This window comes from Notothenia rossii (genome assembly GCF_949606895.1).
Source record: "Notothenia rossii genome assembly, chromosome: 6".
Taxonomy (NCBI): Eukaryota; Metazoa; Chordata; class Actinopteri; order Perciformes; family Nototheniidae; genus Notothenia; species Notothenia rossii.
This window is the reverse complement of record NC_136909.1, coordinates 76,582,302-76,803,559: the sequence shown is the minus strand read 5'-3', so window position 1 is coordinate 76,803,559 and position 221,258 is coordinate 76,582,302. Positions and strand designations below refer to the sequence as shown.

At 41.2% G+C, this 221,258-nt stretch overlaps 9 protein-coding genes across 18 annotated transcripts; 3 read left to right on the top strand and 6 right to left on the bottom strand.

Moving 5' to 3' along the window:
- The first annotated feature begins 34,680 nt into the window (after positions 1-34,680).
- LOC307043193 (methylated-DNA--protein-cysteine methyltransferase-like) lies at positions 34,681-54,648 on the top strand. Of its 2 annotated transcripts, none has more exons than XM_079687497.1 (5): positions 34,681-34,817; positions 37,178-37,326; positions 46,078-46,238; positions 50,744-50,883; positions 53,754-54,648. In XM_079687497.1, the coding sequence occupies exons 1-5, from the start codon at positions 34,752-34,754 to the stop codon at positions 53,880-53,882; spliced, it is 645 nt and encodes a 214-aa protein (XP_079543623.1). In that variant the 5' UTR covers positions 34,681-34,751; the 3' UTR covers positions 53,883-54,648. The 2 variants fall into 2 exon arrangements, with proteins under 2 accessions (XP_079543623.1, XP_079543624.1); XM_079687498.1 differs by having other exon boundaries at positions 34,712-34,817; positions 37,181-37,326.
- Positions 54,649-62,255: 7,607 nt separating this feature from the next.
- On the bottom strand, positions 62,256-129,472 carry LOC307044483 (transcription factor COE3). Of its 4 annotated transcripts, none has more exons than XM_079689760.1 (16): positions 128,769-129,472; positions 128,324-128,480; positions 127,982-128,045; positions 127,634-127,689; positions 125,715-125,788; positions 123,968-124,036; positions 90,059-90,140; positions 87,917-88,034; positions 83,104-83,237; positions 82,826-82,952; positions 72,034-72,122; positions 66,984-67,049; positions 66,605-66,776; positions 66,057-66,242; positions 65,467-65,634; positions 62,256-64,256 (listed from the first exon to the last, which is right to left on the bottom strand). In XM_079689760.1, the coding sequence occupies exons 1-16, from the start codon at positions 128,894-128,896 to the stop codon at positions 64,225-64,227; spliced, it is 1,722 nt and encodes a 573-aa protein (XP_079545886.1). In that variant the 5' UTR covers positions 128,897-129,472; the 3' UTR covers positions 62,256-64,224. The 4 variants fall into 4 exon arrangements, with proteins under 4 accessions (XP_079545886.1, XP_079545888.1, XP_079545887.1 ...); XM_079689762.1 differs by having other exon boundaries at positions 65,545-65,634; XM_079689761.1 differs by having other exon boundaries at positions 83,104-83,234.
- Positions 129,473-136,305: 6,833 nt separating this feature from the next.
- Positions 136,306-156,377, bottom strand: LOC307042608 (uncharacterized protein). Of its 2 annotated transcripts, none has more exons than XM_079686586.1 (8): positions 156,022-156,377; positions 152,047-152,150; positions 140,311-140,400; positions 139,748-139,901; positions 138,598-138,690; positions 138,041-138,116; positions 136,457-136,514; positions 136,306-136,330 (listed from the first exon to the last, which is right to left on the bottom strand). In XM_079686586.1, exons 3-6 carry the CDS (start codon positions 140,311-140,313, stop codon positions 138,064-138,066), a joined length of 303 nt encoding a protein of 100 aa, XP_079542712.1. In that variant the 5' UTR covers positions 140,314-140,400; positions 152,047-152,150; positions 156,022-156,377; the 3' UTR covers positions 136,306-136,330; positions 136,457-136,514; positions 138,041-138,063. The 2 variants fall into 2 exon arrangements, with proteins under 2 accessions (XP_079542712.1, XP_079542711.1); XM_079686585.1 differs by lacking the exon at positions 156,022-156,377 and adding an exon at positions 154,957-155,182.
- Positions 141,353-146,608, top strand: LOC307042460 (serine/threonine-protein phosphatase 2A 55 kDa regulatory subunit B delta isoform). Of its 2 annotated transcripts, none has more exons than XM_079686335.1 (10): positions 141,353-141,595; positions 141,749-141,823; positions 142,332-142,429; positions 142,540-142,705; positions 142,823-142,935; positions 143,022-143,199; positions 143,310-143,474; positions 144,167-144,336; positions 144,691-144,782; positions 144,928-146,608. In XM_079686335.1, the coding sequence occupies exons 1-10, from the start codon at positions 141,547-141,549 to the stop codon at positions 145,205-145,207; spliced, it is 1,386 nt and encodes a 461-aa protein (XP_079542461.1). In that variant the 5' UTR covers positions 141,353-141,546; the 3' UTR covers positions 145,208-146,608. The 2 variants fall into 2 exon arrangements, with proteins under 2 accessions (XP_079542461.1, XP_079542462.1); XM_079686336.1 differs by having other exon boundaries at positions 141,355-141,553.
- On the bottom strand, positions 146,684-149,884 carry LOC307042461 (BCL2/adenovirus E1B 19 kDa protein-interacting protein 3-like). Its single transcript, XM_079686337.1, has 6 exons — positions 149,713-149,884; positions 148,961-149,132; positions 148,787-148,847; positions 148,571-148,677; positions 148,076-148,225; positions 146,684-147,294 (listed from the first exon to the last, which is right to left on the bottom strand). The coding sequence occupies exons 1-6, from the start codon at positions 149,753-149,755 to the stop codon at positions 147,252-147,254; spliced, it is 576 nt and encodes a 191-aa protein (XP_079542463.1). The 5' UTR covers positions 149,756-149,884; the 3' UTR covers positions 146,684-147,251.
- Positions 155,292-167,331, top strand: smndc1 (survival motor neuron domain containing 1). 2 transcript variants are annotated; one of them, XM_079686584.1, is made up of 6 exons: positions 155,292-155,432; positions 163,813-163,932; positions 164,417-164,559; positions 164,843-164,998; positions 166,152-166,305; positions 166,715-167,331. In XM_079686584.1, the coding sequence occupies exons 2-6, from the start codon at positions 163,813-163,815 to the stop codon at positions 166,850-166,852; spliced, it is 711 nt and encodes a 236-aa protein (XP_079542710.1). In that variant the 5' UTR covers positions 155,292-155,432; the 3' UTR covers positions 166,853-167,331. The 2 variants fall into 2 exon arrangements, with proteins under 2 accessions (XP_079542710.1, XP_079542709.1); XM_079686583.1 differs by lacking the exon at positions 155,292-155,432 and adding an exon at positions 163,317-163,475.
- On the bottom strand, positions 160,546-162,780 carry LOC307045278 (alpha-2A adrenergic receptor-like). Its single transcript, XM_079690823.1, has 2 exons — positions 162,305-162,780; positions 160,546-162,078 (listed from the first exon to the last, which is right to left on the bottom strand). Exon 2 carries the CDS (start codon positions 161,932-161,934, stop codon positions 160,744-160,746), a length of 1,191 nt encoding a protein of 396 aa, XP_079546949.1. The 5' UTR covers positions 161,935-162,078; positions 162,305-162,780; the 3' UTR covers positions 160,546-160,743.
- A 983-nt stretch (positions 167,332-168,314) lies between the features above and the next one.
- On the bottom strand, positions 168,315-175,233 carry LOC307042605 (max-interacting protein 1-like). 2 transcript variants are annotated; one of them, XM_079686580.1, is made up of 6 exons: positions 174,789-175,233; positions 173,629-173,731; positions 173,340-173,369; positions 171,940-172,054; positions 169,943-170,114; positions 168,315-169,569 (listed from the first exon to the last, which is right to left on the bottom strand). In XM_079686580.1, the coding sequence occupies exons 1-6, from the start codon at positions 175,144-175,146 to the stop codon at positions 169,406-169,408; spliced, it is 942 nt and encodes a 313-aa protein (XP_079542706.1). In that variant the 5' UTR covers positions 175,147-175,233; the 3' UTR covers positions 168,315-169,405. The 2 variants fall into 2 exon arrangements, with proteins under 2 accessions (XP_079542706.1, XP_079542705.1); XM_079686579.1 differs by having other exon boundaries at positions 168,315-169,572; positions 174,789-175,197.
- A 4,235-nt stretch (positions 175,234-179,468) lies between these two features.
- Positions 179,469-203,577, bottom strand: LOC307042293 (gamma-adducin-like). Of its 2 annotated transcripts, none has more exons than XM_079686102.1 (15): positions 203,234-203,577; positions 194,966-195,197; positions 193,670-193,814; positions 192,412-192,563; positions 190,473-190,553; positions 189,403-189,552; positions 188,954-189,097; positions 187,953-188,051; positions 187,059-187,232; positions 185,221-185,481; positions 184,907-185,023; positions 184,305-184,394; positions 183,135-183,258; positions 181,480-181,575; positions 179,469-181,164 (listed from the first exon to the last, which is right to left on the bottom strand). In XM_079686102.1, exons 2-15 carry the CDS (start codon positions 195,164-195,166, stop codon positions 180,914-180,916), a joined length of 2,085 nt encoding a protein of 694 aa, XP_079542228.1. In that variant the 5' UTR covers positions 195,167-195,197; positions 203,234-203,577; the 3' UTR covers positions 179,469-180,913. The 2 variants fall into 2 exon arrangements, with proteins under 2 accessions (XP_079542228.1, XP_079542227.1); XM_079686101.1 differs by lacking the exon at positions 203,234-203,577 and adding an exon at positions 195,997-196,222.
- Between the last annotated feature and the right edge of the window lie 17,681 nt (positions 203,578-221,258).

Genomic DNA, 221,258 nt, shown 5'->3' with positions numbered 1-221,258 from the left:
GGTGTTGAGATGAATAAAAAAGGCCCTTCTTGAGCATGCATGTGTGGTTGTCTTTGGGAGAGCGGCCATGCCTTGTGGACAGATAAAGGAGTGATAGGACACCGGGGGATAGGGCAAGGACACGTGGCAGCCCGCCCCTGGTCATTGGTGACAAGAGCAGGGGGACGTTAAACACACACACTGGGCTGACTCCACACTTTGATTTAGCGCTTTTGCCTAATGTTACAAAGGGGGGTTACAGAGGCCCACTGGAGATGGGATCAGCAGATCTCACCGACTGTCGTCATAAAGAAGCCTGCGGAGGGCTCAAACCTCGGCTCACATCTGATGCGCGAGCCAAGCCAGTGTGTGTAGGTGTGTGTGTGTGTGTGTGTGTGTGTGTGTGTGTGTGTGTGTGTGTGTGTGTGTGTGTGTGTGTGTGTGTGTGTGTGTGTGTGTGTGTGTGTGTGTGTGTGTGTGTGTGTGTGTGTGTGTGTGTGTGTGTGTGTGTGTGTGTGTGAGAGAGAAAAAGAGCAAGTGAAAGAGGGGTGGTCCGTAGACCATAGAGAACAATACACAAAGGGCATTTAATGATTCCATATTGATGCTCTGTAAATGGCTTAATTTGTCTGAAGACACACAGCAAAGGCAGTGCTGTGGTGAAAACTGTATTGACTCAAAACACATGATTTAATACATATTAATATTAGATGAAAAACTCATTAATGGATGCATCAGACAAATCATAATATTGTGTCACAAATAGATTCAGGGCTTTTAAGAATTTATGGAATATTGGATTATTTTTCCTAAACAGAACATTGCTACAGATCCAACTTCCCTCTATAAAAGTCTCATTCTGTAGATGCAGGTAAATAATCTCCCCTTTTTTCCAGCTAGTTACTCTCACTGTGGGCTGGGAGCTGATCTCTGCTCCAGACACTTTCAAGTCTACTTAATGTAGCCTACACGGGCTTCACAGGCTGTTTCATGCTCTTATGGAAAACAGGCCTTTGAAATCCCTCAGCAGCCCAATCTTAATCTCATTTGTGAATATGAGCCGAGCCACGACAGGACCAGGAACATCCTCGTCTTCCTAAAGCAGCGTTTCATTTGTCAGGAGATTTGGGGCGGTTGACACTAGAGGAGTGATTTAATTGATTTTAATCACACACCTGAGATAGGGAGAGCGAGGGGGCTGCCCTTAACGATTATTCAGAGAGCCCATCCCGTGCTCTATCTCTGCTCTCAGCCCTCTGTTTGTTTTGATACATCAGCATTTTGATGGATAGGACTTAGATTATGAACTTACAAAGCAGTCGGGGAATTTTAATGTGACCTTGGACCTGACATGCAAATAGGACTAATAAAACCATTGTTAGTCAGAGAAAAGGGCATTGCAATCCTGCACACTTTAGTGAAAAAGCTTTTCTCAAGAAGCAGCATGCAATATGGATTTCCTATTTCCAAATGTTGCTGTCATCCTCCTGACAACGTTGACTTATTATACGCAGTTGACTGTCTACTCAATGTTTAACGGACACACGCTGTGAAAAACGTTCCACAGGCACTGTTCAACTTTGTACCGCTTAAAGATGAATTTTTCCCCGTTGCCTCTTCAGGAAGTTGGAGGCTTCTCCCTTCCCTCCCTTTCCACAGTAATTTGTTATGAAAATCTAGACCAAAAGCAGAGGGGATAAGCAGGACCACGTTGTTGCAAGCCATTAGTTGGGGAAACTGTTTGGTGAACATTATAATGCAAACCAACCCAGGAAAAAAAGAGGGAAGACAGCCTGGGGAGAGAGATTTAAATATGTAATAAACTAATATTTCATTTATTTCCCTCACATGGGAACCTGACCATTTAGCTGCAGCATTCTCAGATTAGAACCCCTCTCCTTTAATGAGTGGAGCCGGCAATTATACACATCTCGGAAAATATTTCAAAATAGATTCTGAAGTAGCCGTGCAAAACATTTCAGTATGCAAGTCACTGTTGGTATTTTATTTGGTTTATTCTTTTAATTTTGTCCATGTCAATTATCAAGATGTATGTCAGATTCATAATCATGCTTTAACTTCAAAAATGCAGTTGGAATAAAAAGTGAACTAAAAGTTATAAAGCGGCATTTTGCTCTGTATTTTATGATTTATTTTGCCCCCATTCCTTCATTCACAGCATTTCTCCTTTGCTTTTCCCTGTTACAGATGCACTGTGGATGCCTGTGTGTTATTATCAGATTTTCTCCTGTCTTTCCAGCCCCGTGTAGAATACAATGGCATTCATTCTTGATGAGGTTGCTGTCACTTTTAATTTCTGTTAGTTTGGGTAAAATGAATGACAGTCGGCCTTGTAATAAATATAACATGCGCCGCATTAATTTTTCAGAGAACGAGAATGGGGGCCTCCCGTTACTATATCCTTTTCAAATGTTTAGATTCATGGCTTTCTCAATGATTGCATCTTTTTCAAACTTTGTGGCAGAAATATATTTCCATCTCATTAATGAGCAATTAAGGAAAAAAGGGGAGTACACAGTCAGAATCTCCATACTAAAGGACACGTCTTTGATGGGTGCTGTGTGTGTGTGTGTGTGTGTGTGTGTGTGTGTGTGTGTGTGTGTGTGTGTGTGTGTGTGTATCCACTCGTTTTTTTGCAGATGTGAAATATTTAGTTATTTGAATGTAAATATATTTAGCTTCTTGAGCTTCTGTGATATGAGCAATGTTTGTACACATGAGTCCATCATAATATGCAGTGTGTGTGTGTGTGTGTGTGTGTGTGTGTGTGTGTGTGTTTGTGTGTGTGTGTTTGTGTGTGTGTGTGTGTGTGTGTGTGTGTGTGTGTGTGTGTGTGTGTGTGTGTTTATGTGTGTGTGTGTGTGTGTTCCCGCCTCCCCAGATAGATTCTAATTACTGTTGACTCTTATCCCTGAGTTTGCACTGTTCCTGCTGTCTGGATATCATCATTGACAGGTCCGCTCAAATAACCCTCAGACAGTCGGGGAAAGCCTCAGCATCACCTCAGCTTGAAGCCACATCAGCGAAAAATTCAGGAAATAATTGTGCTTCTCAGTCAACGTTTTCAGCCCAAAGTGAGAGTAATGATGGTTCTCTAATAAGCCCTTTATCAGCCATCTTTGTACTTTGTTAGGCAGGAAATTCACTCTAGCAGTTTTATCACCCTGAATTAGTTTGTGTTGAGTCCCTACTTTGTGGCAAAAATAGATTTAAAAAAATGAGAGAGATGAAAACGTTTGGATATGCTCAAAAGAAGTCCTCTCTCAAAGGCAGTACATCCTCAAAGAAGTTGGGGGAATCTGATATTCTTTTTAATGTCTGGAAAGCTGTTGAAGACATGATATACTGTATGTCCTTGTAGTGGCTCCACCGTGATGATACATAACACGGGGCCAGGTTATCCACCGGGCATCCCCAAATATCACATAAAAGTGACATATTGGACTAAATCAGGCTCATTGTCATTGTTTAAGAGGGCAATACATGCATTATGGAATTAACAGATGTTTCTCTATCTTTCTGTACCATACAGAAATGCAAGAAAAAACGAGCAAAAAATATAATATAATAAAATAGAAGATGGCCTTGAATGTACAGTACGCTAAGTTATAATAAACATGCTACCCTACAGTGTGTAGCATATAACAGATATACTGCTGTATTAATGCCATGTTCACACCGTAGCAATGACTTGGCCATGCAATATGTATAATTTCTACACATTTTAGTTATAAGTTGGCCATAACTACAATCATTTCAAGAGTTTGACATACATTTTGGTCATAATGGTTATAAAAAAACTCATTAGGAAAAATCTAGAGACAGGATGAACTAATAAGAGGGACTAAATCACTGGCAAAGGCAATTTTCATCCAGCTTCATGGAGCAAATGTCATTCATATTTTAACCCTTATTAGGAATGTCTGCTTCCGAGTCCCTGAATTACATTTTCAGGACTTCCTCATCTTGAAAGACACAATCATTTGAATTTTAAATATGGCAGACATTGACAGAGAGACAGGGGGAAAATATATATAAATCCAGAGTTACTTTTTCTTCTGGGATTTTTTAATGAGCTAAAATCCCCACTTCTTGCCATTTCCCTGCCTTAATTGATGATTATGTTGTTACACAGTAGAAGCACTTCCATCTCTCCTCCCAGTCATTATGATATGGACAGGCGGCTCTTGAAGCTTCAAAGGCAGGATGGAGTGATTTAAGCTCAATTCAGCCATCCCCTGGCCCACAGGTAAAAACCTTTGTAAACAGTGAATGCTAATTGCTAATTAGCCCTGTGGCTGAATCACACAATTTCTGTTTGAGCTGACCGCTGTTACGGTGCTGCTTAAGGGCATGTTGTATCTCTTTTGACGGCCCAATTAGAAATTCAGCTGCAGAACCATAAGGCAACCTCGTCATGAATATTTAAAAAGACTGCCACAGATGAGCACGAAGGGGGCACTGAACCGCATGTCATGGAGGGAATATTCGGCAAGTAACCACAATCAATAGTCTCTTGATGTTCCCCGCATTAACGCAATGATTGCTGTTTTTCTTGGGCCTGTAATAGAGCAAGACTATAGGTCATGTGATGAGGGGGATAGAGTAATAAGGGTCAGGTTCACACCACTGAATGTCCAAATTAAATCTCTGGTGGACAAGATCCTATCTGACTCCAAGCATAGCAGGCACTCAGGAATCAAACTCCAGCCTCTGTGGTTCAACTCAATCTGAAGGGACTGGCAGGTCTGTGCCATTGCCAAGGAATAATTAGGCTACTGTCCTTCACAATATGTCAGGCTAACTGAGTGAGGAAATGCTGCATGCTCTCACTGCACTTTCACTATGTCGCTGTACGCCGAGGTCTGGATATAGTGTGCTGACTCAGTATAGTATCAGGATATTGTAGAACATATACCGTGTCAAATGCAGACACGTCGCAAAGGGCAATAAGGCTATACCATTATCATTGCTGCACAGATTGAGAGCGCCATGCTCCATATTGCCTGGCGCCATGCCAGTCTGCTGCTTTTGTGTTTTTTTTTGTATCAACTTCCATTTTTCTTCGCTGAATTTTTAGTTGTAATTTGTTTTGCATACATCAGGCATTTTCTTTTCAAGACAGAAGAGGTAAATTAGGGAATAACATGCTCCCACTTCCTGTTTCCACAATCATTATGCTGCAAGTGTCGGATGTAGGTTGGGTGTTATGTTCTTAATTGGTGCTTTAATGCACTACCTGCGACACCTAAAATTGATTCTTCGTTTTCAATAACACTGTAAAGCAGCGTGCCACCTTCCATAATTATTTCTGTGAATATGAAAAACGCCTGTTTAAACTTAATTCACCGTCACCTATTCTTCTGCACACAGAGCTGTGAAATAGCTTGAAGAATAAAACAGAGGAATTCTCGTAATGCATCAACAGCACTGTGTTGCCTGTCACTGAATTACAGAGGGTTCAAACACCTTTCTCAAGTAACCAAGGTAAACATGTTTTTTAAGCCTGGGGGCAATTGAATGAATTACCATTCCTCATCATTTCATTATACGGGTATACTGTATGTTAAACAGCTGTGCATAGAGAACATTTATGTAAAATATAGATTCCTTTCTCTCGCAGATATTTTACTCTAGAGGGTGATATTTTCAGATTACCTCAATAATTGCATCCTCTCCATATAAGAGTATTTTCTCTTCTTTTGAACACAAGAGCATAATTTGGATGAGTGGAAAAAAAGTGTAAACCTCTCACCCTGCACTTACTTATCCCGTATCACTCCAGGCAAATTGTTTTTACTCTGGACCCCACGACAGCAACTAAAGACCCACCTGCTCATCCAATAACAGCAAATCAAATCACATAGACTTCCCTTTCTTGGTTTCAAAGGGACATTCTCTAAGTTGATTCTTTTCATTTAATTCCTGCAAAGGGATAGAGCACCCCACCACCCCGCCACCCCCACGCTCGCCCTTTATCTGCTCGTGAGAGTGGGGGAAGAAACAGAGGATTATCGATTTGCACTCAAACAGTGGGCCAACCTAAAAAGCCCCAATGAATTGTCACTCATTATTGAAATTATCAGGCACTAATTAAACTGGCAACCCTAAGCCCCCTGGGCTGTGCTCATCTCCAACTGAATTTCAGCTCCTCAGACAGTAATAGGGAGGCAGCATTAGCCGCTACTGGATGCTAATGAGACCTGGAAGCTGTCTCTGCCTCTTAGGGTTTCACAGAAGCAACTGCTGAATGTGAACCACAACTACAGTGCAGCACTGTTTGTGAGCATTTGACTGGCAGAAGGAGAGAGAGAGAAAGAGAGATTTAAGCTGGCGACTGTATGATACTGGAAGGTCCTCAGAGTACACCATCAACAGTTACATTCAGCAATAATTTTAGTACATGGATTTAAAAGATTTGAGGCTTTTTGCACATAATACCTCCCCCTCAGTCGTTGCTCTGCATATCTCCAGCTCGCTCTGTTTCTCTCGTAGCTGTATTGAAGTTGTTGATTTACTCTTCATGCGCTCTCCACTTCTCCTCTATGCGAGTCAACAGACATGGTACCAGTGAGAGTCTGACTGACTTTATCACATGGTACACAGCTTGTTAATAACTTCCTCTGACAATTCCTCCTCATCTTTGCTGATGACCAGAGGGACAGCCGTGATTGTCATGTTTGTAGGGGAAGAAAGACTCTAAACAATGATGTCACGTCAGCCTCTCTATTAAAAGACTTCATATTTTGAGCGGCATAATTAATACTCTTGGGCACGTCGCTTCCAAGTTGGCACTCCAGGCAAAGGGCTGCCACTCACCTGATAATTATTTTTGGAAATGGAGCCCAAATTACAGTGATTGACAAATGCAACAAAGCAGAGACAGCCTCAAGCATTCAAGAAGAAAGAAATGAGAAAATAGTTAAGTGTTTAATGCACTTTCACAGTGGATTTAAAGTTTAAATCGCTTGTCCTTTCACGTCTCAAATGTAACTCCGGCTAGGGTCAGACTATTTAGCCCCTGAATCCTCTTGAATGAGCACACTAAATTGCCTCTGCAGTAATAATTAACACTTTTATAATTTCTGTGGTTAAAATACAAAAGGATATTTTTTTTTACTATTTTGATAGCAGCCTTAATGGTGAGATAAATTCTGGGAAACATACTGCAGTTAGCCAACTGTAATAGTGTCAAAAAGCGCTTCACAAATCACAGTCAGCAATTCAAATGAATCCAAGTGTGTCCTCACTTCACAGTTGTCTGAAAAAAAGGCAAACAGTTGTTAGCCCGTCGGGTTGCATCCATTAGATGGCGGATAGAGGAAAGCGGCATGCCTCCATGCTTTTTACACCTCTCGCCATGCGTAAATCAGCCACTCTGTCATTCTACTCGGAAGAGAGGGGGAGGAATTATGTCAAGTTATTTGTTTTGTACCAAAATGAAATATTTATCGGGAGTGAACACCTACCAGGAACAGACGATAGGCCAGGGTGCTTCATCTTCTCAGACTCATATTTGGCTTCCACCTCCGCAAAGGCCAAACCATGTCCTGAGGGTTTTCAGTGATTCAGGGAAGTCCGCTAGCTTTGAATCCACATTTCAAAGCCTGTGTTGAACTGCAGGACTGTGCTGGAACTGGAGGGAGACATGTGTACACACACTCTAACCAATTATATGGTGATCTCCTCCATTTCTCTCCGTGTTTGATGGGCACAAGATACATAACTTCATGCCTCCTTATTTTTCTCTCCATGTTTTCGTACAGGCTCTGAAATATGATTTAACATTTCTGTAATGAAACATACAGGAGAGTGAAGGCTGATTTATGCTTTTGCGTTCGGGAAGTTTTCCACTTAAACATTAGACCGTGAGGGAGATGTTAAGTTACAGTACAGTCATGAGGGGTTATTTTTGTTTTACTTCACCACACCCCAAACACACATCATTTGCCATCATTTAAACTTGAAATACTGTTTTAAGGGAGGAAAAAAGAAATATGGATGGAAAGCAGTGAAGAAAAAACATGAAGGTGGAAACCCTAAATCCTCTAAGTAAAATCACATTTTACTTGTTTTAACAGAAACTACCTCTGACAGTAAAACTGGGACACAGTAGTGTGGTTTGCTGAATGAATTCCTTCACATCGGACCTCATTGGAGAAAATACTTCTCACAGTGAGAGGCAGCAGGGTGGTAGAAAGGGAAGTATTATTTTCCTATATTCCAAGTGGACTACTTAAACAGTTGTATTATTGATAGTGGCAATAATGTGGGCCCCTGCTCTACGTCCTTCAGTACGTCATTAAACGTGTTTCAACAACAGCTTCCACTCTCCCTCTTCACTGGGAAATCCATTACGGACGTAGAATGCTAAATGGATTAACAGAAAAAGGTCGGAAAGCAAAAAGAGAGAATCAGTGTACCTTTGTCTAAACCCATTACAACACTGACCCCTCTGACTTCAAAGTAACAATGATTGAGTTGGTGTCATCACAGCCCCAGACTTCCCTGCCAGTAGGCCTACCTGGAAAAGTCCTTTTCGGAGAGGGCTCTCGTTTGATCATGCATACGGGCGACGCATGTCAAGCCGGGTTATTCCCACAGTTAATATTCTTTCATAACCCGCCATGCGAGCTGAACTTGATTATTTTGGCACCTGGGCAAACAGCTATGGCTTTCAGGTGGTGCATACAGTATCAGAGACCTTGGTCACAAGGGTGATCTATTCGCTGAAAAGGCAGCGTTCTGGCAAAAGACTCAGCACCTTGGAGTAATGAAGCCAGGCCTACTCTGTGAGCATGGGCAAAACAGGTTACATTAGAAATGCATGAAGGCCAATAGGTGGTTACCTTAGGTCTGCTTCAACCCATTTATATTCCATCAACTGATATCAAACCAGGAAAATGTTTTTGGAGAGGGAGAAAAGAGGTGCGCGGAAAGGTATATTGAAATGTCTGTGCATCAACAAAACATGTAAAAATGGCCGTCAAATCACACCGGGCATGCGAACAACCTGCAGCCGTGTCCAACTTGATGGTTAACACAGAAGGCAAGAGGCGTTTCTTTGGAAGCCGCAACTATGGCTTGGATAAAGCCTGGCTTGGATAATGAATCTTTCCTTTAACAACACTTAAAAAAGCACCGTGATTTGTACTTTGCTGTCTCATTACCAGTGTCCACTTGGCAGAAGCAGAAGACTGTTCTGCCCAGAATTAAGGCTTGAACCTGGGCAACTTTCCTGCTGTCCACCCACCCTCTCTGCCTGTGCTTTCTCTCTCAGAGACTTGGTGCTTACTTAATCATGATTAATCGCTGCCTGGATAATCAGATACAACATCAAAAGGTTGGAGATGACAGTCCAAGGACGCTTGGGAGGAAACAAGGTATACCAGGCATTCATTAGCTTTGGCATGGCAGTCATACATTAGCCCATAACCCTTTATTGTCCTAATTAGGCTGGAGAGGAGCTGCTAGCATTAACATTACCAATATTATACATATATACTGTATAGTGTATACTATAAAGCAATAGAGTTTACATCAACTTTTGGCCACACAGTGTAACACTCACATGAAAGACCCTTTATGTCCTAGCTTTATTACTATTTTTATTTCCTTCCCCTTTTCTGCCCAGGTAGCAGTTTGTCCATAGACAGTGTATTATGTTAGCTCACATCCAGCCCCTAAGCTGGGCAGTGTTTTTGATTTACAATCACTTTTCTCGGGACAAACATAAGACAGGCTTCCCCTTCCTCCATTATTTTACTCATCTCACTTCACACTGTGAGGTGCAACCCATACTGTATATTTCATTTATTTTTTTCCCCCTCCCTCCCCTGTTTTAAGTCTCCCTGGATGGAGCCTGGCTTGCGGTGCACCATTTTCCCAGCTACAGTAGCAGTGGTGCTGGGCCCTGTTCAACCCCATTATTTCTGGGAGCCAAATTCCCATGGTCCCAGGAACAGGCGTGCCAGCTCTGCCTTCTTGGCTCTCTTCCCTGGTATTGTTTCCTTTGTTACATCCAGAGCTGCATTTCAGCCCGTTAATGTTTGCGCTGGGAGGTCCAAATTCCCAGTGTTCAGCTTTAGAAAAGGTAACTTGAAGTTCAGAATGCAACCGCTTTTTTTTTCTTCAGCAAATTATGTTGTTTTTTTTCACTTTTATTTCTTCCATTTTTGTTCTTTGTTGAGATATAGTGTTAACAACACTATAAAATTGTAAAATAAATGCATGCAGCGCAATCATAAAATCCTTCCTCCATAAGCCAGATGTCTTGATGGTTTTTTGTTATTACTTCAGATCAATTAAAATCCGTTCAGATTTAAACCACATAATGAATTTCTAAAGCGACGGTTATTTTACAATTTATACATTTTTCTACAGTTAAAACTTTTCACCTAATAAAATGTGAAATGTCTCCACCCCTAATTCTAACAACATGACACTATCTCCAGATATACAAGGGAGATCACCAAAAAAGCGAATCACTATCATTAACATTTTTGAGTCTGACAAACTATTCAACCGTGATGGCATTTCCCCATCTGTAATCCACTTTATCACCCATCATTCCAGCCTTAGCACCCCAACTCCTTTTCTCTGATGTCAACTCATGTAGCCATCACGGCAGCTCACACATGGGATTAAATGCAGGGTTTGTTGGCTCAGCGCAGCATGGAGGGAGCATTTCCGACTGATGTTGGCTGTTCCACTCCGAGCCACAGCACTTGTCTCCCAGAGCGCAGACACGACGGTGTCAGGTAATTCTCTGAGGAAGAGCCACACGCCCCTGCAGAGAGCAGTGGGGGAGCCTGTATCACATCTCAGGAGTTGTAATAGCAGCTTTGAAGACTCCAGTCCACTAATCCCACATCATGTGATCATGTGTCTAATAGACCGGTTCCTAATTCACAGCATTGTGGGGGATTTTTTTTTAGCTGTCACTTGTGCCGGCAGAGGTTTACAGTGGCAGAGTGTTAGGTTTGTGAAAATAAATGTAAGATTCTCCTTCGCATGGCTACACGTGGACACACATACACTCAAACACTTACACACACACACAGACATAAAGAATCATAAAAGTGAAGGCAGACATTTTGTAACATTTTATAAAAGCAAAGAGGAAAAGTAAGTAGAGACATTATTTCATATTTCTAAAGTCATCATAAGTATGGTCCACAGTGAAATAAAAAGATCAACAATGAATACTCTTTGTGCAGGACCAAAGCTATTCCTTAATAAACAGTTAACATAATTTATATTAGGTCGGCCTATGATCAATAATAGTATCTCTGGTGACGCTGCAGACAGTCTGATCATACATCACAAACGATATTACTTGTAAGGAATTTGAATCAAATACCTTGAAGACTAGTTTCATACTGTAGGAATTGTCTACTCCATAGTCATAAGCTGTCAAATCTTAGAAAAGAGAAAAATGCAACAAGACCCTCTGAGTATAGTGTGTGATCATTGTAGAAGCCCAGGTCTGTTGAGGTTTGTGTGACATTTTTAAGTCCTTTTTGAGTGATTATCTCTAAGGTACTATGCACATTAAATGGCTGAGTTAACCTTAACACATGTAAAACCATTACGCCTATTGACGACAGCAGTGTGTAATCCTGCTTTGCAGTTTGATATTGACACTCATGATCAAATGCTAAGCTCTGCTAGCAGATAGGTTGTCCCTCTCTGGGGGACTGAGAGACAGGCAAATGAAGCAGCACCAGATTGATGAGAAATGAGTGCCCTGTAAATTGTGTGCGTGTATGTGTGTGTGGGTGTTGGTGGAGTGGGTGTAGGTGTGTGTGTGTGTGTGTGTGTGTGTGTGTGTGTGTGTGTGTGTGTGTGTGTGTGTGTGTGTGTGTGTGTGTGTGTGTGTGTGTGTGTGTGTGTGTGTGTGTGGTGTGTGCATGTGTGTGTACTCTTCTCCAGTAAGGGATACTGCAAAGCCAATCAATTAATACTTAAAGTGGAACCAATTCTTGTTTCACTTGGGAACTTACAGAGGGCTTTGCCCCTTCATTTTAATACCGAGGTCTGCATTCCTAATTATGAACAGTGCAAATGGATGTTAAGCCATGCCAAATTAAATCTTAGTTCATTAGATATAAGCTCTTTAAAGATTGAAAGAAAATATTTGAATTTTTAAAAAGTTTCAATGTGCAGTGTCCCATTTTTAATGAGGACGTTGCAATGTGAGGGAGGAAAAAAGGGAAATGTCTTTGTGTGGATGAATAATCAAACCAATATGAAATATTAAGTCACTGTTTTACCCAGTGTTTCTCCTCAGGCTGCAGTGTTAGGCTGGATAATAGAAGATTTTCCTTTGGTGAGGTTCTGCTTTGAATAAAATAGAGAGGTGCATGAAGGGGAAGCTCAACTGTCTAGAGGCAACTGTAGTTCTGAATTACACTGTAAATATATTCATTATTCCCCAACAAAAAAAAAACATTGTTGACAGACGTCAGATTCATCATTAGATGTGTTTCGAGTCAGGCAGTAAATAAGTAAACTCCTTTTATTTTCTGCAGGAAATTGCATGAAACTCCAGAATTTTAATTTTTAACATTGTTTGCTGCCTGGATGAACCTAGTTATCATAATGTTGGCTCTGATACATATTGAATGTGCAGGCTTAAAACAACACTGGCTTTGACGAGGAGCAGTGCATTAACGCTTACCTGTAGCTTTTAATGTGCTCTGGCTCGGCTGGTAAATGGAGAAAGCAGATGTTCAGCGTGGCAGAACCTGCTTGCTGCCGTCCTAACTCAGCTTTCTCACACCACATGAGGCGAGTCTAATGACAATCTATAGAAAGTTTCACACTTCTGCTATAAGGGAACATGTCTTCACAGTCACAGCATCAAAAAGAGCAACATGTAACAGGATGTGTGCATTATAGATAACCACCCGTTACATTGTCTTGTTCTTTTCTTTGCTCTGTTATTTTTCTGTCATCGACTGTCTTACAGAGACAGAACTCGTTCTAAAACGGGAAGCGCCCAAGCCCCGTTGTCGTAAGAGCTTTACACAGTGTCCATTGTGTAACAGCTGTAAAACACGGACCAAATTATTATTAACTCCGCATGCTGCTCTGCCTCTGCCTCTGATAAAGTGGAATCCCAGAACAACCTTTGGATTTTGGCCAATAACCTTGGAGGGAGATGGTGATTGAAAACAGAAGTATGAATCCAGGTCAGTCATTATGACTACACTGCTGAGACAAAGACGAGGGTGTGCTGATGCCGGTTAATGCATTAAAGCAAACAAGAAAAAAGCAAAGAATACATCCCCCTTTGTTAAACTAAGGCCGTGTAAAAAACAAGCCAAAATCTAGTCATCCCTAAAATTTCAAAGAAAAAGATTTTCCACTGTTTAGCCTGATGGATTTTCTAAAAGGAAGCCTCCCGCTTAGATTTTCCAACCTCCTCTAATTTCACAAATCCTTCGCTTTTTGATTCTCACTTTACCAGTTGGGACAGACGGAAATGTCGAATTTGCTCTAGCATCTTTCAGCTTGATATGACACCCAAAACCCAAGAGTGACGGTTTCTCTTTCCCCGCAGGAGGAACAAGGAGGATGATTTGTTGAGGGGCCCTGGGGAACGAATGCGCCTTGAAAACAGGTGGCGCAACATCGCATGCCTTCGGGGAATATTTGTAGATATTCAGGAAATGCAGAACAACAAAAATATTTCCCTCCGACAGAAGCAGACGCCACCTACAGTACGACACACACTGAGGAAGTGATTAACTCTGCTCCTGACATGTTCCCCCTAATGTCATTTCCTCAGCCTTGAAAGATTTTCTACTTCTTAAACAAGTTAGAGTTTTTCATGATGATGAATGCTTTGTTATGACTTTGGCTCTCATATATTCACTGTAAGCATGAGAAATATGTCGCTCGTCTCGTCAAGTCTCTCCAACTGAGTCACTCACAGCTGAGCGAGATAGGTCAGCAAGAACAATTTCTTCATTTTGACAAATCACTCCAAAATGTATTAGCAGAGAGGCCAACTGTCAATCCAGCTGCCCAAAGGTCCTTACAGGGCCTTTTGGTGGGTCTGAAAAATGATGTAATCAGCCCGTCCTTCCTTCTTACGAGGGCTCCATCCATCCTCTCTAAAGGCCCGGTCCCCGTGGCCTCGCTCTGGATCAAGTCCCCATAAGGCCCCCTGACCCCGTTAGAGGCGCATGATGGGCGGCCCTGTCACTTCAAATGGCTGCCCAGGTCCGGTCTGAGAGTAACCCCTCACTGTGAGTAAACCTCCACGTTATTTCTGTTTTATAGGCTACGGGCGGATAACTGCGTGGAATGGATGTGGACAACTTAGTTATTGTCACTCAGGGCGAGGGAGTGAATGTCGTTACTGGGTTGCGAATGGGAGTCGATTGAAAGGTATGAAAAGTTATGTGGTGTAGTTTCACAGTGTGAGGAAAAGTAAGCCACATTTCTTACACTGTGTTAACCATGACGGGGGCAACCTGGCCGCCACCGAATTGTCTTTCGACGAATGTTAGACATTGCAGCGAATGCGGAATTACATATTTGGCCACAACTTACCAAAGACAATGTTCAAAGGAGTTATTTAAATTTCAAGGAAGATGAATGACTCATATATGATGTGTATTTTCACTTCTGGAGAGCTGTGCCTTTGATGGCGAGAAGGGAAGACGTGGGTTTGTTATTGAAGTAAAGAATAATAAGGCCACTGCATGTTGGCCGACTCTCCCTGTAGAAAGACCTTGATATGAATCCAATGCACTATGTATGCCCCTTAGAACAAGCAGGGATACAGGAAAGCATGTGGCTTTTGATCCTGCTTTCCTTCTGTTGTCTTTCATCTGACCCATCCTCCAAAATTGTCACTAGGACTGATGCAGAAGACGGAGCAGAGATCTGCTAATCTAACCCTCAGGGGCTACAATGTTTTTCTCGCTCACTTCCACTTTCTGGATGCTCCTGGACATTTTTAGTCATTAACTTGCAGAGGACACTGCCTTAAGTCCTAAAAACCTTCCAGTCTGTACATTGTGCACCAAGCGGGTATGAAGAAAACACAATTCAGTTTTTGATTCTGGCATTTTTTTGTTACCTTTAAAAGAAAATCCTCTTCCATGAGTAAACTGTGTTGAATCTTTGAAGAGCTGCCAGGTTAGCTACACTAGCAGCGCATTATCCTTCCCCTTAGAGGTAAAGAAAGAGAGAGCATGTTCTCCTAAGTCTCTGCATGGTGAACATGTCAGCGAATTACACACTGTGAACAACTGATTGAGGCTATGAAGAGGAGGGCATACCAAAAGATAATATGTTTGGTTTGGAGCCGATCCGCTGAACATACATTTTTTCTCCCACATAAATTTCCCTGGTCCGCCCTCGACAGCACAGAATCGCCCCTTAACACAGAAGCAGCCGACTTTAATTCTCTGGATTCAGCATTTCGACTTAATACATTTCATCCGTTTTACCTAAGGGCAGAATTTATAATCAGAAATGTGAGTTTATATGTACAGTAAATGATGCGTTTCAAGTTTTAGTGTTTCCATACCACAGGTCCGTGGTGGCTCTGTTAGTTAGGGAGTATCCACCTCCGGATAATCGTGGTCAAATCATTGGCTTAAAATCCTGCTGGTTGCATGTGAAACGAACCGTGACATTTGGAACATTAGACAACAATAAAATGTAATTCTTTCCATAAAATTGAATACCGAAAGTTTGACTATAAAGATACAACTTTTCCTTCTTTTTCATCAATCTGGATGTTTGTTTTGTCCACCATGGCAACAGCTGAGGACTAACACCCCAGTGATTTATCTTATACAAATAAAAAAGGGGCTTTTATTCTCAAATGCAACAACCTAGAAAGGCTATTATGCCAGTCTTCCACATCGATTTTAAGGTAACCTCGCCACTACCGACAAGGTATTCATATGGTAATAATCATAATATGTCAAGTATCTGCAGCCATCAGAGATGCTAGTCTCAGTTTAATGATTCTGGGAAATTGAGGATTACCCAGGATATGAGAGCAAGCCTACAGTTTTCATATGGTGTGGGAGGTTGCAGGGCTCTGTATTAGTAATCACAGGGGAGAGCCGAGAGGTGGGAGAGAAAATCTGCTTCTTCTCTTCTCTCATTCATCATAGCAGTCCTCTGGTGAGGAAACATGGCAAATGGCCAAATGAATGCACTTCATAAAGCGCAAATGTCTCCTCTGATGTGCCTCTCACTGAGGATCTGGAGAGAGGGGGAAAGATTTCCACCGATATATTATTGTCAAACTCTGCTGCCCCCGCTTCCAAGTGTTATTATGATATTGTAGGAGATCTTACAATAAGATTTGGTGACTTCACTCAAGCAGTTACCATAACAATGTTACAATGATGGCAGCAGTTTTCAATAGCCGACTAAACTGAATGAAGCACATTGTCAGAGTGGATGATACGTTTTATAAAAGAAGTCTTTTTTAATGTTTTATGCTGTTGTAATTTAACAGGGTAATCTTAAAATGGAAAGAATATTCTCACTAGGTAGATAAAAGGGACTATAAGTGGAGGAGATATGAGATAAGATATTAAGAGTGGAAGCAATTCAGAGCACACAATAAGATGGTCAGCACCACAGGGAGGTGCTATGGATCTGTATCCCCTATTACATGCAGCACTTAAATGCATGAATGACCAAATGTGTAACATTTCAACATCTGGGGGATCAGGTATACCTGACACATTTTGTTACACTCATTTAACATTAACATTTATAAAAAATTAAAGCAGGATTTCTTTTTAAAGCAAGATTAAAAGGAACATGTTTCAACCTTTATTGTAAAATCTCAGTTAAGGTAAAAATAAAAGGAATGTTTCTTATCTTTAAAATAAAAAAAACTGTGAAATTATTAGAACAATGGTAATATATATATATGTATATATTATATATATTTATAATACCAATTCAAGCATAATCGTAAAACCCTTTTTCATAAGCTGACCATTTTCAGTAATTTAAATAGAAAGATAAATAAATGGACGGATGGATAAAAAGGTTGAAATTTTCCCCATAATAATGTAAGTATATTTTACATTACATTAAATGTGTTACTTATTCATCATTTATGTTACCTCAGCAGTTCAGATTATAAAAGACTTGCATTTTTATAAATAATTTATAACAAAATATGAATGTACTTCTAAAAATGTATGTGAATAAATGTTTACAAAAAAAACTGTAACCTTGTAAAAGCTTCTAAATGACTGTATGTGGAGGATCCTTGTCTCTCATGCATGTTTGCTATCTCTGTGTAATTAGAGCAATTATAACTTTTATGTATAGTCCCTTACTGTATCATTGTCTTAATTACAGTATTGATTCAATTTAACACCTTATGCCAAAAAAGCATAAATCATATTTTTCCCACTTAATTGTGTGTTTGAACTAATTAGGAACAAAGCTGGAGCTGCTGTCTTTGAAAAAATAAATGTGTGGGATTGTTCTTTATTATTTATTCCCTGGGCTGTCACATTGAAATCCTAATGTGATTAAACTGTTTGTACATGCTTAGGTATCCATTTATATTTTTCATCACTTATAGTATATTTTTTATGTTGTTTTCAGCTAATCCTTTGTTTTCATTGTTAATGAAGTGGACAAAGCATTTCAGCGAGACAATGAATCTGAATATATCTTTTAAAATGGATGCCTCTTTAAATAAGTTCTTCATTTTACAATTGCCCATTTCCTAACAATACTGTACGTATGCCAATCATGGCATACGTACAGTATTGTACTGCAGCTTTGCTTCATTTATCATGCCAGCTTACAGTTACATTTGGACATCTAAAGTGAGACTGTAAGAAAACGAGTGGCAAGAGAGGGCAAAGGAGGCGGGAGAAAGAGATCCAAGAAGGCTTGGCTTGTATAATTACACTCTCAAGATGGCATATTTACCGTCTCTGCCAGCGAGGTCATGCCTTCTGTCGTAGTAAACGTAGTGAAGTATGAAAGAGCCAATTACAGCACACTGGGTGACCTTTTAACAACTATTACCACATCCCATCAACACATTATCATGATGGAGATTGTGATTCCATGAGAATTACAACATTATCCTGTCACATCCAGCCCAAGACGGCCTTGTTGTGTGATGGCGGTGACAGCACAGCTTTGAAGAATCAGCGCAATAAAGGAAGACAAGTGAAATGAAAAAAAAGAGAGTGAGACCAAGAGAGATATGGAGGCAGGATGAGAGGGGGGTTAGAACAATAGCCCCGTACAGTACATTAGCTCTGGATGTCAAGCACCCCAGTCGTTCCCAATGAAAAGCACAACAAATAAGACGTTGGCCTGTTTGTATTCATTATCAGTCAGCACATGCCCCGGCTCCTGCATTAAACATTAGACTGCCTCTGATGTCTGCTTAACAGTTTAATTCCCTCCCCGCCGCTCAGCCTGTCATAATAAACCCAGCGAAGCACACACAAAGTCAAATAAGAGTGTGAGGGGGCCGCCTTTGTGTGTATGTGTGTATGTGTTTGTATGGCTGTCCTCGTGTTTGTTGCTGTGTGTGTATGCATGTGTGTGTGGTTGAGCAACATACAGATCATTCATAATAGCCCATGCCCTCTATTGCCAGGCTTGCCTTTATTGTAGTTTATCTGATCACAGATTAAGTAGATTTTAGAGTGACAGGCCCGTCTGCCCATGAGTCCGTATGTGTGTGTGTCGGAATAAGTATTTATATCCATGTATGCTACAATGTCACAATTTATTTTTTTAGTATATGTATATTTTGTTATTTCGATATACGTGTTTAATGTGCTCTGCCTCTGTGTTTGTGTTTTTTTTCTCTCTGTGCGCTCCCTATCTCCCTGCTGCAGCCAGAGGTTGGCACGAACACCACATGGTCATAACAGTCTCCTTGAGAAGGGGACCAGCCTCTTAGTCTGGCAGCCTGGCAGCCTGGCACAAAGACGCCAATCTCAGTCAAAAAGGAGGAGACCAATGGGCACAAAAATCCCCATTCAAAAAAGATGATTGGATTAATTAGATAAATCCACTGTATCCAATGCAATTGTGTGTTGTCCAGAAATATGTTCATGTTATTGGTAAAGGTATGACCTCTGACACGAGCGTTCACACAGTAACACTGGCATAAGGGTGACCATCTGCTCCCTAATCTGACAGCGCTGGAAATATGAAGTCCTTCACTTCCAATGAACATTTATATTATTAGATTTATTCCACTTTGATAATTTAATCCACTTGTGAATTTATTCAGTGTAGCTTGCTGTGCTAATCACTGGCTATGAAAACATTGCAACAAAAGCTGTCTTCTAATATTAATAAATCACAAGCAGTGGTGCACTGTAAATATGTTTCAGCAACATTATCAAAGAAGGGGAGGGTTTCTCTTATTTCTCTCTCTTAGGGAGAATATTGTAATTACCCCTTGGCGTTGTAAAAGAGCTAAATTGTTTTGGGTGTTGTTTTTTTTTCATGACATTTGAACAAAGATATAACATTTGAAAAAAAAAAGTCATCGGTTGTCTATTATTCATATGCTAATGTGTACTCCCTGAAAAGGGTGTGACATTAGTGATTCAACACACTATTATTGTATTTGGGGTTCTTTTTTTCCTGGTGGAAAGCCTTTATTTGTCTTGTAAACGAGGAAAGAGCAATACAATGTGTGTATGTATTTTAAAAGGAATGTTTAGCCAGCAGAATGTTAACTAAGGTAAGCAGTGTTGTTTTAGCCCCTCAGTAACCACGCCAATTATCTGTAAACTTATTTTTTTCGACTTCCATGCATACTTAATGCATCCCCTGCTTCCCTCACGCCATCTGCCCCCCCTTCCACCTCCCCCCCACGCCCTCCCTCCCTCACCCTACCCCCCCCCATCCTCCCTCCCTCCCCCCTCTCCAACACTCTGGAATTTTTATGAGATAGGACAAAAATGGGCACTTCCCTTATTAACATCTCACAGTGGAAATCAAATATGCAAGGAAAGTAGTGTATCTACTAATTAGTGCTGAATTCATAATTACTGTGCTCATTGATGGAGATACATTTGAATACGTTCATTTCCTTAGGGAGGGAGGCAGGCTGTCCGGGATAGACTGGGAGAAAAAAAAAATCCCCTTCAGCCCCCCTCCTTTTTCTTTTGGAAATTAGGGATCCGTGGCACATGGCGATACTACCAGACTAAGATCCGAAGTGCCCGCAATTTTCTTCAGATATAATTAATCAAGTGAAGCATGTAACCTAATGAATGTGTTTGATATCCGCTCCTATTCAAATATGGGCTTTATCGCGATGTGTGCCGGAATTGCTTCGAGCTATGCATAGACAGTGACATTGCTTGGAAATGTTCTTCAACAGTTTCTCTTTGCGTGTAAACAATATCCATGCTTGTCAAGGCATGAAAAAAAACAGACAGAGAGACATATTTTAATTGCAGTAAATTAATAACAATTAAGCCGCAGGATGCTGGGGATCTTGACAGTGCTTTGTTGTTGCCCTGGAGATAATTTCACTGAGGGCCTCGCAAGTCTGACAAGCAGGTGAAAGGTAGAAGAAAGAAAAATTGTGACATTTTCATGGATAGGAATAAAATAAGGAAAAACTTGGCTGGTTCTTTTTCGCAGTGGATTAAAGAAATAGAGACTTAATTAACCAAAACATTGACTTTGGAAGTTGCTGAATTATTTCAAACCCTCAACTGTGAAAGTTGACTGATGAGTTCTACATTCAATCGAAGAACTGTCCAACATACACACCAAAAAATGAAAAATGTGGAAGCGAAACACACTCACAGAGCAGTGCAAGTCGACAGATAGACAAACGGACGTAGCAGGAGGAAGATCCATAAGTCCTTACTGTGACCTCCGAGTGTCAGACCAGCGGAGTCACGTGACGGACAAAGGCTCTCTAATTAACAGAGAGGACTCTGGAAAGCCGCTCTGTAATGAGGCACCATGCTGGACGGGCCTCCAGTGAGGCACTCGGCCCATATGCAAGGCCAGCATTGCAAGAATTTACATACTGCAGGTCAATTGAACATATGCACACTCAAAACTGACTAATGACTTCCACTAGCGCTCTGATTCTATTTCACAGCCTGCTTTCAGAATGAACACTGTATAGAACACTAATGAGGACAACATTGGGAGGCGTACGACTGCAAACATTAATATATGTATTGAGACATGGGTTCAATATTAAACCTGGTTGCTGGGGAAATAGGAACAACCACAACATTTCCATGGGTACAACTTAAAACCGCACGACTCAACCCCCCGTACAAAGGGAGAGCAGCGTTTCATAGTCTGGCTGATCATCAGGGAGCAAAAAAGCCAATGTCCAGTAAAGTGCCCATCCTTGTCTTTTTGCCGCACATTTACTCTCAGACAGATGATGCCCAGTACCTGTAAGGCCACCCATTCACTATTAAACTCTTCCCCCAGCACCCCACAGTTCGGACAGTTTGGGGGCTCTGCAGGGGTGTGTGTCCATCTGTGTGGCTGCATGCTTGTGTGCTTGACTGCTTGCATGTGCGTGCAAGCGTGCAGCCTGCATACATGTGTATGTATGTGCATGAGAGAGGGGGTTTATGTTGAGGGGGTGGCGGCGAGGAGTTGGAAGGTGTTAAAAGAAGGAGTGCTGGTGGTGGTGGGGGGTGGCTCTTATTTGGCTGGGTGTAAAAAAATGCCCCCAGGTCTCCTGATGGAAGAGACAGGTATTAGCTCTGAGACCTCCATAGTCCCAGCTTGCCATTAGTTTCCTCTCCAGCTGCACCAGGATCCGGACTATGAATCTGCCATGGCTGGTCATTCATCAGTTTCACAGTCCGCACCAGCACACACACACATTCCAATAACAACACTGTGAAATAGTGAGTGAGTGAGAAAGAGACAGAGAGAGAGATGGAGGGAGAGAGAGTAAAAGTGTGAGAAAAATATCTTGTCATACAGAGACTTTTACTTCCGCAAGTGTATATGGCCACTACATACTGTACCTTTGACTCAAATGGGGGGTAAATTACCAGCCCAGAGAGAGTGTGCATGTGTGTGTTTGCACAGAAGCATGCATGACCAAAAAAGCCCAGCGCTCAAATGTTTGTCTCTGCCTTATTGTGTAAATGTGTGGGGGTAGTCTTCCACAGAAAGGTGATGAGACATGATATAAATTAACTCTGCGTTCTGCGCGCTGCCGTTTCGCACAGTTGAGCATTAGCCCTGGTCCCACAGAGTGATGTGGAACTTCCTGTCAAACAGGAAGCATTTAAATGTTGGCTGGAGAGTTATGGAATTGCCTGTGGAAACATATTTGGGGAGGTCAAACGCAGAGGTCAACACTCCAAGACTTTCCATGTCAAGGTCCTCTCTCTGAAGACCATTCCAAGTTTTTCTAGTTCTGCTGGTTTGTTTTAATCGCTATGTTCTGTGATTGTAAATCAAGCCGTGCAGTAATATTATAGTGACATCATGCTGACTGCACCTCTCTCACGTGAAGTTTTGAAATGCAAATTACTTCATAATGACAAGCTGCCTTTTTTTCTTCTTTCAAAACAGTGAAAGTGTGCTGAAACAAAACAAATCAATGAAAGTATTCTGTTTCATCCGGACGACCTGTCCTACCAAAAGAACGTTTTTTTATTTTTGTGTGAGTGAAGGCCACAAGCTCTGTCATGTAGTGTATATGCTAACTCAAAAGGAAGGACAGGTCCTAGCGATGCGGTCGCTTGGGTTGATGTGACCAGGACATGGCCATGGCAGCAGTGAAAGCCCGGTTGAGCCATAGTGACACGTCGTCTCCATCCATCTTCAGTCTGAAACATTTTACGCTAACTGACAGAGCGTGGCGCTTGCTTACCCACCTCCCAGAGGAAATAGTCCAGACTGGTGTCTTCTTGACATGCACTAAAGAGTGAGCAGTCCGGAGGTCCAGAGGGGCATTGTGTATTCAGTCCAAGACGAAAGGTTAGATCCTCTGAAAGGAAAGAGTAGTTCAGTATATATTGTTGAAAGTGACAATGACTTTTTTTGGTGTGTTATTCAAGCAAATAAACAATTCAGTCAGTCCTTTCAGATTTTTTTTTCTTGTTGTTATTGAGCAGAAGTGCTCTGAGCAGGTATTATAAAGGTGTGCATGTGTGTGTGAGTGTGTATCATGTTTTAAATCATAGCACTTTCAAAAGGAATAACCTGATTAAATTACTAAAATAAAAATGGGATATTAAGTATGTAAAAAAATAATGAACATACATTTGAAACATTTAAAATAGCTCTTTTTTGTTTAACTCTCCATAATATTTAGTGATATCATACAAATTATTTAAATCTTTCCAATAAAGATGTAACCAATCTTACTGACATTTAGAATTTTGTCTACACTTCTGTTCATATCCTGTATCTCGGTCAGGTACCAAAAGAAGGGGGGAGGTAGAAAAAGAGAATTGAGCAGTGGCTGTAGTAATAAATCACAGGATCGCTGGTGACATTCATACAATACGGATACAGTGTTAACTCAATGAGTCGGACAGCCCTAGCCTGTTCCTCCATCCTGACCTTGCCTCCCTGTCGTAATCAATCATGTTGGCACGGCACACACGCTCCTTATTTATTATTACTCTGGACCCGCATGTACAGTAAACAATGAGTAGAATACATTGGAAAGACGGAGAGAGTGGGGTGCTATTATAAGAGAGGAGGTAAAGGTCCAGTGAAATAACCGGGGGGTATATGTGTCCGGCTGGCTGGTTGAAAGACTTCTGAGCAACCACCGTGGCCAATAGACGGCTATATTGTGCAGAAATCACCTATACTAAGTGCTCATTGCACCACCAAAGGTCACGATATTGTCACTAGTTACAATTTACAAGTGCTGCTGTTGATGTTATGAAACACCATAGTGTCATGTTCATGTACCGCCTTTTGTATTGAGAGTGCCTCCTTGGATATGTGGACTCTATTTAAAGGAAGGTGGTGTTAAAGCTGTTTTCTTCCTACTTCAAGATCACATTAACAGACTGTCAGACAGATGTCATTCAATTCTACGCCTTTTGGCTGTTTTCCTTTTAGATATATTGTAATTTTACTTCTGTTATTCTCAGGTAGCAGGTGTATGTCTTGAGTGACAAACCACTTTCTTTGTAGAACTAATAGCTTACAAAGTCAGTGTAAATTAACTATGACCCACTGTGAAGCCTTCATAACACCACCATAACAAGCCATGAAAGCCGGCCAAGCCAGACCTCATACAGTCCCATATGCAGCCTATGCAGGGGGCCTGTCTTGGCAACAAAACAGGGCCCCAATGTACAGCAGAGGGCCCCTGAACTACTCATGAAGGATGGCTGGCTACAAGGAGGGCCGAGGGGGAGTCAGTTTAAAACACATACCATATGCAGTTAGGAAGAGCCTCATTTATCAGCCCCGGAAATTCCTCGGTTTTTACACCTCAGACCCCCCAGCACTTTCTCTCCTCCCCCCAGGGGTTAGCCACCTCCTAACTGTGCACCGCAGATGACAGGTCGCTGAGACCCGGCTTTAACTGCAAACTACATCTCAGATTTGTCTCTCCATTGAAATAACAAGGAATTGATTATGTAAGTAAGCTAGAGACAGGATGCACCGCAGTAAGTGTGTGATAAATGAAATTAATTGTACTCGTGTTACAGTGATTTGTCAAAGATGTCATGCTTCTTTTTCTCAGAATTTTAGTTTTTTAGTTTTCTTGTAAAGTCCATCAACCTCTCCTGTCTCTTTTGCCCTTCTCATACCCTTCCTGTCCAATCTCTTCTTCGCAGTTGGACATCATCTGGCCCGTGAATGGCACATTGTTATTCCCGCTCCTCAGTGGCCGTGTGAGCAGATGCCATGAGCAGCCGCAACACCGGTCCCTGCACAAGGTTGGTAGCTCGCATTCAACACAAAGCCGTAAATTACATCCCGCGAACACACAAACACTCTGCGCTCAACTGAGTTTCGGCAGTTTAGAGCACCATTGGAGGAGCATGGCATATCCTGATTTTTGTTTGAGTGAAGACCGGTTTCAGGCAGCGGGGGAAGTGGCCCCGCGGCGCGCAACCGTGGCCTAGACGAGGAGATCACGCACGGACAGCTGGGCTTTGAACTTCTTACCCCTGCGTTCCCAGGGTCAACAGCTTGGTGGCCACAAGGGTCAGCCAGCAGCAAGAGGCCATCTTATAGTGAACTGGCGGACTTGTTTTGACTGGGTCCCTGTGGCACCATTACCCCATGGCGACTGGAGGTGATATTCTTCGCAGGGATCAGGTGAAGCAAAGTTTATGAATAACATTTGGATTGTAGGCCTGTGCATGCACATTACTGAGTGTATGGGAACGGGAAATGCTACAAATACCGTCTTGAGTTGTAAAAAGACAGATCTGTTCAATTTAAGACTTTAAGACTTAAAAAAGGCTTGCCAACAGGAGCCTTTATCTGAACAAAACTTCAAACAAAACCATGTAGTTAAGCTTGCTGGAAGTACTGTAAATAACTCTATAGATCTATGATGAGACACAATAAAGTATGATTTGTTATGATCTTGGGAAATACATGGCTCAAAATCCAATCAAACATATCACCAAAGTGTGTTTGAGGAAGCATCATCCTTGTTGCGACTCGCTACAGACAATATTTACACACTCAAATCCCACGTCTAGTCAACGGATGCATAGTGGCTCGCTAAGATATATGGGTTACTTTATTCATAGCACTTCAATTACAAAATCATGTATTGGGGGAAGAATAAATTAATAATAAAAACCCCTATCTGAACTTCTAATATTTTGCTTGGCGAAGGGAAACGAATTACCCTTTTCAGAACTGATGATGTATTACTAGCGTTTGATCCTTGGAGGTTTAACCATGCTCACATTCATTACTTTCAAGTGCTGAGGTGTATCTGCAATTAGAAGCACCTTGCAGTGGATTTCTGACATTCCTGCAGACTTGAAACACCAGATCATAGAATCATCACAGCATTATACTGCAGGAGAGGGGATGGTTTCTCCTTCGAATGGAGGCAAGGATGGGGGGTGGGGTGGTGGTGGTGGTGGTGGGGGTGCTTAATTTAACCATGTGCCCGTAAGTGAGGGGAGCCGGTAAGCAAATGAGGACCTTTCATTAAATCAAAGGTGATTTTTGTTCTGCTAATGGGTGCCCCAAAAATCTAGTACAGCAGCGAAACATGTGATCATTCTCTGTGGAGCCGGCTATACTGCCACAGACCGGTCAGGGCTATTCTTATTACAGTATGCATAATGTAATAAGCATGCTTGTGTAATTTAATCACACTGAGTGGACTGTGTTAGTATTTCTTTGAAACGACAAAGCCATACAAGCATGTGGTTAGATAAAAAAGGGAATAAATAATACAATCACTCACCCAGCTTGTACAGTTAATGCACTTGCTATTTCACAAATGGTAGCCATTTACATGGTATAGTGAGTTCATAGTATGGAGAATTCATGTGGCTCCCTGCAATGTTTTTCTCCCACCGCAGTGCTCTATTTTACATCTGAATGCCCAAGTCTCAAATGTCTTTAGAATTATTGTCCTCAAGAATCGCGATCATCCTCAAGTCCTCCGCTGATTGGTCATGACAGGGCCAAAATGGCCACTGTGGTGAAACACCTCAGAGAAGCAAAGGAAGTTTAGCCAAAAAACACGCTGAGCCATTATGTTAAAGTAAACGACAGCACATCCTAATGTCATTTGGCAGTGCTAGCGCTCAGCAATTAGGGCCTCTCTTAATGCGACGCTGAGAGCATTTCTCCTCAAGGTTAGCGCCTCATTTCCCCACGATGGGTCTGCCGGGCCGCACCAGATGCATTGTGGGAGCTGGGGGGCGCGAGTTAGGACAGGTGTCCGCCACCTTGGATATCTCCCTTCGCAGCTGGCACCAGCTGGCACCCCCAGTGCCCCATCCGGACGGTCTGCTCTGTCTTCTCCATGGAGGAGACGGAGGAGGAGGAGGAGTAGAGGGGGGCATGTCAAGGGCAGACCTGGTACAAGCTCACTCACAGGGCACCCATGCCATGACATGACCTGGCCCCTAGGGGACATGCCAGCAGTGAGGGGTAGGAGTAATGTGGTGCAGCAGTGCCCGTTTGGAGACCTGCTCCAGCATTCCTAATGGACCGGCAATGATGAGGCCCAGTAGTGCCAGAGGGTCAGAGGCAGCTTCTGTGGAGGACGCTGCTCCTCCCAGCAGAGAGCCGAGGATGTCATGTCTGAAGGTGGTCTCTCTGGATGCACAGCGGCCATTTTGCCAAGAGGTAAATCGAAGAAGCAGCTCTGAATTACTGAATCACTCAGGTATGTACTGTATATTTGCACATGCACAGATACATCCATATATAAAACAACATCTGCAAGAATCATATATTATAAAATGTGAAATTAATAGACGTCCTTTCTGAACATTACAAGTTATTTGTTTTGATTTACTGTGGCAAGTTTGATAAACATACAACATGATTAACAATAATGCACTTCACATAATTTAGCTTCATGTTAATTCGCACCATATTTATGTATGTTTTGTACTGTATGTACATTAATGCTTTGTGCAAAAGATAATAGAGATGACTGAATACAAAAAAGATATACAGTATCATATTTGATACTGTATATAATATGAACATTTACTTTATATGATCATGTATGACATTGCATATTTCACAAATAATTCAGCACACATATTTAAGGTTTTATAATATATGTAATTCTGATCAATTCATATGGGAAAATAAAAGATTAAATATTGTTGTCTGTAGTGAAGTGGCTGATGTTCCAGGGTTAAAACTAATTATTATGAATGTAAACTGGCTGAGTTGTCTCCAGTCAGGAGAAATCACTTCACATTATAAGCACATTATGTTCCAGGCAATACCACACAGTGATTCCCTACTCATGATGTGAGTTAATTCACTTAATATGTCTTTAATGGGGAGAGGCTTTTCTTTGTATAAAATGGTTTCCACACTGACCATTATCTGAAATCAAGCCTAATGATGGCTCCGGTTTATGATAATGACCATTATCACACAGACCACCATCATGTCTGCCAAATGATCAAATGATCTTGCATTTCTTACTTGCAGTCTGAATTCGTTAGTCATGTAAATTTAAGCCCTTGATGAAGCATACCCCCCGTTTTTCCACACACCCTCCTGTATAATATTAGACATCTGATGATTTTGCTGCTGTTGTTCAGACCTTATATTGAACTAAGGCTGCTTTTGAAGTTGTTAACAGCATATAAGATATCATCTTTGCCCTCATCAACCCCTAATGGGCCAAACAAATGATAATAATAATAACATGCGGGAATCTTACAGTCTCCTTCGTTACCACAGTCATCTGCTTTAGTATAGAGGAGTAACTGTGAGGCAATAATAACAATTTGTAATTACACACACTGGCTCTTGGTGTCTGATGCCACATGAATCCTTTGAAGTGCAGACTGTTGATTACTGTAAATGAGAGCTGTTTCAGGGTGGATTGTGGGTAATTATATGCAGTGCACCCCAGGGAGCAGTGCTAGGACCCATGGGACAGCGGTTCCACAGGAGAGTGAAGCACAGACAGAGCAACACATGCTGGGCCACCGATTCCCAGCATGAAACAAGTCAACAGGCCTGTCTTTTATTTCTAATGTCTGTGATTTACATGAAAGAACCACTGTCACCCAACCGCAACAGTGTGTTGTATACCGCAGTTTGATTGACAGTATTTCATATTTCACATGTCCCTGCACCCCCTCCCCCCTCCCGCAACAACTTGATGATGATTGCAGCATTATAACGGAGAACATATTGCCTGTTCAGCTACTGTGAAATGTAACTCCTCTGTATGTATTTACCACGTCATATGGATGTCTTTTAAAGGACGTCAAATATAATATATAATATGAATAATTAAAGGTTAGTGTACCTTTGAATCAAAAATGTAGGAAAGGATGTCATCCCGCGGTTCTGCAATCAAACATTTATTGTTTCCAAAGAGAAATTCCTTTTTCTTTTGCCCAGAAACATTTCACTATTTACTATTTATAAGCAGTATATAAAATGAAGTGGGTTGTTTAAAAACACATGACAATGAATTTGAAACCCCATATGAGGACATTTCAGATGTTTAGTAATTTATAACATTTTTAAACACTTACGGCTTCCTCTATAAGGACATTTTTTATATATTTTACAAAAGTGTATCACAATTTAACAACAGCATCCAATTACAGATGCCCACATATAGATATTGTAATTTATAAGTGTCATAAGACTGCATTTGTAGTTTGTATATAAACATTTATTAACGGGTTTATAACATATTGTAAAGTTATAAAAATATAAACAGATATAAATGTTTATTTATATATTTGTGGGCACCCATAAGTGTATGCTGTTGTGTGAACTGATAGTGAATAACGACATAGTAAAACACATTTCTAATAATATAAATGATGTCTTCAAAGAGAAAGCTATAATTGCTGACAAATACTGTAAATTAATAAACATTTCAAAAATGTTCATACATCTGCTTTGAACTGCACTATATGTATTACATGTTTATATAGTACTTATAAATGCTAAATAGCGGGGGTTTATGTCACCAATTTTTTTAAGTACATATTTTCTAATTGTCTTTATCTATCACATACATTGAAAATTGAATTCAAATTAGGATGCAATGTGAGGCAAAGTTTCCAATCATGCTGGGAGCCCCGCAATCTCTTTCTCTTCACTTGAGCTCATTTCTCCACTAATGACTTTGCCCTCTGATGCAAGCCAAGGGATCATCAAAGGTCCTTGAAACAAAAAGGGAAATATAGCAATTACTGGGACTTTCATCGGCAAGAAAGAGATTAAAAACCCTGTGGTTGTATGAGCAGCAAACCGAGATCTGTTTCACTATTAAATGTATATTCAAGCACTTCTCTGCAGACGTTATTCATCATCAACGTGTTCTTCCTTTCACCATCTTCATTCATTTTTTTTTTCTCCATGCATGATAATAGAATCAAATGTATTATGTATTACTAATCACATGATAAAGGCCTGTGGTGCTAGTAACGCATGTAGATTCCAAAATGCTGTGCATGTACAAGAAAAGTCATTGCCTTTTTAACAGTGGCCTGAGGGAATGAAATTGTCCCTTAGCCTCCATAACCATTGACACAAAAGGTCCCCAAACAATTTCAAATTACTGCTTTATTTCTCTCTCTTATATAATCCACCCACATTATTAAATCTACCACCTTCTGGGACTTTACTGATACAATAATATTACAGTGCTAAGATGTTTACATTCGAGACCGCTAGCTTTCCTTGTTATAAACATGTATGCCCTAAGGACTTGTACAATATGTATGCATACTACTTGGCCTAAATGAGGCCCAGGTCATTTGGTTTTTAAGAGGGGTCAATATTACCTCAAGCAAGGGGCCAAGGCTACCACCAGAACCTGACTGAGCAGAAAATGAGTCCTGATACTCGCAGATGAGATCTATTATACATTAAACATGCTTGTAAATATTCACTAGTCAGACCATTCAAATGGAAAATATGGTTTAGGTCAAAGGTCTATGAAAATGTTGTCTCCAGAGGAAGTCCCTCAAGAATAGAGGCAATGATGATAACAGGGAGAAACACCCATAGGGGACTGGGGAGAACATTAAGAGTTGTTTTACATGTTTGACTGTGGGACAGCGATGATACCAGGGAGATAAATGATGGGCACTTATCAGACTGGACTGACCTAGAGTTATGTACCATGCCTAATGGAATGTAACGCTCCCATCAATTACACGCAGCAAGGCCGAATTACAATGAATTAACGTCCAATAAAGTTTTCTAAATAACTCTGTTCAAGCGTTTTATTAGCATAAAAGATAAAAAACAATTAGACCACACAAACATCCGGGATAATGCCGGAACAGGTAGGCTTTGTGGATACAACAATGCTTATTGAAACCTATGAATAGCAAAGCACCAGAGGTACAGAATAATATGTGGACGTCAGTTTTATTAGCGGTTTGTCTCGATGACAGGATCACATGGCTAGAAAATTATTTCATCATGTTCAAGTCCAACTGTGGGACTTCGGTGTTATCTTCTATTTTTGTCTCTCTCGGCCGTATATTTCAGAGGCCAGGAACAATGTACTCTGACAGACATATTCTTTATGAGGGGCTCGTGGCCTCTCTAATTTGACACAGTTGTCAGAGATAAAGCTCCTTAGAGAGTGTGGCCATGCTCTGGGTAAGAATGGGGATTAAATTAACACCCCCACCTTCACATCCTCTGACCCCAATACTGCAGAATAAAACATACATGGTGACTCACTTCAACACCCCACACCTCCATTCCAACTTCATCTCTGAACGTGTCTGATTTTATTGCCAAATCAAAACAAAAATGCAATTCTCCGTTTTTTAATACTGAAATCTGTATTTTATCGTGAATCTGTTAATTATCTAAGAATGTGAATTATGTGTAAATAAATAAAATATAAAGATGTTTTTGACAATTGCAATTAAATCTGATTATGAATGAAGAAAACATCTCTGTTTATCAACAAGCATCTTGACTGTAAATGTGGCCAGCGAGAGTAAAATGACACCCTAAACAGCTTGCAGAGTGTAACAATACACTCCCTCTCCTTGGTAGTTTCCTATCAAATGACCCGAGCACGTAAAATCAAATCAACACTGGAATGGATCATATCAAATTCTAATGAAAACATAATGTGCTCTTAAAATGTGTGTTGGCCCGGCAGCCAGTCATCCAGAGAGTCTCCCCCAGATGACGTGATGAATAGGGAACACTGATGGAATATGCATCAAAGTCGAGCTCATGATTTATGTAATAGCAGTCACTTGGACACTGATTAGCTGCTCTGTCAAGCGTGTAATACGAGAGGCACAACCCCTGGTTTATCAGTCATTTATCTGAAGTGCGTCCTGATATTATCACTGGATCCTAATGTCATCATTATGCCGCACAGCATGTGCGGGCCAGTGTGTCATGGTGCCGGCGACACTGCCTGTCAGGAGTTCAAGCCTCTTCATTTGCAAAGTGCTCAGACATTCATAGCACTATGTCAACAGTAAAATAGAGAAGCCACATCATATCAGAGATGGAGGGACGGAGGCACACAGGCACACTAAATAAGTGGGCACTAGAGGGTACAGAGACATTTGGTCACGTCTCTGTGATTGCGGCATTGCTTATACGATGATCAGGCTAATTCTTTTGAGAGGGGTGGAATAACAAAGTGTCAAAGTAAAAAGAACAGAATAACAGTTTGCCTTTTTCCTCCCTTCTCCGTGGTTTGATTTAGAGGAACAGACATAACATCTACTGTACACTGGGTATACACAATGAGAACACTCAGACCTCCTCGATGTGCAATGTGAGGCCCACAGAGCCATTTCTCCTGATTAAAATGCACACTCACACACAGCACTCTGAGAGGATGGTGGTTGTTCAGTCTGTCAGGACTTTCCTGCTCTCCTAGAGAATATCTGATATCATAAATGACTTCAACTCCTCCCACGCAAACACAAGAGTGAGATTGCGAACACAGGAAAAGAGAGCAAGACACACACAGGCAGTATTTGAGTGAGCTATGACAATCATACATTGCCGGATGGACAAAACTGCTAATAAACAATTTCTGTCATTATGACAAAAAAGGTTAGGGTTGTTATTCTCACAAACATCTGGTGCTGTACACTAAAAGGAAACTGTGCAACATATAAGTCCATCAACACCTCACACAAACAAAAATAGTGAGGGAAGCTGAACAGGAAAAAGAGCTCTTTGAGTCTCAAACAAAAGATATCAGCCCGGCTGCCAACACAGACAGGGCACCACACCTTGGCAATGATGCTGCTCACAATCAAAGGAACAGTCGTCATCAGTGCAGCCGTGTTTTTAAAGGATATCTTAAAAAGATTGAAAATATGTGTCATTATGGAAAACAATTGAGGCTGGAACCGTTCGTATACCATACTTTAATGTCACTCACACGCACTTCAGGCTGTTTATTTCAACAAACCATGGCTAAAGTATTTCCTGTTTTCAAAATAAATTATTTGCACTTATCAGAATAAATATACATGACTGCACAAACAAAATATAAAATGTGCCAAACAGCTTTGATGTGCCAGCAGTAATTAAAATGAATATACAATAAATATAGAATGACAAAAAGCAAAACATGTCTTTAAATAATTTTTAATTTGCACATTTGAATTTTTTTTTTTTTCTAAATGAAATAAAGCAAACGCAAAAAACATCCACCCCGCCTGCCACATATGATAATTGTCTGGCCACTGAATGCAGCATTAAAATGATTTCAAACAGTATGGCTCAGAAGATCCAGCAGAGGGGGCTGCTTACTGCAATCATATGCTGATTAATTGAGCTTGATTCTCCCCATGCTGGGAACATAAGTTGTCCAACACTGTAGGCTACATGTTGGTATGTGGGTAAAGGTTACAAGGCTTTATCGAAGTCACCTTTTACCACAGGTAGCCCTTCACATCATTTTTGATCAATATTAAGAAAACAGTGATTTTCTGATTATCCTTCATCAAGCCTATATCAAACTAGGTTATGTTCATTTTTATTAATTGTGCATGTTGCTCTCTAATTAGCTAATGAGAGACAAAAAGCAGGTTTAGAGCAGAAAAATGCAAATGACTCTTAGAAAATAGCACAAAAAAGTAAATGGCAAGGCTGAGAATCATCCTTCATTGAAATGTCAGAGATAAATGGCTCAAATGTCACATCAATTAAAACGGGGGACAGTTAGTAGTTCATTAAAGAGAGAGCCATATTGCACCGTCGGGTACCGTTGCCAACCCTTACTATCTGGGGCAGACTGGCAGCGGGTCCAGATGGCACGGAAATCCTCACAGATTTCAAAATGGTCTCTGCAGGGGTGGCGTTTTCTCCCCCGCTCCCACCCTCACCGCTGAGATGGGGTGTGGGCTGTGGCCCACACCGGCCTACACTTCCAAACGGAGGCATGCAGAGAGCTGAAGGCATCACAGAAATAACAAATAAAGCTGCAGAGGACAACAGACACTTTTAAACAATACATGACTGATGCCACACACTTGGTCATAATGACTGAAATATATGCTTCAGTTAAATCTATGACTGCTCCAGGCAACAAAAGGCAACTATAACTCTCCTTTAAACTGCCTAAACTCTAATAAAAAGGATTGTGCACTGCACCCATGTGTTGTTCATACTATCATGCTGACTTTATTAGTTGGTAATACATAAGATGTTATTGGTTGTTGGCAGCACATAGGTGTTTTTTATCCACAAACATCATGTCTGGGACCCTGAAGACCTGACTGTCACTGGAGACACAGAAATGTCTCAGCTATAAGTGGAAAGATAACAGCGTTTGGAATTAATGCTCAAAATATGCATTATCATATTTTTTGCTGCTGTAAAAATATCAAGCAAATCGAATATCTAAATCACTACCATTACTAGTCTTCAGTTTACTAGGGATCCCCTGAAGGACCCCAAATCCCAACTTGAGACCCATTAGACAAGCCTTCCGTGTCTGTCCCTGGCAGGGGGAGGAACGAGGACTTTATATCGGCCTATCACAGAGCGAGATGTGACTTTTGCCTCCTGTGATTGGCCGGTTCGACCTAGCACTCTGGAGAAACAGGAAGAGACTTTCTGTCATGTTGGTTCTGCAGAGAGGAGAAGCGGACATCGTTCAAACCCCGTACGGACGAAAAGGCTTCATTGTAAGATACAGGGCTAATTTACAAAGTTAAAGTTACTTAACAAAGCCTGACATACAATGCCGTTTAAATGTATACGCGTGTAGTCTCAAACTACTGAACGTTAGTTCGTGTAGGCATTAAGTCAAGAACCTCTGCTTTTATTTATAACATTTTAAATGCACACTTACTTCAAACGGTGTGTTTCTTGTAGTTTGATAATACTTGCACGCTTAAAGATTTGCGGCGATCTCCGTGTAGATTTCGGCATAAATGTACTCAATATAAAATAACACTACATGGAGATATGCGGGATTTACACAGTCACCACGCGCTTTCTACTCAATTAATCACGCAGGTTTGACCAGGAACTAGTGTAATGAGAAACGAGTCAAATGATTGACGAGCACCGGGATGCTGCCAGTGATTTTTAACAACACAAGCTGCTTATTGTTTGTTGTTCCTCACCGTGAAGAGCTGTGTAAACATCAGAACATTCAAGTAGTCACTTAGACTAGTGTTGTGCACCAAAAACGGCGCAAAACAAACATGATAGCATTATTTTTAATCAGTGTAGACTATTAGCCAAGGCCATTATTGCCAAAGTCCATTATTCTATCTATGAGTCTATTACCAGCTTGCTAAATGGCAGGCAGTGTGTTCAGCGCTTATCCAAAGTGCACTGTACCATTGTTTGGCTCAGAAAATTCTCGCCTTTATTGTCAGTTCAGGCAAACCCCCGATGAATACAGTGAGAGCTGCAAGAGTAGAAACAAGAAAGTTGAAGCAGACGCATTTGTGATCGCATACCATGACAGATGTGGTGTGTGTGTGTGTGTGTGAAGAGGGGGTGCAACTGAAAGTCTAAATGAAATACTGTAAATGCATGACTACTTCTTATCACATAACCTTTGTTAAATGAAAAAAAAATCTATTCTTGAAATTAAAAGTACAAGCTGTATGCAGCACTGGAGTATTTTTCAGATGTATTAGTTGGTTGTCTAAGTCCTGCAACACATTTTTCAAAATGTATTATTAATTGGTATATCAACAATGTATGAAAATAGTTTATCATTATTTAAAATGTCCTAAGGTTCAAGGAGCCACATTTTCAATTGTTAAATGTATTTGTCTGACACAGCTCAAACCCCACACACTTTACTACAAGACAAAGGAAAGCAGACCTTCCTCACATTGGAGAAGTTTGAATTAGGAAATGTTTAGATGTTTTCCTAGAATTAAAAGGAGAATTAAAATAATGAATTACTGGTTGCAATGAATCGGTTATTTGTTTGAGCTCCAGTTGTTTTATTTGATTGCCTGATAATGTAGCTTGCATCTAGTAAGTAACAGAAGTGTAACGCACATTTACAAAATGCAATTATTTTCAGGTTACAGCCTCACATTTGAGGATTTCTACTTGTCTCCTTTTTAAATGCCCTGCAAACTATACAGTATGAGTTTAAGTTTTGGAGTATTGGTCAGAGCAAAGAATACAAAATAGCACTTTGGAAAAAATGTATAAGACATTTTTCACAATTTTTGGAAAATATAAACCATTTTAACTATATCTCAGTAGTACAATCTATTACTCAAATAATCATTTTTTGCAGCACAACACACAACAAACGTGTGACTTGAAATATATGAATGTGAATTACCTGTACTAATAAAAAAAAAGCGAGGGAGTAAGACATATTGTATTTGTACCCTTTAGACACTTTTCACATCAAGGTTCCAGGAAGGAAAGGTTTCCTTGGTTGAAACTCTTGCAATCAATGTGACCTTTATTTATTATAACCCCCATCTCTCAAAAACTCACATATAACATAGTCAATCATCTCTCCTTCCCTCAAAGTAAAAATAAAAAAGGAACTGCTGTCTGGTTATTGCCAGTATCCATCTCAGTCGTCAGAAAAGCTGCACGTTTTTGCTGTTGTTAAGGGCTGGAAACCAGAATCCCATCGGAGTTGCACCCTAAGGAACAAATTTAATGCTAGAAAAACATCCCGACCATCAACCAAAAATGACGGATTGAAAATAATGTCGAGCTATCTTGGGAATCCCCCACCAGACAAGGGAACAGACTGCATTGTTTTTCTCATTTATGTGATATATAGAACAGAAAGAGGGGAAAAAATGGGCGATTTATTGGTTGGATAGGCGTATTCTTTTCCATGCACAAAAGAAATATTGGATAGTAATGTAGGGATCAAGTCACATCATGACATTGTTTGGAGGCTAGGTGTTCAAATATGTAAGTCATCATCCGTTGGTGGCCCGCTAGGTTTTCAATAGATCATTCAATGCAAATGTATGTGGGAAATTGTGATAGTTGCCACATGAATATGTCAATGAACGCAGTGTAATTTGTGCTTCCTTAGCAGGGCAGCGAGATGAAGAAGCAGAGGGAGAGCCAGTGCACTCAGAAGACCATCTCATTGCTGAGCCCCCTGGGGACGATCCAAGTCAGAGGATGTGAGAATGGTGTGCACACCATCCAGATCCTAATGGATGTCGCACCTGCTGAAAGGTACTGTACAACAGCCGGGCTGGTGACGTGATAAACAAAGGTGTGAAATTTACAGGCGGACAGAATCCACTCGTGTGATGGAGTGCTACCATTCCTCATTGGAAGCAGGGCATTTTTGTAGATCCCACAAGAAATATCCCGGAGAAAGTTGGGCAAATATGAGCAGGCACTAGAAATATGAGGGGCACTAGAATACAGTTGGGCTTGAAATTAGATTTCTGATGGCATGTGGTTGTGATTCTTCCTGCAGTATATTTGAAATTTCAGAAAAATAACTTGTTTATTACCCTCAAGGGAGTTGATTAGAGCGGATGTCTGTAGGGTCAGCACAGGCCATGGGGAGCAGGGACTGTTCCTTCCTGTTTATTTATGTTCCCCTCAAGTTGTATGCAGTAGTTCTGGCTGTAGACCGACACTCAGAAATGTAATATGTGATTGCATTTCATGCCATACCCATTCCTCAAAATTGTTAGGGTCTTGACAGCCTTACTGAAGCGACTGAATCTGATTAAACCCGCCGTTAATAAGTACTCATTCCTTATTTTTACAGGTCCGCATCCTACATCTCAGATTAGTTTTGATTAGATTGAAATTAAATATCCATGTACCACAGATTCGCATTTGACAAACTTGAATGGTTTGGGAAATTAAACCATTTTCCAATTCGCCCAGATAGGAAGTTATCCTTTTGAAAATGTATGTTGAAATTGTAATTTATGGAAACCCATTAATGACCTTGTATATTATACCTCAACATGTGTTTCCTTCCCGACTGTCTGCTATTTCCCAAAATTCATCAAGCAGTAAAAACATTCCACTTGTTGTTAATGAGTTGAAGGAAGAAAATTAATAATATGGAATTTTGATTATGGAAGATGTCCTGTAACCATGCGCAAGCACCTTTCTCCATCTCCTTGTGAACAGGGTTTAATTTGTGTGTTCAGGTTCAGTAGGAATATGCAAATGAATGTAATGATTCGCATCACTAGATCATTTCTCAGTTTAATATCATTTGCTATGTCGGTCATAAGTGATGCTCCGATCACATCGCTGTCTGTATGTTCTCAAAGGTGTGAGAGAGAAATCATTAAAGAAAATGTTTAGATTTTATCACGACCAGTTGAATGCGATGTTATTGTCATAGGACAGGGGAACTAGAGCCACCTCAGATATATGGAGTAACACAATGTAAACAGGCATTAAGGGAGGCGAGATAAAGTGACAAAATATAGGCTTATCTTTGCAAGCGGCTTTACATGTAGATCTCACAAAAGCCTGCCTGTAGCAGTAATAGTTCAAATCAGCCATTTCCATTGATTTATTTATGACATACTAAACAAGGCTCTTTCCAGCTTTGGATGTGGTGTGGTGCCGGCTTAGGAAGTCAGTGTGATAAATGATCTCTAAGCGCATATTTTGGATAAGGAAAATAGATAACATCTATGCATAACGTAAAGTAAGACCTACAGTAGTATATTTGTGTGCAATTCAAAGCTTTGCTGGCTTATACGACTGTGTTTGCTTTCTATGTTTTTTTTTTAAGCATTCACTATTGCTTGGTGTTGAACAGCCGGTGCAGCAACAATAGCATTCCTGGCATTGATAGATAGTTATTGATAAATGCCATTATAGCTACATAAACGCCCTTGAAGTATTGCTTACACACCATGACCGTCAGCTCTTTCTAATAGAAACGTCTCAAGCCCCTTTTGCTTCCTAACTGATCTTAGGAACATTTCCTAAAATCAACCTCCTCTGCCAGTCTAACGACAGCCCTGAAGGCACCATCAGATGAACAAATTCATTACATCTCAACAACCCCTGTTGGGGCCCTATGCACCAGCCTCCCTGTTAACCAGCTTTTTCCCCCCTTTAGTTTTTAGCATGGCCTCGGCGTTCACAGAAAAATGATACGCATTTTGTTTACAGGAGATTACTATTATCTGAAATATGATGCTTCTCGCCTCTTTCACACAGAGCACAGACACATAATACAGAGGAAATCATAGAGTACTTTTTTATTAGGGTGAAAAATGAAAAAAGGGCTGGACTCCTGCCCCGAGACATTTTGTGAGCATATTATTTTACAATGCTTTGATCAATTTGTCTGTCAAGCTAGCTGAGATGTGGGGGAGCAGGAAAAAAGCAATTTAGCTTGTGAGGTCCTCAATAGAAATGTACTACAGGAGCCTGTGTATGACATGTTGCATTAGAACCTGAGTAGCCTTTATTGCCTGATAATGTCGCGAGGCAATGCTGATATCAATCACCCTTTAACAGCCACTATGATGTGTTTTTATGAAAAGAAAGGGAAAAAAAATGCATGAAGCATTTCTTTGAAAATAATTGATTTAATTCAGCGCTGAGGGATCTCTACTTTTAACAACATAAAAATATTGTGTTGTTAAAAACAGGCACAAAATGTGCTAGAAGCTAAAAAATGTTAAGAACAAGCTCTTTGCATATGCTCCTATTGAAAATTGTAATTAATTTTACACGGATAAACATTCTCTTTCTCAGTCTCATTTGCATATAGATATAAACAATATATTTGTGCATCTGAATTCCCAGCACACTTGAGTCACATGGTCTGCCTAAAATCCTAAGTGGCTAAATCCAAAAATTATCATTATATTTCCCAGGCCATAAATCCGCCTTTTTTTCTCTGACACAAAGCCTTATAAATCCGTGTCTAATTTCTCAAATTGCACATTGTTTTTAGTTAATGATTTTCATCTGTTTGTTGTTGCTGTGATAGTGGGGAAATGTACCATATGCTCCGGCAAAAGACAAATGATTAGCAAATGAAATTCTGGACAGCTGTCTGACTGAAAGCGTTTGGTTGATAGCATTCTGCTACCATAATTAGCTTAAGCTTTGGGTTAATTAACTTTCTACCTGGATATGCATAATAATAGCATTCTGGAGAAAGCCAAGGCGCTTCCACTATATCAGCAGCAAAGGCTGGCTTTTATTTTGTATTTCAGCTGCATATTTCAATTTCAAGAGGCGATTTAGCTCGGGAGCATCGTCGAATATTGTAGATTTTACTCCCCGAGCCAGATAATTCTGAAACAATAGGGGTGTATTATGTGGCAGAAATGCCATTTCTGAATGTAATTAAAGCGGATGAAAGCAATCACCAATTTTTAAACGCTTTTGTCTAGCATGAGGCCTACTTGTAAAAAAATACCCATCAAGAGGAGAAAAGAGGCAAGAGAACCCCCAAGTCCTTATATAAGAGGCCTTTGAGACTGAAGTGAAGTACAACAGTAATTAGTCTTTTGTATGAATTTTGCTGGCCATGCTCATGATTAGTTAAGCATATGAGAGGACTGCAGGACTGCATTGGTCTTAAGGAGGAGGGTGTTAAAGTCTATTTATCACCAGTTATCCTCACAGCTTTCCATTATCACTGACAACACTGGATGGGGCCTGAGAACAGCCTAATTGTTCTGAGGTGGAGTGTTTTTGTGTCAAACCCGTCACCCCATTCACATTGGCATTCATAAGCAGCCAGACATTTTCCATCTATCCAGCCCTAATACCCAAGCTGTCACAACAGCTTTTACACACTACCAACGCTGGTGTGAAATATCTGAGGTGATGCATTTATCGTTTTTCTCACACTCGTGTAGTGTTGTGAATCAATGTCCTGGTTCACACTGAATAGCGGCATGGTAAATGTGTTCCCTGTTTGGGGCCTGTTTACATGATGTGCTCACACACCGGGAACCATATCAACAACTTATTTTTTTTCCACTAGCATTCCCCTCGCTTCCTCTCCGTCTCTCTTTTTCTCTCTGTTTTATATTTAGTCTGACACATAATTGTTATCAATTTAAATTGTTATTTTGCTAGATATGTTGACACAACTGTGTGCTTAATAAACTGCTTACATTGGTAAATAAAATGCTTTGTCATATAAACAAGCATCTGCTGAGATATTGAATGAAATCATCAATAAAGCAGGGGGGGAGTTTTTGACGTGGTCCCTTTAGAAATGGTATGAATAATTCATTGTGTAATGATATTCAGAAGATTTTTGTTCTATTTTTTACTGCGGCCTTAGAATATTGTTTTGCATGTTATGAAGTGTAGTACTCAGCTGCGTATTCATTAAGGTGATGCTCCCAGTGGCCCTTGGACCCATCTGTGCTCTACGTTTATGCCTCCGTCTCTCGGGACCATCCCAATCAGGCTGCATGTGCCATTTCCTGTGTAAACCAACACCTGTGTAACACACTACCTGTAAACCGCCCCACGCAGACGAGACAATAACATTCAGTCAGATAAAAATGTGCACATTTTGTGTTTTTAAAACAGAACCTCCAGGAGGACGTAAGCCGAGCAAGAGTTACCCTTCACTGCAGGGACGCAGCTAAAAGCAGCTTCTTGCTGTTTTGTTTTTTTTCCTTTTTTTCCCTGCTGTCGACCGGGAAGTTTTTCCCGGCGCGAGGGTTGTGCTGGTTTGTTTTAGAACTTGATTGGATTCTATATCTGCAACATGCAGAAGTGTACAGTGTGTGACATACTGAGGCAATATGCAGAGAGATGATTCCGCTCTGACATCTTGGAGAGGAGTACGAGTCAATTATGCCCAAGTGTTGTTCTTGCTTATCTTCCTGCGGCACCAAACAAGGATTTAGTCAAGGATTTAGGGGTGAGGGGGCGGTGGTGGGGATCATGGTAAGCGGTTCACAACAAAACACTCAAAACTCTTGGGAGCGGGCACTGATTTAAAAATAAATTACAGAAGACGAAGCGCTAACACTCAAGGGCCCTCAGCAGTGCTGGCGTACACAGGTGAAGATTAGCCTCCTCGCTAATCAGAGGAACAAGGCAGTAATTTGCTCTGAACACAGACAGTAATTAGGACTTGGTGACACTGGATTCCCATAATGCCTTTGTGCTTGAGGTGGTCAAATTTTGACAGAGGCTATCCATGCAGGGTCACTGTCCCTCCAGTCTCTCGGCCCTCTTCAGTGGAGGCTCTAAAAGGTCCCTGCAGTTACAGGGGATCCCTAATGTACTTTATGCCTCCCTCACTGGCTCCTTACCATTCGGGTAATTGGAATCTCTTGCTATGGCACTTGAGAATAGAGGCTAAAAACACTATTTGAAACTGCTCAGTAGTCTGTTGTAGATAAACATTGCTGCGTCGGGGTGTGGATACACTACGTAATGGAGTAAGAGTTAGGGCTCTGGTAATACATGCCTTCACTGACTCCTGTGGCTAGCCAGTTGGGAGAAGACCTAATTGTTGTGTGCTTTGTTGCCTACTCTGCAGTATTTTACCACCACCTTTACGTATTGGATTGAGTGTAGCGGCCTCTTTGGCGAACATTCGCTAATAAGAGTTGTTGGATATCTGGAGAGCAGTTTATCCGGCCGAGTTGTTTGTATTTTGAAACAGCGGAGCACAAAACATGCGCCCCAAAACAGAAATAAGAAGCATTCCTTACAGCTTACCACTCGGAAAAGCTCTCCACTTTAGTGCTGCAGTGGCTAGATAGGCATCTGAATGATCTTCAAATGGTTGAACGCGTTGCATTGAGCTAGTGGCTTACAATTGTATCACAGCCTTTGGCTCAGAGACCATCAGGATCTTGACATTCATAGAGACATGCTGTATTTTCCTCCCTTTTTAGACAGTCATTTTAGGCTTTTTTCATGCTCTCTTGAGTCTTTGACGTCTCTGAGTTAAGTATCTGCGGCTATAAGGCTGAGGAAAATATTGGACTGCTCTTGGCCTTTTCTATTTCATCCTCTGACCCGCCATGTTACCCATGATCGGTGAAGGAGAACTCTGGCAGGCTGTGTCAAAAGTGACAGCCGATCGAGTCAGGATGAGCGCCATCACGCTTCACAGGATGGAGGCATGAGTTCTGAGTTTTTCCCCTTTTTGTGCAATATACCATTACACCCTTCGCCAGATTCCTTTCAATTAGATCCTGTGGTTAACCTGTTCCATTCTCGCGTCTGCAGCTGATAGAAAAAGTCTTACTGAAGTCTTAGTGCAACTAAAGATACAGAATATGCCAAAGGAAATTGACAAATCTAATTCCGGCTATTCTTTTTCTTTTTTTGTTCCTTTGTCTCTTTTGATTGTTTCCTCCAGGATGAATGAAATAACCTCTAACATTATATAAATGCTCATTTCATTCTTTATATTAGAGTTGGAAAATAGGTAGAACTCCAAATGAGTCCCACTTTACGCTGCAATGATTTATGGTAATTGGAAATTGATTGTGACAGGAGCACAATATTAGAAATTTTCTCAAATCACAATCTTCTATCAAGGGAAATATTCTTTTTAGTGCAGCAGATCATGGCTAGTTTGGAATTAGTTTCCTATTTCCTTACCTGTGATGAAATAGTAAACGCCTCAAGGACACTGACAAAATATATGAATTTCACTAGTCGAAAGGTAATAAATAACAATTTAGCTTAAACCAAATTTATACAGAATTTATTTATGAAACACAGTTATATAAATAGTATTTTTGACCACTACTAATTATAATTCTGTTATTTTTTCCAAACAAGTGATGGCAGTTGCTTATAAATGGGCCAATAAATATAAATATTGCTCCTACTTTGAGAGTTTCTTTGTAATAAACCCAACATTTATCACACATCTCTAATCTAACATTTGAAGGGCAGAGTTTCTAATCTGCCAGACTGGACACTCTAAACATGATATGATGCTGCTTGATTTGTAATTCACTGAAGCGAATGGAAATGTTGCCAGTGCAGGAGCTACATCTCCACTGCCCACATGCTCTTTAAAAACAATCCCCCATTGCACCTCGAGGTGACAGACTTCAGCTCGACTGATGTTCTTCTACTTTTATTTATTTATTTTGGTGTTGTTTACCGGCCATAACATGTACTGCATTGCATTAACTTTTACTACTGTCAATGTTGTTTCACTCGAAACACCTTTGAAGCCGGCACATCCATAACGGAGGGGCTGAGGGGAGAGGGAAAAATTAGCCACGGTGACAAGTCTGAAGTGTGAGCTGGAGGTCAAAGGTGCCAAGCCTTAAGCAAAGGTGCTCTAGCCTTTGTCCGGTAGATTGTAAGGGCCTGCGGGTCCAACAGGAACATTTCCACACACAATATCCCCGAGCTGTCAGTGTGCAGCGGCTGGAACATCCTCTCAGAGAGAAAGAGGGGCTGCGGAGGGGTAGAGGAGGCGGTGGAGGTGGGAGGAGGCGAAGGGGGGGGGGGGGGGGAACAGTGGCCTGAAGATCCTTGCACAGAGAAAAGAGTGGAGGGGGGATGGTGGGTGTGTTGGGGGGGGGTGTAGGTGGTGCGGAGCCAAAAGAGCTGGAGTGGGAGGATAGAGAAATAGAGAGGGGGAAATGAGGAGGGTGAGCGGGGGGAGCGGGGGGGGGGGAATAGCAAGGAGAGACAATGACAAGTAGGGGCTGGCTGGGCACTCACCCATGCCGACAGAGATTGCCATGAGCCATGGCCATTGTTTGAGAGGGTCTCAGCCCAGGACCCGCTGGTGGGTTTCCGAGTTTTCACCACTCAACTATAAACTGCTGTGTGGTTTATTTAGGAATTAGAGTATTTACACCTTTTACTGTATTTACACCCACTGTTAAACGGCACCCGGGAGACTTTCATCACACAGCCACAAAGTAGCAGAGAGAGCGGCTCCCTGAAAACTGACCTGCTCAGTCATAACACTCCAGTAAACCTCAGCTTCACATGTCCAATATAAAACGATGCTCAAACTGTGACCTGCAGAAGTGTAAAAACACTTTAGGGCCGTGTTGCTACGGCGGGCGAGAGAGAGACGGTCTGTGTGTTTAACAAAGTAAATGTCTATTATTAATACCATACAGGATAAGCCAATTTTGAAAAAGGGGCACTTAAATGGTGATATTATTTATTTATAAGTCCTGTACACCAGTTAATGGAATTGGCGGACTGCTTTAGATCCACAACACAGCTTGAGGTCCACTTTGCAGTAATGCACATGCTAAGAGAAGACCTTCCCAGTAGGGTCTTTAAGTGTCAAATATGGGTCAGTCTGCTTGCATTGACCTGGGGGGTGGTCAGCAGCGGAGAGAAATTCAGCTGTTAAGTGATGCCAACTCAACCATCGGCAAATTCCTCCAAGCAGCTACTCATGCTAAGATGCGCGTCCAAGTGTAGTGCTTTGCTGGCCAGCACCACTCTGGCCAAAAAATCTATTTATTCTTGTCATGAACTATAAACTAGACCCAAGCAGAGTCAAAACTGTTGTTAACACTGCTCTTAACTTTGTTCCGTAGCAGCTGCAAGACTTTTGAAAACTCCCTTTCTTTCCACAAACTGGTTCTGCTTCCTTAAAGTTGTTTGAAATAAACTGTTAGCGCCGTTCCTCATGACCCGACAATGTTTCCTTTCATACTCTATCATGCTGCACTTCATATAAATACACTGTTGATCTTCTGGAACAAATGCCTGGATTACTGTCTTTAGAGTTTCTCAGGCTTCTTTCCCTCTTTCACAGCTCTGATATTTGTCAAAGCCCAAAAGCTGAAATGTGGAAGTTAAGATTTTAAACACGTCTTGATTAACAACTTTAGTTTCCCTCGGCAAATGATGCCATCTTGCATCTGTTTCAACCGTGGCGTGTTATTGCACACTTGTGACATATTTTAGCACTATTCAAGCAAGAATTTGGTTATTATGATTGCTCCTCTGATCCCCACCTCAACTCCCCATCCTGCCTTATACCCCTCACAGGAGCGGCGCGGCCCCCCTGAGCTGTGTGGTCAACGACAGCCCGGCAGAAACGAGCCCCGAGTTGCAGCGCGGCGTTGAATGGCTTCAGGCGTACTTCAGTGAGCCGCAGACCACTGGGAGTCTCCCCCTCCCCGCCTTTCACCACCCCGCCCTGCAAGGAGGTCTGTCATGGATAAATATTTGCAGAGCCATGACTGGGATCAGGCTTTCACTCTTAATTGTCAGTTACATCACTTACACTCACTGGCTCACTGTGTTATAATGAAGTATTTTATGGCTGAGAGAGGGAGAGTGCGAGAGCAGAGGAAAAGCTCGCGAGTGGGTGAGTGAAAGGAGAGAGAACAGAACACAGAGCTGTAACTTGGTTCAGTAATCTGTGGCAGCTCTTACCACGCGTGTTAGTCTTGGCAAGCTTTTCCATGATTCTTGGCACATTCTTTGAAACTGATCGAATTCCACTCTTGACATTTTCAGACAGGAAGCTTTTTTTTCTTCTTCAATGACAACATGTGAATAGTGGTAAAAGTTTGAATGAGCTTATTGTTGGCTTGACCAGTCACCTAGGGCGAGTAAAATGAGCCCACCCCAAAAAATGAACAATTAGTGTCCATTTCAACCGGGGGTGCTGACCGCGGAGTGAATGATCGAGGGCGCTCAGGAAAAAAAACGAGGAATTAATTATCCCTGGCGCTTTTGTTTCCAGGAAACAAACAGTACTCGCAGGCTGACAACTCACTTTTCAAATCATAAACTTATCGTTGGTTGGTCGTGCCATTTTCAAAACAATTACCGGCGATTTCTTTGTCACACTGAGATGCTCGTTGCATTTAAACCTAAACATTTGCAGAAGTGCTCATTTAGACCCAGAAGCACACCTACACAGGGAAAAAAAAACCTTTAATATATGCATTTAACAATTGTGCCTCTCTTCCCCTGCAATCAGGTCTTAGTTGCTCTCTAATTTCATGCAGATCTGCAGTGCTTGAGTGATGGCATTTTCAATGAGCAGGTACTCCATCGAGACCCTGTATACAGCTATGAGTCCCACGCTCCCGCAAAGGCAATGCAGAAATACATCAGGACCAATTACGATATCAACTTTCAGTGTGATTCCCTTCGCCACCAAGTGCTTGTGTACCAGCCCCAGGCTCTTTCAAATCGCATCTCATCTGAAGTCTTTGGGGTTTTAATTAAATTTCAGGATAGATGGAATTCTTCATTAGTACCTGATCTGAATAGGTGATTGTGCTGTGTTCCACCTCTCTCCCTCGCCTGTTGTTTTGGGGCTCAGTAAATACAGGGTTTAGGCTTGGATTGCTCTCAGTAGTCAGAACCATAGGCCATGCCAGTATAACAATGTTAAATGTGAGCATCAGGAGTATTTGTCTTTTGAGGGAGGAAAATAGAAGGTTTCTTTTTTCTTCTTGTTAATTCACAAATATTAAGTATTATTATTTTGCCTCTGTGCTGTACAAATTCATACTCCATCAAGTCGAGCAGCTGCCGCCTGCCTGGGAAAAAAATACAAGTTTAATCAGGTCATTACAATCTGTGACAACCAACTTTTGTTTGCTCAGTTATCTTGTGGGAGAACCTGAACGCGACAGCGCTCTCGCAGCACTTGTCATGTAATATTGAGTTGTGACCTTCGCTTGAAGTGTTGCCATGTTTATTTACACATTTCTGACAAAACAAGCCACTTTTCATATTAGCTGTCACCATATACCTGAGCAACAGAGGTGACATGAAAGGAGAAGCGAGGAGCACTTCTCTGTGCCGCCTGACTGATTGTCATGTGCAACATCACACACAAGTCAAGTCTGGTCGTCGGAGGTAGAGCAATGGCGAGTGTGTGTGTGTGTGTGTGTGTGTGTGTGTGTGTGTGTGTGTGTGTGTGTGTGTGTGTGTGTGTGTGTGTGTGTGTGTGTGTGTGTGTGTGTGTGTGTGTGTGTGTGTGTGTGTGTGTGTGTGTGTGTGTGTGTGTGTGTGTGTGTGTGTGTGTGTGTGTGTGTGTGTGTGTGTGTGTGTGTGTGTGTGTGTGACGTGTGTGTGTGTGCACTCCCATGGCCCCCTCCAAAAAACACAGACACCATCATGAGTTCTCAAAACGATGCATATTCTTATCTCATTAATTATACATCCATATGTAACAGACGAGAGGATCTTAGTCTCGGTAAGCGGCACAGGGAATATGCAGGGAGGGGGCCAGGCAAAGGGGGGGAAGGGCGCTCTTCAAAGCCCAAATGACTGTTCCTGCAGGAGGCTGAACCTCCCCCTGTGCTGTGCACAGGGCGAGATGAGACACTCACCAGGACTCGCCCCTGTGATGTGGAGAGGAATTAGGGAAATGAACGTTTTCAGAATATCGAATAATCAGAGAACCATGGGCACCCCGTCAGCCTTCAAAAGTACGGATCCCTCCAGACTCAAGAGACACTTTGACTGGGAGTCAAAGTCTTCCCTCCCATTAGACACAAAGGATAATGAGGTAGCTGCATTTCTACCATTGTCTTTTTATTGTCACAATCATGTTTGAGGGGACTGTCAGCTGGAAGGCATCTCCCAAAACCTTCATTATCATTATCCGGGCTGATGGATTCAAGTTTATTATAGTATTTCTCCTCCTTCCAAATTGCTCTCATATACAACATTATGAGCAAATCAATCATATTATGTCAATACCTTCATAATCACTAGATCTGTTCGATTTGACTCTAGCTCAATCTGTCCGTGCCTCTGCGGTGGTTCTATCACCTGGCCTCCTGGTAGGTAATGACCTGTGACATAATTATGGGATGCCTGTAAACATGTAAGTGGTTCCTCTCAACTTTTATTTAAACAATTGACATCACTGCACCCCGATCTAAAGAGGGTCCTGACCCCCAGACACAGCGTATTAGGCCCTTATGAAGTATGGGGCTCGGGGACTGCTCTCCAAATCATTGCTGGTCACCTCGAGTGACCCGCATGGAGTCTCTGTCACTGACACTGATGAGGGCAAAGTTCTTTAACCTCTATGCCGGCAGATGAGAGCGCCGACACTTGTTTTTTGTCCAGATTTGTCGGAGAAGTAAAACCTTCCAGGTAAAAACATCTGCTCAGGATTTACAGAAGGTGTGAACAGCCCTGTAGCTTGTTGCTCAGTCTCCTTGTAGGTAAAAGTGAGCGTGACTTTGGTTGTTTGTCAATAACGTTCGCATCAACAGAGATTTGTCAAAGCTGTAGTCTGGACAAGTTGTCATCTACCCACCGGTGACAAAGAGATACCAATATTAACAACGCACATCATGAGGGCCAAATCCCCGCTTTATGAAGGAGAATAATGCATAAAGGAAATGTCAGGGTTGTATCTTATCTCCTCATAACATTAAGTCTGTCTGCGTAACAGCCCGTCATCTCGTTGACAGCGTGATTATTACCTGAAAAATTATTAAACAGTACCTACGGGCCTTGTTCAAGACAAAGAACTCACATGGGTGCGCATCAATCAAATATATCCCCTTTAGGTTTTACACTTATTCCCCCCAGTTTAGGCAAATTGCCTTGTTCGCGTGGCTTTGTGTAGCGGAGAGTGACTATAAGGTAGCGAGGGAGCCTGGGGAGCAAAGGATGTTCACTCTGTAGAAGAGAGACAGGGGTGTGACATGTTTTCACACAATGCCAATTTAGAGGGATTTCTCATAGATCACTTGTCATGTGCTCTCTTAGACCATATAAATGAGAGAGAATGGGAGATCACTAATTGAATTTTCATGACTGAGTACATGTATGTACTAGAAGCATTTCACCCCCTCTTGATAACGAGACTATTGTTCCCCATCTTGTTCCCTGTGCAAAAAAAAAAAGAAGTGTTGTTCGCTGCATCAATGTCTCAAGGTTTTGGAGATGCTTCAAATACGTTTTTCAGTTTTTCTTTTAGAAATCTGAACTAGACAAACACGCCTCTCAGTCACCGCCTGCTAATCCAGAGGAAAAAAGATAATGCTACCGCTAAAGTGCTAATGAAATCAAAGCCGTTAATGTGGTCGGTTAAGCTGTGGATGATTTGAAGAATTCCGCCATTTAAGTGAAGATGATATAATGAATCTACTCTGAATAGAAAGCAATTAAAAGGACAAATTGGTCTGATTAACCTCAAAGTCATCCCACTGCCACAAATGGTGTGCAACATTCAAATTATTATTATTAAAAATCTGGAGCAGATTTGCAGTCTTTTTGGCCTCTCTTAATCCTTTTAAATGAAGGAGCGAACTTTTTTAATTTTAGCTGTGACCTTTCAAAGCATAACCTAGATTTTTCTGCCATAGAAATAATTTTCTCACATCAGCTTGTGTAGCATGTTAATGTTAGTTCTAAGGTCAAATTGAGGGACTTCCATGTATTTAGATGTTTAATGAGTATTGTGAGGAGTCCTACAAAGCCCCTTGGAAGAGGGGATGGACCTCTAACATGGGAGGTTGGACATGATGGAAAACTATAATGCGGATTAAAATGTCAAACTTTTGATTATAATTACAAAACACCAGTTTGTTTCAAAGGAGGGAAAATCAACGTTGTAGTGAAGTGTTGTCTTGTTGTCATCAGCCTCTCATGTGGATGTATAATTAAATGAGGAACCCTCTTCCTCTGTTCTCTCTCCCTGCCTGTCCTCTGCTTTGTGGTGAAGACGCGTTCACCAGCCGCGTGCTGCAGGTACTTCTGAGGGATGTGAAGTTTGGAGAGACCGTCTCGTACAAACGCCTCGCTGAGATGGCGGGAACCCCCAGAGCCGCCCAGGCGGTGGGAGGGGCCATGAGGAGGAACCCGGTGAGTGTGGCTGACTTTGATTGACAGGCTTCATTCTTACTTACTTTATTCAGTCAGGTAGGGAAAGTTCCTTTTTTGTTTTTTATGATTTTGAGATTTTAATGACTCTGAATTTTGCATCTAGACTAAAGAAGAAAGTGAGTTATTTCTAACAGTAGTAAATAAGGAATTTGAAGATAGCACTGCAAACACCATAACATCTCATCTCATGTATCTTATAATCATTCAGTTCACTCTTACTTTAAAAAAAAAAAACATCAATTTGTGGTAAAGTTTAATTTAACTATAAACACAATCTTTAGACCTTGAACCTTGAAAACTGTGATCAACATTTTTATTATTTCTTTTCTTGACTTAATGATTAATCAAGAAAATAATCACCAGATTCATCTATAATTAAGATAAGTATCGGTTATTGCTCCAATTAAATTGTCTTAAAAATGTCATTTGGATCATGTGAAAAATCCACAAATGATTTCCAATAGATTTAAAGGTTTTACATCAACAGTTTATGGTTTAATGACTTATTAAAGTTTAGAAAAAGGTTAAACAAATGGATGTTATGTTGGATGAATAAATCAGTAAATAAAAATAGAGCATCTAAATATGAAATAGATATATGTAATCTATTTTTTGGGGTATATTTGTGCTCAAAAATATTAGTTCACAATGAAAATAAAATAAAAAAAAGTCCATCTGATCTGTTTTAATATCTTAAGGAGGCTCTATTTTCAACTAATTACTTTAAAAAAAAAATACCGACACAGGGTATTTTTTAAATACATTTAAAAATGCAGGATGTGTGGTTTAATCTGCAGGTGTGCGAAAATGTGCAATGGCGAAACAAACGGCTCCCTTTGAGCGCGACGGAGAACTAAAAGTCTACCTACAGCACCATTTTAAGCCCACACCTTTTGTTCCTGTTCTCTCAAGTCTTTACTGTAGATGTTCGCAGCAAATCTCCGTTTCTTGTCGGAAACCTGGCCTGCATCATTTCGCCCATGAATCCACTGTGTACAAAATGGAGGGCTAGAGGGCAAGTGGTGTGTCTTCTTTTGATCAAACCCTTTGATCAAAGCCCGTTTAGCTCTGCCCATGTAGTGCTGTGGGCACCACCGGTGTGCTCTGTGAGGCAGAGAACACTTCTTGTGCAGAAATACAGCCGGTGAGATGCTATCCCTCATATGTGCAGCGAAAAGGCTCGCGTGCAGCCTCATCTCAGTGCTGTGTTTTTACCCTGGCACTGTTATTGTTAGGAAAGCAGGAAGAAAGGCATTTATAATATAAAAAAAGTCGTTCGAAGCACCAATTAAATGCAAGCAAGCCACTGTGTTTTGCACTAGTTTCTTCATATTCTTTTATATATTACATCAGCCAATGGCGTTGCTTTTGCAGGCTGTATAATAGCTCTCGGTCTCGTGTTTTACACACATTTCCTTCCTTTCGTCAGGGAGGCTGGGAGCCTGAGCCCTCAGCTCCTGATACAGATCCAGAGTCAGATTGTCAGTGTCAATTACTTGTCAGTAGCGCTGCTCCACTCAGGCTTCAACTGTGAAAAGCTCAGTGTGCTCGATCGATCCTCGCCTCTCTGTGGCACTTCTTCTTCACCAGGATTTGAGTATTGATAAGCCTGGTGTAGTGCTCTTTTCCCCCCAAGTGAGGAGGCAGATCCGCAGGCCTTGAGGGTACCCTGCGCTCCCTCCAAACCCGGGGAACAGTATTGATCGGAATACTCGAGCAGTATTTCTCTGTCTGCAAGGTTAATCTGGGGCTCGGAAAGTTTTATTGCTGTTGATATGGGAGCGGGTTTAATGATGGATTTGAACTGAAACACACTGCACGTCCAACTTTTATAGAAAAGGCTGGAGGTGCAGCCATCGAGCCGGGATAACTGGAGAAATATAGTCACATAGCAGCCGCTGTTGGGAGGATTTTGTATTTACTATAACGATAATAAAATGGGGGCAACATTACGAATATTTTAAAGGGAATAATTGCTGTGATTCATGCTAACCGTTGCCACTCTTCTTGTTCTGAATTCACAATGATCGAAGTGTTTTAGGCTTGCTTGTTTAATCTTTCTCCAGCCATTTAGTTTACAAAGAACTCGGGACCCCCCTGGCAGTCGTCTGCAACAAGAGTAAACGCTCCACCGACTTCCTCTTTTTAATGATCACAGGGTTATCAGATCTTAATGTTGACACCCTCTCGATTGAATATTCATCCTGCTGGTGTTTTTGCCCATTAATTTTTGATTGCTTCTTTGCTTTACACTATTAAAGAGTAAAAAACATTTACACCCAAAGACTGAGCCATCACCCTGAATGTGGATTTGTGCAGGATCAAACCCAGACACTTTGGATGTGGCACTTTGTTTTCATGCAGTGCACTGACAAAAAAAAGCAAAATGCAGATTCATATGTTCTGCATGTTGGTTACTTTTAAGTCGCGCCGTTTATGCGTTAAATCAGACGTTCTTTCATACATAATACATATCTACTACCAACACCTCCAACTGTTGTGATGCTGTGACAATACATGTCAGCTTCAGGATAAAGAACAGAAAAGCGCAGATCTGTATTTCTTTTTCCTTTCTTTTTCACAAGACATCATAGTTTTGTTGTAAAGGCTCTGATCCTTCATGGAATATATATATATATATATATATATATGTGTAAGTATAAACCCCCTATAATAAAACACGCTTTTTCCTTCATCTGTCTTGAATTTATACATTTGGAAAATAACTTTTTATTTTAAGAGAAGAAGTTAAAAGTCTCTCCGCTGGTGTAAAAATGTGTAATTTTGCAGAACATGAACATGTTTATTTCCTCCGAGTTGATTTTTCTGTCTCCGTCTGTCTGTGCCAGGTTCCTCTCCTCATCCCCTGCCACCGAGTCATTTCTAGCAGTGGACAGAGCGGGCCGTACATGAGCGGCAAGGGCGACCATCTCAAACAATGGCTGCTCACCCATGAGAGGCAGGGAAGGGAAGGCTAAAGCATGACAGAGGCCAACTGTCCTTCATTCAGTAAACAAACACACACACACACACACACACACACACACACACACGCACACGCACACGCACACGCACACGCACACACACACACACACACACACACACACACACACACACACACACACACACACACACACAGAAGGCCGGGATTTTTCTTTTTTTAAGAACACAAACAGGGCCATAAAGTTTAGCGTGCTTGGCACAATCCGTGGAACAACTGCTGCTTGTAGATATTCAGTTTATTCTTCTTTCTTTCTTATCTAAGAATAGAGATGCTGCATAGTTAATGTGATACAGAGTGGTGTGCAGAATTAGAACGTACAAAAATAACTTAAACAGAGAACAGTAGGAATTACAAACATATGCTCCCGTGGGTCTCCGTTGCGTTTGCCAGATAGTGCTGGAATGGTTTTTCTAAAGAATTATTATTCCCTTAAAAATATGTCTCTTGCATTGTTGTTGTTGTTGTTGTGTTTTTTTTTTTCCTAAGCAGAATTAGTCTTTGTACCTCTCGTTGGTTTTTTAATTTCCTGCCAAGTGAATGCTTTGTTCAACATCCAGTGATAAAGGCTCTGAATTCTACTGCTACAAAGCTTTGTAGTGAAGCATTTGTTTTGTCTTCATTTAGATCTCATTGTTTGCTCTCGCCTTATACTCCACCTAGAGCCGAGACGTCTTAGGTATTATATACTACACTTATGTTACATTAGACATGTGTAAATAAATACATCTCAAAATGACAAATCCTGCCTTTTCATCATTTTAATTGCATTTAATTTAAAAATCGATTTCATGTAGTGTTCACTCAGTTCAGCTCATACTTAATTATGCTGTATGTCGTTCTCCTCGCTGCAGCTCTGGATGTCAGAGCTCCTCTTTTTATTTCTGAGTAGTGTTTTCCATTAGAGGGCAGTACAGAACGGGAAACAGAAATCAACATTTCAACCTTGAATCCATCCTGCACATTTTATCTGTAACTTAAATGTTTATACGTTATTTTATTTTCATCACAACCCCGTTTAATCCCTTTGGGATAAACGATTCTCTCTTAAAAAGACCATATGGAGAGGCCAGCAGTGGTGGTGTGTGTTTAGCAATAGAAGTGGCTTTAATTGAATGTGTCCTGCGCTTTTATTTATTTCATTTCCTCGCGATGATGTGTTGTAACGTTGACAGTTTAGTCTTTTCCCCCCCTAAGTTCTTGAATCTCCTAACAGTCTAGTGCCGCCTCAGAACGACCCTTACTCGCCCACAGTTATTCGTCCTCTGCTACGAACAGGTAGCCTAATAATCCGCCCTCCAAAAATAACCTCGGCTCTAACCTTTACGCAACCAATTCAAGTGGCCCGCTCGCTGAATACATTTGAACTTTGCTGCATTTTTGAATTTCATATCCGATCATCTCCGTGCTCCGGGACTCACTTTCTCTGCCGCTGGAGCAGCATCGCAGCGTAGATGTTGAGGCAGAAGACAGGCAGATGAAGAATGAGGCTCAGTCTGTGGTTTCACAGAGGGCTAATGATGCCTGTGGTGACTACAGGCTACAGTCAGCCCCCTAACGAAGGGAGCTGTGACACAGCCACAAGGGGTCCCATTTAAGCCAGGCGCACTCTGAAGTGCACTGTAAGCACCCTCCTTTTTTTCTCGTGGCTAAGTAAATTCTATGGAAGGCTGTGAATTTAGCAGCCAGAGATACTGATGTCTGTAGAGGTCTGTGGCTGAGGGTGGAAAACAAGTCCAGCGTCAAAGCTTCAAACACGCCGCCAGTAATTGGCGGTGTAATTGCAGAGCTACCCAAGGAATCTCTTAAAAATAATTCACACCTTTTTCTTAATTTTAACATTATTATGATATTTCAATATTTATCAGCCTCAGTAGCAGTGTTATGATTATTATTATTAGTATTATTATGTCTGTATTATTTTGCGGTGATATTTTGTACCTTGTGTTCCACTTCCGAATCATGCTGGCTCGGAGATAAAAAAGGAATTAGATTAAAAGAGGCTGAGACGATCTCATCATCCGCACTGTTAATCTCTGTGAAACCTTTCATTTTGGCCTAATATCTGCCTCCATTTCAGAAAGAGAGAGAGAGAGAGTACTGGAGTGCACGCGCGCTGCATGCGTGAGAGTGTGTGTGTTTGAGCATGTGGCCATGCATGTTGGTGTGTGCACATGTGTATGTCCATATGTGTGTGGGTGAAGTGGATGATATTGAGTCTGACTTCATAAATCACCCAGACACTGATAAACTCCCCATGCACCCACACACCGCTAATGGGCAACCCTTAAGGAGTGTGAGTGTCTCGTGCGGCGTTTGATTCAACATTTATTAACCCCCTCACACACACACTCTCCCGCACATACGACACACACTCATTTGAGCCCCAGAAAAAGCGAGGATATGGTTGGTGGCATCCGTAGCTTTAATGCAGTGTTTTGACCTGGCCGGGCTTTATTAATCACGGCCGATCGTAGCGATACATTTGAGCTCATACAGCCGCAGCAACAACAACCTCTGCATTTCCTAACATTAGATCAGTTCTCATAACTTATATCCTGTCTCCAACTCCCCACTTCCCATCTCATATCCTGGCACCCCTCCTCATTATAGAGCAATTTTCTGCCCCCACATCAAAAACAAACACACCCTGTGCTTCCATCTCGTGCTCCTCATACATGTCGGCTTATGAGTCTAATGTTATCACAACCTGCAACCCTTGGCACAAGACGCGAGCTTAGTGGGGACCGTGCAGAAGTGATTTATAAATAGCTGCTTTTAATCTTGCTCAAGAAGTTTGGATGCTTATAACAAATAAAAGTTTGGGAACGTATTAACTCGGTTGCAAGCATTGCACTGCTGCTCAGGAGCCAGAGGAGTATCCGGCGTGCAGATAGGCAGTGTCCGACAGTCAGTCAGACAGATAGACAGGGCACAGATAGCTGGATAGACAGACATTAGAGCGGGGCTTGGCTGCGCTATCAGGTTTCCCCCCCCTCTGTCTGTCTGCCGGGACAGCCCGGCCTCGGAGGCCCTGACACGGCGGCACCACGCAGCCAGCCACGACAGCTGCCACAGCAGCATCTAATACCAACACACTCCACGCTACGCACAACTACAAAGAGAAATATCATTTCAAACATGGCATACTTTGATGCTCTTGTAATGATCTTTGTGTTTTGAGAGATAAAGCTGGAGGATGGAGGTTTCGTATTGGTGCCTTTTCTTGTTTTGTTTCTTTAGAACAAAGGACCCCCCCCCCCCCCCCCTCGACATGAGCAAGTTAAGGACACTGTTGATGAAATAGAGCAGGATTAAATGAGAAAGTGAAAGAAACCCTGAGAGGTCTCAGCGTTCGAGTGTGTGTGTGTTAGTAACCTTGTACCAGTGTGTCATTGTAACCTTATGAACTCCAGTGTTGGTCTGGGGGTCTCTAATTAGGAACGGCTGATGAACGACCCTACATAACGTGAGAGCGGGTATCCCTGCGTGTATCAATCTGTGACTACGCAGCGTGGTTGTCAGCGTGGTAAGGAGAGTGTCTCAGCCTGGAGAAAGTGCAGGTCTAGCCTTGGTCATGTTGACGGAGGGGCGGCACTTCAGAGGCTCCAGGACCCCATGGCACCAGTCTCCCCAGTCCCCCAGACAGACTGGGAGCATCTGGGCTCTGTCAGCGCCTCTGGCCCCCGCAGACTCCGATCTATATGACGGGGGAGAGGAGTGGATTGGATCAGGGAGACGGAAAATATGAGCCAGATTCCTCAGCCTCGTGCAAAATGCATGCCATGCCAGTTAGCGTGTTACACGTGCATATCTGTGTGTGTGTCGGTGTGTGTGTGTGTGTGTGTGTGTGTTGGTGTGTGTATGTGTGTGTGTGTGTGTGTGTGTGTGTGTGTGTGTGTGTGGTTGCATTAAGGCCTGATAACAGGTCATAGTGATTAATTTTGCATGATGTGAGATAGGCGTTATTGATTAGCAACTAATGTTGGAGAAAGTCCCTCTGTAAATCGTCCAATTAGGCATTAATTAAAAGTGTGCTGCTAAAAATATGCAAAGCCCGTTCTGAGCAAAAACATCAAGATTAGACTGACAGATATCATTCCAGAGTTTCCTTATGAAAGCGAGCAGTGATTTGATGAAGTGGATATAGCGTCTAAGCTTCGCCACATGGAAACTGATACACACACACAAGACTAATTAATCCATACACTAAATTAGGAATATAAATTGTGGACCCAATTTAACAAGGTCAGTTTTAACTTCTCCCTTTACACTTTATTTAACTGTGTTGAAAAAAAAAAAAAAAGGAGCCCTATCAATGTGCTTCGCTTATTATGATTGACGATTGATGATTAAGTCCTCCAGCTGACACACACCACCAAAGCCGGTGAGTTGGAATTGGATGTGACACATACACAGTTCTGCGTGTTAGGTAATTCGTTGACGAGGGGCCAAATTCATTTATGGAACAGCGGTATTGGCAGGCATGGACACTCTCTGCAAAAACAACGATAATCACAGAGGTTTGGCGCGGCGTGACAAGGACTCTTCAGGGAAAGGCCCTTACACGCTGCTTTGTTGGCCGTTCCTCCCTAAGATGGAGGGAAACATCCGCCACTGTTCTTAAGATGAGAGTCGCTCTGAGAGGTTTCTGTAAGGTGTGGACGGTGTTTAAAGGGACCATTAGCACTTGTTGGGTCTGTTCTGATGGAACTGCTTGTGTGTCATTACAATATCTAAAATGCATAGATTTTTATGCAGCTTCTATATTTTATGGGGGAAGCATTAAGTGATTTCTTTCTTCGTGGAATTGATGAAATAAAAGCTCTGATAAATTCTCAGTAATGAAACATGAGGGGGACCCTGTCTCAAGCCATTTAATCTCTTTTCGCATTCTCCATTTTTTCTGCTAATGAGCCTTATTGACAATCAAACAGAAGCTGTCATCCCCCAGGATGCAACACTCCCAGCCCCTGCGTGTTTGTCATAGTGTCCTGGCAATCAGAGCTGCCTGCAAGACCAGGCTGGCAGTTAGTGGTTCTCACAGCAGCACTGCCTGAAAATGGCACACTTCCTGTAGAGTTGCAGCTGCCACCTCTGCTACTTCCATTACTTTCTATAGCATGCAGATGTTGTATCAACATTCCCTGCCAAGGGGACTGCAATAACTGTGAGATTCATGCCATGTTTCAGAGGCACGTCAATTTCTCAAGTGGCACAATTAAAGAGGGAAATACAGTACCAGGTTTTTCACAGGCGCTGAAATCGGAAAAGGGCTTTTTTCACTTTCTTTCCAAAGGGGGGCTGTTTCATAAGGGTTCAGAAATCCACCCTATTTTTACTGCCCTTTTCCTGAGTTGAGCTGCTCTGTGAGCCTTTGTGCGGCAGACCTGTCGTGACCCACAGCGGATATGGAAATGGGGCTAAGGTTTTATGGGCCAAACGGATTGGACACAGTCAAGCTCAGGGGGCATGAATATTGGATGTTATTTCTGCTCCCTTTTTATGTAATCCATTGCCAATACATTATTAATAGATGATATCATATCCAGAACTACTGGACAAAGCACTACAGAGGGGTACTATGAAAGGAGCTCTATGTGGTGGAGACTGTGGCAGAAATACAGTTCAAGTGATATTATTTTATCACCGTAGCCTAACACTTCCTGACCAGGCAATCTTTACAGCGTAATTTTTGGACTAAGTGAAGTTCGTAAATGGAAAATATAGTGAATACTGTATTTCTGTCAGGGGTAAATCCTGCTTTTGTGGGTTTGAAATGCACTGAAACATTGATGACGTATCAAATGACACCCAAATACAAGTTTAATGGATTTTGAAGCAGTGGGATACTTTGCTCATCCTCCTTGACTGCAGCGAGTGAAGTGGAAATCTTCGTGAGGATCTAGAGTTTTCCTTGCAAAGCTGACTCCCAGTGTACAGTTGCAGGGGAGCAGTGTCTTTTCTGATGTACCGATTCACAGACACGAGGCTGCGCTAATGTGGGACCGTTTAAAAAAAAAAAAAAGGAAAAGAAGGGCTCCTATTCCCTGTTTCAATTCAAATGTGGGATTGTGCAAAAAAAGGTCATAGTCCCTTTTTTTGATTCATTGTCATCTCAAAGTTTTTACGAGTCGCAGCAGCACCGTCCTACTCATGTCTAAACTTCACGAGAGTTCTTTTTTTTTTCTCCTCAAAAAGCACATCACTCAGCGGTTACACAAATCCTGTCTGTCCGCGAACAAATCCTTGAAAAGTACTTCTCAGCACTGCCCACGCAGCATGGAAGACAAACTGTCGTCCACCTTTTAATTTTACGCCCCGACTTGATACTGTACACAAATTGGCACAAAGGTATTATCACGTCGACATCTATTAAGCGTGAATGTATAAGCCCCCTCAATAAGAGTTACATAGGGAGTGGATGCGTAAGGTAATATTCTCTTTTTAAGGTCAGTTTGAATTGTTTTTCCTCATGGGAAACGGCAGATTGATAAAGAGCAAACAAAACCCTCTTTTCTGAATGCTTGTCCTCCATGGCCTCAATGAAGGTTTCATTCCTTTATATCATCCAGCCCAATTCCCAGCATGCACGGCCATTGTGGCTCTTTCAACTGGAGCTCTCCATTGACTGGCTCATTGTCCGGCCGCTCTTTTGTGCGCGCTATCACCAGAGCGCAATCTTTCACCTGAACAGCACAGGAGAGCAGCCGGGCTGTGGTCACGTAAAGCCACTGAGTCACCCGTGGAGACGCCAGGCCGCACAATTAACCCGCCGCTAATTAAGAAATGTTCAGCCTGCATATCAACTTTTAAGAATCTCCGGCGACGCTTGTTAATAACGCGGTTATTAGTCATGCTCAGGCACTCGGCGTCAGACAGAGATGTTCAATATTACCGCTCAGGCTTATATTATTGAGAGGAGGTGTTTTTGAAATATAACAATGCACGAGCAGATGTTTGAAGCGTGGCCCTCGGCAACACAAGGCTAGTTAAGATCGATATTGCTTTCAATATTTCTTTCCTTTGACAGATAACCAGTACTGAGGAAAGTCTTGATAAGAGTGGCAACATATGGATGTGGCGAGCCTCGCTCTCTTTTGATTGCGCGACCCCTTGACCTCAGCCTGTGTTTGAGAGGGAGGCAGCCACATGGTACGGTGGGGGTCTGTCAGGCTCTGGTTATGGGGCATTATTGACCCAGGATTTATAAATATTTAATGCACACATTAAGATCATGGTGGAGGGTGGCCATTAGAGTTCTCCAATAAAGAGGCTCTCACAATGATTGAGTGGTGTGGCAGAGCTAGTGGCCGGTCGTTGGGTACAGGGAAACCTGCTGAGACAATATACTGCACCTCCAGCCTGCCTGCCAGGCTTCAGAGCTCTTAAAACTGCCAACAACTGCGCAAACGTGTCTTTTTTTGATTGTCTTTTACCCCCAGATTTCTTTTTTCCTCTCTCATTTTTTTCTGTTCTTGCTCAGGGTTATTGTTTTCCGGATGAAAGACTGTTTCCTTTGTTTCATGTAGTGGACATTCAGGACTAAATGAAAGTACAGTTCGTGCAGCGTTTTGTCATTGAACAAGGCGATAGATCCAACCCTGTGTATCTGAAACAGATAATGCAATGTCAGGAAGCAGATGTGTGGCAATTGTTATCAGACACATTGGATTATCGAGGGAATGATTTGAAGCACAAGGCGATCGCAGCTGAAAATTAAATGGCTCTTTTGAGTGCATCTGTCCTTTGCGCTATCAGCAGCTCCTGGACTATCTGCCGGCGCCGTGAGATCCGTGCATGCTGGCTGACATAATAAGCTGTGATATGCTGATTGCCACTCAGGTTTGCCGTCGGTTAATTGTGCATTAAAGGCAGAGGTGGTCTCGGACAATGTTGCCTTGATGAGAAATTGACATTTTGTGACCTGCTCTCCGCGACCACTCAGGATGCCAGATAAGATGCGCAGTTGTTTTTAAGGAGAACACCATTCTTCCCTCAAACACTTCTATCCTTCTGTTTGACCCACTTGATGAGTATAGATTTCACTTTGGCCCCCCTTTTCAGCGCTCAAACTATAAGAGGTTCAAAACGATACCAGCCCTTATAGACAAAGGATAACCTTGCTCTTTCAATGTATTGATTCTTTATTAACTAGGTGGCTTAATGCAATGAAATGAGGGATTTGAATGAGCCCCATTTGGGGTGCTTTGAATAAAAAGCTTGCACTGTTTATGAATGACTACAATGAACCTTTGAAGCACCACAGATGCAGGAAATGCTGATACAGAGACCAGTAGGTATATGTCACAATGTCAGAGTGCTTTGTGGAAAAAATGTGAGTAAAGAGCAGTTTTCATCTTTTATGGATGTTACACTTTTCCACAGGTTACAGTTATCTCTATGGCAAAGTCTAAACACTACAACTTACAGACGAATCACAGGTTTGTCTTCAGAAGTTTCTACTGTCTTTTTTTCTTTGTTCTGATTGTCAGTTTGTCTGCCAGCCAAACTGTACTTTAAACTGAAGAAGTCCACAGTTGAGGAGCTATTGTGTTTTACTGAAAATTTTAATAAAACATCACTTATTCATTTCTGTTTCCATTCCAAATGTTGACATTTTTTAATTTTCTTCCCTGTAAACACATGTAAGCTATGTGGCAGAGTCATAAGTGGTGAGTAAAAATGACTTCTATACATTCTACAAAACAGAAAAAAATACAACCACAAATGGAGTGTTTTTTTTATCTCCAAGGTTGTCCCTCATGCACATTAGTCTCTATTGGATCTTAACAACTATCATATGGGTCACAAACAATTTATTTGACAATACAACCAACAAAGTTTTCTCCAAAATGGTCTGTATAGATAATTTAAAATCAATATAAAAATAAACAATGAAGTTTGACTTCCCCTTTAAAAAAAATGGACAGAGAGTCTTGACGGAGTAACACAAATTTTTTGAGGATACACGTGAAATATATGCACATTGCATTTCATCAAATACAAAAAGAAAACAAATGAAGGCAACAGTTCTTGGCTGAATTATCTGTGCTGCATCACTATATTAAGGGCATGACGATTAATACATACATAATGAAAAGCAATATACAAAATTTCAGAGATAAATACATTATTTATAGTTGATATGTTACAAAATTCCCTCAGTGAGCGCAAGTGTGTGTTGGAACAGAAATATGACGATGAACTACTTTACTCCTACATTCTCAATGGATTTTTTGTTTTTTTAAATGTTTTTTTGTTGATCTAAAAGAACATGAAAAAGACAGATGTATAAATATTTAGCACAAGTTTGGCAATATCACAATAGTCTACAATTGTTAACCACATATAAAACACATAAGGGAATTGGAGCTAGAAGGGGGAGACTGCTCCTCATCAACAAGAAACAGACTTCACAGTAGCCTAGGAATGCATTAATATACAGTGCTAGCAAAAAAGTTGAAAAACATGGCAAAACACACTTGCTTAAAAGGAAGCTCTAGACATGGAAGTACATCATATTCATCAACAGAGCAGTGTTTTGTACACATCAGTGTGCTTGTTGAATCAAAGAGGATTTTTTTTTTTTACTTTTGAGGATGATTTCTAGCTACAATAAATTACAAAATTTAAGTTAAAATGCAGGAATGACACGTGATAGAACCTTACCCACCCAGCCCCTCCCCGGTTACTCGTTGTACTTTTATGATCAATTTTTCTACATTATATATCTCATATATTTTCCAGTTGAAATTCAAACTGACTTGGCCCCTGTGTATTTTTCTCACACATAAAAATACAAAAAGTCACATTATAAAGACACACAACTGTTGTGAATCTATTAAAAGAGAGTTGAAACAGAAAAACAATGTCTTGAAGTTCATTGGCAAATGTACTGTACATCAGTGTTTTTACTTTACAACCAGATGGTGAGTCCACAGAGTCCCTTCCAGTATTGAATGTGTGGTTGATTGGACATGTCCATGGCCGAAGCACAACCCGACAGGTATACAAAATAAACCCTTCGTCATCCTGCGTCCTCTTCAAGGGTGATACAATGGGGGGAAGGATATACACAAAAAAAGAGTCCCACAGAAAAAAAAAAAAAAAAGTGTTCCTCTTGAAATCCTTTTTTTTCTGCAGGTTGCAAAAGTCATTTAAAAGAAAAGAAAACCGTTTTCTTTCTTTTCATTTTTTTTCCCTTCATCTTTAAAAACAAAAACAAGCGTTTGACTATACATTACACCAGCGATTTTGCTGTGTGCTCCTGTGAAGTGGTAATGTGTAGACTGGTGCTTGAGATGATGAAAGTGCATTTACATTGGAGGGACAACCAGACCGGACATGGCTGGAAAAAGAGAAGAAGAAAAAGGGTTAGTTGATTTGCCTTAAAAACAGTTATGGCTAAAAAAAAATATTTTTGAACAATTTGTAATTCTGTGTATGTATCAATGTGTGTGCGTGTGTGTGTGTGCATGAGCCATCTGACTGCATAAGTGTGTGAATGTATGCCTAAATGTGCCTGTTTGCGTATGTGCCTGTGAGTGTTTGCCGTGTCCGCCAGCCTGCTGCTGCACGTCCTCCTAACGCGGAGACTTTGAAAAGCTCCCTCCTGCTCTGACATTTCAGCCCCCAGCATGCCAGTCCTGCTATGTGTGATATTTCTCCTGGCGTTGGGGTAATGGCAAACAGTGGCCCAGACTCCCAGGAGACGCGGCCGTGGTGACGGCAGAGCAACAACACGGTCACTTCCCACAATGCCACAGCGCTACAGTACTAGACACTCCTCAGATTGCTTCTATCGCTTCCTATCCTCCCCTCCTCTCTTTATCCTTCACTCCTCGGCACTGAACAGCACATTAGTCCTACATTTCCACATTCCCCAAGTCGTGCCTCCGCGTCATTATCTAAGAGAGATTACGCTAGATCAAAGGTAGCTTCCGTTATTCTACCAAGACCATCTGCTTAGGATATCATTAGCAACTGTACCTCACCCGGAGAGTTTATATATTCAGTACTTTCACACGTTTTAACAATTAGGCGACTAGTGAAGTGCTGGGATGATGTATTATTATATTGCTCTGAGTATATTTGTAGAGTCATGGTTGAAATGCTTTTAAGTTTGCCAGCGCAGATGATGGCAAGGCATTGCTCATTAATTTCTGCACAACATGTATTAATAAGTATGAACGTGTAGCAAGATGAACTTTAATTTCCCACTTCATTAAGCCCAATGTTATTAATCTTGGGGCACACACTACGGCTAAGCTTGTTTTCAAAGTAATCATGTTGGTCATGACACATGCACAAAACCTAATAAACATAATTACTAAAACAATTCGGGGAAGGTCTTTTCCTGCGACATCGGAGGGGATCATTTGTAAGAAAGGGCAACAAGGAGGTTTGTTTGCGTTGCACAGACGGCGGCTTCCAGTCGTGTGGGTGTGTGTGTGTGTGTGTGTGTGTGTGTATAGGCATGCTTTGTGTGTGTGAGTGTGAACTGAAAGGTGTAAATTGGCCTGTCAAAATGCATATATTTGTAATGATTAATCCCTCACCGAACCGGACAGAGGCCTGAGCAGCGGTATCTGACCAGTAGTCCGTAGGGAAGGGATGAGGGGGTGAGGGGGGCTCACCTTGCAGTCCGTTGCCGTTGGCGCTGGTGCAGGAGGGGGGTGGGGAGGCCTGGGGTCGGACCACAGGGGCGAAGGCGCTCTTTTGTTTAACTGCAAAGACGATAGGGAGGGAAAAGGAAGGAAGGAGGGGTGAGAGTGAGAACGTGCTGTGAGTAGTGCCGAGGAGGGAGAGGGCAGTTAAGGTAAGGCTAGGATAGTATTACTGCCGGGGGGGATACACGATCAGTACTCACAGACCCCTACCATCAACATCTCGTCCGGTTGAACAAATACAGGTGGCACACGGAGAAATAAAAAGGGGAATATTCCTGCTACCCTCGGCTACATGTGTGTTCTGCGAAGTACTAAAACTAAACAAGCCCCCGTGAATGAACAGTAATATATTATCACCATCAATAATGTTATAACCCTGTCACGAGTGATTCATAGAAGTGAAAAGGAATGTGGGAGCTGGAATTAAATCAGCAGCAGCTTAGTGCTACTACAGCGTGCGATAGTGGCAAGCTACTCACTTCCATATGGGGAGTTGGCAGAGGATCCGTTGAGGAACCCGGGGGAGCTTGGCACTCCCAGGTTCATACCGGCATTGCCGTAGCCATTCATGCTGTTGCTGACGGAGTTGTAGCCCGACTGCTGGGGGGTGCTGCTGGAGATGTAGCCCCGGGGGGACACGCTGCTGGTGTTCCTGCTGTAGCCCACTGAAAAAGCATGGGTGGGAGATAGAAAAGAAAAATTCATTCATTTCATTCCTACAGAGAAAAGTTCACTTATTACGGTAAATGATCATGGGAATTGACTGCTGCAATCAAGCGTTTTTATATCGGCACATGCTGCAGATGCCAGTTTAATAAGAAATGTGGCACTTAATTGGACCCTTTAACTGCCTATATTAAGGTGAGTGAACCCAGTGTTTAAAAACATAATTTCCATCAATTCTTCTCATTTAAACGAGTGAAAAAAATGTTAATTTTCTAATTTCGCTGCAAAACCCCTGTAATCCCCCTAAGGACCCCACTTTTGAAAACCTCAGATTTGTGATGCCATATCCTTACACACATACCTTGGTCGTTGCCTTGTGACTCAGACACATTGACTGCTAGCTGGCTGCTGAAGGAGTTGACTCCCATCATGCCGTGGGAGGCTGTGTTAGCGAGAGAGGGGATCTGGTTGTGGTTGCGGGGAACGCTGTACAGGGCCTCGGCGATGTCAGCTGCCCTCTTCAGAATGATCTCCTGGAAAGCGTAGAGAAAGCAGCGGTTTCGTTATTTATGTCGTTTTCATAGCTTTGATGCAAGGTTCATGGCTATATGGTTAACACACAACGCATGTAGCCTACAACGTTCCAGATATAGTGATGAAAATACCCTTTGGATATACTATCAGTACATTTTCAATGGTTCCTTATATAGCAGAGGTGTAAGCGGTGTGTGGATACTGACCTGATTGTTGTGGGGCATTCCATACAGAGCCTCCACGAGATCAGCCGCTCTCTTCAGCAGCACCTCCTGATGAGCAAAACAAGAAGCGTCAATGTTAAGACCCAAACTGATTATGTTAAAAAGCTCCTGTGGTCCGCACACTAACAAACAATATCAAAAAACAACATTACACAGCTGGGTCGTGGAGAGCTTTAAAAATGTTTACATATTCAAGCGGCTAAATAAAAGCCACCCTGATTGAACAGGCACCGTTTCGTTTTTTACACAGCACTACCACTTTGCTCCTTCCATCCATGCAGAGCAGTGAATAATGTTCCCTATCTTAATTAAACTGGCATGGTCCTTTAAAAACAACACCTCACCCCTGATTCTGGGCCTCACGTTTGCTCTGGAGTTCAGCGCCGAGTCCCCTCTCTTCAGAACAATAAAGTGAATTAGCTCTGGGTTAATCTAGTTCTGTTGTAATGACATTAAGGAATTTTTCAATTAACCTCTTTGACTGGCTGTTGCAAAGGACTTCACAAATGACTTCCCATCCAGCAAGAGCTGGGTGCTTGTGCCTTGGGGACACGGATGCTCAGGATGTGGTCTTATCCATGTCTGCATGCTTGCCCCCGCTTGACAATGCGGATTAGCTGTGTTGCTTTGGCTCTTAACACTGAAAATGAGTTGGCCCCGGATCCGTTCCCCCCTCTCTGTTTGGGGCTTCCAGCTAGGTGGGGTTTGGCCCGTTTGTGTGTCTTTATCTGCTCTTTGAATTCAGCACTTACAATTAAATCCCTCTCAAGCAACCAGGCTGCTCTCTTTGTTTTCTAGAATACAGAAGGCAATATGCTCTATGAAAACGCTCATCTCCTTTAAGAGTGCATCTAATCTGACAAAGGCAAATTGCAGACATGACTGTTGCGTGTGTTTTTAAAATGCTTGCTTGTTGTCACCTGCTGTAGAGCAGAGATTTGTAGACTGTGCTGTTAGAACTCTGGTTAAAAGCAATGCAAATCTGTCACCAGAAACATCTCAGATGGCGCTTGTTTTCTTCCCACATTCGCCGTGTTTTCTTTTGCGGGCCTCGGTAATTTGTCTGAAGTGTTCCATCACTTGGCAATAGCAGTGTGGGATTAAGACGGCAGCTGCCGTAAATGAATGTAAACACAGCCTTCGCGCCTTCAAACAGCGGCCTCCAAGACTTGGCCTGCATTTCCAAGGCACAGCGTATGTAGTGTTTACGGAGTGTGTGTATGGGCCCTTTCATCCTGAGGAGCATATCTACCACAGCCCTTGATTTATCAAGATGAATCACTGTAGAAGCCACTTCCAGCGTATGCCATGCTCTCTTATAGAAACATATCGCTTAATCCACCCCAAGTTACCGGATGGGTGGCTCTTAGAATGGGCATTTACCTCTGAAATTGGTGTGTATGCTCAACGTTGCATGCATCTAGTTTGCATACAAATAAAGAATTATGGTTGTCGTGAGGCAGGTAGACTAAATGAGAGGACCAGCTGTCTTGATGTGTTCTCATCAGGCAGAACAGATTTCTCTCTCTCTTGCTGAGTGAGATAAAGTGGTTTTCTTTCTTTTTGTCTGCAGTTAATAATTACCAATAATCTATTCTATCATATTTCAAGATCTCCTACATGGCTCTCAATTTTAAACAACAATTAAAGCAATTAAGACTGTCGCATTCGCAAGCCATGTTTCATTCTCTGTAAAACGTCCTCTCCCTCCTTGTCCATATGGTACTTTGCAGCAGTGACATAAGGACAGCTTGGAAAAGGGAGGAGAGAAAAGGATATTGCCTCTCATCCTTAATCTGTCGTTTACCGCGTGGTGTCTTAACTAACCAAGCTGACTCGCAAGGCTATGCTTAAGTGCAACCTAGTCATATCCGAGGATGATGAGAAGTGCTGCACCCAATCAAGGAAGAAGTTTGTTTTCTTCTGACGAGACGCTTTCATGCATATCAGCTCACGCTGTGAATGCGATTAACACGGAATAGTGTTCTGAGGGCATTTCCATGTAAATCTCAATACTACTCCAGCATAAGTGTAATTGGCTTTCTTGTCATGGAGACATATCAGAACACGCCATGTTAAATTGAAACAATTAAAGGCCGCAAATGATTTCTGTTGTTCTGTGACAAATGCGTGACAGATTTCTGCTATTGTTTGCCTTGCTTAGCATAAAGGTCCCGTGTTCAACAACTGTTTAAATGGAGCTGCTCAGATGACAGATCACCTCAGATTTAAAGGCTGCTTTTTTTTTTTTTATTATTGCCAAGAAAGAAATGTGAGGAAACCATAACAAATGATGTGTTATAAAGAATATCTAACAATAAGGAGAAGGGGTCTAAAAGGACTCGGTTGTGATTCTTCAAGCACTAGATTAACATGGATGTTGTATTTATATTATCACAGTTAATAAAAGAGGGCCTAGGTTATGTAGCTTGGAGTGCTAATGCCATTATAAAACTGTAAGGCAATTACTCTGTTAGCTCTAGCCTGAGGTAATGAATGCATTTAGAAGCATAGGGCCATTAGATGAAGGTACTTCAAAGAGCACAGGAAGAGAGATTCATTTAAATACATGGGTAATTGCTTGACATGAACACATTTGTAATATTTTCTCCTTGTGGATTACACAAAGAATTGGAAAAGAATGGGCTTATGCTCATTTTGGGAGGAAAGAAAGGAATCCAAAGCAATCAGCTTAATAATAAAACAATATTGAGTTTCCACTTTTAATTTCATAATGAATCTAATTTGTTACAGAAGAGAGAAATTGAGTGTGATATAATGTGATATCCAGTCTATTTGTCCATTACTGCCAGAGGGCACAAAATGGTATTATAAATTGTCTTTTTTATATTATGAATAGAAAATTGTTTTATAACAAGATCTTAAAAAGGAGGGTGAATTCCAAAGTCTCTGTTCACTTAACGCGATGCCCGCAAACCAATCTCCTTTCTCATCACTTGACTGCTCACACTTATTACTTTCATATTCACTCTGGACTTTGCATTGAATTTTTATATCTCCACTCCTCCCACCGGGTCAGACTGTCATCTACGATGTTGTCTTAGAATTACGAGGTAAACTTCAATCAGAGGCAGCTTCCCCCCTTTTTCTCTGTGTAGCAACAATATTAGCGTGCATCCCTTGCTATCCATGAGCACTCCCATATTGGCTTTCTGTCTCCTTACAATTACCACGTGTCTTACTGGTCCCAGGGAGAAGGCTGGTGGAAATCAATATAGCGCAGTAATATTATCAACTGGAGGGTGAAGTCATGGGAGGGGGGGGGGGGGGGAGGCGGTGAGTGGACTTGGTGTCGATTTGCCTTTCTGCTAATGCACACCGCGCGTCCTCCAGCTTTATCTTCTTTTTATAGAGTCTCCCTACCTCACCTGCACCCTGTAATGGCTGTTTCTATATGCCGTTTCTGTTCTCATTCCAAATGTACATGCCTGCGTCAGCCTGCCACGGGCTGTTTTATTGGGAATGTGCTTTTGACCCCGTGAGCTGACCCTCAGATGGCAAGCTTAACAATGACGAATCACTTGGTGGGATCATTTACATGCCCCCTGAACCCCATATTTGGGTCCATTAGAGAGCAAATCAAATATTTATGTTGTTTATTGGAAGTGCAGGGTTTCATCTCACTCTGTGATTGTTTCATGCAAAGGCTGGGAGAGCGTGCTATATTAAGTGTATGCACGCCCAGGAAACTAATCTTGGGTTCAGTGTCAAAATCTGTCTCAATACCAACAGCGCTTTGTATTCAGGGAAAGAAGTAAGGTTTCTCCGTAATAACGCTGTGTTTAACATTGGTGCCTCTCTTTGTTCTGGAGATTGCACAAAGACTTTATAAAATTGTGTAGACCAGCGATGCCTGCGGAGATAGAGAAAGCCATGTGGATATTAAAGGTAAGTGTACTTTACCTTTTGGTCTACGTTTACAGTTGAAATTAGAGTAACATTTCATGTCTAGGTGTTGTTTCCTGTCTCCACAGGGACTGAGTCTAATTGAAACACTTCATATACTGAAGCAGGAACTAGCTGTGATGTTCCATTTCTCCACATTGCCTTGGTCAAACGTCTATAGCTACCACACAGTCTGTTCTTTATTAAATTGTCCGTTGGACGTTAATGATATTGCTGTGTTGCATGCTGGGATTTAATAGATAAGGTCTTTAAAGGTTTAACAGTATTATTAAAACTCTAAGGTGGCCCCCACTTCACCACATGCCAAGGGGTTTTGAACGTAGTAATCAGTTATATTATTACACTTGACACATCTGGAACGTCAGTCACAGAAATGATTACTGGCAGGGTGGCAATTAGTGAAAACACACAGATAGATTTTATCAATAGGAAATGGAGAGAGTAAAAGAATCCAAGGGAATGAAAAGACTAAAAGAATCAAAGAGTTTCTGAAGGGGAGGGTAATCACAACAAAAATAAAACGTGCACCTTAGTGTTCATGCTCAGGTCTTTCAACATGGCAGCCTATTTATGTGCCACGCCGGTGCGTCTAAAACTGATGTGGCTTTCAACTCCATCACCCAGGTTCAAAGAAAAACAATAAGAAAGCCAAAGCATAATAACATGCAGTCTTTGTCTATTAGCTGCAGTAAGACTAGGGGGTTTACGGCACAGGGTTCTGTAAACAAAAGATTAAACCAAATCGAGCTGCAGAAAATGAAAGGAAAACATGAGTGGGGTAATGAGGGTGCAGACGTTGTTTCTGACCAGATTACCATCTCCACAGACTACTGGAGAGGAAAACGCCTGATTGAGCTATTTTGCCACACAGAGAGTTTACGCCTCTCTCCACACACAAAACCAATACCATTACCATGCTGGTTAGTGGGTAAGCCACATATTTGGAGCAAAGCTGTTACGGTTTTGGGGTCACAGTGCTTCGCCTTGATGGTAATGATGTTTTGTTTATTTGTCACATTCAGAATGTTAAGGCGTTTATAACCAAGCTCTGTTTCTGTGTGCTTGCTGTTCTGTTTTTTCTCTGCTGCAGGGACACTGGACTCACCTTTGGTAACCTCTCAGGATCGCCGGGGTGTCTGGGAATAACCTTCTGCAGCCTCTGGAAACCATAGTCGATGGTTGGCTCATTCAGGGCTGAAAGTAAAAAAAAAAAAAAAAGGGAGAGGAAAGATTAGAACCATTTCAGATTCAATTTTGACCCAGGAAGAAACTAATTGAGAAATCTGTTAGAGTTTACAGAACAAAAGTCATTTCAGAATGCCTAATTTCAAAGAGACCTCAGGGGTGAAGAGATGTTTTATGAAACATCAGGGGGGCAAGTGATGGAAACTGACACGGGTTCCTCTGACACTCATGTCACTGAGTGTTATTCCATTAACAGCAGTGATGACCTACATCAGTCTGAGAATCCTTCAGAGGGACCCTCCCATCTTTTTTATCTGCTTGAGAATATTGACTACAGCAAACTACATAGCGGGGGTCTTTTAATCTAACCGAGCTTTAATAATCTGTGAAAGGCTGTCCACACATTGATCTAGTGTAAGTTGCTGTCATTTCACCCTTCTGCACCAACTGTACTGCAACACTGGGCCCGTGAAATACGGCGGGAGATCCCATGGAGCCATTAATCTCTCCCACCCCTCAAATAGTAATCTGGGGCATGAGGCATATTGGGCGATGAATCAGAGGCACAAAGTAAATGAATCATAACCCAGACTTTGGTGAGAGCAGGGCGTTTTATGTCTGACAGTCCTAATGGGTAATTGAAGGCTTCCTTACAGCTCCGCCTGATTCTAAACAATCATGTGCACACTCATAGGCAGGACCTGCTGGGAGGGAGGGCAGAGGAGAGAAGGAGGGGAGGAAAGGAGGAGAGCAGTGTAAAAGGGGGAAGGAACGACTTAATAGAGAACATCAGTTCTCAATGTAGATATCATTTTCAGGAGAGTAACTCCACCGAGCAAGGCGCTTCATAAATCAATGGCTTTCTATGGAGACTAATAAGAGCTGCCTGCCTCTATTCATTGTTCAGCCTGTAATTTGGCCCATCACTCATTACTCAGCATGTAATTTCAGCATTAACACCGCACAGCTCGCTGAACCTGCTGAACACCAGAGAATGTGAAAGCAAACGAACGCCCCCCCGCACACACACACAAACACACACACAGGCAGGGCCACTGAAGCACGAGCCGGGGAGTCATGGCTGGAAAATGAACATTCATATGTCTCACTTTTTCTTTTGTTCCCTCTCATCTAAATACACATGCAAGCATGCTCACACACAAACTGCACCCACTCACGCATAAATACAGTCATGTACAAACACATGCACCACTTCTGCCAAAACCTGAATACAGTAATTGCCAGCTCGACCGTGATCAAATGGAGCAATTATGTGTTCAAGCATGGACAATGTGAGGTGCTAATCGATAGAAAGGATCTAGCTTGCAGATACAGTGGTATACGGCCCTATTTGACGCGCACACCTGAATAAACCCCACGCCACATCAACATACACTGCTGGAAATCTGATTTGACATGTCATCATGTGTTCCGGAACGACAAAGGTCCGCTTCGCAATGTGGGGGGACCGCCATCTTCTCCTTAATAAAGGATTGATCTGCCTTATTGATCGTACATGACAAGGCTGTAGCAAGGAATTTGCCCCTTTCTTTTGTTATTTCCACCCCCTTTCTTATCTATGCACTCCGGCAGACCCATACATGTGTACACACACCGGCGGAGCATGCATAGTGAGTGTGTGTGTGTATGTGTCTGTGTGTCTGTGTCTGTGTCTGTGTCTGTGTGTGTGTGTGTGTGTGTGTGTGTGTGTGTGTGTGTGTGTGTGTGTGTGTGTGTGTGTGTGTGTGTGTGTGTGTGTGTGTGTGTGTGTGTGTGTGTGTGTGTGTGTGTGTGTGTGTGTGTGTGTGTGTGTGTGTGTGTGTGTGTGTGTGTGTGTGTGTGTGTGTGTGTGTGTGTGTGTGTGTGTGTGAGTGTGAGAGAGCGAGAATGCACATGCCCGGTTGAGAGTGAATGTGCACGGCAGCCCTGCCAGACCCCGCTGCTCAGTGTGATGTAAATTGTGTATGTGTAAAAAGCACTCCATAATCAGGCCATCCATCATCAGAGGCTGTCAGTGGGCTCTCTCAGGGTGATACATCACGCTCTCCTGTCCTCTGCCTCAGCTGGGGCCTACACAACCCGCCAGGCATGCTGGGAACACAGCCGGAGAGACGTACAGTACAGGACGAGCCCTAGGTTAGGAGAGGTGTTCTGTTTGATGTGCCTTTCCAATGATAATGATGCCCCCACTGTACAAACGGACCTGAGAATGATGATGTGTGGAGGGTATAGTATCCTTTCCTATCCTGTAGTTTAGACTGAATCCGAGTCTGTTACAGTTTATACACAGTACTAAATGCCTACATATGGAGGAATTTACATCCACATTTACATTTAAAACATGGCTCAATGTTCTGCAGTCGCAGTCCGAGCGTCAGGCATGATCTCCACATGTCGACATGTCGCCATCTCATCTATCATGGAGATGATCTTTGTAACAACCCCGGCGTAATGAAATTGGTGACACAGGCCGCCATCTGCTATTGATTTCATGCAAATGCTTTTGACAGCTGATGGAGACTTGCATTAGCGCTAAACGGTGCTGTCAGTTGATGAGTTGACAGTTCTGTAGTCATACCATGTACACTGGTGCAGACAGACACAGACAATGTCAATAATCCTGTAAGAGCTGCTGATGATATATACTGAGCACTTATATTCAATCTGGACAATAAATGTGTTATGTGTGTATTCATCGCATCGCTCCGCACATTTTTTCTTCCAGTCAAAGATTTTCTTTCATCTGCTGAGCTTTCACAAGAGTCATTGGGGCTGCTCTTCCTACTTTTTCTTACACCACACACATTGACAGTAGCCACCCCCCCCCCCCCTTCCCCTTTAGCTGTCCCCTCTCCACCCTATGTCTTTTTTTTTTTTTAATCCTTGGCACATCATTATGTTCCGGCTTCACACTCTGTCGTAAACTTTACTCTCTTCTAAAGATATAAGCGGCAAATCTAGCTGCTCCGAGATGCCCTTGCATGCCAGAATTAGTTTGGCCCTCGCCGTCCTTCCAGCACAATATGGTGAACGAAGGGTGGGGTGAGGGTGTGGAAGAAGTGTGTGTGTGTGTGTGTCCCTCTTACCCCTTCTGCTAAGGGTCTCAGTCGCTGCAAGGAAACATGAAACCCTCCACACACATCCCATAAATCCTGCCCTGGGTGGGGAGTCTAGCCGAAGGGGAGGAGGGACCGATGAAGGTAGGGGGGAGCTAAGGGGGGGTATGATAGGGGTTGGTGTAGAGTGGAGGGGGTCGCTGGCACGTTCCAGTCACGCCCGCTTCCCGGCTCGCGGCCAATCAATACCACTTTCCTGTTTTAGAGGCGGGTAATTATGAGGTGGAGAGATTGTGTGAACTCTCACCCCTGCTGCATTACTCGCCTGATATTAAGATAAATTGCCTGATTTTGGGTAAACATATGCTGCAATTCAAACTGTCAGCACTGGTTTGCTCAGGGATAATTTGTATTGATCTCCTGGCTTCTTCCCCATTTTGCTTACTGACCTCATGGATAATTAGAGAAAAAGAGACACGGGGAGCTAAGGCAGGGCTTGCATTTGAATACTTTGCAGGAGAGATGAAGAGCACATGGGAAGGGGGGCCGAGGGAGCATTATGGACTAATAGAATTTTCATTTTCTCTCATTTTCTTTGCAGATTTAGACAGGTTGCATGCTTTGTTCAATTACAACGCGTATATCTTGTTCCCTGCCTGCGCTGCATATGCAGACCTATATTTGTTCATAGATCTGTTTCCATGGTTTTAGTTCAGAAATGATTACAATTTAACAAAAGCAATAAGACAGCAAAGTGACAGCAAATACGTTTTAAATTGAACAACTGGTAACTAAAAGAGATATTGTAAAGGAATATGGCAACTCATTTCCATTAAAAAAAGGAAACTTGCTCCTTCCTCGCGTAGGTTTAGAATATGTTTTTATGAATATTTCAGTAAATGTCTCACTCTAGAGAGTAAATGATCATGTTTCAGAATATGAAGAAAAGGAATGCATGACTCGGTGTGCAGCTGTGACCATATCCATTCCAATTTTCAATATCACGCATGCGTACGCGGGTTCATGGCAGGGTTTCAGTGAAATTCTTCCGCCTGGAATGTGCACTTCCCAATCTTATTTTGATCTGACGCTTTAGTCTTTCCGTTCCATCATGCTACTAAAACACATTTTCCCTGAGAGCTCCTTAGCTGCCCCTGCTAGCCACTTCACTTAAAATGTAGAGTGGCTGGCGTGTACATGGCATCAGAGTGTGGTCTGCTGCTCCTTCTCCATGTTCTCTAGAAATAGGACATGAGTAACCGCTCCACAGGAACAGTGTAACATGGCCGACGTTGGCAGCCAGAAGTGCTTACATGGCAATACTACTGTGCCCTGGGTCTATATGGAAGTGGATTGAACACATGTATTGACTTACAGTATCTGGGTATAAACATGGGGAAATGTTTGAGCAAAGCAGTAAATTTAAGGGAAATTGTTCCTTGTTAAGTCTATGAGGCTGAATGGAAGCTTGCACAGAGTACTAGCATTCCTGCCAGCCATTACAGCTTATTACGATAACTCTATCTTTCCAGGAGATAAAAACCTAGCCTTGTTGCCATTTGCCAGCTATTACTTTCGCTAATTATACTTAACTGCTTCGAGCTTATCTCCACTCCTCCTACACCATTGAGCAGTTATTTTTTTCTTTCCCCTTAACACAAATTAGAGGTGGAGTGGGAGTTGGAAAGGGGGAGACAGATAAACAGCGCAGGCAGAAGTTCATTCAAGTGTTATTGCATTTGTGACTTGTCAAACTGAAGCCTGCTAGGCACCTGCGGTCTGTTCAATGGTTGCAGTTCAGAACGGCATCAACACACGTAATGACCTTGTCTCGCTTCTAGTCTTCTGGAGATATTTAGAGAGTAAAAACTCTTCTCGGTGATACTGTCAGGAGTTCAATTTGAATAGTGTGCGCACAAAGAAGGCAGAAGTCATGCTGCTGCTTCACAGTAGATATGTTCCAGTGTTGAGAAAATTGAAAACATGCATGCAGATGTAGAGTCCATCTTTAAAAGTGAAAAAACAAACCACGCCAAATTGGAATTTTCACAGCAAACCCACGCAAAGCAAACCTCATCTGCTTTACCACTGACCATATCACCTCCATCCACTGCAGCCTGTTACCACTGAGTGATTCCATCTCCAGTAGTCTCAAGATGAACAGGAAATTAAAATTTCAAAGATCTGCAGTTAGGATAAATCAATGGAGACAGATCAATGTTCATTGAAATTTCATGAACTTTGAGCCAATACAGATGAAAAAAAAGCTAGACAGTTACAGTCTCCAGCAGATATTGCTCCTGCAACAGATAAAATGTAATTAACACGGTTAAAAGGGAGCAATGTTACAGATTGCACATCCATAATTTCAGACTCCCTTCATATCGGCTGTATTATTAGAAAGGGCCAAAGACACCTGTTCAATCCTCTTAGATGACATCTAAAGTATGTGTGCCACTTCTCTAAGGACGCCGGCGGACTTTCACACATTACCGGCCAACAGAAATCAAATGGGTTCCCTTCACAGCTGATTGCAAGCGCAAATTAATATTGTAAAATGAAGATCAATACATGGACGGGGCACAGATCGATGACGGCTAAATTACGGCCGCGTTTTCCCCCTCATTCAAGATGAGTTGTGTTTTCCTCTCAAAGTCAATACCGTGCTGCCTCCCTCATTCATTTCTCAATAAACTTGCCGATGAATTTCAATCAAAATGCGGCAGAGGAGGAGGGGCTGTGTGGAGTTCTTTTAAAGCCCGTTGGGTGTGGATCATACTGAAAATGGGGCCAGAAGAGGGGGTGGAGGAAGGAGGAGGGGAGAGATCCTCGTCTATCAAGAGCCCTCCCTCCCTGTTTCCTCTGTCTATCTTTCCTATGGCAGAGGACTGATGCTGTGACTTACTGAGGACAATCCATTTTAAGAGCCATTAGAAAACAGACCTCTAACGATACTGTGGGACAAAAAGTGGGTCCAATTAAAATTAAATCAATGAATACCATCCTTACTTGGAGCGGGAAAAAAAACACAGCCATACTTTCATTTTTCTCTTGAAAGATACCCACAATATGTTTCACAGAGAGGTGTAATGGGGGAAAATACATGCTCAACTGCAAGTACTTATTTCAATCAATTTCCCGGAGCTGGATTTCACAGGTCACTTGCTGATAACACGCTGTGGAATAATGCCACAGTGTGCTTCTCAAAGCCTACCTGACAAGCTGCCTGACAGTGGGGGAGTGCGAGCACGTGTCACGTCAGCCCTCTAATTGGACACAAGGACCTTCCTCCGTGGAACCTTGTCGCGCTCCACACAAACTCACAAGGCCTTCAAACCGGGCCCATCTAACTTGGCAACGAGTGTCTGCTCCACTCCTGTGGAGCTGGTGCTAAATACCACAGTTGTAATGAGACAGGCAGGTATTGGGACATGGCTAGTGGATAACATGCTTTGACACATGCTAAATCTGTTGTGCCAACTGGTTACAAGCAACTTGACTGTGGCGATGACATTTATACATTTTATCCTCACTCACAGCACTTCATTCTGCAGGGTGAATTAAAAAAACGGAATAAATAAGATTAAAAAACGTCTCAGGAATTTCAAATGTACAACGCTCATATGGAGCATTTCGTGTGTGTTTGTGAGTCCTCCTCTAAACTTGTTTACATACCTCTTTGAATGCCTTTGATTATAGCATATCTTTACTGTAGGCCACACCCCATCACTGACCAGTAACCAACAGGGTACCAAACCCAACCCTGCAGGACAGGAAATGAAAAGGAAGCTCTCCATCTGATCAGCTTCTGAGTCTGGGACTTCAAAGTGACTGCAGGGTGGAGAGGAGACGTAAGGATAGGCCCGAGTCACAGGCCCAACAGCACAGGGCCTATCTGATGTGCTGCGATAAAGGCGTGTTTGTTTATTTAGTTTTTTTTTAGGGAAGAGGAGGGTCCAAGACTACATAACAATTTTCTAAGAGTGGAAAAGGAAGTGAGTTTGATTTTGGTTTGAAGAACTGGAAATCACTATTTATATGTCGGATCTGCTGAGTTAAGTCTTCCTATTCAGTTTGGGAAGACATGGAAATGCACTTTTTTTTTTTTTTAAATAAATTGTTGAGGCTTAACTAAAAATAAACCTTAAGACTAATGAACATCTTCCTTTTCCATCCCTTACAAGGTTGACATTTCTTGATCTTCACCAGTATTGAGTGAAGCACACATGACCTCTTTGTCCTTATGTTGATGAATGACTGCCTCATACCCATTTTGTCAGATTTTGGTGCAGTGGAGTCGATAGCGTCACCTTGACGAGGAAAGTTTGTGATCCATCAGCCCTCAAGGCTGTCTGGCCTCAACTAAAGCCTGGCAAGAGCAGCTCACTGTATGGGGCATCTACTCCATCCAAAATCCTTCACCCAGTGTGCTCCGCTCTTGTGAGGTCGAACGAGTGGCTCTTATTACTGCCGCTTTACAGTGAGGGAAAAAAAAAAAAAGAAGAAAAAAAACACTTGACTTGTACTAATAGCTGCGAAGCCATGCTGGTCACCAAAGGTCTGAAGACGAAGCACCCTGTCAGTGCCCAGCTTGGGAAATTAGCAAATAATGTTCCCTTCCCCCTGACAAATGTGTGACAGCTCGCCTTCGCCAATCATTCTCTCCTAACGTTATGATGCATGTCCTGGATCCCCACTGGAGGATACAGGCGAAGTTTACTGACCCTCAATTTACCCATGACAAATGGGGTCTCTGTAAATGTGCGTTTTCTGGGGCGCGGAAGGGGTTCATTTTAAGCAATCCTGGTTATGTGGATGTCACTGATTAGGATAAATAGAGGCTGAGTGTGTTAGGACTGCTTGCAGAACCATATTACCAAGGGCCTGCACGGTCGCCCCTGGAGGGACGCTCTTGTGGAAACTTGGCCAAGATAGAAAACCAAAAGCTCTGATGCAATTAGGAGCTTAAATTGGATGAATTGTACGCTCAAAGTTTTTATTTATGATTTACTCCTTCATACAGCACTTTAAGTACTCAGTCAAAAAGGTTAGGATGGCGCAAATGAGACGGAAAATTGAGACGTTTTGTTTAAGAAATAATCTGATCTGATCAAACCAGCAAATACTGTTTGCAGTGCTTAATAAAGTGTAAAGTATAATAAAGTATTGACCTCGGGAACAGCCAGGATTTCTCCTTTTGATTTTCTACAACCTTGCTGGCAGCTGGACCAATGGATAACCAATACATGGATTAGACAGAGGACCCGCTGGCAAGCTCCAAGGGACAACATTTTGTTAGAAGGGAAAAAAGGTATTAGACAATAAAATAAAAAGCCAACATGTCTTTTCTCTAAAAGGTTGTCAATTAAAGTACAAATATAGGCTCCTTGAAGCAGTCAGTAAACTACAGCCTGCTAAAGTTTTATATAGTATGTCTATTTGTCTCATTAGTGTTTTAAACGTTCAATAGTCAATGCCAACAGGATTATTTGACATACATTACAGGGTGCTCTCTTTCTGAGAATGGATTGTGAGTGTTGGAGCCGTTCCAGGGCACTAGCCCGAGTGAGGACGTGTCCCTTTGCTGTTGGAATTGGCTGCAGTCTCCTCCGTGTTGACTCTTGGTAATGTGTGATAATTTCTTAAATTGAGTGAGTTAAATCTTCACAATTAGGGTGGTGGTGCAAGAAGAGTCAACATGAAAAAAAAGGTCTAAAAGGGCACTCCTCTCAAGCGGTGCTCTTAAGTCACGCTTGCAGCCATTCGCTTTGATAACTAGACCTTTGATATGCACATGTTGCTCTCCAATATGACACTGTGCCTTTCAGACGGCACTGTGGCACTACAGTACATGCCCTTTAAGGCCCAGGTAATTTGCTATTGTAACTCCGGATCATTTCAAACCTACTCGCTCATGTAGTGGCAATTTCTTTTCAAGTGCCATCTCAAAAAAAGAAAAGCTATGATTTGAAAGGTTTCCCTCTTTAATACATGATTCACTCTCTTGTGCTCAATGCATCAGCCCATTCACATTTTAATGTCAGAGAGAAGTAGCTAACATCCTTTCATCTAGCAATTACAGCACATATGGAATCAGTGGTACCTAATTGTAGCGTTATGCATTCTGCTCTCTTTAACGGTTTCTTTCTCTCAAGCGTCAACCCTTGTACAATCAGGGTGAGCCTCACAGGGAATAGCAGAGCAGAGGAGCCGGACCTGTCTATTCGTGACTTTCTCTTTTAATTCAGCGCACTAATCAATTGTACCACCATTGCCTCCAGGGGTAATTGTATCTTTATACTAACTGGAAGTGAGTAGGAACCCAGGGAAGACAGAGAGGAAGAATGGGATGGGGTGGGGGGGGGGGGGGGGGGTTGAAAAATCAACAAAGATAGAGAGAAGGGGACACGTTTCCCCAGTAAAACCTGATGGTAATCATCCCAATCCGCTTAGCCTCTGTGACTAATGGGGTCTGTTCTTAAGGGACCTGGTACTTTCACCAGGGTGCTATAGAAGCCATTAATGTCTTAACTTATACACCTTCTCAGGGCTGTGCAGTAACACATGTACACACGCACTCACTCACACACTTTTTTTTCCTCTCGTTCGCTCTCACGCGCTCCCGCAAACAGACACACACACACTTACGCAGCCACACTACACTCCTGTTTCATTATCCTGGTGCCTTGTTGGCCTCTGCTCCGCTCCTGCTAGGGAGGTTAAATGCAGGAGAGCTAGGCCAGACTGCACGGTTGGAGGAGAAGGGGACGGATGGCTGGGGGTGGTAGAGGTGGTTTTTGGGGAGCGAGAGAGGGGGGACTTGATGAGAAACAGCTGCCCCAGGATGGAGGGGTCTGGATGGGGGTTTCCGATGGGGAGGGTGTGGGGGGGCTGGGGGTCCAGCCACACACTTTGCAATTCTACTGCGCTCAAGGCCAGGGCTGTGCTGGAGGCCTGGGGGAAGTGAGAGTGCTTTGACGCTTTTCCCCCTGTTTCATACTGCCCATCAGAGTTAGAACAGACAGAGGCTTCCAGGTCAGACAGGCTCCGACCCCCGCAACCTCTGTCTCCTCGCCAATGATGACAGATAAGACCACCACTTCCTTCTGTTAGCCAAGATAATTAGATCCCTTACTTATAGTGTGACACACACACCCTTTCCGCCTCACACACTCTCTCGCCTCCTTCTCTCCCATGAATTCATATTCAACACACATGAGAATAACTTTCAGGCACACTCGTGCACTTAACGTGGATATTGCTTTTCTAATCTGATTCATAAAAAAATGAAACCATATTTTGCTTTACAAAATCAACCAATTAGCAGAAAGCATTATCTGTCTCAGTACAGGCAGATACAGAGAATTGGCAGAATGAGATATCCTGACAGCTTGAGTCTAACAGAGCTTGGCAGCGCCCTCGTATGATGGCAGGTCAGAGGGGGATCGAGTTGCACTTGTAGGAGCCCCTCCACGAAACACCTTTTCCCTAGCAGTGCAGATCTCACACTTTTAACATTCAGCAAGCGGGGCCCTGGTTAGTTCATTATTAGGACTCGGGGCTGAGGGCTCCATCCAGATCCAGACAGACGGAGAGGGGGGGGGGGGTACAAGAGAATTCTGTAGAAAAGAGCTAGAGTAAGGTTTTTTGACTTACCAGTATAGACAAATCTCCCAGGGGCACCTTTGCAGAACTGCTTGGACTTGTAGGACAGCGTGACTTCCACGACACCAGGGATGTGCCGAGGTGGAGTCTGGACACGGATGGCGTGGGGAGTTATCAGCTGTATTACACAGGAAACAGAAAAATAAATAATGATCCCAAACCAAAGAGTGCTGTTGCAATACAGGGTAAAAAAGTGAAATAAAAAAGTAATTAATTTTTAACTCTATGATTGAATTTAAATCAAATCTATAACAAAATCTCCATCATACCTCGCTCCATACGAGCATGGTGCCAAACACGACTTGTAGGCCATCAAAGAAGTTGTCCCCTATGATGATGACAGTGGCTCCTCCAGTGGTCCATCCTTCACTCGGGCTGATAGCTTTGATGCACGGGGTGGCTGCTTATCCAAGACAAAAGAGAAAGGGCCAATTCAGCACCTGAGATTCCACACTCTGTCCCATGTCTCTTTCTGTACAGACACATTACGGCATCACCTCCATGTCTCTCTCACAAAGACGTATCATGGAAATTGCCGCTGGAAAAAAAATGATGGATTTGTCCTTTAAGGCATGAGAATCAAAACCATTTATCAGCGCGCTGGAGTGGTGTAGTTAAGCAGACCCTTCAAATGGTCCACTTCACAAAGGCTAAACGCCGGGCTCGCCAGGAAAATGATTTGATGGAGCAAATTATGTGTCAGGGCAAATGTAGCCATCAGAATTGATTAAGTATGCACCCGCATGTACAGTAAAATTTCAAAGTTGAACACATCTTAAATGAGTCAAGAATACGGGCTGTTAAAGTGGAAATGACAAGCTAAAGCTTTGCTGGTTCATGTTATTTCATTACCTTTGTCTGCATATGCAGTACAGTGAAGGCACACTGAGTGTAGTTTCAGGTTTCATAACGTGAAATGCACTCGTGAATTATTCAGATTGTGTTTTTTTCATTCTTTTTGTGATCGATTCAATCCATTTCATATTGTTTATTACAATGCTTTTCATCTGGCATGACTTCTGCTACGTAGCTCTGCCATTCATCAACCGTCCGGGTTGTTATTATAATCTAATTTGAGTGATCTGGTGCCTCGCATTCACTGTCATTTGATGCATTACCTTAATATGGTGTTCAGCACAACACCGTGTTTACAACAGAAATAGCATGACAGCTAGCCATAAAATAGCAATATCAAATTTAATCTATTTCCATCAATATCTTTTAATACACTATGAATTGTGAATGTTTTTTTCTACTCGTCAAAATGTGAGTAACTATTTCAGCAAGTTCTCTCTTTCTTTACAAGCTCACTTCTAAACCTCTATTATCCTTTCTATCCAGTAAGTAAATCACAGTCGGCCATTGTTGTATGGATCACCTCCGACAAGACATCTCCCTTTGTTTGCCTTGCTGTTGGGTCTGTTCAGGTCATGTTTGCTCTCTCTCGCTGCCCATAAAGTGCACACACACACATCGGTACTACAGGGAATCTGACTTTAACAGGCGCTGTTGACTTCATGCTAATCACCTCGTACAGATTTTCATTTGTGAGGCCTGGAGGAGTGACATTTGCTTTCCTTAATTGCGAAGCGGAGCGTCTGAAAGAGGACCAACCCTCTATGGGCATGCTGGGCCCCCTCTAAGGGCCTGACCTTCATCAGTGCGGACGATTACAGCAAATAATTCACCCTTCAAAATTACTGTAAACAAATTGACTTTGGGGATGAGAGAGAGTGGGGGCAGGAAGAAGGAGGAGGAAAGAAAAAGTGCCTGATGGTGACGGCGACTGTTGGGGGGCAGCTGGAGCCTGAAACCTACGACAGGCATACACAATCATGCACACACGCACACACACACAAACACAGACGCACCATCTCGGAAATCCCAGTGCCCCCACCCACACACAGAAGGACCCATGGAGAGGCAGCGACTGAGGCCCTAAGCCGTCCACCCTTCTGCCTCAAAATTTGCATATGTCTCAATGCACAGACATAGAGGGGAGCATGTGCTGAATGGGGACCGTGGCGAAGTGGATTACACAGTCAGTGCAGGCGATCTGATGACAGACACGCACAATGCCCCCTCAGCAGATGATAGGCATCATGAGGAGTGGACGGATGAGGATGCAAAGAGCCGGCTTGCCGTTGCGTCACTAAGTCTTTGCAAACTTTGCGCTACAGTAATGGAAATTCAATCTCATATGTCATAGCTTGTTTTTGTTTATTCTGGTCTGCTGAGTTGTTACCCTATCAATTTGGTCTGTGTGCTTGAATTTACTTCAAGATCCACTTTGCTGTGCAATGACCTCGGGCAGCCGATCTGTGATCCTCCCTAATCTTTCTCCTCAGTGGTTAGGGCTAGCCGTAGAGGACGTCAAAACTGATCTGAGATCTGAGCGGAGGAGGTCTCAGCTCTAGTATTGTGACACTCAAACAGGTCTGATGTGGCCCTGCGAAGCCGTCCTTTGTTCTGCCTGCTGAAATGTGTTGTAATTGTGCTGTGGGATGTCCAGATGGTCGGTTGATAGTGCAGCTGATGGGATTATACCTTTTACCTCTCCCTGGGCCATCTGTTCCCTTTGACTCTCTCTCTCTCTCTGTGTCTCTCTCTCCCTCTGCCTCTCACTCACTCTTAACCTCTCTCTCTCATTCTCTCTCCTTCTCTTTCTCCTTTCCTTCTATCCCTTTTCCCCCTTCCTTCTTTTTTCCCTCTCTTTCTTCCTCTTAGGCCCAGCAGTCTGGATTCACTTGTCTTTATTGCATAAACCCTAACAGCATTACAGCCACTTGGCATGCAAATGAGGCAGGCGCTGCAGGCTCTGTGCTGAGTCTCCTATATTGTCTGGGGCTCTATAATGGTGGAACTGAGCTGAGGAACGTGTGTGTGTGTGTGTGTGTGTGTGTGTGTGTGTGTGTGTGTGTGTGTGTGTGTGTGTGTGTGTGTGTGTGTGTGTGTGTGTGTGAGTGAGAGTGAGAGAAAGCGTCTGTGTGCGTCGGTGCTGCGCTGTTCGTGTGTGTCTGCATGTGTGGGGGGTGATGCTCTGTGTGTGAAAGACCCGGCTATTTGTGAGCATGTTTATGCACCTTTGAGCCTGAATCTATACATGTTTGAGTGACAGGCAGTCACAAAGCACATTCGTGTCTGAATGCATAATATGCTTGTTGTGTGACAGTACACACAAGTGAACCAAAATGTCACATGGTGAGATTCAGTCTGTCACACACAGGCTATCCCGTATGTGGGCCAATAGGGGGCAGCACCTCTTGATCAATGTGAGCAAGTCAGTGCAAGTGCAGTGTGAGCTGAGAGTGAGGATGCCTCTCTGTTTCAGCCACACACAGTCAGTCAGCCACATTTCTGAGGCTTCTCGCCCATTGAACTCTTGAGGAAGAATGTGTTGCTAATTTAAAGCACGCTGTCTGTCTGCCTGATAGTTGTCAGAGCACTATGGAAGACATGGCTCGAATTACATTTTATGGCCAAGTCTCCTTTTCTCACGTCTCTGTTTGTTAAAGGTGACTCAAACAAAGCCGGCAATCATTGTTGATGCATGTTAAATTAGTTTGTTATGGTGCTGAGTCTGAGAGAAAAAAGAAAAAAAAGAAGAAGATCTAAACTTGTGAGGTCACACGTGGTTAAGCAGAGGGAAGGTGTATTAAAGTTATTAGACAAAGACATGTTCAACTGGGCGGTTGACAATAGCGTCTTTTCTTGCTTTACGGGGCGTCACTCTGCTGCTTTGAAGAGTGTGGTGAAGAGAGGAAGAAAGGGATGGGTTGGGGTAACCTGTAAAGAACACAAGCGCACACACTCACACACACATATATAGAGACACACAAAACACACGGGATCCCATGGGAGAGGGGGAACATGGAGGCGAGGGCTCAACCTCTTTAATTGCTCCCCTCATTAAGAAACTGGTTGCTAGGCGATCCACACCTATCGTGTCATAAACGTGAAACACACAAACAGAACGTCAGCGAACATAATGACTTTGGTGCTCCGGGCAGGACTTTAATTATTTGATTTTGTTCTCCAGTAGAGGAGTCATTAATAAAGACAAAAACAAATAGATTAGCTATATCCCCCACTAGGACCGGAGAGCACCGAGATATATTAATTGTCTAGTTTTTTTTTTTATTAGTCATTGTTGTATTAAACATTACATTTGCTTTTGGTGATAGAACCATTAATGCCCATTAATGTGTAGAGAAGCTTGTTTTAGTCAGTGGTGTATATAAACTGTTTGCCCAGCCATAATTGGCTCTTGAAATCTGAAGATAAGCAATTTGCACAATTGGCCCAAGTCAGTTTCTTTTTTATTTCGATCTTTCAGCTGCGTGTGCTCCCATCTGCGAGTGGAGGCCATGAGGGTCATAAGGTTACGTTTAGTGCATTTTACTTTTTGGATTTCCCATGGTTTGGTGGTCCTTCTTTTTTCCCTTTTGGCTGAGCAGGCAATCAGTCTATCATATGGAATCAGTTGGAAGAAAAACAGTAAGTTCTGTTTTTCTCATAGCCGCCCCCCCCTCCACACACACGCAGACATGCACACGCACACACACACACACACGCACACACACACACCATCAACCCACTCCCCCCTCCCCCCTCCTTTCACTCTTTCTCCTTCCTCCCCCTGTTTCAGCTCACTCACAGCTAAATCTGCAGAACCCAATGACAGGAAATTGACCTCACAGCAAAATTCTTAAGCAATTTGATCATGTTTCACATGGGCTTTTAGGACAAATGTAGGTGCATTAGGAGACTGGAAGTAGTAAAACATTTTAAAATCGTGAATGAGCCTGAGTATTACCCTCATCAATAGTGATATCGACAAAACAAATACACAGAGTAGTGCATGCTGTTTCTAGTAAAGAAAGCAAGAATGGAGGCACAAAGAAACTTTAAAAGTGAAATGAAAGTGATGGAGGAACTAATGATTCAAAGGAACTAATAGCAACTATGTGTGTGTGTTTTGTAAAAAAAAGGTTTGATGTCTAAAAGACACTACAAAAAGAAAATGGAGCAAATTATAAGATGTAAAAATGTGCCTACCATTCTCCAGATAAGGAGGCGTACCTTCTGAAGGGTCGAGTCTGCGAGCCCTTCGCCCGTGCTTGGAGTTGTTGTGTACGAACATGTTGTCGGAGACAGCCAGGACATGGCCGTCCACATTGACGGTCGTCGATACGACAACCTGCAACAGAAGTGAAGGTGAAACATGCAATTTAATACATTGTTGGGAAAAAAAGAAAAGCTGAGACATATGGTTATAATGACAGCCTCACTAGTTCTCTGGGGTACAGGGGATACATGAATGCTTTAGAAACTCTGCTGTGTCCAGGTACATGCCCGTGTGCTATTGATTACTATTGTCAAACCTCATGAGTGGTTGCTCTCTTTAGAGATATCGCATTACAGTAACCCGGCTTCTCAGCCATTTTGTTTTTGCTTTTTAGTGTCTTGCATTTGTGTGCAGCTAATTGACTTTTCAATCACTAAACTACCATTTCCGTTTGCTGACATCATAGCAGAAGCTCAGAATTATTGATCAGCTTGTCCATCTATTTGAGGATGGAAGGCCTCCCTTTTAAAATATTACTGGAGTCATTAGCAACTGAACCGTGCTCCATCCCATTACTCTGCAAACATTTTACTAGGATCATATTCCAAGCCACACTTCATATTTCATAATGCTTATTTTTGTTGTTGTTTTTTGGATACCACATCTCCAAACAGTGAGTCGCATGTGAATGGCCAAAGTGTTTCTGAGCCGGAAACAGAGAGCCCCTCTCAGGTTTGCTTCGCCGGTAAGTGACCTCGGTGTAGCAGTGGAATTTAGGGGGGCGCTTTTTTTTTTGGTTGGTTTGGGAAAGGTGGGGGTGTAAGGGGGAGGGGGGGAGAGAAGGGGAAGTGAAAGAGCTCCATTCTTGTGAGCAGGTTCAGAGCTGGGCCAAGCTGAGGATGATGGATTGGGCCCTCTCTGGCCTCCAGCTGGTTTTTGGGGGTAATAAGTGGAGTGGAAGGCATGCAGAATACACAACTTTGGCTACAGAAACACCTATGCTGGAGCATCTGGGAAATGTATTTAGGGAGGAAATGGTATACTAACTGTTGGATGGAAGAAAAAGGGCTGAACATCAGCAAAAAAAAAAATCTAAATCCTGATGTTTTAGACTTAATGTAAATGTTTAAGTTAAAAAAGCTAAAAACGTTTTGTTCTTAAATTCCTTTTGACACACAGGACCGAGAGGTGAAGCCCACTGGCTGTCATGCATCAGTCCACATTCACCCTTAGGGGAGAATTGAGGAGGCAGGGGAGGTCTGATGGTGACATCAGGAGGGGACATCCTGTCTTTTCTGTTTCATGTCCAGGCTTCCTCCTGGAGGATGCTGGCTGGTGTGTCTATCACAGAACAGAGCTGTGTCTGACGGACGCCCTCTTGTAGTTTGTCGCTATCCTGATAGGACAAATCACACTAAACTCTCTCACCTTGACCTAGAGGGCTGCTCGTGGTGAAAGTGTCTGGGTAAAATGGATGGATACATGGATCAGCAGGCGGGGGGGTGGGGCTCGATAATTTCAAGGATCAACTCCTTGACGCATTAGAAGCGAGAGGGTTAAAGAAGCTGTAAAAGTGCTCAACGGTCATGTCCTTTTAGTGTAAATCGCACAATTTTATCAGCCCACAATAATGATGGTTTTCAGATGGCTTAAGATGGTTTTCATTGGCTTTACAGTGCACTGCATATGTGTGAGTTTAAGTGTATGCATATGTGGGTAAGAATGAGAGAGGGATGTAGTGAAAGTAAATATATGCACTCCAGCTTGTATGGGCATCCATCCATATGTGTGTGCGTCTGCGTGCTTGCGCATATGTGTGTATAAGAAGGTATGCGTTTCCGCTGCCAGACAGATCCTGAGTTAACACTGTTGTTACATGTGGTTGGATCGTCCTCCCCTCTGCGCTGAGGCTCAGAAAGCTGTCAGGAACACAATTGATGGCACTCTTAAATCCTATATCCTTATTTGTGTCAGATGGTATTCCCTAATAAATATTCTGTCCAGAGCGCACAGGATACAAAATCCCTCACTCTCTCTTTCCCTGGGTTTTGCCTCCTTCAGTGCCAATAATAGAATTGAATTCATATGTGTGTCGATGTGACTTAGTGTAGCTGTGCATTTGTCACAGAGGGGAATTTGTGTGAGACTTCAGTCACCTGGAATCTGCGCATGTCTCTCGGATTCCCTGCATTCTTCAGACAGTTCTGATTGCACTTGAGGAAGAACTTGAGGAAGAATCTGAAAGAAAGCACAAAACAAAAGGAAACCCGATTAATTACACATTTTTTAAAAACCAAGTTATGGAACATTATCGTGAGAAGGATCAAACACTCCCACATCAAATACAACGTGATATTGGATTATTTCAGTTTAGGAAGTGGCCGATTTATTTACTTCCGCCAAACAATCAAGCGCATCAGTCTCTTTGTCATCTCATCCCCTCACCTGAGTTCATGGGTCTTTCCCAACACCCATCTGCCACTAACATACAGAAAGTCACTTGATATTCCACCCACCTCTTTAATCCCAGGACACCCCCTGTGCAATTAAAGTACTCCTGTTCAATAGGGAAGCAAATGAGGCCCACCTGTGACCAGGTCTTGTTTGAAGAGCATCAGGGATAAAGGACCTAACAAGGTGGGAGCGCGCCACAAAACTTATAGTCCTGTCAGGCAATTAGGCGGACACTCTTGGGACCACAGTATGCCGCACACACACAGACATACAACGCATACACACACCCATGCACTTGTGGGTGGGTGAGGCAATTATGCCACAAATTACAACCTGGCTAATCGTCTCTGAACAAATGTCACGTCTGAGTGAGATCTGGGCTTGGTTAGTTTGTAAGCTGCCTTCCTGTCCTTCTCTCAGGTCTCGCAAAATGTATTGATGAAGCCGCGCGCTAAGAGCTGTTTATCAAATGTGGCGCCAAGACATAAAACAGTTAAAAAGAGGAAAATTAACAACATGGCAAATAAGACATATTGTCTCGGATTTAGCCTATTGTGTCAACTCTTACACAACCACACAGAATAAACAATGTAATTGACTTGTTTTTCTAAATTCTCCCTAAAGAATCATGACTGATTGTGCCTTCGCTTTCTGCTATTCATTAAAAAAATACCGTGCTGAGATATTTATTTTTCATCACATTGCACGAGCGTTACTATATGCAATTCTGTGGTTTCTATTGTAACACAACTTTGGCTCACAGAATCACAGTGGCTCATTGGATTACCATAGATTGCACCATAGATTGCATGGCCATTTCATTCCGCTAAATATAGTGGCTTGTGTGGCCTGAGAGGACGCTTTCACAACACTTAAGACTACTCCTTCACCCAGTGGGATCCTGGCCAGGCCATAAATCAGAGTCTGAAATGACCCTTCTAACCCTGGCCACATTAACACATGCACTGGTCATTTAGAAGCGTTCTTCGATAGACTCCTATACCTTGTGCTTAACTGAGGACCCAGGAGGGGAAGGAAAGGTGAGAAAATATTTTCACTCCACATCCAAGGAGCTTTGGCTTGAACATCAATAAAAGACGTTTTAACCCATGCCAGAATGCTGATTGCCTGTCGGTGTGTGGCGAGCCCATAAAAAACCTGACTTGTCATTAGTGCATTTCGCTTGATTGTGTTCACTGTGTTTTCGGGTTGCATCTGTTGGCTGATCATCAAAATGACCATTATGTACTCTAATTCCCTGACCCTGTTTTTATTTCCCCAAAGAGTCATAATGTAGAGCAGCAGACATCTGCGGAAAGCAGACCTGAAATACGACTTTTATTTGTCTGTCGCCTCTCATACAGATTGGGTAAGGCCAGTGTGAGTGTTTGTGTGTGTATCTGCGTGCACATCTACATGCATATGTGTGTGTGAGCTTGTGCATGGGCTTGCATAACCCGTTGGTGAATTTATTGTGGAGCAAGAGACAGAATACATTTCAGAGGCAATGCATTGACTTCATAAAAGAAAAACATTACTTCCAGAGTTGTTTCCTTTCTTGGATACTTTAATGCTTTTACATACTCTTCCTACTACAGCAAAACCAAAAGTTAAGAACCAATAAACACAAGGAATGGAGTGCCCACGCTATCATAAAGAGGCTCCTTTATGTTTACTGTTATGAAGGCAATTAAGCACAATTTCTCTTCTAAAAAGATAAGCTTAATTTTCATAGTCCACAGCCGTGGCAGCGCTATAGCATCCATTACATTTGAGTTGGTTAAGATTCTCCATGAGCACAGTGCAAATTGGTCCTTGGTGAGAAGGAGAGCAATTAAGACAAGGCCCCTCTCTCTCTCTTTTACTTCTTAAATATCTACAGAAGTTTGTGCTGGTGTTTTGGCACGCACAGAGACAAAAGGAGGTTGTTTAATTGTTTTTTAATGGGATATCAAGTCGTCGCTGCCATTAGATGTTGGCAATGGAGGGCAAAGGGGGATAGAGAGAAAGAATGAACTGCAATTAGGTTTGATTAAAGCTATCCTTCTCAATAATCAGCTGTTCTGACAGGACAGGGGGACCCTGGTGGCCGCTGAGATGGAGGAAGGTGTTGAGTGATATTAAGGCCAATGAAGGGGATATTAACATGGCTAATTAAAGCTCTTCCAAAGCCGGGAGAGGAGGCTCTCAGTGGACCTCACTGGATGAAATAATCGGCCAAGGCAGCTATCAGTTGGAGGAGAGAGAGGAAGGGAGTGTGGGTAGGGGTGGGGTGTAGTCCATCTGAGGGAAGGGGGGAGTAGAGGGAGGGATAGTGGGAGGCGTAAAGGAAAACTATGAAGTGTGAAGAAAGACAAAGAGGAAGACATCGACAGGCATATAGAGAAAGACTTCCAGGGCAGCCACGGAAGCTCATTTTGACATCAAGCCTCTCCGTCTGCATGCCTCCGGTCTGCCAGTATAAGTAAGACCTGACATCAGCTTTTATCTCCGACAGCTCGTCATACAGGTCCACAAATCAACGTTAAAACAATCCTGCTCATGCCTTGGTATAAGGCAATTAATACGATTCTCCCGTAGTACCTCCATGCTCGCCCGCTGCCGAAGCTACTAATCATGCCATAATGATTTCTCTCCCTCTGGTCAAAGGGGAAATAGATTGTCTCTTTAGTAATGCAGCAGGCTCGGTGCCTTCCACTCCCTGGCTTCACAGACCCGGTAATTGAGGAGAAAAAGGCCGACTTTGGCACTTTGACTGATTTGAGGGCTGCTAGACCCTCTTATCTTTACTCTGATCATTTTAGGCTGACACTCAAAGGAAGACCCATCGCCCTAATTCTAGCTCACCCTCTCGCATCATCAAACAGAGGGGGAACAGGAAGAAAAAAAGAAGAGAGAGAGAGAGGAAAAAAACAAACAGGCAGGGTGAAGAAGGCCTTCTCTCATTTAAATGGCCAACTTAATTGCAGGGTTGATGTCACTCATGCATTAATGTCCATCCCTTTGATTTGAGTGAAGAGGGCAAATAAGGATAATGCTGTATTATTAAGGAGGCTCCACCGGCAGTGGAGGCCAGCTCTCCTGTCAATGTCACTCTTTTATCCATTCATTTTCGGATTTGTGTTATTATTAATGACTCGTATAAAAAAATGTAAATCCGAATTTCTTTTCACTCCTTGTTTCTTAGATAACAGAAACAACGCTATATATTTCAGTTTGAACCTTATTGTACAAAAGAGCTTCCCCTTATTTGTTTAGGTCGTTATACAATACACTGACAGATGGCCACAGTATTTGTAAGAGTCAGAGTACAATCTGCTGACACCAGATCTCTACGCTGAGATAGTAGTACACGGGTCAATAGCGTATCGGATTTCCAAAACGCCGGGGTCTTAATGTCAAGCCTCCTGCCTCTCCTACCTACTGCTCCAGTTATTAGGCACTCCACTGAACTGCATTCAGATCCCTGTTGTGACAAGGCGGAGCAGGTAAAACGAGAAATAGAGACACTTATAGATCTTAATCTTACCGAGCACTTATTTATGCAACTGAGGGGTCTTGGATATATATGCCAGTTAAGTCCCTGGGAGGCCCTAGCGGAGCTGCGTGGACATTTATGTCGTATTCTGGTTCACCGCTGTCTTCTCTCGTCAAGCAGAGCTGTTTTTCTCGCCTTAGCTGAAGTAAACCACAGCACATTAACAATATTTGCTCTACCCCTGTACAAGCGCCGAGGGACCAGACCCACAGATCCTATCACTTCTTTATCAGGGAACAAGTGCCTCACTATCCAGCCTTATTGGGTTTGGGAGATTAACCCCTTCCACTCACGGGCTCGGCCCATGTCCTCCGAGAGCAGCAAGCAGATGTCACTGTGATTATTATTGTTCAACATCAAATATCCCAAGTACATGTCTCGGAGAATTTATTGGGTATTTCCAAGGCCTTTTTTAGTTTTCATTCCTTTATTTTCTTCCGCTGCTATTGTCAGTTCATTTTGTTGTTTCATATTTCATATCTTTGTTGGTGGTGTGTTTGTGTGTTGGTGGGGGTGACAAATAATGTATGTGCTTCCTCTGCACCCTAACATGTAGCTGTGTCCCTCCATTCATCCCTCTTTACCCTCTCCTCCACCATCCCCCCATTTCTCTAATGGGCAGAGTGGCATTGACATTATTTCACTTGAGGATCCCTCACTCTGTCAATCCCTCTTCATTTAGTCCATGGCTACAGGACTCATTATGGTATCTCTTCCTCCTTCTCTCTGTCTCGTACTCTCACTCATTTTCCTCACCTCCTGTCTCGCTTGCTCTCTGGCTCTCTCTCTCTCTCTCTCCGGACACTGTTAGTTTCTTACTTAAGAGAATAGCTCGTCTTCACAAATGGTTTTGCGTCAAACCCACTCCTAGCAAGCCCCCACTGATTCCCTTCAGGCTTTGGCACAGGTTTACTGTAACAGATTAGACGAACACTCGGATCTCCTGCTAACTATCCATCACTTGCTAACAGTGGACTAAGGCTGTGTACTTTATGCAGCTTTTAGCTCCAGCCCGCCACATACTGCATGTTTAGCCCCGAGCTTTCTCTCTGCCTCTCCCATCCCCTCACATCAAGATACTGCTGAGGCTGTGTACTGTTGCACGCTGCTCTTTGTTTTACTCTGAATACGCCTTTTCTCTACCACGACTTTGAACACAATATAATAAGACACAAAACATAAATAATTCTGCGTTGTTTTGTCTTGCGTGGCCCTGTTGTAAAAACGAATGAAACACTGGTTGCCGCTGTAGAGCCAACATCATCTACATCCAAACTGGGCTTCATAAATATTAGTGAATCATCACCGGCAACCACAAACCGGCGTGATGATGATTACTGATAATGGCTATGACAGTCTCAGCGAAGTCGGCCGTGAGGTTGCTGGAATAATGAAAAAAAATCACCCACATAAACAATGCAGCTCTCTGGAATATTTACTCTGCTCAACAGCTGGACTGCAGAGAGGTGTCTCCAGGTTATTTTTGCGAAGGAGGGAGAAATACCGTGCTTTGATTACTGGTCAGCATCGGAGCTTGGGGCCTAAGGAAATACCAGTCAGCACCTCCCTGCACTAGTGAGATGAAAGATAAGCATATGTTGGAGTAACTGGCGGGGGTGAATAGTAGTATTTAGGGTGTTGGACGTGGGGTTCTGGAAGGCCCCAGAGCCAGTCTACAATGAGAGCCATACAGCGTCTCTCTCCTGTGGCACCTTGGAGCGATCAGAGCCGGGCAGAGGAACGCAGCTCTACAGGCAGAGCCAGCAGGGGGGCTTTGACCGTTTACCCGCAGCCATGCTGGATCCAGCATGGCTGTGGGGGCTTATTTGCATGTGTATTTGTGCGTGTGTGAAATATAGGTCGTGAGCCAGTGGTTTTGCTGTGTGTCCATGCATGCTCAAATGTATGCGAGTGTATTTCTACATCATATTATTACTAATGTATAATACATACATCTAAAGTGGCTGTCAGGACTGGTCAGTCATCATAAAACATGAGGCAGCCACTCTGACATCGCAGCCACATTAACGCATTCTCAGAAGGAGAAAAAAAACAAAAAAACACCCACTGTGGACTGTCATGTAGGCAGGGGGGGATAGAGACAGAAAGACAGAGAGCGGGTCGGTGCTTAAAGCTAACAGGTAACCTTTCTGTGCACCTAGGACAAAGGCAGGGGGAAAAAGAAAATGTCAAATTAAGAGAGGCCAGGCAGAGAGACGTGGCTGCCATATTTGTGTGAAAGCCCAGTGCTGTTGGCAGCAGAGATGGCTGCTTTCTGATTCATCTGGGGCCGTATGGCAAAGCTTTGTCAGTCTGTGCGAGGTATAAATAATTCAGGGTGAGAGATGGCAATTACAGGGCCCTGCACAACCAAAATGAATATTTTATAAGGACTAAAACTGCCCTGGAATGAATCACACACATGGAGTCACACACACATACACACACATACACGCACACACACAAGCATAAGTGAATGTGTGCACACAGACACACATTCACCCAAACACACACACACACACACACACACACACACACACACACACACACACACACACACACACACACACACACACACACACACACACACACACACACACACACACACACACACACACACACACACACACACACACACACACACACACACACACACACACACACACACAAAGGTAGCACATATGAACCCTTAGCGGTGTTGTATTGTTGACAATATAACTATTTTATTATATAAACCCCTGCATTGTGGGTTAATAATGTTTAATATGCTTGCATGTGTGACTTCTCATAATATTTGGTTAAGGGTGAAAAAGCGTGTCAAATTGTTCTTCTATTGTATACAAATGTATTTACCGCCACAAACCAATATACCTGTTAAAGCTTTCAGTACCCTATTCAGTAGCCCGTTTGAAATACATTAGCAGAAAATGAAAAAATAAATGCGAGTGTTGTCAATATATAGAAAAGATCTACACAAAAAGAAGTCTCCAGAGACACCGAGCCTTTACTTTTGACCCTGTAAATATGGTCTTTGTGTGTGAGCAAAAGGGAGGGGAGGGGGGGCAAAATGCTAATGGAAAAAGATTAAACCCAAAAGCCGCCTGGAGCATTTACCTCTAAAGGGTTTTGTCTGTCAGGTTTCCTGCAAAAACTCTGTCTTTATAATTCTGAGACAAAAAATAACATTGTTCCCAAGTCCTGAGGAGCGCAGTGGCTTGGTTGAATGGCCATTGTGTGGGCCTAGCTAATGATACCTTAGCTTTTGTGAGAGGGAGGCCAGGTAGGTCTGTGACATCAGCGCCACACAAGTGCTTCTCTGTCCGGATGTTTAGGAAAGGATTTCGTCCATGGTGGGAAAAGGGTATGGAGAATAAACAGGTCCTGTTTTTGTACCTGCATTATAAACCCCTTTGCCTAAGACAGGGGTATCCTGAAAGAAAAAAAAAGCTTTTCTATTTTAAATCATAACCATTACTTTTATCTTGTTATGTGAATAAAATATATGTACATCAATTTCTGGAAGGAATTGCTTCAGCAGAGAATGATGTAATACCACGGGTGGGTTTTTCTTTTTTCTTCCTCTTTTTATTTCAGCGGGAGTGTGGGCGTTTTATTTGTCAGTCCAAAGGGAAGATGGCAACCCTCTGAGGGAGGAGAGACCCCAAGCATGAAGACACAGATCGCATGTGTTGGAAAAAGTGACAGCGAGGCAAATGCTAAGAGAAAGCTGCTTCCTTACCGAACCGCACACTGTTAGCGATACAGCTAGCTGTTGTGAAGGCAGCTGACAAACCCGTAGCGTGGCATGTCTCGCCCCGTTTGTGAGTTTTCAAAGAATATGATTTGCAAATAACATGAGTCTCTGGGCATAGACTGGGCATGTAAGTATGGTGAATAAAGCCCCCCTGCTCTGCTGAGGGAAACCCTTACTTGTCAGCTCAGTTCTTTGTCAGGAACTTGACAGATAAATAGACAGTGTTTTGCCGCACACTCCTCCTGCTTTATGTACACAGAGGCATGTGTCTGCTTCCACGTACAGGTTGACTTGCTTTAGGGAAGGAATTTGTTAAAAGATACCCCACCGCTTCTTGGGGCAATGACTGCAAATATTGTGGACCACTTCAGACAGCCTCAAACAACAAACAATGGGGGTTGATGTGTAACCAGATAAAACACAGATCGAATAGCTGGGTCTAAGCACCACTACAGGGCTTATTTTTCATGCAAATTACTACTAATGAGCTTCCTGAAATCTGACTAATTATATCAAAGTGATTTCTTTAATTAGTCTGTAATAATTCCTCGCATAAACATCATAGTAAACAGATTAAGCTATATAAAAATATCAATTTGTCACACTTTATACGAGATGCTGTGCAGTTGACGCTAATCTTGCTTCTCCAAAATGCCAAAGCAAACATTTATAAAAGAATTAAATATGTATTTAGAGAATGTTTGGTAACATTAAGGAAGCATATCTTTTGCATATTTGTCACGGTTTCCCCACAATGGTCTCTTTAACATAGGCTATGGGGAGGGCCTTTAAAGAATGAGAGGATATAATGAAGCAAGTGTAATCATTTAAACACATGTAGCTGGTGAGAGAGTTAATAATTCAATATAAGTATTTAAAACACAATATAAAGTTCTGTAATTAAAAGTAATAAAATATTGAACTAAAACTGAGATAATGTTATTTTAATCTGACATCAGAGATTACAGCACTGAATGACTGGAAACACTGCTTGTCAAATCGAAATACCTATTTGAAAAATAACAGAGGACTTCAGAAAAAGATAAGAAATTGCATTTATCTACCACTTTGCACCTCTTGTTAATCCAACAACATTCCCCAAACCCCTGAAGAGTAAAAATATCTAATACACTAGCAGTCACAAGAGAACTCGTACGACTACCGATCTTTCTGATACCCTCAATCTGCACTGAGATGGATTAAACATTCAATTTGTTACTCGCCAGACCACCACCTAGGTTCACCACTTACCATACAAATGGAAAACACGCTAGTAATCTATTAGCCTGCCTGGTCTGACACTGTATTATGTTGTATTTGTATTATATTTACTTCAGGGAAATTACGATTCAAGTCATATTTATCTTCATGTGGAAATGTGTGTCTAAATGGAAATCACCTATAGTGCGAGGGTAGATGCAGAGCAATACTAATGTGATCCATGAACCGTGCGATTTAGTCACCCTCTATGGATGCACTATGGGCTGATTCTACATATCAAACATGCTCTCCCCCTGTTAAAGCCCGTACCCAGAGCCCCCGATGCTGTTTGATAATTATTACGCTTACATTACAACACAAGACCTTGCCTGTGGAGCTGGAAGAGCCGCCCCCTTCCACGTAAACACACACGCACAGACACACATACATACACGCACACGCATGCACGCACGCCCTTTGTCATATACAGTAGTAAACAGCTTCCCAGTAAGCTGTTTGCACTTCACTGCCCGCTCTAGGAAATAAAAACAAAGAGCAAATTGAGGGTTTTGCGTCTCAGTGAATAAATAAGGTTGTTTTACTCACAGAATCCATTACCTTTTAAAACATGTGCCTAATGCGTTCAGCCTTTTCATTTTACAAACAAAGCCTAAATTAGGAATTAAATATATTCGTATTTAGATAACGGCATTAGCTTTATGACATCAATGTGAAAAAGTTGGACGCCATCCATATCATTCCCATGCTTCCATTGTTACGGTAAATTGCAATATTAATCCTGGCTCAAACCAACGTACTGTAGCTTTTATGCGGTACACTTGAATTATGCTATTGAAGTAATTGATAGTGATTCAGTCATTGAAGGTACTAATCCCATGATTCAGTTCATCTCTCTCAGTGCCATTTACCTCCAGATGTTTAGAGTTTGGGGTAATCAATAAAGAGGGAATAAAGATTGGCATTCACAATACTCCCCTTGACAAGCTCCAGCCGAATGTTTGTCAAGCAAATTAAACACACTTAGACTTTTCACCTGCTCCTACAACGACACCACATATGGCCGTGAAGTTAAAAATAAGAAACCCTGCATACATTACCATGCATAATGCACAACTCCCTCCATTTAATATGCAAATTTTGTAAAATATTACTGAATACCTTCTGTTCGGAATGAATAAATTTGAATTGCAATTAGAATAATCTTGTATAATTAATGAAAACTGTCAATTTTGGTTCCGAAGTAATTTGATTAGCATGTTGATAGGACACTTATCAAGTTCAGTAAACTGTTAGATTAAGAAGATGAAAAAAAAGATTCTAAGGATATTTTTCTCAACGGCTCTGACATTTTCCCTTGGCATTGTAAACAAAGACAGTAGCTGGCAAACTTCCTGAATCGAGGGGCGCGAGAGGGAGGGTGGAGAAACAGAAAAAGAGAAATAGAGACGAGGACAGAGATAGAGAGCCTCTTGAGATAATCTGTGAATCTCAGTCCGCAGATGAAAAGGAGTCTATCGTCAAGGCTCCTGAGTGAGCTACTCATCTCTGCCCTCTGCTCTCCAGCTAAGCCCAAGTTTATGGGATTTATCTTGTGAACCATTTGTAGTTTTCACATCACATGATGAGTTAAAAACAGCACACAGCTTTTGTAAATGTTTCCAGGCTATAAATGTAGAGTTCTCAGCTAAAACCCACAGACAACTGATCCCAGTCTGCAATTCATCAGAGAGTAGCTATCTATTAGCGATCAACAAATTGATGTACGCCATTGTTGTATCGTATAAAAAAGAACCATCTGTACTGTCTACAGATGAACAGAGCTAGTGACCTCCTTTTCCCCTCTCTTTCTCTGCTCATTAGCTACCCTGAACCTCTTTCTCTCCAGCTTTCAGTTTTCAAACCCCCAAATGAGACCTAAATCGCTTGCAATACAGGTTAGCTTGAGGAAGGGGGGGGGCAAACATCTGTCGCGCTAGGTACCCACACGCAGCTCGGGGTATCTCCTGCGAGGAACTTTGGGGATGTTTAATTCATAAACGCTGTCATCCATGTAAACCTCCTGATTTCATAATGACTAACTCTTGGTGGTTTAATTAATTTAATAATGCCTTTCAGAAGCCATAAATGAAAGGGTCTCTGAAGTGGTGCATTAATTAGCCGGCGCCGATGCTAGCCCTGTCAGACTGGTGGCTGTCAAAAGCGGGGCAAAGCGGAGGATGGGCACAGCTGACGTTCTGAGGTCACAGGTCATGCCAATCACGCTTCTCACCACACTTAATGAGCCATAATTTGTGTCTAGTATACACATGTATTAGGGTCAACCTGTGGTCATGTCCATAATTCTCTCCCCTTGCTACACTACATAAAAAAATAGCTGTTGGAGCGACAAGGTAGTTACCGTCTCAGTAATAAGCGATGGCATGGCCACATTATGTTGCTAGTTGTATTTACATGACAGCCACCTCCGAAAGCACACCCTGTCAGATCTTTGCCTTAACATTTTATAAGGTTGATGTCGTTTCTGTCTACATCTTTCGCTTTAATTACAACGTAATGACTAACTCGCTCAAAGGTTATAACATAGAATAAATGAAACTTCATTAAAAGTATCGGCAACTCAACGCATGAGCACACAAAATCATCACAGAGCCAGTCAGATTATATTCCAACACTAACCCCGTGCATCTCATAAGGAGCTTGTTTTCCTTTTTCATATTTCATAAATATGAACCAGGGAGGTTTGTGTCTGTGCCTGTCCATTTATTACCATAAAAAATCAGCTGACTGAAGTATCTCACTATCTGTGGAGGCAATTAACTGTTTTGAGAGAATGCGTAATACGGGACTTTGTAATGGTATCATTTGGAGTCAAGGCACAGATGCGCCGTGCGGAGCCATACTGTAATTAGAGAGAAACGCTGTACAGGTTTTCCACTAATTAGCAAATTATGCTGAAAATAGCATCAAGCTAATTAACAGTTATTATGGCATTTTTGAAAGTATGACTTTAATTAGCAAAGTCCTGACGCAGGCAATTTCAAACTCGTCTCCAAGAAGATGAGGGAGAACGGAGAAGAAAAAAACATGGGGCATGATCAAGAAGATACCCAGATTATTATGATCCCGTCAAAAAGTAAAGGAAGGAGAGAAAAAAACAGGAGGGGAAAAAGAGTGAGGGAGGAGGAGGAGGAGGAGGAGGAGGAGGAGGAGGAGGAGGGGGAGGAGGACTGGGGGGTAAAGCTTTTGTGTGTTGTGTCTGAATCTCCATCCAAATGAGGGGACATGTGTGCTGTGCCACGTTGCCAAGAGGAGCCCTGAGCCGTGTGCCCAGTGTCAGGTGGCAGCGGCTCACCCCTCAGCTACCAGGCGAAGACGAGAGTGAGCTCAGCTGGTGCCCACAGCCACTCACTTATTCTACTCCGCTGCACATTAAAGGAGCCCTCGAGTGGAGCCAAGCAACGCCAGCCAGCCAACCTGACAACAACACTCCACCTCCTCCTCATTTCCAACAGTTCCTCTTAGCACTTCCAGGGAACCCACCTTGGACCTAATGACGGTTGATTGACAGCAAATACAGCTGAAGAATTCTCCATCCAAATATCTCTCTTTTTGGAAGTGTGGAAATAGTTTCTGTTTGGATCATTCATCACAATTGTTGATGTGAGTGAGTAACAAGGAAGTATTTTGGAGGTGTTTGTAGAAAAGGTTTCTTTAAGGCACCTGTGCAGAGTCTTTTGAAGGGAGGAAGTGTCACCAGTGGAAGTGGGGAAAAGAGTAAAAGAGGAGTGGAAGAGATGGAGGAAGAGAGGAGAGGGGTGGACTGAAGGGTCTTTGAAGGCCCAGTGTGTGAGAGAGAACAGAAGTGTGCCTAGCCCCAGGCAGCCTACGGCTCAGGCCCATTAGCTAGACTGACCTTGCCCGCGCCTTTGTCTTTGTGCTCTCCTCCCGCTGCTTCCCCTTCTCAAGCATTCCCTTTTTGTTGTCTCCGAGCGAGATTGGGAAGGGGGCCATATCTTTCAGCTTTCTAAACCTCCCAACCCCCCCATCTACCACTCCCCCCCCCCCCCCCCCCCCCCTTCCACCACCACACACTCCCCCACGCTTTGCCTGGAGCTTGTGCCCCAGAGGGCTTGGTACAGTGACACCCCTAGCCGGTGGCCACCTCTGCCCCGACCAGAACTTGGCTGGAGTGGTCAGTGGCCCGAAAGACCCCCAGAGAAAATTCTACATATCAGGGGGCCCGAATCATGGTGCTGCAGGCCTCACATACGTGCACCCACTCTGGGCAGCCTGCCTCTTTATTGCCTGCCTCTCATTTGAGAGGATGGAGCCTGGCTGCCAAGTTTTGACACCGCCACATATGGCCTCCTCCATCAATCGGACTAATCAAGCATCAAGGGGAGGCAGGACCAGCTTAATTGCCAGCCAGATATAGCTGCTCTCACTTGACGTGCAACCTGAAATAGAAACAGGTCTGAGGAGACATGACAGACGACAAATGAATGCGGCCATTGTTCTAATAATTATATCAAAATACACTTATTCTTAAATCCACACTCTACAGAAAATAATAGCTAACGCAACAGATCCTGTTATTTCAACATGGCAAATCAACACTATTGCAAATATTGCCTTAATATAGCATCATCTGCTCATTAAAAGGTGAATTATGTTCACATTTGTAATGTTTGATACCTCAGGTTAGAGAAGTGTACAGTACGTTTTTTTTTCCCATGCAGGCTGCGGTGCTCTGCTCCTCCAGAGTCCTTGAGGCGTTCTGCCTGCCTCTCTCAACTTCCTGTTTCCCTCCACCCCCCACTGGGGTAGCAGCCACGGAATAACTTAGCACATGGAATGAGAAGGAGAGATCAACAGCAGTGATCCATTCATCTTGAGTTTCTCCTGTCACTCTCCCTTTCCGTTTGTAAACACTGAGGGTCTGTGGTCAGAATGGCCTTTTGTCCACTGTGTTTTTCTGCGTCCCTCTCTTATTCACTTCAAAGGTAACAAGTGACAGATGTCTGTCTTCTCTGCGGTTTTAAACACTGAGGCTCCACGATAGCATCTGGGCTGAATGTCAAACTGTGAATCTTCCCTAAGAATGTACTGTGGTTATGCCAAGCTCATTGTTATTAATGTCAGGGACACTGCCTACAGAAGTATTTAAGATACTCCCTGTAGTTCACAGCAGGGTGCACGTTGGGGGGGGGCACGTATGTAAAAATGATGGACAACAATTATTATAACAAATATTTCAATAGAGAAATTCTAACAAAGGACAAAGTGAATGGATGAATAGCTCAATTAGATCTATATCAAAATTTCCTGGTGGGCATGCAACTTCCGAAAGAATCTGACTCTGCATGAATCAATTTAGCCACAGGAGATGATGAAAACAAGAACAAGAACAAGGTAATATATAATGTGTTGAAGCAGAAGTTTAGCTGGATTAAAGACTTCCGTGGAGTTGCAGGAACTAAAAGAAAAAAAGTGGCAAAGGTGGTGGTGTTTTGAGCTTGTAATCACAGCACGGTGCTGTGTTTATTTAACTTTCTCATCTCCGTCGCTGCCTGCTTTTGGTATTTACATGTTTAATTGAGAAGTGTGCTGCCGGTTTTTTCTGCCCATCTGCCGAGTCCCTTCCTCTTATCAAGCTCATTCCTCAAACTGACAGCTCTCCCGTTCTGCATATCTCTCTTTCACTCCCGTGCCACTACACTACCAACTCCTCTCTCTCCCTTTCCCAGCTTCTCTCCAATCTGTCACGGCCGGATATGAGTAATGACAATGCATTTTCCCGCAAATCAGACCAATAAGTCGAAACATGCACAGGCTGCTTTACAAGAAAATTCTGTAGCGAGAATATAGCGTCATGAAACTCTCTGTTGTGTGGTCCAGGTTTTTTTTTCTTTCTACCCCACGTCTAAATCACCGCCTGTCAGACGCAACATGTGTGTCATTGTATCCCCATCAGCGTGTTTCATTGTACACACTACCACCTCTGAAGAGCTGCCTCTTATCAGTCGAGTGTCAGAAAGCCCCCAGCACCAACACCCCCTCCCTGCTGCCTTTCTAAATGCTTTTCTATTAAGAGCAGTGTTGTGTCCCTCTGATAGCGGCCGCTTCTCCACTTCATCATTCATAATCCCAATGGGCATCAATGGACTCTATAGCCTTGCTATCCACACCAAAGGCTTTGTCAGTCCGTGCAAATGAAAACAACCTAAATGAGAGTGGGAATCTGAGGAATGCACTATGAGAGAAAAAGGAAATGGCCCAATAGGCCAAAGCCCTCCAGTCATGAATAGTCCACTCCACAGCAAGACACTGGCGATACCTCAATGTTTGGAGTGGGCTCTCAGTCTGCTTTCATTCTTTATAGATGGCTTAAAGCATATGGAGGGTGTTTTACAAGCGTAACATGGTACGACTTGTGTGCTTTGTCTTTTAAACGCTGTTCTATTTTAGCTAATGATATGACAGGGAGAAAACAAAGAATTCCCAAAGGTTGACAAGTGTTCTGCAAATAAAGGAGATCCATATGAGAAAATAAGGAGGACACATATTCACTGCTCTACATCATATTGACGGCGTAGGCTAACTTTCACTATCTTAAAAAGTCTAAAATGATGTTCCCCGCCCTTCCCAGCATGCAGAAGTCCCGCTGGGGGCCTCAATGTGATCAGCAGCATCCCCACCACGTCTCCTCATTATTGAGTAAATAGGTTTGGGCATGTCCTCAGTAAACAAAGCCAAGACTGACAGTTAAGGGAGTGAGGGGAGTGGGAGGCAGCCTCGTTCCCAATTAGAGTCGCCTCAGGCAAAACTTTAAAGAGGAGATCAATCCTACAGATCGCTAAACTGATCCTGTCACAGGCTGGGGATATTTAAACCGTGGTGCAGAGCGGAGCGGTGCAGGGCAGTTCTCAGTACAGTTTGACTGTGTGTGCTAATGACTTGGGGGTAGGCTCTCTCACCAGGACACACACCCCACAGCGAAGCGGCCGTGATTGACGGGTGAAATCGGACCTCAGCTGCAGTTCTCGGCACAGTAGGGGCCAGATGGGGAAATAGTGATTTGCGTTTTTTAGTATGCAGCTCCTGCACTTACGGATATTCCCTAATTGTCTCCCTTACTTACCTGTGAGGCTGTTTCCCATCACAGATGCAGAGTACATTTCAAATTAACCTGGGATGTTTTGATTTTCTATCCTCACCCAACACCTTTGAAGCAGACTTATTAAAATGTGCCAGCAGGTCTCATCCCTGTCTGTCTAGTTGAGGTGAAAAGTTAGTTCTCACTAATGGTGGAGCAAAATAAAGGGACTAACTAACATGAGGTGGATGAAGGTGGAGTGGTGGAGATGACACCTGAGTTTAATTCCATTGTCAATTTGTGATATCCTGCTAAAGCAGCTGATACTGTATATTTGACTACAAGTGAATATCTGGCTCCAAAGCCCAGGCACACATGGGTAATGGGTAATGAGCTACCAAGCTCTCTGCAACTGCAGAGGAACTGAACATTTAAATGAGCAAATGATGCATTATGTATATCAGCGAGGTTCCTGTGCAGGAATTAATCATGATCATAAAACCCAAAGACAAAACAACATACTCAGGCCATTGCTAAATTGTTGTGATCTAATGCAAAACAAATTCATTTTTCATGCCATTAAAGATAAAGAAAATCTTAAAAGGTTTGGTCTTGCTTGTCTGCGTCTCTTATTGAGAGTCATTCACTTTCAACTTTATTTGCGGATTATTGCAAATCCCCGGTACAAATCATATCATGAAATCATGTAGCTGGGACATTGGATGTGTTCTGCTAATGCTCAAAGAAGATCCCCTGAGGGAGCCATTGAGTGGGGGAGAAGGGAACGAAAGGGAGAGGAAAGCAAGAGAGGAGGAGAGCGAGTTACAGGATGAGGAAAGGAGGGAAGGGCGGGAAAGAAAGACGGAGAGGAGGGGAGGGCAGCAGCAGTCAAGCTGCACTTTATCCTGACAGATCTCCTTTACACACTAATTTCCTTGTTAAAGAAGAGAAAATGGCACTCAATCCGGAGAAATCCTTTTCTCCTGGAGCAAGCCTGTCAGCTGAGGGATGAGTGGATACAAGGAGAGCTTTCCTCCTCAGGCTAGCTCCCCCTGGCACACAGCAGCTAGGCTACCGCTCACAGCAGAGCTCTCTATCTATAGCCATAATTAATACACCATCGGAATATAATGAACCATACCATGATACATGAATTTCAGTCGGTGCTGTCGACAGCACTCATTTAACCGCTCGCTGGAAATCAAACGTGAAGTGAATTGATTTTTCGATCATGTCATCTCCATCACAAATGGCATACAAATCGTGTACAAACATTTCATGCTCAGCTGCTGTTTATAAACATTCCCCATGACAAAATACTAAGCTGCCCCCCCCCACCCCCACCCCCCCTCAACTCCACCTCCCATTCATACACAGTTACCAGCAAAAACAATAAAATCCAACAAGGGCACATCTTTCACAGCAACATATTTATCACTGAATTTGTAATTCACCATGGTGTATTAGCTTGGATTTGAAAAAGGGAGGAAAGAAAAGCCTCTTTTATTTTAAGTCAGGGGTGTTAGCTGTTCAGTCTGGATGTTCTCATCTCGTAAGATTACTATTCGCCGGGTGTGTGTCAAGACTACTTTTCAGAAATCTCGGTAACAATTCAGATGCGATCGATAAGGAGTGACAGTTTATTCTAAGGCTTAGCACAGGCCAAGAAAAGAACGACTGAAGCATCAAGTTTAGAGGAATGAATTTGTTTTGTATTTGATTTTTCCATTAAATTTATCACCACTTTAACTCTGCCTTTTTCACTCTCCTCACTCATTCCCTCTCACTTTCTCCCTCGCTCCGTCACTCACATCAACAACAAGGCTGTAAACGGCTGTCAATTTCTCATCTGTGATTTCCATGTCTTCACTTTCATCCATTTTTGATTGCTTCACACCCTATACCTCTGATGCTTTTAGTGCTCATCGGTGACCTTGTGAGATGATAGGGGAAATTATTTAAAAAAATGTTCAGTGGCAGAGTGCTGCTGCCCTTTATAACACTTCATCATATCTGCTGTAGACGGAAAATTGTTGAGAAACATTTTCTTACAAAACTGCCTAATGCTGGTTTGGCACAACATCATATTGTAAATCTATTACCACTTTGTCAAGAGAAACCACTTGAGGTTTCCCACAGTGCAGCAGCAGGAAAAGTGGGAAATGTGACCCTGAAACTACTGTCCGATTTCTCTTATTATAGTGTTTTCAAAATCTCCTCTCTTTTCGGATTTAAGGGTCATTGAGGATGCCAATCAGAGGGACAGGCCAGTCAGGAAGCCAGCGGCGTGAACAGGACAGGAACCAGCTGATGAAATTCATCCATACTTCTCACTTATGATGACATGATTGATTTTCCCTCAGAGTGCTCAAATGTAGGATTGTCTTCCCACCCCCATCTCCTCCTCCATCCAGCCTCAATCTGCCCACCCACCCGCCAAGCCAACAGCTAATGGATAAAGCCTCTGTCTGTCTCAGGCATGGCGGAGAGTTGACGAGTGGAAGAACAACTGCAACGAATGAAGGGTGAAATCTGAGAGTGCAATTTTCCGTCTGTCAATCTCCCTTCAAGAGAACAAGTTGACCACCAATCAGCGGAGTCGATTCGGGGCTGGCGGTGGATGGGAGCAATCTGAGTGACAGCGTCATGTCACTACATTAACACAGCAATGAAAGACATGAAAAGGAATTTTCTGAAGGGCCCGGCCATTTATTCGATTTCAGGCTGTGATTTGGGGGATGGGACCATACTTTCCTGCCTTAACAAATGAACAAACTGACAGGTTAATGCATAACATATCGCTCTATAATTGATGGTTTTGAATGTGGGAGACTCCTATCATCCACTAGGTGCTTCAAAACACAACCAATTAAACTTTACTTAATTATTTAAGGTAGAAAGTGAGGGAGAAACATGCCTTAAAAACTCTTGCTTGCAGTCAATTACGATAAAACTTTAATGAGCCTGGATAGAGAGCCATAAAAACTGATAGCCCCTCCGTCATGAATTATATATCCATATCGATTTTGTTTCTTTGCTATAAGAATTGCAGGTAATCGTATGTTACCACATGTAAAGTGCACTTCCCTAGCGAGGATAAATATTAACCATCAAATATATATGAGGTGTGTGTGCATTTATGACCAAGCTCATGTAGAAAATGAAGAGAAGAGATGTCGAGGCAAGGGCCATTGGGAATGGATGAAGGGTGCCATATCTGACAGTAAGAGAGACCCTTAGTGGGGCTGGCTTGATATGTTACCTAGTTAGCGTCACAGAGAGAGGAATAAATAGTTCTTTATTATTTGTGGTTGCCATCATGTCTCTCCTAATAGACAGGCTATACTGAGTTTAAACCACATTATCCTCTGCGAGACCATCGCAATTACTCTTGAGAGCTAGGTCTGATGTGTGGATAAGGCAGGTCGCCCATGTCTTAATGAACACAAACAATGTGAAATGGAGGAAGGAGCAGTGGGGGGAAAGATAATGGCAGGGGAGGGCTTGTTTTAATAGAGACAGCACTAAGTTGTTTGCTATGATCTATGCCAAGTCTGAGAATGCTGAAAACCCCCAATGTTAGTTTGTAGAGATTCTTTTTTCATGATCCTATTACCCAATCAATCGAAACCCTTTTCTCAGCATTTCGCCGACGAGCAGCAGGCGCAAATCCTGTTTAGCGGATTTCCACTGGTGGACTTGTGTGTCTTGCTGTCATTGTCACACAGTCTTGCCTTGTTGGACACTTACAGAGGTTAAAGGCCACCAAACTGGATCACCGTGACACCCAGTGCGAGTGTTATCCCCAGCACAAATGGCTCAGTGCTGGGTTAATTGATAAACTGCCGCTCCACTTCATTAGTCAGACAGACCGGGCTTAACGAAGGAACACAGAGAGAGTGTCACTCTGAATATGTTAATCATGACTGGCCATTATGGGGCTCTTCCCTCTACCTTCTTGTCTCAATCTCAGGCGAACTACAAAGGCGAGGGATGTGAACTCACTTCAAACTCTGTGTACCCGTGTATCGAGCAAGGCTATTTATCAGTGACAATAGGAAAGAAACGGGAGACAGACAGACGCAAGAGTGGTCCTTGGTGTTATTGAATATAAATATATAATAACCATGTAAAAAATGCATCATTTGGCCTTTTCACAAAGGCAGTTGTAATATAGCGCTAGGTGAGCACTGTACTTGACGTACACACTGGAGGTGAGGGTGTCAGGGGAGAGCTCGCTGGAGCGAGAGGAGGTTTTATTGTTGCCCAGCCCTTCCGCTTAAGTGCACATGGCTGGGAGGAAGCCGGGACCTCCAGCTCTGACCTCTGCGCATGTATATTTAATAGGCCATCAGTTGGCCGGGGCAGCGCTCTGATCAGGATTCAGAGAGGGGCTTTGAACACCCCTGTGTATTCCTGAGCGTGCAGCCTCAAGCTGCTCTCCCCAGCTGTGTCAATCCGACAGCACTGTTACAGGCACCCAGACAAGGCGCTGGGCACTCCACTGCTACCGCCTAATGACTACAGAAAAAAAAAGCAAAACAAACACAAAAACAATAACATTTGGCGTATGGAGCTCTGCTACCATCTAATGAGTGTTTTTAAAAACTGAAATATTACGCCAGCTGATACACTGTATGGCGTGTGGGATGTGTTTGGATTACATCAGATATACCATAGAATGCTATGTTGCCCCTCATAATATAACAAAATGGGAATCTCACGGTGACTGCACTACACACGCCGGTAACGATTGCAGAAACAAGGCGGTGAACAGAGAAGTGCCACTCGTGTGTCTTTTCTTCTAACAAGGTATCACTACTCTTTGAATCAAATCGGCTTCGTGTGTGGGTGTGTGTGCCTGTGTGTGTGTGTGAGCGTATGAATGTCACAGTGCACGCACGACTGTGTGTGTGTGAGGGCAGCTTAACGAGGGTGGTTCATTTGACAGGCAATTAGTTTGCGGAGCTGCTATTGACAGCCCCTGTGCTTGTGTTTGTTCAACAGCTCTGGGTGAGTTCCACGCTCCCTGGGCTACGTGACAAAGCACCTCCGACAGGGAGCTCCTGATCTCCACCGAGGCTCGGAGGCTCGCACTGTGAGGGGGGTGGATATGTGACAGCCTTGCAGAGAGAAGAGAGGAGAGAGAGGGGGAGTGATACAAAACCCACAAGGGTCTATTAGGGGGTTGTTGCAAGTTAATGTAGCTACAACACACTTTTTGTGTCGTATTTTGAAAGGCCTGAGCAATGATGTTGTCATTTGTTGTTTGATTGCGGGGATAGCGGAGGGTAATCTTAGGAGACACGCAGGCTCTCACACTACATACGCACACATACAAATGCAGAAAGAGAGGAGACAAGGAGATGGGGGAAAGCTAGAGGGAGATGGAGGAGAGGAAAAATATAACAAGATCCAAACACTCTTTTATCCTTGAAAATCCCATATTCTAATGCAGGGGCCCATCCCTCTTTTAGTTGCAACCATTTCGTTTGTAGAGCCAAGCTCCAATCAATATCATTATTTTCACAGAGGATCGAAGCGCCTTTACTGAGTTAATGGGGGATTGAGGTGGTAAACGTTTACCCTCTCACTGTCAGCAGAGCAGTGGTCCATAGTGGGCCCAGATGACAGCACTGGCCCCACTGTGGACACACTGTGTGGAGATGTCCTGTGGGTAGACAGGCTGCATGGACTGTCAACCGCCTGCCATGCCCTAGATGGCCTAACATATCAGCCACTTGAGTTAGAGCAGCAGCATGGGCTTTGACTTCTGCTAGAGCTAACAGAAACAAACCGGCCAGTGCTGGCAGCAGCATTACTGCACTGCTTGACATTGTTGATACAAAACAACTGGAAACAGAGTTTGTTTTTCTTGTGTTATTTTAACAGAATATTTCAAAGTAATGCAGAAGTAATTCAGTAAAATATGAAATAACATACTGCATTAACATAAAAAATTAATTTGCACGATGCTAGCCAACTACGACTATGCATCAGCTGTTCTGTCGGATTTTGGAGAAATGAAGACTAATCTGCAGCTGGCAACAGCAAAGCAAATTCTCTCGTATAGCAGCATATGCTAAATAGCTCTTCAAGCGCGCAGATGCATTGCTGTAAAATACTTCTCCTGTCTGCGTATCTGCATCTCCCAGATGGGTCTCAAGCTGTGCCAAACTGCATCTCATCAACTGCTATGAACTATGGCATCACATGACCGCAGGAGATACGTGGAGTCCTATTCTGTCTTGCCTTGGCACAACATGGTCAAGCGATGCATCATCGGGAAGCTCACACTTTGTCAAAATGGAGGTAACTGAGACTGGGAGGAAGCAGGGGAGAGAGGGCCTATTTCCTCAGAGTGTTGAAAGTTATGTTCAATAAAAAGGGAGGAAAGAACAAGACTTTTGTCCGATTTTTTCTTCGTTTTTTCTCTTTGGAAAAAAGACTAATCAGCAGAGTTTGAGTTGATTTGGGTTTGAATGAGGGTGTGACAGAGCAGTGAGAGATTTCATGGGACGTTGCCCCATTATTCATTGAGTTATTGGTTTCCGCCCTGTTTTAATCGCTGGCGGGCCTGGGCCAAAAAATCTCTGAGGATTCCGGAGAGCTCTTTTCTCCACCATTCAGCAGAATGGAATTTGGTTTGCAAGTGCCTCACGTCATTCGAGGCGTCCTTCACAGTTTCAGGGGCCCTAATTCAAACCACATGGAGGCCAGCGTCCGGTTACGGACCTTTGCAAAAAAAGACACATTCCCATTGGCTGCCTCGAGATGGGAAATGGGGTGTCTTGATGGAGAAAGATAACAAACACATCTAAGTAGGAGTCACAACATAGCCAAAGCACACACACATTCACATGCATAAATATACATACACATGTACATACACGAGGACATATACAAATATACACGCACATACACAAATATACACACGGACTGATACATACACTTATGTGCCTGCAAAAGCTGTTTGCTTGACATGATGGAAGAATGAGCAGCAGGCTCTGTAATATTGCTCCTATTCTTCATTGACAAGCATATATATTTTTTGCTGTTCCCAACTGACTTTGCAGCGCTGAACTCCATTTATGAATTATCTGACATATTTCCTGCTATTTTTTTGACAGGAGTACTCAGAGGAAATTTCAAGGCACCTTTCTCCTGACAAGTAGAAATATCAATATTTGAATAAATTGCAGATTTGGATCTCCTCACATGGATGCTCTCCAGCAAATGTGTGTGTGCGTGTGTGTGTGCTGCTGGATGAATGTGTGTTTGTCTGTGTATGTTTTTGTGCGTGTTTGAGTGTGTGAGAGTGAAGGGAATGGGAAGGGGTTTGTTTCATTCTGTTACCACGGTCTTATCCCCCGGAGCCCGCAGGCAGAAATCTGTATGCAGCATTTCATTAGGAGGGAGCTCGACTGAGTGACATGTGAAGCACACCTCACCGTCGACCTGATGAAGTTTACTTCTCTCAAACGGCAAAAAGCCACTTTGTAGACTAACCCTTTTTTCCACAGAGGAAGAGAGGGGGTGATGGCTGAGCACCAATAAAAGAATCATGAATGTTGTTTCACAGAATGACAGGCCTATCTGTACACAAATATTTCTCTTCGAGACAAATGTAAGCTTCAGAGCTTTTTTCCTCTCCGCTTTTTAAAGTAGATTTGAATTGATAGAGCTGACAGTTTTCAAAATATGATCACCTTAATTCCAAGTCTTGTCGAAAATATCTAACAAGTCGAGCAAAAGGCAGAATAATAACACATTGTTCTTATTTCACGAAAATGGCAAGCGAGGAAAGTAACATCTCACCTATAGTGAACTAAATAATTTACAAACAAATACACTATTCTACTACAACCTTGATAAATACTCTATGTCTGTATAAGGGGTCAATGTCAAGCATCCATAACACTCAGCGCTGTCGTCTTAAAGCTCCTGGTGTTACGTATGAGAGACTTCTGCCTATCTGTCTCACTCTGTTTAGCTGCAGTAGCTGCCATTCTGTCTGCATGTCTGCCGCTGCCGCTGATAGATCACTCTCCTGCCCACCCCCGTCAACCAACCCCCTCCTCTCCACACCCCACCATCATTTCAGGAAGCCTGAGAAATGGCTTAGCCGTGTGAGGTTACTCAGGTACCAAAAAGGCTGTGACCCCGTGACCCCCAGAGTCGACCTTCCTGACCTGAACGCCATACTTTCTCCCTCTCCAACAGAAAACAAAAACAAATCTTATCATGTGCCTCCGTGGCTCAAATAAAAAAAGAAAGCCCTTATATCAACGTGGCGCTTTGACAATCATCTATCCACATGACCTGTGATTTCTCCGACAGGGTCTGCTTGACACTTACAACAGAGAGGTGACGCCGTACAGGTTGTCCATCTCTCGCCTCGCCTGCCCTTATCTCCTCTGCTCTCCATCTCTCTCCTCACTCCTCCTTGTGTGCACAACTTAAAAAGCAAGCACGGGGTAGATTCCCATTATGGAAACCCTGGAAAATGGCCCGGACATTTTCCCCCATATCTGGGATCTCCATCTGGAGAAGGCACTCTCGCTCTCACTGCCCCCCTCGTCCAATCTCTGTGTGTGTTCTGGTGAGGCTATGCTGCTGAGATGGCTTTCACTCTCCACTGGCTACAATGAGATTGGCCCACCAGGTTGACTCTATTCGAATCGACAACCCATTTCAATAACGTAACAAAACAGAACAGAGTGGTGATGTTGAATAAAACATTTTTGAGGAGTGCCCAGGGGGGCAAGATGGTTAGCCTTAAATTATCCAAATCTGTACGATTTTGCAACACTTTAACAAAAACATAGATTCATCAACTCATAACATAATCGGGTACACACTGATTGAATAATAGCATGTCATTTGGTTAGTTTCCCCCTTGTCCCGCACTGCATGTCTCACTCTGTGTCACCGCTCTCACTTCAGGTAGAGCGGCTTCATAACTAGAGTATATAGTTTACAGACTAATAAAGATTACACTGAGGTCAGCGAGTCACTAATCCCCGGCGTTATTAGTAAAAACAAAGCCTACAGCTGTACGCTGTGCACCTCATCACATCGGAGTGCCTATGCACGTGCATAAGGTCCGAACATAATATGGTGTGACTTAAACCTTACAATGAGAAGAGAAAATAAATATGCTAAGAGCAGCAGGGGTGGACCGGGCCAGGCCTCAGCGGACCTATGTCATCACTCCCTCTGGTCTCGGCTGCGTTCCCCACCCGAGCGAAAGGCTCAATGATTACGGAGGCTCAGCTTCCCTCTAAGAAAGCAAACTGGAGCTGCAGTCCAAACAAGGCCGAGCCAGCAGCGAGGGAGCACTGCTGCACCAGGCGGCTCGGGTTTACCGTCGCCTCCGACCTGGCTGGCCCCCGGGCTTGCATTAGTCCCCCAGCCCAGCCTCTCTAGGACAAACAAACAACCACCACTTACACAGTCAGGGACGAGCAGTGAGGCAGGGAGGGCTGGTGCCACCAGCGCTGTGTGGTGGGGAACCTGACCCAATTGGATTTGCTTTATCACCCCATATAATGATTCCCAGACTGGCCTGTTCCAGTGGTAGAAAATAAAAATTACCGAAAAAAAACCTGCCTGACATTCTGAGTTTGGCCCCGAAATGGGCAGCTCCCCCAAAACAGATGGGGAGGCATCTCAAAAATGTTCTCTGCCTCTGGGGACATGTGGTTTTCCCCATCATTATATAACTGTAAACTCCTGGATGTCAGAGATTGGGGATAATAACTTTCAGATGTTAGCAGCCTGGGCCAATGCTGGGACCTGCTGGATGGGAACGGTTATTTGGCAGAGGGGAGGAAGTCCGAGAGATTAGGACTAAGATGTGACAGGGAGGAAAGTGGATCTGGACTAGAGCTGACTGGGTCGCCTACGTCTGTTCCAGTTTGTACCGGGCCCTAATGAGGGCCGTGTGGGAGGCAGAGGCCCGGCATGTGTGTGTGTGTGCGGGACAAATACCAAGACAAATTAATATCAAAACCACAGGAAATCATGTCATCCTGTTAACACACCAAAATCAAGCTAAAGTGCTTGGGCTTGATCCACCACTTTTCGCATTCTGTTTCAATTTTCTGATAGATTTGATATGACAGGTTTAGCACTCCCCATTGCAGTGCAGATGTGCCACTAATTCAGAAACAGACACACCTCCTTCAATAAATGAGTCCTTATAGAAGTGTCATCCCGTTAAACCATTTTTATTGGTTTGTCTCACATGGCGGGACAGGATCATTGCTCTATGCAGACGTGGTTACTGGTTGCCGATGTGTTCAAGGTTTGGTCACTTAAATTCAAACTCCTCTAATGAAAATAAAACATCTCCTAACATTTTTATATATTCCAGCTGGTCACCGCATGGTAAAAAGCACAATCCCATTTATTTTCTTTTAAAATATGTTTTCCCCCTTTGCTTTAAAGTATCGATCGCAGTGCTGAACAAGCAGAGGAGTGTTTTTTATTGTAAATCAATACTGATCGATCGGCTGCCTGGGTGTTGAATATGGATCAATATCACACCAGGCTGTGGAGGAGATCTGATTTCAATTGGCAAGAGAAGCCCGCAGCAGGTTTCCATCAAGCGGTAATTCAAGACATGGGAACATAAGTCAGATGGATTGATATAGACTAGCCAGGACCTTTCTTGCCACTGAACCAGCTCAAGGAAATTTCTGTCATATATCATTAACGCAGTTGGGGCAGGCAGTAAAACAAAAAGGGGGAGCAGAGTACCTCTGTGACCCTAAATAAGGAGAACTGGTCAAACATGGAATAAATACTTCATCATTAGCGAGAATGTTGTGTTTTTTTAAATAAGGAAACTCCAGAATAAAAAAAGAAGTGCACCAGAATCAACCTCTAAAATAGAAGCTGAAGCTCTACTCTGTGCACACACAAAACACACACTAACACACACACAACACAGTGTGGTCATGTTCTGTGGAACTTCTGGTACTGATTATGTCGAGGTCAGCTTGAGATTCATACTGTAAGCTGTTATTAATTTACTGAACAAATGTCCTGGAGAAAACTAGTGCATGTTGAAATATTTTCATTACACTTATCAAGCAGTCGATCTTTATTAAAGCCGCACATTTGTTTTATTCGAGCACCGCAAAAAAACACATAACATAATTTGAACAGCGCACATGTGTGGCCAAAGTGCATGGAGCATGTGTGTATATGTTTAAAAAGCAGGTCACCCCGTTCATTCATCACTTGTTTGTGATTCCTGAAGAGAGGGGCACTGTTCCAAATGGCAGCATTGTAAAACAATAAAAACAGAGCTATAGTTAGAAATAACTTGTCACTTTTAATAAATGACACTGGTTCAGGGCTCTTTCTCAGGGGCTTCTCCTCCGATACATCCCAGGCACCCCTGGGGCCAACAGAGCAGCCAGCAGACCAGCTCGTTTCCCCGAGGTAACTGATGACCCTATCCCTGAATTCCCCCATCTTTGTCCTGTGACCTCACACCAGCGGGAGCAGGACCATGTCCGATGAAATCTTCAGACTGCTTCCCATCCTAATCTTGTCTGTGTCACACTACAAATTGCTACATTCAGAAAATGGAAATAGATTGAGGTGGCGATGGAGGGAGGGGACTGACAGAGGTAGGGAAAAAGGGAAGAATGGGAGGGGAGGGGGAGCGGAGGAGTGTGCATCGACAACCAGTCCCCTAAGAAAAATACTTGAGGAAAGAACGACTCGGGAGATCCCGACAAGGAATCACATCTCAGCGCACATATTGATCTGATTTACAAAACCTCCACTCTAATGCGAAACAAATGGCGTGGGCGTGAACTGGTACTTAACCATAAAACCCCAGCATTACTCCGTCTCCGATGAAATACCACATATATCCCTCACCAGGGCCTAATGTGCTGTTTTACGGCCCGATACGACTGAGGTTGACCCAACAGTTTGTTTGACAATTAGGGGAAACCTAATAAGGATTGAATGGGAGTGAGAACATGCCAAGAGAAAGAAAAGAGACCTTTTTTCAAAAGCAAAAAAAATGGCTGAAATAACACTGGTCTGAGTGACCTAAATGTGATTCACGGAATCAGGAGCTGTTCGACAAAGCCTTTGCGTCATTAATGCTTTAAGAAACCAAACAACGTGTTCTAAACAGCCACAAAGTTTAATTATAAAAGAGAGCTGCTAAATATTTTAAAAAGAGTGGAATGTTTTATTTACTTCAGATTTAATTTCAATAATGTAACATTTTCACCATGGTGGCTTATTGCAGCAGTGTGTCGGGGAGAAGTGAATAAATCTTAATAGATTGTTTTCTTTCATAATATAAAAATAAATCACTTCCATTGCTCCACAGCCGGATTTAAATCACATTAACGCAGCGCTAAAAGAAGTCAGTGAATGCAACTGAAGATAGTAAACTTTAACAACATATGGACTGAAAAAAATGTTGATAACATTTTCCTATATCTTTTCAACATGTGCATGTGCATGTGTGTGTGTGCATGTGTGTGTATGTAACTGTGTGTATACAACGACCAGTGAGTGTTGCTCTTGGCCCAGCATTCATCCCATCACCCCGGCTCTGGCCTTGTTTCTGTCAGCAGTGAACCAGGGGAGTAAAGAGTGGGGGAAGAGGAGAGCAAGAGAAGGAGAAGAGGAGAAGGAGAGAGGAAAGAGAAGGGGGTGGTGAAGGGGGGAGGGGCTGTCTCCATGGACAGATGGACTGCTCTTTCTCAACACATGTGGAACCATGTTTCGTCTTTCACTGCCGTCAAGCTGGAGCCGAATCCGTCGCTCTGTTGGCCCGCGCCACTCTTTCTTAGTGCACACCTCTCTCTTTAGCAGAACGCGCACACACACACACAAGTGCGCGATTACGCACACATGCGTGCAAACGTATGCATGCGCAGGGACACACATGAAACGCACGTGCACACACACACACACACACACACACACACACACACACACACACACAGACACACACACACACACACACACGCCACACAAACATCTCAGTCTTTCTGAGCACACATGTTAAAGTCATCACCCCTGCTCAGCGCTAGTAAAACACAACACCCCCGGCTTCTCTGCTGTTGTCAAGTCTTGCCATTAGCTGATGCCACTGGGGAATCCTACCCTAGTGAGGTGGGTGTCCCTCGGGAGCGTCAGGCACCACGTTACGTTCAGCCGCCACTCATGTGAACCCAAACATGTGAGCATAATTTGGAAAATATCATTTATACTGTGCGTCTTTGTACGTGTCTTGACATTTACAAACTGCGATAAAACCGACATGAGGGAGGAGGGAATAGAAAACAGGGCGAGAATAATTTGAGGTAATGTTTTGCTTAGTGAACAGTATTACCCAATCCTGGATGTTGGAGCAATGGGAAGGACGTTCTGGCTCTGGTGCAGCAGAGAGGGTCTGGGTTTCATTTCTCAGCAAGTGCAAGCCAAAGGAGAGCTGCCAAGTACAGCTTTTGCTCTCAACACTTCCTGCTCTTCCTACTCTGGCTCGGGAGGAGACAGGCTTCACTCAAACATCACGTCGATTTAGGCAGGGCTGGCCAGTTTATTCTCCAATTTCTCAATGGGTGTCAAAAACTCACATCTGTCACATGAATTACACCAAACACAGCCATAAATAAAATGCTGGGATGGATATATTGTTAAGCCGTGTAAAAAAGCTGTGTGCAGGTGTTTGCATGCGTGTGTAAACATAGAAAGAGAGCATTTCCTACACACGTTAACAGCTTTAAATGACTCACTGTGAAGCCTAAAAAAACATAGCATTGCAGGTCCCACGGCTCAATGGTATAATGTATAAAACCCAGAAGGAACACCTGCAGCAATCAACGCTCTATCACAACAACAGTGACCCTACCCGCTGCATCATTTTCATTATGGATGGTGGGAGCACAATGCTAGATTAACACTACCTACTGAATACCATCTTAATTGCCCCTCCACAGATGCAGAGAAAAGAAGGCATTTAGTTCACAAACAGACTTCTCTTTGCAGGTTATCAAGACAGCCGCTCGGTGAAAACACGCCCTCCTTTCCAATGCTGATGTGCAATTAAAATGGTTTTAGAAATCCTCTTTGACAGTCCAGGGCTTAGCCAAAAATGTAAATGACATTAAAGGAGACAATGAATTTAATTTTGTTTAATGTCCCCTTTCGCTGATTCTCATTTACATCACATTTCCACATAAAGGGCTGACCTTATAAATACTGGCATTTGTTCAGCTTTTGGAGGTAATCACGGTTTTGCAAAAACCAGATGGGAGCACACACATTTCCCGATTTGTTTCTTAGAAGGCCGAGGGAACCACATGCGAGACGTTCTAAGGCTGCGGTCTTTTGTTTCTGGTAAACAACTTGACAACAAGTCAAGTGCACTCTGGGAAATGACCTCGTAGGTGTTCCACAAATGAACGATAACGCAAAGTCATTTAGAAAATACAGGCTCACTAATGAGGGACATAACGGAAAGCTAAGCAAAATTTACATTAGGCCAAAATGTAATCACATTAACACACGAACAGGTGCGGTGAGGCCTTTATAAATGAGCTAAATGAATAAAAGCCTCCCACAGCACAACCATGTGTGCTGACCAAAAAAAGAGACAAGGGGAAAAATAAGGGAAAAAACAAGTCAATGTCATGAATTATTCAGTGGCTGGGCTGCTCTCCAAAGGTCAGTGCTCTTTGACCTTTGTGACAGGAAGTGAAAGGGAGTGCCGTAGCCGCTGGAATAAATGGAGCTGACATGTTTAGTTCTGGTCCAGAATCCGTTTGTGAATGGCAGCGTAAATTGACACAAGATGTTAAACTGTATGAACATGAATTAAATCCAAAATTCATATATGGGTAGAGTACACATTGATATCACATTCTCTCTCTGTTCGTCTCGATTCCACTTGCATAAATTGCCCCGGCTTCCCAGAGTAAAAAGTGACCTTTGAACCCTGACATGCAGAATGAGTCATTTTCTCTCCTCTTTCAACAACATGTGCTGTCTTATTACAAAATCCATGTGTAAGCCTGAACAATGTATCTAATCTTTCACACAAGAGAAGACAAAGTCAATATGCAAGAGAGTGAAGACAGATTCCAGACCAGGAGAGTCATCGCAAATTGAGTTATGTTTGGCTATACACTACATACACTGTAAATGGGAAAACCATCTAATCAGATATTGGGTACCTCATCACTATAATTCTAAAGACTCAAATTACTGACTGAATAAACCTACACCCCCACTTACTTTAAGGCATCATTAACTTATAAATGTGACATGTGTAGCACTGCTGGATTTATAAAAAGGAGAGATGATTATACTGAACTGCAAAGCCATGTGGTCATGGCATAAGTGCTACAATTAGTCACTAGATAAATGTACTGTATTTTTTGTATTTAATGTAAGCTCCAACTGTATGGAAAAAAGTATGCGACCACTGTTGAAACACAATAGGCTTTTTTTTATAGACTAAAATATGTACTGACTTTCCCAAACGATGTTGAAATTTGAATCACAACACATAAAAACTCACCCAAATGCAACAAAAACAGGCCTTTCTTCATCCAAAAAAGAATTATGAATAATGCAAGGGCATCAAATGTAAGTGCTGAAATATTTAAAGACCAAGCAGTGCTGAAACTTTGTGACAGCTGTTGGGCCTATATCTAACCAACTCTTTTTTAAGAGGAACCCTTCCTCTTCAAAAATCTGTCTGAAAATCTGTATCAAAACTCTGAGAGAAAATAGGGTAAACAGATGTCTGGCTTGACCGCAGGAAAATAGGACACATTTGGAATGATAAGTTTCCCAAACTCCGTTGGATATGCCAGATCCATGGGAACGCCAGTTAATGTCTTGCTAGATGCCAGCTAGCTGTGTGCGCTTTCCCCTCTTACCATCTGGGAAAATGTTACAGGGAATGAACGCCATCAATGATTCACTCCAAATCTGTTTCTTAAGGTTCGGCCATGCTACTGTTTCTCTCGGAAATGTGGCAGGGCTAGCTGGTTTTCATACTGTAATTGTAGACAGATGAGACATGCCTGATTCAACAATCAAAACTTGGTTTATGTCACTCAACTATGTTCTACTCAATTGGAAATAATCAGTTTCTGCCAGCAGCGGCCGCAACACAGGTGCCTGTAATGATGTGCATGAGAAAATAACAGATGTAAAAGAAATGCCTGTAAAACATGGAAGCTTTAACTAAAAGCTTATCCATATGCACATCGTGAAAAGTCAAGCAATTGCGGAAAATAATCGTGCGTAGTGAGAGTGTTCTGGCTATATCCGTAACTCACGCTAAACCCTGCAACCTTTCACAGGCACCCCACTCTGCGAGTCACTGGGAACCTGTGTGGGTCTGTTGGGGTGAGCTGACGGGCTCATAGTTACGACATGGAGACAATGGGAGGGTCTAATGAGGAACATATGCTTTTGTGTTTCAACAGAGCCGCTCATTGTGCAAGGAAAGGGATACTCTACTCCTATTCAGACTCGTCACAATGAAAATCCGAGCCCTCCCAGAGCCAGTTGAGCTTACAATATCCATCCGCTTCTTTTTTCCCTGTTCTTTTTTTTCCCACCCCTCTTTCTTGACTTTAATTCTCCATGCATTCATTTTGCTTATTGTACTTATGTTACATGTTTTGTCCTGCAGATTGAAGAACAATGGTGTGCGAAACTCTAAGCACTAAAAGGCAGCAGAGCGACACAAAGCAAACATGAAAGCGGCGGAAATTAAGCAAAGTAGACGTCTCAAGTTATATGTTAATGTTAGCACTATCCATTCACTAACAGATGCACTTGACTAATAAATTAAGCAGTCTGTCTGGTATCTGATACAGCTAAAAAAGTACTCTTCTGACATAGTCCTAAACACCTCTACTTTTTTTGTAAGCACTGTGACTCTCGAGCATAAACATACAAGCACCATGCATGCCTACGAGGATGTGCATGCTTGTGTGTTTGTGTGTGTGTGTATCTACGTGTGTCTGTGTGAGTTTGAGTTCAGACAGCAGTAGCTCTGGTAATCCATCCAGGCTCCCAGGGCAGCCAGCTCCTACTTCCTGATGCATGAGAAGCCGCTGGAGTGGAGTGGCAGCAACAACTGCTCAGCCCTATTTGATTACTAATAAGAGAGTTGTCCCCTCTGTCAGATACCAGGCATTCTCCACTAAGCAAACAGTGATTCCGGCTAGTCAAACATTAGCATTGCTGTCTCTCCCTGCTACGTGGCGAGAGTTACATTGAGATCGACGCTCAAACTACACCCCCTACCTCACCCTATCCACCACGCACACACATCCACTAAACTGCCTAAACATATGCACTCTGACCAGGACGTATAGTTTCACAGTGTGAGAAAAATGTCAATGCTTGAAAGAAGAGCGTTTATTCCCCCTCTTTAGAAGGTGATGAAGGTGCTATAAATGTGGCGGACGAGACAGTAGACATAAAATGTTTATCCCTTCTAAAACGAAAATGTAATGGCATCTAGCTCTCAGCTAACTTGAGCGAAGGAAACAGTCAATGAAAAACAACTATTGACACTGTAAGCATCACTGTCGTAAACAATGAAGGGAAGCCAGCCAGATAAATGTGAAGTTGCCTATAAGCTAATTAGGTGTATTCCCAGCATGATCCTCTAGTGATTGAACCACCTGTGATTGAACAAACCCTATCCAGGTGGTGACCGCCCCTCGGTGCACAGGTACCTGGGAAAGACGCCCCTCAGACACTCACACAGAATCACCCACGGTTCCCACACTGAGGCTATAAGATGCAAGTCAGCCCAACGGGGCCGTCTGGCACACCGGGAGGGAACTCATTTGTTCATCCATGTGCCTGCTCATCCACTCAGTCACTCATCCATTTAGTCACTCAGACACTCACCCATTCACTTACTCAGTCCCCGTTCACAAACACAGTAGTAGAAGAAGAAGAAGCTGCACACTGCCTACCTGTCAATGATCACAGGGTCTGATGGAGTCTCGTTCCTGTTTCCGCAGCTTTTCTTGTCACAGCATCGGCTAGAGGAACACAGACAGGGTGTTAGAGAACAAGCAATACTTTTCTAAATAAATAAATAAAAATAAATAAATAATGCACAGAAAATCACATACATGTATTAAGTGCCTAGGAGTAGTTTTGATAGTGGGGGGGGAAATTGTCATGAGATTTCCTTCACTCAATCTATCCATTCCATTGATGCTGATGGCTGATAAAAATGGTGAAAACAACATGTTGTGTTGTTTGGCTTAGTGTTGGAGGGGAGGGGAGTGGGGATTGGGCCAGGAGGCAGGGGAGTCACTTTTCACAGCTTCAGCTTTTGTTTACCTCTAATTGCCAAGCTGCTATTTCTGAGGGAGATGCAAGGTGCCACCCTCAACCAATATTTCTGCAGGGCATTTATCAATTATGGCCTCAAAAGCACTAATCTATCTTCCACCACATGTTTCAGCCATCTCCACCCTAAGCCTATAGCTAGCTGACTTTTACTACTTTGATTGGGACTTGAATCAAAACTGCAAAAATAAACAAATACATCATCCTAGCTTCCATTTGAAATGAAAACATATAAACATATGTGAATAAGATTGATTTATTCCATATGGTGCTGAAGGAAAAACAAAGATTTTGTGCAAAGCTACTGTCAGTCAGCCACACATTATTTAAATATGTCTGATTTACATGACTTTCTAGCAGCAGTAATAAAGATGTGTTTTATAGCTAAGGTGCCGCAGTGTATTACAGCAAGAATATAATTTAAAAACTATATGTATGACATGCCTAACAAATAAGATATAATAAGTTAAGACATGAAAATATTATTCTTATTATACTAGTTCTTATTATGTATATCTTCTTATCTGATAATAGGCAGCAGTTAAAGTAGTTTTTTATTCAGCAGCAAAACGCACTTCCTCTTGACAAAAAAATATTACCTCTAGAGCACGAGCATATTCAACGTGTCACAAATAAGTGATGGATGCATGTATAAATTGAGCGTGAGTGATGAGTTTATGCATGGAAAAAGACAAATCATTCTCAGCTCTCATGCTGCACTTGCTCTCAAGCAGTAACTTGAACAATGCACCGGTGCAACAAAGGAGAGGTTAACCGACAGTATCCGAATTCAATGTTCACAAAGCTCATGCTGAGCTCAACAATAACAACAAAAGGCGTTTTTCCTTTTAGTATCAATGACACCGCTGAATAGCAGCGCAATATGAGAGGTTGAGATTTACGTGGTTAAATGACGCTAAAAGGCTCGCTGATCATTGTTGACAGGTGGGATCAACCGAGAACTGACTCTATGCTAAAATGAAGGAAAGAAATTACACATGGCATGTAACGCCTCTGCATAACTTAACAGAAAACACAGGCTTAAATTATGTCTTAGAAAAGAAAATTAAAGATACAAATGTAAAAGCATAACTCATGCCTTGTGTCTGACTGTTTATCATACACTCAATTTCAAGTCACTGAAAAGACAGTTATTTTCCCTGTCATATTCATATTCATATCAAAGTTGAATCACATCATATCAAAGTTAGAAATGACAGCAGCTCTCTCTGTGGTTGCTGGAGGACCACAGGACAGTCTGGATTGCTACATCACATCATGAGTGTCAAAACGTATTGAAGGGGAGGGAATTACTTTTTGCATGGATCTGCAAAATGGACAAGAAGAAAAAATAATGCTTACCTGCACATAATTTCATGGGTAAGAAGAACTCTGCACATTTCTGGATTCTTGTCTTGACCCTCATAAATTATGGCCTTTGAAAGGAAATGAGATGGAAATAAAGTGAAAACAAAGACACTTCTTAAACACACATTAATTCACACAAATAATTACACTAACATGTTTGATATTTTTTCACTTCATAAAATAAATCAGGGCATGAATACACATGATCTAAGGACAACAGAATATATTAGAAGAGTGCAAAGGCTAATTTAAATTGAGTTAAGATAATCACAGCAAAATCAGTGTTATAAATTATATTATTTCATAAAAACATCAATGACATCAACCAAATTAAACAATTACAAAAATAACTATGACTAATAATACAAATAACAACACCTCTTTGTAATGGCAGCTATAATAAAATTAATGCTAATGATTAAGATGATAATAATAACATTAAATTGTATTTTTTTATTAATCTCGATAATATCCTGTGGCTCAGAGAGGCAGACAGAGAGACAGAGAGATTTTCATAAGGAGAGATCCAATAGAAGTGTCATCAATATGCTTATAATCTGGGGATATTTGGGGGAAAGTGTTAATGGGCAATCTGTTGTTTATTTTGAGCCGCTAACAATGATCTTTCTGTGGATAAAAAGCGGTGTCTGGCGGTACGGTTGAGTAATTTTTGAGCATTGGCTGAAACAGATGGCGTGGAGCTATCAGTTCTGCCGCTTTTCTCTCCCTCCCTCGATCCCTCCCTCCTTCTTCCATTTCTAAGGATAGACACTTCACTCCCTCGTATTGAACCGGCACCAAGTGCAAACGCAGGCAAAGCACCACATTATTGACAAAATACGTTTTTTTTGGTAAAATAATATAAATAGGCTACACGTAAAAATACAGCCTTACATTTATTTTACTTTTTTAAGCAATTTATATTTTTTCAGGATTTTTTTTCTGCAACGCGTGAGGCCATAAGAGATATAATATGGGAGATTGACTTTGGAAAAAGTGACATATCTGAACCAGGTCGCATCACTCTCCCGCTTTTAAACGCTGTTCTACTTGACCTGATGTGTTTTTTTACTTGCCTTTTTTTTTTATTCTAGGAACCGGGCGATTATCTATATTGGTTTGATTTATGGCGGTGTTTGCAGCTGTAGAAACAGAAATCCATAAATTGCTTGTTCTGCGTCATTGACTCGGATCATTCGCACAGGAATGTAGACTGTGACCATGCAGTGGCCCAGGCTTCACGGCTCTATTCAGAAGGCTCTACCTAAACCCTTCATTTAATAAGAAAACACCAGGTGGAGAGCTAAAATAAGGATGTATGATTTTATTCCCCAAATTATAGTTCACTTTACAAATCTTTGCGTTGGCTTCATGTGCTTTAAGACATTATTATTGCATTATGCGCGCTGGGCTCTGGGTCAGAAATGTTTGCGAAGAAGATAAGTGAAATGCACCTCTGCAAAAATATGTATATTTATAATTATAATACTTGACACTTTTTTAAATATATATATGTAAAGAGCGTCACCTTTGACTCTTTGCACGAAAAGTCAAATCAGATCATATGGAGCAGACGTAGTGGTTAAATGTTTAATGTGAGCCTACAAAGAAGCCTAACTCAGGCAGAGTTAAATTGACTTTGGAGTCTTGCAATATGATATGGCCAAACCTAAACAGTTAAAATGAAAGCTGTCTGTTCTTGTTACACCGGTAATTTTATTTTATTTTGTGCCACAACTTCCAATTTGCATGCAGATTTATTTATTTAATTTTTTTTTTTGGAAACAGTGTGGTGCATGCATCTCAGGGGTGACGAGATTTGCACGGCATGTTAAGGTTTTGCACAACTGAACTAAGCATGTGAGCAGCTTTTGCACTGTATGCGTATAGAAACAAGTGTAACAGCAGCTTACCTGCTTCGTCATGGAATCGATTAACCGTATGTAAAGATCCTGTTCTACTCTGACGCCTGGGGAGACAAAAAAGAAGGCCACTTGTGAGTTTTGAAAAATTGCAATGCATTCAAACAGAACAAATAGAAAGCTCTCCCAAAAAAGTTAAAGAACATCTCGTAAAAAAATATCAACAGTTCAGATAGTTAGTACATTTATAAATACTGCTTTTATTATTAATATTGTAATATTTATAATTACTATTATGATTATTACCAATATTTTTGTATGTGGTTTTATACTGAAGGACAAACTCATGTCTGATATATCTGCAAGTGTTTGCAAAATAATAAAGACAGTTTAACTCACCATTGCTGTATAATAACTGTAGTTTGTAATGTATCCCATTGTTAGTTTTTTCACTGGTTGGTTCCTGCAGAAGACAACAGTTTGTAAAAATCAACAGAACATGCCCATCACCATCACATGTCTCTGTGTTGACAAAAATGCATACTTTCTGGGCAAGAAGAAGAAAAACAGGTTTAGTTTTTAAAACGACTCTCTGTCATCTAAAAATTGAGTTTTTAAAAAATCAATACGACATGTGACTTCCCCTTGGTAACCCATTGCCATTTCAGGGAACATCATTTCGATACATGTGCTGATTATGTACAGGGGTGCAGGTTATTTTTTCTCAAATACAACGCTTACTTTATCTTTCTCCACAAAGTCCACAAAAGCTGTCCTTTCGATCTCCACGGGCTGACCCTGTCTGTCATACAGAGCCAGGACGAAATGGAAAAAATTGGATTTTCTGAGGTTGGAAGGGGGCTGCTTTTCATAATGTGCCCGTGCCAAGCCGACACCGCTGCGGGGAGAAAACAAGAGACCATGTCGGTTAAGCACCGGACACCGGGGATACTAGATGATGGAGAAGCTGATGGAAACATTGGAGATGCAGAAGCACGCTTGAGTACGGGGGAGATTTCTTGATTTGTCACAATAATGGGTAATCTGATGTAATGAAAGAAGGGAAAGCCGAAGGGGGGGCATTTATTGGGAGACCGTAATTGATACAGAGTATTCAGGGGATTGAGGGGTCGATATGATGAGGAGGGAATGCGTGAGAAAAATCAGATGCTTTTGGCATGCGTACCTTTGGGCGGCTGTGTTTGCATCCACCACCCCAGCTGTGTGCATCCAGGAGCGGACCGAGTTCAGTCCGAGCGGTTCCTCCTTCATCGTCGTCCCACCCCGCGGTATAGTTTCCTGAATTCCAAACATTTAGGACAATTTGCGTGAAAAAGAGCCTCCTGCGAAATAAGGGAAATAAACCTCCAAGCGTGTTATCCTTTAGGGTTGGTTTTTTTTCACAGGATAAGTAGCGAGAGCCGATTCACACTTGCGAGGGAAAACCCGGTCCACAGGTCTTGCCTCCCTCTTCAGTCCGTCCGATGTGAACAATTCTCAAAGTGCTGTACTTAGTTAGAGCGGTATCCACAGACTGCAAAAGTGAATTGTTCAACAGACAAGATTTTTTTTTGTTGCTATTGTTCCTCTATGTTTTTTCTTTTTCTTTTTTTTGTGCTATTCACAGAAAAATCGATGGCAGTTGTTGTATGTTTGTGGGTGATGCTGCTCTCAAAGTGCCCACATCCCTGAAGCACCGCATCCAAAACCTTCAGGACTTCTTGTTGAATAAAAAACCCACTCCTGAAAAGGTGCTGCTGCTTCTCCACAAGACAAACACAGGCAAAGGCTGATCACCAGTGGAGGTGTTCCTTGTACACAGGAGAGGTGGATAAGGGGCCCTTTCGCGTCGTGCAGGATGGATGGGAACATGCAAAACTAAGCCCTCTTTCCCCGAGGACTGAAATCTTTCCCGGGAGCCAAAACTCTAAACCCACGGGAGAGGCGCTGTCAGAATATGACGCTGAAGAGGCGGAGCTTTGCCCAAATATGGAGCTCTGACGCTTCCTGTCAAGCAGTGGCGCTCCTCTGTACGGTGCAGCCCAATAGTGCTGCAGCCCGAGAACACTCATTCGCTCCACTTTTCCTCTTGCTTAGGCCCTATATGTGGTGAGTTTGATTTTTTTAATGATATGGAAAATTCGACCGGGTGTAACCATCACACATAATGAGAAAAAATATAAATAATAATACATGATAATAACTCGGAATTCCTTGCTTATTATTTCTAGCTGGCCTGATGATTGCAATTTCCGTGATTAGTTTTATTATTAGAATTAATAGTCTTTGACATATTTATTCGATTAAATTTGTGATTATTACAAATTGACTTGATGAGATTGTTTGTTCACTAACGCATCGAAAGCATCTCAATAGATACGTGAATACAGGCCATAAATCATATTTCAATAACAGCAGATCATGTTTCTTCATATAACTGATATATTTCTATTGTGCATGTTTAACTCCATGCTGCGGGTTATTTTACTGTAATTACAATGTAATTAATTTAACACTGATTTCACAGAATCAGACATGATTATACATTTATTAATTTACATTTACTTTTCATTGAAAATGTTTAACAACAGATGATTTACTTTTAATTGTTTTGCATGGCAGAGCAGAGGATTTATTTAATTCATGGCGTTAAGAATAACATATGAACAAAGTTTGAAACCCAGTTCCTTAGTATCCATATTATTAATGTGAAAACAAATCAATCCCACCGCTGTGCCATTTACAGAAGATTACTTTTTATGGGATGAAAATCAGAGCCACAGTGTCTCATGACATTAAACAAAGTTCAGGAAATCCATGGTTCTGTGTCTTCTTTATTTCATGCACGTCTTGAAAAATCAGTAATAATCAGAAACATCTTAATCATTTTTAAAGAGCCAACTGCCATACATGTCCGACTCTGTCCGAGAGGGGCAAGCAAGCAATTCGGTTCATTAGTGGTGAAAAGGAGGAGAGGATGGAGGGAGAGAGGGGAGGGTGCGAGGAAGAGAGATGTGTGCTATATCCTGAGCAATCTATCTAGCTGGTGCTGAGGGTTAATAGCTGCTGCCAAAGATAAGTGAATTATAAGCTGTTGCTTTCACCTCTACACAATCTATTGCCAAATTGCCCAGTCACAAAACGAGGGTGTGGATTTTATACTATTTTTATTATTTAAGAAAAATCCAAGATTTCATTTGTGGGGGTAAAAAAAAATCAAAGGGGCCCTTTTAAAAAATAAGTTTTTGTTCTATTACATTAAACAAACCGAGACGCATGTTGTAAATATTTGTGTCTGTTCTACCGAGATTGTACATTTCTTTTTAGCACACAACTCACTCTGCCTTTTTTTGCTGCACATTTTCAAGTCGCTTATTATAATTTAACCCCTGATTACACGCACCAAGGCGATTTAAATCTGATTATCAAATTAGGAGACTTTGAGACAAATCCTCTTAGATCTGATACTGTTGACTGGAGAAAGAAAATGGATCTCCACACCCGTCACGTAGGTAACGATGCTGTCCTGAAAGGGAGTTTTAAACCGTATTTGACAACAAATGCAGCTGCCCCGCTATTTCAGAAGATATTAGAGGAAAATGAATGCAAATCTGTGTGCAGGAGCCATCTGGACGTGGAGAGAGGGAGTCAGCTGCTCCACACACTGAGGCGCGGAGCCTGAATCCGTCTCAGCTCATTCTGTGGGATCATCTGCGTGGTGGGCTTACACCGTGGAAAATGCGCTCTCCATCATTAGGTGAAATGTTAGCATCAAAATAAAAGAAAATGTTGATCCCCGTTTATTTTAGTGGCTGCATGCATGACAACTTTGCACAGGCGTGGAATTAGAGGATCATAGTCACATTTTCTAATTTTTCACAACAACAAAAAAAGCTTGCTTCCTAACTGCACTCCTGAGGTAAGTGGGGGGTGAGGAGCAGGGAAACAAGTGCAAACTGTTTGCCTCATCTCTGCATCTTGGCCGCATTGAACCAGGCTGAATGCTCGTTTAAAATGACCGCTTGATGACACGGGGGGCTGTTATCTCTTTCTTCTATTCAGTGGGCACAATAGATGAACCCCTAAAGATTTGGGCTGGACCATTGATATAAAACTTAAGTCCCCGGGACGCGTGGCTCCCAATAAAAATGTACACGGTGACTCCGAAGACCTCCCGTCTCGCCGGGACGAGCTTCCTCCGTATTGAGGGTGACGTCTTCTTTTTTGTGTGAATTTACGGGGCGAGGCCCTCATGATCTCCTTAAATTTGCATGTAAATGGCGACATCAGCCGATACGCGTGCCAGGGGCCAGCGGGCCTCCCAGATGTCAAGGCAAAGTCAATCAGCCGGCCGCTGCCCAGCTGTCCATTCATGCACTTTATTGGGACAACACTTTCATCACGCTCACCTGCATTGTTTCCTAATGAAATGATTGGCAAAAAAGGAGGAAGAAAGAAATCTTATTAGCACGCACCAAGCAAGTTAGCTCACGGCTTTATCACAGAGATTGTTTTAAAGTGATCTTATTCCGATTAAATATTAATCAAATACGCCTACAGTTACGCATCACTCCAAACTCCATATGGAACAAATAGGCAGTCAGCCCACTTATTGTTTACAGCAACTCAATATTATTCCATTGTTTAGACGAATACTATGTTGTTTAGTTAAACTTTAAGTTATATTAAATAATTTATTTGTTTATTTAGGTGTAGCCATATAGTTACATGCCGCGCAAAGAAAATCTCAAATGTTCTTTAATGAGGGGTAGCCTACTGTCTTTGTTTAAATAATCATTTCACTTGTAGCTATTTTAAAGGGTCAACTTTTATATGTGTGATTTGAGATTTTTTCTCAAAAGTGGTGGAAAACAGACAATATTTACATATATGAGATCTTTTTCAATTTAAATTAATAAAATGCTTAATACCTCATTACAATGACAGACACCTTGCAAACTTTGTTTCCAGAAGCTATTAACGTTATAGGCCTAATAAACGGACGCGCGACACTTGATATGACATATTCAAATATCAAATTAAAATACAGTTTGAACGTTATTTTTTAATTATAGGGGTAAAACACAAATGGCCAAGAGTGATGAGATCAATCATGTAGGCTGTTCGTGTCAGGCAGTAATAGCTGATAGACGGACAGCGCCCCTCGTTGGTTACACTTGAGATCATTGTGTCGATATGAGGCAGCTGTGTTCCTCAGTGACAAGATAGCTAAATCTCAACATAGGTTTATCTAACACCCCCTCCCCGGCCCTATTAGCGGCCAAAATATTGTTGTTTATGGGAAGGACAAACTATATAAAAAAAATACTTAACCGAGTTTATTATAAACAAAATAAAAAACACAATACTGACGATTTAAATAAAAATAAAAAGCGTTTGTAGGCTATACAGCTAAAGACTAAGAAGAAGACAGCGCATTATTGTTCTAACATTTGAATTGTCACGTTAAGATAAATTGACATTTTTTAAACGCTAATTATTATTATAAATATTATTTAGAGTTGGCTTTACATTCCACGTGTGTTTCTTTTTGATATTGTAGGACTTTTCAAATAAACACAAGCACATTATCTGGTGTGACCTCACATTTCGTCACTAACTTCTGTCAGAGTGTTCATGTTAATTGTGTGCAGTGGTGAGTTCTGTCAAGGGCATTGCCCGTGCGAACAATTTGCATTTCCATTCTGCTGTGGAAATGATGAGAGAGTTTCAGCGCGGTTTAGAGCCTCGCGGCGCAGTCTGTGGGCGAATTACATTTAAAGAAGGCGAGAGAAATTAAATAAGAAACCGAGACCACTTCAGGGCTATTAACATCTAAAATATCCCCTGGAAATTTAGACCAAAATACACATGACCAAATATCCAGCATACCTACGCTCTTATGCAGCCACGTCTTGATTGTGTCCATCACAGCTTTTATAGGCCTGTCTAAAATTCTTTATTTAAAAAAAAAAAAACGTATCATGCCGCCTCACATTTCTCAGTGGCATTGATGGAAGTGAGGTAAATGTGATTATTCAGCCCTAAATCGGAACATATTAACTTTTAATATAAGCGCTCTAATACCAAACGGAGTGCACTCAGAAAAACGGTTGCAAAAATTGGACTTTAAGGTCATTTACAATTCTCATCAGTAAGTATGATATGTGCACATGTTGCATCGGGCAATGTGGCCTCCAAAACGGGAGGCATCAGCTTTAACCTTGTTTTTTTTTCTTGTTTTTTTTTTTTTAGAGCCCATGTGCATGACCACACAGGCAACAGCCTTTCCCTCAATACTCAAGAGAACTTAATTTGCCTGTTGACCCCTATGATGGAGCTACTGCCAACTTCCAGTGATACTGCCCCACCTGCAGGAGTCCCATAATTCTCAAGTCACTCATGTCAAAATGTATATTTTCTACATGTTGCATCAGCGCCTCTAATTTACTCCTAAAGGAATTGCCATCCTTAAGGTGATAAAACAAATGTAATTGGCAAGGTCTCTTTAATATGAGTGATGCAATTCATTATCACTATACATCTGAATTTTGACTTTTGTCAGAGATCTCTATTAATATTGGACTGTGTTACTATTAACAGAAATGTTAATTATGATGTCAAGATGGTGAGAGTCAAGGTGAAAGCTGCACAGCAATAGCTAAAAATAATCCATGCCAGCTAGAGTACAGTATGATCCTGCAGAGGAGTGCTACTGGCAAGGGACCTTTTTGCTGCAACAAAGAGGTGGAAAAGAGGAAGTAAATGAATTAGAGTACAAGCCAGTTTCTGTCTTTGTTTCATCCACACTTGTCCTGTCCCTATTTTCCAACCTCTCCCTTTTCCTTGCTATTGGAAGTGCTGCAAATTGTATAATGCTGGTCTTTGTTCTACAGAGTCAAGCCACATGAATAGCCGTCCTGAGCACAAAACACACTGACAAACTGATCATCTTAAAAAAGCAACGCCCTGGTGCTCACTTGGCCTACTTTCCACGGCAGCACTGGGACGTGGGAAGAGGAATAGAATTCAGGGGAGGATGTTCTTGCACTCTGGGAAACATTCAGTATAGTAAGTGTGATGCACATAAACATAGCCTTTGCATTGTCAACCTTAGACCGCATTTGCCCCAGATAACTAGTCCCCGTGTGCTAGACTATTCTCTTTGACTTTGCAATTGAAATCCTGAGAAGATTATGCCAAAGCTAAAAGAGGCAAACTCCAGGGTGGGATTTCAATTGTCAATTCCTGTTGGATTTTATAGCATTATGACATATAGTACACCATCTGCTACGCTTTCTGCGACTAGGTCTGCACAAGTGGAGCCTATTGATATGAACATCATTACAAGTACACCTATGGTTTTTTAATAGACAGCAATATTCAATCACTAATAATTTTCTCACTCTTTACCACAGATGTATGACCAAGCAGGTTACAAAGCACAAGGGTACATTAGGAAGGTGCAGGAAAGTAACCACTCCTAACTTTAGCTAAACAGACTTCCTGAAGCGCTAGATAATCTGGGGCTTCTATGTACACCGCCTAACCAAATGTCGACATCTGCGAGGGTGTGCATAAAGAAAAGCTCCTCAGAGAAACGGGGGATAATAATCTTAGTTCCCCTCACCTTCAGTTTGCCCATAGGGGTTTAAAATGGAGATGAAGAAATCCTATGTAAACATGCCAAGTCAAATTTTCACTTGAGATGTGACATGGAGGCAAAGGCCAGCCTTGGTGCATCACTAATGCGGTTCCACACATGAGTTTTCAGTGCCCCTGGATGTAAACAATTGATGTATTCAATCCGTGGTTTGAGAACTGACTCACTATGCACGCTTAGCATGTTTGAACATCTTTTTATCCATGACTGTACGTTTAGTGCATAGGTGAAGAGCCCGGAGAAGTCAACACAAAGCTTGTACACAATCACAATCTCTGTGCTCAGTAGCTTCAGCGAAAGTGAGTTTTGCTCTCCTGAGAAACATACAAAGTTTGAGCATCTGTTCCATCATGTAGTCTTTGTTGAGAAATTAAATATTGAACTGATCTAGTGTACCATGAATGTTTCACTCACATAGTGATTAGACAGACTGGAGAGGCAAGACATTGCAGCACTTTACACTCTACTTTAATACACTCTATGTGTTGTTGTTATTGTCTTTAAGTGTTCTCCACACCAGATTATAATGTTGTTGTAGAAAATGGTTATAATTGTTACTTCAATTAGGCTTAACATGCATGTGTAGTTCTAGTACATACTACCATACATGCTCATTTAAATGCAAGTTATGAATAAGTGCACACAAACACATTCATCCACTGAACACAATGAGCATTATGAGGGCAGTCCGGCTGATCGTGCACATCAATTTAATTGAAAAACAAAAACCACAAATTAGAGTTTTGTTTTTTATTATTCAATTATCAACTTGGTAGCATCTGTTCTTATATTTTTATGTTATTGTGCAGCATATAAAAAAGGTACTGATTTAAATTAGTTTTCTTGTTGGCAGTAAAAAAATCTTAAGCATAAAGGATTTTCTTTGTCATCATCTTTTTCTCCAAATCAACAATTGTCTCAAGGGTAAACCGCCTAATGATGTTTTTTTTAATACATTATCATTTTGGCTTAGATGAGTAGAAGAAGGTAACATGCGAGCAGGAGAAGGAAACGGTATCATCACAGAGATCATAAAATGGTGTCGTGAGTAGTCTTTTGTCCGGGACCATAGGAGAGTTCTGTTGCTAAAGGGAAGGACAAAAGCAGAAGGCGCCACGGGTATAAGGTTCCCCCGAGCAACAATGCTGAAAGTTTCAACTTGCAGCACATGGGTGTAACTTTAACTGGAATACTGTGGATCAAAGACTCACAAACAAAGTGGGTGGAAATGCTGGAGGAGTGTCTGTGCTCCAGTGAAGGACAGGTTCACTAGAGAGAAAGCGGGAGAGACCATTTATGAAACGCAGACCAGGCAATCAAGGCTAATTACTGAGGCTGTGTTTGGTGAACTCAAAGGGCAGCATGATTCCATTAACAAAATTGATGTGAATTATAATTTTCGCTTATTTGGGAAAATTAAATTACCCTACATACAAAATACGTGGTAAAACAAGCTTATCAGATATGAAACAACATAGGATTTAAATATTGTCACCGCTTCATGTGCACTTAATTGAGTGGAGGACACACAGAATATTTTGTATTGCGTGTCAAACATTCATTCCACACTCCTGTCTTGTTGTAGAAAGTGAGGGAATTATTCAGTTCCACTTCTTTAAATAAGAAACACAGCCGTGAAATTTGTGGGGCTTAAGGCAACTCATCAGGTTAGATCAGTGCAATGTGGATGCGTAACCTTTACACTGCAGTTGAACCTGCACATACACGTGTTATGAAAGGTCCCTGTGGCACTCTCCTCTTCTGACATGGATTTGAAGACTTGCCACTTTATTAGCTGCTAAGCCCCCAATACTTGTTCTATATAGTGGAGGCCTATGTTATGAGCCGGGATCTCATTGTCTTGCGTTATTAGAGGAAGAGTGTGCAGCACTCTCTTGTCCCCCCCGAGAGAATAGCCTGACTGTTTGAAGGGAAGCTACAAGTGCAATTTAACCCATCTTATTTACAATATGATCTGTTACAAGGACATCATCGCTGCAAGGATTCACATCTAATATATCCCCTCAATGTGATTCTTCTCTGTTTTTATTGATTTGGGAGAGTATTTTGTTTGATGTTCACTTGAGCCTTTAAAAAAAAAAAGAAATATCTCTGAATCTGTCAAGTTAGACTTCCGGATAAACTGAAAACGTCAGTGTTCTACACTCTAATTCAGTATTCTTGATATATATTTCACTGGAAACTTCTGGAATAAAATCCAAACAATTGCTTTGTTATTAAAAGGTCAAAACTGTTCATTAATAAATGTCAGTGGCCACTGAGTGCTTCATGATAATATCAACATCAGCTCAGGGAAAACAAGCAGTTTGTGATCATCACTCGTGTCAGCAGCACACACTTACCCTCCAAAATGGAAATTATCTATTGGCATTGAATAATAAGTGCCATAGTGCCATCTAGTGCTCACATTTGCACACTGAACAATGACAGACCCTGCATGCACATAAACTATATCTAACATATATAGGCATAAAGCCTTACAAAAGAGGTTCAAGTGATAGAGATATAAAACACAGTAAAGGATAGTGTAGTATTTACAATGATTGCTTGTGTGCATCAATGTGAGGTTTAACTACACTGAATGACCACTCTGAAGATGTCCACTCTTGGGGGAAATAAACTCGGAGACAAAGGTTTGCCTTCCAAGCCAGGTCTCTGACTACCCTCAGTTGTGGAAAGCCGCAAGGATAATTTTCTTCAGACAATGAGACAATGTTGAAGGCTGTGCATGCAAATTATACTCTGCAATCTAAATTACAAAGACATACACAGACCTCAAGTCATCAGGCGTCGTATCTCACTCATAGGGCCTCCTGGCTGTTAGGTTGCCAGAGGATGCTATAGAAACAACTGAACAGAAATAATAAGAAAAAACACATGAGCCAAAACAAGAGTGTTGAATAATTGATTGTGTTTGTCTTTGCTGTTTGTGTGTTTGAGTGTGTGTGTGAGAGAGAGAGAGTTAAGACTGAGGGTCTGGACAGAGCTTATGCCCCTGAGCAGAGCAGACACATCCACTGGCCAATGGTTTGTGTTAAAAACTGTCTGATGGACCAAATGTGGGGGGAAGGGTGTGTTTGTGTGTGTCGGGTGCATGTGTGAGGGTATTTACACACATGCCTTTGAGTGTAAATTGAAACAAAAATAGATGAGGACAGTAGCCGTGTTTGATTTGGTCAAAAGAGACACGATGAGCTCATGTTAAAATCATGACTGTTTTCGCATTCAGTTACATGGGAATAAAACAAAGTAAACATTTCCAGGAGACAAATGCTTGTTGTTAAACGGCTCAGAAATAGGTATGTTGTAAGATGTTAAAAAGTCAATATACCTTCATTTTGTCTGTGCTGGTAATGAGCCATATTTTCTGGGGAAAATGGCTGCTTCTCCGGAGGCACCATGTCTACTGAATGTGGCCCTGATCCTGGATAAAACAGAAGGCTCACCAATCAATCTCTCCAGGTTGCCCACAGCCAGAGAAAGCAGCTGCACCACATGTTTGCCTTGCGCGATAGCGACAAGTTAACATACGGGCAGCACAGTAACCATCCACAAGCAGCCTCTAGCTGTCTTATAATGAATTCCCACCGGGATGGGGAACTATCAGAGTCAGTGGTGTTACTGGAGGCTCGGAATAAAGTCAACACCTCTCCTTATACCTGATGAAGCTACGGCAAGGCAGGAAACACACTCATACACACACATGCAGTCACACAGCCACAACACTGAACTTGTAAAAATGTGAAAAATTGAATGTAAACAACAATTAAGCTGTACGGTTTGTTAAATCACAAATTAGTTAGTTTGTTATGTTTTTAATAGTGTGCTGTTACTCAAGGCAGCTATTTTTTACACTGTAATTAATGAGTTGTATACATTGTAAAGACCGTTGTAGAATTCAAAACAACTTGTTTCAATTATTTCTGAGCTATATTAAGCATCCCTTATTCTGTCCTTACGTATAGAATATTAACCACACTTCATGATGTCAAATCGAGCTGGTTTTTACTGTATCCAACAAGTAACATCTGCACAGCCTCATCAGATAGAGGTAAAAGCCACTGCAAACCCATTAGGTGAAGTGTGGAATTATACAGGGCTCCTTGTGTTGAAGTCAAGGATGTTTTAAAGATTTAAGCGGTTCTTGAAATAACGATGGTGTTACAACAGTGGTGATGGATCTGTTTTTAATGTAAAGGTAAAATCCCTACATCTATAAACTACTAATTGGATTATTAACTATATAAGTGTTAAAGCTTACTGGGGTATATGTTTAAAGAAACTTTGCAGCAGTTTGATAAGCATTTTGGGGAACACATGTATAATGTACAATTGTTACACTAGTTCAAATATGTGCCCTGTGAGCATTTTTAATGTCACAATTTTTTCTATGAATAGCCAAAGACCATCCAGCTTGTATGTTTACAGCAGGTACAAGTTTGCCCACCTTTATATATAGATATTGATATAGTCTTCCTAACCTCCAGGCCTCTGCTCTGCTGCTCCCCATGGGACGATGTGAGTGATGAGAGGAATGTGCAGCTCGGGAGATGCTGGGGAGAAGGTTTTGGTGAAATTTGGTCCAGGTCTTTCTGGGTGCATCTCTATTTGTTCACTTGGCACCTCCAGGACAATCTGCAGATGCAGCAAACAAAAAGTTTAAAACCACTATGGAGGCAAAACCAACTGTGTGTATCCAAAGCCTATAATCACAGTGGCTTAAAACGAGGACAGGTGATTAACTAGCTTCAATTACACAAGGGACCAGTAATATTTGGTTAAAAATGAGCACCATTTGTTAATGACGCCTTTTGGGCCACTATGCTATTTTTGGATAAAAAGTAAAACAAGAATATACTGGCAACTGCAAACAGGAGATGTTTTTTTCTTATTCCCTTCCTTATTTCAGCTGAATATAGTTTATATTTGAATAGTGTATTTATATCGACTTGTTAACAGAAAAGTACATACTTCTGTTTATTCTGTTTTATCCACAGAAATGTGGCCCAGATATTACATATTCTCACACTTCATCAGCACTTACCATTTTTGTATTTTTCTGAATGTGACTTTTTCCCCCTATGGGCTATCCTCCTCCTCCCAATTCTTGACAAGGCAAACCCTTCAGAGAATGCTGTTTAAAGAAAAAATAATCATTGAACTAAAAACAACTACCGAAGCTACAACATATTTTTTTCGATTTGAGCATAATATTCTCACAGAAATAGAGAAATAATATAGATATAAATGGCATATTTACGGAATCTGAGCAGCAATGGGTTGAGCAGAATATGAAAAGATAGTTGGATGGATAGATAGATAGATAGATAGATAGATAGATAGATAGATAGATAGATAGATAGATAGATAGATAGATAGATAGATAGATAGATAGATAGATAGATAGATAGATAGATAGATAGATAGATAGATAGATAGATGAATAGACAATACAACATAGGTTGTTGTCTGTGAAATAGAGAATGGATGTGTTTGCATTCAGTGTAATACATATAGAAGTGGAATATACCAAACATGTATAAACTGGATTTTCATAATTTCACCACTAGATGTCACCCACTGACCACAGAATAACAACTGGTGTACTTGTAAGGTGTCACATCATTTTGAGTTAGGAAGGACCATTGATTATCTAACATTAACAACAACCAAGCAAAACAAAAAGTGTCATCATAAATAGTATAAATTGTTAATATTTGTGTGAGTTGTGTGCCCTGGGCCTACTTATATGCCAGGACTTAATAAATTACTTACATTATGTACATTTATGAAACGTAGATGGCCAAAGACTTAAAGATAAGATAAGATAAGATAAATAAAGATAAGAACATTTTAATGCTGTTTATGCAGGCTATTTTTTGTTTATTTGGTTTTGTTGGCTTCAACATCTCGGTGTGAATGCAATCTGACCAACCTATCATAATCTGAATTGGATTTAACAGGCTGCATAGGCAGGTATTGATATATAATGTAAACACATAAAGTTAAATGCATAGAAAAGCCATGCTGGATGCACATTTAACAATATGATGCTCAGGAGGATGGATGGAGCCAGGATGTGGCATGTGTGCATGACGTCATTTCTCCATGTACTGTGCGCCATTTTGGAAGAAAAAAATCTCGGATAATTTCCGTGGTCTTGACAGATCTGGACCCGAGTCTTCACACTGATTGTGGATGCTATCTATTTCTCCGAGCAAGCCTCATTGGTTGATTAAGTTTCGCAAGCCGTGTACAGCAAGAGCTGCTACATGAAGCAATGGCGGGTAAGCTACTTTTGAAGGGAGGCAAAGGACCCACCTCACTTGGTGTGTGTGATGGCCTGAATCTGCAAGTTAGCTAGCCAATGTTAGCGCTGGCAAGCTAAGTTGCTAGTTGTCAAACTGTGTCACTGTCTGGTCATTTTATTGTCAGACCAAACCCGAGTCACACACAAACTAACGCTTTGTTATTTTCTACAGGAGTTGCAGGAGGAAATGATTTTCAGTGGTGTTTCTCTCAAGTGAAAGGAGCGATAGATGAAGATGTTGCGGAAGGTATGTAGCTAACGTTAGCTCGGCGGCTAGGCTAAAACGATGGGAAGCTAGCTTGATGGTCTGATGATGAGGATGCTCTGTGGGCTTCACATGAGATGCACGATAGCTGGATGTTTACACATGTTTTAATATTGGACGGCTATTGTGGGTGCTGCGATGCTGTTGGTGGATCAGTTGCACAAACGCCCTTTCCTGTGCATTACTGTGTGTCGCTAGCTAGCTGTATGCTAGGTGGTGGCTAAGCTATTAAAGGGGAGCGACCGTGTCCATGACGTCAATGGGCTGCGTCCATAAATTGTCTAGTGACATCATGCTTGTTTTCATTCATTCATACTTCAATGGGTGTACATGTTGTGTAATTTGACACCGTGTGCCTGTGATGCTTTATTCCAGTGAATTGTCTCTAGTCTGTAGCCTAACACAGTAGCATGATGGTTGTTGTCATCAGAAATATGATGGTAAAAACTGAGCTATAAAGTGACTCACTCTGATTTCTGTGCATTTTCAGCTGACATAATCTCAACAGTTGAGTTCAACTATTCTGGAGAATTACTTGCAACTGGAGATAAAGGAGGAAGAGTAGTGATATTCCAACATGAACAAGAGGTAAGGCTCACATGGAGTGAGTGTGTTCATCAACAGCATTTTGTCTGAAGTTATATCCTGACTGACTGCAATAACAATGTTTAAACCACATGACTTGTGTTTGTTTTCAGTCAAAGAATCGTCCACACCTGCGCGGGGAGTACAACGTCTATAGCACTTTTCAGAGTCACGAGCCAGAATTTGACTATTTGAAAAGTTTAGAAATCGAGGAAAAAATTAATAAAATAAGATGGCTACCCCAACAAAATGCTGCTCACTTTCTACTTTCGACAAATGGTAAGAGTTTGTTTTCTATCTATTTGGATAATTTGGAAATGTTAGTATTTGAAACTAAGATGCAACTTGAACCCTGTCCGGTAATTGTTGTCTCCTCTTCTTATCTATTTTTGTCAGATAAAACTATCAAATTGTGGAAAATAAGTGAAAGAGATAAAAGAGCAGAAGGTTACAACCTGAAAGATGAAGATGGACGACTTAGAGACCCCTTTAGAATCACCTCTTTACGGGTATGTGTAATCATTCGTGAGACCCGTCTAATTTTTGAACTGTTTTTTTTTATATATTGTCTAAAAATGCATGTTGTTTGTTTCAGGTACCAGTACTGATGCCAATGGATCTCATGGTAGAAGCAAGCCCACGGAGGATCTTTGCAAATGCGCACACCTATCACATTAATTCCATTTCTGTAAATAGTGATCATGAAACGTACCTCTCCGCAGATGACCTAAGAATAAATCTATGGCACATGGAAATCACAGACAGAAGTTTTAGTATCCTTTTTCGTCATCAGAAATACATCTATTCGATGTGTGGCTTATAGTCTCTGCATTGTATCATGATGAAACATAAGACTGCTTGTTCCTTAACAGTGCGTTCCCAGATATTGTAGACATCAAGCCCGCTAACATGGAGGAACTGACAGAAGTAATCACAGCTGCTGAGTGCCATCCACACCAATGCAATGTATTTGTGTACAGCAGTAGCAAAGGCACCATCCGCCTCTGTGACATGCGAGCAGCGGCACTCTGCGACAGGCACTCAAAGTGTAAGTATTTCAACTGTATGCTGCAATGTGTAGTCAATCGATAGGTGTTGAATAGAACAATTCATTAATAAATACTTTTGATAGATTTGTTACTGTAATATTGCCATTGTTTGACATCCAGTATTTTTTTTGAAAAACAATTTATCTAAACTAATATGGTTGTGATAATAATAATAATAATAATAATGCATTTTATTTATATAGCGCTTTTCACGACTCAAAGACGCTTTACAATATGAGGGAGGGTAGACAAACAAGGACAGGCAAACAAGTAAGTATAGTAAAATAAATAAAAAGGCAGTCAAGAGGAAATTGATTGAGAGGAGGGGGGCTTATGGGTAGGCAGAGTTGAAAAGATGTGTTTTGAGGCGGGACTGAAAGACTGTGAGGGACTCAGAGTCACGGAGATCTTGGCGGAGGGAATTCCAGAGCCTAGGAGCTGCCACTGAGAAGGCTCTGTCCCCAAAGCTGCAGAGTGTGGATGTGGGAATGGATAGGAGTCCGGCTGCGGTGGATCTGAGGGACCGTGGGGGTTGATAAGGAGTGAGAAGATAGATATAGATAGATATTCATTTTTAGTAGAGTTTTCTTTTTCATGCCTAGATTGTGTTATCTGTTACCTATTATTAAAAAGACAAAAAAGGCGTATCAATTTAGGACTAAGAGTTTGGGATTTTCCATCTTTGTTTTAGTCTTTGAGGAGCCAGAGGATCCGAGCAGCCGATCCTTTTTTTCTGAGATCATCTCCTCCATCTCGGACGTGAAGTTCAGTCACAGCGGACGCTATATGATGACACGTGACTACCTCTCCGTCAAAGTGTGGGACCTCAACATGGAGAACAGGCCAGTGGAGACGTATCAGGTGCATAAACATACTTCTCTAGTGACTTCCAATACAACATGTAACCATGTGTGTGAGAACAATAATAAGCAGTGCCTAAAACAATGATCTCTGATCTGAGGGACTGTATCAATAGCTATTTCTTACATAGACTGAAAAGCACTAAGTTCTATTTTTGTGATCATGGCAATTAAGTCAGGACTTTCCCAAAGTGATATAACATCAAGCATGTGGTGCCGCTACCCCTCCCCTGCTACTTTACACTTTTTCTACCAATTTCTTTCAACACCAAGTATTGCTTGAGTCGATTTACACTTCAACTATATCAACGGCTCAAGTGAATATTTTTGCTTAAAGTTCTGCGTTATGTTTCAGGTCCACGAATACCTTCGCAGTAAGCTCTGCTCCTTGTATGAAAACGACTGTATCTTTGACAAGTTTGAGTGCTGCTGGAATGGCAGTGACAGGTATGTGTGCAAACGCTTGTACGGCTTTGCTTTTTAGTTGTTTATTATGTTTCTAAATAATAGGTTTTTACTATATTACTAACTTATTTGACGTTGTGTTTGGTTTTCTCATGTTTGACAACTGTTTATTTTCTCTCTTCACCAGTGCCATCATGACCGGCTCCTACAACAACTTCTTCCGAATGTTTGACCGCAACACCAGGCGAGACATCACACTGGAGGCGTCCCGGGAGAGCAGCAAACCACGGGCTACGCTCAAACCGCGCAAAGTGTCCACCGGTGGCAAGAGGAAGAAGGATGAGATCAGCGTGGACAGCCTGGACTTCAACAAGAAGATCCTCCACACTGCCTGGCACCCCAAAGATAACGTGATAGCTGTGGCAGCCACCAACAACTTGTACATTTTCCAGGACAAAATCAACTAGAAGATTTGGGGCTCCAGAGGATAGGGCTTTTACCGTACCTGTGTAGTTAAGCCTACTACTTGTCTATCTGTATAAGAAGAAACAGCCTCGTTGTTCTCCTGGTGAAGAATTCGAAAGCACGCGTCTACTTTTTTTGCCACAGGAGGTTGATCCATAGGCCTGTTTTATTTTGAGTCTGAGCTTAGGTTGTTTTTGCCTTTGGCACCAGGGCAATCGACATGCCACCTGACCCAGAAAACCCAATTCGGGTCTAATTGACGGAATGGCACTCCCTAGAGGTCAGGTCAAACTCTTGAACGTTGGTGTTTGTGTTGACATTTTAAGCCTTCATTTCATGATTTAACGACAGAACTCTTGGAAGCCCTTAAAATGACGTCTTGTCAAAGTTGTAACATCATCTCAAAGATTTTGGGCTTTCTGAAGCACGGATTAATGGCCAATAAGCCTAACTGTAACATTCCCCCCATTGGCCATGTATTCAGGCCAAACTACAGGTGGAAGAGGCCATGCATTTGGAAAGTGGACTTGTTTCTTTTCTTTCCCCTTCCTCTTACTTTACCCAGTAAATACGGTGACATAATTTCACTGACTGTATCTACTCAAGTACACCTTGTCATCCACATAATAAAAAGAAACTAAAACTACAGATGTGTTTTTAAATTTAGAAGTATGTATTAAAACATGTTTATTGCTTTGCATGTTTTTATGTTGTAGAGAGGTGGAAAATGTCCAGTCACACCACTGTCTTTGAGCAGATCAAGCAAAGTTGTTATTGAAATACCATTTGGGGCTACCAGTTTCAGAACCACTGTGGGAGACAACTGATAATGTGTTGGTGTCAAGAGATTAATTTCTTGTTTTTAACCATGTTTAGGGTGTAGGCTGGAAACTACATGGCACAAGATGGGGCCCAGGACAAAGGGAATCTGCAGCCTTAATACCTACTTCTATCAGTGACAGCTACTGTACAAGTTATGTCCCCAAACGTTTTACAAACCTCATGTGCATTATTTGTAAATCCTATTTTATAGAGTTATGTCCTCATACTGCTGCTATATGTGGCTGTCTATGAAAACACAAAGGAGGAAATTGCACACCCTACAGTTTATGTAATAAGAGTGCCTCCTAATCATGTAATAAATAAGAAATTCAGACAGGCCTCATACATGTGCCCTTACTCATTTATTAGGGATGTCACCCAAACTTAAACCGTATTGCAAATGTGGATCTTATCTCCGTAGTTGTGAATGCAAAAATGAAGGTTGACTACACAAAACATATACTGATGACATTAAAACAACACATATTAATGCATTGTCTTTGTCCATTGATTCCTAACATGGTGGCAATGTATTCACTTGTTTATTATTTTGACCAAAGTTCAATAAAATTTTAATTGTGTTCATCTGCATGTGGTCCTTTCCTTAATAAATCCATGTTTTTGAATACTGGTTAAAAATCCATCAGGGCCATATGTGTATTTCCAACTTTTATTGTGTAGTATGATCAATATCGTAGACCATATCAGTCCTCTTTAATACTTATCACAATTGCAAATAATTGAGCAAGCAATAATAGATGCAGTCACGTTAATACGAGGCTAATGATCCATAAGAAAACAAATAAAAGTTACATGTCAAAACAATTCCCTTTCTCCAAAGCTGATCTTCAAAACTCAGATAGTGTATCCTTTCAAATCAAAGTGATATCTCATTGCAAAATGAAAAAGGCATGGTGTACATTATATAGTTCCCTAACGTGCAGATTTAAGGAGCAGGAAGCAGCAAAACGGCCATCTCCAGGCCAGAACTAGGACTACAGCAATGAGCGGAGGATAGGTCACTGTTGTGTTCAGGAGTAAACATCATGAGACAGCAATGACAGATCCTTAACTCTAACACAGGTGTGAGTTAAGAGGGGCCCTCAATGAAATTTGACCGTGTCACATGGCCACCTCCCATTGATCATCAAAAGGTCGCATTTTAAGGCATGCCGAGGTGGTCACATGAAGGTGACATGGTGTCGCAACAGACCACCGTCCTACTTAGTAGGTGCTGTGGGAGGTAAGGCGCTTCCCAATGTATATCCTAAAAGAAGAGAGACAAACATGTCAAAATATGGTACACAGAACAAAATATACAAAAAAAAACAGAGGGGAAACACTGATGCTCACATTTGAAGGCTCTACTTTATCAGAATAATACAAACACATCTGTTCCATGTTACGTTTGTCTTAAGTAATTAATAAACATACATATTTACCATTGATTACTGCTGGAACTCAACATAACCTTCTGACAATGCACATGACAAAGGTATAAATAGTACACTACTATGAGTTATATTTACCGTTTTCCCACTAAATATGATACACTGAACATGAGAAAAAAATATAGGGCTGCCACTTTCTACAGGGTATTTGAGTTTTGGAACTGCTTTTTGTGTTACTGCAATACTGTTATCTTCTATCCTACATATGTTTAGAGGTACAACAGTTGTCCTGCAATAAAACATGTAAACACTACACTGGAATCCATCACTCTGAAGTAATTGTCAGGCCATTTAATGCAGAGACTAACACTCGACAACCACTAAATTATTCATGGTGTGTGGGTGCAGTTAAAGGTCTGTTTGCATCAGTGATGTTTCAAAACAAAATGGAAAACTAGTCTATATGTTCATGTATTATTATATGAAAAATACCAAATAAATCATGTCAAATTATTTGATTATTTAAAAATTGAATGTGGTAAAAATCTGGGCTTTAAACATTTTTTTATAAATCCTTTTCCAATGTTCTGCAATGTTTTTAGTTTTTCTGAGTTACTGTAATATTGCCATAGCTAGAGATGTAATTATGAGGCTTACCCTAGGCCAACAGCCAGTATGTGAGAAATGATTAATGAAGGAAGGAAAAGCTTCAGAAAGTCAGCAGAGAGAACGCCTCCCTTCTTCATGACGCTGGTGTTCCTGATGCTGAGAGAGGTCGTGCGGTTAGGGTACTTCAGCAGGAACTCCCTACAGAGAAGCACATCAATGTTTCACTGTTATGAATACATAGAAATCAATGAGTGCCAGTTTATTATCACATCAACACCTCTACTTACACAAACAATACAGTAAGAAATCACAGTCTCAGATATATATACATAGACTAATATGTGTAAGAGATTATAGAGCTTTCTATTTGTTCGCTAACCATGTTCCATTATTGTTATCACTGCCATTTTCTCATATGTGTTGATTAGATCATAATTGTATTCAGACGGTTTAATAGTCATCAATCATTTGCATCTATAAATACCTAACAGCACATTTTTGTTATAAAATAATCATACTAAGAGTTACCACATGACCACTTACTTTGGTGGATTGTTCTCAGGTCGACTGGACCAGTCCCAGATCCAGTCAGCGTTTTTCTTCATAATGTTCTCCACTTCCCATCTTCTTTCCTGAAAGTCTTCATCTGACTGAAAACAGTAAATGTGGAAAATCAAGCAACAACTTGGCCATAACTGATATTAAATAAAGCAACATTATGCTGTCAAACACCATATGAAATGTTGATTAAAATTGTACCTGTGAGCTGTTTGTCTCTGATCCTCTACACAGAAGAAGAGGGGTCTGGGCTCTAAGAGGGCTAGTGTGAAGGAGACAACACAAAAAGGTCAGTTAAGAGTGACACACAGATGATCAGTATTACACAACATACAAGTAAAACAAAAACTGTGCTTCCCTTCCCCCATTACAAACCTGTTGCACTGAGAACTTCCTCTGGAGCTGTTTTTGCCTGACTCGTGCTGTGCATCGACCAGCATTTTCTCCATTTCACACTCCTGCAAGGACATGGGGATTTGTTCCTGGCTTCCATGATGACTAGTGTTTTGAGAGCCATTGCCACTGAAATTCAGCTCAACCCAGGAACCTTAAATCAAAAACATAGTTTTAACACATTGCATTTGAAGGGTATCCATAATGGCATCATTGGTCTTTGTTTTGTCCCCCTGGATGTGTATTATTGTAAATTAAATTGTAATTGTGTCGTATTTCTATTTGTATCTATAGTATTTTATGCTTTCTTTATTAATATTTAGCCATTTTTGGCCCTTTACTCTGCTGTCACAAAGTAAATGTCCCCTTTGTCGGGTGAATAAAGGTTTTCTGATTCTATATAGGCTGGGCCTGGGACTAACACACAGGCTAGGGCTAAATTAGAAAAATAAACAGAGGCACCCTATAATCTGCCTTGAGGTCATTTTGATGGTACAACAATACAGTTAAACCTTATTTACTGACTATGCCGCTGGGTTTATAATCTGTGTAGGGCTCTCCACGTCTCGAAAAAACATAGGTAGCGTTGAGCTTTAACATAGCAAGTTTTCCAGATACATCGAGTGTTTACCTCCGGGCTAAGTATAGTAATATAACGCTGTGATTCCCTACTTTCAGCTAGCGCTAGCATAACCACTGGTTAGCTACAATATGTTTCGTCGGTTATTCGTTACCTTGCAAACTGTCGTCCGATGAAATCTCCTTTTGCTGCGACATTTTACTGGTGTGATCTTGAAGGTCCAGCCGTTAGTTTTAAATGCATACGTGTAATCGAAATGATGGCGAAATGCCTAAGCAAGCAGCTGGAGCACCAACCACCACAATAACAATGACGCAATATTGTGTTTATCTGAAATGTGATTGGCTCGCAGAGCACGCAGAAAGAGAGTGTGCCACCCTGAAGAGCGCGCATGCCCGGACAAGCTCTCTGAACAACCTCAATAACATGATTAGCAAGTTTCATAAGCTGTTTTATAACATTATGTTTACAGACCAAAGAGAACGTGTCAGCTTATTTCACATGTTGGTTGAACCTTAGTTGTTAGCAGTTACACACACCTGTCTGTAGATGGCAGTCATTGCTCATTACTCCCAGTCTCTCTCAGTTACTCCATACTAAATACCTTGTTATAAAGGCCACACAAATCTAACTATTAAACTGCATAAGTTGCAAACATTTGACCTTTAATTACAAAAATATATATATTTGCTGTAGTCAATATACTACATTACACATATACTTTCTGTTGCATTGTCTTATGCTCCTGTCCTGTGTGCCAACCACAATGAACACTTGCAGGTTTAGAGAGTGTTTGCAACCTGCCCTGAGGAGCATATAATTAACCGAGGAAAACCTATTACTAAGTGTCTAAGGGCTTATTTTAATTAACTATTCCCCAAGTGACTTACAAGACTGACTATTGACAAGGTAAAACACAATATTGTCGCTGAGTTCTTAGAGAGGCATCTCCAAATTTGAGACTGGCAAATTTAATTATGTTTGCTCCCGTGGAGATTAGCATGACTGATTATTTTTGCAAAATCTAATTATTTCTGCAAATGAGGGGGCTTATTATTCCTGGTTGTGTTCTCCTTCCTGGCAGATCATAGTTTACATGGAATTTAATAGATTATTTAAAACAGACATAATTTTCTTGGGTAATCACAAAAAAAGTTAATTCTGCAGTTTTCCTCAAAACACAGGCAAGCACAAACAGGCAATATTAATTAAATTCACTTTGGTGCTGCATCATGATTTTGTTTCACAATTCACTGTTTTCATTTTCTGTAATCTGTTAGTTCACGGTTATTACTGGAATTGGTAAGTATGCCTGATTTTTCTAATTTCATCTAATTTGGTTCAGGACCATGCTCACAAGATATTGAGCACAAACAGAACATATCATTTTAACAGTATTGAGAGAGAAGTTAATGAGGAATTGTGCATAGACAGCTTAAAAAAAAGACATCAACCAAAAATAAAATAATTCTGTCACAGCAATGGTGAAAAGCATGCCTTGTGTCATACTGCACACATGCAATTTCACTTGCAAGCCACACAGATAGATCACCCAGACTATGGATATGAACAGAAAAGGGCATTGTAAGGATGAGTAATAAGTGCCATCACATGGTGTATGAAACTCCAATTACTTGGGGTCTGCCAAAATAGTAGTTACATCTCAAATTGCCAATAAGAAATCATATGTTTTTCTACATTCTTAAAACAAAGCCTATATCATTCTGATAGCCAAGCTTCTTTTGTCTATTATATTGAGAACTGTTCAGTGTTGTACACACAATTTGAGAAAACGTAACTGATGTTAATTCAATTCATGTACCTTGTGCTCAATTACAACTTTTATGGAAACAAAAATAAATCACCATATCACAAGTAATATTATTATATTACAGTGAGCTGTTTCATATAGCTTTAGTTAAAATCTATATTCATAGTAGGCCTACTGGTATTAAATAAATAAACAAAGTGGCCGCATTTGGGGGATAACATGAGCAATGAGCACTTGCCACTTCAACAAGGTCTGTAGAGTTTAAGAAGAATAAACTCAAAGCAGCTCAAACATGGAAACAGCGTCCATTCAAGTCAAGAAGTTGACATAACATGCAATATTTATGGTCACAACAAATACAATACAGCCCAAAGGGTCAAGAAATAAGTCCAATCGTTTTGGCCATTAAATTGAACCAAAAATGTAAACTTGGATGTATGACATCAATCACAAGAGATAATCTACCATTATAAGAGGTATGTCTCAGCTGCCTATAGCAAAGAACACACCACCATCCTCTCACTTTTTAATCATCCACATATTGTGAAAAACATGTAAGCAATATTGCCATTGTCAGGACCAAGAGGTTAACAATTGTGGTACGTTTCACAAAAAACAAACAATGCCCAAACCTTTCTGCCCAAAGAATGTCATTAAGTTTGTATTGAGTAGCCTACATATTTACCAGGCCAAGTAATAGGTTTATTTGAGACTTACCCACAAGGTGTACGGTTTATTACCGTCAAACAGAGCAACCACATTTTCACTTTCCCCAGAAAGTCCCTCCAACACCTGATGCAAACTGTGTGTTGGACCGTGAGCTGTATAAGAACAATGGGTTGCAAAAAGAGTATGATAAGGTTAAGGTTAGTTTGTTTAGAGCACATTTCAGACACAAAGAGAATTCAAGGTACAATAACACATAATAATAATAATAAAAAATCATAAGAACAAAAAGACAATTCATAAAAGAGGTACTAATAAATTAAAATAAATTATATACATAGATACATTATAGATACGTTTTATAAATGTTAGTTAATTGTAAATCAATCAAGTAAGCAGTGCTTTTGCGACCATCATCAAGCATTGATACAGCAAACGTTACACTTCTTCTTCTTCTTCTCTTTTTTAATGGCGGGTCGCAAACAGCTTTTGGTTGCATACCGCCACCTACTGTACACGAGTGTGTATCATCATGTCAGTCCTCTAATAAACCAGCATATCACAAAGAAAACCATAAAATAAAAATAAAATAAAATAAATAAAACAAAACAAAAAAAAAAAAACAAATCATCCATGGTCTACTGTTAAATTCTTTTCCCTATCCCAGTTTCCCTCAAAAAGGTGAACAGTGCTTTTCTGATAGCTCTTACTCCTTCTCCTTCTGTTCCCAGAATACCCGCTACATTCCACTCCCTCTTTGCCTCTAAAACTGTATCCCTTAATTTCCCTCTTTCAACTCTATAGGTGACACAATGTAATAAAATATGTTCCACATTTTCCCTAACTCCACAGTTCCCACACTTGTCACTGTCACTTTTCCCCATGACATACAGCGTACCATTTAATGCAGTGTGATTTAGTCTGAGCCTAGCTATCATTACTTCCTCCCTTCTGTTTCTTTCTTTATAAATATTAATTGTAATTGTCTTTTGCACTTGATGGTATTCTTTGCCTTTCTGGTCTTTCTCCCACCTTTTCTGCCAGATCTCCATCCCTTTCTTCTTAATAACTGCTTTTCCTTCTCCTTTTCCAAGTTGAACTGGTAATGTGATTTCCTTTTGTAGTGCACTTTTTGCTAATCTATCAGCACACTCGTTCCCTTTCACCCCCTCATGCGCAGGCACCCAGCAGAACTGCAGATCTATGCCGCTTCTGTGAAGTCTTAACAGGCTGTGATTGATTTCTATGAGTATGTCTTCTCTGGCAGTTGTTGTTGACTGTATGCTTTGTAAACTGGATAATGAATCTGTGCATATCACCACCCTGTCTGGTCTGACCTCTTCCACCCACTGTAATCCTATTACTACTGCCAGCATTTCTGCTGTATACACTGAAAGTTGGTCTGATGCTCTTTTTGATATTGACACTTTAAATTCTGGGATATATATACCAATTCCGACACACTCTTCTTTGTTTTTAGAACCATCTGTATATATTTTGAGGTAATTGTGATAATTATTCCTGAGGTACAAACTTGTTTTGAGTCCTACTTCATTTATTTGCCACTCTCTTTTCTTTTCTACTATACTCACATCTATATTTACTATTGGAAAGAGCCATGGGGGTACACTACTGAATGGATTTGATGGTGAAAACTCTAACTCATGCATGCCGTATGTCCTTATTTTTTCTTTATTTGTCCATCCAAACCCACGCCCCTGAAATTTAGAATATTCCCAGCACTCCTGTAGTATTTTGTTTGTGATATTTCCTTCCCCACTTCCTTTTAACCTGACCCAATAAGCAAGAGCAATTTTCTCTCTTCTTAGCTCCAATGGAGTCTCTCCTGCTTCAACTAATATTGCATTAGTAGGGGTTGACTTAATGGCACCTATACACAACCGTAACGCTTTATATTGTAACCTATCAATTTTTAGTAATGACGTTTTTGCTGCTGCTGCATATATTAAACACCCATAATCCAGTGTTGTCCTCATAATTGCCCGATAGATGTCGATTAATGCCTGTTTGTCTGCCCCCCAGTCACATCCAGCCACTGCTCTTAATAGGTTCAACACTTTTTTGGATTTTGTTTCCAAATGTTTAATATGAGTTTTCCATGTATATTTACTATCTAACCATAGCCCCAGATATTTAAATTCATTGACCTCACTCATCGGCTTTCCATATAATGTAAGCTTCTCAGTCTCCATCTTGCGTTTATTCGTAAATTTCATAAAGCAAGATTTGCTTGCTGACAGCTTGAAACCCCAGTTGTATGACCACGTCTCCACTTTCTTTATAGCTTTCCCTATTTTTTCAAACACATATGGAACATTTCTTCCCCGTATCCATATGGCCCCGTCATCTGCATATAGTGCAGATTTTATGCATCCATCCAAATTACTAAAAATGTCATTTATCATAACATTAAATAATATCGGGCTGATTGAACTCCCTTGAGGAATACCATTTTCTATACTGCACTCTTTTGAAACCTCTGCCCCTACTTTAACTCTGAATGTTCTGTCTGATAAAAAAGCCATGATCCAGTTATACATTCTCCCTCCAACACCCATTCTACTCAATTTGATGAGCAACCCATCCCTCCACATAGAATCATAAGCCTTTTCAATATCAAAATATACAATTGCCATAACCTCTTTCATTTTCACTGTCTTTTCCACCTCATTGCTTACTCTAATCAAAGCATCTATTGTGGATCTTCCTTTACGAAAACCACTCTGAAAATGACTTATTAACCCTCTCTGTTCTAAGACGTGTGATAGTCTATGCACTATCATCTTCTCCATCCATTTACATAAGTGTGATGTTAATGCTATGGGTCTGTAATTATTGGGATTAGCAGGATCCTTCCCTAACGTTACACTTGAGTCACAAGCTAGCTTAAGTGTGTTTTGGATGATAAAGTAAGTCAATATTTTGTCGGAAAACAATTACCTCTGTTTTAAAAGGATTTCCAGATGCTTTAACAACTCGTGTATCCAAGTGGAGCACTTTTAAACAGAATAAAGAAGCTTTTTAAACAATCCCTATCTATATAAAAGTTGCACGTTTAAGCAAAAACACATTAGCTAAATCTTGTTCCACTTCCATGAGCACAGCACATATCTTTATTAATGTTGTTTACACGTATTTGATGTTTTCAAACCCTGTACTTCTTTAACTGCGTTGTACTCGAGTAGTACGGTAGTAGGTAACAAATCGAGTAAGAAGATTAGATTTATTCCCCTCTTTTTTTATATCGAAGAAGAAGTAGTGTCACTTCCGGTTGCCATGACTTTAAAATGTACTAGCTAGCGACCTTTAGCAGTCAATGCTAGTAGCCACGCGAAGCTAGAAATTTAATATTTTTGTTTTAATGGAATGGATATAACTTCTCTTTGAGGAACCCGAACATATGCTCAAAAATACATGTAAGTGGTTCTTAACCAATCACATTTTTTCAACTTGCTTAAACACATGTTATCACTTTGTTGCTATTAATTAATCAATCAATCCAAACGTCACAAGTGTTAAATTAATAACTAGCTAATGTCAGCTGACGTTAGGTGAGTTAGCTTCGACAGAGGCACATAGGGGCTAGCAACAGCCAGAAGTGCTGAGATCTTTGTACATAGGAAAAGTAAAAGTACAGGAGTGTAGGAATACTCTGTTAAAAGTAAAAGTCCTGCTTTCAAAATGTTACTCAAGTGAAGTACAAAAGTATATATTATCGGTTTTGATTATTATTATTGATTCATTAAAGTGTTTATCAAAGCTGGTTAAGGTGCAGCTAGTTATAATTATATTGTATTCTGCAGGGTAGCTTGAAGTAAAAGTACATGATTTACCTCTGAAGTGTAATGGGGTATAAGTTAAAGTGCAAGTAGCAAACATTTGAAATACTTAAGTAAAGAACAGTACTTCAGTAAATGTACTTGGTTACTTTGCACCACTGCCAACATCTTAATACTTAAACTAACTGACTTTACACAATCAATACATTTTAAAATTATGATTTACCTTTTCAGAATGGATCTTCACTGAACTTTCTGAGCACTTAAGGAAACCTGTCAACAAATCACCTGGAAAATAACAAATAACCCCACAAGGCTCCATCTGCTGCCCAGTAGAAGTAATTACCACAACACAGTCCTCTCGATCCATAGATCAAAGCCATCACTGAAGTATGGCAGTGTATTAGTAATCATATTAGAAGGTATACTTTACTTTTTACACAGACTGAGACCACTTCTATTCATAATTGCCGTTTCATGACAGGCTACTGTGCCAAAACAAGGCCTTTTTATACAATCTACTCCAAAACTTAGACTTTTATTATAAATAACAATTAAATACTGGAGCACAGATAAAGTGTTCCCAGCTGTGCTAAAGGTGAAACATTACCAACATATTTTTGAATAAAATGTAAAAATAAATGCAAAGTCAAGGAGCATTTAACTCTTGCCAAGTTTGCCTTGTACATTTTTGATGAATTAAAAAAATGTAGACACGTAATTAAATCGTTTTGGCTTTGGATTTTCATTAGCAAGTATTCATGTCACGTTTTAATGTCTGATTCCTCAATCAGTTTAATCAGCATGTTTGCTTTGTTGCCTGAGATCCAGCTAAAAGTAACCTGATAGAAGTAAAACTGTCAATGTTGACACCCTCGTGGTATATGACATATATGAAAAGGAAAACAGGGATATAGAGAAGTCCCAGATGATAGTGTGGGACAGCTTGCTCTTTAACTATGTGAAGGTGTGTGTTACCTGACAGCACATCGAGGGATAATTTTATACACATAATAACCCCTAGCTGGTGAGATGAAGCACAATCATAGTAAGCTTTCTCAGTTGTGTTTACTTTGTGTGTGTCCTGACATCATCCAGGAGCATGTGGGTGGGGCGGGGGTGTTGTGCAGAAGCTTGAGCCTGAGAAGGAGAGTAGGCCAGACTGGAAATGGTTACGATCGATAGCAGAGAAAGGACAAGATGTCTGAGGAAGAATTATGGTGTCCGGAGCAGGAGATTTGCCAGAGCTTAATTTAGTATCAGCGAGGATTCACTGCAGGGCAAAGAACGCATTGCTGTAGAGACGGTGCTTCCAGTTTCACAGAGTGGAGATTATCTCTACTTCTGATGGTAATGAGCATGGAAAATCAATGTTTTAAAACTCATTATAGTTTTTATTAAAAATGTAAATGGACCGTGATAGATTAACTCAAGAAAAATGAGTAAGACCCTTATTTTGTGACTATTCACATAACAGTTTAGCCCTTACCCTTTTCCCCTCTCTTTCTCTCTCTGTCACACACGCATAGTATACCCTAGGCATTTAGGGTAGGTAAAGAAGTTTAAAATATTCTGTAAAACAGCTTTTGTAAAAAATAAAATGTCAGAGATTATTTTTCAAATGTTGGAAAAAGGAGGAGGTCAGATATGATTAAATGAAAGCATGAATGAGTAAATGTATTTGCTGTCCCAAAGAATGGACTTCCAACTGATGGTATATTTAGTCAATTCCACATTATCCATGCGCTTTAGGTCCCCTAACTCCCAGTAGGTCCTCAGTCCCCTGGGGGCTTCTTGAGCCCCTTCCAGGCGAGCATGTTTTGCTTTTTAGATGAGCTAAGAAAATATAATAACCTACTAGTTGACCTTTTATAATCCTAAATAATAATAACAATAATCCCTTTCTCAAGGACTAGAGCTAGAAAATGACCTCTAATGGAATCTTGTAGGCTGAAAATGGCCCAGCAAATAATTCGGAAAAATACCGTCATAGCACGAAAAAAAAAAAAAAGTTTTCTTACTGAAGGTTGGTCATATTCTGCATATTTAGACTGCTAGAAATGTTGCAATATTATCCAGTAAAATCATTGGGGATAGAAAACGACTTTTTATTCAGTAAAATGTGGTTTGCAGATGCAATAGTGAGCAGAGGGAGTATGGAAAGTAACAGAGATTGCACGAGGCAAATTAAACAGGAGCTTCCTGCTGCTCCCATCACTCACAATGTTATTTGATTATCTCACATCCTTATCAATTCAAGAGGGGGGGAAGCATTGCATGCCCCAGTGTGCCTGATGCATTGTGCTCAATTCATAATGAATTACCCAACATTCAATTAAAAACACTCTATTCATCACTAGCTATGATTTTAAACTTGTTACTAAGGTCTCTGTCTGTGTAAGCCTGCCTTGGCAATCTCATTGTCTGCAATGTGTTTTCTCTTTGGTCTTTAATTGCCTTTTTAAGTTCACCTGAGATGCGTGACTTGCTGCTTTAAAGAGCTCTTATTGAGCTATAGGTGAGAGAAATAAGAAGGAAATGGAGAAGTCTGACTGAGGCGCTGTGTTGTGGGAACGCCTGCCAGAGAGAGAGCTTATAAAGCATAGTTTTATTAGCTTAGTGTCACAATCATAAATCGTGATGTTCTGAAGTGGCCTTGAGAGGGGGGAATAAATCATTGTCTTGGCAGATGGTGTGTGTGTGTGTGTGTGTGTGTGTGTGTGTGTGTGTGTGTGTGTGTGTGTGTGTGTGTGTGTGTGTGTGTGTGTGTGTGTGTGTGTGTGTGTGTGTGTGTGTGTGTGTGTGTGTGTGTGTGTGTGTGTGTGTGTGTGTGTGTGTGTGTGTGTGTGTGTGTGTGTGTGTGTGTGTGTGTGTGTGTGTGTGTGTGTGTGTGTGTGTGTGTGTGTGTGTGGAGAATAACAATAATAAATCAACTGCTTACATTTTGTAACGAGCCATAATTCATAGGGAGCTGCAGTTAACTAGCCTAAAGTTCACAGAAAATTTGGAAAACCTTTAGTAACGTGATTTATTCAATATGTCATGAATGTTTCTGTGGTTTGGATTTGACAAACTAATTATAAATGATGGCCAAGTCAACTCTTTAGGATTGTATTCATTATTATTTTTAGGAATGTAATGTCATTAGTGTTTTGGTATTTAATCTCTGTTGCTTAGAGAGTGCTTTACAAATGTAATGTATGCATCGTGCCGCTCAAGGAGGCCGACTCCATTATAGTTGTCATTTTAATAAAAGAATGCATTCAGATAGTAATGAGTGCACTTTAATCTTTCAGGACATATTCATGTGTCAAGGAGAAATATCTGAAGGATTTTTGTCTGGCTGATGTTTTATGGTACTAAATGTTACATCATGTTGATTGATAAGCTTTAGTATAAAGCGAGAAAGTTTGTTTATTTGCAGTCCTCGTAAGTGCTGCAATGGCAGGGCTTTTCCTGTACAGTTTTACACATATTGATACCATCTGTCAGAATCCTAACAAAGTGCTGCGAGGATTTTACAACCACCCGGGAATAGATTTATCCTGCATGGATTCTCATTGCCACAAAGCCACAAATACCACTGCTTTCTAATATTTCTCGTGTCAAATTGTTCGTGGGAACTCTATTAGCAATATTTGTTGAATCTATGGTTTACCATTTGTGGTGAGAAAGGATGTTGTATTTTAAGACTCTGAGACATGTTTCGAATCCAAACATGTGTACCACAGGAAACTCAAAACACCAGAGTCCGGAAAGTCATGGGAATCACTCAATGTGAGCAGTCCAGCGTGTAAACGTGTGGTACAGTAAGTTGAAGGAATGGATAGTGCGTTGACTTTTTCCAGGTTCACAGACTGATAATGGTCTAAATGTCTATTTGTTAAAGTAAAGTGGATATAAAGATCTGCTGTTAACAGTGTATTAAAAAAGGAGAAGAGACCGCATGTTGAACAAGCAGAACACCACGTTGATAAGCTTGTGTGGATATTAGCCTTGCAGTGTAATTTGCAGCAGCCACTCATATTTCTATCGCTGCACGCTTTGTGTTTGACTCCAGGGGAAGATTTAATAATATCCTGATATGAAGGGCTATAATTCAAGACAGACTCCATTCAATATTGTCGCGCCACCCGTACCTCCGAGGCGTAATTTATTTTCATATAATTGTCATGTTCATGTGCTTGTTAGGAGTGAAGGAGATGGTTAGTCAGATAGGAATACTATATGTTATGGTACAATATGCTTTTATTTGCCTTTGCTAAAGTTTTTACTATTATGCAAAGATGATACTGCAGCATTTTTCAATTGTGCACTTTCCTGTATGCTTTTTGTTTCATTATGATGGTAATTCACAGAGAGGAAAACGGTCCAAAAAGCATGCATAGCTTCTCAACATTTTTCCGGCAGAGTAATTGCTGATTAAGTTATCCGTCATAATGAAATTATTGTCCATGCTTGTTTACAAACTAGTGCCATTATAGTGGATGTTTTTTCGTAGCTTATTACACCATTGTTTCCCTATCACCATTTTTCTTGTTCTGAATCTTTCTCTTTTCTAACTCACACTGTCAGTCCGTCTTTAAAGCATTAAGAGTTTAAAGCGTTAAGACCCAAAACATGAAAAATATCTAAAGGTTGACTGAATACTGTTACAAATGCATGTAGAAAATGTATCATCCATGTTGTCACAATGTAAACTCAAAAGTTGTCATATTATAATACTAGCTGTGATACACTTCACATAAGATATTTGGCATGATTTTAATATTACAGATATTTACTGATGTGGTAATACACAACATGTTAAAACACAATGGCAAAACATGCTTCTTTTCACATTTTTCGTATATTCCATAAATATCTGTGTAAAATGTACACTTATCTGAGCTTAGGTACAGATGACCAAACATGCTGTATTTTAAAATGCATACATAAAAAATCCTATTTATAAACGTACTCTGTTCCTTTTACACAGGATCTTTTTAAAAGACCTCCTAAAGTCATTATTGAATATGGTGTAAATAACAGGGTTTAGTGAGCTGTTACAGTAACCGAACCAGAAGAACATTTTGAACAGTGTCTCTGGGACACAGCAGGCATCACACACAGCTGTGAGCGAGTACGTGAAGAAAAAGGGGAACCAGCAAAGAACAAACACTCCCATGACAACAGCCAGAACAAATGTGAAGCGCCTCTCTCTGTACTGCCTCCCTTTCCACTTGCTCGGACCCACGCAGGGCTGCGCCTCTGGCTTCAGAGAGGTTTCCCCCGGCTTCACCTGAGCCCCTTTGGCTGTTCTCACACAACTCCCCTTCTTCCGGTAACATAGGACAGTGTCATTCCCATCAGACGAGGATGGTTCCTCCTCCAGATCTAGCCCGTTGATCTCTGCTCCGTCCCCCTCTTCCTCCTCCCTCTCTTCTCCCTCTTTTCTCTCCAAACCACACTTTGCGTCTTCTGTGTTTCCGAATCCTCTCTGCCTTTCACCTGGCGGGGTTCTGGTTCTTTTCTTGGCAATCAGGTATATTCTAACATACACCATGATCATGATGACACATGGTGCAAAGAAAGAGGCAGTGCTGGAGAATATGATGTACCATTTCTCCTCATTAATTTTACATTCGGGACGATCTTCTTTCCCCTCGTCCTTCTTCATTGTGATAAGTGGAGGGAAGGATATAATAGCCGCCAGTACCCAAACTACGATGACTGTGCATTTAATCCTGCGCGGCGTCCTTCTCAGGTTGTACTCGATGGCCTGAGAGACAGACCAGTATCTGTCCAGGCTGATGGCACACAGGTGAACGATGGACGAGGTGCAGAAGAGCACGTCCAAAGCCAGGTGGATTTCACACCATACTTTCCCAAAGTGCCAGTAACCCATCAGTTCATTGGCTAAAGAAAAAGGCATCACTGAGGTGGCAACCAGAATGTCCGCACATGCCAGAGAGACTAAAAACAAGTTCTGAGGCGCTCTCAGGGCTCGGCTGGTGATCACAGCAATCACCACCATGACATTGCCAAACACAGTTAGCAGGATGAGGATACCCACTAGGATGGTTAAAGGCACAGAGGTCTGCACAGTATAAGGGTGCCTGCCAGTCTCATTTCCACTGGTTAAGTTAAGACAACCCATAGCTGGGGTGTCGGCGATATTGTCCCAACAGTGGAAGCTGTGCTTGCCAGTAGTATGTTGATATTATCCATTCAACAATACAGCCTCAGAGAATTCAGTCTTTTCATTTTTCTTCACTTGGAGATTTTCTTTTCCTCTTTTTCACTGAGAAAAAAAGACACCAACCAACAGAGAAAAATTATGAGAATGTCTCTTTGTATTACAAAACACCAATAAACCAACAATGAAAGGAATAAAGATAACTGATGTATTCCCAGTTTCCCACATAAGATGATGATGATTTTTAAAATAGATCTAACCTTTTAAAAAGAAAATCTTTACCCAGCAACATTTTTAGCATAGCAAAGTACAAATCATAATACAGACTTACATTCCAGAGAGTGCCGGCTCAGGGAGATCCTGTCATCTGCTGTGGGTAAAGTGGAGAGTTCTTCTTTTTATATGGGCTTGATCTGACGCTGAGCATCTGTGATGCCGGCTCCACTTCAGTGAGATCGGGAATGGGCGGAGTTCATCTGCTAGTGGAGATTTAAAAGCAATTTGTTGTTGCTCCCAGACCCTGAAACCATTCGCTGATTATGGCATTAATAATATATTTGATTTATAGAAGTAATATCTGTAGTTTATTCAATTACAATAGATTAAGATAACACTCTTTATGGTTTATCTGTTCTACTTTATTAACAAATTGTTGAGGTATATCCTGAGAGAAAAATAACTGGAAATAAAATCTGAATCAGTAGAGAGATCGCAGCCTTTAACTAAAGAGATCACTCACTAGAGCAGTACATTTACAGTAATAAAAAAGGTAGCTTGACACATTTTGTTTTTCCAAGGACATAGTGAATACATCACCTAGTATCGAGTATTTGATACACAAATATAATGTGTTTTCCTGTCTTGTGCTGTGCAACATAATGCTTCAATATGACATTTATTGGGAATTTTAATTATTTTTGTGTGCCTGATTTTGGATACACTGATGTCATCATTTTTGATTGTGGTAGCTTACAATTACTGTGACATTATGCCTTAAAATAATAACAACTATTCTTTTAAAAGTGTTTTTATCTCTGGAGCATTCTAATGATCTGCACAGTTTTACCATATATTATCTTGATTAACAGTTCAATAAGTAACTTAAATCTTGATGTACAAAAACAGTTTTTTCATACCACAGGCAGACACAACACAAAGCATTATTCATTGGATGGCTATAGTCGCAGTACAAACAGTCATGTCCCACACTTGTAAGTTAATTATAGCTACATGGCTTCCAGTATGGGAAAATTATCAGCAGACTGAAGATACTACTGAGCACTGAGCATTGCCGCTAGGGGGGCTAACGAGCCATCGCTTGGTATTTATTCTGATATCTCTTGTTATCGCGAGAAATTCGTTTGCCGACTTCCGGTTAGCTATTTGTGTACGGGAGGAAGAAACGAATTGCTGTTGTTCTTTTCAGCAGTCGATTTAGGAAATCTTCAACTTGAAATTTGAATGCTTGCCGTATTTATAATTTGAAGAACATATATACTGAGGTAAGATTACACCGTGACCCATGCTTTTTGTGATTGCGCCTCAGCCACTCGTTGCTAGCATTAGCCGTTGTCCGTCAAATTGACGTCGACGAAAGAAGGCCGAGGGGTATTGCTAACAGTTTTAGCGTCAAGCTAATGTATTCATCTTGTTTGTCATTTAACGCTAGATGTGGATGTGTCCACGGTTCACTCAGATGCATTCAAACACGATACGAAAATTGAGTCTGATTATAGTAACGTTCATGTGTGGTGGCTCGATATTAAAAGTTGTTTACGATTAGCTTTTGGGATATGCTAACGTTAGCCAAACACGCTATTTCTTTTTGTATACGAACAGATGTCGGAAGACTTGGTGAAACAGTTGAACAGCTACAAAGCCCAGCTACAGCAAGTAGAAGTTGCCTTATCTACCGATGAAGAAAATGAAGACCTCCTTAAACTCCAGAAAGACTTGCAGGTTTGTGTGACTATAATGTAGTAAAGTATATTGAATTACACTTAAGAGTATTTATAATAGCTGGATTCGAAATAAAAGGTTAAACACTTTATAATGGAAACATTGAATACCAAATGATAACATTGAAGTACTTCACTGTGAAAGCTAGCTATCTGAATGTGTATGATTTTAAACATTGTATAGATTTTGCAGCTAAAATAATTATCCTAATCACACAGAATAATCTTATCCGTAGGGTCTCTTTTGTTGTCATACATTTGCAGGTTTGTCATGTGAAATATATACTTTCATGTTAAAGAGAAGCATCTTAATTTACAAGCAAATATTATTTAAATGCTTAATTACAGTTAGTGTTAGTATTGCCATGGTCTTAAGATTTTCATACTCGTACATCCAAATCATAAAAGTATGATGTTGGAGCTCCCCACGCGGCTTGATTTAAGGAAAAGCCAAAACACAGAAATAACCTACCTTTTTCCTGCAGGAAGTCATCGATCTGACAACAGACCTTCTTACCTCACAACCCGCTGAGAGTGCTTCAACTACTAATAGCTCAGTGACAGCACCAGTGAAGCAGCGCTGGAAAGTGGGGGACAACTGCCTGGCTGTGTGGAATCAGGACGGACAGTGAGTATCACCAGCCTCGTTTCATAAAAAAGCAATTCCCGTACACTTTTCTATTTCACTTTTATTAAAAAGTAATGTTTTGAAATTCAACCAGTCTCTATAAATATAGGTGTAGCAAAAGTCAACTGTAAATACTTCTTATTATACAAATTGCTCAAATAATTACATCTTGTAACGATTAACTTGTCATTAAGTATAATTCATGAGTAAACGATTGCTTTATTTTGAAGAGCTTGAGTATTTGGCTCATACTCACCTGCTTACAGACGTGATTCTTTGGCAGGACTTATGAGGCTGAGATTGAGGAGATAGACCGGGAGAATGGCACCGCAGCCGTGACCTTCGCCGGGTACGGGAACGCTGAAGTGATTCCTCTGCAGAACCTCAAGCCATCCGAGGACGGGAAACGAAATGCCGACGATGGGAAGCCTAAATCAAAGTATGAACTGAAAACACATCTCACTTACTTTATATGCAAACATATAAACCTTTGCTTACTTCCAGCCTATTCATATTTTAAGGGAATGCTTGGCATTGACATTACACTGTGCAAGTTACATATATTTTGTCTAAATATGTTACCGTAGTTAATACAATTGTGAGCATCCACCTTTACTCTGAATACAAATCTAGAACTTCATCACTATTGAGTAGAGTAGTTTTCAGGAAACACTACTGTGGTGTCATTAGGGGCTTTCACACCGGAGTACTTTTCCCAGGAATAGTTCCTATAGTTCCTGGGATTTTGGCCATCACATCAAAAAGATCTGGAACTAGAACTTTTTCGTGAACCTTTTCATCCCTTTTTTAGGGACTTTCCTGGGGAGAAAAAGGTTCCAATTTCCGATTGGCTGGGCGAATTGCAAACCACGCCCTGTAAAACTCGGAAAAGTTTTTATTTCCGCTGAAGCCGCCATTTTATTGGCTTGCATTATTAGCATTAGCCCAGCGCATCAACGGAGAGAGACTAACTTATGGCAACACAAAAGAAAACATGGGAGTGATGAGGAGGTGTCGGCGCTTCTGGCGATTTACTCTGAAGGCTTCAACTCCGGGGACTTCGGGTGGCAGTATACGCTGTGAAGTTGTTTGCGGCCTGCCAGTAAATCCAAAGCAGCAGCAGCAGAAGAAGAAGTGACGTCAGCGGCTCCCTCAAGCACTTATTCCAGTTTGAACATTTATTACGATTTACTAGATAGTTCCGGGGGAAAGTTCCGTGAACTATTCCTGGGAAAAGTACTTGGTGTGAAAGCGCCTCTTGTATTGCCTTTCAATGACACGGGTACATTTGAAGGAGGTCGCTTATCATTTCAATGTTATTGCACAGATGATTGTATGTTTTTCTTTATATAGACATAAAAACAAACTCTTCCAAGACCTGGCTTCGTCTTGTTTCTTCAAATACAAGATGAATGCATGATACCTCTAGTATGTACGGTTTAACAAATATTTGTAATGGATTTAGCAGAGTTTCAGTTGATATTAAATAGTTCAGTATAAACCATGGTTTCATTAAGGCTGTTTTTTGTATTGCATTTGTTCATCATGGACTCAATGTTAAATGTTTCTCTTCTCCTTGTTTGTCTTTCTAGGAAAGAACAGATAGCCGATCAGAGAGAGTATAAGAAGAAAAAAGCCCAGAAAAAGGTTCTGAGGATGAAGGAATTGGAGACAGAGAGGGAGGAACAAAAGTCAAAGTGGCAGAATTTCAACAACAAAGCCTACTCAAAGAACAAGAAAGGACAGGTTCGTTATTTTCTTTGTCAGATATCTTTATTTGAGTGCTGGGAAATCCATGGTGCACTGATAAAACACAGTGGGTGAGGTTGTAGTGTACCAGTCTCCTATCTTTTGCTTTCTAGCAAGACATTAAGAACTTTAGTTCAAACAATCAAAGAAGAGTAAAAGTGTACATTCATAAAGTTTCATAGATTTCTTTAAATAAATATGTAAAATATAATGAATACAACATTTTGTCCATCACTCTGCATTGCATACTGCACCGTTGTACAGTACTGGAGGGCTAGAATCTTGAAACACATGTTAACACTGTCCATGAATTGCTGTGGGAGGATTGTAAATGTATATAGTAATAATGGACACTAAGCCATTCATATATTTAATAATTAACATTGTCCATTTTTGTTTTTTCTAGGTCAAGCGAAGCATATTTGCATCTCCAGAAAGCGTCTCTGGAAAGGTGGGAGTTGGAACATGTGGTATTGCAGACAAGCCAATGACACAGTACAGTGACACAGCAAAATATAATGTTAGACATCTAATGCCACAATGACCTGATATATTCTGTATATACTGATCCACTGTATACTTCCTGTATCAGTGCTTTCCATTGTGTTTATACATGAGTCTCATTTCCAAAGTAAAGAAAGCTTTGAAAGGAATTGCTTGCACACCACGTTTGAAATATTGATGTAGTTTTCTTATATATTACAAAGTACAACAGAAAAATCCCAGATTTTCACAGCACTGGAACAAAGTCCCCTGTTGTGTAAGAACAGGAAGTGGTGTTTTAGATCAACCTTGTAGTTTGTTGTTTGTGTTCAGGTTCCACTGAGGCCAAATACCTGCTAAAACGAGAATAAATATACACCTGCAGATTTGTTTTGTTGTACATTTGAAGCTGTATTTTGAACACTGACCCATTGTGGGGTGGGGGTGTACACTTCAATAATGATGTGGATTTGACATCTCTGAATTTACGTTTTTAATTTCTCTGTATATAACAGTCCAATAAACATTGTTTTGTTTTCAGTTTTTTTAAAATAACGGCTTCCACGTCATTTACCTCAATTTTAAAATGATATATTTATTGTGGCTCTGTCGGGTCCTGTAGGTGGCAGTAAAGACATTCACCATTATTAAAGACATGGGAAGCATGTTGCAGCTGTTTATTCAACCACTCTTCCCATTTATGTCAAGTGTTCTTTTTTGTTAGTTCAGGGGGCTTTATTGAGAGCATTTATTACAGACTTGTCTAATTGTATACGTGACTTATCTAATGATGATTTGAGCATTTATGGTAGGCTTACCAATAAAAGAAAAGACAACACAGATTTATGTCTGGGTGGTAGAGGTTTATTACGATTCCAGGGACAGTATTCAGGGTCTGTAACATCGTACTAGCAGGGGACCAGCAGCATGTTTTGCAAAAAGTCACCTTGGATGGCTGATTAAACACGGGAGAAAACATTCTGGGATGTGCTTTGACATATCCTTAACAACAGTCTTTTTCATAGTGCATTTGATAGTTTCCCAAACTGGTTGGGGAGGAAAAAGACCTGGAACAAGGAACTTTGTGCAATACCCATGTTAAGACACAATTTGGTGGTGATCTCCTTAGGACTTGGACCAAAACAAATGCAGATAAATGGTCATATTGAAATGCCTTATTTGGTTTCATGGATTCTAACAGGTCAGCAGTGCAATAGTATGTCAAATAGACATTGACTTATTAATGTGAAATCTCCAAATGTTAAGTATGTGATCGTTTTCTGCTAGAATACAAAAAAAGGAACGGTATTAAACATTGAAGTATGAACCAAAATTAGTGTCCTGTAGTGTTTGTAGTTCATGCTACAGATATTTGTAAAGACTTGTCAAACTAAAGCACATAACATGATTAGACAAGCTACATTCAATACACATGCCCCATAGCTTTTTAAAATCAATTACAATCATTTTTACTGCTGAATATTAAAACTGATACTACTGGAGTCAGTGAAAAACAAGCAAACTGCAATTTGGTGTTGGACGGACAGAGTGTGCTAATCACAGCCAACATTTAATATATGATGAAAATATATGCTTTAAGCCTTGTGCTTGGACAATTGTGGGATAGCTTATTTCTGTCTAAATACAAGAGAATTTGTGCAAAGTGTAAAAGAAGACAAAACCTTGAGCAATGCATTTAACCTTTAGCACTGCGTTTGCTTCTGTAGGGGTTAATCATTTACGTCATGTAATTTGGTAAACATAAAAAAATTAAAAAAAGACATTAAACATTCAAGCAACACCAAGACTTAGCTAAAGTCAAATTTAAATATACCAAAAATAAATACTATAATCATACTATAATGTAAAAATAAATTAGAATAACAAAAGTGGACTACACCACCAGTTTGAATACGACTGCATTTCAGTCGTAAAGGGGACGCCACATGGATCAGTGGTGGTTGTGGCTCCTAAAGCAGAGGTTATAGTAGTGTTATAAACATTTTGGAATGCAGACATCGTAGCCCCTGCCACTGGCTTGTACACTGACAAGAAGTGCTGTCTGGATATATTATCCTTAGAATAGGGGCAATGTTTTTACAAGGCAAATGTTCCCAATGGTGAACTTCTAGCTGGTATTGGGGTTTTAGTTTTTTTGCTGGTTTGAGAGGGTCATCTTGGCTAAAGGTAGAGCTTCCTCTTCAGTGGTGGACACTGGTACGGGTAATGGGTCTTGCAGGTATGGTTCATTTGAAGCTGGTAATCGGTTAAGGGACATTCAGGCGAGGGGCCAGTCTTAAACTGAGGATACTGTATTATAAGCTTACGAAATTACATTTGAGGCGATAGTGTTAAATGTTTCAGACAGATGTAGAAGAGCACCTCTAACAGGTATTTTGGAAGGAGACGTTTTCAGCGTTTAGACTGAGTTGACCTTAAGGCTGGTTCATTGGGTGTAGATGTTGGATTTGTCAGGTATAAGTGGGATTGAGACGGGTTGTTCTTCTGATGACAGCTAACCTAAACTGCAGAAAAGAGTGGAGCTTTTGGCTGGTACTTTGAAAGGTGAAAGCCATAAAAGACTGCAGCTGATGTGAACATATAGGCTGGTGCTTTAAGCAGAGAAAGCCAGTTTTAGACTGCAGGTGGAGTAGCCCTCGTCACTGGCCGTGCTCTGCCGGCTGCTGTGGTCATCCAGGTCGCTCGCCCCACTGGTGCTCACACTGTCCATTTCTCCATGGGAGAACTCAGTGCTTTCAACATCAACTTCAATTTCTTCTTCTGCAAAAAAAAAAAAAAGAACATTAATTTTCTGAATCATGCAAGGACACATATTTGTAATTGAGTGAATATGGTGACAAACCATAATTATATTCTAAAGTAGGGATGCACAAACATTATATTTATGCCCATTATGAGTCATATTGAGGTCAGGATTATTTTTATTTTTTTCTAACATTATTACTTTCTCTGCAATATTCTTTGCTATATGAAAAAATACACGAATATTAGCCCCAAATATTTTAGGTTACAGTAGAGGCCATCGAATACACTGAACTGTTATATAAAATGCATATTTAAAATAGATGAATTGTGCAGTCCTAGATTACAAAGCTTGCCCCTGGGTAACCGATCTTAATCCGAAACTAACCTCTGTCAGACTCTGAGCGGTCAAAGTCCATGCGGGAGCCCAGGCTGTCTTTACGGACCCTCTCCCAGTCTCCATGAGGCTGAAGCTGGGAGAGTTGCCTCTGCAGGTGCCTCTGCTCCCTCTCCAAATTCTCCAGCTGGTGCAAACTCCTCCGGTCCGTCTCTTCGAGTTTCTGAAGAAAAAGGAAAATGCAAAAACAGTTAATGATTTCGTTTTGATGTAAAGGTAATCAGAACAATCAGAACCAACCTGGCACATTTAGTGTTTACATTCATTACTTAGCAATTCAAGCAAACCGTGATGGACGCACTTCTCTAGATGTTCCTTATGATTAATATACTATATGCATGAGAGGATGGTGAACTCGTCTCGGGTGCAGTGATGTGACGTTAATATTTAGTTGTAGCTACCATCAAATGTGACGCCCCCCTGTGCCTTCTAATTAAATATTTAACGCATAAGGACGTGCCCATTGGATTCAAGTTAAATACGACGATAGAATCGGTGTTTTATTTAATAGCAAATCTAAATAAAGCCTGCCTAAATGCCTCAAACGACAATCACAAATGGCACACTTAACTATGTGTGAAAAGTTAATATAAAACCAAAGCCCTGAAGGTGAACTTTGAACCTCAGTCATTTAATCATTTCATCCCAATCATCACATCTTATAATGTAATTCCGCTGCAGTAGCATATTAATAATTACTCAAATTATGTATGCAATATTTACTGCTGTAGGAAAAACATTTTTAAGGCCGCTGTTCTGCTGATTATTCCAAAAAGAAGCAACAACATCCTGTATTAGGCCTTTTAATTGGTTAAGAGTGTGCCTTAGAGCTTTGTGGTGATTTCTCAACTTTGATACATTTAACAAAATAAGACATACTGTGTTATAGTTTTGCACAGTAACGTATTGTATGAGTTTCCAGGCATGGTTAATCTTTCTACTTGATTCTCCAAAGGACTGTTGCATAAGGATTATATTTGCTTGAAGGCATAGCGTAAAAAGGATAGTACGTTTCCCACAACTTAACTTCCTTGTAAGAAAATGCTGTTTGCACATTTTCTACCCTTTTACTGTCCTACACATCCTCTGGTTCCAAACATAAAACACAGCAGCTTTCAGGGACCACATTTCTTGGACTTCAAACAGGCAGGTCCAAAGTCAACAGTTGACAATATATAGTAGGTACTCAATCCATTTCCCCTGCTGTAATAAAATTAAAGATTGTTGCGAGGATTGCTTTCATATTGTAGCCCACAGTCATCCCTACTGTATCCCATTACTGGAGTCTGCCCAGACATAGCTTGAGAAAATCAGATTTTTCCCCAAAAATATCTGATCTGGCTTAGACTGCATCCACCAGGGGGTCAAAGTGTTGAGTCTTGGATGCTTTAATGTCACAGAATCATATTTGCAGTTCAGACATACTCCTAGGGCCACCTAGGGTGAGAGCTACTGGAAGAGACTAACATACAATTTTGTTCTAAAAATAAAAACAGGATCAGTATATTGACTGGTCAGCCTTTTGTAAACCATCACTATGGATTAGATTAGGTCCCAGATAAAAATCGAATGGGTGCTAGGTCAAAGTCATCTTCTGTTGTACCTCCGATCTATATTTGCTGTCAATATGACATCAAACATTGTTTTACTCAAGGGAACATCTAGATATCTCTTAATTCAATATATGTGAGTGAAAGGTGTGAGCGTAAAAATCCATTATGTTAGAATAGATGATGGCATTTTGAGTCACAAAAGAAAAAGCAAAGAAATAAATTGGCTCAATTCAATTTAGCTGCTTTAGTCTTTTGTTGAATTCAGCCTCAGGAATTTTAGGTTGATACTCATACTTTCCCTAACTGGTATTACCAACCATTACCATGTGGGTGAAATAGTGGAAGCAGTATTTAAATATGTTTAAGTCATTAACTTTGAGCACAGAAATTGACAACGTAGCCCTTTATCCGATGATGGTAGCATGGGCACCTCACCTTGATGTGTACTTGGGCCTTGTTAAGCAGTCCTAGTGTGGTGTGCCGACTGCAGTCTGGCCCCAGAGGGATGAGGGACTTCAACCTCTCCAAACACAGGCGGAGATGTGCTCGTCTGTTGGGGGAGACAATCAAGATGGGTCATTTCTCTTAAGAGACAGCGTGCATGGAGTAATATGCATTGTGAAGCAATTATGCAGACAGCGAGATGAATTTCCAGACTAATATATTATTTTCCTCTGCACTGATCCGGATTAAGTCAGATTATAATATATCCCTCTTATCCAATTTGATTAGTGTTGTAATAGTTGAGGCAAATCCCTATTGGATTGGATCGATTCTAATTATAATAACATTATACATCTGGGATGCGCAATGTAATAATCATGATATTCAAGCATTTGATTTATTTGTTTATCCATTTTTGTAGTTAGTTATCATACTCCTTTGCAAAACTGTATAGATCGGTCTGGCCCCAGATTGTAAAACTGCTGAGGTCAGCTCAATACTGATTCTGATCCACCAAGGCCTCTGGGCCTGTGGTCTGACCAAATGCAGTAACTGGCGGAGGACACTCGCTGTCCTTTCAGATAAGTGAGTAAAATGTAGGTCAAGTTATGATGTCATCTCTTCTGTCTGCATTGGCAACCATTTTGTTGTCTGAAATAGCCTGATATGAAATAAGCCTTGCATTTGAAGATGCCATTTTTCTAATAACTCAGTGCATCGCTCAAACCAAGATTCACACAAACTTGGTGTGCTTTTGGAGATTATCTGGGATCGTAAGGATAAACGTGTTCTGACATTTATGTCTAGCTCAAGCAGAGGCTTCCTCATTCTGGGGCGATAGAAGCAAGCTACTGTTAGATTTGCGCATGACACTCTCTCAGGAAGGAGCCTGTAAACAGACGGTTCCCATTTGCTGACTGGGGAAATGTCAGCTGCTGCTGCTGCTGCTGCTGCATTACATCATCCTTTTATTTGCCATGCAAAATGATTTCTGCAATCATACACCAATGGTGATAAAGATGCCTTTCTTGTGAGTTCTATGGTGATAATAAGATGATTTATAGGCCTGCAGTGCATCTCGTTTGAAAATGGTATGCACCAAGATATGCAAAGCTGAAAGAATGTAGTACGCTTTTGGTTTATCAGCTTGAAGCTCCATTTTGAGGCAGCAGGCTCTTTAGATAGACTCCCTGTGAACATCCATTTGCTAAAGCAGTTAAAATGCTGAAGATATTTAAGTAAATGGTCATAGAAATCTTAAATGATTACCCACAGTGCCTACATTTCATATTCATTGTGCTCTTGTCCATGTTCCCTTAGAGTAATCTTGACCTTTCAAGTGAGTGTTTTAAACATGCATATAAATAATATTTTCAATGTAGTTTACTCACCTATTTTTTTCCAGTTCATTGTGTGCTGACCTATTTAAATTATAAACATGTAAAAAAACTGTTAGACAAGTCCTAATGATGCAAAATACGAAATATGTAAATCTATATTTAAAAACCTATCCCCAATAGTGATGTAAAATAATAGTGGAGTACATATTGCTATACACCATACTTATCATTTAATGTTAAAAAAAATAGCTTACTAATGACAATTCTGTACACACAGGACACATTGTAATAATTTGGAATATATTTATTTTGAGGGATATTTTTGAACACTTTAACTTACCTATTGTGTATATTGTCCAACTTCCTGTTCTTGAATTTACGCTGTTTCTGTTGATGTGCAGTCTCGGTGTCCGGGTATGTTGAAGCATAACCATGCTCACATTCTGGTGATGAAAAATAAACATTTTATTAAAATACATTTTACATATTTTTAACCAATGTGATAGAAGTAAAAGGCTTCACGATGGCTTAGACTTGAACACTTGATGCGACCTGAATTCTAAATTACATTTAAATATGTGGCAAAACATCCAAGGATTTACTTAAATAATTAAAACTCACAACCCTTCTTAAAAATGCTAATATCAATACAGCCACATGTCAAGACACATTTATATTCTAGTTTTCTTCCTGTTCTCAAAAATGCATACAGTTCCCTTGAACCCTCCTTCCCAGTAACATCCGACGTCAGACGTGAACCTGGCTGTGATTGGCTGTCTGCCGTGACTCTCGTGCTGGGAACATGTGTGCGGACCAATGACAACTTTACAATTTGTTCCATGTGGAAACCATGTGAACAACACATACAAGGAAGCAGCAGCTGCTCCTGTAAATGATAGGAGGTTCTTGAATTGGAAATGTTGAGGAAATAAACTCTAAATCGCTGGTTTTATATGAAATATGGACCTTGGATTCAATATTTAACTTTGATGCGATCGGCTATCTCAATGCATGGGATAAGCGTGAATTGAGCTGCAGTCGAACCGATATAAAAGATTAAATAGAGAATTACAAGTCTCATATAAAAATAAAACTAGAACAAAATATAGGCTAATAGGCTGCTTGAATTCACCTAAAATGTGCCCTTATGCAAGCCTTTAGATCTTTAATAATGAATGATCGTGCTTGTTCGATGAAGCCTCTGCAGATAACCAGTTTTAAAGGGAGCAGAAGATAATTTGGCTTAAGGCTTGCAATCAAATCAGTCTCTGGAGATGCAATTTCCTGAATTTATGTAGGCAATTTTCAACTTATTTTCGACTGTGGATATTTCGTGTATACGGTCGATTCCACTACAGTTTATCAGTAGCAGGTGAACTATCATTGGCTGCTGCCGGGCCAGCTCATCTGTCCGCTGCGCGTCTTTTGTCGCCTTCGCCTCTTTTGTTGTCTGCTCGGCGCATTACGTGTTAATATCCCCTGCTGCCCGTGTTTACTTACTTCCGTTGTTCTTCTCGACATTTTCTATGTAATTTGCTGCATCGAGCAGCACTTGCACGTTCTTCATGAAAGTGCCGATTTGGTCCATTGCGGAACATTTGGAGTATAAAACGTCGCTGAAAGAATAGTCGGACAATTCTCCAAAATCCTGCTGGTCCATGGACTCATCAGACTCCGACAGAACCTCTTCGAGTTTCAGCTCGCTGTGCTGTCGCATGTACTTTACCATTTTCACTTTAGGCTTTTTTTGTGGGGGGGACTTGGACAAAAAAGCAGCGCTGAATTGCTCTCCTTGTCCCGTCTGTGCTCTGAGCGTCGGACTGAAATGAAATAGGCTCGATGGAATTGCAGTCTTCATACTCAGCCACTTGCCCTACTTGGTGGATAATCCCTCCCACTAACGCATTCACATTGCATTCATTGTTAACTGTGCCATAATACATCCTCATTATCAATACACTAGGAGAATAACAAATAACACACATAATGCCTGCTCTTCAACACTTCTTTATTTCATTTAACGTCATCTGGATATATTTTACAAATTTAAGCTGCTATCAATATGCACACTGTTTTGTCTGAATGTATGTGAGCATAGTTGTTGGAAAGTGAAAAGCATTTAGACCACATGGCCATATACAGTATGAGGATGTATCAGTATGGATAGTATATCAGAGATAAATGGTTAGTCTATTAAATGCTACTTTAAGGCAATTTGCTTGCTCACTGTATCCCAAATGAAGGGGTGTTTTACCCATAGTGTGAATGCAATACATTAATAAAATGTATGAGGTAGTTTGAGGTTATTTGGACTTTGATAATCCCATTGTTTTCCCCTGTCTTTTTAGTAGAGTAGACCACTTTGTTTTCACATATTATCAGGTTGGATTTGAATATATTCTTTCCATTCTACAACAATAAATGGCGATACCAAGAAAATAAACCAGTGAGATTATGGTTAATGTCATACTAAGCAGGTGCGGATTCAGTGGACAACATAATTCATAGTTAAAGCGACCATATTTTACTGATCTTTTAAGTTACCTGTCCTTTGCAAAACGAACCATGACATTTGGTTTACTCTTAGCTTGATTTTCTACTCCTGCTGTTCCTTTTGACTTATTAAGAAGTCATTTCTTCCCCACACGCTGAGGGAAGGAGGAGGACAGAGTGGAAAGGGCCTGCCTTTACAAGGCTAGCCATGCGTGCAGGGCTGTGTTGTGCCTCTCAGACAATGGGTGCAGATGGCTGGCCCGCTGCAGATGTGGCCTGTAACGGACGCCTGTGAGAGAGCACACCCTCCCATGGAGTCTATTTCAGCTGCCTGGCAAGGCCTGACACTCACAGACAGTCCTGGTCTGAAACAGAAAGTCTGTAGTGAAAAAGCATGCTCAAATTCTGATTCAAAGGTGTTAGGACTACATTAAAAAAAATCTAAATTTGATAGAAATCTCAATATAGAGACGTGCAATATACAAATCCCAGTAGGAGCAATATTTCCTAAATGCTAAATATGTGATAATTTCATTCTGAATTGAGTATTTTGGTAAACAGAGAAGTCTGGGTAATCTAAGAACAATCTTTTTTTTGGTAGAGATCCTCTTAAAAGTCATACCAGGAACATTTCAATATATTTTTCAATTATAATGTGAATAATGTTCCAAAATGGTTATTGCCTCTGATATTACAATACAAAATGTATTGCACTTGCAATATTAGTCAAAAATAAGCGCAATTCATTAATTTATAATAATCATGAAGCCCTAAAAGACGTCTAAAACCAACAAATACAGGACTATTTTTGGAATACTTTCTCTTCTAGTATGCATTTTACTACTTTTAGTCTCTTGTTACTAGAGCATCTTTCCGAAATGCCAATACAACTGTAATATCCAATATCATCCTATCTTTTGCTGCCCATTTGCTCAAAGGGACAGAAAAAGATAGTGTGACATGGGCAGAGAGTTCAGCAGGGAAAAGCTCCTCTGTGCAGAGAGGATGTGTGCAGCTGACCGACTGTACGAGCTGCACGCTGATAGCGCCGGCATGGAAAGCTGACCCACTGTAGGTTGGTGTAGAATGTGACCCCAACTGGAGTAATCTGAAAAGCCTGAGGATTACACCGGTGGCTCCGCTGTCACAGAGAAGGCAAAGTCACACGACGCTGCTGTGTGTGTGTGTGTGTGTGTTATGAAAGAATGTGCCAAACAGCAGGGAATAGTAAGCATTTGGGATTTTGTTGAAATGGAATATATATTTTTCATCAGGTGCTATCTATCCTGCTGATGCTCTCCTCTCACGTGCTGGTGGTCTACAAGATGAGCTCAGATTAAGCATTGTGCTGCAGCCGTCCCCTGTTGTTTGGAAACAATGGGTGCACTTTGCCCTGAGGTCACAGCAGAAGGACACTCCGGCAGGCCAGACGTGTGTCAGCTGCTCCTTAGCACTGTCAGGAGCTCAGCGCTAAGCTTTGTTATCGCCACATTTAAAGGGATTGTTCAGATAACAAGTTTGGAGCCGGGCAGTAGTCATGCATTTTAGATAATAGGAAAGAGAGAAACAAAGGTTATTTTTAAAAGCCTGTCTGTCATTCCCATGATTAGAGGAAACTAAATTAACTCATTCCATCCAGCAATGTGTTCCTTTTAACCGTCAATCTTTATGTTCAGCATAAGTAGCTATGTTTTACTTCAAAATCAAATGTTTAGTTTTTTTATTTATTTGGTCATGTTCAAATAAACCTAATACTTTTTTTTTTATCTCATCTTCTCGTAGTTATCTCTAAGGGGAGGTGTGTAGTCAGGGTGGTGTAGGAATACATCCTGTCACCCAAATTATAGCTGAGAATAGGAAGTCCCGGGAGACTCCTCTTCCACAACCTGAAAATTAGGAAAGCAATTCAGATGCTTATCTAGCAGAACACATCGTTTTTTCATTGTAATTGCTCATAATGATGTAATTGCTCATATATGTCTTTTTTACTTATTTCGTTTTTAAGTTCATTTAAATGCACAAACTTTTGACCTCGTCTTATCTGTTTTTGGAATCCTATAGGAGATGTGTGTATATGGGTTTGGGGTGGTGCATATACATCCTGTCACTCCCCATAATAATAGCTGTGAGTATACTGTAGGAAGCAGTTAGAAAATTACACAGTCCCAGGAGACTTTCTGACTGAATTATAGTCGTTTCCCTTGTTCACGTCTCTTCAACAAGCTGACAATGTATTTATTTTTTACACTAAATGCTCATAACCAAGTCTTATTCCATAAGATTTTTTTATTTTATTTAGTGGTTTTTACTGTCAATTAAATGCACCGCCTTTTGGCCTCATCTTATGTTTTTCAGTTCCTAAGAGAGGTGTGTATATGGGTTGGGGGTGGTGTAGGTATAGATCCTGTCACTCCCCCAACATGAACACCTGTTGGAGACACCAAATCCCCTCTTTGTCTCCACAGCCCCCTCTCAGTGGATTACCATGACAACACCCATTCATATCATGACCGAAGACTGATTATACAGCTTCACACGGTCAATTATTGCTCAACAGACTGTATTGTTTTAGGGGTACGCTGGTTTAAAAATAAAAGGGGAGGCTGTGTAGTTTTTCTAGAAAGCTTTATTCTGTGCTTGAGGGGGGCCGTGTAGTGTCTTCAAACTGGATATAATTAGATAGAGCTGCACAACTACATCAGGCTCAAATAAATGCACCAACAACATAAGAAACCTTCTCAATGTTTAAACTGTATTTGAGTAAAGATAATAAATGCTAACGTCATATACCTTTGAGTCAATAAGCAAGAGAGCAATAAAACAGTTATCGAAACATATCTGAGCTTTTATTACATCAGGTGGGAGGCCATTTTAGAAAGACTGACTTCAACAGTGACTGTAATGTAAAGCCCCATGGAGAAAACCCAGGCGATACAGATAGCTACACTGAACAAAAATATAAACGCAACACTTTTGTTTTTGCTCCCATTTTTCATGAGATGAACTCAAAGATCTAAAACATTTTCTACATACACAAAATAACCATTTCTCTCAAATATTGTTCATAAATCTGAAAAAATCTGTGATAGTGAGCACTTCTCCTTTGCCGAGAAAATCCATCCCACCTCACAGGTGTGGCATATCAAGAGACAGCATGATTATTTCACAGGTGTGCCTTAGGGTGGCCACAATAAAAGGCCACCCTTAAACATGCATTTTTGCTTTATTGGGGGGGTCTGGGGGGGTCCGAAAACCAGTCAGTATCTGTTGTGAGGGTTAGGATTAGGGTTAGGGTTAGGGTAATGTTGTGAATCGAGTGGCCCATGGTGGTGGTGGGGTTATGGTATGGGCAGGCGTATGTTATGGACGACGAACACAGGCCACTCGATTCACAACATTACCCTAATCCTAACCCTAACCCTAATCCTAACCCTCACACCAGATACTGACTGGTTTTCGGACCCCCCAGACCCCCCCAATAAAGCAAAAATGCATGTTTAAGGGTGGTCTTTTATTGTGGCCAGCCTAAGGCACACCTGTGAAATAATCATGCTATCTAATCAGCATCTTGATATGCCACACCTGTGAGGTGGGATGGATTATCTCGGCAAAGGAGAAGTGCTCACTATCACAGATTTTTTCAGATTTATAAACAATATTTGAGAGAAATGGTTATTTTGTGTATATAGAAAATGTTTTAGATCTTTGAGTTCATCTCATGAAAAATGGGAGCAAAAACAAAAGTGTTGCGTTTATATTTTTGTTCAGTATATGTAAACAATGCAGGAAAATACAAGCACATTACATAAGTAAATACAATTTGTAAACACAGTGCGCTGTGCATGTTCACTAAATGGGGAGCTTAATAAGGGTGAATAAAAAATACCATAAAAGACGTGTTAAAATAGTGTTATTAGATTGTACTGTCACATTTCTAAGTTTCATTGTTTAACATTTGGTTTAGCTTAACAAAATAACTTCACAAATACAAACTATTTACAAAGGCAAAGAGTTCACGCCCTTTGGGTCAAAACAAATCATTCACATTATTGACTGGGATGTAAATATGTAATCCTCTAATATACTTTATATCACACTAACAGTGGCGATGAAGACAAGCGTCCCACAGCATACAGCCATCAACTGACACTATGAATCAAAACGTCCATCACTTTCAACTTCCTGCCATTCAGGCTTTGGCACTTTCATTGTCAACGTCCAAACAAGCATTGATGTTCTTTCAATTCTGTAAATGTCAAACTTGGTCACCCAAAAACATCAATATGCAACATTCCTCACTTTACTGGGCTCTTTCTGTTAGTCAGTCCATTCCTTGTCACAATTACCATAAAGCAGCAACCATGGGAACAATACCACTGACGTCAATGTAAAAACAATATGAAATATTACAGAATTACCAATTACAGCATGTTTAGTATAAGAGTAGTAGGTAAAGTAAATATTTAAAGACTATAAAATCATGTATTTAACTATCAAACACTATATTGTAATACCTATAATATAAATCAACATATATTATTACAAGATAGCATAACTTTGACTAGATTCAGATACAAATCGTACTTTTGAAGAGGCTGAATGTTGTAAAACCTTGTTATGCTTAGCCATTGTTACACTACCTGTGTGATTGTTACATTTTTAAATTGTTAAACAATTTCCTTAGCTTTCAGTATACATTCAACAATGAATTTGTGCAAAAAGATATCACAAATACGTAACTGTAATCTGATATTTTCATAACCTTTGATTTCCATTTTGAAACCCCATTAAAAATATGGGTAATAAAGACTACAAATATGCAGTTTTATGTTCACTTTTCATTTGATTTCATTTTACTGAGCCCTTCAGGAGTGATCAATATCAAATCCTCGCAGGACAAAAACACGTCCACATTACCATCTGCTGGCACTTCTCGGAATCATTTTCACATGAAATAATAGCTGTGAATGTAGGAAGCTGTGTAAAAACAACAGTCATTGGAGACAAGCTGACTAAATTAAAGTATTTCCTCTTATTTCACTTCCCTTCAACAAGCTGCAAATTAAGAAGGCAATTCTGATGTTTTCCTAGCAAAACACTTATTACTGTTTTGTTTTTTACAGTTGCTCCCCTCAGGCTTCTGCTTTTTCTTTCTCATCCTTCTTTTTCTTACTCTTTCTCAAGAACGAAGGTGTGCGGAATTTATTTTTCTTCTTCTTGGGGGACTTGGTTTGGCTCTCCGGGGTCTGAGCCTCACCTGTCTTCTCATTCGATGTAATGGAGATTTCCACCGTTTCTGAAGTGCTCACACTCAGCTTTGATACCTCAATGCTTAGATCCTCGTCCGTCTCATCTAAGTGGTCTTTCCCGTTGGGTATTATGTCTGTGAAAAGATAAATTAATGTCAGCCGAGAGGGATGTGCACAGGAAGTACTCTCTCACACACACACACACACACACACACACACACACACACACACACACACACACACACACACACACACACACACACACACACACACACACACACACACACACACACACACACACACACACACACACACACACACACACACACACACACACACACACACACACACACACACACACCCTTTTATAGATGACACCAGATGGATATAAAAGACAGAACCAAACAAGCAGCTATTGCTATCGACTCCAATGACTATTGACTAATTACCTTGTTTAATCGGCGTCATTAATGGAGAGAGGGAGAGGGAGATAGTAGAGCCATCAAAGGTGGTCATCTCTTCCGCATCAGTGGCATCATCATCTTCTGTAAACGGATAAAGGTCATCAGGGGTCAGTCATTCATTAGAGCCAGTATGTTGATGGGAGTGAGACTAATGTTAGATGAACTGATTTATGGCAATCAGAATGTTCACTGTTTGCAGAGGCAAACATGTTTCACTCTTGGCAGGACTTTAATGTTAAAAAGTAAAGTCCATGTGAGCACAGTGTGCTCTGATTGGTCGGGACGTTGTGAATCGCGCTGAGCTCCGTGGAGGTGTGGTTTCCTTGTTTAGCGACAGCGAAACACAGCCAAACTCACCCTGAGCACAGACAAAGTCACAGCCGAAGTAAAAACAATAAGTGTGGCTTGATATTGAGTAAGAAAAAGGTTGATAAACGCTGTGAGAATGGGTCTGCAGAGAGAATTTTGCCGCGATCCCAACTGTCTGTTATCAGCCTGCAGCCAGGGAGGAGAAATCAGCAGAGCTGCCTGCACTGAGTGTGTGTGTGAGGAAGTCCGTGGATTGGTCAATTTGGACCAGCGGGGGCTTAACGTAACGGCTCCACGGATTGGTGCATTTGGTTCCGGGTAATGCATGACATCATGCGGTACCCGGAAGAATCAATGGACAGTGACGTATCTCCAACGAGGCGTTTTGGAGAGGTATTTTCTGTGTTAGTTTTACTCGCTACAGGGTGTACTTTGAGGGTTTTGACTCTGCAGACCGTTTACATGCATCAAAACCTTCATAACACACAGGGGGACAGGTAATAACCGGAAAAGCATGACATGGGACCTTTAACATCTTTCGACACATGTTGCTAGCATTCCAAAGTAAAAAAGCAAACACTAGATGGTAAAGAACATTGTTACATTATTTAGCCAATGCGTTCCAAGACAAAGGTGCCAGTCTAATATACAGCAGTAGAAATCTATCTCTCCTACACACCTTTTTTCTTGTCTGCTGCCATAACTAAAACACAAGTAGATTGACTAGAGCAATGTCTTTGCAGCAAGAGTGAAACCATTAACTGACACTTTTCTTGTGCAGGCATTTTCACAGGAATATCCTCGTTTCAGTGAATGGAGTTGAGGTAGAACATTTCCTCGAGACAGGAAGAAGCCATTGCTTGGTAATGACCTTCAACTGCCTTGACAACAGGCTAATGAGACTGCTTTTATGGGGATGCAATAAGTACAGCAAACGTGTTTAAATATGAAGCTACAATATTAGCATTATAAACAAATAATCATTAAGATATCAAGTAATTGCAATTCGTTTATAGATGTTTGTGTCTTTTTTCATTTAAAAACTTCAAGAATTCCTCCTAATTCTACATTTAATGGGTGGCCTGGCAAGTCAGAGATTGCTGTTAAGTTTTTAATATTAGCTTTGTCATTCCATCTCAATTTCTTTAATGACCTCTGGGACCGCAGAGGATTAACTTCAGTACATCACACACTCATAATCTACAGGGGATGATGTCAGATATGAGCTGTATAAACCCAAGTAGGATTACATTAGGGAGAGGTTTTCCGTGCCTCACAAGAGCAATGGTGCACATTGATGCTTTGAAATGCTAACGAAAGCGTCTGACTACCTTCTTGGCCTAGCTGCTTTCTTTCCACCAGGCTCTTGTATTCCTCCAGCATCTTCTCTGTGAGCTCATTGAAAGGGTTGGGGGGAAGAGAGCGAGTCTGCTCTTCGTCCTCGATGATGAAAGCCTGTTTGACAGAAGAGGATAAAAAAAGATTTTTGGACAACTGATGTAATGCATTTTTGAGTAAACTAAATATAAATAATTGCTGATGGAACAAAGCAGAATGTTTCTTCTTCAGACTGTGATGTTTACATTGGTTGCAATGCTTTGGCACACATACAAATCGAACTTTTAAAAATCTTGTGTGCAATCCTCAGATCTCAGAGAAATGTATGTTGTAGGTTGGTTTATGCATTTCTGGATGCTTTTTATATTCTTATCTTATGTCTTCATTTCCATCTGTGATTGCATTAACCTCCGCCATCAAAATCAATGTAAATCATTACAATGATATCAGCCAGCTGTTTTCAGCAACAACATCTTTCACTTTTGTAATTGGGTTATTGTTTGTTTGGATGTCTTATGGAAGGAACTAAAGGAGAATACACAATTTCAGTGTCTTCTGTCACATTGACAGTTTTAATATTGCTAGTCGTGTAGAATTCTCTTTATGATCACATGATATACGTATAATGTGTTGCTTATGGGATTTAATGTTAGTAAAGGGCCCTGTGAGGTTGTCAGGTATGAGGAAGTCTCTGGTTCCTGTTCCACATGTTCCCCCTGTTGGTCAGACTGAAAAGGATCTCAACTGTTAAGTTAAAATGACTTAACCCTGAAACTAAGGGACTGTTGCACAATATAGGAGGCTTAGGCATTAACACATTATTCAAAGGAATAATCCAACATATATCGGTGGTCATACTTTTCTGTACTTGATGGAATCTAACATTGGCTTTCTTTTTTTGTCTTTTGGTTGAGAACATGTTATCTATGCAAAAAGTGTCTCCCCTTTTGTGTGGGTGATGAACTTGTTGATAAAGTGACAGTTGTGGCGTAGAGCTCAGAATAAAAACAGTTTATTCTTAGTGTTTTATTTTCTATAACACTCTGATGCAGTGTTTTGGAAAATCTTGCCAGCGCAATTGAGAAAAAATCAATACAGTGACATATTGTGTGTCAGGCAGTTTTATTGCACCAGTGACTTTGGAAAATGATAAATGTACTCACTGGTCCTTTTACGGTGTCTACAACAATGCCTGCTAGTAGCTGAGACTTTGGTCCGGAAGTCATCAGGTCACCTCTGTGCTGTTCTTTAATCTGGATAAATGAATTCAACAAAAATCATATTAAACTTCAGGAATCTTTGACATTTCATACAATATTATAATACCATGACACTACAAATGCAGACCAGAGGCATGTCCGACATACTTGTGTAAACACCACAGAACACAACAACACAGACAATGATAGTAGATTTCTTCATGGTTTATCAACATCATCAGCTAGTAGACTTGATAAGTTGGTTAATAGTTGGTCAACAAAGCGATTCAAAAAAAAATTCATAAGGGACTAATATATGTTGTCATTTTACAAGCGAAATCAGAGCATGAGGATCAGTATTGATTTATAAAAAAAAAAATCTTATTCCAGTTTCTATGCCATAAGTTTATCATACAGAATGCAATGTTTTAATAGTTTATTTTAGTTTGAAACTGATTTTTACAATATCAGCTTTGATCATGATATAACACAGGCAATAAGAATTATACAAATTAAGTCATTAGTATTGATAATTATGACATGAAAAATGTGATGTTTCCACTGACCCGGTTCCTCTTATCCAAAACCTCTGTGGGATTAGTGTTGAGAGGGACAAACTGGTTTGGGTCCTCGATCTTTATTGGTGTGCCAATGTTATTGCCTGGCTCTGAAGACTTCATCCACTGAGAAAAAATAATTAGTGCAAATTGAGGAATAAAGATCAGTATTTATCAGTATTTAGCGAACAGGCCACAAGAGGGCAGGATAATACAAAGAGTATCGGATAACAATTTTTAAGACCAACTTTAGAGACCAAAACAGCATGGGTAAGATTATTTGATTTCTTGTTTCCGCTCCACATGAGAATCAACGCACGCACCATGGTCCTGGTTCTGGGGCTGACGTCCCCACTGGGTGAGTGTTCAGGAACATCGACCCTCAAGTAGCTGTTGGGCGAGTTGAGCCACCGGGTCCTCTCTCTCTGCTGTTTCTGGGCCATAAACTTGAAGGGGCTACGCAGACCCAGCTCACCGTCCTCCGGGGGGGCCGTGGACACCGTGGCGGGGATTTCCACATCGTTCTTAGAGCGAGGTTTTTCACGGACGATGGGGTTCCTGTACGAGTAGCCTGTTCTGTATCCCTAGAAGATCACACAAAGTGGAGACATTACTTCAGCAGTTTTTCTTTGCCTTACGTCTAATTGTTCACAGTAGTTTTAACTGTTCTTCAGTTTCCCCTCGCAATCCATTAAATAAGAACTATCAACTACAAAAGATATAAAACTCAAAGGATGTTCAGGCCACCCAAGATCCACTTACACAATGCTTCTAAATATTTAAACAACACTGTATATACAAACAGCGTTTTTTGCAGATGTGCCCAGTTTCAGAGGGGATAGATAAAACTTTGGTTTAAAGGAGTGTGTTGTTAACAATACATCAAAGATGAGAGAGACGACTAGAAAAGCGATGAGAACTGGAGCCGGCAGTACAACGCTACAATCAAAATTGGCATTTTCTCACAGGCAATGTGACAAGTTTGCAACGGAAAATGATCACTGCTTTGGGCTTTGATCATTAATTCACAGTGTTGTTCACTGTCACCAGAAGCACAGTTTCCAAATGGTATGAGGAACAACAATTTTTATATGCTCAATTTACATATTCATTGTTATAAACAATAGCTTAAAGCACCAGGTCAGTATCTGTATTCCCTTTCAGCTATAGACGCTAGTTATCATAGAGATTATCACCACGTTCAGAACAACTCGATTTTTGTTTTAAATTGTATGTATGCACCATGATATAAGTCAAATTCCTCGTACGTGTGAACCTGCCTGGCAATAAACCCGTTTCTGATTCTGACTAGCAAATTCAAGATTCAAGGCTTTATCTTCATGTGCACAGTAGCTACAGTATAGATATGGCAATGGACAACCTAAGTCACAGGCTCCTCCAATAGTGCAACATGAATAATATATAGGACATAAAGCAGAGAAAATAGTGCAAGAGAATGTTTTGACATGTGCAAATAAATACAAATAAAATAGAAATAGTGAGAATCCAAGGACACTGGTACCCCTGTTGAAGTGAGAGCTCTGGCCTTTTCACCCAGCGCCATACTTTACAATCTTGGAGAAAACGCCAAATCTGATTCCTAAATTGAGTACACTAGAGTTCTTGCACTAAGTGATTGTGTGGTCTGTGTGGATGTGACTGCCCACAGCACGCCTCACCATCTGGAAGCAATGATGGAGAGGAGGGGGCGGGCTATGATCACACTGAGCTAACACAGCTGCAACCCACTCCAGCTACAGTTGTTATCGAGAGAAGCAAACTCAGGAAGACACAGCCTGACATCGGCTGCGTCCAGTCCACAGAACATGACAGGGCCTGGTCATTAGCTGTGCGGTTAGAATAGTGGGGATGAAGCTGACAGAAGTGCAGCACTGTACAGAAACAACACCTGCAGACAGCATGTTGGCCACAGATACAAAAAACATGGTTTGACATGTTTTTGTCATTAATAGAATCTGTAGTTGTAGAGAAAAAATATTACACTGCCTTCATGGAGCACTATGTTCCACTTTTTTCAGATTACATTTACAAAAACATATCTGGTTTCATTGTGTTCTCTAATCAAGACTTCCAGAGGAAGCGCCTGAAACAGGAAACTCAAAGCATCATAGGTAATAGGCACAGGTCAGGGTTCACCTACCAGGTTGTCCAGCATCCTCATGAGGGACTCAAGTTCGGCCTCGCCCACTTTCCACTTGACCTCATTGTCCATCACTAACCCGGCAGCGAACGCGCCCTGAGTCAGGGGCTTGAACTTCTCTCTGTCCAGGAGAACGAGATTATCCACGCCGCCTGAACACCCCATAGCATTCACCTAAAAACAGACAACAAAATGATTCTTGTATACCCTTACATATCTTATGTAGTAAAGAGCCACATACTGTAGTTATTCTTCGCAACATCAATGATGGTTTTCCCTAATTCATTAACTATAATTCTGCAATGTAAAACACTAACTACTGAGATCATTAATTTCACAACATATTGTCTCTCCCATCTCTCCCAAGATGCAGTAGGATTTCATTTCACAATAATTGTAAATATGTCAGCCAGGCTGTCAATATGTGTCCAAAAACAATTGAAGAAAATTCAGTCCAGACACGGCAGAATGATAAATAAACAACCCCCCGACGGTCTCCCTGACACAAGGTAACAGGAGTTTCTTAGAACCTCTGCAGGGTTCCACCTGGCTGGCCGTGAACTCTGATCTGTAGCACATATTTGATTTAGCATTTTCCAAGCTCTCTGTATGGTAGATATCACATCAGATTTGCTGCTAAGGCCCTGCAGTGATACTTTGCTATTTGCAACCAAGTCTGATTCAAAATCGAGACGGATAAGATAAGATGATTTTTGTCATTGCATGTTAGACACACTGACATTTGTGGAAATGTGATTTATGCCCCTCTAGTATGATTAATGTGTAAAATGTGCATCAAGGGCTCATTCAGATATTTATTTGAACTGAATATTGCAAGTACATGTCATTTCCAGGAAGAGGTAGCGTAAACAATGGAAATCAAGCTTTTTATACCTGGATTTCACACGCTTGCTGTGAGTGGTACATGTAGTGAAAAGCCTCTTCAACTGTTTCCCCTAAAGCGATCAGGCCATGGTTCCTCAGGATCAACACCTGAAAAATACAGGAAACACTTGAGCTGAATGATCCATCTGAGACATGATAAAACAATATCCAGATACACTTATTACATTCATCAATTTGACTTAAGCAGCAAATATTCTCATGTCAACACACAACACATGTCACATGCAGTGCTCTTACAATCTGTTCATCCCAGAGCAATAGTCCATGAAAGAAAATGTCATGTTCACTGTACCTTTTTTTGAACTGTGAATTCCTTAACTAGTAACAAAACCAACAAAGCTGTCCCCAAATACTTAATTGTGTGTAGACTGTAGACGATGTGTGCCATTTAAATATAAGGCTATATAGCTTAGCTTAGCATAGAGGCTGGTAGCTAACAGCACCTCTGAAGCTAATTCAGAGACAGATCTTTCTTTACCTTTGGACAGAGCCAGCCGACCTCTTTCAGCCAGCTTCCAGACTTTAAGCTAAGCTAATCTTATACAGCTTTTAGCTTCATATTTAACAGACTGGTACAGAGTAGTATCTTATCGTCTTTCTTTCAGAAAATGAAAGTGATAACCGATATATGAAATGTGAGATAATTAAAAGGGGTTTTCTAATATCGTGTCCCTTTTATGTATGTCTTTAATCTGATACATAATTGAGGAATTACCTCATTTTACAATGCTTTTAGTTAAAGTTGGTTTGCAAATCGAAAAAATACATGAAATGTTTGTAAGAGTACACACATCTCTTTATGTTATACTGTATGCACAATAACTCATTAACATGTGCTAACCAACACACAGGAAAGACCTCATATACAGTACAGCCAGTTGCACACAGTATAATATAATAAGTAATGACTTCCACCCAGTGGTTGAAAGGCTGCTCTGTCCCATGAGAAGAGAGCATGTCACTAATGAAGTCCCTTGGTTTGACAGTACCTTGGCAGTTGGGCCCAGAGCTTTCTGAAACTCCACCTTCTCCTCTTTATTATCAAGGCTGCCATGGAAACCAAAGCAGCTCACGTCTCCGAGAAGCAAAGCCTCCTGGGAAATGGGCAGGATTGCACATTTCATCGAGGACACCTGTTAACGTGGGATAAAAGCAAGTAAGAGTGTGACGCACTAACATATAAATAGAGGCACGTTTTTCACCTATGAGGCGCAAATAAAAGTTTTGACAGCGATGTTCATCATGTGCTTTACGTTTTACAGCCCAGCTTCAAAGGAAAGGATAAAAGCACATTACAGGGTGTCTGCGTCTAAAATAAGTAGCAGGGGGCTACTTTTAATTCAGCCCTTTCTCTCTTGTGCAAAATAAGCTTTTAGCAGCAGCTTTTACGCTTTGATTAGAACGGAGCTCATTTAATATCGGCCTGCAGCGTACTTACAGCAGCTGTAGCGGGGGTGTGTATGTGGATTACACATCTCACATCAGGGCGCATCGAGTAAATGGCAGCATGAGGAGCAAAGCCAAAGAGGTCAATACCCAGATTAGTGGAACCCTGGTCCACCACCTCACCAATTATGTTCACTTTCACCTACACAGGGCAGAAAAAAAGAAGAACAAAGTCATTGTTATTTTAGAACAGGACAGAATTCTTTTTTTAAATACGCAACCCGCAAGTAATTATATACATTATGCCTGAACCATTAAAAGGTATCCCGTGGAGTCTTCGGTTAAACAAGCAAACTATGTGTACATTAATGAATCAACAACAAAAACACTGTGTCTATCCTCGAGGCCTGACTACGTGTTGACTTTCTCGTACCGTTTTTAAATTGTGTAATCTCCATTGTTTACGTCTGTGTTTGCCTAGTAGTCCGAGGTCTATTCTTTCCTGCTGTTTGCTGCCAAATTACTTCTATATGTGTATTGTGTTAAAAAGGTCCTTGTTTGTGCAAGCTCCAGAAAATCACATGTTTTCAGCCAAGAAATTATTTTTGCTTCAATCCATTTGACTAGATAAGCCTTTCAAACACAACATTTTTACTGCGATCCAAACATTTGCTTTCATGCTTGCAGCCCACAAAGGGAGGCATGCACCTGTATCAACGATGTCTAGCAGCAATTTAACAGCACCATAAATCACATTTACACAACCACCTCAAAAAAATAATCTCCGTTTTATATGTAAAGTAAATAAAAGCCATAATTTCAAAAAAATATCAAACTCATCAGACTATACAACACAAATATGTGTAATAGTCTGATCTGTAAAGTAAGGAGTCCAATTGGGATTTGAGCACATGCCAGTTAATATGACCTTCAATTTAAAGTTTTTTCTTTTTGTAAAGTCCGAGTAAAATCACAACATTTTAAGCACACTTACTGTAAAATGTGATGTTTGTGTATACGAACGTTTACCCAATGCTATGTATAACATTGAATTACAAAGCAGTCTTTATTCAATTATAAAGATAATGAAAATATCAACAAACATTAAGTCATTGTGCTTACCAAATTTGCCGCCGTCACCTCAGCGAAAGACAGACCTCTTGGACTAATAAGAACATGGTCCTGCTCTTTACTGACACGCACCTGAAACAAAAATAACATGTTTTATAGGTCCCATGTCATGCTTTTCCGGTTATTATCCGTCCCCTTGTGTGTAATAAAGGGTTTTATTATATTTTTAAACGGTCTGCAAAGTCACAAACCCTCAAAGTACACCCTGTAGCGAGTAAAACTCTAACACAGAAAATACCTGTCTATGCTGCCCCAGAACGCCTCGTTGGAGATTTCTTTTTTTCTTCCTGGTACTAAGTGACGTAACGACGACCCAAATGGACCCATTGGACCAATCCGTGGAGCTCCTCACACACACACACACGCACACTCTTTTAGCGGCGAAAATGGGACGCGCAATCACATTAATCTCCCGCCCCAGACACACAAGCAGCGGTTTGATTGGCTAGAGCTTGTACTGGCATATGATTCGATTGGCTGACGCTTCCGTCGAAGCTTCAAAAGTAGAACATTGCTCTACTTTTGAAGCGAGCAACGCTACGCTTTGCTCCCACAATGCAGTTCGGCAAAGCGTGACGTCACCCCATTCAAAGTGAATGGGCAGTAGCGTTGAAGCTTCAATGCACGCCGCTGTGTGTAAGCTCCGTTACACTGTTGGTGCGCCGCGTTTGGGGGTGCGGGTGCTAGTGGAGCTGCTGCAGCCCCCTTAGCACCAACCCCCCCGCCCTTCCCACGTCCATTCGCGATGTCTCGCTGTCTCGCAGCAAGCAGGAAACCACACCAGTAATGGCCCGTCCACACGGCAGCGTGCGTTGAAGGCGGGAGATTCATGTGATTGGTTGTTGGTCGAGTTTCAGACAAGCTCACAGGCAAGCTTCAACGCACGCCGCCGCGCGGACGCTGCGTAAGCCAGCTCACACTGTCAGCTCCTCGAAGCAGCGAGCCAGCTGACCAATCAGAGCACACTGGGCTCACATGGAGAGGGGGGCAGGAGCTCCAACAAGGCGTTTAGGACAGAGTGAAATTCAGTGAAAACACATACCAATGTGAGTTTGAAAAATTGCACAATGTAAATCTATTCTAGTATACCTCAATAATGGAATTATGATCAGTAGAAATGGCCATGTCATGGGACCTTTAAAATGTGTGTGCCAAGAAATCTCTGAAAACGACAATAGTCTTTTTTTATTGTATTTTTACACATTCTGCTTTTAACAAATATTTGTCCTCTTGACATTTAACATTTTTGATAAAAATCTTATTTATTGTTCAGCTCTAATACAATCTTTAACTTAAGTTATATTGAATGAATATCAGAGATTTGTTATTCTGAAAATGTCAGTGATGATTCTACAGTGTAGAAATGAGTGCTTGCTGAGTTTAAATGGGAGAAATTAACCCTGTTATATATAAAAAGGCAATGTTTATCCTTATCACGCCTCTGCAGGACCTATAAAATCATTATCAGGGTCAAAAAGCTAGTTTAAAAGCCCAGGAGACCCAATCTCTTTTCTTAAAAAAACTTTAAAATGGGGTATCAGCTCCGCAAAAGAGGAAGAATATTTTTGACAGATTCAAGGGTAAAAGGAACTCTATCACAAAGGGGAGCTCTCTTCACTCTGAAAAACTCATAACATCAGTATGTGGGTTGATAAAACTTGACTTTCTAGGCTTTGTCTTTTGGGAAAATCTGAGCCTTTTGTCCTGACATCCCAGGTGTTCATCACAGATTTCTGTTGGGGATGTGTACATATTCACAGATCTGACTTTTCTTAACCATAAATAATATATGGGCTCTGAAAAAAGAGGAATTTCATTTTAAGCCCAATAACCAGAAAACATGAGTCACCGGTAAAGATACACAGACTTTGTGCTGCATACATAGGCAGATGTGCACTGAAGCGGCAACAAGTTGTGATGTTGTACTCACAGTAATGTAAGAGGTCGTAAAACGGGCCCAGCTGAAGAGGTCAACAAGCCTGTAGAGGCTGGCCAGTCTGCAGCGACTCGTTTTCTCCCCTTTGACATAGGAGGGGGACTCGATGCCATACAAGTCATTGACTGGAGTCACCGTCCCAACACCTGCTCCAACATTTAAAACATAATCAGTGACTTGTAAAGCATCCACAACATTAAATATGCATTATTTGAACGTCTACAAGGTTGTTTACTTGGTTAAAACATCCCAAAGTCTCCACAACTGAAGCTAAAAAAAGATATTTCTTAGAATTCCCAGCGAGAAACCGAAAAAGGTATTTTTGGCCTGTGATGCCATATAAGGGCATTAAATGATACAGGACGCTTTCTTTTCCAGCCATTTTAGCTTTTTTTTGTAAAGCAAGTCTGCCTTTGCAACCCTAAAAGACATTTCCTACAGTCAGGGCCGGCTGGGGATGAAGGCTAGAGAAGGCCAAGACCTACTAAATGACCAATGTTCCCTAAATGTTGTTTTGTCCAATAACTCCAAATATCAGCCTGTAGTATAAGGCTACATGAGATTATGAAATGTATCTATTTTGTCTGTTAGTGCTGTGTGTTTAAAGCATGCTACTTCTGAGGTTCTCTCATGTGCGTTGGGCTACAGCTAGCAGGATGTATGAGCAGGATGTATGTGGGTTTACACAGTAACATTTGATTTGATGGCTCTGCTTTACCAACATTAACGGTTAATTGACTGATACTTTCTGTGGTGACTATGATTTTGATTGTGGTTGTTTGAGCTTGTTGTCATCAACTTTGTGTTCGATTTCATAAAAAATTTGAATTTGAGTAAATTGCTGTGGTTGTATAACAATTCGTAAATTATTAGCCTTTCCTACCCTGAGCGTCATCAGACGCCTTTACCTACAGTGACATTTTCCCAGACATTTACAGTTTGGATTACCAAACTTTTTGGAATTGAGTACTCTGTGACCTATACAGAAACGCAAGGGCAAGAGGTTAGGCTAACATAATTAAATTTGCAAACTGCTGTAATTCATTATCAAGACTGGTATTGAGTGCTACTTAATAGAAACACTGACAATGAAGAATGCTGTAAACAGCTTTCTGCCTTTTCTGCTGTTTCAGGGTTGTTCAGTGTCACAAGAGTCTTACAATGAAGATATTCAGCCTGCATAATGCACAGAGTGAACACAATGAATGTCAATCAGGCCTGAAGAGGGACACACATACACACTGCTACTCACTGTTGGGTGAAGTCAGGGGGCCTACCCCTCCCAAGGTACTTGACATGACCAGGTCAGCAATCTGTCTCAGAGCCAGGAGACCTGTAGTGCTGGTGCCCTTCGTCACATGGTCCTGAATCAGGCCTTCCAACTCATCTTTAAACACCTGTGGACAAAAGAGAAAGAGTAAAGCTCCATTAACCTAGCAACAGTATAAACACAACCCTAACCTCATTCCAACACTTTTCTTGAGATGTCAGGGAGCACAGCATGCTTATTACATCAGTACACAAATCAACCAAAGAGCATTAGAAACCTCTTTGTATGTCTGGGAAAGGGCTTGACTAGAAGCAGGGGGGATCGCATTAAACCTCACAATCAATTTTTGCCGTCAACACTAGTCTGTGAGCCTTCTTGAAATGGCACTTTTCTTTCTGTGCGCAGCAACTAAGCTCCAGCATTCTGCTTCATCTAACCACGGTTCCCATGGTGATGATGAGCTCCACTTGTCGGGCCTGTTATGCAATCGCAGATGAGTGTGGGCTCGTCTTATTTCTATGCACTTCATAGGCATGTGTTTATCTAGCCAGAATACACCCATTCTGAGATAATATCCACAGAAAGATAATAACTCAAACCAAAGAATATTTACATTTTTTGGTTAATAGTTTAAGCTATAAAGTATCTGCATATAGTGAAATAGTAAGAATCCCATTTTAAATTGCTTATTTTGTCTGAACACCTGTCAGAAACCCAAACATATTCAATGTTATATTGTGTTAAGACAGACCGCAAATATCTGAGAAGTTCCAGAGACTGTTTGACATTTTTGGGTGAAAACCTAACATACATTTTTATTGATTATCAATGTGTTTGCTAGATTATTTCTCCTCAAACACCTGATCTTTTAATCCATTTGTTTATTCAGCTTTAGCTTACAATACAGATACTATATATAACAAGTACGTAGGAAACGTCTTAGAATATGCAGCATATTCTACCTGCAAAATAATTTGTGAGTACAGATAATCTGTAACACTAGTAAAACAATAAAGAGATGAAACCTCCATATTAAACACAAATACTGTGACAGTACCACATTTCTTTGTTGCTTTAAACTCACAGCTAAAGCCATATCTTAGCACGACAGAGACTATGAAATGACCTTCACATAAACAAGAACAAAACAATGCCTTTCTGCCAGTCTTGAGTGAAGGCAAAGTAAGCCTCTCCTGCTTTAAAAGCGTTGTTTATTACTCATACACACTGAAAGCTTGTGTGTAGGAGGGCACTTATACGGCGCCGCGGGCTACATACCGGACTCTGCAGGATTTGGGTGACCCTCTTCTTCTGCTCCATCATGTTGAAATCCTGCTTCAGGTCAGGCGACATCATCTTGCTGCGGAGATACTCAGGGTCATTCTCGTCCATGCGGTCAAAGTATCGCTCCTTGGGGTCGTTGCTGGAAAGGGACAGGGTGAGGGACCCCGCCATCTGCCTCACCTCCACCAGACTCATGTCTTCACTGCCCCTATTCTTCCTCTGGGATCTGCAAGAGAGGGTGAATCATTGCAGCTTACTTCACATTCGGGGCTGTCAATGCAGCGAGTGTTGCTTTTACAGAAGATATACTGTATGGGTGCTATGGTGACTCATGTAATTATAGGGATGGAGACAAAAGTGAGGAGGACTTCATCATGATGGCAGATTTGTGAATACAAGGCTGATTATGTGCAAAAAGGTTGAGTTAGTCAGTGTTGCTGTGCACATAGTCATGCAAGTTTTTACTGAACTAGGCTTAGTACAGTTTAATAACACACTGATGAATGTGAACACCTTACACTTACAGACGTCTCATTCTTAGTTGTTCTATCACTTTGGAGGTTTTAGCATAAAAGTTGAGTCTCTTTCTTCTCTCACAGAAGGAGGCAAACTCTTTAAGAGTGATAAAAGGAGCAGGCGGCTAATTAAAGGTCAACAGTAAACAAAGGTAGGCCTCATGTAAATGTGCCAGTTTGAATAGCAGTTAGCACCTTTAGTGCTGGGGTACCTGGATGTGGGGGTGGAGGAATACAATAGTCTTCTACATTACATTAGGCCTGCAAATGAATAGTCTCACTGCACCGAACCGAATGCAAACGTTCACTTCTGAATAAGCAACAGCCTGTTATCCAGAGAACTCGTTGCATTGCGTAAAATTACAACTTTAAACCATGTATACTGCGAAAAACACCGAGGGGAGAGGATATATTAGCCGGAGCTACACTTTGAAACGTACACACGCTCCTTAAAAACAAAGCGAACACAATCCCACGAGGAGAACACTGTTACTGTAACTTGAAAATTACCTGAAACAAAGTGTTCGGTTCGTGAATGAACTGATTCCGGACGATGTGAAGTCGAATTACTCCGACAGTGGCTCCAGAAGTGAGGATAAATAAACCAGAAGGATGTTATTCCCGATTCGAATACATGGTGGGAAAAGAGCGCAACTTGGTGCTGCTACAGTATCCAGCCGGAGCAGACTCACTGCCCGCTGCGGGTGAGATGAAGAATAGTGGCTGCATGGAGGAGGATGTGGGTGTGTTTGTGTGGGAAAAAGGAAAAGTGACCATGTGACTTCACTTATCCACCCACTACTAGGCCTTATGTATGCAGCGGGACAAAGGAATGGCCACTCAGGATCAGTTCCGCTTTTTTGGATCTTCTTTACAACCATACAAGCTTTACTGTAATATTCCTGCACGGCCTTGTAGTTTCACTTTCACGACCTTATGTCTGTGCTATTGTTTGATCCTTTGTGGTTTCCCATATCCCTCAAGGAACGTGTTAACAATTGCTGCAGTTTGAAGCAGGGTTTGGGATTTCTTTGATTAGTCTTCTTCTCTCTGTGTCTCGTTGTATGTGATGATTCATTAACTCCTACCACTTATTTTCATAAATAACTGAGGCTCCTGTGTTACCACAACTCCTCAGTAGAGGTTTTCATCAAAGCTATATGGCCAAGTCATAACAACACCGAGCACTTCAAAGCGGGAAGTGCTTCTCTCTGAAAAAAGCGTTATAACATATAGGATGTTTGCTCTCAGAATGAAAGCAATGGAATACAGATGTTCACTCTAAACAGAAATAGTATGGTCTTTCTGATTATTTGTTCACATTATCAACATCCACAAACACGTTGTAATCCGATTACGTTGATGTGCAAAATACATTCATAGGCCATTCATAGGCCTCCAGTCTTTTTAAACACTCCAATCAGCATCTCTGAATATGCTAGTTTATGGAGCTATTTCAGGGTCATAAGTTTTGATAATTCCAAAAAATACAATTTATTTGAAAATTCAAGTTTTTATCATGAACTTTGAAAAATACAATGATGTATTCAAAACAAAAAAAAGTATTTGAAATAATTTTTCAGGTTGAATATTATTTTGATTCAGTTCAGCAATTTTTTGGAATAATATATTTATTTTCAGATTTCACTTTTATACATATTTTGATATATGAATCCTTATTTTTTTCAGCAGAGATTTTTCGTTTTCAGATTCAAAACAATTATTTTTTCAGTTTCAAATCTTGTTTTTTCATGTTTCACATTGCTTTTCAGTTTTCACCTTCAGATCGTTTTTCACTTTCAGATCTTTTTTTTTCGCTTTCAAACTTTTGGCCCTGATGCTTCGGGGGGCGGGGTTTACCAAAAAGTAGTTTGGCATCCAGGCCTCCCTCTGTCATGTTGCCTTCATGGATGTTAGAAAACTATGACCAGCGTCAAAGTTCCGTTAAGCGAGCTGTTGAGCATCGTAGTTGGCAACAATCAAGTACAAATAAACTGTGTTAGAATGTGAAATTACGTATCTGCAACGAGCCAGCAGGTTGTTCTGGTGGACCTGACGCCATCCCCCGCTGTCTCACGGAGAGATACCGCAGGTCCTTCCTTCCTGCAGCGGTCAGACTATACAACCAGCACAGCCCCTAGTAGACCCCGCACAAAACAACACAGACTATAACACCTCTTGTTGATAAATACCAACTATGTGCAATATTTGCAGTATGTGTATATATATATATGCCGTTAAAAAACTGTGCAATATATATCTGGCTGCTAAATCCGCAGAACTGTCACAGGGCGTGTATTATGTAAAATGTGTAACTTTAAAAATATATATAATTTCTTTTTTTAATCTTTAATACTTTTTGTATGCATGCTTTAGGTAACATTAAGCTGTCTTTGGCTCTTGTCTGCTGTAACAATGTAAATGTATCCCTGGTATTCTGATTCTGATCGCAAAAACCAAGCCAATACTATGCTGCGTCCATGGAGCTACGTGGAAGTGGGGAAGGACAACGCTTGATTGCGGATACGTGATTTCAGATTCTAGCACAGTTTATTGCTCTTATACCTTGATTGTTGCCAACTACGATGCTCAACAGCTCGCTTAACGGAACTTTGATGCTGGATCAGTTTTGTTTACCACCAATCACGGGAGTATTGTGTAGCCTATAGAAAGTGTGTAGTTGTATTTCTTGCGCTACCTTACATCCATGAAGGCATCATGACAGAGGGAGGGCTGTCACTCAGGGTGCCAAACTACTCTTTGGTAAGCCCCGCCCCCCGAAGCAATATCAGGGTCAAAAGTCTGAAAGCGAAAAAAAAAGATCTGAAAGCGAAAAAAAAGATCTGAAACTGAAAAAATAATTGTTTTGAATCTGAAAACGTAAAATCTGAAAGTATTCAAATATGAAAATATGTATAAAAGTGAAATATGAAAATAAATATTTTTATTGACTGAACTGAATCAAAATAATATTCAACCTGAAATATTATTTCAAATACTTTTTTTTGTTTTGAATACAACATTGTATTTTTTCAAAGTTCAGGATGAAAACTTGGACTTTCAGATAAATTGTATTTTTTTGAATGATCAAAACTTATGACCCTGAAATAGCTCCATACTAGCTTTGCTTTCTTGTAAGTCACATAGCACAACAGTTCTCCTGATGATAACATAGAAATATAAGCCTGCAAATGGAGTCTCATGCCAGGTTGTTGCAGAAAAACACTTGCACCCTGCTTTTCTTTAATATACGTTAATTGGCTCTCTTACAGTAAACAGGAAATAAGATCAAGATTAAAGCAAATGCATAGCGGTGCAGTTTTATCCTGCTTACGGAGCAGGGGTCCTTTCCTCTCTTCAGGCCACCTCTCAACTATGTTCTGCCTTACTGGCCAGTCTCTCCAGAGAGTATTGCAGCAATATTCAAAATCACTCCGTAGACTACAACGGAATGTCTATGTTCTCAGCACCATGCTCCTGCCAAGCAGAGAGTTATTATCCCTTTAATCACACACAATCAGACATACTCAAATATTATTGGGAGTAATAGAGAGAAGGATTGAATCACCGATTGACATAACAATACCAGGAAACAGAGTGGAGTCTGGGAGGCGGAGCACATATATGTGGACATATGGGTAGATGTAATGAAAAGCAGAACTTTCTCACTACAGAGCAGCGTGAACCCTGAAACCCTGAAACCCTGCCTCCCTGTTTCTGGCAGAGCTCCCACCGAAACCACATTCAGGCTTAAATGTCTGCGCACACACACGTACTAAACACACACAACATCCTCCCACCCGCCAGCCCCCGCATTCTTGCTGACTATTTGAACTTTTCAGCGAGGGCCGTCTGTCTTGGAAGCATTGACCAAATGTCAGGTGTTATTAGTCGACGTCTCATTCATACAGATTACTGCCCGAGATAATGATGTCCGCAGATAAAAGCACACCTTTGTCTTGTCACAGACCAGCTACTCCACTACCTCCGCATGCACACACACAAATGCAGCCATGATCCACAGTAAAGCCTGTGAGAGAGACATCAGTGCAAAGAATAATGAGCTGTACCGTGTTGTGGTTGAACTTTGGTAGGGCTTTAGAAAGAAGTCTGGCACTTTGGCAGGCAGAGCTGAGAAAGTGTTGATGCTGCATGAAACAACCTTTTGACCTGGAGATTCTCTCTCTTATAGTTGGTCTCCTCTCGAATGCTCATGGTTGGAGGGGAGGTTTATGACAGCAGGCTGGTTTTTTATCTGGTTTCTCTGCAATGGGAAAAGCCGAGGTATCTTACATGATATAGCCCACATACTGTTCAGTGAAGGTAAAAGGAGACCACTGAAGGCTCATGATATTATCTGCACTGTCTTTAGTCACACATTGGAGTATCATTACATGTGCAATATGGAAGTTGTTGTCCATTGCTGTAATTGTAGGATGCTTCTTAGGTTAAAATTATTCATTGTTTATCGTAAAGGACATTTTATGGTAGCCAAATTATCCACAGAAGTTTCCTCTTCTCTTACATACAAAAATCAGTGTTATGCCAACACAGGATGAAAAGGTTTCAAGTTGACCAGAAAAGTTTATTAAGCTTGTTTCTATGATCATTTAGGACCAGAACTGGAATTAGTAATTCCTTAATCCAAATAAAAAGATCAACATCTTTAAAAATTCCAAAATATGCCCCACATTTTTGACACGGACTATGCAAAGTCCTCTAAATATATGGTCTCCATGCCCAGCATGTTCCCTGATGACATCACAATGACATTATCTTATTTTCTAAAACTTGACAAGTGCTCTCTCAGAGCCACACAACACATTGCACCACTGTTTTCACAGGTTGAGTAGTACTTATTGTTACAAAGAAATTGACTTTTGTGTTTCACATTGCCTAAGTATCCTTTTAAATGTTTTGTTTTATTTACTTTTTCTCAGTGTTCTTTTAGATAATTGTGGAATTGGCACAGAAAATAAAGCAATCTCTATAAAAACAGCCTTTCATTATTTCCATGCGTCACTTGGGCCTCATTTGTTCCTTCAATTGTTGATAGCTTTTTATCGTCAGATCATTCATAATAATTTCAACAGATTACAACTGGTGATTTGAATAAATACGGTACTACATGAAAGCAGACTTATGTAACAGTGTTTGGTTCATTGGATATTATTACATTATATTAGTAAAATAAAACAACGTCTCTTTTGCTGTAAAATTATGTGGAATGAAAAGAAACCCTTTTGTCTTCAATCTGATGCACGTAGTCTCAATAACATTAAAGTACTGCAGGGCAAGAACAATACATAACAGATTCTGCTCTCACAGGATCTTTGTTATTGGAAATTATGTAATCATTTGAATTGGCATCATCATCAAGGTTATCAGAACCTCTCTGTAAAGTTTTTCATTATTTAGCCTGAAAGATCTCTTGTTCCAGAAAGCCCTGAACCCCTTCGTAGCAACACATGTACATTTTTGTCATGATTAATGCGGAGGGAAGAAAAATGACTACTTTGTTTTTGGGCTGTTGCCATCTGGTTGCCATGGTAATCAATGCTTATGCTGTCTCGTGTCTGAGGCTGAGTAAGGAGACAAATGGTTGCTGACATCCACTATTACAGACAAGAGGCTGCTATCTGCAAAATGCACTAAGACAGAAACACAACTCTACCAGTCCATGGAAATACAATGCGAACAAGAAAACATTTTCCTGCCTCTTTGATTAACTGCTGTTCCTTGTAATTACAGCACAAGGCTCATTGTACTCTCCCATTAACCAAAGCCATTCTGTATTGATTTCCTAGAAGATTGAGATCACAACTATTATCCTTCCAACTACAGCCATCTTTGAAATATTGGCCATAACCTTTTTAGAGCTTAGCCAGACCCTGATAACCGTTTCCTGATAATGATACTTTGGCCACTGCCGGGCACATTTTCTATCAACTCAACCTGACCCTTGACCCCGAGTGCAAGCGAATGATATTTAGAGCACAGTAATCTAGGAAGATTATTTCTTGTTTCCAGATCCAAATATTTGAATGTGTTTAATTTATTTCCCAAGTAGTCTACCCAATTGCTGCTCATTGTCCACAATCAAAAACCCGAAAATGATGTGTGAATACATCTAAACCGTGTTTTGACCACATTTGAAATACTTTTAACACTTTAAATAGTTAAGAGCTTAAATGTTTTGACCCTGTTTTCTGTGTTGTTCTCCAGTCATCCTGTCATGCAGTTTAGATTGTGCCCTTAGTGGTTATTAAAGGAACTTTAACATGATGGACATTTGGTCTTTTGAAACAAATTCTCACAGCCTTAGATACACATCTATAATGTAGCTTGCTACTGAGCATATAGTGCATGTAGCTCCCTGACTGAAAAGAATAACCTCTCTACTGTAGTTTTTCAGGAATACTGTTCATATAAATAAACATTTGCATTAAGTCAAACTTGCACACAAAGCTTCGACATCTGCCTTTCAGGAAGGTTGCAGAGAGAAGAATCTCGTAACACTGGGTTTTTATTTCTGCTACCCAACAATGCCATTGTTTTGATAACTTCACACAGAATATATCAGCGCTCAACTTGCTAAAATTGGCTACACTCTCACAGCAGGGTGGGTGGCAACAACAGAGCATACTTTGAACCTGAAACAATTTACATTTACAGTTGCAGTGGCGCCTTCGCAGCTTTTGGGTGTAGAACCGCACCGGCACACACATGCATGTAGTCGCACACACACATCGCAGTGGAGTGGAATGAGACAGACATTGTTTACCTAAGTGGAAGAGCTGGCCGTAGTCCCATACTGTGGTTTTCTTTGGAGGGCCTCCATGTTGGAGATCTAGTGGTTTGTGTGTGGTTCACTTTAACTCAGGGCTGAGGTAGCGGTCTGGCTAACAGATCCCTGGTATGTTGTCACATTGTAACAACTGGGAAAAAGTGTTGATTTTTAATTTATTAATGCTGTAAATCCTGCAAACCACTAACATTTATGTAAAAAACTGACATTAACTACAAACACAAACATATCCTGCCAGTTAAGTAAAAGACTGCCATTCATTATGGAATTCCCTGAGCCATGAGCTGACGACATAAAACGTAATCTAACCTTAGCTAAGCGTAAAATTCATATAATAAAAAATGTGTAGAAATTTGAACAGGAACAGTCAATTGTACGGGTGAAAGAGTTTGGGTCATGACCTGCCTTTTTACTTTTATGGCTTTCTATAATTCACATCATCAGGCGCACATATTATAAAATCCTATTTCGGCCCCAGCCCCACATCTAAAGTCAACAAATGCTTGTTCGGAGTAATGTTTCTACAGGTTGACAGTAATTGGAAGCAGCTGTTTGAAGCCTCTGTAGCTGGAGTTGACAGTGCAGCTGCAGACAGGCCAGTTAAGCAATAAAGATGTATTACAATGTTAAAGCTAGAAAATGCTGTACAAATACATCATTCACTTTTTTAATGCAAACCAAGTTATTTAATGTGAACCATATTCACCATGTGTTAATATTCTGGATTGTCTTTCTATAAAGCACAGATCCCCATTCAAAAAATATACTCTAATGTACCATATAAAGTGTGCCTTATCTTCTATCAGCGCATTGAAAATAATCTTTTATTTCTCAAATCTCCGAAGCCCACAGATCACAAAATTGCAACAACCCACATACCTCATCTACTTAGCGAACGCCTGCTTCTATGTGTAAAAAGGTAAAAAGAATACAACTTACAGTGCTGGTTGCTTTTACACTTTATCCTGCAGGAGAATTCTTCAGGTTTTACTTCAAACTCCCACGGTTCCAACAGTTACTAGCTGTTTACATTATCACTTTGAAGAGGGTCATCTGGTTTCCCAGAAGAGAGGCAACTGCTGCTTGCCTCTGATCTCCTGAACTCCCTCGGCTCCTCACTGACGGCGGCTGCCTATTCTCACAGGAAAGCAAGGAAACTTGTCAGAGGAGGTTCTGGAGACCAAGCTTTGAGATGGTCATGGAGTGGATGGAAAATAAAAATGGGTGGGACGAGCTTCCACCCCCGTTATATTTAAATATATCCTTCTTTGCTTTAAAGCAGGCCTATTCCCCTAAATCACAGATATTTTGAAGGTAACACTAAATATTGTATCAAGCAGGAATTAATAGCTAATCTGTATCCAACCATTTATTGAGGAAAACTGCAGCAATCTCCTGCCAGGCATACTTTTCCTCTGCATATTGAGCTTGCTACATGATTCTAAATGTTGCTGTCGAGGAGGACATTGCACACAGAATGCTTGCCCGCTATCACCTCCTCCCACGCGCTCTCTAACAGTGAGTGAGTAGGATGTGCTGCTCTCCCTCTGTAATGCACCTTCTGAATACACCAGGCATCTGAGAGTGCATGCTAATACTGTGGAGAAATAACAAAGAAATGCACATAAAATGATGACAAATGATCAACATGTAAATGACGGATGCATGCAAATGATAGGTCGCTCTGGGTGCAGTTTGTCTTATCAAAACAATAAGAGCACTTAAAAAGCCATTAGGAAACACCAAGAGAGTGAAATACGTGAACGTTTTCCAGCTCAACAAGGCTCTGCTAAGATATCTATAGTATATATAATGTTTATGTTCTCGATACGCATATATATTATCCATCTAATGAAAGTCCAGATGCTTTGGAGGAGAAACCGACAGGAAACCGTCCTGTGATGGTTTTATTTGACTTGGCAGCAACTGATGAGTTAAATTTAGACGTTCCTCCCCACCACGCTGTTGTTGTTGTTGCCTTTGCACAGGCTGATAAAACATTCATTTCCTGAGCTTTCTGAAACCACTGAACCACTCCCACTCGCAGGATGGCCTCAGCCAAAGAGTGTGGCCAGTGAGGTCAAAGGTCACGGTCAGATGAAGAGAAGTTATTAAAATAAACATCAAAAATGATGAAGCTCAAGAAAACTCCCCCATACTGCCATATCTTTGAGCAGTTATTGCATTTTTGTTGTACCAGCACACACCCACTCAGAAGGAAAGTTTCTGAAATGATGCCATGTCTGGTAAAAGTTGTCAAACAATATTCCTACACTACACTGCCATCTAGTGAGGACTCTGCAAACATAATGACAGCAGAATATGTTACCTCACCGCCTGTGTCTCCTCCTGTCACAAACACTCCCTCTCTCAATTCGTTTTTGGACAGGCTGAACCAGCTTTCTGGAAAAATCAAGAGAATAAGAATCTGGGGGCAGTGAGCGTCACTCTGGTGTTGGTGGCTTTGGGCTGTGAGGATGCGTGCATCAGAATTGGAATAACATACCTCAGTTCATTCGAGTCAGATACTGTGCTGTTGACATGCTGGCTTGAGTCGAAATACAACTGCATGTGTGATTATTAGGTTACTTCAATAACTACGTTTTATGGGATGAATACCATTGAGTTACTCACGTTTAATGAGAAGGTTAACAAGATCAAAACACCACTAGCAATTCTTTACATGCAAAAGAGACCGGAATCTATTTTTTTGATGTGAAGTTTATTGCTTATACAATAGATCACACATATAGAAGGTCAAAGAAGTAAATCCTTCAGCTATATTATGCAGTGAAATCACAAATAAATTGTTTTCATAGCAACGTGTTCACAGCAGATAGCTTTCCTGCTGCAGCAACCTTTACCTGAATATCAGATTCATGAGTATTTAGGCATAAACAAGGCTTCGATATACAAAGGATATTCCTCAGAGAAAAGTGATGACATGATCACAACAATTGGTTACAGAGTATGAGGGGACATGACAGGTATGTTGATGTAACAGTTGTGACAAAATGGCAAAAAACAACCCAGTTTCATCTGACATGCTCTTTTATATAAGCCCCACAAATGACTTTGAAATGCTTCAATTCGACTAATGAGCAAAACTTTTCAAGGACCTTTTAAGATGTGATCAAATACATTTTTGGTTCAGATGTGGGTCGTATTCACAGATCTAAATCTTACACAGCATTACATTTAAAGACATTTTTTTGCCCTCTTGAGCAGAAACCCGAACATTGTGTGAATTAAACTTAAGAGTTGCACAAGTTAAGAGATTTTTCAGCAGAGTTTTTAGAAAGAAATCATTTGTACCAGTGACTGACTTGTCAGAATCGCTAGCATCAAACCTCGACATCACCTTGAAACATGTTACCAATCACACACACCTTTGATAGGCTGACGTGAAGTGCATCGCCTTAATCTAGCAGTGAAAGGATGATCATCTGATGGCACTGGCATAGATAGTCTGAGACAGATGAGCCTTTTCTTCCCCACGAAGACATGCTGGAGATGAGAGTTCAGAGTTTTTCTTGAGCTGCTTTCATGTAGACAACAACATGAGCATGCACCAGCAGTGTTTGACTCTGCTGCTGCTACTTTTTTAGATGTTTTTTAGTCTTTTTATGCCTTTTTATTATAAGGATAAAGATAGACTGGAAAAATTGAATGAGATGGGACAAGATGCAGCAAACAGCCATGGTTTGGATTTGGACCTTCGGTGAGGTCTAGGTTAGCTACTGGGGATCACAGAGCCTAACCGTTTTGTAAATAAATCAAAGCTTCTCCCCAGGGGCTACATGGCTACGGTTTTTGTATTCAAGAGCCTTTGCAGCGTGCCATTCTTGTGTTGTGCTCTTGTCATTCAAGCACTAGCCAAGACGTTTGCTTTGGTCATTTACACCACAATCTCCTTTGACAGAAACACACAGATAGGATGAAAATGTTAATCAGGCTGCCTTCATTGACTGGCTGGAGCGCTCTTGGCTCCCTGCAGCCCTCTAACCAGAGTTCATTGGCTGCTACAGAGCGAAAGAAGAGAGGCTCTAATCTGAAAGGCAAAGCCCCGAGTGGGGTTTCACTTTATGTAGGAAGGACAGGGTGCTGTCAGACCATATTCCAAAGTACTTGAAGAGGCTGTCTCGGGCACAAAGCAATTAATTGTTGTTGTGGTTGTGATGGAGCCAACTGGGATGCACTGCTGCTTAATTTTAGATAGATTTTGTTCTTCATTGATGTTATCATAACTGATAGCTGATACTATCCTCTTTTTTTGCTGGTTATATTATGTTCAGCCTCAAAATATCTGGAACAAAAGCTATTCACTTCCGTAATTGGATTTATTAGCTGTCTGCTCCTGGTCATTTGCTTGACAACAGACAGCACCAAAGCATTAATGTTTGATGGGTAGAGGACTCACTCCTAAAAAGACCCAAGGTAGCTGCCGAATGGCTGTTGCAAATATAATTACCATCTGCAGCACCATAATACCGACCAAAATAGCCCCTTTCTTTACAAACAATTATGCCTCTGTCATCCTAAATAATACCAATGAACTCAGACAGGTTCACTCAGGAGGACATGAGGCACTTTTCCCCTAACTCTGGCTTACTGTGTTGTTGAATTACGCTTTACACTGCGACACAGATTACAAAAGCAAGCTAGTTTGAGGAGCCACAGTATCTCCGGAGGTGACTCCAAGCCTTAATTACCCCAGGAACAGAGGCATAGACGAATATCCAAGACAGCGTCTCAGTGAGTACTGCGCTACCTTAGAATCCCTGTAAGGTAATTACTACTTCTGCAAAGAGTCACGAGGCAGGGCAAAAGGATGGAAAGCAAACTTCTTAAAAATAAAAAACGAAGCCTATCCCCTCCTTTGATCATCATGTTCTTGTCCTGCAGTTCTTTAAACCTGGACGAAGCCCCTGACTCATGGAGGCATCACACTTAGGAGGGACTTACAGACCGCAACGCTCCGCCAAAACCTGCCCTCAACTATCATTCTTTTTTGTCATTTATAATTTAAACTGGTAAAATAAAAGGCATGCAAACAAACCCTCAGCATTTGGAATCAAGCCTATATCTGCCTTAAATCCATATGGATTAAAAACAATAACTATCTAATGGTAAAAATCCCAGATCTGGAGCTCTACCAAAATGTAGTCAATTGTTCTCTGGCTCTATGCCTACCTGTAGAAATAATATCATGTAAATCTATTCATATATTTATAAATATTCGGCAGAACATAATAACTAAGAGGAAAAGACCTAACCTTGTTACTGTACACTGTAGGTAATAAGAGAGCTTCATTGAGATAAATATTTAACACACGCTGAGAAACTTTCTATGTTTTCTAGGTCAGTGAATTGTTTCTGACATTGGGTTTTAAAACATAATTATTTTTCTTGCTATTTCTAGAATAACAAGGGAACATGGCATTAAAAAGTACTTTCACTGACTTTTAATGACTGAGATCATGATGTGGACGATCACTCCTCTGAGGGCTGTTATACTTTGATATGCCATAAGTTAGCTGTAAGAGTGATACAAGAACTTTATTATGTAAAAACAATGTTGAGAGAGAATTTAATGCCAGAATGTGTCAAGCAGGTCTTTCTCACAGACAGCACATTTTAAAAAACCTTTTTATTGTCCCCAGAGTGCTTACTTATTTGTTTGATCTTCCTGGGCGCTATCAAAGGAACAAAAGTATTTATGATCTGAAATACCACGCTGAGTCTTTCACATTACCCACCTGGTCATTTGGATTCATCTCTGGGAGAAGATCAAAAACTATTTCTGACGAATATTTTAGAGTTGTTTGCAGCACAGTATCCTTTCAACATCAGCGTTTTAAATAAAATGTCTCTTCTTTAGATCAGTTGTTCTTTGGAGGCAATTACAAGAAGAACCTAAGTGCATTTGTATTGAGGTTATTTTCTCTCCAAGAGCTTTGAGGAGAGGATTCAGACTATTCAGCTACAATGCTCAGCAGCAGCACATGTCCAACACTGAACTTATCTGAAGTGATTATCTTTGAATACTTGAGGGTTTTCATTGTGCAAGAAGACATTACAGTAGCAAAAACATTTATCTCTAGGTTGCATTAAGTAAGGGAGGACGGGCGGACATAAATGTAACCTTAATTCAATGCTGTGTGTTTTGTCCCCCTTCATCAGGCTGGTACTTGTTCAAAAAGACATGGTTATAGCAACATGTTTTTGTCAGGATTCTCATGTTATGTCACGTTTGTAGTTTTGTATGTCAGGTTATGGGTGTTTTCCTCCTTGTATATTGTCTGGTCCTTCTTCCTGTGTTTTTCCCCTGTTGTTAGTTTCCCTGGTGTGTCTAATTGTCTGATTGTGTTCACCTGTCGCCCTTGTGTTCCTCTTCCCCTGCCCGGCTGTTTCTCTTCCTGTGTTCAGTGTTGATTCGTCTTTTGTTTGTGACTGAGTTCACCGTTGAGTTTTCTGTTTTGTCCTAGTATTTTTCGTTATCCTTGAAATAAAGGCATTTTCAGCGTTATCTGCATTTGGGTCCTGCTTGTTTCACTCACTGTAACAGTACGAACCAACCAAATATGGGCCAAGCAGATCCTTTTGAGCAGGAATTGTTGGATTTGACCTTTTCTTTGGCTACCTGCTCTGATGATGGATGGGAGCGTCCGGGGTTCAGCAGCGAGAGGCTGCCCTGGCAGAGGCACACCAGATAACTACGGAGAAACCAGGCTTGGTGAGATTCTTACCTGGCTGGATTTTTGAGTTCCTCTCGGTGTGTTATCCCCTGCCTGCTAGCCTCAGGCATGCTAGCTCTCTGCCTCCCAGAGCCGTTCTCTGGAACTCGTCTGGCTTTTGGAGGTCCACGAAGCCTCCAAACGAGTCCTAAAAGAAGGAGTCGCAAGGCCAGGCTAGCATCCCGAGCCCCAAGAGCCATGGTTCCAGACCCAGTTCTGGCCCCAGCAGCCATGGTTCCAGACCCAGTTCTGGCCCCAGCAGCCATGGTTCCAGACCCAGTTCTGGCCCCAACAGCCATGGTTCCAGACCCAGTTCTGGCCCCAGCAGCCATGGTCCCGGCCCCAGTTCTGGCCCCGGCAGCCATGGCCCCGGCCCCAGTTCTGGCCCCGGCAGCCATGGTCCCGGCCCCAGTTCCGGCCCCAGCAGCCATGGTTCCAGACCCAGCTCTGGCCCCAGCTGCCATAGTCCCATCTCTAGTCCCTTCTCTAGTCTCTTCTTGAGTCCTAACTCAAGTCCCTTCTCGAGTCCTAACTCAAGTCCCTTCTCTAGTCCCTTCTCCAGTCCCACCTCTAGTCACTTCTCAAGTACAAACTCTAGTCCCATCTCAAGTCCCTTCTCTAGTACCTTCTCTAGTCCCTACTCAATTCCTTTATCAAGTCCTTTCTCAAGTCCCTCCTCTATTCACTTCCCTAGTCCCTTCTCTAGTCCCATCTCTAGTCCCTTCTCCAGTCTCTCCTCTAGTCACTTCCCTAGTCCCTTCTCAAGTCCCAACTCTAGTCCCATCTCAAGTTCCCTCTCGAGTCCCCTCTCCAGTTTCTTCTCAAGTCCCCTCTCAAGTCCCCTCTCGAGTCCCCTCTCCAGTTTCCTCTCCAGTTTCCTCTCAAGTCCCCTCTCAAGTTCCCTCTCAAGTCCCCTCTCAAGTTCCCTCTCAAGTCCCCTCTCAAGTTCCCTCTCAAGTCTCCTCTCGAGTTCCCTCTCAAGTCATCTCTCGAGTTCCCTCTCAAGTCACCTCTCGAGTCTCCTCTCAAGTCCCCTCTCAAGTCCCCTCTCAAGCCCTTTCTTGAGTCCCCTCTCGAGTCCCCTCTCCAGTCCCCTCTCCAGTCCCTACTCAAGTTCCTACTCAAGTCCAAACTCAAGTCCCTACTGAAGTGCCGTTGGAGGTTCCGCTGGGGGTCCTGCCAACTCCATGTCCTGTGCCATTGGGGGTCCCGCCGACTACTCTTCTGCCGGGGGTCCTGCCAACCCTATGTCCTGTCCCGTTGGGGGTCCCGCCGACTACTCTTCTGCCGGGGGTCCTGCCAACCCTATGTCCTGTGCCGTTCGAGGCCCCGCCATCACCTGTCTCGTCGGGGGTCCTGCCAACTTCTGGTCCTCTTCCATGGGGGATCCTGCCGAAGCCTGTCCCACCGGCTCCGGTTCCTGTTCGGCCGACACCGGGTCCTGCCCTGCCTCCGGAGCTGTCTGGTCTTCACCCTCGAGCCCGGCCCACTGAGAGCCGTGGTCTTCGCCCTCGAGCCCGGCCCCCTGACTGCTGCTGCCTTCGCCCTCATGCTCGGCCCCCTGAGGTTGCCCGCTGTGGCTTTCGCCCCACCATGGACTCTGCCTTGCCCCAGGGCCGTCCGCCCGAGACCCCCACCTTGGACTCTGCCTTGCCCCCGGGCTGTCCGCCGGAGTTCCCCACCTTGGACTCTGCCTTGCCACCGGGCCATCCGCCCGAGTCCCCTTTCTCGGCTTCTGCCTTGCCCCCGGGCCGTCCACCCGAGATCCCGTCCTCCGCTGTGCTCCTGGGCTGTCAGCCCAAAACCCGTCCTCCAGACCCCCTCCACCCACCCTGGTGGCCCTAGCTTTGTGTAGTCTTGTCTCTTCCTGTGTTCAGTGTTGGTTCGTCTTTTGTTTGTGACTGAGTTCACCGGTGAGTGTTCTGTTTTGTCCTAGTATTTTTCGTTATCCTTGCTTGCTTCACTCACTGTAACAGTTTTATTGCTAAGTGAGGATAACTGTTGTGAAATAATATTAAGTCTAAAGAAGTCGACTTTCATTTATAATAGTATCCCTCTTAAATGTTTTGGATGTAACAAGCCTACAAATCTACAATCATGGTAGAAGCTTGAGGCTACCTACACTAAAGCTAACATCAACATGCTAACATGTTGATGTTTGACAGGGTTAATTTTAATGAGGTTTACCATCTAAGTTTAGTGTGTTAGCATCTGCTTATTAGCACTGAGGCCATAAAGCAGCTGACGCTAAGAAATGCATTGTTAATTATGGCAACATGTTACAATCTATCCCGAAGGGGACATTAATAGCTGTTTTTTTTTACATTTATTAATTTACAGATGAATCCATCTGTCCATCTGAGATATTTTAATAAAAACAAAGTGATTCACTTCACTTTTTAATGGCCAAGGTACAGGCGAAAATAATTCATTTCTGAGGAACACCAATGAAGGTCACATGTTGTCCCAATCTCTCTTGTAGATGTTGAGATATTGTACAAGAAAAGTGAACATTTTGACCGTAACGATATATGAAAGGTCAGGGGATTAACAAAGTCATAAGGGTTTATCCTTTGGAGCACATGAATGTCCGTACAAACCTACATGGCAATTGATCTGAACCCTTTTTTATTTTTATATATATATATATATATATATATATATATATATACATATATATATATATATATATATATAAGTCGGGACTGAAGTAGTGGACTGACTAACATTCCATTTTCCTTTCTTATTATTTACATGTGTTTGTTGCAACACACAAATAAAATCATTTTGATAAAGGTTTCTGTATTCCCCTTCAGGTGCTTATATTCTGACAGAAGAGCCCCACTGGAAGCAGGCCTCTGTTATCAAATTGAGTTTGACTTGTGTACTGCTGTAGCCGATGCAACATTAACGATGAAAGCAGAGAAGGAGTCACATAGTTTTCTAAGGATGGGAAATAGGACCATCAATGCAGAATGCGGTAAAAAAGTCTCCTGAGTTTAAACTTCACTTAAATTCGGCCACAGCTGACAGTTTAGATTCCCAGATATAATTCATCTTAACAACAGAGTGTTGCACACATTCAAGGACAACTGAAAGAATAGACTCAATGATTTGTTCTGATGTTGAAAGGGTTGTTAAACCAAGCGTGAAACCATTCAATATCAATATTCTTGAGGTTTTCTTTTTCACAGTAATTATTGATGCAGTTAAATTGTCCACAAAGTTGAAGAACAGCTTTTTGTTTGAGGAAAAAGAGCTGGACATGAGGTAATTATTACAGTGACAAAAGTGAATACTGGGGTATTTTTTCAATAAACACAAAACGTGATTTGTAAGATGTGTTACCAGATGATGCTCAATCTTCTTTCAGAAAACCTTAATGCCGTCTGGGAAAGCAAAATAAGATTTATTTGTATGCTACCATTTTTCAGCATTTCAACATACAGTACAACAAAATCCTGTCACAGCTGTATGCACTGCTGGTAAAGTCGGGCCATGGGTGCATGACTATGATGGATATTTATCTGTATTGTGACAGGTCCAACATTTAATTTACAAATAGGTATTGCTGTTCATTCTACCTGTATTTACCAATGTACAATATTCAGGCAGTGGATAAAAACTACAAACTACATCCGATAGTATTTCAGATTCAAAAGCACACACTGCAGCCTTGCACAAGGGCCATATCTATCTTTAAAAGGCTGCACTCCAAACAATACAGCAGATCTCTCGCGTTCTCAGATCTTTGCACTCGCTTCCTTTTGTAATTTCTTTCAATATATCTTTTTTTTCTTTCTTTCATAATCTCTTTATTGTATATGATCACCAATCAGCAATGGATGAACACACTGAGTATCATACCGCATACTCCCAAGTGAACAAAAAAAAAGAAGTATTGATTTTGTAAAGCATTGGATGGTTTGGCCAACTACATGTCTGCTGTGCAGCCTTGTTATGAATGTCCAAACCTCTCAGTTTGTCAATGGCAGGTTTTCTTTCATCCACATATCTCTAAATGTAAGGTCTGCTCCAACATGCAGTTATTTTCATTCAAAGCTTAAACCATTTCTGTTTGCAGCTGCCTTTCCAGTGCAAACCATCTAGGGATGGCAGTGTCCTTCAGTTAGTTTAGTGGAAATGCTGACACATCATTCCAACTATCTGTTAGGCTACGCACACAATTCTTTATTATTCCGCCGGGTTATTTTGCGCTGCTTCTTCTCCCACATTGAACATCACAGAAACTCCGTTCAAACATCAAAACGTTCAGCTCGGTCGGGAATCAATGGCTATTACTTTTATCATTCATAACTTTCATAATTCCAGAGATACATCCCATAATACATCCCATTTTTAACATGGAAGTCAATGGAGAACTCTTCAGACTTCAGCAATCTTCATGCAACTTTAACTGCTAATTGCTCCTTCATACTTTCACTCAGAAACCTCATTCCAACTTTAAAATGTCATCTAACATCTTTCTGACATTATTCGTGTAACAGAACTTTTACATCTGATTCTTACTTTTACAGATATTAAACATTGTTCAGACCTTGGTAAAGAGGCCTTCTTCAGATTCTAGAGTGTGTGATGTCACAGAGTGGAGGACAGATAACATTTTGCCTTCATATTTTCTTTTAAATCTGCCATAATTCCCAAACCCTACATTCCCGAGACATAATTTGTCATGACAAATGTAGGAAAACATCTCGTAGCTTGAAGGATAACAAAAAATTAAGCAAAAAATTATTAAACAAAATGCCTCTTGAGGGCATTGAGTGACAAACACTTTCAACATGTCTCCATTAAACTCCATTGTAAATTCAGCCTCACCTTTCCCCACCACAAAAGCCGCACACCTTTAGTTAATCTGCCAAAAAGGCCACATTATTAACCCGAAAGTACACAAAAAGTACACTTCAGATGCTCAAGTTCCTTGACATGCTTCACGCTTTGAAATTTCACCGATATCTGTTACGGTTCTTCAGCAAAACGTTCACATGTAACAGGTTTATCTCTCATTCAGAACAATGAAAATGCTTTCCTCTCACTAATCACCATGGAAACCTTTGATCTCTGGACACGTCGTTAGCTCAAATATAAACACCTGTGTCATGAAACATGATGACGTCATAACTCCAATTGACATAATTAGAGCAGCAGACTAATGACGTGGTCACTGGAGTTTAACAGACTGTCTCAGCCTATTCTTTTCTGTCTGATGGAGACTTCATACTGACTTGAACATGTTCCACATATTTTAGACATTATTGGTGACGTATGCTTTTAGTTCTAAAGTTTTCAGTTCAAATATTCTGCTGCTTTTTCATACATTTAGACTTTTATTTTATCTCACATTCAAGTCCCCTCTACTCATGAACCCTTTAAAGTACTCAGCCACACCACATACCACGTGCGACTGTTGCTATGTCAGTTAATCTTTCAAATACAAGGTTGCTTGTTTGATTCAAGCTCTTGTGGTCAATATGTCAAGGTATTTATCCCTAACATTTTATCAGCTAACTAATGACACACACTCAGAGGATCTTTATAAACGTTTTAAGTATTACACAGCTTGACAACATGACTCTTATAAATCACTTTTAAAACCAGCGATGCACTACAGTGTCAGCTTTTCTAAAATAGAAACTTCAATGTTCACATCTTTCTAAATGATTCTACTTTTCAATGACCTACACATAATCCTAATAATAATCCCATTTTCAATCTTCCAACTGTTCATATTTGTTGGTCAAATAAAAAACCTGTTACAAATGTGTTGTTCAACAAATTTGAGCCTTTGCCACATGTATTTGATCACCATGGAAACCTTTGATCTCTGGACACGTCGTTAGCTCAAATATAACACCTGTGTCATGGAACACGATGATGTCATAACTCCAACTGACATGCTCAGAGCAGCAGACTTCAGATAATGGTTAATGGTCCTGCCCTCAACAGCTCTATGTCAATTATGGGGTATCATCATATGCCGTTTCCATGGAAACGCATCCCTCGCCATGAAACACGATGTTGCTGTAACTCCAATGGACACGGTCAGATCGTCCCCAAACTTCGCTTGTATATCACCAGTCCATGCCTCAACAGCTCTACACCAAATCTGAGATCTCACCATAGGCTGTTTCCATGGAAACGCATCCCTCGCCAAAAAACATGATGTTGTCGTAACTGATATGAAAATGGTCAAAACACCACCAGACTTCAGATGACAATTAATGGTCCAGCCCTCAACATGTCAATGTGCCGTTAGTGAGTTTTCCTCAAAAGCTGTTGCCATGGCAACACATCCCTCGCCGTAAAACACGATATTGCTATAACTCCTATGAAAATGGTCAAAAAGTGCTCAAACTTCACGTGTGCTAACAGTCCAGCCGTGAAGACATATACTTGACAGTTTTGACATTTATTCAAATGCTGTTGCCATGGCAACGCAATGCTCGCTATGAAACATGGTTTTCTCATGACTTCAGTGAAAATGCTCCAAACGGCCCAAAACTTCACAGGTTTGGTAACGATGCAGCCATCAAAACATCTAAGCGTATTATGGGGTGTCATCAAATACCGTTGCCATGGTGACAGATCATTCGTCATCAAGTTAGTTCAATAGTTTGCAGTTCAAATATTCTGCTGCTTTTCAAAGCTTTTCTACTTTATTTTCTTCTCTTATCACACATTCAAGCCCCCAGTAAATTCTTGACTTTCTTCTTACAGATTACATTTCAGAATAGCAATTCAGTGTCAGCTTTTCAGCATAAAGCATTACCACGAGCAATTTATTCTGGAATTGCATTCTCTAGTTAACACTTGGTCCACACTGAACAACTTTTGACAAATTGCCATGACATTTTGTACAAACATAAATGGTCCCCAAAGAAGGCATTTTGGTGAATAAGGGGATGCTGTGACTTTTACCTCAAAATATCTCAGCATCTACTGAATACATTGGCTCAACATTTGGGGCAGGTACCCATGGTGCCCAGCTGATGGTTTCCATAATGACTGTTTTTCCCACCCCTTATTTTAAAGCCCTCGGAATTGGCTTTTTTTAATTAAAAATGTGATACAAAGGAACTGAACTTGCCTTTCCTCGATGCTTGTAAAAACTATAACTAATACAAATAATGTCAGGTATTTAATTTCAAAGCTGTGTCAAAGAGCGGGAATCTTATTCATGCGGCTGTGGTCCACTTAACAACAACAACAACAACAACAACAACAACAACGAAAAAAACATTCAGGGGATTAATTAAAAGCTGTGTATCTAAAAAAAATTACCATCATTTTTGCAAGCTTGTAGTTATCCAATAAATGCCTATTTGGAAGACTGCCTTATATTTTGTCATTATGTGTTTTACATTATTGGTTCATGGTCAGGGTTAACTATTCCTCAGTCCAATTCTGTTTTTGATATTTTTTGTATTGTTAACATTTGTAAGTATTGGAATATTTCTATCATCAAATGTATTTGAACGCTGGGCTGCAGACCAACTCTCCCTAGGAAATTATGATCAAGCTGAAAAATCAATAGCTGTGGTTTGGTTGTCTTTCCTATTGATTTTGTGTTCTGTTCTGTCTGTCTGAATGTAATTTATTTGTATCGACATCTGAAAGGCTATTTCAATTTCTATTGTTGTTGTGTGCTGCTCTGTAGAATGTCTGCATATAATGTCCATTCTATAAAGATGATGTGGAATTGAATTGATCCTTAAATCAACCTAACATTACACACAACACACACAAAGTCTCTATTATGCAATCCTTTTTTGTAGAAATAGGGACATTTCCCCAAAACCCTAAAGGATCTTTAGCTATAATTGACAAGTATCATTTTGATATATGTTAATAGAAGCTATTTTGGTTTGTGAACTATAGCCAATGGTTGGGTGCTTTACTTGGTGCCCTTTGTGTCATTGTCATTATCAAAGAGCAACACAGTGAAATGACGGAATTAAGGTCATGACTTCAGTATCTTGGCTGTGATGTATGTTAGCCAGCTGTCCTCGAATTTGAACTGCAGCCTTTTGAAGACCAACTTCAATCATTTTAATGAATTTGTCATAGCGCTGCTGACTGAGATGGCCCTGATGCCACTACAGTGTCCACACTTAACCTATTCCATTGTTGTATCTATTGATTTCCTTCCCTCTGATACATTCATTTTTAATGAGCCATGTATTCTTATTGCTCCTCAGAGGCAATCAAAAAGTGACACATACAGTAGGGTCCCAGCGGTGCTCAAACACTGCACAGCTCTATAGGTTAGATGGAGAAGATCCCTGAAAATATGCCAAAATAAGAACGGCATTGCTCACAATGAACCCTAGTATCACTCCCACAGTGCTCTGTCATCCTAGGTGGAGTTTTACCAAAGCTACACCCACACACAGTGTCATTTATTTTAAAATGTCAACACCTTTCTCCGAATGTAGTCTACTTTTTTGTTTTGCTAAATACAAATCAGTTTTCCTGTCGCCTGATTCAAGTCACTGCCAATTTTTCAAATATTTAATCAAGACTATGGCTTTCCCTGAGCTTAACTGAGTGCTTTGCATTCCTAAACTCGTCTCCAGCTATACTCACGGCTCTGTGAGATATAGAGTAGTGCTTTGGACTACAAGCTAACGCATAATATTTTTCTCACAATAAAAATGCAAAAATACAACACGTAATATCACCATGTTCCCATGTTAATTTGGACTATAATAACATTTGCTAATAAGCACCAAACACAAGGTTTATATAAAGAGGCTGAGGTGATTTTGCAAGTACATAGTCGTCAATCAAAGACATCTAAATGTTGACCTAATGAGGTCATAAAGGCTATTTATAATTCATTCAAAATCTGGAAATGTATTGTGTATGGATTTGATGGCATACCCATTCCAAAAGTTGTGAAGACATTTCACACACAAAAATAACCTCAATCTTTTGATTCAACAACAGTTGTTGAGACAATTAAATCATGGATTCAATTGTATGACCTAGGAGCATTACCATATTGAACCGTGCTCTGCCATTAGTGTGACTAAAGTAAACACAAGGGAAGCACTAAGACAGTCACACATTGCATGGTAACTTGTTGCAATATGTGTGCGACCGTGCATGTGTCATTGTTTGATTGCATTTACCACAGAAAGATCCGTCTGCTGCTGATTTTTTTTTTAGCAGATATCATTTCTAGCCAGATATATTTTTCAGGGCCCCAGATATTACCTAAACAATACAATCATAAAAGGTATAATTTAGGTGAACAGACCAATAACTATCACATATGAATAAAATGTAGAAAATATATAAACAAATCAGTGTTATCGATATTACCCATGCAGAAGTCACACACAGAGCACTTTGATATGACAGCATCAAACGGCATTCAATGAGTACGGTGTGAGCCTCAGTATTGTCTGTCATTACTTACACTGTTTGACAGCTGCGGTGACTGATAGCCTACCTTTATGAGCAGTATTAATGTGTTACCCATCTTTAAATGACTATCAAAGCCTCCCTGAGCCTGGAATCTAACAAACAAATGAATCAATTTTGACTGCATTACAATGCAATTAAACCATCGTTAGGGCTCTCATTTGCAAAAATAATGAGATCAGAACTTTAAGAAACCTCACTTCTGATTGATTTCTTAAATACAAGGCAATACACTCTCAGACACTTTGATTGTCGAAAAACTTACTTGAAAGTGACATTGATTTTGTTTGTCTTTTCTTTTCTTTTCCTTCACAAAAGATCACTTTGGCATCATTCTAGACAACCGAGACATTTCTTTTTGGTGCTTAAGCACACCCATGAACTTCTTATTTTATTTATAACGTCTGAAAAGTGTGCCGCAGAGAAGGCTCGGCTTTCTACGTCAGGCTAAAAAAAACTGGATGGTGCTCATAAAAGTTTCAGCTCCTTTTAGAATGGAGAGTTTAGAAATCTTTTCTATAATTATTTCATTACAGATTAAAAGTTTGAAAAGATCTTTCAATTACAACAATTGGAACATTTCTAGTTGCACCACCCCTTATTGACCTTCCATCTCGATTCATAAATCATATGAGAAAAGTCTGCATGTCTCTAGTAACAATATCCAACAAGCCTGTCTCTGAGATTGTATTCTTGTTTTGCTTTACTAGATGTAAGTTTACTTATAACTTTTAAAACTTCTTTCACAGTGCACATTTTCTAACAGATGGCCAGTTCAAAGTCACACTCAGCAACCCTCTTCGCCAACAAACTAATGGATGCCTGGATTTCAGAAGAGATCAGAATTCTTTGATTTAAGAACCAATTTGAAAGTAGCTCTTTATATAATTTTCATTTAGAGAAACATGTCACATGAGCATCTGTATACAGTAGCGTTATTGTCCGTAAATCAATGGACTTTGACATTTGTAAAAACACTGAAGTTCATCATTAGCAAGATTTCCCCCAAAATGTGAGCTTTGATGCCAGCAATATTTCCAATGCTGTCACATCAAAAATGTTCTGAGAAGCCACTGAACTCTGATAGTCTCCCAAGTGAGATGCTTGTACCTCATTTGTGACATGTTTTTTATTTCAGTCTTGCACAACAAAGTATAAGTAGTGAAGTTGGATAATGATGAGGTCATGTAGTTGAATGAAGTGTCAGTGTTATCACCCTGACACCGAATACTGATCCTTCCATAAATAGATGCTATTGACGTCACTACAAGACTCATCACAGAGATTAATTCGAACCTACATATGGTTTGTGAATACATTTCTGATGGCCTTGACAACTCTCTTTTCTCTCACACCTCCGATAAAATTCAACCGAGGAGTCGGCAAGCCTTTGTGTTTGCTTTTCACAGAGGCAAATCTCAGCGGAGCAGCACTACGTCGTGCTATGACAGTCGAGCCTGGGACGTCGAAGTCTCGCACTTTTCTTCTTTTCTTTATCTTTCTTTTCTTCCTTTTCTTGGCTACTGAGAATAGGCTGAGTCTTCCAATTAGCAGTTTTCTGAAGAGGTGTTGTGACAGTCAGGGAATACAATTTACAGTTGTTAAAGCCTATCTAAAGTTGTTGTCGGCGTCTAAGAAAGATAATATTAAGCTTGATAATAATCTAAAAAGCTATGAAGTAGAGTACTGTGATGATTGATTGTACATGGTTGGATCAAAGGTGGTCTAATCCTTACAGCGCATCTGTCCAAGCCGCTTAAACACCGCTCCTGAAACTGCAGTCTGCTGCCAGATAATGTAGACCAGAAGCAAATCACACCTGCCTGCTGTAATCTGGTGGGAGACCTGCAGGGCTTAGCTGAAAGGAGGAAGAACGTTTATCAATGTGAGAGTAAGATAAGAAATGTAAAATTCATGCTGTTGTCTCCTAGTGATGTGGCTCCATTTATTATAATGTGACAGAGACAATGAGAAATATGTGGATGAAAAATGGAATAGAGCTTCACTAGAACAATGTTGATTATGCTTGTTTTTAATTTACTAACCAAACAAGCCACGATACGGATAACGTTACTCCTGTTTCCAGTATTTTTTTCTAAGCTAAGTTAAGTCTTGGTAAACGAACATGAGCTATAAAAGGATTGTGACGAGAAATTGTTTTTTCTGACCATCTGCATCCTTGTAGTTAGAAATCAGAAAAAAACATTTCAATGTTACGTCATTACGTTCTGACACTTGCAATCCTCTCCGATTTAAAAGTAAGTCATAAGCAGGCTGCTAGCGATAGTTTAATATCTAGTTAATGGACACTCATGAGAGTGCCTCTGTCATCTCTTCTAAATCTCTGCCAGACTATTTCCCAAAACGTTGAACTTCGTCTTTTAATATATATTACACACCTCTGCCTTATACCACTCACACCACGTCTGAATCATGAAGGTGATCTCATCCTACCTCCTGGGCCACACTGTAAGGGAGGCACTATGCTATCTTTTCAGTGGCATTGAAATCGAAAAAGCATTGATTTGAAATGGCCGTTTTAGTCTTAAATGACGGCCCTCTGTGAGCGCCATTGTGTGAAATGAACTCCATTGATTAATTTTTTTCTTTTGAAATGGCAGCCATGGGTTCGGAAAGTATGTTCTTTTATACTGAAACAGGGAGTCAATATGTGGCTTCATTGTTCTCTGTTTTCTCAGTCAACTTTTTCCAACACAGCTCAGCGTGTCTCGAAAATGACGTAGCCAAGATAAAACAGGTCCGTCAATAGAATGAAC

Coding starts and splice junctions, on each gene's coding strand:
- LOC307044483 (XM_079689760.1), bottom strand. CDS start 128,896: ATGTTTGGAATTCAGGAAACTATACCGCGGGGTGGGACGACGATGAAG. Junction 128,046..128,323: donor ACTTTGTGGAGAAAGATAAA/GTAAGCGTTGTA, acceptor TGTCTTCTGCAG/GAACCAACCAGTGAAAAAAC. Junction 64,257..65,466: donor TCAGGCCTCTGTCCGGTTCG/GTGAGGGATTAA, acceptor CTCTTTTTCCAG/CCATGTCCGGTCTGGTTGTC.
- LOC307042461 (XM_079686337.1), bottom strand. CDS start 149,755: ATGTCGCAGCAAAAGGAGATTTCATCGGACGACAGTTTGCAAG. Junction 149,133..149,712: donor ATCGGACGACAGTTTGCAAG/GTAACGAATAAC, acceptor TTTTGATTTAAG/GTTCCTGGGTTGAGCTGAAT. Junction 148,678..148,786: donor CAGAGACAAACAGCTCACAG/GTACAATTTTAA, acceptor TACTGTTTTCAG/TCAGATGAAGACTTTCAGGA.
- LOC307042608 (XM_079686586.1), bottom strand. Junction 138,691..139,747: donor AGCAGAGCAGAGGCCTGGAG/GTTAGGAAGACT, acceptor TGTTTTATCCAG/GATCAGGGCCACATTCAGTA. Junction 138,117..138,597: donor CCAGCACAGACAAAATGAAG/GTATATTGACTT, acceptor ATTTCTGTTCAG/TTGTTTCTATAGCATCCTCT.
- LOC307042605 (XM_079686579.1), bottom strand. CDS start 175,146: ATGAAGACTGCAATTCCATCGAGCCTATTTCATTTCAGTCCGACGCTC. Junction 173,732..174,788: donor TGTCGAGAAGAACAACGGAA/GTAAGTAAACAC, acceptor TTTCATCACCAG/AATGTGAGCATGGTTATGCT. Junction 169,573..169,942: donor CCGCTCAGAGTCTGACAGAG/GTTAGTTTCGGA, acceptor TTTTTTTTGCAG/AAGAAGAAATTGAAGTTGAT.
- LOC307045278 (XM_079690823.1), bottom strand. CDS start 161,934: ATGGGTTGTCTTAACTTAACCAGTGGAAATGAGACTGGCAGGCACCCT.
- LOC307042460 (XM_079686335.1), top strand. CDS start 141,547: ATGGCGGGTAAGCTACTTTTGAAGGGAGGCAAAGGACCCACCTCACTT. Junction 142,430..142,539: donor TATTCCAACATGAACAAGAG/GTAAGGCTCACA, acceptor GTTTGTTTTCAG/TCAAAGAATCGTCCACACCT. Junction 142,936..143,021: donor TTAGAATCACCTCTTTACGG/GTATGTGTAATC, acceptor TGTTTGTTTCAG/GTACCAGTACTGATGCCAAT.
- smndc1 (XM_079686584.1), top strand. CDS start 163,813: ATGTCGGAAGACTTGGTGAAACAGTTGAACAGCTACAAAGCCCAGCTA. Junction 163,933..164,416: donor AACTCCAGAAAGACTTGCAG/GTTTGTGTGACT, acceptor TTTTTCCTGCAG/GAAGTCATCGATCTGACAAC. Junction 166,306..166,714: donor CAAAGAACAAGAAAGGACAG/GTTCGTTATTTT, acceptor TGTTTTTTCTAG/GTCAAGCGAAGCATATTTGC.
- LOC307042293 (XM_079686102.1), bottom strand. CDS start 195,166: ATGAGTCTGGTGGAGGTGAGGCAGATGGCGGGGTCCCTCACCCTGTCC. Junction 193,815..194,965: donor CCCAAATCCTGCAGAGTCCG/GTATGTAGCCCG, acceptor TTTTGTCCACAG/GTGTTTAAAGATGAGTTGGA. Junction 189,098..189,402: donor ACACCCCCGCTACAGCTGCT/GTAAGTACGCTG, acceptor CCACGTTAACAG/GTGTCCTCGATGAAATGTGC.
- LOC307043193 (XM_079687497.1), top strand. CDS start 34,752: ATGTTGGTTCTGCAGAGAGGAGAAGCGGACATCGTTCAAACCCCGTAC. Junction 46,239..50,743: donor CCACCCCGCCCTGCAAGGAG/GTCTGTCATGGA, acceptor TTTGTGGTGAAG/ACGCGTTCACCAGCCGCGTG. Junction 50,884..53,753: donor GGGCCATGAGGAGGAACCCG/GTGAGTGTGGCT, acceptor TGTCTGTGCCAG/GTTCCTCTCCTCATCCCCTG.